The sequence below is a fragment of the Delphinus delphis genome, chromosome 1 (assembly GCF_949987515.2).
Source record: "Delphinus delphis chromosome 1, mDelDel1.2, whole genome shotgun sequence".
Classification (NCBI taxonomy): Eukaryota; Metazoa; Chordata; class Mammalia; order Artiodactyla; family Delphinidae; genus Delphinus; species Delphinus delphis.
In genome coordinates this window covers 161912671-162170531 of record NC_082683.1, presented here as the reverse complement: position 1 = coordinate 162170531, position 257861 = coordinate 161912671, and the positions used below count along the sequence as shown (strand labels likewise).

Genomic DNA, 257861 nt, shown 5'->3' with positions numbered 1-257861 from the left:
CTATTCCCCTGAAACCCTCGGGACTCCTGATGAGCCCATGGAATTGGGGGGAGGGGTTCTCCAGAAATAAAAAGTGGACGATCCCCCTCGGGGAGATACAAGCTTGAGGTGAGATTAATTTAGTTTAGGAAAATGATGTTTGTTGTTTCTTTTACATTCCAGTGTTAAGGTTCAGTCGGGAGTAACAGAGATCCTAACTTTTACCCAAAAAAGGTGATTCACTGGAAAGAGGATGAGAAAGCAGCGGGAACCTAAAGATGGAGGTACAGAACAGTGTCCCGGCACTGGAACGCCAACAAGAATCAGCCATGCCCCTTTGCTGGCCTCTGCTTCTTTTCCCCCAGGGGTGGGGCATACCCAGAGCTGACTCCTGTTGATCGCTTACTATGTGCACTTACAGAATGGAGTACTTTACATGCGTTGTTTAATCCTCATGACAACCCCGTGAGCTAGGTATTAATAATATTACCCCCATTTAGCCAATGTCTGATTGAGGCACAGAGAAGTTGAGTCACTTGCTGAAGGTCACACAGCCAGGACATGGAGGGACATACTCTCCAGAGAAACAAGAGGCATCATGAACTGGATGAGCACCCTAGGTGCGTCTCCTACCCCTGGCTAGCCCCCTCCCAATAACTTGACAAGGCACCAGGTAGGACAGGCAGGAAGAAGGCGGACGGACGGGTTATTGTTATCCACCAGTTTACACGACACTTCACACGTGTTCTCATCTCAGCCTCACCACAACTCCCTGTGGAAAAGGAGACCCAGCAACGAAGTGACGGGCCTGGAGCCACTGCCGCTGCTGAGAGCTGGGCCCCGTCCAGGGTCTTGGGGGTGTTTTTTCCTCACCTCAGCCTTGGCAAGCGCAGGGGGTGCTGCTGGCCCCGTTGGTGCAGCAAGGACAGACCGTGTGCAAGGCTTTCCGACCAAGTGGTGTGTTCAAGCTCTCCAGGTCCTGACGCTACAGGAGAGGAGCGGGGTGGGGCCGCAGTGAGGTCTCCGCGCTTAGGGAACTTGGATCCACCTGCAGCGCCTGCCTGAGGGAGCCGCCCTTTCTGTGGCTAGGGCTTTTGAGCTCATTTCCTGTCTCGGTTCTCTCTTCAGGTTGGGGGGAGGGCGGCGGGGGGGGGGCGGGAACGCGCGTCCTTCCACAGAGGATGGGTGTGGCCAGGACGGGGCGGGGCTGCGGAATAGCGGCTCGCCCCGCCCTCCGGGGGCAGGAGGTGATGGGGGGGCACTGCGGGGGCAGTTCTGAGCCTTTGGGTTCCTTTCGCCGAGGCGGCTCCTGAATGGAGGTGCGGGCAGAGAGGCCCGTGAGGCTCTCAGGGGCCCTGGGGGCTGGAGGGCCAGGCCTCTCGGGAAGGGTCACAGGCCCGCGATTGACAGACATCCCGCTTGGAGAAGAGAAGGATAAGGAGCTTTCTGGTCACCAGGGAGCGTGTGCCCAGGCACGTAAGAACCACGCGCTCCCCTTCAGCCCCGTGGATGAGGTCTTTAGAGACCCCTGGGACCGTTCCTTCGCCAGGAGCCGGCGGGGCTTGCACCATGTGATCCCTGAGGGGGCTTCCCACTTCTGACCCCCAGAGCTTCCGTTGAACCCCCTGGACTGTGTGCAGGAAATGCAAGGAGGGGGAGGGAGGGAGACAGACTCCAGGAAGGCTTGTTTAAAAGGGAGCCCTGGGGGCTTCCCTGGTGGCGCAGTGGTTGAGAGTCTGCCTGCCGATGCAGGGGACACGGGTTCATGCCCCGGTCCGGGAAGATCCCACATGCCGCGGAGCGGCTGGGCCCGTGGGCCACGGCCGCTGAGCCTGCACGTCCGGAGCCTGTGCTCCGCAGCAGGAGAGGCCGCGACGGTGAGAGGCCCGCGCAAAAAAAAAAAAAAAAAAAAAAAGTGAGCCCTGTTCCTGCCTACACCTACTAAATGAGAGGCGGGGCCCAGGATCTGCATTTTCACCATTTCGCACTAAAATCTGAGACATACCACACCGGCCCTTGTGCAGTTCCTCAACCACAGCTTCGCCTGCTCTGCCTCTGCCATTCCCCCAGATCTGCACAGTTCTCCCTCCATGTCATTCAGGTCTCTTCTCGAATGTCCCTCAGAGAGTTCTTTCCTGACCTCCAGTTTGCAATGTTTGGGAAATACTTGTACTAAAAAACTATTTGTTGTGAACCTAAAACTGAAATTGAACTGGGCATCCTGTATTTTTATTTGCTAAATGTGACCATCTTGAGGCAGGAGGACTCTGCACCCGCAACCCCCTGAGAGTAGGGCCGTTTGGTAGTTGAAGTTTCCAGGAGCAGCAAACAGGGCTGCAGCTGCCCTCCCTGCACAGCCCTGCCCTGCAAAGAAGGCAGATCCTCTTCTGGGGCCCTCCTGCATATCTGAAGAGGAGTGTGTAGGAACTTCCAGGCTAGGAGTTAAACCTAAGTGCTTTCTTCTCCCATATTCTCCTCCTTGGCCCTGCTTCCTGCCCCAAATGCTCAGGTGTTCTGCCTCAGTCCCCAGGTGATCACACACTGCAATGGACTCTCTAGACAGGCCTGGGTATACTGTACTCATTTCCCCCCACCCTCCATGGGTTCTTTTGGTTGCTCTAATAATGAAATTGATACAAGACAGATTAACAGGAGGAAAAACAATTTAATTTGTATGCACAGAGGTCTTATAGAAATGGGACTCCCAAAGTGACCAAATCAGGATGTCTATATATCATTTTTAGACAAAGAAATAATTATTTGTGAAGCTTTAACAAAGGGCCCGCAGTGCTTGGGGCTGCAGACTAATGAAGAAGTAACAAAGTTTGTTTATACAGCTTTCTTAGCCTTGAATTCCCTGACTCTGGTGATAAGGATGCTTTCTATCCTTTCCTTATAGGGAGGATACCTTCACATGGGAGATTTATTTACCACTTTCAGGGGGAAAGAGGGGAGTTGGAGTGTTTTTCTATGTCATTTTTTTCCCCACTGGCTGTTTCTCAAATAACTTTAATTCAGATAATCAGTATGCCACTGCGATACATCTTGGGGTGGCCCGCTCTGAGCCCCGAAGGGACAGGGAGCCCCTGCCATAGGAAACAGACGCCACAGGGCAGGCTCAGAAATAGACGATGAGCTCCCTGACCTTCACACCAGTAACCATGACAACTTGTGGTTGGGGTGAGTTAGGAGTTGAATTGTGCCCCACCCCCAGTGGGTATGTTGATGTCCTAACCCCCAATGCCCCAGAATGTGACCTTATTTGGAGATAGGGTCTTTACAGAGGTAATCAAGAGGTAACGAGATTATTATGGTGTCCTTATGAGGTGAAATTTGGACACAGACATGTACGGAAGCAAGACCGTAAGAAGACACAGGGAGAGGACAGCCATGTACAAGTCTAGGAGAGAGACCTGGGACAGATTCTCCCTCCCAGCCCTCAGAAGGAACCCTCCCACCTGCTGACTCCTTGATCTTGGACTCCTAAGCCTCCAGAGCTGTGAAATGATACATTTCAGCTGATTAAGCTCCCCAGTCTGTGGCACTTGGTTACGGCAGCCCTGGCAAACTAATGCAGGGTGCCGGTCTCAGAGTCCGGGGCTGACTCTACCCTCTCTGCCCTGGCACCTCCCATCCCTCTATCCACCCAGGTGGGGGTTTCCACAGGACAAGTTTGTGGTGAAGCCTCAGGTCACCCTGGGCTTCTTGGATCCCTTAACTTTTGTCCGAGCAACAGGCTTGGTTCAGGAAAGCCATTTGGTGTCCCCCAGGTTGGGGTCTCAGCTCTGGTGGCCAACCTCCACGTGGGGAAAATGCCTGCTTGTATAAGAGTTTTGCTGGGGAAACTTGGGCAGTGGCTGCAAACAGTTCACTGCGAGCCAAGGATAAGATTGTCAGGTCTTATAGCCGAAGGAAAGAAATTCAGACCAGCCAGAGTTGGAAACGGCTTTTGGGCACATAAATAAAGCAACATGGAGATCGACTTTCCGGTGTCCAGAGCTGGTCTGTGCTCTCAGGACAAACCTCAATGAGGCAACACACTCACCAGTGGCCAGGACTGTGTTTTATTTCTCTTCGTGTTCCCAGCACCCAGCCCAGCAGCAAGTACACAGTAGGTGCTCAGTAAGTGTCAACACTTCCTAAAATAAAACATAAACATCTTCCTCCAAGCAGTAGAGAAAGGAAATAATTCAGTAAGCTGGGAAGCAGTCCACTTGGTGGTGGGCAATTTGATCTGCTCCCAGTTCTGGAGCAGATACCCAATGCTGGGTAACCTCAGACAATTCTCACCCCCATGCTCTAGGACTCCGTGTCTCTGTAAAACTGGGAGCCTCAGTACCTGACAGGGTAGCCTTCCTGGTTTGGGGCTAGGCGGATGGTGCCTGGTACTAATAAGCCTCACCAGAGCTAATGGTGGGGAGGTGCTGGCATCAGGGAGCTGGCAGGGAGAAGACCAGGCTGTTCTCACCTACCCAGCTGCTCCCCAGGACCTCTCCCATCTCTGCACCTTGCAGCCGGCTGGACACTTTCTAACTGTCTGGGTTGTTCTAAAGTTCTACCTTGAGAGGTCAGAGCTTTCAGAGGCTGGAGTGAAGAATCGGGGAAGACACGCCCACCCCCACCACTAGCAACCCCATCAGGGTTTCAAGGGTGAGGAATCACGTGGAGCTGTTGTGGACTGAATGTGTCCCCTCAAAATCCCTGGGTTGAAATCTAACCCCCAATGTGATGATATGAGGAGGTGGGGCCTTTGGGAGGGGATTAAGTCATGAGGGTGGAGCCCTCATGAATGGGATTAGTGCCCTTATAAAAGAGGCCCCAGAGAGCTCCATCACTCCTTCTGCTGAGTGAGAAGATGGTCATCTATGAACCAGGAAGCAGTCCCTCACCAAACACTGAGTCTGCCAAGCCTTGGTCTTGGACTTCCAGCCTCCAGAACTGTGAAACATAAATTTCTTCTGAGCCCTCCAGGCTGTGGTACTTTGCTACAGCAACCCTTATCGACTAACACAAGAGAATGCTTGGCTTATTTATTGTGTATTAGGGAGATGAATGCCAGTTTTGAGTGACTGTCACCTTGCACCTGCCTGTGGACCCCTGGGCCAGAGGAAAATGGGGGTGAGAGCAAAAGGATGAGAGGGTCTGGAGCTCTGCACCTGGTGGGAGGGGCTGGGCATCCTGGGGAGGTCCCAGGGCCCCAAGGCTGTGACTCACCATCATTGCTGGTATAAAAGGAAAGAGTAGACAGACACCAGTGGGGGCAGAGAGACCATGGAGCCAGCAGGCGACCAGCACACTCGGCCAGGCTGGGGAGAGGACAGGGCTGGAAGTGAGTGGGAAGCTGGGGTCCAACACCGTCGCCCTGAAGAAAGTGGTGGCCTTCCTGTCTGTCCACTTCCACTCCCAACTTTGCCTGAACACACACTGTGCTTAGGCCCCTATTCAAGCCACCTTTGCAGAGGTGAGTTGTGAGGGATGGGACTGCCTTAAGAAGTCAACCCCAGTCTTTATTGGGGGTCCAGGGAGTCCAGAGAGTTGGGGGACCACCCCTCTTCACTGGATAACTGGGAGGGCCATGCAGTGAACCTCCTGTTCTCCGGGTGGGGCTGACCCACGGAGGAGGCTGGGTCAGTAGCGGTGTGGCCCCTAGGGGGAAGTCCTGGGTTATGGGGCGCCAGACCTGGCTTCAGCCCCCCCACCAACCCTCCTCACCCCCTCACTACCCTGCACTACTGGCGGGGGTCAGGCGACTCCCAGATGGGCCTCTCAGAAGGAGCGACAAGGAGGGTGGTGAGCTGATGGCTACCCTGAGGACGGGGCCAGCCTCAGGTTTTGAGTCAAGGTCAAGGTCACCTTCCCCTTGGCCCCTTCAGCCAGTGACTGAGCGAGGTGAGGGCATGTGGGTCTGGCCATTTCCGTCCTCCACTGGCTCCTCTGATGGGCTCCCAGCATCCACTGGGCTGCGGAGACGAGTGTAGCAGATCCGAGTGGCACTTTGCCAGCTCTTCCTACCCATTTTCTCCGCTGGTGCCGCTCCCCTGTAAATCTTTTGAGCCCCTAACTCTGGCTCAGTGCTGGCCTCCTGAAGAACCTCACCCGCGGCACCTCTTCTACACCCTCTGCCTCAGTTTCCACTTCACGGGGCAGTATCTGTGCCTCGGGTTCACCCCTGGCGAGGGGCAGGATGACCCGCCCCCCCGGTCCCCACGCAGCGCCCACGCCCCAGGTGCAGGGAGCTCAGCCTGTCAGAGGCTGGCGAGTAAGACATGTCCTGCGCCCCGACGGAGCCAGGCCCTGCGGTGCGTCCACTCCCGAAGCCCCCGGACCTCGTAAGCCACCCCCTCACCACCACAGAGGAGAGCAGATGGCCTCCAGCCCTCCCCAGCGCTGGCCGGGCCTCCTGCCCTTTTGCTAACGCCCACTGCTCTGCATCCCCCAAGAAGCTGTAAGCGCCCTGACGGGCCCCTCACATCTGTCCACATCCCTCCACCCCGGCCGGCAAGGGTCAGTGAGCGGCCGTGTCCACCTTGCTGGGCAGTTCCTTCCTTTGGAGGCAGCCAGGCTGGCAGAAGGCTCTGGACGGCAGAAATCGGCCTGTCCACGGTCCCCACCGTGGAACCCCAGCGCGCTCCGACCCTCCTCCCCACGCAGCCCTTCGGGTGTGTGGAGTCCCCTCGTGTTCCCCAAGTCCCTTCTCCGGGCTGAAACCCCCCATTCTTTCCATCTTTCCTAACATGACTGGACTTTGAGTCCTCTCACCATTCTGGCCATTCAACCTGGCCGTGTTGCGGTTTGCCGCTGATGGCTTTCCGCAAGTGGGATACCCAGGGCTCAACACAGCCCCCGGGAGTGGTCAGATTCGCTGGGCCCGGGGGAAGGCTCTGTGCACACATTTTTGTGGACATAACTTGAGGTCATATTAGCTATCTTGATCTTAACGCAGATGCTGCATTCAAAATGCCCAGATTCACATCCCTTCTCAGTCAGTCTCACTTTGGATAAATTACTTAATTTCTCTGTTTCTCACTTTTCTTAACTGTAAAATGGGAATAGTAACAGCACTTCCCAATCCCAAGGCAAAATTCGAGGAAAATAAAATAACGGCTGTTGGCCGGAAGGAGGCGCTACACACCCGCTTTGGGCTTGGGGGGGTGTCACTGTCGAACGCGATCGCCAGGGGTCGCCCGAGCGCCGCCACCCAGCTCCACGGGCCAGGAAGACCCCGGCAGGCCTGGCGGCTCCATCCCGGCGCCTCACCTTGCCTTCCTGCAAGACTCTCAGTAGTTCGCTGCAACCCCTCTCACCCGGATGCGGACCCAAACCGCGGATGCTGTGGCCGGTGAGCAGGTGTGAAGGGGAGCGAGGGTGTGATGGGAATCGCGCGGATGGTGTAATGGGGAGTGATGCAAAGCCTTTGAAAGAATGGAAATAACACTCCGCAGAGACGCACGATACCCCACCCCCACCCCCGTGAGCCCCACCACATCCAAGAATATTATAGGGCTGGGTCTAACTCTGCTCTCCAACAGCCTCCTGCCGTCACCTGCCCCTAAGGCCTGCAGTGGCCCCAGGTCGTCACACCCTCCCCCTGACCAACCCCCTTATATCCCTCCACACTGCATGGGGTGCATTCACTGTGTTTAGGTGCTGTCCCCCTTTCACCAATGCCCCCTGTCCCCGCCAGGAGCCTACAGACTCCCAGGACAGGGTCTCCTTGGTGAAGCATCCCCAGGGGTCACCGGGACAGGCTGGCCCAGGTCGGTACATGAGAAGGATCTGGGGAATCACAAATGGAATACAGAAGCAGATCTTTGCATTCAACTTCTTCCCATTGGCAATGAAATGGGGGCAAAACCTCTTTCTGGTCACAGGTGGGAAAGGGCATAAAGTTTCCCTCACTCTTAGCGTAGGAGGAAGCGTTAGGATCTGGCCTAAGTGGAGAAAAGTCCTGTTTCCAGAGTGTCTGCTAGGTCTTTGGCAGCCAAGGGAAGATCAAGAGGACATATCTACGATGGTTGATTTTATATGTTGGAGTTGACTGGGTTATGGGGTGCCCAGACGTGTGGTCAAATGTTATTCTGGGTGTGTCTGTGAGGGTGTTTTTGAATGAGATTAACATTTGAATCAGTAGACTGAGTAAAGCAGATTGCCCTCCCCAGTGTGGGTGGTCCTGACTCAGTTGATGGCCTCAACGGAACAAAAAGGCTGAGGCCTGCAGGGTAAGAGGGAACTCCTGCCTGACTGCTCTCTAGCTGGGACATCAGCTTTTTCCTGTCTTCAGACTTGACCTGAATCATCAGCCCTTCCTGGATCTGGAGCCTGCCTGCCTTCAGGCCAGAACGACAGTATCCTGCCTCATCCACTGGAGATTTGTTCCAAGGTGTCCAGTGGATGCCTGAAACTGCAGGTCATACCAACGAACCGTGTTTATAACTATGTTTGTTTTATTTGTTTTCTAAAATTAATTAATTAATTTATTTTTGGCTGTGTTGGGTCTTCATTTCCGTGCGAGGGCTCTCTCCAGTTGCGGCGAGCGGGGGCCACTCTTCATTGCGGTGCGCGGGCCTCTCACTGCCGTGGCCTCCCCTGTTGCAGAGCACAGGCTCCAGACGCGCAGGCTCAGCAGTTGTGGCTCACCGGCCCAGTTGCTTCGCAGCATGTGGGATCTTCCCGGACCAGGGCTTGAACCCGTGTCCCCTGCATTGGCAGGCAGATTCTCAACCACAGCACCACCAGGGAAGCCCCCTATAACTATGTTTTTTCCTCTACATACATACCTATGATAAAGTTTAGTTTATAAATTAGGCACAGTAAGAGATTAACAGCTATAACTAATAATAAAATAGAAAAATTATAGGGAATTCCCTGACGGTCCAGTGGTTAGGACTCCACACTTTCATTGCTGAGGGCGAAGGTTCAATCCCTGATCGGGGAACTAAGATCCCCGCAAGCCACTCGGCACAGCCAAAAAAAAAAAAAAAAATACAATTATAAAAATACATTGTAATAATAATTAAGTAAATGTGGACTCTCTCTCTCAAAATATCTTATTGTACTGTACTCACCCTTCTTGTGATGGTGTGAGATGATAAAAAGCCTACCTGATGAGAAGGAGTGAGGTGAATGACGTAGGCATTGTGACGTAGCGTTAGGCTACCACTGACCTTCTGATACCATCTGCTTTGGGTGATCTTGGATCATTGAAACATGATGATGTCAAATGGTTGAGTAACAGAGGCAGACGATGTTGACAGTTGGGCCACCCAAGAGGGACAGAGCAGGAGTTCTCGAGATCTCATCACACGACTCAGAGCGGTGCACAACTTATGAATTGTTTATTTCTGGAATTTTCCATTTAATATTTTTGGACCCCACTTGATCATAGGTAACTGAAGTCGTGGAAAGTGAGACCGCGGATAAGGGGGGACTACTGTACGACAGGCATGGGTCTCCAGCCTGCTGAGTGCAGATTTGGAGACTTGGAAGCTTCTGTAATCACATAAGCAGTTCCACATGCATATATAGATACGCTATATGATATTCCTTATGATATATATGTGAATATACACAGATCCTATTGGCGCTATTTCCCTGGAGAGCTCTAACTAATGCAATATCCTAATCAAAAGAGCAACACGATATTCTCTCCTCCCACATTGGCAAAGACGAGTCCTTTGAGCATATGGAGGAATACTGTACATGAGCAGATCTGTTGAGTCAACATTTCCTCTCCGGAGTCTGTCCTCGGGAACCAGCTGCGTGTGGTGAGGGTGTCTCGTGCGCATAAGGAGATTCAGGAGGGCATCTCGGTTTCCCCTGCCCAGCACCCTGCTGGTCCCCGAGTGGCAGGTGTCACTTCCCTACCAGTCACATCCTGCTGCGCGAACCGTGGGACTCCTCGCGCTACTGGGATCACTAACCTCTCCCCCACCCCCGCCGCCCAGCCCCCGCTCCGCTGTTCTCTCTGATCCTGACTGCGACCCCCCGTGCAGCGTGCGTGGTGTGCAGCGTGCGCGGTGTGCAGCGTCCTCCCCTGAGCAGTGAGTACAGGTGACCCATAACTGATGCCAAACTCCTCTGTCCAGGGGCGGGCGTGGTGTGTTCAGCCGTCCCCGCACCCCTGGGTGGGCATCCCTCCCTCACCAACGAAACTCCTGTTATTTGAGCTGCTTTTAAGGTGACTGTTCTGTTACTTATGGCTGGAAGCATCCTGCCAGGTTAGCCCAGGCATCCCGACAACACCCAGTGACCCCTGGCTCGAATGTCTCCCACTAACTCTCTCATAACACAGACCCAGGAAAGCGCTAGGCCAATGGACTTACTCTTTCCTGTATCACAGGTCACTTTCCCCGATGGCCTGGCAGCATATGCGGGAACCCAAGCAACACCCACATCACCACAGCAATACGTCATCCAGGAGATGAGAGGCATTGTGTTTCCTGAAGGGACCAATACTCTTTACTTTTCCTCTGAACACTTAAAACAATTTAGATAGAGGGCGTTTTCGTTTAGTTTAGCTTTTGATATTTTAAAAATTGAAGAATAGGGACTTCCCTGGCGGCGCAGTGGTTAAGAATCCGCCTGCCAGTGCAGGGGACATGGGTTCGAGCCCTGGTCCAGGAAGATCCCACATGCCACGGAGCAACTAAGCCCGTGCGCCACACCTACTGAGCCTGTGTGCCACAGCTACTGAAGCCTGCGCGCCTCGAGCCCCTGCTCTGCAACAAGAGAAGCCACCGCAATGAGAAGCCCACGCGCCGCAACGAAGAGTAGCCCCTGCTCGCCACAACTAGAGAAAGCCTGCACGCAGCAACGAAGACCCAACGCAGCCAAAAATGAAATATAAATAAATTTATAAAAAAGAATTGAAGTATAGTTGATTTACAATGTGTTAATTTCTGCTGTACAGCAAAGTGTTTCAGTTATACATATACATATATATATATATATATATATATATACATCCTTTTTTCATATTCTTTTCCATTATGGCTTATCATAGGGTACTGAATACAGTTCTCTGTGCTATACAGTAGTACCTTGTTTATCCATTTTATATATAAAAGCTTCCATCTGCTAGCCCCAGCCTCCCACTCCATCCCTCCCAAAACCCCTGCCCCTTGGCAACCACCAGTCTGTTCACACAGAAGGCATTTTAAATGGTTATATTTTCCACAGAGGGTCTAAACATGCAGAAGAATGTTAACACAGGTACCACTGTGGGCTCCGCGAACAGGGACTGTGTCACACAGTTTTATATGTTCTGCAAACTTCACACAGTCCTAGAACCTTAAGGCCTTTTTCTTCTTTTTTCAAATCAGAATCAATTTCTCTCTTTCTCTCATGAGGACCTCTGAACCTCTCCAGAAACCACGGAGTCTGGTGTGGCACGTGCTGGGATTTCAAAGGGAAAGCGCCCAATATCTCCAGTTCTTTCCCACCCCTGAGACTCCACCTCCCACCACGCCCATCTCTCACCTCCAATCCCGCCAGTCTGCAGAGCAGGGCTGCACTCACACCCGCAGCTGATCCGCTCTGCTGGAAACCCTTTCCCCACTGTCGCCTGGCAACACTTGCTCCTTGAAGCCCCTCTGGATGTGGGGCGAATGGACTTTCCCATCCACCCCAGGCAGCATGTATTCTCTCTTCATTTGTGTCTGTGTCATTATATACAACTCGTTACCCATGCATTGTGACTTTGGTTTTGTAAACTAACTTCAGCCCGAATAGTTCGCAGATCTCCTCCCCCTACCCCACGCAAGGGTAGAGGCCACTCTTTAGAGGCAAGTAATACACGCTTCTCCCTCTTCCCCACCTTACAGTTCTAGAGAAGAAAGGGTAAAAAGCATCCAGGGTGAGCCACCTCCCGAAATCTGGCCCTGTGACTTACATCATTCCATTCTTATCTGGGTGTCGAGGTTCTTGTGTATTTGCGATGGAGTTTACTGTGAAGAGACAATTTTAAACTGAGCCATCTTGGGAAAAATGATCTTTTCAAGCTTATTCCCGTTATTTACAAACTAATTGTACCTGACTCCTGGCTGAATTCCAATTACATCCCCCCCCCCCCAACCCCTTACAGCTCCCTCTGAGGCCTGAGATGTAGCTTGCTGGAAGGCACTGGCTCCACCAATGACAAGCTGCCTTGTGGAGCCGTCACCGTCTGGCAGGGCTGGTTACCCCCAGTTCTAAACTCTAATAGTTTTATTGGATCTTAAGCCCTGTGGCATACCCCTCTTGGTAATCACGCTTTTTGAGTTTATAGACCCAATCCTATCCCTGCTGTTCAACATCCATTCCTGCTAAATTAATCCACGAGGATTCCAGAAAAAAATGCCCCAAAATCCAGGACATCAACTCTTCTTGGTCTTTTGTTAACTTGGAGGCGTTCTGAATAGTTCCCTGTGTCCTTTGCTCGCATCACCAGGTTGCAAGCAGCATCTGAGATGCTCTGCCATGAAGTGGTTGGTAAAGCAAGGGATCTACAAGGAGAAAAATCCCACTTCTGGGTCCATCTGCCGCCCAAATTGGAACCTTCTGGACGGTGTTGACCAACGCATCTCAATATTAACAAGAGAATCTGATATTTTCTCGGATGATATTAAGGGGGAAAAGTCTTTCCCTTTTTTGAAAATTTAGGAGAGGAAAGGAGTTTGGGATTTTGAATAGCTCCCAGTTAAAAAATAATAATTCACCATACAGGCAAACATTTTTGGAACTTAACACTAGAGATTTGTATCTTAACATCCGCTTCAGGCCCGAAATCTTTGGGTTACCGCACAGTGGGTGGTATTACTTCCTCAAATCAAACAAATTCCCATGCCATAACGAAGCATGTGAACTCCCCCTAGAGGGAGCATTTTTTAGGAAAAAACAAAAAACAAAAACAGAACAAAAGGCAGCTACTGGGCCTCACTTCCTTTGCCCTGAGAGACATTTCTGTAATCTGTAGGTCACAAACAACTGCTCCGTCAGTCTGTGCTTTGTTAGGTGGAAATTAAAAATTTTAAAAACAATTTCATTGAGTACAAACAACTGAACTGGAGGGGGAAAAAAAGAAGCTTATCTTCTGAGCAAATTCCTCACAATATGTGTAGACATGAATTGTGTTCTTGGTGAGTAAGAGGACGAGGAATTTGTGTGAGAAAGTCCTTAATTCCATGTTTCAGGGACACAGGATCAGACTCCACTTAGGGAATCTCACGGAGGCAGGCTTGGTTCTTCCACTTGACCTTCCCTGTGGACGGTGGGCCGTTCACAGAGGGGAGCATGATGGAACGGAGGTGCACTGGCCCTTCCAGTGGACATGCCCGCAAGTGTAACAGTGACTCCGTCACTGTCATGAGTGTCTTGAAAAGTGGATCAGTATCTGCTGAAGTTGGACACAGGCATGGGCTATGACCCAGGTACATGCCCACGAGAAGCATATGCCTATGGTCACCAAAGACAAGTACTGGGATGGACCTTCATGGCACTGCTAGCCCCGGTGGTCCCGAGCTGGGAGCTGTTCTATCACAGTAGGAATGGACAACCAACCACCACACACATTATAAATGAAACTCACGTACAGTATTGAGACACAGAAAACGCACCAGTCCATGGGACTCCCCTGGTGGTGCAGTGGTTAAGAATCCACCTGCCAATGCAGGGAACATGGGTTCAAGCCTTGGTCTGGGAAGATCCCACATGCCGCAGAGCAACTAAGCCCGTGCACCGCAACTACTGAGCCTGCTCTCTAGAACCCGCGAGCCACAACTACTGAAGCCCGCGCGCCTAGAGCCTGTGCTCCACAGCAAGAGAAGCCATCGCAGTGAGAAGCCCATGCACCGCAATGAAGAGTAGCCCCTGCTCGCCGCAACTAGAGAAAGCCCGCGCAGCAATGAAGACCTAATGCAGCCAAAAAAAAAAAAAAAAGAAAAAAAAGAAAAAAGGAAAATAAAAAGGCACCGGTCCTATTTATTAATTTGGTTAGTTGGTTGGTTGTGCTGGATCTTCCTTGTGGCATGCAGCAGCTTTAGTTGTAGCGTGAGAACTCTTAGTTGCAGCATGTGGGATCTAGTTCCCTGACCAGGGATCGAACTGGGGCCCCCTGCATTGGGAGCGCAGAGTCTTAGCCACTGGACCCCTAGGCAAGTCCCACCAGTATATTTAAATAAAGCACAAAAACAGCCAACACTAATCTACGGGGTTAGAAGTCAGGAGGGTGTTTCTCCTGGGTGTGGGCGGAAGGGAACGCGAGAGGGCTCTGGGGTCATGGCAATGTCATTTCCTGATCTGGGTGCTGGTCCAATGGGTGCATTTACCGCGTCAAGGCAGTGAGTTGTACACGTAAGTGCACTTTTTTGTGTTTTACTTCATTTAAGAAAAAGAAAAAGAGGCAAAATATGCCGGGGGGGGGGGGATGCTAGCTGCGAGGACTCCTGACGGTAGCCCTGGTGTGGGCTTGGACGGCTCCTGAGAGGTGGTCTCTGCTCTCACCTCGGGGATCAGTCCCCACTGCAGGGACGGGGGTGCCCTTTCCTGGGCTGACACTACCTGTCTGCAGGGTCCCAGAACTCCACTCAGTCTCAGGAGCAGAGACAGGAAAGGCACAACTCCGTACTATGCATCACATTTCGTCCAGGCTTTCCATACAAATTTTTGTTCTGGGGGTCAGGAGTGATGATATATATAGCCATAATCATCCAAGAATAACAGAAATCACCGTCACATCCCAGGCAACTTTTCTTTTTTTTTTACATCTTTATTGGAGTATAATTGCTTTACAATGGTGTGTTAGTTTCTGCTTTACAACAAAATAAATCAGTTATACATATACATACCCAGGTGACTTTTAAATCAAAGAGTTTTGAAGACTAGAGCTGCAATGTCTCCTCCCCATGGGGTAGCTTTACAAATGTTAATTAACATCAGTTCAGCATTACAATACCTCGCAGCCTTTGCTAGGACAGGCCCTGTGAACAGAGAAATGGCAGGATAGTGGCTCTTTACACCTGGTCCATGGAGGAGCCGTGAACTTGACCTACACGACCTCCACCGGTCTGCCACTGCCGGCAAAATCAGGGGGGCAGTCTCCAGTTCTGTGATGCTGAATGTCTCTGTCAGACTGGCCCATCTGTGGTGGGGACCCTCAGCTGCCTGCAGCCGGGTATAAAACCCACAAAGCTTGAGCTGGAATGATGTCGGAAAACCCAGACACTTAACTTTCCGGCTGAGAGAACAGAAGCACCAAACCCCAATGCTTGGACCACCCTGCCAGGGGCTTCCTTCCCCTCTGCACTTCTTGCTGGCATGTAATTGCTAATGCAGTATCTTAGGATATCACACCTCATGATAATAAGCTCCAAGAGAACATCTTACTTGGATCTGAGGAGCCTGGCAAATCTTTTTATCATCGAGTCTCTTAGAGGATAAACTCTTCGCTATAGATAATGGGATTGAGCCTGCGATGAAAACCATCACAGTCTCCAGAAGCGAGGGAAGCCGGACGTCACAGTGTACCCTCCCCGACTCCTTTCCTGTGAACCTCGGGGGCTTCTCAGATATTTGAAAAGGGGAGGAGAGGAAAAGAAATTCAGCTAGAAATGAGGTTCGTGAAAAAGGAAAGCACTCAAGTTGCTTTAGTTCAGGCTATGAAGAGCCTTCTTTTCGCTTTCCTGACTTCAGAGAATGGGGGGGAAAATGCAGAAGTTGAAGTGAGGCCATTAAATGGTCACACAGTCTACATGAATGTACCAGCAAGCTCCTTACAAACCACAAGCTCGCAGATATTCTTGGCTGAAAGGTAACCGGCCTCTAGGAAATCCAGTGAGAATGGGATGGTCGCAAGACAAGAACGTGCAAGCCTCAGGTGCCCTCCAGTCTCTAGGACTCCAAAGCACTCCCAGCATCCGCATGCAGTGATTTTGTGGTAGCACTATTCCTGGGTTATGGACACAACACAGTTGATACTGAAAAGCACAGGGTATTTGTAGCCCAGAGGCAGCCATTCATTTGTCCATCAGGCTGCTCATTGAGTCTGGGCAGTGGCCTTGGGTAGCTCCAGTGAGGACGGCACTGTTTTCTGTGGACACCATTAGACAGAAGTGAAGAGCTGCGTTCAGGGATGAAGGGAGATTGCTTGACACCCTCCTTAGCGACGGGTTGAAATGCAGGAGGCGGCCCAGAAAAAGCTCTTCAAGTTTTTAGAACTGAGCATATTTTGAGGTCAGAATCACAACCAAGAAAGTGGAACACTCTGTTTCACATCATATATTTTTTGATAAATTAAGAGCACTGGTAAAATAAAAACAAGTCTTCTTTGACTTAAGTATTTCATCTTTTTATTTCAAAACAAGAAAGGATACCAAGAAGCAGAAGAGTGAAACAGTTAAAACCAGCAAAGCTGCAAAGTAGGAAAGAAAGTACAAAGGAAGAAATGGATCCGATTTCAATATGGTTGCTTAATGCAAACACAGGGCTCTGATGCTGCAGACCTAAGAAGTCGCGTTAAGTCCAAGGACTTCAGCAGGCTCGCTGACCCATCAGTGGCAGGGCTACGCCCCTTTTCTGCTGAACTTAACTTTACACGTTCTAGACACGTCATGCACATACAGGTTACACTTTACGGTTACACGAAATTGCATGCAATTCACACAGAGAATCATTTTGAAGGCACTGTTGTGCAGCCGGAGCTGCTACTTTCTGGCAAGTCCTTCCTAAGTTGTCTTGCAAGTGGTCCTCCTTTTTATTTATTCATATTTGAAACTTTGGTGCAAAACCCTGGTGCCGTCTAATTCCACCTACCCTGCCAACCATTTTGGTTTTGTGTCTCACCCTCTCCTCCACTTCTCTTTCTTAAAGGTAGGCTCCAAACTTGGAAGGTAATGTTTCCTGACAATAAGATCCCCCTTTATTTGGATTTACAAATGATTTTTGAGTCAAGCAGCAATTTACAATTTGTTGCTTGAAAACAAGTTGCTACCAGTTTCTTCTATTCCTGAAATTCAGCAAGGCCAGTAACTCAGAAATTCCAAGAGATAAGATACACGAGGTTCTGTATACACATTAAATAATTTCTAATTCCAATTCAAATATGGCCTTGGATATGTTTAAGTCAACCTTAACTTTTAAAGTGTTATTTCAGTCCATACTGCCTTAAGAGGCTCACTCCCAGATTATAAAGCCCTAGGTTCACGGGCTGCATGTACTCACATCCTTAGCAAAGAAAACCGCTCTGCATAATCTTTAAGGACATAAATGCACATTTCTAGTTTTAAAATTTTGTAGCAAAGCAGGATAACATGGAGGACTAACCCATCTGGACCACAAGAAATTCACCTTTAAACTTTACCAACTGGGCTCTGCTACAGGATGCTGTTGTCCTATCAACTAGGTAGGTCTGAAAAGGAGAATGTATTTAACATTCTAAATCTCACAATGGAAACGGTGTATGTTGCTCTCCAACCAGAAAGGTTCATCCCTGACTCCCCCACTTCTCGAAAGTAAGATTAAAAAGCACCAAAAAAGCCTTCCTGTCATTCACTCATATGGTCATCCCAACTCCCCAGACGTCAGCAGAAAGCACAATGGAACTGATTTTCGTTCAGGCCAAGTAAAAGGTTTCGAAAACTCCTCCCACAGGCGAGGCAACAGAAAGCTCTGAACTGGAACTTACCTGGATCGACCTCTGCCTGAAGTCCCACTCCACTCAAGCACAGATGGGACTAGCCCTAACTCACCCACTCTCTCTACCCCAGCTACAGACCAGACTTGCAATGCTGCTATAACTACAGACTGCAGGGATGCTTCCTCATTCAGTCTTATCAAGCAAACCAAAAAAACAATGTCTATGAAAATGTGTAAATACTGTAATTGAGTTTTGAATATTTTGCACCAACTACAGATGTCTCAAGATAGAATCTTCTTTCTAGCTCATTCATTTTTGTTAGAAACACTTCATTTTCCCCCCCAAAAGAAAAAAATACACATTATGAAAAGCGTGTCTTATTGCTAAAAAAAGTGAATTCCAAAACACACACATGCCCACAAAGAACAGAAGTAAAAGAACATCTGCAAAACAGGACTCATCTTTTCTAATCCCAAACCTTCCGATTCAACCTCTGACTTTGTGCCAATTATCTTCTCCTTAAGATCAAGCAAGAACTAAGAACAACATTCACCCAAATGGTGCGGGAGAGTCACCTCGTTGGCTAAGAAACTGCTGTTAGTCTTTTGGATTAACAAGGACCTGGGAAGGAATGACAGCTTGTACACTCGTGTATAAGAAGAAGGGCAGAGAGGGGAGGGCATTATTCCTCCCATGGATGACAGTGATAGAAGGAACCACGGTACAGCGGGCTCAGGGGACATGAGAGCTGCTCAAGTGTATTCCTCCCCAAGAAACAGAGAAGGGCTGCTTCACTCCATCCAGCTCTGCAGAGTGTTTACTTAAAAAAAAGCTACTGGGCCAGAAAAAGAATCAAAAGGGCTTTGTCACTGATCTAATCGTAACCGGAGCACGGTTTCACATCTCACATGATCCCACACGGTATCACTTGGATCTGTGGGAATGGATGGATGCCTGTGCTTCCAGGCTGAGGCCGTGGCCGGGAGAACGCAGACACCTGTAACCCAATCTGTGAAATCTCACGAGTGAGCAGAGGGCCTTGGGGCAGCAGTTAACATAGCACTAACACTGCATGCGGCACGACTGCAAAATCATCACTTCATCAGTTTTCCCTTACTGTTCACACCTAGGATGCATGTTTTCCAGTGAATAGGGTCTAAGATTTTGAAATAATTAAAAGCAGCACTTAGGATCAGAGAGTAAAACTTGGGCCCTTTTCCCCTTCTCTTGGATCAAAAAGGAAGAAATAAAGCAAACCAGTGGCTGCAGAGTACACACTGGATGATGACACACAGAGCTAAGTGTTAAAAGGAGGGGCAACCTCAGAGACACGGCCTGGAGACCACCACATGGACTAGCCCTGCAGCCTGACAGCTGGTCAAGCCGGCTGGAGCCCAGGCCAATGACCGGTCCACTTCCCACACACAAAGGGAGGAGTGAGACGGCAAAGTGGGAGGAACACGAAGTGTCCAGCCTAAGAAAGGGGCAAAGAAGTGGGTTAAAATAAGAATCTTTTAAGATGTTTACTTTCAGAAACAAGGCTATTTTATGTGAGGACCAAATACTACCCCGTAAAATTCAATTTCAGCAACTGAAACCTATAATGATGAGGTGTCTACGTTAAGGAAACCAAATTGTAAACTCCTTGGCTCAGGCCTGAAACTCCCATTCCCCTTGGTAATAAGTAGGTAGAAAAGGAGGCCAGATTTTAATACACCTCTCTTCTGAATATCTAAATCCTCCCAATACTTTTCTCAGGGGGAAATGATTCTCCCTGGACATTTTAGTGTCAAAGTCAGTGCCCACCACCAACCCTTCAAGGCGCAGAACTAACTTAGGTCTACATGTAAGTTCATCACGCCCAGCTTCCACTTGCCCAACCACCACCGCCGGGCAGCCTGGCAGCACCTGAGGTCACACGGGGCCTGGGTGACAGCGCTAAGTTAGTCCACCACCAAGAACGGACAAACCTCAGACTTGAGGATACGAGCATCTAAGGAAACTCCGGAACATTTAAAACACCCAATGCCACGGCAGGCAGAACAAACCGAGTTTACACCTGAGTTCAACATGGTTAATGACAATAAAAATTCCAAATCGGTATCTCTCACCTAAAATTTAAATGAAGCAAATTGAAAAACGTCTCTAAAAATGCCTTTAATCTTTAAAAAAGGGACTCAGACTAAGGTTCCATGGACGTGACTAAGGGCATGAACGAACCATAATCTTGAAAAGCCTTCTGTGGCAATTTCTTCTGTATGATTAAAATAGCTTGTATTTTAAGTGTAAACCAAGAACCTATTTTCTCATTTTCTATAGATTTGAATGGAAACTTTGGGACCTGACAGAGAATTAAATATCCTTCAATGTAAACACCTATCAATATAAATTTCTTCAATGTAAATTTTCTAAATGCCATTTCCTGTGTAATCCAAAGGACCAACTAACTGCATGCTTTTTAATATATTCTAAGTCTTCTTGGAAGAACCACCATTAACCAAAAACCAAATGCACCCATATGACGTTATTCACTGCCTACATTAGCAATTTCTTTTTTATATATTTTAAAAATTGTTATCTATTGCTGAAGAAATCAGTCTTGGAGCCAAAGGGGAAAAAAGTTAAATCAAATTTAAACATGATAAACTATGAGGCTGTGATTTTTATACAGATTTTTACACTTATGGAGTAAATGCAAACTTAGTCCTCTAATGAAACGTATCAGCTTTTCTAGTAAGTTCTGTTAAAATGAAAGCTGTCTTCTCTCAGAACCGTTGAAAAAAGGTCGTATTTGAGTTTTCAGTTAGAATTATATGAAAAAGTGATGTAAAAGAACACTCTTGGGCTTCCCTGGTGGCGCAGTGGTTGAGAGTCCGCCTGCCGATGCAGGGGACGCGGGTTCGTGCCCCGGTCCAGGAAGATCCCACATGCCGCAGAGCAGCTGGGCCCGTGAGCCATGGCCGCTGAGCCTGCTGCTCCGCAACGGGAAGGGCCACAACAGTGAGAGGCCCGCGTACCGCAAAAAAACCAAACAAACACCACAACACTCTTTAGATGATGCATATGTCCTCCCTACCCTCAGCTGCCTCCGAGGCCCTGATTTCTTCCCTCTACCTAGGAATCCCACAGACCTATACCAGAAGCTTCCAGGGGCTCTGCTCTCTGCTCCAAGTATACAACATGCTTCAGAGAAGTGGGGTACATCTCAGTGACGGGGACCTTTTGGCTCAAACACTTAAAACTGAGGATTCAGCTTTATTTATTCTTCATGTTAAATTAATCAGCAAGTATTTGAAGCCAACTACATGCCTTAACTGATACTAACATTTCAGCTTAGAGAGTTTATGTGCAACACATGAATCTATAATAACTGAAAAGTCCTTTTTTTCCTTTCTTGACGTTCAGATATATTGATTTCATCAGACTGAACAAAAATAACCAATAAATGTGGCAGTAATTCTTTCAACATCCTAAGTCATTATGACAATCATTTATTTATCCTCTCACAGGGACAGTTACTTTTTTAAAAAAAAAGCTCTTTAGAAAGAGATATTTACATAGTTCATAACATTAGGAGCTTTCAGTTGTATCTCCTTACTGATTGAATTTGCTTCTCTGTGAATTCACCATTGGTATCAACAAGGGAGATATCCTAGACCTCCATTTAAGTTGATGCTGCATGTCCCTAACCCTCCTAAATTTACTCTAGTAATTCTTTTCTAATCAGTTTTCGACGTTTTGAAAATTTGAAGGTTTCACTTTTAAAGTATTATGAACAGATATAAAAACCTACTGAGCCTCAAAACTTATCTAGAGGCAACATAAAGGAAACAAACATAACCCACAGCCCATTTGGAAGTTTGCAACAGAGAAAATCTGCATTCTAGACCCTCGACAGTCGTTTCTTGAGGGGTTACCAACTTTAGCTTCTTAGGCAAATGTGCTTATTTTGAGAGAAAACTACTCTTAAAAATAAATGTTCTCCACTGTGTCTTTTTGTAGCCAGATACCTGGGACAATTCTATTCACCCAGATTGACAAAGATTCCTTATGCATACTTCAGAAACACCTAAGTCTAAATATAAAATGGCTTTTCAGTGAAAAGTCAGAGGTATTAGCATCACTAATTTCATTATACTCTCGGGATCCCTTTCTCATCCCTTAGAGCTTTGAGGAGATGTACAGATACGAATTCATCTGTTAAAAACAAAAACGGTACTACCAGGAACACGTGTGGAGTTTTAATGTGAATGCTGGAGTAAATGTCTTCAGGAAAGCAGATTATGCAATAGCTTCATAAAGGAATTAAGAGCTCCTAGAGAGTTCTTTCACACAGTATGCTTTATATGATGTCATTCTTACGCTTAATCGATAGAACTGAAAGGGTAATAGGGTTATATATAAAGTTAGGATGGCTACAGAAAGGAATCACAGAGATCCGGTAGCATACCTTTGTAAACTGTGCTTCAAAGGATAACACTACTTAGAACTTAAAGACCAATTCTTCACAAGGGCACTGGAAGTATATACAAATTTAGGAGACAAAGTTGTATCTAGGCAAATTTTAAAGGTTACCACCCATTACTTCATTCATTTTTGAATGGGAAGTGACTCTTAGTTTGTAGACAAACATTCTGATTTATACATGAAGGGAAGCAAGAACCCGAGACAGGACAGAGAGAAAAAAATCAGTTAATATGTTTACACCTGTGGACTGGGTAATGACTGCAAACGTCAGTGAACGGCAGGAACATGGGGTCCATGAGAAGCGGAGAGGATGAGGGAGGGAAAAGTTGGGGTCCGGTAGGAGAAAGAAGACAAAGACTGTTGTATTTCTAATGAAGACATTCAAATTTTAAAGCGAACTCAAAATCAGTACTTCGTAAGAGTCAGATAAAACGTACTGCTGCTTATATGTGGGTTTCAAGAACTACATATAAACAAACACTATATAAACAAACACTACTGTATAAACAAACACTATAGATACAGATTTCACTATATTTAAAACTCAGTACTTGGTAAGGCCCTTACAATATCCTTTACACTGCAAACTATATAAAGGAAAATTTTAACTGCATAAATGAGTTTAACGTATCTACGCTGTAAAACAAAATGGAGTAAACTTAAACATTTATCACTCTCTTGACTGTAAGACACTGTACCAAGCTGGGCCGAGAGAAAATAAGAACACACAGGGAACGCCCAATAGCTATTTCAAGCAAAAAGTAGATAGATACATTACCACATATTCCCTTTGTATACATTACTTAGTATTTATGACTTATGAAATCTTTGTAGTGTTGGTATGTAAACTTTAAGAAGTGAAGTCACGGACTTTAAAGAGTGTTTTCTACATTCAATACAACTTATTTTAGAACCAACAAATTATGTCAGAAGATTATCTAAGTGTCACAAACAAGCAACACGTATATACTGCAATTTTATTTCAATCGCACAAACGAAGTTAGCATGTAGGAAATTTAAATGAAACAGTACGGTAAAAATAGCAGAGAACCAAAAACTCTAATAAGGAAGTACACCTAAAGCATGAGAATTCAACATTCATTAGTGTTTCATCTTCAGTTTTGATTGACACTTGATGCTTGCAAATTTTGAAACGAACTTTGAGATCATGATGACTATTCTGAAGAGATTTCAGCACCAGCACTAAGATTTGTACATTCAGTTGGTTTGCAATTGACTTGTTAGCCATTTACATAGTGTATAGTACAGATTTGTCACAGGTCAGATCACAGTGTTGAAGGAAAGAAGTACCTTCCTGTAATTAGAAAGGATCCCCTAAACTGCACTCAGCTTAAGACATCCAATGTACAAGAGCACGAAAACCATCATAATATTGTGGCTCCAGGGAACATAGTTTTGATAAGGAAAATAACCTAAGCTTCTGTTTCCCATTGTAATTACTGAAATCTCTAACAATGACAAAACTGTCACATAGGACAGCAAATGTATACAGGAATTCAATCAAACGTCTTGGAAAGAACACATTTAGCAATCTGGGATAATGCAGAACGACAGGAAATAAAACGTGATTCAACACTGGTTCTTTTTGTCATTTTACACAGACATCATATTAATATTAGACCAAGGCACAAAACGTTTAGTGCATAAACCAGTTTCTTTTTTAAGATCTAGCATTTTTACCGTAGTCTTTTATCTTACTTTGGACCACTTGTACCCAGTACTCTATCCTACTATAGACTGTTTAACTTAATCAACAAAATCAAAAGTGATTTCTGACCAGATTTATGGGGGACATAAACATGGTATCATCAAAGTGTTTGCATAACCAAAAGTACAATAGTAAAGATGAAAATGCCTCCTATTTCTTTTAGAAAGTAGTACTTCATAAGCTTGCTGCATCTGTAATGTCTTCACTATTGGATGACAATGAAGAGTTGATAGAAAAAAAGAACTGTATACTTGAATTATGATAGCTCATCCATCACAGATCTAAAAATGAAGTTTCTACGGAAACAGGAACTATTTTAACAAGGGAAAAACATTCCCTCATTCAAACCTCTTTGAAGTGGTAATGGCTGCAAACGTGCAGCGCTTACAAGACTATGCTATCAACAAGTTCTGTCTTATGAACTTAGATTAAGAAAATCTAGAAAGCAGACGAAAGTGGATTATTCAAAATTTTAGTAAAACTACTGATAATCAAAGGTTTCAAAGCAAATATGGCACATAATAACTCAAGCATAAATCAAGATGGAGAGCCTGGAGAACTGTGATTTCCTAAAATTTCAAAAAATTCTATCATTGCAACATACAGGATTTCTCCCCTATTGTAATCTTAGAAGTTTCAAAGAAAAGGGAGTGGATAACATACACACACGTGAGTGCCCACACAAACACGCACGCACGCACACACATGGTGGTAAGTAGAGTATCTAGTTCCTTCTTTCCACCACCTAAGTCTCACTTTATTTATTAAAAGAAAATTATGCAGGAACCCCCTTGTTGTTTTCCCTTTATCTAATGATTTCTGTGACCTTAATTTGCTGCCGTCATTGTTACTTTTCTAGTATTTCAACATAACAAGGTTCAAAAGCAGCTTTGTAGTCAGGAATGTGTACCTGAACACCTGTATAACTGCAGGGCGCCTAGGTAATAACAGCCAAATTCAGGGATGGAACTTTTGAGTTCCACACTAAGATGTAATTCATGTGAAGCTCAGAATCATGTTTCAGACCACTGAACTTACTCAAGTGAAAATACAAATAGCTGAAGACATGATGTAAAAGATTAAGTACTTGGTGCTGTTAACATATTTACGAATTAAAGTCACAAAATATTCCTCATAATTATTCATGCAGATAACTGAGAACAAAGATAGTGCAGAAATTAACTTTAAATAAAAAATTATTCCTTCCCTTCCTCCCGCTCCCCTATACTCTACAAAATGTTTTCCCTGGGACTAGGCCTTGAAAAGGCCACTACATATTAGTTTGACATGCATTACTGTCTGCAATTTAAAAAGCTAATTTTGTGGTGGTTGTAATTACATTATAAAAATGTCCACGTGCATAAATCTAAAAAAGGTTGAAAACCTACAGTGAATCTACAATATACTGTTTTACATTTGACCACTGGCTTGTGTTATGTAGGAGTCACAGATTTGGTAAAGCATTGTAACAATTTAGGAAGGCATCTAAATCTTTAAATTCTGGACAAATTTTATGTTTGAATCTACAAAATTGCATGAAGGCTAAACTCGAGAGACTTCCTATCATTCTAAAATTCCTCACTCCGAACAAATCATTTTTAGGACACTTTCTTATAAATATCACCCTTTGAAAGCACATACAATTCCATTTGTTCCACATTTTATGATCTTAACCTACATAGGGCTGAACTCAATTATTCATGGAATATCAAATATGATAGGAAGACAAACCTGAGAGAAACATTTACAATACAATAGCATAACTTGCTAAATTCCTCATCACCATTCTCTGAAAAAAAATTCTCAAGCCTTTCTCCTCTTTATTTTAGCAATGGATTGTGGAAAACGTGCGATTTTTCTCTTGACATGAAAGTATTTCAATGCATGGTGATCTTGCCTGACGGATTCAGTATTTTCTGCATAACTGATACAGGAACTCCTATATGACTCTCCTCCATCCCGTTGTAAAGGTCAGAGAAAAGCAGAAAACCGTGAGGGAAACAGCTTATCGCCAGAGTAGTAATGTCTGAAGGCTTTCAAAGTATGTTGGTTTTTCCCTCCTTCCGACTGTTTGTCTCCATTTTCTTCTTACAGCTCACAAGATGTAAGGGTTTTGTTGTTGTTAACACAGCTGTTCTTTGTAGGTTTTTTTTTCTTTTCCTTTCTCCAGATTAAAGTCCTGTCTCTCCTTAGTTTGATTCTCTAGGCAGTATTTGACTTGCTCAGTTCCTGCCTGATTGCTGGGTAGGAAAAGGAAAAATATTAAAAGTAAATATAATGATAAGGTAAAGTAAATGGGTGATTCATTCTTAAGAAATGTTAACGATTGTATTCAAACTCACAGTAATAAAAAGACATACTGATCTTGCACCTTTCATTGCAGAAATCTTTGTTTTCTTATTTTTACGAAGACCACACTGATTTCCATATATTTATATATTCTCTCCATTTTGTACACAAAACGAAAACACCGATTTTTGGGGCTTAAAACAAGAGGTCAGTGGGGTGGGATGGATGAACGGAAGTAACCTAGAGAAAGACTTCTTCACCTAGTTTTCCATCTAATACTACTCAACACTGGAAACTTAGGAATCTTGCTTACCCCTATTCTTACAAATAATTTCCATTATATGAAGGAGACAGAGCTCCTCCCTGACTCCTAAACCAAGTAAAGGGCAGGATAATATGGAAAAGTAATTGTTTTATGCCCTCAAGCAATAAACTGGGTATTTCTTTATTTGCATTTTCTTTAAAATGGCTATTCTTGAACACTACTCTAAAGGGTAGCAAATTTGTTTAGACACTCACCATCAATGAGCTCTTCTTTTAGCTTAGTTAATTCTTTTCTCATTTCATCTAAAATGTCCTAAAATATTAAGAGAAAAACATCAGAAATACAGAAAAAAAAACTGTTAAAAAGATTCTTGCTCACATAAAATTTTAAGAATGTAGGAAATATTATGTATGTTTCTCGTTTCCAGAGTCACAATTTATGTCGTAGAAGATTAACCTTGGTAAATTTTGTTTTAATGGCCTTTGCTTCCCAATCTTTGCTTATTCTAGCTTAGCAAAATATGAAGCAGAATGTTTTCTAAAACTAAAATAATTACTTGGTCGTCCAGTGAAAGGTATGATTCAGATAATTTCTAGAAAACGTAATGGCTCTGCTTTTAATCTAGTCTTCTGGGAGCTGTCTAAGAGGTAATAATACATAAAGAAGTTTCAAGGAAGAAGACGTGTGAACTGGACAACCAGCGCTTGGCCAATCTGTCACCTGGTCTGAAGTACGGGGACTCCTTACTTCAGGAGTCACCAGAGCTGCCAAACTAAGTTTCAAGGAATCTAGGATTCCCCTGCAGGGCCCTCAGGGGTTGCCCTAATAGGTGGGGAAGGAAGAGGATCGGACCCCGCTGGACATGCACAGTCCAAGAAGCAGGGACCAGCCACACATAGCTACTGAGCACTTGAAACGTGGCTAGTCTGAAGCGAGGTGCATTGTAAATGTAAAACAGACACCAGATTTCAAAGATTTAGTATGAGGCAAGTAATGTACAATAACTCATTAGTAATTTAAAAATACTGATTATATATTGAAAGATTATTTTGGCTATATTAGGTTAAATAAAATATATTAAAGTGAATACCACCTGTTTCTCTGTATGTAATGTGGCTACTACAAATTTAAAGTACTATGTGGCCCGTGTTATGTTCCTAGTTAAGAGTGATGCTCTGGACCCTCCTTCCTATATGAAAACTGATCCATCTTTACATATTTTGCAAAATCAATATTTATAAAGTTCAATTTGAAATAATGGATACCCCCTAGTTAAAAAATGAAGACTGTGTAATATGAAAGCTAAAAGGGCTAATAAGGTGACACAATTTCTTTTTTTGCGGTATGCGGGCCTCTCACTGCTGTGGCCTCTCCTGTTGTGGAGCACAGGCTCCGGACGCGCAGGCTCAGCAGCCATGGCTCACGGGCCCAGCCGCTCTGCGGCATGTGGGATCTTCCCGGACCGGGGCACGAACCCGTGTTCCCTGCATTGGCAGGCGGACTCCCAACCACTGCGCCACCAGGGAAGCCCAAGGTGACAAAATTTAATGGATGAAAAATAGCTATCCTTTGGAAGGATTAATTTCAAGTTATTTGACTTTAATACTGCACACACCTCAGGTAACATTAAATTGCTCTGTGTTTAAGGTTCATTTTTAAAAAAAGCTTTTCACGCTTAAAATAAGGTTGAAAACTATCAATTAGTTTAATTCCTTCATTTTCCAATGAGGAAACCGAGGCACAGAAGTTATTATATGGACTAACAGATAGCCTTTTTCAAATTAACTTATTTAACTTAACTTTAACTGATTTAACTTAAAATCAGTCCTAAAATCAAATCTATCCTCTCTTCTAGTCCCCTACTTCAGATTGCCAAGAACTTACCATATTTTAAATGTGTGCAAGTGCTCCATTTTAAAACGTTTTTCAAGAAAAGAAAGCCATGTTTAACACACAGGAAACAAGGGCTTGATTATCAATGATCACATGCTTTTCAAATTACATAACTCAACTGAACTGTTCAAACAGCTTTGCAGTATAAAAATTAGGTTGATCTGAAATTGTTAGTATTTGTCTCTTTAATTCCTATTTAACTTTGAACTCATTATTGCAACATTATTGGTCTCTTTTTAAGCCCCACTCAAACTTTGTTGGCATTTTAAAAAATGAGTGATAGAATGGGGAAAGCGAACTCCGAATAAAGACTGGGTTCTTTTTTTTTTTTTTTAATAATTTAAGTGTGTTAGTTTCTGCTTTATAACAAAGTGAATCAGTTATACATATACATATGTTCCCATATCTCCTCCCTCCCTCCCACCCTCCCTATTCCACCCCTCTAGGTGGTCACAAACCACCGAGCTGATCTCCCTGTGCTATGCGGCTGCTTCCCACTAGCTATCTACCTGACGTTTGGTAGTGTATATATGTCCATGCCACTCTCTCACTTTGTCCCAGCTTACCCTTCCCCCTGCCCATATCCTCAAGTCCATTTCTCTAGTAGGTCTGAGTCTTTAGACTGGGTTCTGATCCTGACTGTGGGACTGAGTAAATTTAACTTCTCTGAACCTCAGATGTGCACAACTTGAGTACAAACACTGTGTTATCTGACTACTGTGAGAATTAGGGGACAATGTCGTGCGAATAACCTAGCAAATGCGTGGCACTGAAGTCCGCCAGACACTCAATAAAAGCCTGCTGCAGTGATCTGTGCGACCGTTATTTTCAGAGGCTACCCTGAAGTGCAGGGTAAGAAGACAAAAATTAAAATTTTCACTACAGGCACATCTGTACTCAGGTCTGCAAAACTGAGAGTTGTTTTACTAAGATGTCCTGCCTTCCATTTCAAATCTTTTAAACACCACCATGTAAAAAAAAAATTATTTACCTCTTCTAGAAATAAGATAGTTCAAGGTTCCAAAATCACCTATTACTCCTTCCATTTTTTTTTCTGTGTATACAGGTATTAAATATAATGCATATGTATCCAAAATACGAACAATATCTTTTTCCTTTTTATAAAATCGACATAACTGTTCATACTGTTTGGTTACCTGTCTGTTTCACCTAATGTGGGCAAGTGTTCACAATTCATTGTTCAATATTCTCACTTATGGTTCCTTAATAGCTGCAGAGCCCTCCTCCACACTGTATAGTTACGTACTTCTATCCTATTTTCTTAGCATAAATTCTTCAAAGTGAAATTGCCGGGTTCAAAGGTAAATCATTTATTTTTAAGGCTTTTGGTTTGTCTTCCCAAACCGCTTCCTAGAAAGCAGAAGTATGTGAGGTGAGAGTGCCCATTTTCCTCACATTCTTGCCAAAACCAGACTTGGTGGGTCCATTTCGGCTAATGATAAGTGAAAAGTGCAAGCCCATTTTTTATTTAAGCAATTGTACACCATTCACTTACATTTAAAGTTTATAATATAGCATTAAACCATTGCCCCTACCCTCCACCACTGTTGGCACTTTATGCAAACTTATGAACCAAAACATGAGGATTTGAAAAAAATAACATAGTACTAATGCCACTGTTTAACTTGCATAAAAAAATATCTAACTCTACATTCTTTTTTTTTTTTAACTCTACATTCTTTTCAAACACGTTCGCAACCTGTCAAACATATGCACGTGGGATATTTTTTTAAAAAGAACAAGTGCAAATAAGGGGAAGCTGCCACTGGTCGCCCACCTGCTTCAGCCTGTCATAATCCAGTCCCTCCGTCTGGACTCCGTTGGCACTGGGCTGTGACGAGGGTGCAGATTTTGGTCTGTACAGATGAAATTTTCAGGACAGGTAAATAACGCTTAGGATATTTAATGAGTTCATTAGTAATTGCAAACTTACCAACCCAACACCAGATTAAAGTACATTTAAACATGAGTTAAAAAGTTAATTGTTCTAATAGTTGCAGAACTGATAAGAACATATGAAAGTATTTCTCACTTTTCTCAGTATTATCAGTTATTTGTAAAGAAATCAGAAAAAGGTGATAAGATGAGAAGACTTCTCCAGTAGAGGACGACACTCTTTGGGCACGAGGAGGGTGACTGGGTAACATGTGGCATGGTGATCAGGACAGACGGGAGGCCAGCCGCAACGTCCCAGCCCAAGTAAAACAATCATGTTTTCTCCTTTTGAAACTGTACGTTATCTACTAAATATCTGGCAAACCAATGAACAGGAAATTATAAAGACTTGAATATTTCACTCTATATAAATCAATTTACAAGTTCTATGCAGGGGGAAAAAATACTTAATGAGTATGATTTCTTTGTATGTGTTTTATTCCGTTTTAAGCATCAAAACAAATAAGGATATTGGAAAAATGATCATTAAATTAAAAGTATATTCATGTGGCTATTTCCCAATGAAGTTTTTATGAAGACATCATCTGAATTGTCATCTAACTACTTCCATAAACTTATTTTATTTTTTTAAAAGGAAAAGGGAGGGGAATGCCACATAGAAGCAGATGGTCAATTACTATTGCACTTTCAGAAGTTTAGCTTCTGTTAAAAATTTTACATGAAGAAATAAGTCTTAAGTATTAGGTATATTTTTATCAAGTCAGTCAGCCATGGCTCCCTCTCCAGTTCTGGCAATGAGAGAAAATACTAAGTGGAAAATCTAGAATTTTAATTAGATGGTCCTTTATTTTCAGGTTTAGTATATACTAAGTGGCCACTCTTTAAGGGTCACAAATCAATGCAAATGAAAACCATTAGTCAGGTCATATATTTCCAACTTTGCAGAGTACCAATGTTAGAAATTTGCACCAAGATTCAATGGGTATAATAACTTTTTCAAACTTATAATTGTTATAAGGCATATTTATACTTCAAACCCATAGGCACTGTTTGTGAAGATAAAATATTGAGTTAATCTGCTTTAACATCAAACATATGACAACTTAAAAGATTGCTGTAAAGGAAGACAACCAATTTTATTACATATCTGCTGCTATGTTTACATGAACAAGAAAAATAATAACTTTCAGAAAACCTCATTCAAGAGGCACTGAGCTAGGCCCTGGGTTGGATAAGAAGATTTATATGACATACTTCCTTCCCTCTTGAGACAATACACCTTTTTCACTTTGCTGAGACTACTTAATTCTACAGTCAATTAAGACGTATTGAGACCCACAGTGTGCAAGTCACAGTGCTCTGGAGAGCCTGGTCTATACAGTAAATATTCATAAAGGTTGACATACTGTGCATTTCATTTACCCATAGTGTCCATCCTGCTCTCCAGAAGTAAATTATTATTTATTCTGCTTTTCTTTTACATTTCACATTTAACTGGTACAAACTAGCTAACTGTTTTCTCCTAAACTTATACCGGGCTGGCCAAAGAGTTTGTTCGAGTTTTTCCGTCAGGTTTTTTTGTAAGATGTTACAGACTATCCCTGAAATTCATGTGAATAACTACGGTCTGCTACTTAACCAGGCAGTATGTTATGAATATATCCATATTTAATAAACAATGCAAAATTATTGTTATATGACAGAAAACTGTGGAAACATGCAATTTTTAAAAACTTTAACTCATGCTAACATGCAATCCACCTCCACCACCACCACCACCACCACCACCATCACCACCACCACCACCACCACCACCACCACCGTGATAATTTACTAAAGGGGGGAACTTTTCATACTGAAGGAAAGACGTAATCACCACTTCTCAAAAAAGGCTTATCAACATTATCCCAGGGGGCACTACGTATGAAAGCAGCAAGGTAACTGAGAAGATTTACAACAGAAAATCTCATTGTTAAATGCTACTTTTCTATGTGCTAGCAAATTTTCTAAATAAGTCTTCTGCTCAAAACAATTAAACCATCTCAAAAAAAGCAGGAGAAACTGTTTCACTATTGTATTATGAACACTTTATGCAGATTTAACTGGCTGACAAAATGAACTTACCAAATATTTTAATCATCTATGGCATGAAAATAATAGTAGCTAATAACAGTCTGGCCACACAGAGTCTGATTACAGAACTCCTTACTCACTGCCATAGACACCCCCTCCATATACTATTTAATTCATGCTCCCAGTAGACCTGATGTGTATTTTTAAAAATAGATGTATATAATAACATGGGTATGTCTCAGTTATTTCTAACGTAAGGGTTTTTACCATAATTGATAAGAAAAAAGGGGGATTCTCAGAGGTTTTTATTACTTTATAATGAGAGTGTTGCCTCTAGATACCTGCCTATAAAGTAACTGTACTACAACTGTTTAAGTCTCTATTCTGCCAAATTAATTCTAAATATGGCTTAAGCACTTGAGGATTTTAAGTAATTGTCAATTTTTTTAATCAAGAAAGAAATACATGGCTCATATCCTAAGTTTTCTTAATTAAAAAATGGTATAATAAGACTCATCCTAGAAAAGAAATAATCTCAAGGATGTTAGGTTGTTAAAGATACTCAGTATACTGCAAAGTATGTAGGAAATAGAGATTTTCCTCAAATAATAAATTATTACAATTGTGGCTATAGTACTGTCCTGTGTTCCAGTGACAAACAGTACAGGATCTTCTTTTCAAATTTTTAAAGCCTTGTCTTATACTCATAAAGAGAACGGCCTTTAAAATAAAATGCAAAAGCTACAAACACTCTAGGTATATGAGGCCTTAGATTCCCATGCTAGTATTCCTGATATGTTTATCATTTATATTAGTATTTCTGATATGTTTATCATTTATATTTATCATAATCCAAATATAAACTGATGGCGGGGAAATGAATACTATTAATTTTTCTCATTAAAATCGCTCAGAATTTTTTAAAAAAGTGTTCTAAATACAGCTAAATATGAAAGGCTCGATCTGCCTACATCTCTCCCTGTGGTGATGACCAATCCATGTAGAAAAAGCTCAGCCCTATAACATATTATTTCAAAGTCTCAAATCACAAAGTCACATCAGGATGATACCTGTGTAATGAATCATAGGACCTGTTGTCAAAAACAATCTGATTTTTCCTTGAAGAATCCCGTCTATGAAGGGGAAAAACCATTTAAAGGGGTATACAATAGAACTTTAAAAATTAATTCTCATTATGTTACTGTTTTATAGGTTTTCAGTTATAGCAAACAGAAGAAGAACTAAAGGAGTCCATTAACTTTAAAATAATTGTTTTTCCCAATTAAAAAAAAATTATTTGGAGACTGAATCTAGTTATGTGAGGACACTGTTTACTTGACAATTACAGAGAATTTTAAAAAATCATTATGCAATGGCTACTTTTACAGACTGCAGACATAGTAAAATCTACCTATACAAAGATTCAACAAGTATCAGAACACAACCAAAGACATTTCTATTGGAGTGAATACAAATAAAACTACAGGTTCAAATAAAAATCACTATAGTTTGAAGTATACAAAATTAACTCTTCTCAGGAGGCACATAAAGAACTCTTTTTCCATCTTGAATACAAGATCTGTAAGCTCTTAATAGAAACCACAGGAAGAATTCACAAACTTTCCAATGTTATGTTCCAGTCATGATTTAGAGCATTTTTAACGTCAACACTCTTGCTTTTATTCTGTCTGACATCTTCACTTAATAAACATAGCATAATGCAATATCTCACGTATATTATAGGATATTAATCCATCTTATCACTAACATAATTTTGACATGGATGTTCAGAAGAGAAATGGGTACTTTCAGTACTGTGCAAGAATAAAGTGTGCTTAAATAAAAACAAAAAATGGCCAATATACTTGCTTTCAGAAGGAACGGGGTAAATAATTTAGGAAGAAAAGCAATACAGTTATTAGTCTTTTAAACATATTTTAAAAATCTTTTATGGTTTAAAACTGCTTGCAGTGAAATTTTAAGACATACATATCAGTGGTTGGATCAAATCTATCAAAAGGGATATGAGCGCTCAGGAAAGAATCGGAACGTCTATTTTGGGAAGAGAGAGGAAAACTATCTACCAGAGCTAGAACATCATTACAATACACTACTAGATATAAGAACCCATATTTGACAAAATATTTTTTAAATGGTGATGTTTAGAGCACTTACTTAAACTTCCTTTAGAAGTCTGAAAAATCTCTGAAATAAAATTCTTTCCTTCATTAAATGAACCCACCCACATCAAGGAACACATACATTCCACCTGGAGAAGCTTTTCCATGTCCCTTCTAAGATAGGACTTTTGCCATGAATTTAATTTTAGCTTCAGCCAAGCTCACTACAGAATCCCTATCAATGAGGAAGGGATGAAAGTAGTGACAAAGGACAAATGGCACGTCACAGTTCTGTTCTGATATGCACTTGATAAACCAGGCTTCGTAATGTGCTACGGAAGAAAATCTGCAACAACTACTGGAGATGCATTAGAAGGCCACATCAATTAGGTACGCGAGAACATAAATGTGCAATTTTTCTACTCTACTGAAAAAACATGTTCACCAAAAGCAATTCTGCCATTTTCTCCTAAAATCAAATATATTCATCTTTCAGTCACTTAGAAACTGAAAGCTTCTATACATTCAAAAAAGGCCCAGTTTTCTTTGCGGAGCTTAAATAACTATGTCATCACCAAATCTTCCCACCAACAGAAAGAACCACACAAAAAACAAACCCAAACTTAGATTGAAGCTAACACACAACAGACTTGTGACAATATAAGATCTACTCTTGCATTTTTCTTTATTAGGTTTCTATAATTAGACTCAAGTTTGCTTTTTATGAGGCAAAAATAAGACAAATAGCTCAGAAAGAAAAGGCGAAAAAACTTTTTAGTCTCTAGATACATACCTTTCTCTGGAAAAAATATGAGTCCTTTAAACTGTCTCATAAACCAAGAAAAAGTTTCACCTATGTTTAAAGACCTATGATATAAAGTTAGTTATGATAGTAAAGTATGCCTGGCTAAGAAATACTGAGTTTGCTTGACCATGCATACAAAGCCACTTGTAGAAACACGAATTAACCAGTCTTGTTTCTGAGCATTATCTTTTCTAACTCGATTAATAATCAGAAGTTTCAACTGAAAAATAAATCTTTCTACTTTATAAATTCAAAATTTTAGGTTTTATTTTACTCTCTCTTAAACATTGTAGCTTTTTCTCTCCAGCTGCCTTTCAGTTTAAAACATAAGTTTCTTTCAAAAGTTCAATGTTGTTTATTGACAGGGATAATGGTATTGAGGTTATACAGGAGAATGTCCTGTTTCTTAATAAAAATGCTAAAGTATTCAGGCTGAAGCAGCACAGATTTGCAAACTGCCTTCCACCTATTCAGAGAGAAGAAAGTGTGGATGTGTAGATATGAGTTCAAGCCAATGCTGGCAAAATGTTAATAACTGGTAAATCTAAGTGATGGGTACACGGACGTTTGCTATACTATTCTTTCAACTTTTCTGCAGTTTTGAATTTTTTCAAAATAAAATATTGGGAGGAATAAAGCTATCTTAAAATTTCAGACAACCTGGGTGACAATAATAAGCATAGGGTAGAATTTAGACAATTACTAATAAAAATACAGTGGGGCTTAGTGGTCGTCCAACAGCAGGATTATAGATGTTTTATTTGCTCCTTTGTACAATTTCAGATCTACCATTCGAATATTTTTTACAATAAAAATGCAGATTTCTTTTCAGGTACAATTCTAAAATAAAACTTAGGAAAAAAATTGATACCTGGAAATAACAGGTGACTTGCTGCCATTCATTGTACTTGCTCTTTCCCAAGGTTTTCTTGTCGGTTCTTTAAAAATAAAAGAATGTAAGTTATTAAATATCCTGTATGCTCCCAGAGTTAGGATTCTAAGTTGTACCATTTCAGACCCCAAAATGAGAAGAAATTAATAAGCAAGTATGACAAGTTTCCCTAAGAAGAACTTAGATTGTTAAATCTAAAATACAATGATTTTAAACACCAGATGGTAAGAAGTTTCTCTAATAAAGATAGGATAATAAGATTAAGGGTAAGACAATTTTAATTAATTAGAATGGAATTGTGAAAATTATTTTAAATTAATAAGGATAGTTTAAATTTATAAGAATGGGACAGTATTAACTATACTCTTTTAAACTATTTTTAGTGCCAATGGTAAAACTAATAAAAAGAATCTTTAATGTGTTCATGTACTTCAATAGTTAATCTAAATTCAAACAGTCCTCTTGGGAAAAAATTCAAACTCAAAATATATTTCAGAATCATCCGACTGTATTGTACTTCCTTGACTGTCAAACAACCAATCCAATTCTTGGCACTTAGCAGACAACTCCAGTTAAATAAAGTTCCCTCTGAGCTTTTAGTTGATTGTGCTTTGAACTGTTTTTCTAATCTGGGCTGCCTCGCTGATGCCATCACTGGCCTCACTGGATGACTGGGCGAAATCTGGAGTGGAAGCTTATCATGGAAGGATGAATCTGGGCCGCATGAGAATCAAGTCTACATTACAAGTTGCACAGAGTATTAGCTAAAAGAACTGGTCTGAGTTCCAAGGTAGCCCCTCAACTGGCCTATGCACATTCTTACTGAGGTAGCTTGTCCTCTTTTCAAACTGCACATATGCAAAACTAAACTTAAACTCTCAACTCAAACTCTGAAACACTGCTTTTGTTCTGGATTTCTGTTGCATTCAGTCACCTAGGTGTGAAACAAAGTCATCTTTCATCTTGCTTTACTCCCTGTCAATCAATCAATGGTTACTCCTTCATCTGTATTCTAACAGCTAACACACTCTCTCACTGACCACCACAGAGTGAGCCAGGGGACATCAGATAATCAGATGAGGAGGTCCACGACAGACAGAACCAGAAACACATCCAAGAGACATCTGCCAGAGGAGGGGAAAAGAGGGAAATCCTGAAGGACAACTGGACAGGCAGAGAATAGCCATTAGGACACTGTCACTAAAGAAGAGGCAGGCAAAGAGATGAAGAAATAATTCCAACATAAGACGTAGCAATTGCTACCATTTAACAGTTGGCTGACGTCCTTTCTCAATCAGCCAAACCAGAACTATCCTTTCATCTTCAGAGAGTGCATGTGGTTTTGCGGAAGAGCAGTTCAGTTTGGCTCTGCAGATAGTGAGGCCGTGTTCTCTCCGAGGGGGCTCCAGGTTGGTTTCAGGAGGAAGGACAGAGGCTGGGTTGCCTTCATTGGGTCTTTGGAAACACACCAAATCCTTACTGGCACCAGTTTCCCTATCTTGGTCCTCCCTGATTTCTACATCACTCTGCTTACAACTGCAATTTTAATGTTCCCAGAACAGTTTCAGTTGATTGTCAACTCAATTCTTTGCAGGATGAAGTCTAAACTCCTGATCTTCTCATAAAAAGCTTTGAACATTTTACTTCTAACTTGCTTTTCCAAACTTTCTCCCCCAATACGCCTCAAAAAGAACCCTCCATCCTAGTCAGGCAAGTCTACCTGATATTTCCTAGTCTCTTCCAGCTCCAATTCCCATCTTTGCCCATGACGTACCCACTTCCTGAAACAGCACCCCTTCCTCTACTTTCAGCTAAGGTAAATAAATACTCTTTAAGGCAGGGTAAAATGTCATTTTTTTCCCTACAAAGACGACCCAGGTGATTCCAAACTATACAATCTCCTCCCTCTTTGACACATTATTTAATAATTCAACATGTGGTTGCAAAAGATGAACTTTTCACTTGTGTGTATCTCATCATCCCAGCTGAACCATGGATTTCTTGCGCTTAGGGTGACTTTATCTTTCACTTCTTTTTGGTCTGTCAAGTGTCTGACACGTGGCAATTAGGGGGAAAAATTTTTTTTTTGACTGAAACAAGTGAAAAAAAAAGAAGCCTCCAGACCTTCTGAATGAACCTTAATTTTATAAACATGGCACACATATGCAAACATACACACAAAAACACACGCAAAATCCATGCTTCAGTTTTCATATTTTAAATAAGGGGATATATATTAGATAAGGAGTTCTTAACTGGAGTCCATAGATAACTCTCAGGGAATTCACGAATATTTTGCAATGGTGACAAATTTTGTATAAAAATATGATTTTTCCCTCCCTGGGAGAGGGTCCATAGCTCTTTTCAAATTCTAAAAGTTTGTGACCCCAAATTATAGTTGAATTCTAAAACATCTATGGTTTTAATAACAGCATGCATTTTGATTTTGGCTTTGAATTTTTAATGAAGATAACATAAACTGATTTGAGTCCTATTCAGAGGAAAACTTATTCACAGTCACAATATAAATTATAATACAGCAATCAGACCGCTGAAGAGTCACTATTCAATAATGAGAATGAGTGGTTACAGACAATTTCCTATAATGGATTCTTATGGCTCATTCTAAATATTAATTCATCAAACTCATCAAATTTACTTATGTCACTTCATTCCAAATTAGGTAAGGAGATGAATCGACAGTCTAATGCTTAGCCTTTAGTCAAATACGAAGAAATGACATGTACACTGTAACAATCTCATATTCTAAATATGGATATAGTCATCATTAAGTACCTCCAGTGAAATGTATTTTGTTAATATTCTAAGTAATATATTCTATGCCCAAGACTTCTCAATGTCAGAAATTTTACTGAATTCAAGAACATTTCCCAAAAGTTTTACGGAGATTTATTTCTATTATTTTTTTAATTGAAGTATATAGTTGATTTATAATATTGTGTTAGTTTCAGGTGTACAGCAGTGACTCGGCTATATACACACAGATATATTCTTTTCCATTATAGATTATTACAATATAGTTCCCTGTGCTATATAGTAAATCCTTGTTGTTTAAAATTTTTTCAGCCTTACAAATTAGAAGCTTTATTTCCTTGATTATCAATATTATGCAAATGAATGGCTAAAATGACGATTCAATGGGAGAATGTTTTGAGATAGACTTCAATGCTAGCTACATGCTCACATAATCCTTACCTTTAAGAATCAATGACTAAAAATATTTCCCTTTCATATGGATAACATATTTTTCCTTGTTTAAGTGAATAACTTCAAGTCATTAACAATAATATACACAGAATGTGCAAAAATCATGATTTTCAGAGAAAGAGTCATCAGAAAAAACCTTTGGATTTTAATAGATCTCCCAATATCGGAAAGAAATTAACAGCTGCTTCTGGGGTCACAAAAGGTAGAGGAAAAAGTCAGTGCTCTCAAATGTGAACAAAGAACTTGAAAGTTTAGTAACTAAGCAGTCGCTTTACCCAAACATGGGGAAATGGGGAATTTTTAATTGAGGAGTGTTGATACTTACAGAAAGTTCATAAAGATTAAAATATATCTCGAACTTACCAGGTGTACTCGTTGAAGAGGCCTTAGAACTTACAGGCTCTGAATCTTCCTAAATATACAGAAATACATATTAATAATACCACATCTTCTAGAAACCTGTTGTAGACATTTGGTGTTTCATACTTTCTGCCATTTCCCACTTTTCCCTTCATCAATCTTTTCTCCCTTCTACACTAGTTTAGACCTTTTCTTATCCTAGCACCTCCACCCCTGTTCCCACCCCCTGCAGCTCCCCATGGCTCCTTCCCTCACGCATCCTCATTGAGAGCTGTGCTCGCCAGCTCTTAAGCCAGATACGAGAGAGAGATTTGAATGGCATCAAAGAAGGCCAAATGCAGCAGGGAAAACAATTATACTGTTAAACACTAATATATAAAACAAATAAAGCAGAGTCTGCCCTCCTGTACTAGAGAGCAGGGCACAGCTAATAACCACAGGGCTCCTAGGGGAAACATTTGAAAACCGTGATTTAGTCTAATTCCTTCATTTTAAATGCAAGGAAACTGGACGTCCCTGGTGATGTAATGGTTAAGAAACCGCCTGCTAATGCAGGGGACAGAGATTCGAGCCCTGGCTGGGGAAGATCCCACATGCCGCGGAGCAACTAAGCCCGTGTGCCACAACTACTGAGCCTGCGATCTAGAGCCCGCGAGCCGCAACTACTGAAGCCCATGCGCCTACAGCCCGTGCTCCGCAACAAGGGAAGCCACCACAATGAGAAGCCTGCACACCGCAACGAAGAGTAGCCCCCGCTCGCCGCAACTAACTAGAGAAAGCTCACGCGCAGCAACGAAGACCCAACGCAGCCAAAAATAAATAATAAAATAAATAAATAAATTTATAAATGTAAGGAAACTGAGACTTTAAGAGATTTAAAAAACCTAGTAAAAGGTCATTCACTCCTTCAATGGTAGGCTTGGGTACAGAATTAAACTCTAAAGGTGAGAATTTCAGTGCTTTTCCCCCAACTCCACACATTCAACCCATTTTACTAAGTAAGAATGCCATTAAAAATTTATAAATAATACCATTTTTAGTATCTGAAGAGTTAAAAAGAAACAACTGTTAGTTGAAATTAATTAAGTTCAAACTAATCTTTGACACAATTTCCTGAATGAGCTATACTTGAATTTCACATTTCCAGGTGTAGCAGACTATTTTTATTTTTACTTATTTATTTTTTGCCTGCACCACGCAGCATGTGGGATCTTAGTTCCTTAACCAGGGATCGAACCCGTGGCCCTGCAGTAGAAGCGCAAAGTCTTAACCACTAGACCGCCAGAGAAGTCTCCATGTAGTAGGCTATTTTTATTAACTTACATTTTTGTCCTCTTTCTGTTCTGTTTCTATTGTTGATCCCTTTTCAGCAATTCTTCTCCTAGAAAGAAGGTAAATCAATTTTTTAAAAAAAAAAATCAGGTAACTTAGTGTAAAATTATGCCAAAAGGGAAGAACTGCATCTAGTTAAATTATACTTAGAATAAAAGTAACAAAATCCTCTCAATTCTGGACACATCCATATAATTTCTCACTCACCTCCTGGCCAGCAGGGCACTCATTTCTTCCATTAAACCACTGCCCCCTAATGGAAGGGGTCCATTTCCACGACCCGTATCTGTTTTAGATGAGGCCGAATTCACACCAATGTTCCCTCCGCTTGGGAAAGAGGCATCCTCCACCTTAATGAGAATATACATACATAATAAACTCCTATGTGGGACAATCCTACGTTTATTAATATATTACATTCAAAACAGAAGGATGTATCAGCATTCATTTCAATAAAAACACCTAGATATTGTTTTTTAAACTTGAAGGACCAATGGAGTAATTTTATGTATCAGTGAAGTTTTATCAAAGCTAACATCACCAATAATGGGATAAAATGCTATCACATGTCCCCTTGTGTAATACATTGAAAAGGACCTATTACGTTGGTAGTAAAAAATGTAAAACCTGCCCCCCAAAATGCATAACTCGAATCAAATCTTAGGAAAATATCAGATAAACCAAACTGAAGGATGATCTACAAAATAATTATATTGTTGTCCTCAAAATTGTCAATATCATGAAAGAGGAGATTGAGGAAATACTACAGATTAAAAGTAAAGAGACATTACAACAAACTATAACAGGTGATGGAGTAGAAAAAGAAGTGCCATAAAAGACACTATTGGACAACAGATGAAACTTGCATAGATTTGTATCAATTGAATTTCCTGATTTTGATAATCATGCTGTGGTCATGTAGGTGAATATCCTTGTTCTTACAAAATACAGAGGTAAGTATTTAGGGAAATGGGGCAAGGTGTCTCTGATTTATTCTCAATTCAGACAAAAAGAGAGTGTGTGTGTCTGTTTATACAGAAGGAAACATACACAAAGAATAATAAAGCAAATGTGGTAAAATGTTAAGTGGTGAATGTTACAGAAACTGTGATTCTTGCAACTTTAATTAAGTTTAAGTTATTTCACATGTTTTTTAGTCGATGAAGTTAATAACATAGGGTTCATAAAATCAGAATACAATAAATTCGATGTTTTAGATACTGAGACAGAATAAGACATGACGTAAAAAATACAATTAATTAGGAGATGCATTTACCCGTGACACTTTTCGAAGTTTTGCTCCAGCAATTGCAGCTGCAAGTCCAGTTAAAGGGCGATTGTCTTCAGACATGGATCCCGAAAAAAATCCAGATGCAGGGAGGGGAGGAGCAGGAGGAGGGGGGGGAGGAGGGGGTACTTGATTAGGAAGAGGCGGCGGAGGAGGCGGAGGCGGGGGCCCTGAGGACGGAAGTGGAGGGGGTGGAGGGGGTCCTGGGGGAGGAGGAAGTCCGGCTGACGCCTGGGCAGGACCTGGCGGGAGTGGAGGAGGGGGTGGAGGTGCAGGTGGTCCCAAGACAATGCCTGAGAGAAAGAAATGTTAAGACCATCAACAACAGAGCTAAATGACACTATCTTAGGAGGAAAAGCATGTAGAATGACATGCTAAATTAACTTGAACATTTAGTACAAATTAATGTGTTCAATTTATCATAATATTTAAAGTCCAAATCAGTATTAAAAACATACTAACAATTACGGCCAAAGTGTATAACTACTCCCTTTACTGTTAGAGCTTTATTAATAGAACTTTGCAACAGATCATCTAAATTAGTTTTTTTTTTTTTTCTTTGCTCACGGGCATTTGGTAAATAAAATAAATGCTTATAAAATGTGGGACAGAGGCAGCATCCCTAAAAAGACAAATGAATGTATAGGATGGCACAGTTAGTGCTGCTGTTCAAAATAACAGACCAAAATAATCTGGGTAAACCTTAAGAGTTGAGACAATAAATTCTACAACAGTGAAAGCATATAGTTACTTGCTTTCCAAAGTGACTGAATCGAGAACATGAAAGAAGGGTGGGTCCCAGGCTTCAATATCTCAAAAATATTCCACATTTAAAAGCAATGTATAAAGAGAATTGAGAATCGTTGAAGTAAAGGAATCTACTAGAACAAAGTAAAACCTCAAAACAACTATCAGAAATAATGAGGAGACACAGAATTTGAAGTACAGAAGACAGGGGTTAAGAGAGAAATGTCCAGATCTTGTAAAATCACAAAGGAGTGGACAAGAACAGGAACCAGGAGACTGACCCTGTAGGTCCTCCCCCTTCCTTAAGGCTTAAAGGGGTATTTTAGGACAAATAAAATGGTATTTGCAAACTGGGTGGTAAGTTTTTTGAAACTGCTAACTTTGAACAGTTACACAAGCTGGAATCATAAATTGCTGGAAGAATATAGTGATGGGCTGCATGAGGGGTCATCAGAGCTCTGAGGATACAGGAGGTCGGCCTTTGGACGCTGTCAGGCTAACTGTGTCTCTCTTGTTCCAGAATCACTTTCACAATGATACGGAACTGCACCTACTAGAGCTGTGACTCAACCTTTAAGCAAATTCAGTAAGTCAACATGAAAAATATACACACAGCAATAACGAGCCCTTAAGAACTAAGATTTCTTTTTTAAATAAATGTTTCAAATCCAGACTAGAACACCGTTCCTTTGTAAGTACAAATTTGTTGTCATATTCCTTCCTGTAATCCTCCCTAAATCCTATTGTAAAAGGGAGCGGGTTAAGTACCTTCTTACTTACTTATAGAACAAGGTCCTTCTCTGCTTACAAATAATCCATACTTAGATTACATCCCCCCTCCCCTGTCACTGTGACAGCAAAGTTCAGGCGTGGGGAGTGGGGGGATAACTGTAGAGGATGCTATCCTCTCCCAACTATCCCTTCAGCCTGCTACTTCTTGGAATTTTGGACCATGGAACCCTTTGGGGCACATATCAAGCCTGCCATCCTCTCCACCCTTTGTGCAAAGTTGGGCTGCTCCCCAGGGCTTAGGGTGGCACCCATCCATGGAAGTCTGATATGAGAATCCCAATACGTACAGGACAGGCCAAAACGAAATAGGGTCCAAGATCAGAACTGTCCCAGAGGAGACTCCTGGATGACAGATCTAACGACTACAGCTGGGCACTAAATATAATCTCTATGTTTCCCAGAAATTAAAGGAAGACAAGTTTGATTATATCAATATATTTATTGTGTGGATTAATGTATCAAGTAATGTTTTCCTAGTGAAAATGAAAAGAAACATACAGAAGCCCTTAAATACTGAATAACACTCTGACTATGACACTGCAGAAGATATCCAAATCTAGTTCAATATGGAAATCCCTCATACTGATCCTCCAAATGCAATTAATCCAACAGAAAAGAACCCACCTTCGCCTTTTTCAAAAACCATCCTCCCCATTCTTCTAGGCAATTAAAGCTGTGGATGTGTAACATTTCCAAGTGATTAGCTGTTAGTCGCAATAACGGAAGCCTTACCCTGCTGGGCTGGAGTCTCGGCCGGCTGAGAGGCTGCCTGCAAGCCTGGCTCAGAAGCAGAGGAGTCTCCCAGCACAGAGGTTAGAGGAGTCTCCACAGAGGCAGGGGCAGCTGCAGAGGGAGAAGGGAGAACACTAGGCTTGGATGAGGGAGTTGAGGCAACAGGGGTGCTGGGAGGAGGAGAGGCTTGAGATCCACAGTGTGAGAGTGGTGCGAGGGAAGGCGGTGGCAGCGCAGCTGGCCCTGAGGTAGGCGGTGGAGACACTGGACACGTGACAGAGTCGAGCAGCCCGCTGGGGGCCGCTGGTGATGGAGGCCTCTGGGGCACAGGAGAAGAAACACAACCGGGGAGGACAGGCCTTGGACCAGTAGCTCTGCCTGGGGGGCTGCTAATCATTACTGGAGGAGACGGAGGGAGGGGCGAGAAACTGGAAGTAGACCAGGCACAGGGCTTCGTAGCTGGAGGTTGAGGAGAGGGTGTGTTCACAGGAGAAGAAGGTCGAGAGTTTTTGTTCAGAGGACGAGGAGCTGTAGCATAATGGGGAAGAACAGGGTGGAAGGCTGAACCTAGAGATGTTGCAAAACGTGTCGCGGGGTGTCGAAGTGGTGGTGTAGGGGGTGTGGAAGTGGGTGGCAAAGCAGTCACTACAGCGTAATCAGGAGTGGCCTCTGACACTGGAGCTGAGATGACTTTAGCATATGATGGAGGAGGTGCTGAAGGAGGCTGGCAACTGGCATACTCAGGAAGTGGAGCATGATACAGGGAGCTGTCGGAGGATGGAGCTGGACAGAGGTGGAAAGCAGCGGCGAAAGACAGGATAAAAAAGGAGAGAGAAAAAGGGAGCTAGTAAAGCCACAAAACCAGCATTCAGACAAAATGTACAAATGTAGACTACAGTTAGTACCAGAGAATAAGCACATGGGCAAATAACTAATTTCACTCCAAAATGTCTTAACTTATAAATACATTCTAAGATCCAAAAGAGGACAAGTTTTCTTTTACTCTAACAAGTTGACTGACAAATTAAACTGATTAGCTTATTCTTTACAAGAAAAATATCGTAGTCTTAATTTTCATTATTTCGTCCACTAAAAGGACATTAACATTACATGAATAAGACCACAAAGAAGAGTAAGCTTAGTTGTTTTTTTTTTAAATAATAAAGAGAGAAACTAGCAAAAAGTTTATCGTAAAGGGCTAGAAACCCCCAAATCCAATGTTTATTTGTGGAAAAGTTTTGTTTTGTTGGCTATAACTCCAGAAAACAATTAGGCAATCAAAAGCAAATGAATGAACTCGAACAACAAACCCATCAACCAGTATTTAATCGACCCATGTTGAAACTTTAGATATAGGCCATATGGAATAAAATAATAATTCTTAAATCCTATAATAAATGTTAATTTTAATGAATGTCAAAATACCTCAAATTTTCAGTCATATCTTAACCCTTATGTCTTTCAATAAAATTCCATCAGATTTAGTAATTTTTACTAATTTTTCACAATACTTGCATATATTTAAATTACTAGTTAGCTCTAGAGAGGATACTTTTTAACCTACTGTTTTTAATTCCTCCTTCAAAAACTTCAGAATACAATCAAATTTCTGGAATGCTACGGTATTCAAGACAATTTAAGCACTCTCAGAAGGGAAATATATTCCAAATTCATCTAATATAAAAATTTCCCATAAAAACACACTTACACTTTATAGCCAATTTATAGGGAGTTCGAAGAATTAGAATGCCAGAATAAAAATTTCCTGGAGCTTTCTTTAAGTCTCCAAGCAATAAAAGCAATAGAAATAAAAAAAGAAAATGTTAAAGCAGCAATAGCCACGTATTTGTTCTAATTTCAAATCGTATTGCTTAATCCCAAGCACCTCAAATGTGAAATATTCTTTCTAATACACGAATACACAAAATGCCACTGCCATCCAAGCTCAGACATCAGGAACACGGAACAATCGGTCAACTTCTTACCGGCATTTGCCATTCTTCGCTCTCGCTCCCATTCCAGCTGCTCCCTTTCTAGCTGCTCTTGCCGCTCTCGTTCTTGCCTTTCCCGGTCCAGCCTCTCCAGCCTCTCCCGCTCTTGTCTCTCCCGTTCCAGGCGATCCTGACGTTCCCTTTCTTGTCTCTCTCTCTCCAGCTGCTCCTGTTCTAGTCGCTCCCTCTCCAGCCTTTCCCTTTCTAACCTCTCCCGCTCCAATCTCTCCCTTTCCATTCTTTCTCTCTCCAGCCTTTCCCGCTCCAGCTCCTTTTGTCGTTGCTGTTCTTGTAGTTGCCTGAAATTAAGAAATGAAAAATATGCAACTGTGGCTACTCACCATTAAAAACCCACTCTTTTCACAATGAACCTATGAGAACCTTAGTTCTGATTTAAATACAAAGCAGTGTAGACCATGCAATCAACATCTCTCCACGTGAAGAAAGACTACGTTAGATAGAGACGGCTTATGTTTCATACGAATGAAAATAATTTCTATTATTAGGATCATTTTGGGCTGCTTCAGCACATTACACTAATGTCTCATTTTATTCTGTACTTTTCATGAATAAAGTGCTGCAAACAAATGAATAACTGAACATACCACTTTAATGACCAAGACATTATTTCAATCATTTAATGGAAATATCTCTAAATGGTAACTACCTCCCTAAAACATCAAATTTTTACTGTATAAATTATATTTTATCATTTTAGAAAATGCAATGGCTAGTCACAGCACTAGCTCAATAAATGTTTGGTGAATGGAAAAGAAAAACAGACCTAAGAAGAAATAAACTTTAAATCATATTAAGTCTCATATCCAGAGGTCAGTATAATTAACATTTTGGCATTCATACTTCCAGACTTTTCCACATGTAAAAATATGCATATAAACCTTAAAAACAAAATAAATTAGAATATGTCCCTACCACTCTGAAATCTGTTTTCTTCTCTCCCACTTAATATATTATAAAAGGTATTCTAAGGCACTAAGTACAGTTTTGCACCTTTACTTTTCATAACTGAGTAGTATTCCATTGTTTAGGTGTCCATAGTTTAAGCAGTCTCCTATGGTACTACGTAAGTTTGCCTAATACTATTACTGATACTACAATAAACATTTATCTTCATGTATCTTTGAACCGTTTTCTACCTGCTTCTTAAGGATCATCACCGGAGGCACAGATTTGCTAAATGAAAAGATACAAATATCAACATTTCTGACACACGGTTCCAAACTGTCTTCAGGAACAGAAGCCCAACAGTATATGAGAACGCCCACTTTCCTTTCCCCTCACTAATACTGAACACCATCATTGCTTTTAATCTTTGCTAATATGACTGATATCATATAACAATTTTCATTTATTTGATTACTTCTGAGGTTAAGTACTTTGCAATCTGTTTACTGATTTTTGTGTTAGTATTAAGCGCACATGTTCTTTGACCAGTTTTCTCTTGGGATAGTTAATATTCCATATTCATTTGAAAGAGTTCTTTTCTATATTAAAGATAATAACCCTTTGTCACATGTTAGTCATATGCATTAACTTTTCTTACTTTTTTTATGTCTTTGATTTTTAAAGTTTTGTTTTGTAATATGGCTTTTAATTTTACCTAGAAAATCTAGTAATATCATTCCTTTATGTGATCTGCTTTTGATATCCTTCTTAGGCAGTCCTGTCCCACAGCAAGATTATATAATTATCACCACTTTCTTTTCATACTTTTATTTTTTACAATAAAATCCTTAGTTCATATGAAACTCATCTTGGGCTTGACATGTGAAGTAGTGACCTACATCACAGCACCTTTTATCGAATAGTTTATAGACTTAATTTAAGATGCCACCTTTACATGTGTTGACTGTTACTGAAGTTCCAGAATGTTTTGGAGCATAGATCTATTTGTCTGGCGTGGCACCAGTATCTTGATGCTTTGATATCTGATGTATACTTTAATATTTAGTAGGGTGAAGCCATCCTCATTACTCTTCTTTTTGAGTTTTTCTAGGTGATTCTCAGATATTTAACTCTTTCTAGGTAAATTTTAGTATCACTTTGTTAAATTTACCCTTTCTGCCAAGACCTATGCTCTCAATTCTATTAACGTTTCATTAAATTTGAAGATCAGCTAGAAAAACATTCACATCTTTTTATCTTCTTATCTAAGAAAGTATAGAATGTCTCAGTATTTACTCAGATTTAAAGATCTTCTTCAACTCTAGGACTTCAAATGATGACTACAAAAATCTCTTTGCGGTTATATTACAAACCTGCAGAAGCCTCCTGGATGTGGCTCTATAACAGTTTGCTTTTTACCTTTCATATATAACGTCACAGAGCATGAAAATGTCTCCAAGTATCCACCTGGACTTAAACAATTATCTTGCTATAAAAATTAACTTGTCCTGGGGACTTCCCTGGTGGCGCAGTGGTTTAGAATCCACCTGCCAATGCAGGGGACACGGGTTCGAGCCCTGGTCCGGGAAGATCCCACATGCTGCGGAGCAACTAAGCCCGTGTGCCACAACTACTGAGCCTGTACTTTAGAGCCTGCGTGCCACAACTGCTGAGGCGCGCACGCCTAGAGCCTGTGCTCCACCAGAGAAGCCACTGCAATGAGAGGCCAGCACACCGCAAAGAAGAGTAGCCCCCGCTCAATGCAACTAGAGAAAGCCCGTGCACAGCAACGAAGACCCAATGCAGCCAATAAATAAATTAATTAATTAAAAAAAATTAACTCGCCCTAAGATTTAAAAAAAGTTACACTCATCTTACGCATAAAGTATTTCACAGCATTGTGGGGAAGATTAAATGAGATAATACCGCGACAGCTCTTTACTAAGTACCTGAAGCATAGGAACTCAATAAATGTGAGCTATAGTAATATTTATTTGGAGGTTTCAAACTGAGACTTTCCCTGGACTGGCTAATAAACTGGCTGGATTCTGACTGGAGGCTGAGCTTCATGACAGAATGCGCGTGCTGCCCTTTGCTCCTCCCAACACTACCAAAAAGCCAGTAAGACCTTTCCAGAAATCCCTCCCCTTCATGGTTCCTGAACTGACTATAAAACAAAGGAGAAGCCCAATCCCACTCCTGGGACAACAACACAAAGCTTCTCTCTGGTCAGATCATCGTACTTCATCAGTGCAATAGGAAAACAGAAGACACCTATGGTAGTGCTGATTATGGGCTGGCCACAAAGTTCGCTCGGGTTTTTCTGTAAGATGTTACCGAAAAACCCAAATGAACTTTTTGGCCAACCCAACAGTTGCTTAAAATACTGACAACTAAATAATAAAATCTGGTTTTTACGGTACGGTACTGACTTCATTATACCATTTGATAAATTAGGGGTCAAAGTTTCTGAGGGATAACAATATCACTGTAGGGATGAGGGCAAGAAATTAGGTATGTTCAGAAGAATGTTTTTAATAATAAACTAGACAAAGTTATTATTATTGAATAACCTGCATCTAATGAATAAACTCAGCTAGGGCTTATATTACATTTGAAATATACAACATGCATCAAAAAATAAGAGCACGTGAAATGTGATAATACTCTAAGCAATCTCTCGGGTCCAGAAGACAAAAGATATACCCATATTATTCTAATTAGAATATATTTGAAAACAGAAGCTAAGGGAAAGTATTTAACTTTTAATGTAGCTGCACCAAGATCTATGATTAAAAAATCCAATTTATTAGGTCCTGTTACATTCCTGTGCCACCTCTTTCATTTTATTTTATCAAAATAATACAAGCCCACAGTTTTTAAGTTTGTAAGAAAAAATTAGCAGCTCACTGTTCCAACCCTCCCACCCCAGTTTCCAACATATCAGAGATAATTACTATCAATTCTTTTGGCTGTTCCTTTAGATATGTCAATTCTTTTGATTATTTTAACTTTATACATGTCTACTGGCTTTTAAGACATCTCTTGTAACTCCCTCACCACACACAGGCTTTTCCCAATATAGTCATGGGAGAATACTGATTTCTAGTTAAATCAACATTCAGAGTTTACATTATTAATATGATAATGTAAACACTGTTCACAGCTGAACCACACAGTACTCCAAGTTCTTCGTTTTTTTACCCCCAAGTTAATGGCTGCTTCTCTAGACCATATAATGCTTTTAACACAAAAAGTAAGCTTAAAGCACAAGTAGAAGGCCAGGTACGAGTAAAGTGAATCTGAAAGAATTATTAAATAACGGCATTTACAACTAGGGTGTCCTGACTTAAAAGATTGTTCCACACGTCATAATATTCTGGGTTTTCAGTCTATAAATAAAAGAGTATCTACTGATGTAGGGAAAGAGCACAGTGCCAGAGAGATCTCCCAAGTTCACTGATAGATGATTGAAGTAGGCAGTTCATACAGCTGTAGGAGAGTCTGATGACTGTGTATTTTCTTGATTTGAAAGTAAGAAAGATGCAAGAAAGGAAACTGTTCAAAGCCTCTATCTAATTTTTAGCCTGTTTACTAAAAAGCAGCACATCTAAACATATTTCCCAAAGTTGTGTGTCAAACAGAAAATCTCAGGCTTACAAATCTTTAGTGGAATGAATAATTCCACCTAAATTGGATGGTATATATAAATCTTCTGACTTTCATGTTTTGACTTCTAAAGCAAGACATCTGTATATCTTTTTAGGGGGACAGTTTCCAAATGTATAAATTCTGCTTTTCTTAGAACACCACTGCCAACTCACATACTGGAAATGCACATGACTAGAGTTCTGTCTACAAATGACTGTTTTCATCTGAAGATTTTTTCAAAGTACAAGGGCCCTAATTCTGCATTATGGAAAAATTCTGGAAGACTAATTTTTCTTTTAAGTTAGGATATGCATTTTACAATAATTTGAAACTTTCTGAGAAAACATTTTTTTTCAGAAAACAATATAGTGCAAATGACTAATATCATAGCAACCAAGAGCATTTAAAAAATATCAGGAAAAATTCTTCCCACCACCAAAATACCTATTGAATTTCTCACCCAAAAGAGCTATCCCCCAAATGCAAAGAGATGCACGAAGCACCAGCCAACGAGATTAATAGCTTTTTTATATATTTGAACACATATTTAGTTTATCTTAACTCAAAGGCTTACTTTTCTTAAAGCAAGCAAAACCTGTATAACAAAAATTTGAAACACATTTCATTCAGCCTTATGTATAACAAAAAAATAGTGTTAGGTAAATGAAGAGTGATTTACATTTGACATAACGAAGTAGGAGGGCAGATTAGGAAAAATGTTCCGGGCTGATAACATTTAGTAACACTAATGCTACCGACATCTGTCAGAAAATAAAACTGCATAAATAAAATGTGGGCATTTCACTTCTCTATCAGCAAACAAACGAAAAATGGATAAAACTAAACAAGATAATTAAGTTTTAATATTACAAAGCTCCTGAGGCAAGAGACAATACTTACAAGAGAAGGCGGTCAACTCTTGGTCCATCCTGCCTCTGCAGGCTAATCGGAGGGCTGTACATTCTCATTGTTCCAACTCCCTGCTTCTGTGCTGGGGTTATTATTCCCCTTTTATAACTTTCAGGCAATAGTGGTGATTTGCAAACTATTTATAGATAGTAACTACATTAAGTTCCATGTTGAGACTGACACAGGACTGACTCATGTTTCTTAGAATATGTTTTTTCATCACAGTCAGCCAAGGAAGCCAAATTAATATGAGTAAGAACCAAAAACTGATATTAACAAATACTACACAACATATGAATAGAAAACTAAACTACACTATCACTGTATTACTATAGTAAAAGTATTGGACTAATGAGATTTAACATTTAAAGTAAACATTTGTTTTATCAACTCAATTTTATCCTCATTAAAATTTAAACTTGTAAAATACATACACAGTTTAAAAGGTCAAAGAGTGTTACAAAGTTTATAACAAAACACTAATCCTCTTCTCAACCCTTACCACTTCTGATTTCTTTCCCCAGAAGCAACTACTTTCAACACTTTGATACTTATCTCACGTTTCTAACTAAATACATTCATCTGTTTAGAACTAATACTTCTTAGTCTTTCAGATTCAGAAGTTATCTACTGACTTCATACTACACAAATGAGTTAATTCCTATACCCTCTAACACCCTAAAATCTTTCCTTCTTCATTCTCCCAATAAAATCATGACAGTACTTTGGATACATCAGCATCCATCTAACTTACTCACGGCTGACAGTATTTACTTTCCAGAACAATCCCTTTCTTAACCCTGGTGTTACAAATGGCTACCTTTTACATTTGATTCTTTTTCTCTATACCGACCCCTAACTCTCCATCAGAACTGTAAATCCTCTCAATAGGGTCAAGTATATCAGGTGATCTATTTTTTGTTTGCTTATTTTCTTTCCCCCCAGAAAGAAACTTTTGGTCCATCCTGCCTCTGAAGGTTAACTGTAGGGCTATACACTTTCAACGCACCAACTCCCCGCTTCGGTGCTGGGATTATTATTCCCCTTGTATAACTTTCAGACCTGCTGGGTCCCTAGGTTTTGCTTTCGCCTCAGTCAAGCCGGGAATTCCTTTATCTCTTTCCTACACTGGATTCCTTGTTTCCTGGCTCCTCCCATGGTATCATCATTCTTGGTTTACTCTCTCATTTTAATAGAATACATCTTCCAGTAGCTTCCTAGGAAACTGTGCGGAGGAAATTTTAGATTGGAAGTAACTTCTCAGGAATTTGAAGCTCCCCCCACTTTTAAAATCTTCTAATATTCTAAAATCCCAGTGATATGCCTTGGTGGTAGATCTTTTTATGTTTTCCTACTTACTGGGCTGGACACTTGGTGAATCTTTTCAATCTGGACCAGGGGACCTGGCACACTACAGTCCATGGCCCAAATCTGGCCACACCCATCATTTCCGCATTGTCTATGGCAAAGCTACAAAGGAAGAGCTGAACAAATGTCACAGAGACCTCGTGGCCCACAAAGTCTAAGACCTTTACCGTCTGGCCCTTTTCAGAAAAAGTCGGCACCCCTGACCACAATCAAGTCACTGAGTTCCAGGAAATTTTCTTATTTATTTGCAGATCCCGTTTCCTCACATTTTTGTTTTGTTCCCCTAAAATTCCTCATATTTAGATGTTGGACCTCCTAATCTGATCTTCTTTTATTTTTTTTCTCAGGTACTATCTATCTTTTACAGCTATTTTCAGGGCAGTTTCCTCAACCTTATTTCTCAAACCTCCTAGTATTAAAATTAATGCTTTAAAAAAAAATTCTAAGTACATTTTCTTACACTCTGATTCTTTTTAAATAACTACAAACATTTGCTTTATGAATAAAATATATTCTTAGTTCTCTGAAGCTATTGTATCATTTTTTAGGTTTTCTTCTGTTCCCTGTTATTACGTGTTTCCTCCAATTTCAATTTTTTGTTTGTTTTGATCTGTCTTCATGTTATAAAAGTTGTCCTTAAAGGTATGATGATCCTTGGCTGTCCATTCATGTTCATAAGTGGTACTAAAGCTGATCAGAAGCCCTTAAATAAATGAGCTTCAATGGGAGGGACCTTGGGTGTCAATATCTTTGTCTTTTCTCTTGGCCGAGCCAAGTTTCCGGAGGAGGACTCTTCAAGTTCCTTACCTGAGTTCTACAGGTCTGGCTGCCAATGACTGGGAGCTGAGCAAAGGAAAGAGACCAAGTTGGCTGACTTTCACTCATCTCTCTTCAGTATGGCCTCTCACCCACACCTTCACAGCTGTGCCTCCTATACCTCAGGCTTTACCAGGAGCCAGCCAACCTGCTGAAAAGGGCCAGAGAGTATCTCTGTCCATATTCTTTTTTCTTCCTTTTTAAAAAAACAACTCTGCAAAAATGTACAAGCCCTCCTTAGCTCTCAGCTATGCAAAAACAGCCTACAGGGCTGGACTTGGCCAGCGAGCTACAGTTTGCCAACAACTCCTAGCCTACAATGCGATGCTGTCCAAAACGGTAGCTATTAGCTGTATGTTGCAAATTGAGCACTTCAAATGCTCCAAGTTTGAATTGGGATATGCTTTTAATATAAAAACACATACCAGATTTTGGAACACATACCAGATTTTTCATACCTAGTATGAAAAAAAAGAGTGCAAAAACACCTCTAAAATTTTTATCAATTACCTATTGAAATAATATTTTAGATGTATAGGGTTAAATATACTAATAAAATTAATCTCACTGGTTTCTTTAAAACTTTCAAAAATGTGGTCACTAGAAGACTTTAAAATGACATGTAGTTTGCATTACATTTCCACTGAACAGCACTGGTCTAGCGCATCTCTAGAAGATAATAAATCTCTAGTCTCCCGTTTGGGTGTTGTGGGGAAAATCTGGGTAGCTAAACCCTCCTTATAAAGACGTACCTAACCCTCCTACGTGTAGCATGATGAAACGCCTTGCCACTGAGAGGCACCACAGCAACTCAACCCTTCTCTTCTCTGTCCTGGCTTACTTTAGCTTTTGCTGGTCTACTAAGCTAGTTACCACCTGTATTAGTTTTTGTGGTCGCCATAATAAAGAACCATACACTAGGTGGCTTAAAACAACGGAAATTTATTCTCTCAGTATGGGAGGTGACAAATCTGAAGTCAAGGTGTTGGCAGTGCTGGTTCCCTCTAAGTTAGGCTCTAAGGAAGAATCTGTTCCATGCCTTGCTCTTCCTTCGCAGGAAGGCTGGTAATTCTTGGAATTCCTTGGCTTGTAGAAACATCACTATAACCTCTGCCTCCATCTTTACATGGTGTTCTCTCTGTGTCTCTGTGTCTTCACACGGCCATCTTGCTTCGGTAACTTTCTCCTCTTCTTATAAGGACATCAGTCGTGTTGGATAAAGGGGTCCATCTCACTCCAGTATGACCTCATCTTAACTAACAACTCTATTTCCAAAAGGTTACATTTTGAGGTAGTGGAGATTAGAATATATCTTTCTTTTCTTTTTTTTTCCTTTGGCTGTGCCATGCGGCATGCGGGACCTTAGTTCTCCGACAAGGGATCAAACCCATGCCCCCTGCATTGGGAGTGTGGAGTCTTAACCAGTGGACCACCAGGGAAGTCCAAGGACTTCTTCAAGTATCTTTCTTGGGAGACACTATTCAATCCGTAACACCACTCATCAATAAAATTTTAGAAACCAGAAAGGAGACGGCCATTTCTTGTCTTTACATTGTACAACTGATGTCCCTAAAGTGCAACTGCTGTTCCTCAAAGTGCAATGGATGGTCCCAAACAAAACCAGATTCTAAATATATCGTTAAACTTTTCTTTAAGCAATTCATTTCCTTTCTGTAACAGTCAGAAGCCAAGAAAAATAACTTGAAGAATAAGAATTTTTAGCTATTCATTAAAATAATCCATTTATAATTTATGGTTCTGAGCAAAAACCCTATCAAGTTTGTTATGCACACCACACATACACATGCACACATATACCCAAGGAGCACACTACTCACATCATTTTCCTCCTAACCCATCCATTATTATTAGCTCACCAAATACGAATCATTTACCAGTCTTCAAAAATCAATTACTGATACCCACTAACAGCTTACCTAAGAGTAGTAACAGAAATGTAACGTTATTATAATATGAACTTGATACTGAAAATATAACTACTAAAATTGCAGGTGAATGTTATGATGCAAACTAATATTCTCTTCTACTACATTTTCCAGTAACGGCGTATAAAGATCCAGTTAAATAGCCAAAGTAACAGGATAAAGTTACTTTTTTCAACTTATGAAATAAAAGTTGTCCCAAGGGTATTTTATCATGCCTCTGAAAATAAAATCAAGCACAAGAAAATTTATTTTTATGTAAATAACTACCCAAAATAAATTTTGAAAATATAATTTCTGTTGGGAACCAAACGTCTCACTAGAGTGTGCTGTACATCCCTCTGCCACTGTGTTTTTTAATCTACAAAACGAGATCCAGCCATGCACAGCTGCTGGCTGAGATAAAGTGAAGACCAGCACTGTGTATATAAAATTTAGCAGATATTTTTAGGTGTTGTAGTACCTTTTCCCAAGTATCTTTCAACCATAAGCAAAAACAGATTGTTTGGCATGTAGGTCAAAAGAAAATGGCATGTACTTTTCTTATAACTTGAAAATACTGAAGTTTTACAAAGCAAGATGCCTTCTTATTATATGACAAACAGGGAAAGAATATTAAAAAGCAATGTCTTAGCATGGCATAAAGGCCCTTTACGTATTAATTTAATAGCACCATCAGTCCTGGAGCGGAGGAAGAGGGGTAGTACTCACGTCACACAGGTGGTGTGCACTCCCTTGGCTCTTACACATAGACTCTTTCCGCCTAGAATGCTTTTCCATTCTATGATTGGAAACTCCTAGTTCACTTCCCCTTCAAGGCACAGCTCAAAGAGCATCTCCTCAGGAACGGCTCCCACCGTCTCCCAAACAGCACAGACAGAAAAGCCCAGGCAGCATGAAAAGAGTGCGTATTATCTTATTTAATGGTCCCAACAACCTTATGAACTCATACTGTCTGCCTGTTATGCCCCAACACCTACATATAAATGAATTCAGTACCACTGAATTGCTTGGCTTTTTATTCAAAACTTTATTCAGGTCCCTACTCTCAAGTAGTCTACAATGTTCACTGTGGAGACAAGACTCATATGTAAAGCAAACAACAAACAATAAAAAAGCATGTGGTTAAGTTACAGGAGTTCAGAAACGAAAACCATTAATATACCTGGAAAACAGTCTACAGAAAAGGACAAGACAGAAAGGACGAGAAGGGCAGGACAGAGAGGTAAATGCTACAGAGAAGCACAGAGGGAGAACCCGAGTATGGTGTACAGACAGTCTTAAGGGAGGAAAGAGATCGTGGGGTGGGCTCTTAAGTGTCAGACCAAAGAATTAAACTGGATGCGAGGAGAGCTGGCCACCCGTACTACGAGCCGGGAAGTGACATGAGCTCCTGGACTCCTCTTACTCAAGTTGGTACATTTGAGCAGTCAAACTGTCTTCCCCCGCTCCAAGATTCTACTGGAATTCCAGAAAAATAAAAGTGTGTATAAATAAACCCACTACAAAGTAGACAACTGAGCTGAGTGGTCTTTAGTAGACCAAATGTATCATCAAATTTCTGGAAGACAAAAAGGGTTAGGGAGGAGTTACATGTCTAGAATTCTCTCCCAGTTCCTATGTACTAGTACATCCAACTGCCTAGTAGTCAGCATCTCTACTTGAATATGTCCAATGGGCATTTCGGCTTCACATCTTCAAAATTCATCTGACCTCTCCCCACAAAACCTGCCACTCACAGTCGTCTCAGTTAATGGTAATTCCATCCTTCCCACAGCTCCCGTTAAAAACCACAACTCCTCCCCTTCTCTCACACCCCACATACAATCCACCAGGAAATGTAAGGATCTGCCTTCGCACCGCTTCCACTGCCTGGGGAAAGCCATCATTATTTCCTGCCTAGTTTACCACAATAGCCTCTTAACTAGTTTTCTTGCTAGGCTGCTATCACAACCCTGTACCTGCTTTCATTTGTGTTTCTCTATAGCCTGGTCTCAACAAAGCAGGCAAACTAATTCTGTTAAAATGTTAAGCCAGATCGTTCCTATCAAAATCATCCAATGGGCCCTCATTTCTCTCAGAAAAAAGCTAATTTTTTTTTTTTTTTTTTTTTTTTTTTTGCGGTACGCGGGTCTCTCACCGTTGTGGCCTCTCCCGTTGTGGTGCTCCGGACGCGCAGGCTCAGCAGCCATGGCTCACGGGCCCAGCCGCTCTGCGGCATGTGGGATCCTCCCGGACCGGGGCACGAACCCGTGTCCCCTGCATCGGCAGGCGGACTCTCAACCACTGCGCCACCAGGGAAGACCAAAAGCTAAATTCTTTATAATTGCCTGCCATGTCCTGCATGACACGACTCCTCCACTACTCTCCTTTTCTGCTCCTGTTCTCTCTGCTCCAGCCTCCATGCCTCCTCGTTCCTCCCTGTACACGAGCACAATCCTGCCTTAAGGCTCTGCACAGACTGCTCCCCCTGCTGTAATGCACTCACCCAGACATCCACTCGGCTAACTCCTTCCTTTCATTTCCATAAGATCTACTCTGACCAACCTATTTAAAGTTGTAACCATTTCCCCTTGGCCCTCTGCAACATATACTCCCTTCACTTGGCTCTATTTTCCTCCCATAGCACTTACCATCTTCTGCTACACTGGGTCATGTTCACTCTATTCTCTGATTAGGTTGAGGCTTTCTGTCCGCCACCCACCACCCTGATATACTGTAAGCACTCAGAACAAAGCACTAAGCCTCGAACGTAACTGGACTGAAGAGTGGAGGCATCCAGGGTCCCGAACACAGACTCAGAATGGCTGAAGCAGACGCGAGAAGAATCTGGGAAAGACCTAACTTGAGATCAGCAGGTAGAAAGAATGGGAATGGGCAGTACAACCGTAATCAAGCTGATTAATAAACACACACACTGTCTGAAGAAAATGCTCCAGTCATCCCTCTGTTCCCCAACCTCAGCTCAATGGATGGAATGGCATTTATCACAGAAGACTGTCCTCTAAACCAAGTGAAGAAGCTGCCTCAGATGAGCTAGCGTGTCTGGTGGAACTAGAGGTGGCTCAGCTTCGTGGGGCTGAGGCCTGTTGGCTCCCCCCTCTTGTACCCCAAAGGAGAGCCTGTCAGTCTGTCTGCTTGGCCACTTACACAGACCCCCTTGGCAGCCCTCGGTCAGGGAAGAATGCTGTCCATAGACACCCAAACCTCATAATGGAACAGGAAACCCAAGCCAAGTACTGACGTCATTCAGACTGATTCTTTTTTTTAGAAATAAAGAGACCACTAAAGATTACCAGATATTTGGGTAAAACCAATAAGGCAAACAATACTACTCTGTAGGAAGGCGATAATTCAAACAAAGGATGAGAAACAAGAGGGACTTAAGATACAATCATGAATTTAGGACAGGCTGTTTTGAAAAAGGAATAATCGCTCCCCCCGCCTCCGCCCCGCAACAGGCTCTTGGAGAATAAAATTAAATTATAGGAGATCAACTACTGTGCTGTCCAATTAGGTGGTCATGAGCCACATGTGGCTCTCGAGCACTCATACTGTGGGCAGCTTGAACAGAAACGTGCTGTAAGTGTAAGAAACACATACTGAACTTGGAAGACTCAGTACGACAAACAGAATGTAAAATACCTTAATTTCTATACTGATTTCTTTTTGAAATGATAATATTTCCGTTATAATGGGTTAAATATTTTATTTAACAACGTATTTTATGTTATTAAAATTAATTTCACCTGTTTCTTTTTACTTTTGCTAGTATGGCTACTAGAAAAATTTTAATTAATTATGTAGCTTATATTTCTACGAGGTAACGCTGGTCTAGAACGTATGGTTAAAAATATCATCAAGAATACAGAACACAGGCGCAGCGGTTGAGAGTCCGCCTGCCGATGCAGGGGACACGGGTTCGTGCCCCGGTCCGGGAAGATCCCACATGCCGTGGAGCGGCTGGGCCCGTGAGCCATGGCCGCTGAGCCTGCGCGTCCGGAGCCTGTGCCCCGCAATGGGAGAGGCCACAACAGTGAGAGGCCCGTGTACCGCAAAAAAAAAAAAAAAAAAAAAAAAAAGAATACAGAACACAGAAACAGAGGCAGAAAATGAGAAAAGATAAGCATCATAAGGAAATAACCCAGGAGGCCCAGCATTTGATCAGTAGGAGCTCCCCAAAAAGAGAACAAAACAGAGAAGGAAATGGCTAAAGAAATAAAATTTTAAAAAATCTAGGAGTTGTGGGTAAGTCTTCAAGTGGAAACAGTCCATTAAGTACTGAGCTTAATAAATCGGGGAGGGACCCCAAAACCAAAAACAAATCACATCTTTGTGAAAACTCAGACTACCATGGTTAGTAAGGAGGTTTAAAAGGATTCTAGGAAGGGGGAAAAAAATCACCTACTAACATAAAGACAAAGATTTGATGGCAGTATTAGAAAGACTGAAAATGTATAAACCATGGAAATAAAAAAAACAAAAAAATAAAATTAAAAAAATGACGTGTCTATCAAAACTAGGTGGTAGAATGGAAGAAAGGGGATAGAGAGATGCGCAGAACTACTGCATTCCTCTTACAGAGTGAAGAGTTAAGAGATACTAAGGTTAGAAGAACTAAAAAGAATAACTACTCATGACTGGCAGGGGAAGTGAAGAATTCATTTTTTCATAGTGTAGAGTCAATAAGTACCATCTGTAATGTGACTAATCAAGAAACAGAAATATAAACACATTATATATTACTATAGAAGAACTCATCAAAAGTACTAAAAGTAGAAATGGTTAAAAGTGATTAAGTCTCATGATTAATATGAGGGGAGGGCACAAGTGTGCAGCAGATCACCCTCCCCCCCTTTTAGACCCTCCTGCACTGTGCAAAAAAGTTTAAGAAAAAAGAATCTAGCAGTAATAAAGTAGGAATAAGTGAAAGGGATCTAGCTTAAAGACAGAAAAACTAGCAAGTCAGAAAACTATAGCAGTATATAAGCAAATAAATACTGGAGAAAGCTATTAGTAATGAGAATGTCAGGACAGTAAATCCAACAGGCTTTTAGAGAAAGAAATAACAAAATGTACTTGAATAGATATTGTGAATGAAGATAATTATAGACTTTCTAAGCTGAAATTTTGGGAGAAATATTAGAGAGAAGAAGGAATGTACATTAAAAATGAAATCATAAGGGTTTAAACTGAGGCATCAGTAGGATACCCAAATGGATGAGCTCTAAAATAGGAATTCTCATTGAGGATCCACTGTTGGAATTAAGGGGGTCTGTAATCCTCTGGACCATGTAAGGGCACACGTGTGTGCACATGTGCAAAATCACATGCACATATCTGAAGGGTTAGGTTGGGTGGGGTGGGGGGACTGGATGGAAGAGGACAGTAGTTCACTACTTCTACCAAATTCTCAAAAGGACCCATGACACTACTCCATTTATCTGCAAATATGGGTCTGGCTCTCCATTGGATAATCAGGAGCTGTAGATTTTGAAGCCATCAGCACAGAAGTTAAAAGAAAACTATAAGATCCAACCAAATCATCAACTTTTCAAAGGTTATACTGTGTGCAGAAATAAAAAAGAGATAGCTAAGTGTAAAGCCTTATATAAGAAAAGGAAGAGGTACAGAAAAGGAGAAGAGTTAGCAAAAAAGATACTCTAAAGCATCAAAAGGAAGAGAGAGAAGTGGAATGCGTAGACCAAGAGAAGACATTTACACTACAATAAGTCAATGATGGTAGCAGCACATCCAGTAGATTTGTGAACACAAAGCAGATTTCATGAGATTAAAATGGAAATGGGGTGGGACTTCCCTGGTGGCACAGTGGTTAAGATTCCCCCTGCCAATGCAGGGGACAAGGGTTCGAGCCCTGGCCTGGGAAGATCCCACATGCTGTGAAGCAACTAAGCCCGTGTGCCACAACTACTGAGCCTGCGCTCTAGAGACCGCGAGCCACAACTGCTGAGCCTGCATGCCACAACTACTGAAGCCCACGTGCCTAGAGCCCGTGCTCCGCAACAAGAGAAGCCACCACAATGAGAAGCCCGCGCACCGCAAGGAAGAAGAGCCCCCATTCGACACTACTAGAGAAAGCCCGCGCGCAGCAACGAAGACTAAGGCAGCCAAAAAACCCCACAGAACAACAACAAAAAAAGTACATAAAAAAAGGAAATGGGGTGAAAAGTAAAGAAAAGGAATGGAGATGAAATTAATAATGAGAGAGAAGGAAATTGGTTGGTGTCAAGTGGAAGAAGAAAGAAGAGTCTGTGCGTGACTATGGACAGAAAATAATTTAAAATTCATACCAATTTTTCAGAAATTCGGATTCCACTCTTCAAAATGACTGAGTTAAAGTCTTCAACTAAACAAATAAGTAATATAAACACCTTCAATTTTCAAACCCTTAAGTATCTACTTACATACAAAGAGAAAAACCTCAAGTCCAGATGAACGCTTTGAAATGAGAAAGAACGTACATGAGGGCGTTCTCATGACAATTACTAAAAGTTCACTCAATACTCGTTTTCAACTACAACTGCATGCTGCAAGTTCTTGACAACCCTCTGTGAAGCAGATGACCCACCTGTGACCCTTGACGAGGCAGCAGTACCAGCAGAAGACTTCTGTTTGTATTCTGTGCTGCCCTGGACTCCAGCAACTGTGTCTGGGATTACTTGCTTGCCTACTCTGTATTACCAGAGATGATCTATTATGTTCAGGATTTTCTCCTGGTTCTTCCTCGTTTTCTACAAATGTGTTACTCTCAATAAAACTATGATCATTTTTTATGAATTACTTTTCCGTTTGGTGTGTGAGAGACAGCATACAATTTCTAACTCTTGGAATTATTCTAGTATGTTTAAAATTTTCAATATGGAACTGAAATAAATGAATATATTCCTTAAACTTCCCTTATTTCTATAGAAACTTAAATTTATTTATATCTGTTACAGCATCACTCTAAAGAGCAGAAAAAGTTTCACCAAATTTGGAGGCTAGTTCCAGAGTGATCTAACTAAACATATAGACTGTGGCAAAAACGAAATTCACTTTAAGAGATCCTGGAGGGCGCTCCTCAAGAGCTAAGTAGTTACACAGCGAAGCAACAACACAGAACCACAGCAAGAAATTTCTTTGACTGTCTGTCAGGGAAACATGACACATATATTAAGACAACATAAAGAATATGGAGAACATTTCAAATATGAGGCCAAATCAAAAGTGACAAGAAAGATTGCTGGCTTGCCATGGAGCAAATGCCTCTCACCTGGAAAATTCCATCTGTAAGATGGTTATCAATTCCCCAGAACAAAACAGGGGTGCCCTACTAGTAACAAAAAGCAGTATCAACATCTCTAAAAAGTTTCGATTTGTTGAAAATGGGGCACCTGGTTTGACTAGCTCAATTTTAGTTAGTGAATGTGACTGGATTTTACAAAGCTATTTTGTTATAAAGTAGTCTCTAATTTAGAGACTCTGGGTTAATTCAGAAAAAACTACCCCTAAATGAGGCCGTATTATAATTTCAAATGTATTTCTAAACTGCACTGAGATAATGAAGATGTTATTGATTTCATTCAATCACAGTTTAATCATAAACAGAATGATTCTGTATTCCATTACTATTCCTGTTCAATATTCAATGCCTTGTACAAAGAGCCAACACTATTTCAACTTTCCAGTCATGTGACAGGCATAATGATCAGATTAATTTATAACTGCTATAAAAATAAGACTGCTTGAAGTGTAAACACATTTTATATGCTGTTAAGAGTATTTAAAATATTTTAAATTCATGAGTATGATTTTTACCAAAAAAGCATACATGAAATTTTATAACATCTTTTGTCCAGCCTATTAAGAATCTGCTTGATTATTAACAGCGATTCTAAAACTTAATATAACAATAAAAGTTCAGACTTCCAAATGGCTGATGAGACATAATCTACCTTCAATATCAGATGTTCACAGATTGGTCTTCTGTAGTAGAAAGAAAAGGTGCAAATAACTCGTGAATTTACCTTCTTTGAATTTCCAATTCTTCTTGTGACGGGCCATTCTGAACTTGGGCAGGTAGTTGTGAATTTTGTCTAGGCAATGTCGGCCCTAAAAAGGGAGGGAAACATTATAGATGAACATTATCTTTATACTGCACTGGATAGAGGAGATAAAATCATGAGAATAACATAAAACCATAACATATTTACAAATGTATCTTCTTTTTGTTTAGCAAAATAAAATATAAGCTTCATATAACACACAGCAAATGAAAGACTGCAACATAATACTGTCATTATCTCCAGAAGGCTTACTTGAAACAAATGGAAAACATCAACAATAAAAGAAAAATAAACATTTATATATGAAGAGCTTGAGTAAAACAAGTGTTCAATGAGCATCTGAATAGGCACCTAAGCTTGACGCTTCTAAGACAATGAGACATTCTCTTTGGGGTACTTATTCATGAAGTGGAGAGGGAGAACTTAAATGAAAAATCAGAATTCAAAAACTCACCTAAATAGAACACTGGAAATGAAAAACAGGAGAGAGAGAGCATGAGAACCTTTTTACTAGACTGATGTATGCTAATGCATTTATCAAATTTGCCCACTTTAAGTTGCCATTCTTATTTAATGGCCTGGCATTTCCAGCACTGGTGAAAACAAACATTTGCTAAACTTCCATATATAATTAATCTACTTCTCTGAATTTTTGATGTAACACAGGTAATTATAATAACTTTTCATTTGGGGTAAAAACAAAACAAAACAAAAAAAACCTGCGTTCAAAGCAACATGGTTCTGTCATGAGAAACTAATGACCATTCATTCCCACATCATATAAAATGCAGACCCATTTTTAGCATCTCATAAAGAAGGCCACTAAATAATGGGACATTTTAATGTCGCTGGATATAAAAATTATGTGTCATAAAATGAGATAAATAAAATACTAGACCTAATATACAATGCCTATGGTTACAATAGAACAATCTTGAAATCTAATCCAGTAAACAAGAGAATAAAGAAACAGTAGTTATCTTCCACTCTTGGAGAGAAATATATGAGTAATGATATGCTGCACATATTTGTGAATTCTCGTGTGCCAGCAAAGGCCCCTAACAGATAGTTTGAAAGTGTTTTGTAGACCACTAGTATAAAAAACAGTTAATAAATAAATGCTTCTATGTGCTAAAGCAAACTCTTGTAATCTATATGAGTTAAAAGCACAAAGTATCTATTTTATACTAGTGGAGAAGATTTCACAAAGAGAAGGATAAGGTTCACTAGAATATAATACAGTACTTTTATATCCCAAGTGCAGAAAAACAAATAATTTGATCTGAACTTACCTACTAATTTTTCTCCTCATCTCTTTACACGTTTTTACATTAATCATTTAATTTGTCCTCTAAAGACAAATTAGATGACAACTGCAGTGATATTTCATTAGATTTCCTAAAAGAGTCTGCTATTTTAAGAGCCACATAGAGGAAATATAAAAATATATTAATCCCATGTAATCAGTAACAGCAAAAAAATAAAATAAAATAAAGTTTTTAAAATTAAAAATGCACTTAAATGTTTGCATAAATGAAAATATGTAATGTGTCTAGGAGACAGACTGGAATTCTTTCCTTCTTTCGGATATTAACATAATGATATAAAAATAGACTGTCCTATCAAGCCATACCCTAAGGTTTAGTACTTTACTCGTCTCTTCTGGCAGAGGAGGGGGACATACAAGGTGGGAGGGTAAGTGTGAGAAAATAAAAACTATTTGCGGTAGTATTTTCCAAAGTTATATTTATCCAAAAATATTAAATGTGAGCATTCAGCATGGGCAACTCACAAGACCACCATGGTTTAACTAGTTTTAAAAACAATGTTTGTGTATTTAAGTTAAAACTTCATGCTACTCGAATAATTAAGCAGTGAATGTCAGTAGGTAGATTTGTTTGGCATCAGTCTCAAAGAATTCGATCCTGCTAATTCACATCTACATCAAGCACTGTAGCTCAACAATAATATTAATAGATTAAACTCACCAATTAAAATCTCGACGTAAGTTTTAACTCAAATACATAAATTCAAGAGAAAGATGTCAAAATTTCAACTCAATCCTTCTGATTTTATTTAAAGGTTTTTTTTTTAAATTAAACTGTCCAAAGTTTGATACAACTTACAAAAAAATCTGAATGTGAGAAAGGTTTCTTTTAGCAATTTATAAAAACTATTTTGGATTGTTTTTTTAATTTAAAAGTTTACTCAGCAAGCTTGTTTTAAAAGGAGGTTTTAAAAATGTGGGCAATATTTTCTGGCTGATATTATTAATTATAAAAACAGTTTACTACAAGGAAGATCCTTTTAAAATGGGAGGAATCCAAGAACAACTGAACAACTCTTAAAATTCTTTTCTACATGGTTCTTGGTGATAGTGGGTTATCTGTCTCCCCAAACACCTTCGTTATTAACTGGGGGGCAGAAGAGAGGACGCCTTCCCCCTGGCATTTTCTCACATCCATATCTAACCTGGTTATTTCGTTGTTTCTTCTGCATCAATATTGTCAACTAACAATAACAAGCACATTGAAATTCATGTGCATCTAAGAAATAATATAAATATACTGTGAGCATTAAATAAAAGAGTCTTAGGTAAATTATGAACTTCAGGTACTCAATTATATTCTTCATTCTTGTCAAACATTTTACTGGGTTATACAATTGTTAAATTATACCAAAGGCACCACACACAACATGAAGCAGCAATTAAGATTAGGCAAGGCTGTCAGCTGCCACTGTATTTTCTGGAATATAACTATTAGTTACTTCACATAGGTCATACGCCTACATGAGTATTTGTGTTCTCATAGAATGCAAAAAAGGTACTTTCCTAACCAGTGGGTAAGTAACAGTATTTTATGAGCATCACAGGGTGGTTAACGGCTCTTTTGGGGGAAAAAAGGAGAAGTGACAAGTGAACCTGCTTTGTTCCTACTATTGTATCATAAAGAACAGTAGCTACATGAGGCTTAGTTTTCTCTGTTCTATTACCACAGCCAAAGACAATGGTTGGTCTTAATTTGTCCTGGCTAGAATTCATATAGCAAAGTATGTAAATCACATGTTTCTAATAAAGAAAATGTGTCCATGTCACTGATATGGTATCTTATAAATGATGGAAATCAGAATAGAATGTCTCTCTAAACCAGGAATGAATGGCATTTCAGTCTTGACTTCAATACTGAGTTTTGGGTAAAGCATATTTCACTTATTGTCACATTTTAATTTTCACAGACCTAGTTTCACACTTAGCCACAGACTATTTAAAACACAGGACTAAAAGACAAATAGGTGTTATTATACACAATACAATCAAGTTTAAACTTAGCAATGTGGTAATTATATTGTTTGTACACAGTTAAATCAATTAAACATACTACTGGGGGAAACTGCTTTTTAACACATTATTTTACAACTTAAAAAATTCACCTTTATGAAGGCCAAATCAATCTTTTCTCTGCAGTTGGGTAAACTCTATTATTCTGCATGTGAACTACACATATTAAGTAGCGAAGTATAGAACATCAAGTAGGTTTTCAAAAAGAGCTAAAAAGAGTCCTAATAACACAAACACAAACAATCACTCATGGCTAGTTCAAAAGACCGCCTGGAAGAACCCCCAGGAGGAGGCAGAAAAATCAGAACTAAAAGTTACTAATTAATCACTTAATCTGTAATGATTAATTAAGGAACCTGAGAAGGAGTGGAGAGTTTATAAGGAGCCGCACAACAGGCTCACTGCTGTAACTGTCACCTGGAGAGATCGTAAAATAACACCTCAGGTGATTAAGAAATGCATTAGAATTTTCATTTTTGGAAATTTCTAACACATGCTTATTTGCCTAAACCAGCAAGTATATCAATCTTAAAGCAATTCTCTTTATAGGTCAAGAAACAGTATTAGTAATACTGAAGGATCATATCAAAAACTCTGATTCACATGGATAAAGTACATATACACAGCTGAATTGTTTATATGAAATTTTAGTAGTATATATCATTTTATCTCTCATAAAATAATCTGGCCAGCCAAGGTATACAGTAGTCAAAAACGTATATACGAGTTTAAAAAAAAAAAAAAAAAAGGCTCTAAGATTTAAAAGTCACTTTTTGAACTTGGGTTTTCAAATCAGAAAGTTTTAGGATCAAATGAGAATAAAAAGAATTCAGACGTGTGTGTGTGTGTGTCGTGTATATGTGTACATATATAGATACATCCTAGTGTAAGGAGAAGGATATGCATATAATGCATGTACCTGATGAACTGTAATGTGGAATGGTTAAGTGACATAACCGGTTTGTCCATGCAAACAACACATATATGTGCACACGTGTGTATATGAGCGTGAGAGTGAAAGAAAACACTCTGTAAGCCTAAATTCACTCCTAAGCCACAGATATCTAACCTACTGAATAAAGGAGGCTGTCGATCAGAAACCAACCTATTAATAAGAGCTCACATCTGCCTTACAACATGTACACCTGAAAATTAATTCAAGTTAAGCAAAAGCTCCCTTCCAGTAAATCACATTTATATTCCCCAAATCATATTAAGATGAATATAACTTTTCCCCTTAAATTCTAATTTAAAAGACTGCTCTCAAAGAAAATAGTTAAAAACAAAAACGAACAAACAAAAACCCCTCTCATTCGTGTTGGAAGAAGTGAACAAGAAATTAGTTCTGAGATCCTAATTCTAACTAAATCCTTTCTAAGAAGCCAACTCAAAAGCTGACCAAACCACCTACATGAACCACAACAAATATCACAACATAAAACAGTAGCTTGCTGTGTATCCCAAATACCACAAACCAGACCATGGCCTAAGGAAACAAAAGTTATGGAAATGCGCAAGGAGTATGTACCACAGCTTGAAAAAGTAATGTAAACATAATGTTGCTTACCACAGAAAATACATCGCAAATTAGTGCTGTCCTGGGTAGCAGTAACTTTGCTCTGGGCTGCAACAGACACCTTGGTGTTAGAAGCTTCAAAGGACAACGGGGCCATCTGAAGAACTTCACATAAACTAAAAGGTGCTTTGAAAGGTTCAAAAGTATTACACATACGTCCTAGCTAGATCCTCATTCTGGAAACTCTGTAATTTAATAAAAACGTATCTTCTTTATAACATAAACTTGTTAAAATTTTTTATGTGTAATCTTATTTGTGGAAAAAACCCTATAATAAGCCACAGACCAAATGATGCACTTATAGCTTAATTATTTCCTGAGTTATACAATCAGAGAATGCAATCGATTTGCATTTTACAATTATCTTAAAAAGTAAGTGGACCTGAGATACAGGAAGTCAGATCTATGGCCATTAGTTAATTCCATGATAGCTACCCTCTTTTAGTATTGCTCATTTAAAAGAATTTGCAGCTGAAAAAAATTTAAGGGAAATGCTTAAGATTAGCTTAACGTGAGATGAACTCATCTCTACTAGTTGAAGACCAAAGCCATTTTACACAGCCTCCAGCAATTAAAGTGATATATATTCATTGATGTCAAATAAGAATATCTTCATTTTTCATCTTTGAAAAACAGCAAAACTATTCATTGTTTTATCAAGCCACACTTTATTTTCCTTTTTTCTTCAATATGTATATATGCATACGAATTTGACAAAATCTTGTTAAAAAATGCGTGGCCACCTCAAAAAGCCACTTAATATTTAGGTTGCCTATACTAAAATTTACCTTAAGTATTAATGAGGTAAATTCTCTTTAAGTGAAAAAATTCAATGAGAAGGAGATGATAATTTATGAAAAGGGGAAAGGCTTTTACAAAAGCAAGGTGACACTCAAAACTGGGGTGGGAAAAACAAAAATTTCTTTTAGTTTTACATTAGTGACGTTCAAAACTTTACATCAATACTTTTCTATAAATAAAATACTACAGAAATTCTTTTCAGCATAGGAAAGATTTTCTCTTTCCATTAGTATTAATCAAGAAACAATAAACAAGTTAAAAATATATTGACTTAAGAAAGACTACATAAAGGCAAACAAGACAGTAATTTAGATTTCCCTTAAAACTGTATTATTTAAATAATACAATTTATGCTAACTAAAAGTTTGCATAGAATCAAAACCAAACCAATTTATATTTAAAGAATGCACACCTGAAAATGGTAATAAATCTTAAATAAGAGAATTTTTTATTGTTTTTTAGAAATTAGATTTAATATAATCCAATTACGTTTAAGTCTTGTTTTAAAGATATTAAATACAGCAGATATTTTCAAACACAAAATAAGATTGTTGAATGTCACCTTTCCTAAGTACTTCCACCCACTTAATCAATTATTATTAAAGTCACATGCACAATATTTACAGTAATGACATAAAAAAGACCACAGGCATACATATAAAATGTCTACTAGCCTAATCAGATCATGCCAAAGACGATAAACCATTTAGAAGATGTTCAATAATTATATTTTGTTTAAACTTTTTAAAAAATCTGTCTTACCGATGTTTGTAAATGACTACTTCTATAAAGCCCCTATTAAATAAACATGCCTAGTCTTCAGGTTTTACCCTTCAGTTCCTTTTATTCATATTTAAAGGAGGAAAAAAAATAAGGAAAATATTAAAAACTTACAGGAAAAACCTGAGAAATTATCTCATCTCTGACAGCAAAGAAACTGCCACATTCCATTACCGATCACTTTGGTAAAAAGTCATCTGACAATCGTCAGAATTGAGGTAAAACATTACTACCACGTAAGACCCCCAAATCCCCAATTTTGCCAGTTTAAACTATTATGCAACATTCTTGCACTTGGTATCTTTAAACATATTCTTTCTACTGACTTTTACTTCATACCATCCCTAAAATACTTATCTAAATTCTGATAAGGTTGCTCGAGTTCTACTGCAGTTTGCATTTCCCGAAGATACTAAATTATTCATTCCATCATATGCATAAGGCTAACAGCACTTCCTGCTTAATACTGATGCTGTTAACTCTTTCTTCACTCAGTTGAGGGAGGAGGGTGGAATATGGGAAAAGAATGTTCAGTGTACAGATTGAGTAAATTCAGTTAAAAAAAAAAGACACGTCTCTTTAAATCAGTGTATTAAAATAGGCTTACGGCTGACAGAAATAAGGATGCACCCTAAAGGAAAACATGACCTAAAGAGGTTAACTAAAGCAGTTAAGATGCATCAAAAAGCAAAACTTAACATCTATATTAGACTTCTAGAAAAGAAAAAAGACCATCTCTATGAGCTACTCTGACCTTGAAATAGTCTTGTCATGGTTGTTCATTTATTTCTAATATAGTTTGTGAAACAGCTGTCCCTCAGGCTTTTCCCCATCTTTTAACATCCTTTAGCATTAGGTATTTTGTACAAGCAGGGAAATACACAAACCTTGGGTGAGATATTAGCAGGAGAAAATGACAGGCTGTCATTTGATCAGTATTACTGCATTTTATTGCAATATATAATTACTATAGTAGACCCTTAGCATTCACATTTTTAACATTAGAGGTCTCCACGATCAGGAGTTAATCCCAAAGAAATTCGTAACGAGGAAACTACCCAGCTCAGCATTTTTTCTGAGGATTAAAAGAGATAATGTTTGCTTACAGCTGGTTTTAATTTGATTTGTTCTCTCTGGAAAGCTAGTCTGTTGAGTAAGCACAGCATAGCATGCAAATTAGCAGTGATCATACTTCTGACCATCATTAGGGCCCCAGGTATTATCCTCATGATTGCAAAGTTCTACTATAACCATTTTTGAGAGGGCATGAAAGCAAATGTGTTTGTGTTTGTTCTAAGGTATACAGAATAGAATGGAAGAAGACACTGCAGTGGTATGGTTGCCTGTGTTCAAAAATAGGTACCATGGGGTATAAACTGGTACAGCCACTATGGAAAACAGTACAGAGACTCCTCAAAAAATTAAAAAACAGAACTAACATATGATCCATCAATCCCACTTCTGGGTATATACCCAAAGAAATTGACAACAGGATATTGAAGAAATATCTGCATTCCCACGTTCAGTGCAGCATTATTCACAATAGTCAAGATATGAAACAACACACACACACACACACACACACACACACACACACACACACACACACTGCAATCTTATTCAGCCATAGGAAAAAGGAAATACTGTTAGCAGCAATATGGATGGACCTTGAGGGCATTATGCTAAATGAAATAAGCCAGACAGAAAAAACAAAGACTGCACGGAATCACCTGGATGTGGAACCTAAAAAAGCTAAACTCACAGAAAAGTGGTTGCCAGGGGCTGAGGGGTGAGGGAAATAGAGAGAGGCTGGTAAAAGGGTACACATTTTCAGTTACAAAATGAATAAAGACTGAAGATCTAATGTAAAACACGGTTGATAACATAGTTGATAACACTGTACTATATAACTGAAATATGCTAAGAGAATAGAACATAAATGTTCTCACCAAAACAAAACAACCAATCAACCAAACAAAAAAGATAAATATGTGATAGATGTGTTAATTGACCAGATAGAAGAAATCCTGTCACAATTTACATGTGTATCAAATCATCATCGAGTACACTTTAAACATCTTACCATTTTATTTGTCAATTATACCTCAATAAAACTGGGAGGAAAAAGGTACCATATTTGCAGGGCACTGTGCTAAAAGACATGGGAATTACAAATAGTAAATTTTATACAAAGTGAGGATAATTTTAAAGTGGCATTTAAAAACATTTTCAAAAGAATTTCAAATTTTGTTTTAAAATATATGCAGTTTTTAATAAAGGAAAATCGTTACATATCTCAAAAAATGAAGTATCATGCATCTATAGCCACATGTGAAAAAAATACCATCATACAGAACTGCTCTCTTTTTTTTTTCATTACTGAATCTTAAGCAAAACTATTTATATGACTAGGTTTCCCCGCCCCTCTTCATTTCTTTAGTTCTCCCCCAACTTAGGGTCTCAAATGCATTTTATTCCCTTCTAAGCAAGAATGAAAATGGCTGCTAACAGTTGATAAATTGCTGATAATTGATTAGGCTTGACTGGCAATAGCATCAGTCCAACATCTGTTTTGTAAGCCATTTATTTTTAGATGTGGAATGAGTGACTGTCTCCAGCTAGAGAAACTGAAGTTGAGGGGTTTATAATTTACCAATCCTGCCATATCCTAACACTTCTAAAGGTAAGAGTAATCCGTGTCCCACATTCATTTCTCTGCTTCGTCCTCATGGGCATAGATCAAATTCCCTCACCATCCCCACCCCCTTCTATTTCGTTACTAAGGCACTATTAAGTACATATATGCTCAGAGAAAACACCACATTCAGGTAGAATGCACATTAACAAAGATGATTAGCTTATTACTAGAGTATCTGTTAACTCTCTAACCAGCGCTGTTATCTATTCAGTTATGCAAACCAGATATCTAGGGCCCTTCCATTACTACTATTTAACCTACTTCCAAGTCCTGTTAATGCAATCTCCTCATTGTTCTCCAAACTACCTCCACTGTCACTCTTCATGTTCCATGATCTCTTGGTTTTCAAAGTGGGATTCATATATCCCAGAATGCTAAACATACCCTAGGGTAGGTAGGAAAGAACACAGTAGTACTTCCATTTCTGTTAATTTTTTTCTCATCCTTTTTACAGTTCTATTTTTTCATGTTTTACAATGTATGCCATATGTCAACGCCAAACATATACATAAGCTATAAATGCATGTGCATTAGGAGATAAGCTCAAAAATTAAGGGACCACCAGCCTAGACTATTAAATAAACTGTCCATTCTGATGCTGTACCTCTCCCGTTCCCCACAGCAGCCGGTGATACTTTAATAACTAAACCAGATCAAATCATCTCCCTTAGTAAAATCTCTTCAATATCTTCCCACTGATCTTAAGATAAATACCAAACTCCAGTGCTTTCTCCCCATGATGTGGCTGTGGCCTAACTCATCCCATTCATACTTTGTTTCTCTCTACACTCCAGGTACATTGCTCTTCCAAATTTTCAAATGAGCTATATGCTCCTCCCGCTGCAGGACTTTTTTTACACATGCCACATGCCTTCTGCCTGTGATATTCTTTTCTTGGTCACCTAGTATGCTTCCTTTTTGTACTAATTAGAACTTTCTGGCAGTCAACACTCAACTGGAGTTACTATTAGCCCCCAGACAACTAATATAATTATTTCTCCCTCCTTCACTCAGAATTCTTATTTCCTATTTCTAGTTTTTTAATTATATATGTTTTTCCCCAGTTATCCACTTCAAAAAATTTGAAAGGAGATAATAAGTATAAAATTGGGTAATACCAAATTTTCTAAGAAATATGAAGAATCTGTCTAAAGACTTAGGAGAAAAGTTTTCATACATTAAAATTAGGCAAAGTGGTACAAATTTATATTCAGACAAGAAGGAAAGTGGGAGACAGATAAAAGAGATGTGTGACATCCTACAAAATGAAAGTTTGGGGTGGGGGGGATGATAAAGGCACCCAATTCCATGGGCCAGGCTCATTTGGGGGTGGTGGGCAATCCAATGAGATGAGACCACCTCAGATCATTTTTAAGGAAACGCATGCAATTTTGCTTCCTCATCCACATGTAAAGAGCTGAAATTCTTTTAACCAAGAAAAAAGTGTTTTCATTCTAAAAGTATAATACAAAAAATTTCAAAGACCATGTCTGTTCTTTCCTCCTTTTGTAAGAGAAAAAGAATTAAGAGAACCAAAAAAGTACGCAGTTCTAAGGTAATGCTCTTGGATGTGGGAAAAAAGTGAAGGACAATGCTGGGCAAGAAAACTGAGCCTGGGGACCAAGAGAATAAACTTCAGAGATTTCACAAATGGCCAAGCATTCATCTCTATTTACATTCAATTTGGCAAAGAAAACTACTACACAATTCTACTTTCACAATTTACCAAGTCTTTAAATGTTGAGTTTTTTAAACTAAAGAATATGAGGAAGTCTTTCTGCTTTGGTTGTAACCTCCTTATTTAAAAAAAATATTAAGTATTAGTCATTACTTTCACTGTATACCATACTCCTACAACTTTAACACACAAACATCAATTGTGAAAATAAGAAGGTCAATTGTTAAAACTTAGAGAGTATGCCTAGATACGTGAATACATGCTTTCTTCTAATGACTTACTTTTCAAACTGCCATACACGATACCTGCTACAAAATACATGAAGCTCGAAAAAATTACGCTAAGAAGCCAGTCATCAAAGATCACATATTGTATGATTCCATTTATATGAAATGTACAGAACAGGCAAATACATCGACACAGAAAGCAGATTAGTGGCTGCCAGGAGCTGGGAGGTATGAAGGAATGGGAGTGGGGTAAGAGTAGGGGTGGTGATAGTGACTTAGGGGCACAGAGTTTCTTTCCCATGTGATGAAGATGTTCTTAAAACTGATTGTGGGGATAGCTGCCCAATTCTATGAATATACTAAGAACCACTGAATTGTATACTTTAAATGGGTAAACTGTATGGTACAGTAAAGCTATTAAGGAAAAGAAAAAGTGCCATGTCATGCTTGTATTCTTCATCTTGGAATTGTTTATAACATAAAGTTGAAAAATATCCCAGTGCCTATTACTTTTCTATTATGGAAAATATTAAAGGTGATTACTTCTGGATGGTGGGATTTTCTTTAAACATTTTTAAAAACATACATTTATTTATTTATTTATTTATTTATTTATTTTTGGCCATGTTGGGTCTTTGTTGCTGCGCACGGGCTTTCTCTAGTTGTGGCGAGCAGGGACTACCCTTCCTTGTGGTGTGCAGACTTCTCACTGTGGCGGTTTCTCTTGCTGCAGATCATGGGCTCTAGGCATGCGGGCTTCAGTAGTTGTGGCACGCAGACTCAGTAGTTGTGGTGCACAGGCTTAGTCGCTCCACAGCATGTGGGATCTTCCGGGACCAGGGCTTGAACCCATGTCCCCTGCAGCAGGTGGATTCCTAACCATTGCGTGGATGGTGGGACTTTAGATATTTTTACTTTCTTCATTATGATTTTCTGTACTGCTTAAACTTTTATAATAAGCACACAACTTTTTAATCGGAAAAAATTTTTTCGCTAGAAAAACAAAATGCTGTGCTGGAAAACCGAGTTCTACTGCCCAGAGCAGTTCTTGTCGGGTGGAGCTCCAACTGGCTCTAGGTTCTGACGAGAGAACTGGATGTACACAATTGAAGAAGTGACTCAATTAATAGTACCAGCATGCCCCCAAGTGTCTGGAAGGACTGCAGAGCCAGCACCTGGGTGTCCCTTCCAAACACTAGAGCTGGTCTGGGAAGGTTCCTCTGCCATCGTGTTATTTTTCAGGAGGAATCAAAAATCAAAGCCATTTGTTAGGTCATGACTCTGAATACATATCCATTCAGGATGGTTCATTGAAAACCAGGCCTGTCCTAGTTAAACCCGGACAGCTGTCTACTTCTCCCTGGGAACCCTACTGCCCTCGTCCTTCTCATTTTCTCTGGACAATAATTCGTGATACTTCATCGACGAAACCAAGAAGCAACTTCTATCTAAAACAACCCCAGACAACCCTAACACTTAAATGACAAAGATGTCCACATTTACTTTTGGAAACTCAAAAATAAGTAAAATTTTATTAAAAGAATAGTTTTGATGAATATATAATAAATTAGATAAACTGGGTTTGTTTACCTCACATGGGGTTTATGAAATAGAATTAAATGTAAATAAAGTTATTGGTGTGGGCTGTCAACAAGTACATAAAAATAAACTTGTTCTACAAACTAAACATCATTAACTTCAGTCTCTGAAATGTAATTATATCCATAGCAATATGTATCTTTATTTCACTACTCTTTAAAATATATGACTCATACTTAGTAGGTCTAAATTTGATATGACAATTCAAACGTGAGGGTGTGTTATTTAGAGGAAACATCAAATATTCAGACAAAGAAAATGAAAAAAGCCATCAGCTATGTGGTCAAACTTATAACAATCAAGGAAACTTTAAATTAGGAATGCCATATTCCCACTCTTAAGAATCCATGGATGTTACCCGATAAAGAACAACTTCTTCTGGAAAACTGTGCACAAAATACTTATTATCATATTTTAAATGATATTCTTAGTAATATTTTAGTTCAACCTGTATCCTATGTCACTTTACTTTCTTCATTAGACATTTTCCACATTAAATCTTAGTCTTTTACTACTCATTCTCTAAAAATGAACTACAAAAGCAGCAGTGATACACTGTTATTTAAAAACAAAACAGGGGGAGGGGAAAAAGAAAACTTCAATACCAGCTAGAGCTCAGAAGGAAACACACTGTAAAATACCAAAACTGGTCGAGTCTAAGATCCTTCCAATTTATTGTGAGTTACTACTTTATACTGTGTTAGAGTCAGCTGTCTGCCTCACTAGACTTCAAGATACTCAAAGGTACTATCTGTGCTATACTCAGTTTCCCATTACCAGCAACCAGTATGGTACTTGGCACACTGCAGGTGACTGATTATTTAACTAAATAGGAGTTTTACAGAATCAATGTAACTTTTTTTAAAATAAATTTATTTATCTATTTATTTTTATTCTTATTTATTTATTTTTGGCTGTGTTGGGTCTTCATTGCTGTGCGCGGGCTCCCTCTAGTTGCGGCAAGCGGGGGGCCGCTCTTCGCTGCGGCGCGTGGGCTTCTCACCGCAGTGGCCTCTCCTGCTGCAGAGCACGGGCTTCAGCAGGTGTGGCATGAGGTTCTCGGTAGTTGTGGCTCGCGGGCCCCAGAGCACAGGCTCAGCAGTTGCGGCACACGGGCTTAGTTGCTCCACGGCATGCGGCATCCTCCCGGATCAGGGCTCGAACCCGTGTCCCCTGCATTGGCAGGCAGGCTCCCAACCACTGCGCCACCAGGGAAGCCCAAATCAATGTAACTTAATCAGAACTCGCTAAAGGTCTACTATGTGTTATAAGTACCTTTACATATAGCAATCCATCTAAATAACGCCAATAGGAGAGAATAAATATGAGAATGAATGAATCTGTATATAATTTTATAATAAAGAAGCAGGAGATATATACAAGACCAGAAATATTTAAACAAAAGTCAGGGGAAATAAAACCGTCTTCAACTACAAAACCACCTTTATGTGGACGGGTAAGTGGGGGTTCCTATAAAGCCTTGTTCAGCATAATATAAAGAAATCCCAGAACACGCAGGAAATCTATATCTGAAGTTTTTAATGGACTATAAGGTTGGGATCCCACAAGCTTCCAGGAAAAAAAAAAAAATCAACTCTTTAAAAAGCAAAGAAGGGACTTCTCTGGTGGTACAGTTGTTAAGAATCCGCCTGCCAATACAGAGGACACAGGTTTGAGCCCTGGTCCGGGAAGATCCCACATGCCGCGGAGCAACTAAGCCCCTGCGCCACAACTACTGAGCCTGCGAGCCACAACTACTGAGCCCACACGCTGCAACTACTGAAACCCGCGCTCCTAGAGCCCATGCTCCACAACGAAGAGCAGCCCCCCTCGCCACAACTAGAGAAAGATCGCGTGCAGCAACGAAGACCCAACGCAGCCAAAAAACAAATTTAAAAAAAAAGCAAGGAAAAAGCCTGGTCCATAGCCAATTCCCAGTGTGAAGAAATTCAGGTGAAGGTAAGTTATTTCCCCAAGCCTCATGACCAAAAATCATCAGAAGGCAGGGCACAAGAGAACTGTTAAAGGGAGGGGTGACTCTAGGTGTCTTTAGAAAGGCAGTCTGATTGTGTCTCTTCCGGCAACGACCTTATGCTGAATTTGTTTTTAAGCAAGTCAAGACTCCACAGGCCGGCTGCAGGGACCATAGCATCACTATTCACAGGAAGATAAAATGCACAAGAAATACTTATAGGAAGTTTTAAATGACACTTGTTCAAATTCATACTTTAATGAATAAAAGGGTAAATAAATATTTGCAGAGAAATAAATAACTGCTGGACTAATCGACAATGGACTAATCGACAATGTGGAAGTATCAGAGAGTCCTGAAAACCTAGCTCTTATCTGGGTTATGATACTTGAAAATAAAACCGTACTATCCAAACTGAGGCCAAAGTACCTACTGAAGAGGGAAAAGATATAATTCAAGCTGATTTCCCAAAAGAACAGTTATCCCTTTGGAGCAGAAAAACAGTTATAGCTTCCTAAGAACAAAACTCTAGAGACTCAAACATCTATTCATGTAAATAATACTATAAATTACTACTGCTGTATTAACTGTACTTGAGAGCTGTTTATATATCTTAGTCCAGATTAATAAGATTGTAGGGTACATTTTAAAATGTATGTATGCATATATCTTTTGGCCTTTGGCAGAAGGAGACACTGAATAATTTGATCTTTATGTGCAAATAAAATTGCTAGTAAATGTCACTGTATTAGGATTGTCACTAACTTTGGTTCTGCCAAATTTATTTATACAGTCCAGAAATTAACATTTTAAAGTGTTTTTGAAAACAGTAAGTCTCATTGTGGTGAAAGAAGGAACAGAAGGTGCAAGGACCTGAAGCAGGGGAGAGTGCGTTTAGTTAATGCAGAGTCAAGAGGGGCCAGCGCCTGAAGGAACCCAGAGTCCTGTTAAGAAGCCTGTACTCTATTCTAAGAGCTATGGAAAGCCACTGCAAGATGATTTGGTACACACAACAAAGGTATGCAAAAATCCACCCTACCTCCCATGAACATACGGTCATTCTCTAGTATTATCTGCGGAAGACACTAGAGACCTGTTTCCCGGGAATTAACATCACCCATTCAGTCAATATCTTCAAATTGGGGATGTATGATTCTAAGACTTGAAGAAAATGTGAAATCCATGGAGACCAGTGACTTTAAATCTGAATTAAGAAAAAAGTAATGCTTTTAGTATATTGAATAGTATTATCACAGTAAAGATCAGGACAATATTTGCATAGGAAACTCCTCAATAAAAATACATTTCTTCCTACATGAATGGCATTTTCATAGCCAAATATCATGGAAAATTTCCAGAAAACAGCAGTCATTTGTTTCCTCACGTGAATCATCTCAGAAATTGCAAAAGCCTACAGAAATAGCAGGTCTACCTTAAAGGAGTTATTCCTGGTATCTTTACGTGAGTAGCACGCTATGTTTGCCTATACCACTTCCTAATTACCGCTCTGTACCATGCATGGTACTGACACTGCCTTGCAGATATTTCCGACCGTGGTGTATCTTCTCTACACAACCGCTCCTTAAGGTCAGCAATGTCGAATCACTCATTTTTGTTTCCCTAGTATCATGCAACACAGTACCTTTATTAGGAGTACAAGTAATTCAGTTTACTGTGGCTTTTTCTCTTTTAGATGAGATCATCTACCTCTTAGGAATTTTTAATGGGTTAATAAAACAATGTCACAATATTCTTTATATATAAAAAGCTGATGTCAAAATACCACAATTTAATACCATCTTGAAAAGATTAATTAGAATTTTTCTATCTTGCCTAGATCATAAAAACAGGAATGCCCAATGTTAATTCAGAGGCACTGAACCAATGTGCATCTGCTCTCTGCTGAATACAAACATGGACAGCCCAACAGTACACACTATCACTTACAGACTGAGGAAAGCATGTCCAAAATTAGGCTGTGATCCTAAAACTAATATAATATTGTAATATACTATACTTCAATTGGAAAAAAATTAGGCTGTAAAAATTGGGCCACAGATTTGGCCACCACTGTGTGTTGTGATTGGTCTCATGAGAGTAGAAGTGGTTCCTGCAATTCATGTCTTGTCATCAATGGACAAGTCAGATTCTATTCTATCAAAGCTTCTCCCTGCACCCCCGTGTAAAGATGAAAAAGTCCGACAAAAAGGTATCAGAATTTTCGACTGTTTAACAGCCAGCAAATTCTTCTCCAATTTATGGGCAACAAATACGATTAAAATTCAAGAATACAAGTAAAGTAACTGTATACAAATTACTATTCTCACACAGGGAAACACGTAAATAATCACGGATGACATCCTCAGTTCACTGCAGCACCACTAATTAAATTTCAAGCTTACTGTAAAATAAGCCTGAAGAACTGAAGTCACCAGCTAGACCTGTAACAGACAATACATCAATAAGATGCCCAACTACCAGAGAAGCAGAGAAACAAGAATGAGAGACAGAATAGTGTCTGTCTGACAACAAACTTCAGGCTAAAATAACTTTCTATATGATTATGAAATACAGATTTATCAAAAACATCTTGTCTCTTTTAGTTATTTAATCAATCCCACTTTGGAGCAGGACAATATCCTAAGTCACACAACCTAAGTCTAAAGCTGTGCTTATGAAAAATGCAATATCAGACTTGAGTTATGGTCAAGCCAAAGCAGCTTTCCCAAACAGTTAGTGACTAGAAGCTTAAAAGTCATGAAGTAAATACTTTAAAATTCTTTTATTATAAATAAAGTCACATATGAATATATATAGTAATTCATATGTTAGAACAGTCACCCAAATCACTTTGCATCAGCACTTAGCTCTCTTACGTAACGCTGGCTGAGAAAGGCTGGGAGAGAGGTTATAAGATATGATGGGTAGGGCACAGGAACCAGAAGCCTAACTCAGTAGTTCCCAACCTTTTCAACAACTAGAAATCCATTTATTATTTTAACTAATCCCCTTGGACTCCATGTTTAGGGTGAGCTTGTCCAAAGGAACTGTATTTATCATTAATCTTTGTTCTTCCACAAGTAAGCAAAGATACATAAATGGTCGTGTTCAATTCAGGCACTGGGACTACTGCAACTCTTCTTACCAGTATCTTGGCACAATCACAAGCTCTTCAAAGTGTCAACAGTAGTTAATTAGAACTTACTGGTTTTAGATAAATAAGCATCTCCACAGAGCTGGCAAATTTAGTCTCAAACAAAGAAGCTTATATCTGAGTTAGGAGGTACAACCTGTCACTGGAATGTATGATGTACATCGTTTATTTAGCTTTCCAAAACACTGAAAATTATCTCAGAACTCTATCAGTTGTTCTGTAGTAGCTTTGTGGGTAGTAAGTTGAAAATCATTGTTCTAACCCAAACAGAATTATCTCCCAAGGAAAAGGACATTCATATATAACGTGTATGCTAACTCTGTTAATAAATTACTCAACTGTGGGCTTAACATATTTGTTCTCTAAAAGCTATTTACAGACAAAAACTGTGCCCATGTACCATTCTTTCTAAAACCTGGACTCAGGTTCACAGGAAAAATTCAAACTTATGCTGAACTACATTTTCATTTTTCACCTCTTTCTCCCAAACTACTGATTTTCTTCACATAGCAGAAATAATTTTAGGTCCCACATTATCTGCAAACGGATATGATACTCTCTCAGAGATCTCTATTGTTGTCATGTGAAAATGGGCAGCCTGAATTCTTTTTTAAAGAAAAATTTACCTAAGGGGATGAAGCAGTCGTACAATAGTGATCTCCTGTTTAAACGCACCTGCTTCTATCACTGTAATCCCTCTCCTATTTGAATTTTCTTCTCTATTCTTACTATTTCTGCCTCCACTCAGAAACTTAAGGCTTGTCTCACGGCCTCCAGCAGCTCCCTTTTCAAACCACTGCTGGCCTTCTGAAGCACAGCTTTGTTCACGTCATTCCACTTGCTCAAAAACATACACTAAATCTCTATCACCCACAGCTCTCAAAGGACCTTCTTGATCAGACCTACCTTTCTGACTTTAATCCCCACCAGGCCAATCAAACAACTCCTGGTCTACAAACAATCTCATTCTTTCCACTTTTGTACTCATACGCTATTTCCTAGGCTGGATATGCCTTTTCCCCCAACTCATGTCCCTATGCCTACATTTTATCCATCTTTCAAAATCAGCTCAAAAAGCCATCTCATCATTAACACTTTTCCCCAATTGTTCCAGTGAAAAGAATCTCATTCCCCTTCTCATACTCACACAGGATTTTATCTGTACCTCAGATATGACTTCCTCTTTTGGATTATGACTGTGTCTTATCTCCTCTACAAGAGTAGAAGAATCCTTGAGGGCAAGATTTGAGTCTTATTTCCCCTTGCATGTATCCAAGGATGGATAAATTAATTAATTTTCTACAGGGGAGGAGGAACATAACATGATATATCTGTACCAGGCAGTAAAGACAAAGAAGAGGTTGGAGAAAACTTCTAAGTCTCTCTACCACTTTTATTCCTCTAAGTAAATTAATCCACATGGTAGAATTTTCTGTGTATTTTTAAATGTTAGCACTAAAAAATAACATTCTACTGTATAGTTTAAAATACTAATGTCTTTATCTCATTTAATTCCCATGATATCCTAACACAGGTATTCTCATGATCCTTTCATGTAGTATAAGGAAACAGCTTCAGAGAAGGCAATCTGCCACCAGAGGGACAGTCAACACTGGAGTCTTTTACCTCCAATTTTAAGTTCTTTTCCACCAAATCAAAATGAAAGACTACAAAATTTTACTAAAAACCATAAAACAAAAAGTAAATGGAAGTTCTTCTCTTTCCTGTTTTCTCACCTGAAACTGACTTCCCTCAAAAGCCTTTTAAAATATGCTTTGAAGATCTTGAATTGAAAAGCAGAGGAATGCAATAAAAAGAAATCGCCTGGAGGTCGGGAAAACCCAGTCCCAGTTGTGCCTCCCTTTCTAGGTATATGTGACCTCAGGAAAGTTCCACCTCTCCATATCAGTCTTCCTAATTGGAAATTGGGGGTGACAGATTAACCTCACATTATTGTGGAGACTGAATTTATAAATGGGGAAGGGTGTGAAGAGGTAAGTTAGAGAAGGAAGCAGTACGTGGCAGCACCCACAAAAAAACTGTCCCACCCGCCCAACCCCCAAACCTGTTACTCATTTAATCCTGATGAGCAGCTAACGCTTTATCTGTTTCAGTGTTACTTCTCCAATAAGATTATTGATTAAGGAAAGCTAGAAGTGAAAACTATTATCCAAGACCACCTTTAGAATCCATCTTCACCAGCTGCCCAAACTGACACATCTGTTAATTGTCTTAGAACACCATCCTCCCCTCCCTGACCAGTCCGCGTTACATCTCACGGATATAGTAGAAAGAGGCTGAATGCTAAAATTAAATCTGGGTACAAACGCCACTTACGCCACTGTCTAGCTGTGGGCCCTTGGGCCAGGCCAGTGACCTTCTGAAAGCTCCAACATCACCTCTAAAGCAAGGATAATGCCACCAACTTTGCAGTGTTGTTATAAAGTTTATCAGTAATAAACGTGCCCAATTAGGACCTGCCACACAGCTGGTGCCTAATAAACAGATTATTATTCTTGCCTCAGAACTGCTTTAACGACTAAATGAGGACATAAGTAGAAGGCCTAGAACAATGTCTTCACAGGCACGGTAGGCACTGAATAAAGTCTGTCACCTCCTCTTCACTCTGCTCCTTTCCTCTTTATACTGTGTCATTTCAGACCTCATCGTTCTCACTGATATTATCACAGTGGCGTCCGAAACCCATCTCCATGCCTGCAACCACATGCTCACCAATCCATCACTTTTGTCCTGAAGCACAAACCTGATCACATCAAACATTTATTCACCACCCTTCAAAGACCATACGGCAGACGACATCATGAGTTGCACACCCCTCAGCAAGAATACAAGGCCCTTCCCTGTTTCATCTCTTGTGACTTCCCTCCCCCAAAAGAAACTCTCGTGCCCAAGCCACAACATCACCTGCTTGTTTCCCAACTGCTCCAGGCTCTCATGCCTCCAAGCCAATCCAGAACGTTCTTCTATCACCTACTCATTCTTTAAAACATAGCTCAAGCATCACTGTCTCTTCAAAACTTTCCTTTACCCTAGAATTTTCTTCTGCATACTTCACTCACAGCATTTTACAAACCGAATTCTAATTTTGCTGTGAAATCCTGGAAGGCAAGGGATAGACCTTATCATGTTAGCTTTATTCCCAGTGCCTAGCACAGGACCTACGCTCAAAACCTGTTTGATGGTTTCTGTGATATAACCTTAATATTGCTCCCATGATACTGGCACTCTGGAAGAATGAAAAATAACTGTCACTATAAAACACATAAAGTATTTCTAGAAACTTTTTGAGATATTTTAAATCCATTTAATTCCAAAACGTATCTCAAAAAGATTAAAAAATGCTAAGATAAAACTCATACAAATGCACACAGTGAAAGGTTTATCAGACCAAATTAACAGTTAAAAAATGAATGGAATCTCAGTCTTTATAAATATTTAATTACCAAGTCTAAAGAAAATTTCCAACAGGAGGATATCTTGCTTTCAATAGATATAAAACAAAATCCAGCAAAAGCAGTCTTAGTTAATGGTAAAATATTTTAAGGTTTTCCTCTTATAAAGGTATGCTTATAAAGGTATGCTTAATCTTGGTTCAGTAGAACAACAGTAGAATAATCTTACTGAACTCTAATACGATTTTCCTTTTAAAAAAATGGAATTTAAAAATTATTTCCTTTTCAAATGACTTAAATCTTTTTCAAAATGAAATAGATTGTGCAAGTTCACATCCACTAATCATGAAAAGGACTGACTTTACATTTTACATAATCCATAACTATTATCTGCAAAACTGCTATAAATGTACTTAATAATACAGAAATCAAAAATATCAGGTGGGGATAATGCATTTTGAATGTACTTATTTGAGTCCATTTCCATTAGACAAAGGAAACTGATAAACTGCAGCTTTTGGTATAAAAGAAAGCACTAATTCAACTCTTCTTCAAAAATGTTAGAACATGTGACTTGCGTTTTTTAAATTCCAAATATAACTCACTGTATTTAGCACCTCCTGTACCTTCCAGTATATTAGATACTTGCACATCAAGTTAAAAACAAAATAAAGGAAAACATTCCTGCCACCCACCCTTTCCATGAAAGAAATGGAAATATTAAACATGTACACAGAGCACCTTTTAAAGGTCAGTATGACTAGCTACAGAAAAAGCTGTTTTTTGTTAATTTAAAAATTTTGCTTGAGGATTTAGAGACGTGGGGGTCAAGGGAAAGAGGAAGGGAGAATTGTGTGATTTTTGATTTTGGCAGAGAAGATGGGTTAAGTAATTTCCAAATCCTGCTCTAGGGTACATGGGTGCCCCAGTGGTTATGGTCTTCCAACTCCTACATTAATCAGAGAAGCTCTGGAGGTTTGTTTTTGTTTTGTGGGGAGGGGTCTGTATATGAACTGAGCATCTGAAAAAGATTTTGTTTGAACAAGGGTGTCCATAACTTAAAAATGCCTGAACACCACTAAGAAGGACTAACCAATATTCAACGAATAATACATTAACACCTAGTAAACAAAAAAGCCAGAAGCATTCAATATGGAAAACTGGTTTTAAAAAGTGATAAAACACTAAGTAAAAAAGACTAATAGCTGTAGTTACTTTACCTTTATGAATAAGTTTGTTTCTTTCACTTCTGATCAGAGACTTACGGGGTACACTGTTTGCTTAAGGAGGGACATGCAAGAGTTAAGCTTTCCCAACTTGGTTTTGGCAAGAAGAGAATAGACGGTTTTAGCAAGGAATTGGCTATGAACCCAAAGCAAACAGCTGTGGAAGGCGAAAAGATGTTCAAGATGAGAGGTGACATTATTGGGTATGTTTGTTTAGGTGGATAGGAGGGGCCCACTGAATAACTCTGGGGTGGGGTACATACCTATCCTACTTCAGAGATCTACAGAAAAGTTTATATCCTTTCCCGAGGACACTTCTGATTCATATCATCTAAATCCTCCTATGCCTCCACTGCCAAGCCAATCAATGCTATCAAAAATCAGAGACAGTGTTTACCTACAGTCATTTACAAAAACAGTCACTTTCTAAATAAATCAGATTATAAAGAACATCAGCCATTTTATATGCTTTCTTTGTCTTCTCTGATGAAAAAGCTACAGAACCAAAAGTTCCTTTGCCAGTGACTGGGGCCATGATGCAAGGAGATGGCTAGGATGGACCAACTTCTTCCACCATTCTCTCTCTTTCCTCAGCCCATGATAAGTTGAGACTGTGACAGAGAAGAGAATAAAGCTTCAAAATTATCTGAGAAGAATCTATTCAATTTTTCTGCCTTACCAAAATGCTTGTGTAGCTAATGAGATGATGGGCGATCTTTCCATTTACTAAACTTTCTATAATGTGGAAATTTTACAATTGTAATGTAAATTGAGTCTCTCCACGTTAAGACTCATTAATTTCAAAAGATCAAGGTCAGAAGGAAAAAACATTAGTTAGCATTTGCATTTTGAAAACAAATTATATGACTATACACCAATAAAAACAATCTTTTCCAATTGGTTAAAAAAATTTGATGACAAGATGAACAATAATAATTTTAACCACTTTAGATTAGTAACATTTAATTCCCAATATCCATGGATACTCTTTTGAAGGTTCAGAAATAAAAGTAATGTTACATTGTTCCAAACACGGAGAAGCCAAACATTATTGTCATACATATGCTCTTAGATCTAAAGTTTGGTCCTTTAATTATTTATTATGTAGTTGATCTATTTAATTAAGATATTAAGAACCACAATTAGAGTTGCTTCCTTATGGTAAAACTATGGCAACAGAAAAGCAATTCTATACCTACAGGAGAATGTTGATAAAATACTGATGACTGAAAGAAAAGTACAATGACTTAGATGATCTACATACAAGACTGTACATACGAGCAGACTTTTCTATGCTATTTTCTGGACTTACTGACAAACCAAAAGAAGTTCCAGTGATTCATTTTCTCAAAATAGATAAGATATGAGTTATGTACAAATTATTTATAGAGATACTAATTTCCTCAAAAGAAAATCTAATATAAACTACCTATAGGCATAATGTAGTTTTAGCAAGATTCCAAAGGGTCTTCTTACTCTGAAATTCATATGTGAAACAGACTAACACATGGGCTAGATGTTTCAGTCCTTTTTAGAACAGGGCAAGGTATAAAATTTAAAGTATCTATAACAGGTTTTGAAATTCTATACCTTCAACAAAATACCAAATTTTAATATAACTATATAAGTCTTTCCTCTTAAAATATATAAATTTTGTTTATGGCATGCTTATATCAATAAGATTGCTACTAAATACACAAAGACAAGAGTAATCATATGTGTTGTTTTATTATAACCTTAATTTTCTGATTATAAAAATCTCCCCAAAGAGAGAACCACAAATTGGTATATTTTTTCCTATTTTTTTAAGCCAAAATAAAAACAGAGCTCACCTCTGATACATACACAGTTTTAAATCCTGTGTTTTTTTAAATAACGTGAATTATTTCTACACATCTTTCTGACCACGATGCAGTGTCAGAGGACATGCAATTCATGGCTTGTACCACCTGAGGGCACTCCAAAAAATCTTAAAACAACTTTTAGAATTTTATCTACTAGGAAGTAGATAGTCCTACTTGAAGTTCAGTAGTGGCTTAAAAAAGATGTTTGAGATAACATGTGTTTTTTTCATAAAAAATAAGATGATGACAAATATGCATATTCAATCCACTGCATATTCTCTGGGTCTCATGTCCTTGCAATGAAAGTTGAGGTTCTAGATCAGAATAAACAAACTAAATAACTTCAAATGAGAAGGTTAAAACATTACTAACTACTAACAGTCTCATAAGATTATCCTTTTATAGTACACTTTTATCATCAACAACCAAAAGTTCACATTTTTGTAGAAAACAAGAGAAATTCAAGAATCACTTCAAATACATACATGATTTAAAGTTGGTCAGAAAAGATTTGGTTTAATATATACGTGACACTTCAGTTCAAGAAAACAAGTAACCAGAGGACACCCTACCTGTTTCCTGTGAATTCAACACTTCTAAGGCATGCATCATGGCACTTGCGAAGACATTGGCATCTTCTTTGCTGCCAAAGTTAAGACCATACACCTGTCTAGCATCCCGCCATTGGTGGAAGGTCTGTGTAGCTTGATTGTACTTCAACCCTTTAGGAATGGCACAATTTATCACGACCTAAAAGACAGTAATTCTTTTTATAGTCAAGCTAATAATTGGCAAAATCAACAACGTCAACAAAGCCTGATTGGACATATTCATTCAAACCTGCTCCTGACACACCTTGGCAAAAAATGGTTAAAACAATTATCTCGGGTAAAATTAGTCTGCAGAAAAGTAACAGTCTGATGGACGTTAGGCTGGCCTTAAAAGAGTAAATCAGCAAAACAAAAGAAAATCTATATCCCTCATTAAATATATTTGAACATGTTTACTGAGGTATTATAAATTCAGAAAGTGTATAAAACATAAGCATGTATCTCAGTGATTGCTCCCATGTAGACAAAACCCTAAGCAAGAAATAGGACATTAACATCAAAAACCTCCTCCTCAACTCCTCCTGCCTCCCAAAAGGTATTCGTCCTACATCTAACATCAAAGGTCAGTTTTGTAGGTTTGGGGATTTTATATAAATGGACTTACACAATACATATTGTAATTTATCTGCCATCTTTCCCTCAAAATTATTTATGAGAGGTATCTATTTATTGCATGTACTTGTGGTTTATTCTTTTTCATTGCTCTATGGTATCCCACTGTACAAATCATGTTTATTCACCCATTTTCCCATTAATGAACATCTGGATTATTTCCAGCTTGGTGTTACTAAAAATAACAATGTTATAAACATCCTACCAAATGTCCACCAAATGAGCACACATTTCTGTTGGGCACACACCCAGGAGTGGAACTGTTATAAGCCATACATATATGTTCAACTTTAGCAGAAAACTCAAAGTAGCTTTCCAAATCGGTCCTATCAATTTTCACTCCCCCAGCAGTATACAAGAGCTTGCACACCTGCACATACAGTACAACATTGTAACTGGTATAGTCAGTCTTTACTTCAGCAATTCTGCTGGGTATGAATACTACATCGTTGTGGTTCTAGTTAGCATTTCCCTGATTAATATTGAGATTTAGCACCTTTTCATGTTTTAATGGCTATCTAGAGATCTTCTTTTATGAATATCTGCTTCAATTAAATCTTGCCCATTTTCCTACTGAGTTGTCCATCTTTTTCTTTATTGATTTGTAAGAGTCCTTTACATATTCTGGATGATCTCACTGTTGGGATCATCAGTTATGTGTTACAAATACTTCTTCCATTTTGTGACTTGCCTTTTCACTCTCTGAATGGTGTCTTTTGATGAACAGGAGTTCTTAACTTTTATTCAGTCCAAATTCACAATCTTTTTCTTTATAGTTAATGCTTTTTTGTAACCTGTTTAAGAAATGTTTCTCAATCCCAAGTCATGAAAATGTTATCCCCATATTATTTTATAGAAGCTTTATTGTATTAACTTTCATATTTACGTCTCCAATCCAACTGAAATTGATTTATGCCTATGGTATGATATAAGGTTCAAGTTTCCTTTTTGTTTCAATATGGCTGTCCAGTTGATGCAGCACTATCTATTAACTTGCTGCAGGTTTCCCTTTTTCATAAATGAAGTGACTAAGTGGCTCTATTTTGTTCTACTAGCCAATATGCCTATCTTAGAGCCAACATCAGTGCCTTAATTATTGTAGTTTTATAGTAAGTCTTGATAGCCACTAGAGTATGTCCTCCTACTTTGTTGTTCTCCTCAATATTGCTTTGGCTGTTCTCAGTCCTTTGTGTGCAGCTATAATTTTATACTATCAATTTTGTGTTATTTATCCAATCTGCCAGTCTCTGCTTTTAATTGTAGTGTTCAGTCCATTTACATTTAATGTAAATTATATATAAATTTGGGTCTAAATCTATCATACCTTCTTTTAGAGTTGTTTATTATTGTCCCTTCTATTAGCTTGCTAGTTATACATGTTTTCACTGTTGTTTTAGTGGTTGCCCTAGAGATTACAACAGGTACCTTAAACTTATCAAAGACAAATAAAAACTAGTATTTTTATCTTTACCTCAACAATGCAAGGACTTACAATACTTTATCTCCAATAACATTCCCTTTCTTCCAATGCCCATCCTAGGAGTCCTACACTAGTTTTATCAGGTGTTTTAATTCCATTGATATTTTAAACCCCATAAAACACTATTAGTAGTCTTATACAGTTGATGATGATTTAAGATTTACCCAATAGTTACATTTTCTGTTGCTTTTCATTCCTTCTGCCCTCTCCAAGCTTCTGTTCGGACCATTTCTGATCTTGAAGAACACCCTTTAGAATTTCATTCGAAGCAGATTTCCTGGTGATGAATTATCTCCATTTTGGCTTGTAAGAAAATACCTTTGTTTCACCTTTTTTTTTTTTTTTTCCCTCGGTATGCAGGTCTCTCACTGTTGTGGCCTCTCCCGTTGCAGAGCACAGGCTCTGGACGCGCAGGCTCAGCGGCCATGGCTCACGGGCCCAGCCGCTCCGCGGCATGTGGGATCTTCCCGGACCGGGGCACGAACCCATGTCCCCTGCATCGGCAGGCGGACTCTCAACCACTGCACCACCAGGGAAACCCTCACCTTGATTTTTGAAGACTATTTGTATCAGGTTTGGAACTTTAAGTGGCCACGTATTTTCTTTTAGTTCTTTGCAATCTACTGCCTCTTAAGTTTTTGCTGTTTCTACCGAGAAGTCAGCTGACAGTTTATTGTTGCTTCTTTAAAGTTGTCCTTTTTTCACTGACTGCTCTAAAGAGTTTCACCTTGAATTTAGTTTACAGTGATTTTAATATGATGGGTCTATATGTGGTTTTCTTTGTATTTATCCCATTTAAGATTTACAGCATTTCTAAGTTGATGTCCTTTCATCACTTCTGAAAATTCTTGTTCACTATTATGTCTTCAATTACTGCTCCTGCCCCATTCTCTCCTCTCCTCTGGGACTCCAATAACATATGTGTATACCTTATACTTTTTTACTGTATTTCCTATGTCTCTTAAGCTTTTTCGTATGTCCATATTTTTCTCTCTCAGAACATCACAGCTTCGGACTGAATATTTTCTTCTGACTTATATCCAGTTTACTAATTCTTTTTAGTGGGTTCTAATTTGTAGAACCCATCACTGAGTTGTTAATAGCAGTTATTTTATTTTTCAGTTCCAACATATCCATTTGGCTCTTTTTTCAAACAAGCTTCCAGTTCTCTACTGAAATTCTCAATCTTATCTTTTATTTCCTTGAATATATTAAACACAGTTATTTGATTTTATTTTTTTTTTGCGGTACGCGGGCCTCTCACTGTTGTGGCCTCTCCCGTTGCGGAGCACAGGCTCCAGAGGTGCAGGCCCAGCCGCTCTGCGGCATGTGGGATCCTCCCGGACCGGGGCATGAACCCATGTCCCCTGCATCGGCAGGCGGACTCTCAACCACTGCGCCACCAGGGAAGCCTTAAGCACAGTTATTTTAAAGTCAATTTCTGGTAATCCCATTAACTGGATTCCCAGTGGGTCTGTTCTATTACTGTTCCTCTTGTCTCGTCGCATTCTGGTCATTTTGACTGAATGCCAGACATTGTCTATGGACAGCTATATGGAAATTTTGAGGCCTACAATGATGTTCTATTTTTCCAGGGAAGATTTACATTTGTTTCTGACAAGCAGCTAGGGAAACTAACAATCTCAAATTACCTTAATCCAAAAGTGATTAAAATGTCATTAGAGGCTGAGTATCAGTTCCTGTAAATGCCAGTCTACTTATGAGTCAAACTTCTTCCCCAGGGTATGGGGCTTCTGGGTCCCAAATCATGGCCTGAGGGATTACCAAGACAACCCTCCCCTCATTAGCAGGCCCTAACTTATAATTTTTGTTCTACTAGTCCCAGGGATCTTCCGAAAGCTCTGTTCAGCTACTCAGTCCCCTCTTTCAAAACTGATATGTGGTTCCAGGTAAACATACGTCCCAAGTTGGGCTCACTTCTCTGGTTCTTTCTGCTTTTAGGTCATGGACCCATAATTCTTCATTGCCATGTAAGCTCTCCAAATAGACTTTTTTCTTTTAAATATTCTGTCCAACTGTTTTGGTTCACAGAGAGAGGCTCTATCTAAATTACCTCATCCACCAATACCCAAACTTGACAATAATTTTTAAAATATAATCACTTAAAGATGTTATGCTAAGTGAAATAAGCCAGATATAAAAGGTCAAATATTGTATGATTCCAATTATTTGAAATGCCTAGAACAGTAAAATTCATAAAAATAGAATGGAGAATGGAGGTTGCCAGGGGTTATGGGTAGAGGGAAATGGAAAATTATTGTTTAAAGGGTTCAGAGTTTCAGTTTGGGAGGATGAAAAAGTTCTGGAGATGAATAGCAGTGATGGTTGCAGCACAACAATATGAATGTATTTAACGTCACTGAACTATGCATTAAAAATGGTTAAAACAGTAAATTTTGTTATTTTTACTACAATTAAAAAGATATGATCGCCTCTTACCATATGATTTCTATACATATTGGGCTGGGGGGTGGGGAGGTCACAAATCCTTAGCTACCAGAAACCCAAAGCTAGAATTTAACATTACCAGAAAATTATAAACCAAATTTTAAGGCAAATCTATATATATCCCTGCTTGGCAAATAGATTAAAAGGGCAGGCAAAAAAAGATAGTTATGTTCACTTTTTCAACTTGTTCAGTGACGGAATATTAGAAAAAGTTGAGGAAAATATTACTGGAATCAAAAGAGAAATATCTAAATCATTAGTTCACTTTTTCCAATATAGAAATTTTAAAATGTGAACAAATTATTTCACTCGATTCTAACTTTCAAGGATTGACAAAGCTGTATAATCTCGGGGCTTCCCTGGTAGCGTAGTGGTTGAGAGTACGCCTGCCGATGCAGGGGACACGGGTTCGTGCCCCGGTCCGGAAAGATCCCACATGCTGCGGAGCGGCTAGACCCGTGAGCCATGGCCGCTGAGCCTGCGCGTCCGGAGCCTGTGCTCCGCAACAGGAGAGGCCACAACGGTAAGACGCCCGATACTGCAAAAAAAAAAGCTGTATAATCTCAAAAAGCTTTCAGAGTCAAGGGGGATGCATATACCTTCATTTAATAATAACTGTTTATTGGATGTCCACTAAGGATGTTATCAGGTTTGGACTTCTTCATAATCCTAATACTTCAAACCCAATGAGCTTGCATCTAGATTAGTGATTTCCATCCTACGCATACCATCCATTTTTAGCCTGATCATAACAGATTAAACCGTGCATGTAAACATCTATACTTCCTTCTGACGTGGCTCAATAGCTTATCTTGTCTATGAAGTCATCCACAACCCTCTTCCCCATCTTCTCAACAAAGTGATCATTCTTTTATGCCCTCACTGTACAATGATTTGTCATAAATGCAACAACTAACTGTGCTATTTTCCTTATATGCATAATATCCCGTTTCTTTACTTCGTTGTTCTTCAAGGTCAGGAATTATTATCTATATAAAACCTAACTACAATGCCTAGAACATAATAGGCACTCAAGTATTAAGGAGAAAAATGGTAGCTTTTCATATATATGTATATAATTTGTACATACTCAATTTTACAAATAAATGGTGGGTCATTGTTTTTAATGGCTCTTAGTACAGAAAGTTTAGATGTTGTTTAATGAATTATACTAATATGTTTCTACTAAGAACAGACTGATAACCATTAAGAAATGAAAAAAGGTACTCTGGAATGAAAAGAAACCAATTATTTATTAGATTTATTCTTAGGTACTTTATCATTTTTGTTACTTTAAGCAGTATCTGTATAAAATTATATTTTCAATTTGCTTATCGTTAGTTCTAGAAAAATGCTACTGATTTTTTTTTATTATTAACTTATTTATTTTTATTATTTATTTTTGGCTGTGTTGGGTCTTCGTTTCTGTGCGAGGGCTTTCTCTAGTTGCAGCAAGTGGGGGCCACTCTTCATTGCGGTGCGCGGGCCTCTCACTATCGTGGCCTCTCTTGTTGCGGAGCACAGGCTCCAGACGCGCAGGCTCAGTAGTTGTGGCTCACAGGCCCAGTCACTCTGCGGCATGTGGGATCTTCCCATACCAGGGCTCGAACCCGTGTCCCCTGCATTGGCAGGCAGACTCTCAACCACTGTGCCACCAGGGAAGCTCAAATGCTACTGATTTTTATATACTGATGTTATATCCAGCAACCTTGCTGAACAATCTTATTAGTTCTAATATTTTATCTGCAGATACTCTTGGGAATTTTTTATGTAGACAATTATATCATCAGCGAATAAGGTCAGTTCTGTTTCTTCCTTTTCAATCCTTATTGCTTCTATTTCTTCATCTTCATATTACTAGGTTACCTCTTCTGCAATACTAAATGAAGATGATTAAAGCTGAAATCCTCAAACTTATTCCTGAGTTTAATGGAAATCCTTCCAACATTGAACTATCTTGTAAGATGTTTGCTATATGATTATATAATTCATCCTTATCAGCTTAAGAAAACTCATTTTTATGCCAAACATGCTGAGGATTATTATGTATGGATTTTAATTTTATCAATGCTTTTTCTGAGACTCTTGTTTCTTACAGGTTTTCTCCTAGCAAATTAATAGGTTATCTAATGTTAAACTATCCTTACATTACTGAGATAAAGAGATAAATCCTATTTGGTCAAGTTGGTGGTCTTTTTTTTCCCCCATACACATTGTTGCATTTGGTCAGCTAATATCTTATTGAGGACTTTTATATCTGTATCAGTGTTCTTAAGTGAAACATGCTTATACGTTTCCTCTCTCAAATGGCTCTTCTATGTCTCAGATATCAAAATTATACTAGCCTCATAAAACACTTCTTTAGAACCGTTTGCATAAAACAGGTAATAGCTTGAAGGTTTTTAGATTTTGTTTATAAATGCTCTGGATGCCCTCCTTTTTTTCTTAATTTTGGGGGTAGGTTATTAACTACTGATACATTTTATGACTGAGGTCTATTATGTTTCTATACTTTTCTGCCAGGTGTGGTAAATTATATTTTTCTACAAAATGGCCCATTTATTAGTGTAAAGCTGTTCATAATACTATAATTTATTTCCTTACTATAACTATAGTGATATTTCTTTCCAACCCTAATATTGTTTATTTATAATTTAATTTTTTTGTTTGATTCTGTCAATTTATTCAGGGAAGCAGCTTTTGTGTTAATAAGTTCTATTTATTAGTTATTTTTTCTTTTATTTTTAGTATTTCCTTCTGCTTTTTTGGGTTTGCTTATTATATACCATTAAGATTTGTCCATCTACCTAGAGGGTATCATGCTGAAAAAGTCAGACAAAGAAAGACAAATACGCTATGATTTCACTTACATGAGGCATCTAAAAAACAAAACAAACAAACAAACATGACAAAACAGAAACAAGATTCGCAGATATGAGAATAAACGGGGGGACAGGGGGTGGGTGGTCCATCTACGGACAACTTAGACATCCCACAGGTTTCTATAGGTAATATCTTGTCACTCAGATCCAGGTTGGTTTTTCTTAATTTTTAAACATTTTCTAATCTTCATAATGATTTCATCTTAGTGTCACAAATTATTTAGAAGTGTGTTTTTAAATTGCCAGTATTTTAAGAAACACTCCATTTGTCAAAACTGGAAGTCATAGGATAGTTTACTTCTCTTATGAATAAAAATTTCAGTATTTCATATGGAAATTGCCTGACTTACCCAGATTTCTAATTTTTTTTTCAGTTGAGGTATAACTGACATATAACATTATATTCATTTCAAGTTTACAAATAATGATTTGATCCAATTATTTTTAAATATTCATTTTATTTTTTGCCAATATTTAGATACTTTTAGGTTTGTTCATCAGTGTTATCAAATGACCAATTCACTGAATTTACCAAAAATTTATTTTACAGCTACTAGTTTGGAATGTTGTGTTTAAAATGTTCGATAATGTCTACAAAGTTCTAGTCGTCCAGTTTCCAGTTTTTCTCTATAGTAGCATCTTAGGAAGTATTCAATTTGTCTCTGGCCTAACTCACCGCTGCGACACTTTGCTGGAGGAAAGACAAAGGGGAGAGAAAGTACTCAGAACGACCTGGATACCCCCCAGGGAGAGAGGGTTCTTGGTACAGAGACTGGAGACCAGAGAAGGGCTGAGCAACAGGCACAGAGAGCAAAAGGAGGGAGGCTAGGGAGGAGAAAGAACAGGGTAGGGGGCGAGGGCACAGGAAAGAGAAGGGAGCCTGAGAGGACAGAGGGCAGGCTGGGACAGTTAGTACTAATAGTTACACTTGCTAAATTCAGTGACCTGCCTTTCGGCAAACTGATTCAGGTCTTTAGAAGTTCCTCTCCAGGGGAGCAATGCATTTGTTTTTGCCAGGTGCCCTAGGAGTTTCACTGGCCTGCAACCAGTATGGGTTAATATCTTGACTGGAGCTGTGTAAGTGAAGTTGGAGGTTCCCATTTTTCAGAGGAGCTCCTAAACCAGCTCAGACAGAAACAAACTCCTTTGCCTACCTGTGCTGATTCGGAGGATTTTTCTAAGTCCTCTTTTTATGGTGTGCAGCCCCTTGAAGAGGCTCAGCTTTATGCAGAGATACTGGTTTCAAAGCCCAGCCTCTCACAGGCCACAAAATCTAAGTCCCTGGATACTACCAGTTCATAATCTCCATCCCAAAACACAGGGCTGCTGCAGCATCTGGCCACCCCACACTACACCACCCTGTCTCCTAGTGGAAATGCAGGGACCTACCTTGTAAGAACTCAGCTGGAAATGTGTTACACTTTCCCTGCATATGTTTAACATTGGTTGATTTTACCATCTTACCAGAGCCAAAAAAAAGTATTTTGTAAATCTGTTCTTTATAAAAGTCCTCACTGCTATTAGCATGTACTTAATACTAGCAAGACCCTATTTGTATTTTCCTCTATCTACTGCTCCTGATCTGTTAAGGCTCAAGAACTCCGAGTAATCAGATAATCCAGTCACCTTTCTAAGAAATCCAGAGCAGGGAATCAGTAAAAGTTTAGTTGTCATGGCAGACATGAATTACAAAAGCCTAACTATTCCAGCAACCTTAATACCTACAATTTTTCTATTGTATATGAATTTAACAATATTTTATGAAACTATTTACATTTTGAACTCTTTCCTATAATCCCAAACCCCATACCTTTGGTGGGAAATGAATTCCTTAAACACACTCTGTTACTTAAGTGTATTTCACATTTTAGTTTGTCTTAAATTTACTTTGGATTCCAAAACCCAGCTAGTTCGAAGGCCAAAGCATCTAAAGAATATTCATAACTGAAAAACTCAGATTTATATTCTTGAACAATTAGTTCTAAATCCTCATCTAAATTCAGGCTTTATAAAAGGTGGAGAGGGTGGGAAGGCAAACCTATATCCTTTGTCCCATAGAAACTCTTTTTGTCTATAATTTTAAAGTACTGAATGTATCAAGTCCTTGTGTAATACTAGATAACGTTAAGAATTTAACAGACCCTTACCTGATGGTCCTGAATCTTCCTGCCCACCACTCTGAATGTGTTGTTGCCTGTATGATGATATATATGAACTCTGCTGAACCCGGTTGAACCACCAGCTGGCACCCACTTTTTATTGGCATCATCGTAAACCATCACAGCAGCTCTTGCCTGACAGATACTCTGTTCACTGGGGTGGAGGGGGGAAGAAAAGCAAACTTTTAAGAGACTTAAAATATGCTAAGCTTCCCACATAGCCATATAAACCAGAGTTAGCTAACCGAGCAATTGGTCAACAATTAGTGCTTTACTGGGTGCTAGAAACAGAAACAATGAACAAGACAGAGGCTTCCTGCTCTTATGGGTAGAGTCTGATGGGGAAGATAGACCAAAAAATGAACTGTAATGAGGGACCAGAAAGAGATCAGGATCCACAAAGAGCACTTAGATAGAAGAAACATTTTCTTCTAAATCTGAGGATCTAATACACTCATTAAACTGAATATAACTACAAATATAAATTAATCATTATTTAACTGTATACATATGTTTATAATATTGGTGAACTGTTTGTGATTACCTCTCTTTACTGGCAAAATTACTTTTATCATCAGGCTTGCTTCAAGGTCTATATAACAAATTCTGCTAGGCTCTTCTGCCCCTTGAGATATGGAGTGGTCACTAGCAATCAATGGACAGCCCGGTGACTGAGACAGTCAGTCCCTGACTCTCCACTCAGGCAAGATAACATCTTATGTTTCAAATTTCTTCACTTAAAAATGAAGAAGTAAAGTAAGATGATTTCTAAGGATTCTTCTAGATGTTAAATTCTAAGCTTCACAAATAAATATTGAAGAAAAGAAGACCAACTCCATGATAGAATCTTTAAATCTCAGCTTCATCTCAATTATTTGTTACCAAGTGAAACTGAGATACATGAATAAATAAAATGTAGAGATGATCTTAATTCTATATTAAGCAATAGTTTCATCTTTCAAATATATTCCAAAATAATACTGGGCAAAAAAGACTGATTGGAATTTTACTTTATTTTATACCATATGATATTTTTTAAAAATGAAATACCAAAAGTGAACTACAGAACAGGTATATTAACTCCATGCTGACTATTAACCGAATTAAAATGACTCAATCTCCATATAGAAGACTTATCTTGATGCTTGCTTAAGCAGCTGTTAATGGAGATGCTAAGTAGCTCATCCAACCCCATCTTTTAATGAAAGCACTGCTCATTCCACCAATTTTAGCCTTCAAGATTTTAAACAGTAAATCATGTGGGTCCTTCCCCAACATCCTGGGAAACAGTCGCTTTCATGCCCTCCCTGCTTACCCACACTTCTGGCCCATCTCTCAACAGTATATGTCTGTGCTTTACTAGACTTGTTGTGTGACTTGATGACACCTAAAGAGGTCACAGCACCGGGCAATAAAGCCACCCAGAACAGTGGGGTTATAAATGCTTGTAATTTTCCATTAGCTAAATCTTACAAAAACTTGTAACAATACCTGTGCAGCACAAACACTGAAATAAACCCAGTGGTACTGTCTAAATTTTTATGCTGCACCGAATTTTTTTTAGTAAATTAGTTCTGGGAGTAAAAACGAGGCAATGACTAAAGCCTGAATTATTTTTAAAAGCTTGATTAAAGAGCCTTTGTCAGCACAGCAGTTGAAATCTCTTCAACTGCTCACAACAAAAATACTTGTTAAGGGACAAAATTTACATAACCCTATAGAAAGAAACAAGCTAAGGCAAAGTGCCTCTTACAGCATACAATCCAAGAAACAAATTTACTAACTGTAAATAACAACTCAATAAACAAATCTGTAAATTAGTACAGAACAGTATTTTCCAGTTCGAAAATTAATGTTTTTGGACATACACGATGTTTCCCCAAGGTTCAAGAAATAATGTCTCTTCAAGAAGTTCCACTGGGATCATAGAAGTTAAAGCAATAGTTGAACCCCTATTTTGTAAATCAGGTTATTCCAGGCCTCAAAAAAAAAAAAAAAAAAAAAAAGATACACCAGAAATCTAAAGCCAGGAGAGTTAAATAAAATGTCCCAACTTTCTCCTCCACCTTTTTCTTCCTCATTGCTCTACAGTGGGATGCCGGAGACATTCCAAATTACTGAAGCACCGAGTTAACTGAATAGCTCTGACTAATGCTTAATTATTCAAGATATATATAAACCACTTAGTCAGCAAGCAAATGTCTAGTCACTTCAATTTCCCTATAACCACAGAAACAAAGACACCTCTAAATGAACGTATCAAGGTAGCCAAGAAAGGCCAAAAATACAAAAACTGGTTGATTAGTTTTCTAATGAAGATGAAAAGAAATCTTCAAACTGAGATGTTAAGGATACAAATCTAACTCTAAACAAAACCAAGAAGCACCAAGAGAAGTCAAGGTTAAAGGGAAGAAAAACATAAGATGTGGGTAAGAGCTGAAGTGTCACTGGAGGTATAGTCAGAGCCACGCGGGTTATGCAGCAAACTGTGAAGATACAAGCTAAGACCCAAACAACCCTGTAGTTCTACCAGGCATCCGGCCCTCAGAGAAGCCACATCAAGGCCCAGCCAGGAAGGAATGGCGCTGTCCAGTGGGCTCTTAGCGACCAAGCCAAGTCTTTCCATTCCTTTCCACACACCTGAGGACCTCTCCTCAACTAGAGACACACATCCTATGGTATAACAAAATATATCTGGTCTTTGTCAGGTTCCTGGAACAGAGCTCCTAAAACCCTTGGCATCTCCTGAGCAGTAAGAGTGTCTTTGGTATGCTAATGAGATTACTCTAGGCTTCCATACAAAGCCAAGATCAGAGGGTAGAAATGTTCAGTCTCACCCCTTCCCCACCTCTGGGGAGGAGAGAAGGGCCGGAGACTGGTCTCACTCACAATGGCCAATGATTTAATCAATCATTCCTACATGATGAAATCTCCGTAAAAACACCCAATCGAGCTCACATCCAGGTGCTGGTTGGGTGGCATGACTAGACAGGGCCTAGAAGCTCTCTATTCCTTGCCCTATACATCTCTTCCACCTGGCTGTTTCTGAGTTGTATCCTTTATGATAAACCAGTAATGGTAAGTAAAACACCTTCCTGAGTTCTGGGAATCATTTTAACAAATTATTGAGCCTGAAGGGGAGTCTTGGGAACCCCCGAATTTGTAGTCAGCCGGGCCTAAGTGTGGGTAACCTAAGTACCCCACTGGCAGTGCCAACTAAAAACTGTCACTTCCCATCTGGTTCTCACTAAGCCACTGGAGTTGCTGACCTTCAACACCCCCTGAAAGGAGTTCGGGGCGGAGATCAGGAATGAGGTGCTCTGTGCTCTGGGGAAAACTGGCAGAACAGGCCTTCAGACAGTTAGATATTTTCAGAAGACTTTATGAGCCCAATTTCTTGCATCTTCTCACATCTAGAAAAGCACTAAAATCATTAACAGAGACATCTGCTCCTCGTGACTAGCAGCAACCTTCTGCCAAAATGTGTGCTTGATTGATCCTCCTTCGCCAAAATCACATAGATACTGACCTCCCCCTTATCTTTTCGAACAGCTCCCCAGAGCTTTCTGAGAAGCTGTCTCCCAGGCTATAGTTCCCATTTGGCCCCAGATAAAACTTACTCACTACTTAACTCACTACTGTCAGGTTGTACTTTTTTTTTTCAGTTGACAGCAGCCAGGTCTAAGTGGGAGCAGTCTTGTGGGACTGAGCCCTCAACCTATGGCATCTTGTACTAATTCCAGAAAGTCAGTGTTTGAATTCAGTTGAATTGTTGGACACCCAGTTTGTATCAAAAAAATAAGAGAACAGGGCCTCCCTGGTGGCGCAGTGGTTGAGAGTCCGCCTGCCGATGCAGGGGACACGGGTTCGTGCCCCGGTCCGGGAAGATCCCACATGCCGCGGAGCGGCTGGCCCCGTGAGCCATGGCCGCTGAGCCTGCGCATCCGGAGCCTGTGCTCCACAACGGGAGAGGCCACAACAGTGAGAGGCCCACATACAGCAAAAAAATAAAAAAAAGAGAGAACAGACTGTTGATTTGAGAAGAAAACTCCCACTCAATATACCAACTCCAAATTACAGGTATGCACAAAATAAGCTAGTGGTACCCAGTTTTGGATTTCACAAACCCATAAACTTCAAAGACCGACTGGATGAATCAGTACAGAACAGGGTTGACAGTATTTTGGCCTACTTGCCAGGTAGGAGATTTCAGGGTAAGGTAGGGGACCACCATAACTTACTAAAATGAAGATATTTTGGAACTTAAAAACTCAAAATAAATACAATGTAATATACTATAAATATAATAATTAGCTTTCCATACAATTCTCTACATTGCCCACTTTTTTTTTTCTTCCATTTCTCCCTGGCCCAGTGAAATCCTTATAAGCCTGCCTGCTTTATATGTATGACTATATGACTGGCCTGAGTCACAACAGAACTGCCTGTACGTCGGTGTCTATACAAGCACCAGAGCAGTGACAGGTCAGCTAGAGGGTCTTCTGGTAAGAATTTCCAACTTTATCTAGGAGGATTTTTAGATGAGAAAGTCAATGAGAGAATTTCTGAAATGACGAAATTTCAGAAATTCACATATGTGCAGTTTTTCAGGGAAAAGTAACATGGAAGGAAGGCAAGATTTAAGAACCACAGCTATTGAAGAGTCAAAAAGGGGGAAAAATTAAAGAAAATAAAGATCTAAACAAGCACAGCAAAAAAGACAAAAATTTTATAATCTTTATATTATCATTCTACCTGAATTATAACAAGGCTCAAAATGAATACCTAGTAAGCCTTCAACATTCTGAGTCAGTAAAGGAAGTACATAAAAGATTAAATTAGTAAATTACTGAGCTGTACTTTTGTGAAGATCAGGCAGTAAATTAGTTATAAACAAAAATTTCATTTTATGACCAAATGCAAATGGTATATGTAATTGATTATACCTCATTTTCCTGATGTTAATTTTGTTTTTTTAAAAAATGAAATATGGCATTAGAAGGCTAAAGACAGCTGATTTTTAAAAAAAAAATAAAAACCATGACACTACAATCCAATTTTGTGGCTTTGTAAAAATTCATTTCTAAATATAGTCAAATTTCCTGAACATGTATATATGATGGTAGAAAATGCTGGCCCAATTTTATTTTTATAGGTTACCTGTGAATGAAATGGTTCCTGGTATTTAAGCAGAGTAAGGATCCCTTGGCTATTCTTGTCTATGCTGTTTACTGAGATTGCAATAAAGCCAAGTCTTTGAAAATAGCAACTTCCTTTCAAAGTAACCATTACTTGTCAAAGAAAGCATGAATATGCAGTGTCTAGGCACAGAGTAGGCATTGTTTACATTCTCGTTCAGTACATAATTTCATTTAACAAAATCCTACTCAAGAATTGGATCATCAAGATCTGGATCAAATACCATTCCTTCTGTTAAGTCTTTGTGGAGTCCCCAAAGCCAGAATTAATTGCTCCCTCCTCCCATAGCATTCATTAATTTTTCCACCAGGAGGACTCTCTGCGGAGGTAATATCTGAGCCACAGGAAGGAGTTAGGATTTTACTCCAAGTGCATTGGGAAGCCACTAGAGGGCTTTAAGCACCAAAGGCAAGAGAAAAATTATGTCACCCAGCATTTTACTGATACTCCCAAAGTAGTATGCGACATGCTATAAAGGATGTCACTACTGGAAGTCATGGTCCCAATTAATTTATTTTTACATACATATAAAAATGTATTCATCATCTTTGAAAAGGAGAATGTCATTTATCTTCGAATGACAGAGCCTAGTCTGCAGTCAGTTATCAAGGTCTATACAATAACCTCTGCTATACTACCAACAACTTAGAGAGTTTACTCTAAGAAAGAGAATTAGCATCTTGTCTGTTATGATACTGAGTCACTCTGTGAATCAAGATGTCAGTTATTCAGAAGATAAAATATTAAGAAAGAAATTACACAAAGAAGTTGGGAATTTTAGGGCTTCCCTGGTGGCGCAGTGGTTAAGAATCCGCCTGCCAATGCAAGGGGACACGAATTCGAGCCCTGGTCCAGGAAGATCCCACATGCCGCGGAGCAACCAAGCCCGTGCGCCACAACTATTGAGCCTGCGCTCTAGAGTCCGTGAACCACAACTACTGAAGCCTGCGCGCCTAGAGCCCGTGCTCAGCAACAAAAGAAGCCACCACAACAAGAAGCCCGCGCACCGCTACGAAGAGTAGCCTCCGCTGGCCGAAACTAGAGAAAGCCCGCACGCAGCAACGAAGACCCAAGGCAGCCAAAAATAAATAAATAAAATTAATTTTTTAAAAAAAGTTGGTAATTTTAAAGACAGTATTTCCACCTTATTCTCTGATGTCAATTTTTTTTGCTCAAGCTTGTAATTTTATAACATTTCAAGCATTAATGAGGCTTAAACATAATTTGATTTCAATTCAATTCCACAATTATTTTTCACACCTGCATTCCATGGCCTCCTAGAGTTATAAAAGATTATGCACTCAAATAGGGACTAATAAACATGTATTTTCTTCAAATAGGAAAGTAAGCAATAAATAGCATGCCCTGTATTGTGTTAAGCACTAGAGGAGTCACAAATAGAAGGCTTTTTCTCTCAGTTCACCACTCTAGACTCCAGCCATCCTGCAAACCTAGGGGTCACACCAGCATCCTCCCTGCCCTTCACCCTGCCAGGCACTCGGTCACCAAGGCCCGTCAATTCTACTTCCTAAAAACTTCTCAATTCATTAGTTCCCTTTGCTCACAATGCTCAAAAGCTTTAATTTGGGCCGTCCCTGGTTTCTCATCTGGTTTATTTCAAGTCTCCTAACTGGTATCCCTGACTGCAATTTTACTCCTTCTTCCCAGTGCTTCCAGAGGGAAATTTTTCTAAAGCAAATCTCATCACATCACTGTTCTGCTTAAGACACTCTAAAGACTCATTTCAGGATAAACTTTGGCTTCATAGCATGGCACAAGGGGTCTACTGTGATTTGGCCTCTGTCTTTCTCAACGTTCATACTTTCTTTCAAATACTTGTAGCATGAAATGTGTACAAGACACCATTCTACCATCCTGCTGCTGGTGGCACATCCCACCACTGGGGGCACATCAGTATTCACTACAGCAATGACAATTATGCCATATTTGTCCATGTATCTACACCTTTGCACATGCCCTGTACCTAACCTACCTGCACCTCTCCTCCTCGCCTAATACTGACAGTTCTGCAGAATTTAGACACAAGTGTCACATCCTCTTGAAAGCTTTTCCTCTCTCCCTCAATATATAATAGGAACTCACTCTCTGGGTTCTCACAATACACGATGCATATCATGTCTCCAACAACATCATATTAAACCCCTGAAGGGTCGGCATTGTATCTTTTCATCTCTCCTAATTAAGATTTGTTGAAGGACTAACTTGGAAAGTAGTGAGCAATATTAACTGTCAAAAGTAAAAATCCATAAGCTTTGAGTAAGAGCCCCAAAACATGCCAGTGAAAGCTCCCTTTTCTGACTTCCAATGCCCAAATGGACAATCTCAGACCTTCTCCTTTCCATCTATAAAACATACCATTAGCACTCAAAACACTCAGCTCTGAGCTAGTAAACTATTCTAATCACCCCGCACTCTTCTGCTCCCAGTTAGGCTGTATACTTATTAAGAAGTCAGCTGTGTTTGTGACCAAATATATTCAGTCCAAGTGTACTTGTACAGTAATTATGCAATTTAAATATTATATAAAGGGATACAACGTGAATATATAGAAATTCTATGAAAATTAAGTTCCTATCAAGATGAGTCACTAAAAAATTGTAAGATATACATAAAAGACGGGGGAATCACACAAGTCTAGCAGACTGCTATACTGAGAATGCTCTGCATATATCTTAAGTTCTCTCTCCACTTTAAAGAAACCAAAGCTGAAACTCTGAAGGTAAAACATGGGCATGCTTCAGGAAAGAAAAATAATGTAGACTTCTCATCACCAGACTAACACTAAAAGCTTTATCAAAAATAAAAGTCACAGAATGAACATAATATAGACTAAAATGCTCTAAGGTACATGTCATTTTTAAGGATACCAAGCTTGAGATCAATTAACCAACCATCATCACCCGTACAGATCACATTACATACAAAAGCTTCTACTATATGCTACATTTGTGAAATACTAACTAGCTTTTCTCCTTTCATATTCCATCCATAAACCAAAAAACTTGCTAAGAATGGCGGGGGGGGGGGGGGGGGGCGGGGGGCGGGTGCTGCTTGCTAGAACAGCTAGGTGCTGCTGTCCTGGCTCCCTGATTGAAGGATACGGGAAAACTCTGTGAATGCCACTGACAAACAGCAGATACAAATAAGGCAGCAAACAAACTTATTTTCTGCGAGGCAGTAGCTCCAATAACGTAGAAAGGCAAAATTTCCACTAAAGACCACAGAGTTGTATACCATTCATCTCTCTAAGAAATACTAAAAGGTTGGGTTTTTTTTAATAGCTCTTTATTGGAGTATAATTGCTTCACAATACTGTGTTAGTTTCTGTTGTACAACAAAGTGAATCAGCCATATGCATACACATGTCCTCATATCCCCTCCCTCTTGCGTCTCCCTCCCACCCTCCCTATCCCACCCCTCTAGGTCGCCCCAAAGAACGGAGCTGATCTCCCTGTGCTATGCTGCTGCTTCCCACCAGCCAACTATTTTACATTCGGTAGTGTGTGTATGTCGATGCTACTCTCACTTCGCCCCAGCTTCGCCCTCCCACCCCATGTCACCAAGTCCATTCTCTATGTCTACCTCTAAAAGGTTTTTTTAAAAGGTGAAAAGATCAATGTCACTACTTAACTCTTCATCCCATAACATCTATATTCATGTGCAAAGTACAACTGTAATCTAACGTATAACAGATCCACAGTCACCACAGAACATGACCAATATATCTAAAGCAAGATAGCATGTTTTAGAAAACATTTCAGCAAATCTGTTGGGTTATCCCATAGGATGAAAAAGTCTCTTAAAAAAAAGGAGAAGTCATTAGGTAAAATACTATGTAGAAAAAGTACCTGAAAGGAGGCACTTCCTACATGCAGTTACGCATGTTTAGGAATAAGAGTAAGCTTTTAAAAAAATCTTTATGGTACTATTTGACTTTAACTATGAATACCTCTTATTTGAATAAGTATAGAACATGAAAAATCCTATAAATGTGACTTGGCCAACAAAAAGAACCTGCCTCTGCCAACAATATACCTGGAGAGAGAGGAATAATACAGAAAATGAAAATGCGACTATTTTGATATTCTTAGAACCACAAGAGAGAGGAGAAAACGAGGATGGAATTTATAAGGGTTTGTAGAGAGAAAAGAAAATGAAATCATATTGGGCAGGAAGTAAAAAGAGAATTAAGAAACTACTAAGACAGAAAATCTTGGATGGAAACCTGTCTCTGCATGCAACTGGCTGGGCACGTACTGAAGGAAACCTGGCCTGCTGCCGAGAAGAAGCCCAGGTAAATCAAGCCCTCCTGCCTTTCCTGTGATACAGAAGACTAGTTAACAAAAAAAAAAGCAAAACACTATTTTAAAAAAATTAAAACCAACTGTCTCAGGAGACCGTACTCTACAACTATCCATAGATAAATATTTTCAGAGCCTATGTTTCAAAGTATTGCTTAACTGCAAGCACAAAATCATAACAAAATCAATGAGGGAAACTCTATTAATTTTTGACTATCTATAGTATTTAGTATAGACTGACATATCTCCAGTTGCAGTCGTAAAGAAATCTCCTTACATTAATAAAGACCTAAAACCCAGAGACAGTATGTGACATATATAATTAATTACTGAGTCAGGGTTGTGATGATAATAATGATACTAATAATAAAAACAAATACTAATATGAATACTTAAGAAGATACACACACTGTTCTATGTACTTTGCCTTTATTAATTCATTTATTTATTCAACAACTTTATGTGGTAGATACTTGTTAATATTCCCATTCTACAGATAGGAAATTGAGACAGAGAAGTGAATTAATTTGACCAAACAACATACTGTAGGAAGTGACAGAAATGGGATTCAAAGCAGCAGTCTGCTTCAGAGTCTGGACTTTCGATCACTCTACTTGAATAAGAGAGTTAGAGTCTGCCTACCTACCAATTATATTAGTTCAATCAAATTAACTCCTCAGAAGTTTTCTATCATTTCTGCATTATACTTCATGTTATATTTGTTGAAGCTAAAGGAAGGGAATTTGTATATTTGCTGAAATTGATGGTCTTGTAGAAATAAACCAGGATTCTTTTGAAGACTTCACTAGAGAAAATTATACCTTATACTACTACGAAAACATATCTAGACTATCACAGACTTTTTTTAAAGATAGTACAAAACATATGCATAAAATTAATACTTCAGGGGAAGTTTCCTTCCAATTGAACCTCAACATTCTTCAAAGAATTACATGAAGGCAAAATCTGTGGGAAGCCTTTTAGACATCAAACTAGACACACACACACGCATGCACACAAATGAAGAATATATAAATATAACATGATTTTTAAGACAAGTCATATGGTAGAACAGCACCCACCATTCCATTACCTTTAACTACCCTGATTTTGTTACTATACAATGTAACAATTTAGGATTAGAGTACATGAACTCTAAAATACACTAGCTAATATGAGGAATACCACTCTCATTTTTCAAAAAGAATAGGTAAAATGAAATAATACAAGAAACTTTAGTTATTTTCATCCAAGTTAGTATAGTACTGACTAGAAAATTAAGATAAAATTTCAACCTAAAACTACAGAAAAAAGATCCTTTCAGATAAATGAAAACAAAGAAGAGGACTGAATATGAATACAGACTGAACTAGGGGTAACACTATAACCATTTACTAGTGTCTTCCCAACTAGATTGGGAGGGGAGGGACTGTGTTTTACTGATATATTTAACAGTAGCTGGTGTTTAGCCCCTACTCAGGAGCTCACTAAATTTCTGCTGAATCAAAGACGTGGTGCAGGATGAAGTGATAATTAAAAAAAAAAAGAAGTACAGTATAAGAAAGCTCCATTTTATGGCTGAGTTCTAGACGGTTAAAGTTGCCAGAAATCTCACCTTAGGTAAGTGGCTAATTTACTGTCGCTGACTTTCCTAAAATTGGGCACACCTGAATTATAATCTGAATCCAAAATTATTGTAGAAAATGTGAATGGTCAGCAGACCTAGTGACATCTGGTGTGGTAGTTTATTTTCTAAAATACCATAAACATCATCTTAAATTACAGTAAGTGCATAGAGTTAATTATTCTTTAAACCAGTCATTAAAACAAAATGAAACTTTTTCTTTTTTAAAAAAATAAATTTATTTATTTTTGGCTGTGTTGGGTCTTCGTTGCTGCACGCCGGCTTACTCTAGTTGTGGCGAGCGAGGGCTACTCTTCGTTGCAGTGTGCAGCTTCTCATTGTTGTGGCTTCTCTTGCTGCGGAGCACGGGCTCTAGGCACGCGGGCTTCAGTAGTTGTGGCACTCGGGCTCAGCAGTTGTGGCTCGAGGGCTCTAGAGCTCAGGCTCAGTAGTTGTGGTTCACAGGCTTAGTTGCTCCTCGGCATGTGGGATCTTCCCAGACCAGGGCTCGAACCCATGTCCCCTGCATTGGCAGGCAGATTCTTAACCACTGCACCACCAGGGAAGTCCCCAAAATGAAACTTTTATGAAACGGTTTTGTTTTTGGTTTTTTTGGTGAAACTTTTTATGAAAAGCTCAGTCTTTCACAAAAAGACCTGTTAACACCATTTGTAACTTGGTAAAGTTTAATGAAACAACTTACTTAGGTATCTATCACTTGTATTTTTTAACTAGTAGAAACCTCTCTTGTCTGCTATAGATCTCTTTTTCATCAGAATTAAACTTAAAACTAATTCCTTTCCATGCCCACCTGTGCTAAGCAGCTTCTGAGACAGCCCCCAAAGCAGAGACTTGAACAGATATTTGTACACCAATATTCACAGCAGCACTATTCAGCCAAAAGGTAAACACCAATGTCCATCAACAGGTTAAGGGATAAATAAAATGTGGTATATACATACAATAAAATATTATTCAGACTTAGAAAGGAAAAAATCCTGACAAGTGCTATAACACGATGAAGACATAATGCTAAGTTAAAATAAGCCAGACACCAAAGGACAAATACTGTATGATTCCACTTATACAAAGGACATACAGTAGTCAAACTAATAGAGACAGAAGGTAGAATGGTTGTTTTCACGGGCTGTGGGGAGGGAAGGAGGGGGAATGACTATTTAACGGGTACAGTTTCAGTTTGGGAAGATTAAAAAGTTCTAGAGATGGTTGGTGGTGATAGTTACACAACAATGTGAATGTACTTAAGGCCACTGAACTGTGATTACACATGGTGAAAATACATAAACTTTGTATTATATATTTTACCACAATTTAAAAAATATATAATAGCTTTAAATATTAAGAAAACATGAAAATGTAAAAAAGTATTTTTGTCTGTCAAGCAATAAGACTGTATTTATTAATCCCACTTGCATTTGGTTGAAGGTTATGTCTTAATACAAGTCAAAATTTTTATGTTAATAAAGAAAACACAAACAGTAACATTGTCTAGAATTAATCCAACGTGTTACAACGAATATTTAAAGTTTTGTTATGTCTTGTTATTTGAGATGCCTTGCTACTCTTATTTCTTTTTATAAGACAACTCTTTGGGCTGCACTGACAACCATTAGCTTCCTAGTTATAAACTTTGGTTTATAATTTCTCCCTGCTGTTTCTGGCTCCTATTACAAGTATAATTATAAGAAATAATTTGCATCTTCTTCCTTCCTCCCAACCACAACAAAAAAGATGGTTCCCAATGATCTCCACCACCTGGTATTCATGCCGTTGTGTAATCTCTTTCCCCTGTGTGTGGGCTACACCCATCAACTTGCTTCTATTCTATGGCAAAAGTTATGGAATGTCAGTTCCAGGGTTCATTTACAAAAAGACTGTGGCTTCCATCCTGTGGGAAAGGCTGGCGTGACAGGCCAACTGTGGGGAGGAACTGAGGCCCTCGGTCCAACTGCCTGCAACTAAATTCAATCAATAACTATGTAAATGAGCTTAGAAGATCCTCCCTCCACCCCACCCACCCCCGTGATGACCTTGGCCAACATCTTGACAGCAATTGTCGAGAAACCCTGAGCCAAAGGACCCAGTTAAGCTGTACTCAAATTCCTAATCTACAGAAACTGTGTGATAATAAACGTGCGTTGTTTTAAGCCACTAAATATTGCTGTAATTTTATTGTGTTGCCATAAATAACCAATACAGCACCTCCACACATCCTCTTGCCTGTCCCCCAAGATCTTAAATTTCTTTCTTCCCCCAGTATGTTAGTTCCAGGTATACAACATAATGATTTGATATTTGTGTGTGTGTGTGTGTGTATATAGCAAGATGAACACCACAGTAAGTCCATCACCACACACTTACAATTTTTTTCTTGTGATGAGAACTTTTAAGACCTCTCTCAGCAACCCTCAAATATACAATACAGTGCTTTATGTAAACTTAAAAGCCAAGACAATCTCTATTTCACATGCCACATAGCACTTAGCACACAATAAACAGCACACAGTCAACAGGCTCGTATCTTGTATCTACACACTTATCTTTTTTTTAAATTGATCTGAAGTTTTCAAAGATTAACTCCCAGTGCACCAGCAAACCTAAACCCTCATTAACAGCATGATAGCTCACAAAAGTAAGTATATTTAGAAATGGTCAGTGACAGAAGGAAAAATACGGGTAAACACTTCACTTGGCAACATGTACCTTCCCTAACCTAGCAAATCCCCCCATTAACAAGAATTGAAGCAACTGATTAGAGATTTCACCTGTTTCCTGAAGTTTTCTGCCTCACATTATTTTCATCAGGTTGTAAAAACTATAAAAGGTTCGATTCACCAGAAAGATACAATCATAAATATGCAGGTATCTAATTAGTTTCAAAACACATGAAGCAAAAACTGAATTATTATTTTGCAATATATCACTGCATCAAATCAACACCTTACACTTCCACAATCTTTTTTTAAAATTTATTTATTTATTTATTTATTTATTTATTATTTGGGTGGGGGGGCTGTGTTGGGTCTTCGTTGTTGTGCACAGGTTTTCTCTAGTTGCAGTGAGTGGGGGCTACTCTTCGTTGCAGTGCGCGGGCTTCTCACTGTCGCGGCTTTTGTTGTGGAGCATGGGCTCTAGGCGCGCAGGCTTCAGTAGTTGTGGCTCACGGGCTTAGTTGCTCCGCGGCATGTGGGATCTTCCCGGACCAGGGCTCGAACCCGTGTCCCCTGCATCGGCAGGTGGATTCTTAACCACTGTGCCACCAGGGAAGCCCCTTAGACAATCTTATATGTCAAGTTTATCTCAATAAAACTGGGGAAAAAAACTGACAGAATTAAAGAGAGAACAACGCTTCCACAACATTAGTTGCAAATTTTAACACCACCTCTCAGTTAACTGATAAAACTAGACAATAATTTATAAAGTACATTAAAAAATACTGAACACTTGGGCTTCCCTGGTGGCACAGTGGCTAAGAATCCGCCTGCCAATGCAGGGGAAACGGGTTCAAGCCGTGGTCTGGGAAGATCCCACATGCCCCGGAGCAACTAAGCCCGTGCGCCACAACTACTGAGCCTGCACTCTAGAGCCCGCTCGCCACAACTACTGAAGCCCGTGCACCTAGAGCCTGTGCTCCGCAACAAGAGAAGCCACCACAATGAGAAGCCCGTGCACCGCAACGAAGAGTAGCCCCCACTCACTACAACTAGAGAAAGCCCGCGTGCAGCAACAAAGACCCAACGCAGCCAAAAATAAATAAATTTATTTTAAAAATACTGAACACACAGAAAATCTGAAAACTATTAACTACTATGACTTAACTGACATTTAAAAAGCATTACACCCAACAACTGCAGAATATACATTCTTTTCAAGTACACACAGTATGACCACCAACACAGATGATATACTAGACCATCAAAAAATTCTCAATAAATTTAAAATAACTGAAAGCATGCAAAGGATATCCTCTGACCACAATGGAATTAAATTTGAAGTTAACCATACTAGGATACCTAAAAAAAATTTGGGGGGACGGGTGGTGAAACACACTTCTAAGTGATTCATGGGTCAGAGAAGAAAACACAAGAAAATCAGAAAATATTTCATTAAATCATTATGAAAATATGACAAAAATCATGAGATGCAGCTAAAGCAGTGCTTAGTGGTTAATTTAGAGTTGTAAATGCTTATATTAGAAAAGAAAGGTCTAAAACCAAATATCTAAGCTTCCCTCTCTTAAGAAGTTAGAAAAGAACAAAGAAAACCCAAAGGTAATAAAGAAAACAGTGAAACAGAAAGCAGTAAGAAAAATTAAAATTTCTAGCTAAACTGATCAAGAAAAGGAGAGAACACAAATTACCTATTATCAGGAATGAAAGAGGCCTTATCACTACAGATTCTACAAATGTTAAAAATAATACTAAGGGAATCTGATGAACAGCATTATGCCACCACATCTGACAAATTAGACGAAACTGGAAAAATTCCTGAAAAGCAAACTGACATGAGAAAAAATCTAAATTACTTTATCTATTAAAGAAATTATAGAGCTTCCCACAAATAAAACTCCACACACATGGTTGCTCTAGTGAAGTGTATCAAATATCTAAGAAAAACACAGCATCAATTTTACAGACTCTCAGAAAATAGAAATCATTTCCAGTTTGTTTGATGATGTCAGCATGACGCTAATACCAAAACCTGACAGACATTACAAACAAATAAAATGACACTGTCCTTCCATAATACAGATGTGAAAATTAACAAAATATTATCAAATCAAAATTAGCAATATATTTAAAGAATAATTAAATATTGTTTATCCCAGGAATGCAAGGTTGATTTAACATTTGAAAGCCAAAGTAATTCACTACATTAACAGAATAAAGGAGAAAAGCTGTGCATTGCAAAAGATGCAGAAAAAGCACTGGATAAAATGGATTATCCATCATAACAAGAGCTCTCAGCAAACTAGGAACAGAAGGGAATTTCCTTAATGTGATAAAGAGCATCTACAGAAATAGCTATAACTAACATTATACTTAATTGTAAAATACTGAACTCCTTCCCCGAGATCAGGAACAAGGCAAGAATGCCCTTCTCACCATCTCTATTCAACACTATAGTGGCACTCCCAGCCTTTGCACCAAGGCAAATAAATAAATAAAAGATCAGAAAAAGTAATGCCCTCTAATTGCAGATAAAAAATATTTATATAAAAAATCCTAGCAGGCTTCCCTCGTGGCACAGTGGTTAAGAATGCGCCTGCCAATGCAGGAGACATGGGTTCAAGCCCTGCTCAGGGAAGATCCCACATGCCGCGGAGCAACTAAGCCCGCGAGCCACAACTACTGAGCCCGAGTGCCACAACTACTGAAGCCTGCATGCCTAGAGCATGTGCTCCGCAACAAGAGAAGCCACCCAATGAGAAGCCTGCGCACCGCAACAAAGAGTAGCCCCCGCTCGCTGCAACTAGAGAAAAGCCCACGCTCATCAACAAAAACCCAAGGTAGCTAAAAATTAATTAATTAATTAAAAAAGAAAAAAATCCTAGCAAATCCACAAAGCAGCTACTGTAACTAATAAGTGAATTTAGCAAGGTTGCAGGATTCAAGTATTTGACTTAGGAATAAATTTAATATCAGATGTGCAAAATCTCTACACTGAACATTATAAAACATTGATCAGAGAAATTAAAAACAACCTAAATAAAAAGATATACCACGTTCATATATTGGAAGACTCAATATTGTTATGATATAAAGGCTCCCTCAAATTAATCTATGAATTAAATGCAATTCCAATGAAAATCCCAGGAAGCATTTTTGTAGAAATTAACTGAGTCTAAAATTCATATGGAAATGCAAAGAACACAGAATATCCAAAACAACTTTGAAAAAGAAGAATAATGTTAGAAGGCTAACACAATCTGATTTCAAGACACAAAGCTATAGCAAACAAGAGTATGGTATTGGCTTCAAGATAGACAAATATATCAATGAAACAAAATAGAGTCCAGAAATATGGACTGATTTTTTTTTTTTTTTACAAAGATACAAAGGCATATTAGTGGAGAAAAGATAGTCTTTTCAGTAAGTAGTACTGGAACAACTGAATATATACATCTCAACCCAGACCTCACACCATACAAAAAAATTAATTCAAGATTATCACAGACTTAAACATAAAAGCTAGACTCAAAACTTTTAGAAGGATACATAGGAGAATATCTTCATGAGTTGAGGGTAGGCAAAGGTTTCACCAATAATCATAGAAGAAAAAAGTAGGAAGGTTAAAATTTTCTCTCATTAAAAATGACCTTTAAAAAATGCATATGTATGGTATATGAATTATATCTTAATAAAGCTGCTATAGAAAGGAAGGGAAGTAGGGAAGGAGGGAATTAAGGCCGAGAGGGAATTTCCATATAGGCAAGGCACAGATGAGAAAAAAATACTTGCAAAACATAAATCTGAAAGGTATCCAGGATGCATTTTTAAAACTCAACTAAACAATTAAAAGACAACCAATAAAATATTGGGTAAACAATGTGAACAAGTGTCACAAAATGTGATATACAAACGGTCAGTAAATCCATGTAAAAGTGCTAAACATCATTAACCATCAGAGAAGAGTTAGAATGTGGTGCAACTGTAACTCCCATACACTGCTAACGGAAATATAAAATTGTTAAACAACTTTCAAAGATGATTTGGTACTTTTTTCAAATAGAACTTACCCTCTGACCCTTCAACTGCAATGCTAGATATTGCCAAAAACTAGAAACAGCCCAGGTATCCACAAATAGAATGGATAAATTGTATATTTACACAATGGTGTATGACAAAGCAAGAAAAACAAACAACAGATACATGCAATAACACAGATGAATAGCAAAAACATACTGTGAGGGAAACCTTATACAAGAATGTGTATTTTATGATTACTAATAGATGAAGTTCAGGATCAGGAAATACTAATCTACAGTGGAAATAAATCAGAACAGCGGTTGTTTGGGTGGGGGGGGCGGGCAGTGAAAATGAGGATGACATGTGAAGGGGCTTTAGGGAACTCTGCCATCACCTCAGGATGTTCTGTACCTTGAAAAAGATTGGGTTGCACAGGTGCATGCATCTGTCAAAACTCTCCCAACGGTCTGTGCATTTCACTGTATATATTTTACCACAAAAGGAAAAAAGTTGTATTATGGAATTCTAGTTAATGATATACATACTGAAATACTTAGGAAATAGTGCACTGATGACTCTTTTTTGAAATTCATAAAAGTTTTATATATATATATATATATGGCTAGATGGATAAGTGATAAAGTATTGTAAAATGTTAATGGTAGAATCTAGATGGTGGGCATGTAGATTTTCACCGTTTCAATTGTTCTGTGTGTATAAAATTTTTCATAATAAACTATTAGGGGTTGGGGGGTAAATTAACCAAACGTTCATTCCTGTGTAATGCTCTCTGTAAAGGAGCTAATTATGCACAGACTCAATACCTATAATAAAAATTATGATTATGTAATACAGTACATTTTTTATTTTCAGTAATAAAAAGGAAAGACAAAAGACTGGCATGTTTTATTTCTCCATGTTCATTCAAGTAAGAACGCTAAAATTTTTTAATTGAATGGGTTGAAAAACAATGTGTAGATGAAAATAATCAGTTTGGCAAGTAGTCTAGTGACTAATCCCCTCCCCCTCTCACTCAAAATACACACACACAACCACCACACCACCACGGCTTAGGTCAGAGTCCACACCCACAGTTTCAACTAATACCTGTTAAAAAGTGCCAAAAAAGTTATTTCCAGCTGATACTTCTCTTCTAAGCTCTAAACCTATATAGACAACTGCCTAGTATGTATTTCTATCTACATACCACAAAATGCAAGCATACCTCAAAATGCAACCTACTTTCCTCCTTCACCCTATCTGCTCCTACTTCCAATCCCAGGTGAAGGATACCAAAAGCCCTACTGTCTGGCCCCAGCTAGAAACCCAAGTGCCACTCCAGACTGCTCCTCCGCTATCGACCCCACATCAGTCACCAAGCCCTGTCAACTCCACCATCTAAGTCTCTACTAATACCCCCTCCCTCTGTCCCACTGTCACTGCTTTAATGCATTATTTCCCGAATTACTACAGGGCCCTCCAAAATAGCATTCCTACCTACACCCTTTCCGCGTAGAAGCCGGATAATCAGCACTTTCTGAACAGAGATAAGCATCTTAATAGTACCTAGAAAATATGATGTCCTACTATCTCTGCATAAGAGACTCCAGTTAAGAATATTTTAATTAGGACCTTTTACAAAATAGACTTACATTTCTGATGGCTCCACTAATCTCCTTTTCAGCGTAAACTGATAAAGACAGTTTATTCACATTACCACATCACTTTTATAGTTAAGACCAGGTGACAGTGATGATCTTCGATTTCACCACAGAACTGTTGCTAAGCATATACAAATTATCAAAATCATTGATACGTGGACTATACTTCCCTCCCTCCCCCCAAAACAGCCTGTACTTCAACAAGGTTTCAAATTTCTTTCTGAGAGCTATGTCATCACTACTAGATTCTACAGGGCACAGAGTGGGTATCTTTAAAAGTGCTGGAGCATGGGAGTTAAGAGCGGAGTTGAACCTGAATCAATTTCAATTTCAGCTCTGACATTTCCGGGCACACATATACGTGACCTTAAACAAGTTGCTATTTAGCCTAAGCCTCCTGATTTCTAAAGTGGAATGTAAGAGTTCCTATATCACAGAACTGCCGTGAGAATAAAACCATGTACATAAAGCACCTCCAGTATCTGGCACGTGACGGGCACGCAATAACGTCAGCCATTATTTGTATCAGCAGCAACAGCACTTCGGCAAATGAGGACAGCAAATAAATGGGATTCCAGGATCACAAGTGATGGCAACACTACCAAAGAACTACAGTGCACCCTTAACATTTGATGTGCTGACAAACAAACCTAAAGATCCGTGGCGTGCATGGAGTCATCCTTCAAGCAATACAAGAATCGGAACTTCCCACTCTGCCAGTCTGGCGCACGGACAGTGAGTTTGATGCACTTTCTATCACCTGCATGCCAATGAGGCTTTCTTCATTTCTACTCATCCCTGGGTACCTATTGAATTTGGTGGCTCTTACAGGCTACAGTGGTTATTTATGGATCTGGGAGTTCCTAATAGCCTTGAAATGTCACAAGCGTACTGCCGCAAATGGCTGCTGCTTAGCACATCTCTATGGGACTGCAATACAATTCTAGCTTCATGTTTCAAGTTAACTGCTACCGCATGTGACTTGATAAGGATTATGGACTCTTCAAGTCGTAAGAAGTTGCTTTTTGTTAATTTTTAATATTGATTTACAAGTCAACTTAAAATAAGACAAATATGAATATGATATTCAGGTACATAGGATACTTAGTCACACTAGGTCAATTATAAACAATGCTTCTCAGGCTTAAAAATAACCGCCTAAGGAGCGCACCTGGTTTTCCTATTACCCTAAGGAAACCCTTAATTTCCCAAGAGTATTGCTTGGACATTCATGGTTCCAGACCAGATATTTATATAATTTGGCAAACACATTCAACACTCACCAGCTGCCAAATGTTGCTCAAAACTACTTTTTATAAGCGGTGAAATTCTGCCCTGAAAAACACTCTGTCCACTACAGCTGGGAAAGCATACTTCTCTCCTCTTTCTCCATATATAGTTCTTCCACACAGACAAGGAATTCAGCCCTTAAATGACATATCACCCTTGGCACATATTAGCTAAATCAAACAAGGTCAGCATACTTTAGTTCTGAGGACTAGACTATGATGACTATCATAAAACAAATATTCCAGAAAAAGTATCTGAAGATTACAGGAGATGGCACACAGTAGGCTTTCAACAAACATACCCTAAAGAAGTCTAGGAGCCCTGCAGAGCCTACAGCAAACAAATTTCTTGGAAGTTTCAAACTAAAATATAGTGAATATTTTGCAAGTCACTCTACTACAGAGCCTATTTCAATAGGATGTTCTCCACAGAAATCTTTCAGCAAAATTGACGCTCCAGGTGGAGAGGCCATGTTTGTCTTATGGTCTGCTCCATACACGAGCACACTGCAGCATGCCCTGGGGAGGGAGACAAGTAACCCAGCAGTGCGAGAAGATGGAAGTACCAAAGAGTGCTGCCAGCGCTACAAGAGGAAGCCTGAACTGCAAGATGAATACCAAAACTTCATGCAGGCGCTGGGAAGTGGAGGAAAATACATAGATGGAAAGTCAGGAGTCACGAGATTGACACTGACAACAGAATAAACATGATAAACGCTAACAGGGATTTAGGAATCACTAGCATATGATGTTTTGTCACACACTCTGTCAGTGTGTTCTGAAAGTAATTATAGCACAGCGTGATCAAAGAGAATGACTGGCCGTAATCTGAAAACCAGCAGCCCCACTTTTATCACTGGTCTTCAGCCAAACACAAACTGCATGACATTTAAGAAATTTTGAATTTCTTGTTCTGCACTTCTACAAAATGTTCAAACAAGGTGTAATGGTAACTGCTACATTTTATTTTTAAGTTGCCTGACGAGAAGGCCTTAGTGCTGTGCTTTTCTAATAATACCAACAAAGTAGAGTTAATAATCAATAGCTGCTTGCAGTGAAGACTGTCCGCTGGAACCTGCTGAAGAAGTAGCCAAACTAATGTGCCTTGAGAATATACCTGCTATTCTTACATAGTATCAGCTGTAAAATTCTCTTTTTAGTCTACCATAAGAAGCAGCTGAAATGAATGTGCATGCAATGATAAATGTTGAGGTGAGGCTAGAAATGCAGAGATTATTTTATCTTGGGAACCAACTACAGGGCTTCACTGGAACATCGCTAGATTCAGAGTTCAAGGGCATCTGTTCTTAAATGGTTGTGCAAAGTCATAAGCACATGCAATATTCTTTATTTTTTCCAATTTGAGTGAGGACATCTTCAAGCAGCGCAAAGTCTGTTTCTGGGGTTGCTTCAGTGAAACGACATCATTACAATCTCCTAGATCTTGCTGTTCCACTGGGGCATGGTCTCTCTTCTCTCCATTCCTTTAATCAGGCTTTTCCTGAATGTTCAAAAGCCTTCTTTGCCCTCACCATCTTGTTAATTAATTGTTACTGCTCAATCCATACCTTACAGGTCACATCAAAGTATTCTTCTTGGACCGGCCCCTTTCCACACCACCCCTCAAGTAAGTCTGCAAGCACCACAGAACTCCAGGAGTCCTCCTATTACAGCATGATTCTTACTGTATTATAACAATTCATTAGGCAGTGCACATCCTGGTATAGAGAACAGCATCACCTCTATCTACAGTGTTAATACCTGAAGTATATTCAAGTATTTGCTGAATGTCAAGTGAGCAAACGGATTACATTGCCCAGCATGAAACACGGACAACCACGATTTTAAACTTTTTTTTATTAGCGATCATCTCCCAAAGAAATAATATGCAATTTTGTATTTGAAGTAAATGGTAAACTTCTCTTACTTTATAGACACCTTTGCTAAAGCATAGTCAGTGAAGGTTAGAACCTAACCTTCTAAATTCTGTATACGTATTTATTTAGGCACTAAATAAACATACGGAATTGATACAGTTGAGGGAAAATGGGCATCTAGAAAACAACATACAGTGTCAGATCTATTTAATTGAACCTTGGGAGCAACTCAATCTTAAAACCACCAAATTAATCATGGCAAAAGATTCAAACTAAATATTTCTCCTAATCAATTAATTTTAATCAGATGAAGTCCAAAACTGAAGTTGACTTAATGAAATATATCTTGACATGAGCAGTTAGCTGGTCACACTTAACTCTAATTCTTAACAAAATGAGGGGGAAATACTCCCAGCTTTTGAATAGAAAACCTAAAGCCAGTGTTCCAATCACGAAATGCATGACTTTGTCATGACTACTAGGTACCTAAAACAAGGTAGGCATATTCAGAACATTCTAAAGCATGACTTTATACCCATATTCTCATGTGTTAGCTTAATCTTTGAATTTTGTGGCAGCTGACTATCAGCTGGCATAGGACCTAAATCATGATCCTATTTCTCACAGTAATTCACATACATCTCTCCAAGGAACAGCTGTGTAATTCTTAGAGTACATCTAAAAATATAAAGTTCAAAACATTAAAGGAATTTCATCTAACATTTAGGAATGACTGAACAAAATAGTCAAACTCAATTCATGTTAAAGGAGTAATTTAGCAGAAGGCAACATTCAAAACGATGAGTAATTCAATTCACAAAAATTAAAAATGTTTATGGGCTACATTTTAATTTTAGAAGTGTCCTCTTTTTTCCTCAAGATATGTAATGCCTGCAACTAAACTTCAAGTATTCTTTTTATTATTATTTCCCTACTACTAAAGAGGATATTCTATTTGGCTAAAAATTTAGAAAACTATAGTTTTCTCAGTATCTTGACACAGTCCTTATTCCCTCCCACAACTTTAATTGAAAAAGACTTTTTGGAAGCTGGCTTATTTTGCCTTTCCTTGACTGACCTCATAAGCCACTTAGCTGCAAAAGGCTCATGCTATCTTTTAATACGCTTTTCCAGAAGTCTCACTGCTAGTGAGACAGAACAGCTATGTCTAGCACAAAGTACTCCTCACTGGAAAACCCAATTTTCAGATACTTTTCTTTCCTTAGCAACAATCACAATAGGGACTTAACTTATGCTAAGCATGCCAGGGAAACCCACCTAACTGATCCCTCTGCCAATCAGACCTGGCACCTGGTCAGCAGAGTCTGGAGGACTCAAGCTGAGTTCAGCCCTCCTGGATCTTCAATTTCCTGATCTCTAAAGTAAAATGGTCCCTGAAATTACCCAAAAGCCATATTACCAAACTAGGAAGACCACATATAGCCTTGGTGAAGCTTGGGTTGGGGTGCAGGGGAGGGCTGGTTTCAGAAAGTACTTTTCAAAAAGTTTAACTATTCATCAAATAACACTTAAAATATACAATAACAAAAAATAACAAAAAAAAAAGACCACAATTATTCTCTAATTATTAAGCCTAAAAGGAGAGATTTAGCTTATGTATGTTGCTCTGAATCAGTTTTAACAGTTTCTAGGAAATTTGACTTATTTGGTCTAGGAAAACAGTTGAAAACTTGATCATACAGATAAACATTTCATTTCAAAAGTTAAAGAATAAAATGAGGTGATAAAAATCACAGGTGATAAAATGAGGTGATAAAAATCACATCATAATCAGGTGATACAGATGTAAATTGGGAAGCAAAGGGTTAAAAATTACTGTTTATCTTGCAGTTCCATAGGCTATTCCTCACACACAGCTGCCACCTTAAGACTTCAGTTCTTCTCTAGATATTTAAATGAAAATTAAAATAAAACATTTGACCAGTGACATAAATATGGTACATAAGTTGAACAAGTGGCCACAGCTGCTAGCTGCACTGTTTCTCTCATTCTGATGAGACGTCTAGGTCAGGAGACTTAATTAAATCCCCCTCTCATCTCTCCCCTCCTTTCTGAGACTCTCTTGAAAAACATAATAAAAGCTCTCCAGTCAAGTAGTGGACACCATTCCTATATGCGGGACATATACCCAAAGTAACCCATTATTTATGTTTCTGTTCTGCCAAGAAATGAATATTCTACCAGTGGTGAAGTATAACAATTTAAACATTAAAACCATTTTAAATCATTACCCATAGGGACTCCAGGTTTTGTAATGGTAGTGCTTTGGAACAACGTAGATACTGAAACAAAAAATACCTGAAATTAGAGGACATTTTGGAGGACATTATACAAATAACCTTTACTCATCAAAAAGGTCAAGCTTAAGAAAGACTGAAGAATATTCCATATTAAAAGAGACATGACAACAAAACCCAACATGCCATCTGAACTGAATCCTGAACCAGAAAAAAAATACACTTCTTTGTTTTCTTTTGCTATACTAAAACTGAACAAAATATGAAAAAATAATGCATGAGGCCTACTAGGTATATTCTAATATCACATTCTAATGAGATCCAAATCTGAAATCAACCTGTTTAACGTTTTAATTTAAATGTTTGCTTCTTAATCAGTGGTATTAAGAGTTTACCTCTGCTTACTGTTTTTTTTAAAATTATTAATATTATTATTTAGTTATATGCTTCTATATGACCTCAATCTTCACAAAACCTCTGCAAGGTCAGTATTCTTAATTCCTTTTTAAAGATAAGGTAACAGGGCTTCCCTGGTGGCACAGTGGTTGAGAGTCCGCCTGCCAATGCAGGGGGACACGGGTGTGTGCACCGGTCCGCGAAGATCCCACATGCCGTGGAGCGGCTGGGCCCGTAAGCCATGGCCGCTGAGCCTGCGCATCCGGAGCCTGTGCTCCGCAACGGGAGAGGCCACAACAGTGAGAGGCCTGCGTACAGCAAAAAAATAAAATAAAATAAAAATAAAGATAAGGTAACAGCTGCAAAGAACTGAAGGAACCTCCCTCAGAGCACCCAGTAGGACCAAAAGCCCCTTTACAAAGATGTTTATTTAACACAGTAACGTCTCATGTGGTAAAGTTAAAAGAAAATGAAGTTGTTCCATGTACAAGAGTTATTCATATACTTTTACATATGAGTTTCAAAACTTGAACGAGCAAGAGAGAAGAAAGAAATGAAGGAAGAAAAGGAGGGAGAAAGAAAGAAAAAGGAAAAAAAGAAAAAGAAAGGGAAAGACAAAGTATATTCATAATTATAAGAACTAAAAATCCTAAATAATATCCACTTAATTGGGTGAGGGTAAACCTCACCCAAGAACATGAAAGTATATTAAAATACTTGTCTTATTGGAGAAGGTACAGATGTTGGTAATTTTTAAGAAACCAACAGAAGTAAATAAACAGGGACTTCCCTGGTAGCGCGCAGTGGTTAACAATCCACCGGCCAATGAAGCGGACACAGGTTCAATCCCTGGTCCGGGAATATCCCACCTGCCGCAGAGCAACTAAGCCAGTGCGCCACAACTACTGAGCCTGCACTCTAGAGCCCACGAGCCACAACTACTGAGCACGTGTGCCACAGCTACGGAAGCCCATGTGCCCTAGAGCCTGCGCACCGCAACTACTGAAGCCCTTATGCTCTAGGGCCCACGTGCCACAATTACTGAGGCTGCAGGCTGCAACTACTGAAGCCAAAACGCCTAGAGCCCGTGCTCTGCAACGAGAAGCCACCGCAATGAGAAGCCTGTGCATCGCAACAAGGAGTAGCCCCTGCCTGCCGCAACTAGAGAAAGCCCGCAAACAGCAATGAAGACCCAATGCAGCCAAAAAAAAAAAAAAAAAGTATATAAACAGAACTATGTTTTAAGTTAAGAGCAAATGGTTAAGACACACACACAAAATGAAAATATACCTTTTAAACCAACAGAAGAAAATTCCAGGGCTTCCCTGGTGGCGCAGTGGTTGAGAATCCGCCTGCCAATGCAGGGGACACAGGTTCGATCCCTGGTCCAGGAAGATCCCACATGCCGCGGAGCAACTAAGCCCGTGTGCCACAACTACTGAGCCTGCGCTCTAGAGTCCATGAGCCACAACTACTGAGCCCACATGCTGCAACTACTGAAGCCCACGTGCCTAGAGCCCATGCTCCACAACGAGAGAAGCCACCACAGTGAGAAGCCCGCTCACTGCAACGAAGAGTAGCCCCCGCTCGCTGCAACTAGAGAAAGCCTGCATGCAGCAACGAAGACCCAACGCAGCCAAAAATAAATAAATAAAATAAAAAAAGAAAAGAAAATTCCATCTATCCAGTGGAAAGCAGGAAGAGGTAAGGAAGAATAAAAGGATGGTAAAAGATATAAAGACATAAGAAAGCTGGAAGAACAATCTTTTTTGCTTTTTTGTTGTTTGTTTTGTTTTTAAATTTTTATTGGAGTATAGTTGCTTTACAATGGAAGAGCAATATTAATACCCAATAAAAAGGCAAAATTATAGAGGAATGGCAGTTAACAGAATAAGAGAAACAGGAAAATCACCATTTTAAACTACTATAATAATATTTGATTCAAGCAAAAATCAGTATTACGGATGCTAAACACTGGAGCAGAAGTTGTTGGATATTCACTCAAAGTATCTATCATCCTGCAGATCATTTAATAATTATAAAGAGACAAGGATGCCTTTAAAATGGAGAGATCTGGTGGACACCATCTTAACAAAGCAATCAAACTTAACATCCCAGTATCCAGGAAAAATGCCATCATGGGCCTCCAGCTGACGGACTGAAAAGAATACAACCTCACTATGTAATATAATACTCCTGTACCAAAATGTTTAGCCTGAATATACTCACGAAGAAACAAACATAATCAAAATAATGGATATCTTACAAAGCAACTGACTTGGCCTCCTCAAAATGGCAGTATCAAGAAATAAAAAGGCTGAAGAAATGTTCTAGAATCTAGATCAAAGGAGACTAAAGAGACAGTTTTATTAAATGTAACTGATAAATGGAGAGAAGGGGAGAAGAGCAATAAAGAACATTACTGGGGAATTTAAGAAAACCTGAGGGTAGACAGTGTATCAGATAATACTACTATCCATGCTAAACACCTAGAACAAGTAACTGTATTGTGATTTCATAGGAGAGCGCCCATGCTTATATGCAGGGGTAAAGTGTTGTGTGAGACTCTCATACAGTGCGCCAAATACATGAATATACAAAGAAAAATTAGTAAGAAAGTATGAAAAAATATTAACTGGTGAATCTACATGAAAAATACATTAATTTTCTTTGTAATATTCTTGTAACTTTCCTAAAGGTATGAAATTTTTTTCCCCAAAAATTAAATTGAAAGGAATTTTAAAATATAGAAAGAAGTTATACAGTAAGAAAACAAGAGAATAAAATCTATCCACCATAAGGAAACTCACTCATATATATGCCTCAAAATATACCTAACAACTAACAGAACTGTAGGAGAAAAATCAATTATTCTTTAAGCTACTCTGTTCAGAACTGATAGATCAAGCAGACAAAATATAAGCAAAAATATTGAAGTCCTAAACAATCTAATTAGAAGGCTCAAATCAGAAATACACAGAACTCTGCCCCAATCTAAGAGAAAGCATGTATTTTTTCTAGCATATCTAAAACATTTATATAAATAACCATGTATTGGGAGTAAACGAAGCCTCATTAAATTCCAAAGAATCTATCTTATGGTTATGTTCTGATAATAATTGCAATAAAATGAGAAAGCAGAAAGTAGAAAATAACTATAAGAAACTCCTAAAGTATAATTAAATACTTTATGTTAAAAAGGAAATCAATAAAAATTAAGTAACATTTAGAAAACATGTTTTTCTATATACAGAAAAGGCAAAGGCAGAACTTAATAGAAAAATACATAGCTTTAAACACATTTATCAGGAAATAGAAAAGGTTACAAATTTTAAAACCAACAGAGAAAAAAAGCCAAAAGAATAAAAAGGAAGGAACTATCAAAGACAAGGGCAAAAATCAATGAAAATCTAGACTAAAAGAACAACTGAGAAGATTAACAAAACCAAAAGCTGTTTTGGTAAATATTAATAACCCAGATAAAAACTCTAGTAAAACTGACCAAAAAAAAGAAAAAGAAGACCTAAGAGAAGAGAAATAACTAGACAGACTTTTTCTAACAAGGGTAACTAAACCCTGATGAATGTGTAATCTAAATGAAATGCCAAAATTATCACAGGAAAATACAGAGAATCTGAATAGACTGGAAGAAAAACTGATTGAAAAACAGATCAAAAGATTAAGGAGGGCTTCCCTGGTGGCGCAGTGGTTAAGAATCTGCCTGCCAACGCGGGGCACATGGGTTCAGGTTCGAGCCCTGTTCAGGGAAGATCTCACATGCCTCGGAGCAACTAAGTCCGTGCGCTACAACTACTGAGCCTGCGCTGTAAAGCCCCCGAGCCACAACTACTGAAGCCCGCGCGCCTAGAGCCTGTGCTCCACAGCAAGAGAAGCCACCGCAGTGAGAAACCCGCGCACCACAGCGAAAAGTAGCCCCTGCTCGCCACAACTGCAGAAAGCCTGCGCACAACAATGAAGGCCCAACGCAGCCAAAAGTAAAAATTAATTAATGAATTAAAAGAAAAAGACTAAGGAAAAATTAAGTGGTTAAGACCCCAGGCTCCCAATGCAGGGGGCATGGGTTCGAACCCCTGGTCAGGGAACTAGATCTGGCATGCCACAACTAAAAGATACCGCAAGCAGCAACGAGGATCTGGCACAGCCAAATAAACTTAAAAAATAAAATAAATAAATATATATTTTTAAAAGATTATGGTAATTAAAATGGCAATGCTCCTCTCCAAAAAAATTTCTGGTTGAGATTGTTTTATTAGGTAAATTTTAAGAAACAGTTTATCCTCATCTAAAGTAAGTTTTTTCAGAAAGTAAAAAGAGCAAAAGCTGCCTCACTCATTTTATCAGGCTGGTAATCTTGATTCTAAAACCAGATAACACTCTAAAGTTACAGGCCAATTCACTTACAAAAGTAGGTGTAAAAAAATCCTAAATAAAATATTGACTAACCAAATCCAATAGTGTACTTAAAAAAAACAAGATTCTCCATATTAAAAGTTGAAAGAAAAAATATATGATTATCTCAACAGAAGCAGAAAAACTTCAAGAAATCAGCATCTGTTTAATAATTTTTATCTTAGCAAACCAGGTATAGAAGAAAGTTTCCTTAACTGGTAAAGGTTATATATACACCAAATACTAAAACAAATATAAAACAGACAAACTTCATATGCATTTTCCTTAAGTCAAAAGATAACTACCATGCTGACTTGCAGAGTGCTGAAGGCCCTGACCAACACTGAGAGAAAGGAAAAAGAAAAGGAAACTTTTAGAAGGGAAGAGAGAAAACTGGCACTGTTGCCAGTGACATCAGCTATCTAAAAGAACCAATACAATCCACAAATATCAGAACATCATTTCTCTACAAAATTAATCTATAAATTTAATGCAATCTCAAATTCTAGTTGGATTCCTTAAGGAACTGAAAACTTAACCTAAAAGGTCTATACAAAAATAAAAGGTTAACCAACAACTAAATCAACTTTTAAAAAAATAAGCTTGCAGGATCAGACATTAAGACATACTGTTTAAGTTATAGCCACAATATTAAGAACATTAAGGTATGAGCACAAGAATAAATGGCCAAACAGAACTGAATAAGAACTTACTCCATGACACCAAAAATTAAATGACAATTTAATAAAGGGTAAAAGTGCACCACAAATCAATGGCCCAAAAAATGGATTGTTTAATCAACGGCTCTTGACCATCCAAAATGAGGACTCTACCTTAAGAGTCATTTTCTCGAAGTAAAAATAAATTAAAAATTTGACAAAACAAACATTTAAAATTAGATATGAAACTCCTTAAAACTTCTAAAGGATTTTTTAAACTACATATACACTTCTTTATTAGAGTTCAAAGTACATGTTTAAGAGCTAGTGAAGAATAACCCCTGAAATGAGTTATTTAAGAGATGGCAATCTTCAGCTCTTACAAAATTATTTTTAATTATACATGAATATTCTATATTAAATTAGAGAATATTGAAAAAAGTATGTCTTCCAATAGAAACCTTTGCTTTTCTCTTTCTCCAAAACTGAAATTCTGTTCACCTTTAAATTTAACACTACTATCAAGTTCATTTTCAAAAAGAAAAGGGATGGCTTGCTATGTTTATTCTACCTCAGCCTCAGAATGTACAGAGGCATTCATTATAGGCATGCCTGGCTACTTAAGTGCTATGAGTCATGTTTATTTTTCAAAGATAACACTCAGGGAATGTCAATCAGAAGGACTGTGAAAAAGTACATTAAGAAAAACATTAGTATTTTCCAAACATAAAGTTTTAAAACTCAGAGCATTAGCCAATATACAAAATGGTAAAAACAAATCACTTAACATAAAATTTCACAAATTTAAGTAGCATATAGCTATGGGTTTAAACAGTCAAAATTTAAAATGCGATCACTTAGGATTGTAAAGAAAAAGACTGTAAAAATCAGAAATTTATTATGTAAAACATGAAAGTACTACCCAATAGCCTTTAAAAGATCAGGTTTTAAGGGGTCAACCTTATTCTAAATCTTATTTATTCAACTACATACAATGTAAAACATTTTGTGGGTACTGTTAGTGTCTGTTAGAAACTTCTAATAAGCAAAAACTTGCATGTATGTCAAAAAATCTTAAGTAACAGTACACAGTATGAGTAAGAAAAATAACACTATCATTACACTACATAAACAGAAACATAAGCTATTTTTAGTGGTAGACATGAAAACCAGAATTCCTTGTCTCTTCCATTTTGAAAACAGCCAACTCTTAGGGGGCAATCCAGGCCTAATTAAAGTCCACACTCTTTCACCATTTTTGGCCAGTGAAGTTACTACTGTTACTTTTTCTTCGGATAATGTCAATAACTTGTGAGAGAATGGGCAAATAAGAGAACTGGGAAATAAGGCTTAATACAAGGGAGGGCGGGTGCACTGGATGGCTATTAAACAAAGGAAGGCTGCTTACCAAGTGACTTCTCCACAAGCAATAAATACCAATGTTTAAAAATTATATGTGTTAGAAAACAAACTTATGGTTACCAAAGGGGAGAAGAGGGGGGGATAAATTAGAGGAGTTTGGGATTAACAGATACACACTACTACATATAAAACAGATAAGCAACAAGATGTACTGTATAGCACAGGGAACTATATTCAATATCTTGTATAACTTATAATGGAAAAGAATCTGAAAAAGAATAGATATGTATAACTAAATCACTTTGCTGTACACTTGAAACTATCACAACCTTGTAAATCAACTACATTTCAATAAAAAAGAAAAACAACAACCAAAATAAATTATATGTGTTAACATAGAACACTGGAATATAGTAATAACAGAATATAATAGACCAAACAGTATAAATCCTCCTTTTTTAAAATTCAGCTAATTAGCTCAAAAAAGCAACAAATACTTGGAAATGGAGAAAAACCAAGATCTGAAAATAAGCATAATTTGCATTATTTAGATAAGCCCTAAGAGAAAAGATTACAAAATGGCTGCATGCATATACTTTAATCAACATTAACTAGACATCACAGTAGGGACTGTGAAGGGTTAAACAGTTTATACACAATAGGGATGATGTCAGTATATAGTGTCGATTGCTCACAGGGCTAATGAAAGAAAATCTGAACAACAGAAAAACAATTCCAAAAACATGAACCTGGAGCAGTCAAACTGCTTGTTAATCTCTGAAATGCAAATAGGAAATACTAAATTAAAAATCTAACACACACACAACTTGTTAACAGCGTAACTTATTACTTTGAAAAGACAACAAGAACATTACAAAATAAAGCTTGAAATGTAAAACAAAGTGTTACATCTGCCCTTCAAACAGTCCTGCTATACCACAAAAAGTACTACTAATGATGGCTAAACAGTGAATAAATGATAATCTAATTTTAAAACAGACTGGATACAAAGATCTAACTTTTAAATTTTACTGGGGAAAAAAAGAAAAGTCACCAGTTTTTCTTAGTATTTAACCAAGCAAGATCTACCACCCTTCCGTCACAGTTCCTGTAATGTGCAAGCCTTAACTTTCCCAACAATCAAGATACATCCTGGGTATGCCTACTGTGCCTGTGAGTCGGTGTTGTAACAAAACCAGGTCCAAAGCAAAACCATCATAAACATGGGTCAGTTACTGACTGCTACTAAAAACCACTGGTGAGTTACAACAGGAATCCCTCTTAAATATGGTGCATTTTGTTTTTATTTTTATTAAAGTATTGTTGAGTTACAATGCCGTGTTAGTTTTATTCTGTTTTTAAACTATGATCACAAAATTAGAAAAAGCAAAAGCAACTAAATAGATGTATTCAAGAAACTGTTTTAAGACTAATTACAATTAGCTGGTAACAAATACTCTGTCTTGAAATGAAAAATGATAAATACTATTTAAAATAAATACTACTCTGTATTAAACGCTGAGGGGGTTTCTAGTGAAAAGGTTAGGAATGCCAATAAACAAAGGGCACTGGAATCAAGGATTCTAGTTCCACAACCATTAACTAATCTTATCGCTCACAGCTAACACTCCACAGGGTACTTACTTACTATGTGACCTGCACTGGATAGGAGCTTTGCAACCACTGTCTCATTTAATTCTCACAATAATCATGAAATATATACTATCTGTTGTTATTCCCATTTTGCAGGTGAAGAAGTTGAGGCTTAGAAGTTAAAGAGCTTGCCTAAGATTATAAAGGTACTAAACCATAAAATCAGGGTTCAAACTTGAGCAATCTGAACAGAGAATCCTTCCCTTAACTACCAAGTGTGTATGGATGTGGTCTTTTAGGTTTTAGCTTCTTCATCCAGGAAATAAAAGGTTCTATTCTCTTTAGTTTAATCAACAAATGGGAAAACAATAACAGAATTTTCAACTTTTACACAAGACAAGTCTAGAAGCAATGGAAAAGATATCTTTAAAAAATTAAGAACCCAAATACCCCAATATAAAAATGGACAATTCACAAAACATTTAGAGAAGCCTGATAAAGATACGGAAAATACTGAGGCTCACTAGACAAAGAAACCCAAGTTAAAACAAGATATCCTTTCAAACTTCGATAATGTCAGAATGGGAAAAGGGCACAATCATATCTTGTTGATAAAGGTGAAATAAGCATTTTGAAAAGCTGTTTGTCCTTAAACATCAAAAGTCTTTGAAATGTAGATATGCACTAATCAAGCAGATTACATTTCCGTAGGTTTCACTTAAGTAAGTGTATTACGTATGTATAAGAATGCTAAACCAACAATTTGTGATGATGGGAAATTTCACCAAGGGACAGACTGTGTAAATACATTTTTAGGTTGAAACTTATGAAACTGCCAGTATTGAAAATCACTTGTGAATAGAAAAGCATATGGTAATTTTAAAAATAATATATGTCTATATTTGAAATTGACATTTCTTGATATTAAATAAGGAAAAAAAAGGATACACAAAACACAGTATTTTAGGAGAGAAGAAAGACCAATAGCGAATATTTGAGAGGCAACTACATGTCCAGGCACTTTAACAAACACAGTCTTTAATTTCACACAATCACCCTGTGATATACTGTCATTCTCAGTTCACCGATTTGGGAGCAAGTCTTACAGAGGTTAAGTAATTTAAGGAACTACTAAGAGGCAAGGCTAAGATTCGAACCAGGCCTATATATCTGACTACAAAGCCCATACTATTTCCACTGGGCTACACAAATACACTCCTTTCTCAAGTGTATTTGAAACAATACTGCTTTCAAAGCATAAGAGACAATAAAAATATTTTTTAATGGCTGAATTTTATTAATCTCCCCACACCCCCAGCCCAAATTCATATGTTGAAGTCCTAATGGCTAGTACTTCAGAATGTAACTGTACGCAGAGTTAGGATCTTTAAAGAGACAATTAAGGTAAAATGAGGTCATATACGTGGGCCCTGATCCAATATGACTGGTATCCGTACACGAGGGGAGCGGGACACAGACTAAGGGAAGACCATGTGAGGACACAGCAAGGTGCCACCTACAAGCTAAGGAGAGAGGCCCTCAGAAGAAACCAAACCTGCCAACACCTCAATCTTAGATCTAGCCTCCAGAACTGTGAGAAAATGCATTTCTGTTGTTTAAGCCACCCAGTCAGTGGTATTTTGTTATGGCAGCTCTAGCAAACTAATTAATACTCTTACCCTGAAAGTACTGAACATCTTAAAAACCTAAACCTCATATCCCCCTTGTATTAAAGAATACGCTCCTTTTAGATTATCCATAAAGTACCAAAAGAGAATGTTTTATAAATCCTTCTAATACAATATTAGATCATTTTAAAAAATACATTATATCTAAGTTTACCCTACTAGAATTACCATATTTTAATAAATTAGTTGAAAAGCCTTCACAGTCCATTCAAAAGTAAACTTTAATAACTTAACCAATCACAAAACTAGCCCAACGTTTATCCAATAAAATAAGCACACATGAAGGTCCTGAGTAACGCAGTGGACAGCCCCGACACAAAGACCAGAGAACGCCTCACCCAAACACCTCATCCTCTCCTTGGCAGAATGGAACAGTGGCATTTCTTTCAAGTCCAACACTAAATAATAAATAATTTTTTTCAAGGCAGAGACCACACACAAACAAAAGAAGAAAGAGAACTATAGTAAACTATATATACACACATACATACTACTAATTGTAACAAACTACAATTTTGGAAGCTGGAAAGTAAATGGATGAAGAAAACGGAAATTGTCTAGTGAAGTTGTTGAGGGTAAGTGCCCAGAAAAAAAGCCTAGAAAAGTTCAGGAATCAGGAGTGGTGTAGGCTGAAAAGAACTGGTCAACACATTACACAAGGAGCAACTCCCAGACCCCATAACCCAAGAATCCCAATCACACACTCAGTCCTTCACTCTGGAAAGTTTACACTAGGGAGACTACAAACAAAGGCCATTTCTGAAGGAGGGTATAATGGGAATGAAGTGCAAGTCTAAATACTGAATGGTAACTACCAACCACCTACTACCCTCCTCTTCCCCAATGCAGCCACAGAATCTTGGCAGTCAAGTTTATTCTCTTAGGCAGGAAAATCTGTGGAAAACAAATGCCTAAAAGAAAAAAGACCTACCAACACTGGCAAATGAAGATCTCACAAAGAAAACCAGATCCACTAGTTTACCCTTCAAAGAGGAACATTATCCTATTAGCTGTGCCCATGAAAATACACCTTCCCTTTTTCTTTTTCTTTTTTTTATTACTTCTTCATAGGTCCCTGGACCCTTTATACTCTTCACCTCTGCTGTACATTTTAGACCTATGTCTTTCCCTTCTTTCTACCCAACACAATCCCATTCATCTTTTTTTACTTTTTTAATAACCTTGACAAAAACTTTTTTTTTTTTTTAAATTTTTGGCTGTGTTGGGTCTTGGCTGCTGCACATGGGCTTTCTCTAGTTGCAGTGAGCAGGGGCTACTCTTCGTTGTGGTGTACCGGCTTCTCACTAGAAGAGCACGGGCTCTAGGCACGTGGGCTTCAGTAGTTGTGGCATGAGGGCTCAGTAGTTGTAGCTCACGGGCTCTAGAACGCAGGCTCAGTAGCTGTGGCGCACAGGCTTAGTTGCTCCATGGCACGTGGGATCTTCCAAGACCAGGGCTCGAACCTGTGTCCCCTGAATTGGCAGGTGGACTCTTAACCACTGCGCCACCAGGGAAATCCCTTTCACTTTAAAAGTAAAAAAAAAAAAAAAAAAAAAAAAAAAAAAAAAAAAGTCTCACATATAAATCTGAAGAGACAGCCAATGACCATCAAACATTTAAGAAAGCCTTTAACTTGAAAAGTAAGAAGCAAAACAGAAGGAGAGGAAAAGAAATTTTAATACAAAAACAAATACATTAAAGCAGGGAACAGGAAAAATTTCAAACTATGTGAGATTAATATCCTCAGATGGAGAAAAACATATTCATTGGTGAAATGAGAATGTATATTGGGACTTCCCTGGTGGCACAGTGGTTAAGAATCCTCCTGCCAATGCAGGGGACTCAGGTTTGAGCCCTGGTCCAGGAAAATCCCACATACTGTGGAAGAACTAAGCCCAAGCGTCACAGCTACTGAGCCTGTGCTCTAGAGCCCGCGAGCCACAACTACTGAGGCCTCGTGCCACAATTTCTGAAGCCCACGCACCTAGAGCCCATGCTCCACAACAGGAGCCACCGCAGTGAGAAGCCCATGCACTGCAACGAAGAGTAGCCCCCGCTCGCTGCAACTAGAGAAAGCCTGCATGCAGCAACAAAGACCCAACGCAGCAATAAATAAATAAATATTTTTAAAAGAATGTTGTTAAAAGGAACATTCATAAAACAAAACAAAAAAACTTTTGAAATTAAAAAAGGACCCTAAAAATTTTAAATTCAATAAGAGTTGGAATATAAAGAAAAGAACAGCAACAACAAAGACAGTAAACGGAAAAAAAAAAAGAGAAGTTAAAAAAAAATAAATTAAAAAAAATAATTGGTTCAGAAGGCCCAAAAACCCCATAACAGGAGTTCTTCCTTTTCAGAGCCCATTACCAAAGAAATAATAAATTTCTTAGCATTGAAGCAAATATGTTTCTAGATTAAAAAGGTCTAGCACAGGGCTCCCCTGGTGGCGCAGTGGTTGAGAGTCCGCCTGCTGATGCAGGGGACACGAGTTCGTGCCCCGGTCCGGGAAGATCCCACATGCCGCGGAGCGGCTGGGCCCATGAGCCATGGCCGCTGAGCCTGCGCGTCCGGAGCCTGTGCTCCACAACGGGAGAAGCCACAAGAGTGAGAGGCCTGCGTACCGCAAAAAAAAAAAAAAAAAAAAAAAAAAGTCTAGCACAATGAGTTGGGGTTTTTTTGTTTGTTTGTTTTTTTACAGAATCACACTAAGACTCATCACTAAAAAGTTTCAGAGCATCAGGAATAAAGAGAAGATACTAAAGGCTCCCAGAAAGAAAAAGGAGGTTTCTTACAAAGGACTGGGAATCAGAATGACATCAGATTTTTCACAGGAACACTGGAAACTAGAAGACACTTCGAGCAATGCCTTCAAAATTCTGAGGAAAAATAATTTCCAACTCTGACTTCTAACTACAGCCAAATTATTGGTCAGAAGAGGCTCCAAAAAACATATTCTTAAATAGTCCAGGTCTCAAAGAATTTGCTTCCCATGCTTCAGTAATAAGGGAGCTACTAGTAGTAATAAGCACACAGAAAAAAGGCAAAGAGAATTCCCATGATGATGGTGAAGAAAAGTTCCACTACAAGAAGCCAGCCAAGGAAGCGGCCAGTCCAAACTGGAACAGAAGGTTAAAGGTATCCAAGAAAAAAACTAAAAAACAATGAAAGATTACCTGATGTGTTTGATTATACTGAAAGGAGAGTTAAACATCAGAAGGAGAGTTTGGAGCTGAATAAGTGATGAATGCATGTAAAACTAAGTAAATGAACACAAAGATTCATTAAATCTGGATAAAACAAAACGTTGCTTCAAAAGAAAATGTAACCAGAGCATACACAACATGGCGCAGATGTAAATATTATGTAATCATAATAAAGCAAACTTAGTTAACCAAAATTTGTCATATAACCGTATCTAGAATAAGGGAAGTACACATCGTGGGGAGGGAGGCAATGTTTAAAAACTAAACTCCTATCTTCCACAGTGGGAAGACAAGAAATAAATTCTAAAACTGGAGCAAGTTAAGAAATGTTGGTTTAAGCATGTTACCTGGAAATACCAAAAAACTGTAGAGGAAACAAGTAAAAGACAGCAGTCATTCCTCTGGAGAGCTGGATTCTAGAGGGGAAAAAAAAAAGCTAGGGACTACTCCCCCCCTACCAAGTCTAAGCCTTGTAGAACTATTTGACCGTATGTACTACTTTGATAAAAACTAAACTTTATATCATGCTTTTATTTTTAAAAATCATCATTTAGAATAATATTTAAGCAAAGAGATAAACCCATGCACCTATGGTCAACTAATTTATGACAAAGGAGACAAGGATATACAATGGAGAAAAGACAGCCTCTTCAATAAGTGGTGCTGGGAAAACTGGACAGCTACATGTAAAAGAATGAAATTAGAACACTCCCTAACACCATACACAAAAATAAACTCAAAATGGATTAAAGACCTAAATGTAAGACCTGACACTATAAAACTCTTAGAGGAAAACATAGGAAGAACATTCTTTGACATAAATCACAGCAAGATCTTTTTTGACCCACCTTCTAGAGTGATGGAAATAAAAACAAAAATAAACAAATGGGACCTAATGAAACTTAAAAGCTTTTGCAAAGCAAAGCAAACTTGTAAACAAGACAAAAAGACAACCCTCAGAATGGGAGAAAATATTTGCAAATGAATCAACAGACAAAGGATTAATCTCCAAAATATATAAACAGCTCATGCAGCGCAATATTAAAAAAACAAACCCAATCCAAAACTGAGAAGATCTAAATAGACGTTTCTCCAAAGAAGACATACAGATGGCCAAGAAGCACATGAAAAGCTGCTCAACATCACTAATTATTAGAGAAATGCAAATCAAAACTACAATGAGGTATCACCTCACACCAGTTAGAATGGGCATCATCAGAAAATCTACAAACAACAAATGCTGGAGAGGGTGTGGAGAAAAGGGAACCCTCCTGCATTGTTGGTGGGAATGTAAATTGATACAGCCACTACGGAGAACAGCATGGTGGTTCCTTAAAAAACTAAAAATAGAATTACCATATGACCCAGCAATTCCACTCCTGGGCATATACCCAGAGAAAACCATCATTCAAAAAGACACATGCATCCCAATGTTTATTGCAGCACTATTTACAATAGCCAGGTCATGGAAGCAACCCAAATGCCCATTGACAGATGAATGGTTAAAGAAGATGTGGTACATATATACAATGGAGTATTACTCAGCCATAAAAAGGAACAAAACTGGGTCATTTGTAGAGACGTGGATGGATCTAGAAACTTTCATACAGAGTGAAGTAAGTCAGAAAGAGAAAAACAAATATCGTATATTAATGCATATATGCGGAACGTAGAAAAATGGTACAGATGAACTGGTTTGCAGGCAGAAATTGAGACACAGATGTAGAGAACAAACGTATGGACACCAAGGGGGGAAAGTGGTCCAGGGGCGGGGGGGATGAATTGGGAGATTGGGATTGACATATATACACTGATATGTATAAAATGGATAACTAATAAGAACCTGATGTATAAAAAAATAATATAAAATTCAAAAAAAATAAAGATACTCATGACCAAAATGTTAAAAAAAGAATAATATTTAATTACAGAGCAACGTATTCACAGTACATTATTAACGGGGAAATCATTATAGAACATTATGTTCAACAGAAAACTAACATTGCATTAAAATAATAGGAAGTATACACACCAAAAGTGGTTTTTTTCTAGAGGAGCAGTATTACTTTCCTTTTATGAAAGCTTTTCTGCATTTTTCAAGTTTTCTATATCACATATGCATTATTTTCTCATTTTAAAATAAAATACTTTTAAGGAGTAGAAGGTTAATAGAGCTCAAAGAACAAAGAATTACAGTAATATTTATTCCTGCCTCAGTAAGTCACTTAGATCCCACTGTGGGGTTAAAAATAAATGTGTTTTTTATAATTACTGTAAAAAATACTGGAGGACACTCAAAATCTAATCAGAAAACAAAACAATGCCAGGTCCCCAGGTCAGAAAATATTCATTTTTTTTTCAAGTATGCTTACATCTGATCCGTCTTCAACTTCATACCAAGATTATCTGACTCAGAGCTGACTCTCCATATCAAAACTCTAGATGGAGTGGTCACTTTCTAAATTTAACATTAACCAAAGAAATGAAAAAAGGAAACCACTAAAAACTTCCCTATGTCCAAAAAAGAACTAAAATTAGACAAACAAAAAAAAAAGCCAACCAACAAAGTAGAGGAAATACTTATACCAATGGCAACACTGCAAAAATAATACTAAACCTGAAGCTAGTGCAACCACTATAGAAGCCAAATATAGTCGGCACACACAGCCTCAAGAAAAATAACAAACACCAGAATGCTCAGAACATCACAATATCACAAAACTAGAAACTACAAATGCAAATGTTCATCAACAGTAGAATGGATAAACAAACTAGTATTTCACACAATGGAATAAAATGAACAATATGAATGAATGGGTCAAACAAAGTTGAGCCAAAGAAGACAGACACAGAATACATACTGTATGATTCCATTTATGGAAGTACAAAAACAGGCAAAACTAATCTATGTTGTTACAAGTCAGAGTGGTTACCCTTTGGGAAGACATTTAACTGTAAGAGGGCATGAGGGGAGCTGTTTCTTGATCTGGGTGTTGGTTACATGGACAACACTAATGACAGGTATACTTCTGTATGTGTTACACATGTTATACCATCAATAAAAATTTTCAGTTGAAAAATTTCAATGGCCAACAAGCACATGAAAAGATAGTCAACATCATTAGTCATTAGGGAAACACAAATCAAAAATCACAGCAAGATACCACTTCATTCACACTCACTAGGACGGCCATAATAAAAAGCAAAAATATCAAGTGTTGGCAGAGGATGTGGAGAAAGTGGAACCTTCATACACTGCTGCTGGGAATGTAAAATGGTACAGCTGTGGAAACCAGTTTGGCTGATGCTCATTAGAGTAAAAGTGGAATTACCATTTGACCCAGCAATTCCACTCCTAGGTATATGCCCAAAGAAACTGAAAATGGATACTCAAACAAATACTTGTACATGAATGTTCATAGCAACTCTACCTAGCTATAAGGTAGAAATAACCCAATTGTCTATTTACAGATGAATGGAGAATCAAAATGCAGTATATCCAAACACATACCCAAACACATACCAAACAAGGGAATAAAAAGGAATAAAGCACTAACACTTGCTATGGCATAATAAACCTTGAAACCTCAGCTAAATAAAAGAAGCCAGACACAAAAGGCCACATATTCTATGACTTCATTTATATGAAATGCCCAGAATAAGCAAATCCATAGAGACAGAAAGCATATTAGGGGCTTCCCTGGTGGCACAGTGGTTAAGAATCTGCCTGCCGGGCTTCCCTGGTGGCGCAGTGGTTGAGAGTCCACCTGCCGATGCAGGGGACGCAGGTTCATGCCCCGGTCCGGGAGGATCCCGCGTGCCGCGGAGCGGCTGGGCCCATGAGCCACGGACGCTGAGCCTGAGCGTCCGGAGCCTGTGCTCCGCAACGGGAGAGGCCACAACAGTGAGAGGCCCGCGTACCGCAAAAAAAAAAAAAAAAAGAATCTGCCTGCCAATGCAGGGGACACAGGTTCAACCCTGGTCCGGGAAGACGCCACATGCCACGGAGCAACTAAGCCCATGTGCCACAACTACAGAGCCCGAGTGCCACAACTACTGACCTGAGCTCTAGAGCTCGCGTGTCACAACTACTGAGCCCGTGTGCCACAACTACTGAAGCCCGTGCACCTAGAGCCTGTGCTCTGCAACAAGAGAAGCCACCGCAATGAGAAGCCTGCGCAAGACCCAACGCAACCAAAAAATAAACATAAATAAATAAATAATAATAATAAAAAAGAAAGCATATTAGTGGTTGTCAGGGACTGGGGAGGTGGTGTTGCAAAGTGACTGCTCAATCTCAGTGGGTACAGGGCTTCCATTTGGGGTGATGAAAAACTTCTGAAACTAAATAGTAGTAATTGTTGCACAACATGGTGAATGTACTCAATGCCAATGAACTGTAACTTTAAAATGGTTACTGTGGTAAATTTTATGCTATAAATACGTAATCACAATTTAAAAAATTTTTTTTAAAAAGATAATAATGCAAGCCAGGATATAGTTAAGAACTCTCATACAATAGTAACCGCAAAGTATTTTGGCAATAAGTAATTCATATCTTTGCCCCAGTTCATATTTCTCCTGAGAACCAATCCTAAGAAACAAAAAAGCTTTCAATCCAAAAGCACTCATGTAACATTTATAATAGTGACAGACAGAAAGAAAGAAAGAAAAAAGGGAGGGAAGGAAGGGAGGAAGGGAGGAAGGGAGGAAGGGAGGGAGGGAGGGAGGGAAGAAAGCTAAATGTCCAATTATCAGGGAATAGGTAAGAAAATCACGATGCATTTACAAAATTAATCATGCCAAAACTAAAAATGTTTACTAAAAGCATTCATTGTGAAATGGGGGAATGTTATATTATGAAGCAAATGTGATAAAAGCAGAATACAAATTCTATAAATACAAGCCAAACTATACATCAAAAAAGACTCAAAGGATGTTTACTATGGGTTTGCTACGGACACTATTTTCTTTCTGCTTTCTGCCCCTGGGAACAAAGCAAACTTATTCTCATCTCAAGGCCTTTGGACCTACTATATCTTCCTCCTGATCTCTGCATGACTGTCTCCCTCATCTTTCAAGTCAACTCAAACTTCACCCCCTAAGAAACGCCTTCCCTAATCACTCCAATCAAGTCAAGCCTTGGTGCAGCCTCTTCCCCCCACCTTTTCCCACCACATTTTATCTTCCTCTTTGCACTTATTACGACATGAGAATAACTGGATTACTGATTTATTGGTATATTCATCTTTCTCCTCCATCCCCTACTAGAATGTAGGCCCCCTGAGTACAGGGACTCTTACCTTATTATTTTAAATGTATCATGCCACGCCCTTCTGGTCTGCAGAGTTTCTGCTGAAAAATCAGCTGATAGCCTTATGAGAGTTCCCTTGAATGTTATTTGTTGCTTTTCTCTTGCTGCTTTTAATATTTTCTCTTTACCTTTAATTTTTGTCATTTTGATTACAATGTGTCGTGTATATTCCTCTGTGGGTTTAACCTGTATGGAACTCTCCATGTTTCCTGGACTTGGATGATTGTTTCCTTTCCCAGGTTAGGGAAGTTTTCAGCTATTATCTCTTCAAATATGTTCTCAGGCCCTTTCTCTCTCTCTTCTTCTGGGACCCCTATACTGTGAATGTTAGTGCGCTTAATGTTCTTCCAGAGGTCTCTTGCACTGTCCTCATTTCTTTTCATTCTTTTCTCTTTGTTCTGCTCCACAGTAGTGATTTCCCCTACTCTGTCTTCCAGCTCACTGATCCATTCTGCTTCATTTACTCTACTATTGATTCCTTCCAGTCTGTTTTTCACTTCAGTTCTTATATTGTTCAACTGTGGTTGTTCTTTATATTTTCTCTGTTTAAAAATCCTTCTAACTTATCCATTTTTCTCCCGAGTTCTCGGATCACCCTTACAATCGTTACTCTGAACTCTTTCTCGGGTAGATTGCCTATCTCCACATCACTTAGCTCTTCTGGAGTTCTACCTTGTTCCTTCATCTGAAACACATTCCTCTGCCACCTCATTTGGGGTTAATTGCGTTTCTCAACTTTGGAGAAGTAGCCTTCTGTAGGAGACGTCCTATGGGTCCCAGCAGTGCACTCACCCAAGGGCCAGGGACCAGCGGTCCCAGGGTAGTGTCTGGCCTGCGTTTGCAGACTACAGGCTACTGGATCAGTTTTCTTCCTTCTGATTTCTGGCCCCCTGGTGGGTGAGGCTGGTCTGGAAGCTTGTGTAGGCTTCCTGGCAGGAAGGGCTGATACCTGCCCACTGGTGGGTGGAGCTGGGTCCTGGCCCACTGGTGGGCAGGGCTGTGTGATCAGGAAGTCTTTAGGCAACCTGTCTGCTAATGCATGGGGCTGTGGGGCTGTAATCCCACCCGGTTAGGTGTCTGGCCTGAGGCATCCGGCACTGAAGCCTACAGGCTGTTGGGTGGGGCCCAATGGGTCTTGGTGCTAATGACCCAAGCAAGATGTCTGCCTCAAGGAGAGTTCATGCAGATGAGTAATCCCCAGTATATCTGCCACCAGCTTTTATGGCCCCAGCAGGAGCCACAGCCACCCCCCCCACACCCCGCCTCCCCAGGAGACCATCCAAGACCAGCAAGTGGGTCTGGCCCAGGCTCCTGTGAGGTTACTGCTTTTGCCCTTGGTCCCGGTGCACGTGAGACTTTGTGCAATCCCTTTACGAGTTAAGCCTCTGTTTCCCCGAGTCCTGTGCAGCTCCTGCAATTAAGCCCCACTGGCCTTCAAATCCAAATGCTCTGGGGGGGCACCTCTTCCCGATGCCAGACCCCCGGGCTGGGAAGCCTGATGTGAGCCTCAGAACTCTCACTCCTGTGGCACAGCCTCTGCAAGGTCACCCAAGGCAGGGGGTGGGAGTGGAGGGTTAGAGGATAAGGATTTGATTATATTTCGAGTGCACCCCTCCTACCGTCTCGCTGTGCTTTCTTCCTTATGCCTTTAGATGTAGAAGATCTTCTTCTGTAGGTCCCAGTCTTTTTTATCGATGGTTGTTCAGACGTTAGTTGTGATTTTGGTGTGTTCATGAGAGGAGGTAAACTCAAGGTCCTTCCACTCCGCCATCCTGAGAGACTCCTTGGGACTCTTATCTTATTTATCTGTGTATATCCAGGCCAGAGAACTGAACCTGACAGTAATAATGAATATTTGTGAAGCTAATCAATAATACTAGTTGACTGATTAACCTGCTCTTTTCCATACTTTGTTGATTTTCTATAATAGCACATACTGTTCTTATATTTTTAATCTTTTGTTTTGTTTCGCTGGTGGTTTTTGGCCAGGTGGCACGGCTTGTGGGATTTTATCTCCCCAACCAGGGATAGAACCTGGGCCCTCCGCAGTGAAAGCGCGGAGGCCTAACCACTGGACCGCCAGGGAATTCCCTTTAATCTTATTTTTAAATATAAAATACTTCAGTGGGCAAGTAACACTTACCAAGCCAAAGAAAACATAACTTTGTGGATATTCCCTAAGGACAAGGCAAGGGTCTAGTTTTCAGTCATAACAACAAAATCACTAATTACATATTCTTCCTAATAAAGGATAATGCTGTAGTACACTTCATAGCATATCTGACCAATTTTCAGAAATTTAGAGACCTACGTCAAATCTCTGATTCCATAAGGTACTTATAATAACCTTTCCCCCAACACCAATCTTATGCCCACCATCCCAATGCCCGCCCCCACCCCCGTACCCACACCCACACCCACACCCACACACACACACACACACACAAACCCTCTAATATTTTAATAGAGTCACATCTGAGGCATGAGAATTATTTCAGAACTCACTGGAGCCAATATGCCAATATTAAATAATGTTGAGAAAAAAATTAAATAAATTTAATTTTACTCATATAAGTGAATTTCAAATTAAAATATACTAGAAAAACAGCCTAACTACATTTATTCTTCTGTAGTAATGATCTGTAGTTGAAATGCAGTTTCACAAGAACCTAACTATATGTAGTATTTGCAACTATATTTATATTGTATCCATATATAAAAATTGAAGAGAAAAATATCCTTTTCTGAAGAGAAGAGCTAGTTGAGATGTTCAAGAATCAAAGTGAAACCACCCTTTAGAGGGAGTAATTCCAGACTCCAATAAAATACAAGCATTCAAAATTTACTGTCACTGAGTTTCTACTAGTGATTAGAAAACTGAGTCCACCCACTAAATCAAGGTGTGAGGACACCAGGCTTAAGTCCTGAAAATCCACTGAGCTCAGGCCAACAAATGCAACCTTGGACATCAGAATGAAAAGGACACTTCCACCTCTCATTCTGAAGTTAGATAAAATCTACCTGCCCACTGACAACTGTACCATCAATTCTAAAAAAGTGAATTAAGTTCTACTCACAAAGATACAACCGAACTAAATATGCAAATATACCTCCAAATCCTTGTATCTTACCTTTCCAGGCTCAGAGATACCACAAAAGACTTTCCAGCTTACTGACTGACAACTTGTAGGCCAGGCCTAAACAGAGACCGGGGTTATTAAGACACTGGCTCAGGATATTCAGACACATTGTTTGATATACAGAAGTCAGCATACACCCCAATTAATGCACCTACAGCAGATTCTTATCTCTACGGTATTAAAAAAGCATTTACTCAGATAATCAAAAGGATCTTAACAGAACGGTGCTAAATGAGCAATGGGCAACAGGCTGGCAATTAATTTAGCCTCTTTTGTAAACTCTTGACATAATTAGTACCATGAGAACTGGTCAGAAATATGCCCCATGTATGCAACCCCAACTTACTAGCAAGCTTCAGCTTCAACCACCTAAGCAAATTCTATTACCAACGCTTCTAAAGGTTATTAGAATTTAAATTCCAACACAAAATATGGGTAAATCTTGTTTGATACTGACATCGACAGGATCAAAAGGCATCTTAAGTCTCTACCATTACCAAAATGGTCAAGTAATATACAGCTAATTTTTTTAATTCAAACGTTCTGCTACCGCCAACTTGTGATTAAATTCTGAGTAAAAACTAAGGGAAGACAGAAGCAACATTTTTAATTCCTTCATAGTAAGTAGCTGTCAAATACTCCATCAAGGAAGCTCCCTTAAAGAGAAAGGTTATCAGTTAGAAACATTACCAGCCAGAACTAAATGAATCTAACTGGAGTAAGGAGAAAAACATTTATCCTTGAGGCAAAGGAACATAATTTCAGGAACCAGGAGGCAGAACTTGCACCTAATCCCCAAACAGACTCCATTCTCATTCAAACGTTCCCCTGGAGGAAAATGGCAACTCCCTGAAAGCAATCGGCCTTCCTAACAATCAACTTTTCCAATAACTGGGGAGAAAAGAAAAAGTGAACTGTGGGCCAATAGCCCTCAAAACTAAAACCACCAGCAGCTCTGTGTATGAATGGTTTATTGTATGAATGGTTTATCCATCTCTCTTAAAAAAAGAATGGCCATCCAGATACAAAACTGGCCACAGGGACCGCTTTTAACCAACCAGTTGCCCATCTGGGATTTCTTTCTCCTTATCTCTCTCCTTCAGAGTACAGCATAAAAATAAGGGAAAGATAATCGCCTCTGTTCACTTGTGCTTCATCATTCACTAATAAGTAGTTCAATGATGCCAGACAAGTGCTCAGACTCTCTCCAATCACTCAACCAGTCTACAAATATTTTTTGAGTGCCTACTAAATGTCCTATTCTATCTTGTTTTCCTCTGAATCACAGATGAATCCCTAGTGATGTCTGTATAGAACTCAACTAGGAAGGTTTTTTGTTTTGGGCCACACCACATGGTCCCCCCGACCAGGGATCTAACCCATGCCCCCTGCAGTGGAAGCACAGGGTCTTAACCACTGGACCACCAGCGAAGTCCCTCAACTAGGAAGTTTTACATTCTACTTACAACACTGAAATGAAAAAGGAGAAAGGCACCTCTGTGCCTTAGGCTTTCTGCTTTTAACTACCTTTATGCCAGCAACTACTAGGAAGCCCCTTAAAAAAAGACTCCCAAAGGATTCCACCCTGTATAAGACTATATTTCATTACGTAGCAGGTAAAGAAAAGGACATAAGCCGGAGTTTAGAGCAGCTTGGTGGTACCCAGTGAAAGGAAAGAAGGCCTAACATTTAAGCCCACAGAAGAAAGGAAGTTAAGGAAGTCCCAGGACCCTACAATGGCATACCTGAAACCCCGAGATGCCCAACCCATAGCGATTCATCTCCCAAAACAGCATCAAATTTTTGAAGCCGGTGATAAATACACAGTACATACTACGACCTAGTACATACATACAAAGAGAACTGAAACATTTTCATGGAATAATATTTGCCATTACCGTATGCAATGTATTCTGACATGTTCTAGTCTTTCAATTTTGATAAATACCATTAAAACACCCAGTTTGAAGATCAGCATCCTAAAACACTCCCCTCTTACCCCTCCTCCCTTCCCACTCCCTCATCTTATTTTAGGGACAGAGAAAGAAAAGATGACTACTAGAGAGAAGACCCATGAGAACCTCAAGACCAAGGAGAATCCCTGCTCCCAGACCGAGAGGGAGCAACATCAAGGGGAGTGGGGAACCTTCGATCTTGGGCATCTCAATCTGAAACTCTGAATGGACGGTCCCAGAGAGATGTTTTAAGACATGTCTGTCAGGTCAATTTTGTAGTCCCAGGGTTTGACAAATAAATAAATTATAGACATCAAAAATGTCTGGTGATAATGAAATGTACTGGGTTGAACCATATTCAATTGCCAATATCTGACACTTTTTGACCTAATAGTGTAATACATCAAAGACATGATGAATTAAACGGCCTGAGGATTAAGGACCTAATCACCCCTCATTACAACATAGTTTCCACAGAAAGACATGTGCTAAATTCCTACCAAACAATTGATTTCAAAAGCTGAGACTATCTGAAATTAAGCTGTGGTGTGATTTAATAGCTCTGAATGCTTTTTTTTAAGTTTTTATATATATATATATTTTAATATTTATCTATTTATTATTTGGCTGCATCGGGTCTTAGTTGAGGCACCCAGGATCTTTTACTGCAGCAAGCGGTCTCTAGAGCATGCAGGCTTAGTTGCCCCGTGGCACGTGGGATCTTAGTTCCCCAACCAGGGATCGAACCTGCATCCCCTACATTGGAAGGCAGATTCTTAACCACTGGATCACCAGGGAAGTCCTGCTGAATGCTTCTGCAATATGACCATTACTGGCTTCTCCTCTATTAAAAGCTTAGTACTTTCCCATGGTTCATTCTTGTTTTCACACAATTACCAAATCTGGAGCCTCAACCTCTGCCCGCCACTTCTATCAGCCCTATCTGATTTTCTGAAAGTATGTTCAGTTCAAACCAATAGATCATAATAAGCTCCTTAATGGTAGAGACAATCCTTTTTAATCTTTAAAAATCCACTTCTTTGGGCTTCCCTGGTGGCGCAGTGGTTGAGAGTCCGCCTGCCAATGCAGGGGACACAGGTTCGTGCCCCGGTCTGGGAGGATCCCACATGCCGCGGAGCGGCTGGGCCCGTGGGCCATGGCCGCTGAGCCTGCGCATCCGGAGCCTGTGCTCCGCAGCGGGAGAGGCCACAACAGTGAAAGGCCCACGTACCGCAAAGAAAAAAAAAAAAAAAATCCACTTCTTTGCAGAGTCTTGTACTATTCAAAACAATGTCCTGAATTACAACAAATCTTCTCCAGAAAATCCTTGCCTGCTTTCAACTTGCCTAAAATCTTTTGAGGAGTGACAATGCTATCATCCTACCTATTACCGAATTCCAGAGCACTGGCTATCCTTTCACACCTCACGATCTTTATCTCACTGGAGTCATTGGTATATCAATGCTATTTTATCCACAAAAAAAATCTTCCCAAACATTCCTTCATATTCCTACCAATAATCTAAAGTTGTCCCAGCAACCATTCTCATCATATTGATACTTACTGTAACTGAGCAGGACCCCATGGGACCTTCAGGGGACAGACCCCTCCCCCATATCCTCTGCTTTAGCTCCTTTCTGAAGTACCTAGATAACAGTATGTACTCACCATTAACAAATCAGAGAACTGCACCTGAGCTGACACATACCCTTTGAACCCCTCCTCCCTCACCTGGTCCTTTTTTTTTTTTTTGACCGTACCTCGTGGCTTTGTGGCTTAGTTCCTGACCAGGGATAGAACCCAGGCCTACAGCAGTGAAAGCACAGAGTTGTAACCACTGAACTGCCAGGGAATTCTCCACCTGGCCTTTAAAAATGCTTTCCTGAAACCCATCGGGGAGGAGCGGGGGGAACCCATCGGGGAGCTTGGGCTTTCTGAGTGCTAGCTATCCCGGACTACTTGTATGACACCTTACAGTAAACGCTGCACGTTTCTTCACCACAATCCGGTGTCAGCAGATTGCCTTTACGGAGCGGGGAACAGACTCAAGTTTGGTTTGGTAACATTATCACCCTCCTGACCCACTCAGTAGGGCTGTGAGAATTACCTCTTTAAACCTACCTCTTGGCATTGCGCTAAACGAGTAAGCCAGAGAAAGACAAATACTGTATATTCTTGCTTATATGAGGAATCTAAAAAAAGCCGAACTCACAAAACAAAGAACAGATTGATGGGTGCCAAGGGCTGGGGGTGGGGGAAATGGGGAGATATCGGTCAAAAGGCACAAACCTCCAGTTATAAAATGAATAAATTCTGGGGATCTAATGTACAGCAGAGTGACTATATTAACAGTACTGTACATATACAGTTGACCCTTGAACAACGCGGCGGTTAATCCGAGTATAATCTAGAGGTGCCCCTTTGTATCCAAGGTTCCTCCGCATCCAGATTCAACCAGCCAGGGACCATGTGGTACCGTAGTATTTACTACTGGAAAGTATCTGTACATAAGTGGACCCTCAAAGTTCAAACCCACATTGTTCAATGGTCAACTGTACTTGACAGTTGTTAAGAGAATAGATCTTATTCTCACCATACACAAAAAAATTAATTATGTGAGGGGATGGAGGTGTTAGCTAACCTTATTGGTATTCATTTCATAACATGTATCACCTTAAATTTACATATGCTATATGTCAACAATGTTACATGTCATCTCAACATAGCTGGGGAAAAAAGGAAATGAACGTGTGTAAATAAAGAAACAAACCTACCTCTTAATCAACCATTAATATTATTTTACATTCACACCATGAGGATCCTGTCATTCCACCTACCAAATTCTTCGCGGGTTTTCCCTAAATTAAATATTTCAAATTCGAACTCTTGCCATGTGCTTCATGGGCCTTTAACAACTGAATACATCCCAACTAGGCACTCTCATTTACCACCCGCCTCAGCCCACAGCTTCAGTTTCGTTTAGTTAAAACATACAAGCTCTCTGTAGCATACCTGTACCTCTCACAGCCCTTGGAGACAAGAGTACTCACTTTGGAAGGAAGAGAGGGGACCATCAGATCTGCTTTTGCTCTTTTACTCTCTCTTTGCCTCCTTCTTCTTATCTCTTCCTCCAAAAGCAGCTGAAAATCTGTCTCTACCCCCAACATGAAACATTCTGTGTACTATCGTGTCAGATGTGTAAAAAGGGTGTTTTAACATGTCACTGGCCAACTCTTTAAAGTCTTGCCACTATTAAGACCAGGTAACGAAGGGGAAAAGTGTTATCGATACTGTGGTAAATGAAAAAAGACACCAAAGGTCATGCAAATTAAGTGTTAGGGTTTATGAGTGACTTCGCTTTTTTTCCCCTTTTCTCCAAATTTTTGTTGACATGCTTACATTACCTTTTAAACTGGGGGTGATGGACAGGTTCACCAAGTTGACTGTGGTGATGGTTTCATGGGTACAGACATATGAAAACTTACCCAGGTGTACCTTTTAAATGTGACATTTAGTTTATGTCAATTGTACCTCAACAAAGCTGTTAAAATGTCTAAGTTGTATTAAACATTTATGAAACTATGGCAGAATGACAGAACTGCAAGCCTTATACACGTAAAGATAGCTTATAGGAAAAGGCTGAAGGGTGGAGGACCCTACATGCTTCATATAAAGTCACTCAAAGGGTGAATTGCAAAAGGAAGAAACTACAAACGGGGGGCGGGGTGGGGGAGAGATACGCTTCTAAATAGAAACCCCACACACGTGGCCGGCCGGTTTACAGAAGACTTCTCAACTTGAAGCAAAAAACTTTCAAGTTAAAGTTCCAGAAGTAGAAAAACTTTTGTATTGCAGAAAAGATTCTGGATTACACTAAGATCCCAAAGAAAGGCAGCCAGGAACTTTCAAGACACTAGACTTCTTACCATGGACTCAAGATATCTCTGAAAAAAACAGGCTTAGAGAAAGAAAGGAACAAGATGAAACAAAGAGGGTTTTTTTTTTTACTATTTGTTTTTAAGGATACATGCTTCTTGCGCTTAGCTTTTATATTCTGTTGTTCTGTTCTTTGCATTATATCTATTAATTAGCAAATTAGTCCCTTTGATTTGTTTTCTAAACTATTTTCCCCCAATTCTTCTGTTTTGCTTAATATTAGTAAAATAATTCCCCAAGGGCTCTGAGATTAGAGGTTAGTAACTCTTTTGTGTTGGTGCTTTTCTTAAAAAACACCTGGTGACTGAGAAAAAAAGAAAGGAAATAACTAGCAAGTCTTTTTATCTGCAGGAAAAACCCATAATGTCACTTATAAATCCAAAGTACCATGATACTTCCATTAACAAATCTCTTGGAAAACAGACAAGCTTTAAATGTTAAAAGCTTCATGATTTAGTGGAGGTTAGACAATCTGTTCTAGACAATGAAAGGATGATCTGTTTTCCTCAACATCTGGACTCTAGCTACAGGGGAAGAAGAAGCCAAGATGAAGATCCCCTGGAGGGGAAATACCCCAGGATGCTGATCCTTATACCTGTCACAGGGTGAGTTCTTTCTGGGCCACAATCTTACATGGTGGATACAAATAAATGGGAAAACTAAGGAGTAAGGACCCCCCTGCCCTGCTGGGATGTGCAGTGCCTCCTCCCTGGGTCTGCTTTCTTATGGTGGAGTACCAGGGTCAACAAAGTGGACATGGAATTCCAGTATCCCTACTCTCTCAGACATCACCCATTCCTGAAAGCAGGATGTCTAAGAGCTAAGCAATAGTTTTAATTTTAAAATGAGTTTTCATTCCAAGAGTCGAAAGATAGGAAATCCCTAGTTAGCAGATGGATGTTTAGTTTTAAAAACTAAGGTACAAGCAATCACTTAAATGAATAAAAAAATAGATAAAATTAATTGTCTAAATAATTCTCACCTCAAATTTCTGGTTTCTTGGCTTACCTAAAGCACTATTTAGTAGACAGAAGTGATTTTTTTTTTTTCAGTTGCTCAGGGACTTTAAAAGAAATGAGATGTTGAGACTTCCCTGGTGGTCCCATGGTTAAGAATCCGCCTTCCAATGCAGGTGACGTGGGTTCCATGCCTGGTCATGGAACTAAGATCCCACATGCTGAGGAGCATCTAAGCCCGCATGCTGCAACTACAGAGCCCACGTGCCACAACTACAGAGACCGCACGCCGCAACTACTGAGCCCGCACACTCTAGAGCCCGCACTACAACTAGAGAGAAGCCCGCACACCACAGCGAAAGATCCCTCGTGCCACAACTAAGACCCAACACAGTCAAAACAAATAAAATAAATGAGTAAATATTTTTTAAAAAAAGAAATGAAATGTTATCTAACCAATTTTCTTTAAACTTTGTCTTAGGAAACCCTTCCTTTTTTCTTTTTCTTTTTTTTTTTTTTTGGTAGAATCTTAGTTTCCCAACCAGGGATCAAACCTGTGTCCCCTGCATTGGAAGTGTGGAGTCTTAACCACTGGACCGGCAGGGAAGTCCCCCCCAACTTTCTTTTATTATAAAGGAAAAGGAGTGTTGCAAGCTACATTCTTCAAAAAGCTCTATAACGCTGTATATCTAACAGATCACTAACATTAATCTCCAATTTCTTCCATCATCTAAGGCTTCACCTTTGAGACATGTTTCCGTTGTTTTTTTATATATAACTGACTTTTGCCATTGTCTTTTTCTTAGTTGAATATCATAATGGATTATCTGTTGCCAGGATTCCTTCTCTCACTTTAGAAAAGCTCATTCCCCACTACCACTGGTGCTCATCACAGCATCCTAACCCCTACTAGAGAAGACGAGACAGTGACCTAGACAGGGCTTGTCACCTGTCTTCATCCAGGATTTTTCTACCTAAAGATTACAAGAAACATTCTTCGACTCAACTTACAAAAGCTGGATGGAATATGGGAATCTGGAGAAACCATGTGAAGAAAGACTACAGGGGCAAAGAATAAAGCCTAGCAAAGAGAGCGAGTAACTGCTAGTCAACCAAAATTGCTAGCTCTGTTCTCATCCCTGAGGTCTGAGAGCGGCCCTGGCTCCAGCCGCTCTCACTTTGATGCTGTAAACTATACTAGGGTCCTTCTTCAGCTAACTTGAGTTTCCATCAGTGTCAAAATTACCATATACGATATACAGACGCAGACAACCAGCTTAAGTACAAAGAGGGACCAGTCCCACTGAGGCTGAAGAATTACCACTTTCGGAATACCTAGTGACTTCCATATTTATCTCAGTGGTGTTACTAACATTTTGTTTTTTACTACTTCCCCCCTCATTTTTTTTTAAATGAATTTACTTATTTTATTTATTTTTGGCTGTGTTGGGTCTTTGTGGCCGCGTGTGGTCTTTCTCTAGTTGCGGTGTGCAGGCTTCTCATTGCGGTGGCTTCTCTTGTTGTGGAGCATGGGCTCTAGGAATGAGGGCTTCAGTAGCTGTGGCACGCAGGCTCAGTAGTTGTGGCTCGCGGGCTCTAGAGCGCAGGCTCAGTAGTTGTGGCACACGGGCTTAGTTGCTCCATGGCATGTGGGATCTTCCCAGACCAGGGCTTGAACCCATGTCCCCTACATTGGCAGGCGGATTCTCAACCACTGCACCACCAGGGAAGCCCCACCCCTCATTTTTATGAGGGCAAAAAATAATAGTACAATAAATAAATGCATAACAATAATCTACAAAGGCACTGATACCGACAAAATTGAACTGTAGAGTAAGCAAGCTGTACCACCATACAACAGTTCAAATTATTGTTGTCAGCTTGACATATGAAATACTAAACTGAGAAAAAGGAATGGTGTTTAATGGTACAGGTACATAGCATATGAAAGCTCACGTAAGAAAAATCCTTTAATAAATACCTTTCTTAGTTCACACATTCAGAAGAAAATAGGTAAACTTTCTTCTGGCTTACCAGAAAAAAAATCATGGGATCTAAAGCTTACAAAATCAGTGTGGAAGGCATTCATTTCAATATTACAAGTCTTATGTTGATGTTATTTATAATTTAGCCCCTCATGTTATTGTTATGGTTGAAAGTCTGAGGAAAAACTGTCACTGAAATACCTATTTATCAGTAAGTGAAAATTTGTATGTACCACACACTCTGATTTGGACACATGATGTTTAAGGTGCCTATTAGTTATACAAAATGAACTATTTGTGAGCTTCTTATCTGGAACTCACAAGAGAGAGCCAGCCAGAAACCTGAATCTGGGAATCGGCAAACACGGGGTAAAGTCCAGGGGCTGAATAAGACTGCGGAGGAATGGAAGTCCAGGGTGAGAAGAGAAAGGGAGAAGAGGACCAAGAGATGCAGCCAATGAGATAAGGAGAGAACCAAGAGAACTTAAAGTCACCTGAGTCAAAGTGGTTCAAGGCTAGGAGGGTCAACTGTGCTGAATGCTGTTACGAGGCCAGAGGCGGCTTCCACATTATCAACTTTCAGGAATGCTTTTCCCTCGACCTTTCTTCTACTCAGGGAAAACATTCTAACAGTACTTAATTTTTCTGAATTCTATAACAAATTTTTAGGGAAAAGCCACTTTAACTCCAGAGTTGTTAATTATTTTCTGGCTAAACAAGTAACAGTAACTCAGGCTATATCCAAGAAGCACCCCCTGGACAAGGTGGCCACTGAACCTGATCTCAGATGCTTCTGCTGCCACCAGAGCCCCCTGAGGGGCGAAGGAGAGAGCCAAACCTATTCCTGCCCTGGCTCCCAAAGGAAATGTCATCTGAAACACACACCACTTTGTCCCATACCATCCAACATATCAAAATAATTAAGGGATTAAAGAGTAGAAAAAAATTAGTCACTTCACACATCCAAAAGCATACAGCGTTAAATGAAACCTTATCTGGGCAGTGACTGCATCAAAACAGAACTTAAAAAGCAGTCTAAGGAGCAGAAACTGGTAGCCAGGCCTTAATTCTCTCAAATCCAATCCCACCACAATTATAATTCTAGGTGTAATTTAGGATAAAGGCCCAGCTGAGCTGTTAAGTCAATTCTTCTTAGATTTAAAGGTCAGCATGAAAACATTCTCTGCTGCTGCTGGTTGTGCTGAAATGGACACTCCATATATTTGCAGGCTGGCATGAAAACTGGCACAACACTTTTGGAAAGCATTTGGCAATATGATTCAAGAGCTTTTAAAACTGTTTCTATTTATTCAGAGATCTAATACTATTTCTGGAAATCTATCTTAAGGAATTAGTCTGTAATTAGGAGGGAAAAAACCCTCTGGGTTCATGAAAGCATTATTCATTATACAAAATCACTTTAAACCATACAAACAGCCATTTAAAAGGAAACAGGTAGGGCTTCCCTGGTGGCGCAGTGGTTAAGAATCTGCCAGCCAACGCAGGGGACACGGGTTCCAGCCCTGGTCCAAGAAGATCCCACATGCCGCCGAGCAACTAAGCCCGTGCGCCACAACTACTGAGCCCACCTGCCACTGAAGCCTGCACGCCTAGAGCTTGTGCTCCGCAACGAGAAGCCACTGCGATGAGAAGCCCTTGCACCGCAACAAAGAGCAGCCCCTGCTCGCCACAACTAGAGAAAGCCTGCGTGCAGCCAAAAATAAATAAAATAAATTAATTAAAAACAAAAAAGGAAATAGGTAAATTACAGTGAAATATGCAACTAATAAAATTCTGAGTTTTTAAAAAGCATAGAGAATGCAAAACATATCAAGTGAACAAATTAAAAAATGCATAATCAAACATATATAGAAATGCACAAAAAAAAAAGGAGGAAAAATTTTTTTTAAGATGGTGCAACTGTGAAGAGAAATGAAAAGAAAACTGATTATAGAGTAAATCTGTTAGAGCAGGATGAGACCATATAAATCAGGGAAGATCAAGGTCAAGGGTTCTCAAGGCAGAAGATCTACTGGAACGGGGGAGGGGGGTAGTGCGGGGTCAGAGGGGAAAGGTTCAGTTCTTCAGTTAAAGAATGAAAAGAGACATAGAGCACCAAGCAGAAAGCAGCGGAGTTCAAACAATTCCATCCCTTTGCATCAACCAGAAGTTCAAATGACACCTTGCACTGCTTTTCTCCCTTTTCACTCTTGCCCATTGCTCTTTACTCTGCCAATACATAATTAACTCCAGATTATCCATGAAAAAAAAACAGCATGAATTTAGAAAATACTAAGAAGTAGATGATCCAACACCAACTGGCTTTAGGTTTTAAATGGCATCACATTAGAATTTTTTAATAACAATGTACCTTCCTTTATGTTGGTATTAAACTATCAGAAAATAATCTGCATACTCCATACACTCTACTGGAAGGAACAGCATGGCAAGTGGTCCAGAAACAAGCTGAAAAAGGGAATTAAATCTTTTCTCTATGATTAACCAAAACATACATAATTTTATATGCAATTAACCATAATACAATACAAACTACATCCTTTTTAAATATTTAGGAAAAAAGCCTAAAATATGGCCAAACTAAATTCATTAATAGTCCGTAACGCTGTTAAAGTATGTTAACTTTACTTGAATAAACTACAAAAAGTAATTTTTAAAAAAAAATCATTGCTCCTACCACTAAACAGAAATGAAAATAATTCCAAAAGAGGACAACACAGCATGGTGGCTGAGAGCACAGAAGAGCTAGACTGCTGGGATCTGAATTCCAGCTCCACTCATGACTAGTGTGTGCTCTTCTCTGTGCCTCAGTCTTCTCATCTGGAACACAAAAAAAAATACTTACTTTATAGGGTTGTTATAAAGATTAACTGAGTTAATTTATCTAAAGCATTTAGAAGAGGGCCTGGATTAAGTTACTAAACGGATGCAAAAGGCTATTATTCAGTTCCAGAGATGGAGACATGATGGTTTGTACAACTATGTGAACGTACCTAATGCCATGAAACTGCACACTTAAAAGTGATTAATATAGTGAATTTTATGTTTTGTATACTTTACCCCCTTTTTTAGGAAAAGGCTATAATCAATTACCCATTTGCTATTAAAACATTTTAATTTCCCCTGGAAGAAAATAAACTATCAGATTCTACAGGAGATGCTATACAAGTTTAGGATTCCTATAAAAATACTTTATCAATTAAGGGATGCTGATACCAACTTCTGGGTCCATACTTTTCAAAAATAAATTATAAAATAATATGTTGTGCTATGGTAAAGTTCTGATGTTCAAATTATTTAACTTGAATTTTCAAGCAAAAATTTACTCATTGGAAGTAGCAGTATCATCCCTCTTACAGTACCAGAACAAAAATACTGCTCTAACCTGAAACTACTCGGAAACAGATCTATAAAACCCTTTCTTTGAACACAAGCATTTTAGTGTATCTACTACACAAGAACAGAAAGACTTCACAGACCTTAAACGTACCCAATTACAAAAAGCAACAAAAATCTTTAAATGCCTGTTTTAAAATAAAACCTTGCAAAATAGCCCGAAACCAGTTCTCAGATTACAAAATGAGCATGTGGTGAAAAGGGACAGAGAATACCAATTTACTATACCTTATGCTGACTGACAACGTTTGTTGCATAGCAACAGGATTCTGCAGTCTGAAAACAGCACAGAACTCCTTTTCTTGGCTTGCCAAGCCACAGTTAACCCCATAGAGGCTGAGAAAACATGCAAAAACAAATTTGCAGAGACTACTACCAACATCAGAAGTCTAATGATATAAATTCTAAAACTACAGAATCAAATTCCAGCCTATTTACAACTTGAATGTATTGGTATGCCCTCACTCTCAATGTTTCTCTATGTGCTAGAATAAAACTGCTACTTAAATTTGGACTTCTCCTTTAAAACCATCATCTGTAAGAGTTGTTTTTTTAAAATCCTATGTAATAGCATACTACATACCTTTTGTTTCATAATTTAAAAGAAGTAATTGGATCCTTTCAGTTTATTTTCAAAAAATCCTAATTTATAAGAGCAAGGGCTATAATTTCGTAACAATTTAAATTTTCTCCTACTTAAAATTTATTTGAACTATTTTTATGGATTTGCCTATATAGGTAACTAGTAACTTTTTTTTTTTTTTTTTTTTAACAGAAGTCTTCATCTAAAGAACAAAAATTTAAACTTTGCAGTTATCCTTGCCGTATCTTTTTTTTTTTTTTTGCGGTACACGGGCCTCTCAGTGTTGTGGCCTCTCCTGTTGCGGAGCACAGGCTCCGGACGCGCAGGCTCAGCGGCCATGGCTCACGGGCCCAGCCGCTCCGCGGCATGTGGGATCTTCCCGGATCGGGGCACGAACCCGTGTCCCCTGCATCGGCAGGCGGACTCTCAACCACTGCGCCACCAGGGAAGCCCCTTGCCGTATCTTTAATACTTGCATTGTTTTGGGATATCCCCTTCTTTTGAGAAAGTTAAATGGCTGCCAAGCCCCACCTAAGAAACAGATCAAATACAGATAAAATCAATTTACAACAGTGGTTCTCAGCCTTTTTGAAGACAGGAAGGCCCTTTAAATTCATAAATTCTACTTTTAATACTGGTTGACTGAGAAAATGTGATTTAAAAGTACTTAGAATTTACTATCTTTTAAATAAATCTGTATCTTATTATAAAAGCGCCTACATACTTGAAATATAACATGTATGAAGGCAGGCATCTTTGGGTTACAAAGCTTGGTGCACACAGGGGTTCAAGTTATCTCCCTAAAATAATCCCACAGCTGCCCCCAGAGCCCACAAATTAGAAGTCATTAATCCACCAGAGAAGTTCAAACCATTTTGAAGACATGGGGTAAAATACATTCAGGTTTGGAAGTGAGACAAAGCTGGGTTCACGGACAGGTTCCACCACTTATTAGCCACGTACTCTCAGCCAAGGGCATTAGTGAGGGTGATACCTACCCTAGGGAGTAGCTGTAAGGACTAGAAGAAGTGGTGTATAGAAATACGAGGCATATTAGTTTCATTCCTTTCCTGTTGTTCAAAGCCTTACTGGATTTTATAATCCAGTCCAATCTGCTACATTTCCCATCACTTCCTTCCTATACAAACTCCAAGATGCAAGTTGAGACACTATTGGATGTGATCTTAAGGACGGAAAGTGAAATTTGAGAAGCAGCACTGAAAGGTAGAACAGTTAGAGGCCAAAGTATTAACAGCAAGGTCTTTGGATTTATGCAGGACTTTGATTTGAATCTCAGGTGTCATTTAGACCATGTGACTTTAGCCAAGTCACTTAAGCATTGGTTTCCTCTAATGTAAAACTGCAATGCTGACACAAATCTCATTTATCCTCTCCATTAAATGAAATGATTCACATGAAGCATTTAGCAAGTTGCCTGGCTTGTCTTTAAACGCACAAATAATAGCTAACACTTATCAAATATCTACTTATTTTGCATAAGTAGAGGATATTAAAAGTTGTCATATGTAATTGGCTAGCCCACGCAGTTTGTACACAGTGTGAGCAAAGGTTACCCGAAGGTTATCCTCAGAGATACTACAATCTACAGCAAGGGACTCGTGCTCTGTGCCAGGCACATGATGTGTCTTCAGGTATTGGCAAGCCTATTGGCAAGTGAGGAAAATTTATCAGGTCTTTGAGACACAAAAGTTAATAATGAAAATATCTTTAAAAACAATGAGTTAAGTTTATTTTAAACACTTGTATTGAACTAACAATGAGGTATAACAATTTCTTTGAAAGTATTCCTTTTTTCCCATTTCACCTATGTTAAAATTCAAAGGCTGATTTTTTTCATCTTCAGGTAGTTTCTAACTTACAAATGTACTTATATCAACTGATTTTCAGAACATATTTTCTTTTTTGAAACACCATAATTCGTGGTTAACAGACTAAAGTCTAGGTAGCCAAATAGATACAAATCTTCTGTAATAATAAATGTAAGAAACAGCGTAAGTCACCTTTTTTCATTTAAATATAAAACAGGGACTTCCCTGGTGGCGCAGCAGTTAAGAATCCATCTGCCAATGCAGGGGACAGGGACACGGGTTCCATCCCTGGTCCAGGAAGGTCCCACATGCCGCGGAGCAACCAAGCCTGTGCGCCACAACTACTGAGCCTGCGCTCTAGAGCCCACAAGCCACAACTACTGAAGGCCATGCAACTAGAGCCCATGCCCCACAACAAGAGAAGCCACCACAATGAGAAGCCCACACACTGCAACAAAGAGTAGCCCCCGCTCGCCGCAACTAGAGAAAGCCTGCGTGCAGCAACAAAGACCCAACGCAGCCAAAAATAAATAAATAAATAAATAAATTTTAAAAATAAACATAAAACATTCAAGGGAATTCCCTGGTGGTCCAGTGGTTAGGACTCCACACTTTCACTGCTCAGGGCGTGGGTTCAATCCCCGGTCGGGGAACTAAGATCTCACAAGCTGCACGGCACAGCCAATAAATAAATAAATAAACTGAACATATTTTTTAAACGTTTAAAAGTTATACAATAATTCCTGACATTTTAGAATTTAGAGTAGTAATTCTCAACTGGGGTGATTTCTCCCCCATGCAAAATTTCACTAGGAAGAGAAGTTAGCGGTGAGCGACAGGCATCTGGTGGGTAGAGGCAGGGATACTACTAAACATCCTACAATGCACAAGATGGCGCCCACAACACAGAATTATCTGGCCTCAAATACCAATAATGCCAAGGTTGAGAAACCCTGATTTAGATGTAGGCATTCATATTATAGGAAAAAATACGAAACTCTTTCAAGAGAACTACGAATATCCAGATTTCTCAGCATCATTTGTTGAAAAGGTTATCCTTTCCCCATTGAATGGTCTTTGTAACCCTGTCAAAAAATCAACTGAACATAAATGTGAGTTCACCTCTGGGCTCTCTATTCTGTTCCATCCGTCTACAGGGCTAATTTATGCCAGTACCACACTGTTTTGATTACTACAGCTTTGTAATAAGTTTTGAAATCACGAAATATGAGTCCTCCAACTCTGTTCTTTTTCAAGACTGTTTTGGCTATCCAGTTCCCTTGAAATTCCATATGAACTTTAGGATGGGTTTTTCTATTTCTACAAAAATACGCCATTGGGATTTTGACAGAGATTGTACAGAATCTGTAGATCACTTTGGGTACTACTATCACCTTAACAATATTAAGTCTTTCAATCCATGAACACAGAAGGTCTTTTCATTTACTGAGGTCTTCATTAATTTCTTTCAGCAATATTTTGTAATTTTCAGTATACAAGTCTTTCACCGCATTGGTTAAATTTACTCCTAGGTATTTTATTCTTTTCGATACTACAGTAAATGAAATTGCTTTCTTAATTTCCTTTTCAGATTGCTCATTGCTGGTGTATAGAAACAACTGATTTTTGCACGTTGATCTTGTACCCTGCAATTTTACGGAATACATTCATTAGTTCTAGTAGCTTTACTGTGGATATTTTGCATGTACTTATATTTAATGTATGCATGTCTCCCTCTGTATCTGTCATCTGGGGCAGTTAGCTCAACTGATTAAAGTGAGAGGTGAATGAGACCAAAGTCATGGTCCATACCCAAATGGGAAACTCAGGCTAGAGTTGATGTGCTGAAGTACTAACCCCCAGTACCTCAGAATGTGATCTTACTTAGAAACAGGATCATGGCAGATGTAATTAGTTACGATGCGATCACACTGGAGTAGGCTGGGCCCTTAATCCAGTATGACTAGTCTCCTTAAGAGAGGAAAAATGTCATGTGAAGACAGAGACACACAAGGAAAAGACAGACCTATGACCACGGAAGCAGAGATGAGAGTGCATCTGTAAGTCAAGAAATGCCGAGGATTGCCAGCACACACCAGAAGCTAGAAGAGGCAAGGAAGGAATTCTGCCTCAAGACTGTAACATAAAAATTCTGAGTTTCCAGCCTACTGGCCTGCCCTACAAATTTCAGATTCAAGGTACAACATCAACTCCTGTCTGAGTTTCCAGTGTGCCAGCCTGAGTAACAAATTTCAGATTAATCAGCCCCCACAATCATGTAAGTCAGTTTCTTTAAATGAATGAATGAATGAATAAATATTGGTTCTTTTCTCTAGAGAATCTTGATTGATATAGAAATTATGGGAACATTTAGGAAAATGGGGGAAGGGAAAGAGTAGATCTGGAGGTCACAAAAAATAAACTGCCTAGTTCATCACTGTATCCATGATCTGTATAAAAACCTTACTGAATTAATTTCTAATTTTAGTACTTTTTACATACTCAGAAAGAACTACAACAGTTAATCTTTTGAAGGGAAACAGGCTTGCTGACTGGATGACAGAATTCTTATTTGTATAAGATTTCCAGGTAGGAAAATATATATATATATATATATACACATATATATACATACACACACATATTTGATGTGTTGGTCCTTATGCTTTCAAGTAAATATTAAATTTTTTAATCCAAATATCATTACCACCACTTATCCATACCTTTACATAGCTTTATTAAAGGAGTATAAAAACATACTGTTTAATATTAAGTTGTGCGAACTACTACCTAATACCTTTGAAAATCAGATGATTTATCTAGAAAATTAAAATAAGAAGGCCTAAAATACTCAATAATCATGAGTTTAGTTTTTATATTTCTTTTTTAGAAGTTACTGGAAGTCCCTGATTGTACCCAGCATGCTACAAAGTGCTTAGGGAAATGTGCCATGAGTAAAGGGAGCTCACGCTTGATTTTTTGAGGGAAAATTTTAGGTCTGAAGTACCAAATGAGCTGAACAGTCAACAGATGATCTGAGTTCAATAAGAGAGACTTAGCCTGGAGTAATCACTAAAGACATAAACTAGCAGAGGAAACTGAAGCAAGAGTGAGTCTGAGTGGGCACAGAGAAGGCAGCTTTCCAGAAGACAGAACAGAAGCAATGAGACCAAAATTCCACCAGAACCTTTGGGGAACAAGCAGCAGACCACTGTGAAATGAATTCATGTGGGGTATATGGACAGGCATTCCTGGAATGTTTTGCAGAGGACCCTGAATGCCAGGTTGAGACATCTGTATGCTACAGAGTGCAGGTGAAGGTTTTTTAGGAGGAAGTCTGGGAAGGATAGCTGACAAAGTAGGAACCAAGCATATGAAAGGAAGGTAGTGAGAGACTTGAGGTGGCCACTGCAGGAGAAAGGGGGCTGGTTCCTAGTGATACAAATAATGGTTCCACAGTTCAGGGGGTCTGCTTTTTTTTTTTTTTTTTTTTTGCTGTATGCGGGCCTCTCGCTGTTGTGGCCTCTCCCGTTGCGGAGCACAGGCTCTGGACGCGCAGGCTCAGCGGCCATGGCTCACAGGCTTAGCCGCTCCGGGGCATGTGGGATCTTCCTGGACCGGGGCACGAACCCGTGTCCCCTGCATCAGCAGGCGGACTCTCAACCACTGCACCACCAGGGAAGCCCGGGGGTCTGCTTTTTAAAGATTCATTTTAACAAAGTTTAAAACATTTTAAAATATAGGTTCTTTAAGAATTTAACTAGCTCCTTGCTTTTAGAGTGCCTAAAATAAGAAGTCTTTCACATTAAAAGTTAAAGAAAAAGACAAAAGAACATTCAGGAGCTTGAACTTCATTTTTTAAAAAAAGTTATGGTGCAACACAAAGAAAACAATAGCTAGAATACACTAAATCCTCTAAATACATTATGGCAAACCACAAAACAAGGCAATGGATTATTAATTCCGTTTGGCAGAAACAGAAATTGAGATTGGGCACAGCCAAGGTCTCACAGTCAGTAAAGAGCAGAAAAGCTTTGAAGCCAATGACGATTCTATTAGACCTATCTCCTCCCAAAATGAAACCACCTTGAAAAACTTCCATATCCAGAGGAATAGAAAAAGATGATGGAGGAATTTCCCTTAAAGTAGATGCTTTGAAAAATGAATAAATGGGTATAACAAAATACTAAATATAAAATAACACTGGCAACCTGCTGTAATTAAAAGGCATACATACTAGACAAAATTTTAAAATATTATTTGCACATGACATTATTTAAAAAGGAATCAAACAAAAATATATGAAAGTCTCTACCCTCACAATACCATGTACCAAACTGATTAATGCCTCCTCCCTCACTAAACTGTAAGCATAAGGGAATGGGTATGTCCATGCACATCTTGACTTTTTTATAACTGGGTTTTTTAACTCTTTTCCTTTTTTTTTTTTTGGCCGCACTGTGCTGCCTGCTGGATCCTAGTTTCCCGACCAGGGATCAAACCCAGGCCCACAGCAGTGAAAGTGCAGAGTCCCAACCACTGGACTGCCAGGGAATTCCCTGTAACTGGTTTTTGAGGATTCATCTTACTGGGCCATTTTACTAACTTTGGAATCACAGAGCAAGAGGAACCATGTGGGACGTAGGCCATGATAATGAAGAGTTTGGTATTAATTCTAAGACCAATGGGAAGCCACTGAAGTGTTTGAGAGATAAGACTGAGCTGATAAAATCTGAATTTCAGAAAGACCTGACTGCTGCATAGATCACAGACTGGATGGGGTAATACACCAATGCAATAAATTAGAAAATCCAGCAACACATATGTAAAAATGTAACATAGGCCAGAACAGGTTCAGGGGTCTTAATATGATTCATTGCCAGACTCCCACAGCTTGCCAGGTCGCCCAGGGAAGCAAAGTCATCCTAACACACACACACCAGAAAAACTAATGAACTAACAACTTATAAAATTCATCCCTGTCAAACATCCCTCCTATGGTAACAGGAGCCTCTGTCAGTCCACGTCACCTTTGCCCTGTCAGTCTCTCAAAGATGGCAGGTATTTCAATGACAAAGCAACACAATGAGTATCATGTACAAAGCAGAAGTGCAAGCCTTCCAAAAAGATGCAGGGCTTTACAAAGTCACTAAAAATGATGAGAACTGTTTCCAACTACTGGCAAAGCCACTGGCAGAAATGAAAATTGGAGAGGGACACTGACTGGGAAGGAACGTAAGGGCACTTAATGGGATGAAAAGTACTCAATATGTTCTGTATCCTGACCCGGTTGGTAGCTACACAGATGTGTATATGTAGTAAATATCCATCAACCTATAGATATACTTACGATTAATACATTTAGGTGTATGTAAATTATACCTTAAGAGGGGAAAAAAGCAACAAAAGAAGAGATGGTCCTCCTTCCTGTAAGAATTGCTAGTTCTGAATGTGAAGCCTAGAAATCCCATGGCCTGCTTGCTACCTGTGTGAAGATGAAATGGATACTCAAGATGGCAAAATGTACCTGGATTCTCAGAGACATCCATGAGCCACTGAGTGTAGTGGGCCTGGAGCCCACTCTTTCTCGGGACTTCCAATTATATGAGACAGTAAATGTTCTTAACGTTTAAGTACTTTAAGTCTGCTACTTGCCCCGGAAAGCATTTGAACAGATACCATGAGCAGATAATTGGAGAAAGCTAATGAAGATGAGATAATAGGAGGGCAAAAGAAAATAATATGAAAATATAAGTGGGCTTTGATAATGAAGGCTTTGAATATTTTGGCAAAAATGGATTTCTTTAGGATCATACTAGAAAAGTCCATCATTACATGAAGTATATAGTTTCATGCGATCTCGCAATTTTTAAAGAAAAATTATGCGAAACAAGCAACCAACACTTGATTCATTCTTCTTCCATTTTAAGAATTTAACACATCGTAGCAACTATAACATGAATGTTTCCATAATTTTGTTTCATTTTTCAAGATTAAGCCCAAGTAAAGTCTTTTCTCCCCACCCCTGCTATCTCTGAAATGTTACTCCTATTCTAGGTCAATTCATTCTACATGGCCTTGTTCTTGTACCAATTATTTTCAGAAAATAAAGAACCCTTATATGATGAAATCACAAAGAAAAAGTAAATTATTCACTCACACATCAACACTTAGAAAATTCAAACACAGACTTCAGTTCATGTTTGAATGAGAGACCCGAGCATACTGGTTAAAAGCATGGGCTCTGGAATCAGACTGCCTGGGATGGAATCCCAGTTTGCTGTTTACCAGTGAGTGACCCTGGGCAAGTTACTTAACCCTCTGCGACTCAGTTTTCTCATCTATAAAAGGGGAATAACAACTGTTCCTACCTTATAAATTATAAGAGGAATATTAAATGGTTAATATGGGAAGTATTGATATTTCAGGCAGTAAGTACTCAGTAACCATTAGCTATTACATTTCAAAATCTAAGAAAACTGAGGAATATAAATGCCAACATTGGAATTGAGTTACTGGAGAACGAAAAACTTTCTTTAAATCACAGGCTTTATGTTTAAATACAAGTATACATTTTAAATAAAATTAAGACAAAAATGAGAACGGATATACTTAGAGTAAAAATAAGCTGTAAGTTTAATTTCTAAATATGTAAGAACTTTTTAAAGGTACCATATCAAACCTACTAAACCAGAAACTAAAGTGTTGATGCACTTTACTAAAGATGAAATAAAAAATCTGAATATATGGAGGAGAAAAAAGAATGAAAAACTCAGTATTATAAAGGGGTCAATTCTCTCCCCTACCCCTATTAATCCATTAATTTTACACAATTCTAATCAAAACTCCAACAGGTTTCGGGGTGCAATTTTTCTTTTTTATTTCATTTTCGTTGTAATTGATGACATGATTCCAAAACTAATCTAAAAGAATGTATTAAGTAGAATAGCAAATAAAGTTTTGAAAAACAAGAAAATGAACAGTAACTTTCCTTCCTAGAAATTAAAATATACTACAGACTCAAAGTAATTAAGACAGTGAGGTAGTAACACAGAATTAGACAAATAACTAATGAGTCCAAAAACAGAACCAAGTATTTATGGGAATTCAGTATACAATGAGTGTGGCATTTCAAATCAATGGGGAAAGACAGATTATTCAACAAATCATGCTGACAAAGGACTAAATATTTGATATTTTGTCAAATACTAACCTCCCATCTTACACCAAAACAAATTTCAGATGGCTTAAATTTAAACATAAATGAAACCATAAACCAAAAAGTAATAGAAAAAAATGTAGGTAAATACTAATATAATTTTAAGTCGGGAAAGGCATGACACCAAAGGCAGAAACTATAAAGGTAAAACTAACAGATCTGACCTGAAATTTTAATGCTTCTTTACCAAAACAAAATTAAAAGACAAGTGATAAATTTCTTTATAAGATACATCTGGTTGATTTTACATCACAGCATCTTACAGTCACACCTCTTGATTCACCCTTGTGTCGTCTCCTCCCACCCTGACTTTGAGCTTGTCCATGTAACTGGCTTTGGCCAAGAAGACTAAGGGAACAGGATGCAGGCAGAAGTTTGATAAAAGCTTGCACACTGGGGCATGATCTAATGGAAGGCTGCTATTACTAAGTGAGAGACAAACAGACACACCACATGAACCCAGTCAGGGAATGAAAAGATGAGTGAATCCAGGTGAGACCAGCAGAACTGCCCAGCCAACTCACACACGTTTTACTAGGTTTTGAGGCGGTTTGTAATACCACATTAGATAACTGGTATAATATCAATATATCTACACCATAAAGGGTTACTTATTAAAGATGGTATAAATCATTACAGGAACTAAACATCCCATTGGGAAAACAGGCAAAGGATAGAGACAATTCACACAAAAACAGAGATGTCCAGTAAACACATGAAGAAATGTCCAACTCTAGTATCAAAGAAACACAAATTAAAACAATGAGATAACACCTTTTGCCTATCAGATTGGCAAAGATTAAAAAGGCTGATAATGGCTTGAGTTGGTCACAATGTGGTGAAACTGGCACTCTCATCCATGTTGTTAATTTGGTAATGTGTGTCAAAAACTGATAAAATTCCCTCTGGTCTGGTAATTTCATTTATTATTCACTCAAATACTTATTGCATACTCAGAGGCCTATGCTGGGAACTAGAATATAGTCAGATCAGACAGGACCTACTAATAATTTTGCTTTTATTATTAATTTGGGTTTTATCCTAAGAGCACTAAGATGGCATTGAAGGCTTTAGCAAGCAAAGAACAATATCGCATTTCCACTTTAAGATCATTTTAACTGATGTGTAGAGAATGGGGGACAAGAACTTAAGTGAGGAGACACTAATTGTTCCAGTGAGCGTTAACAGTGGCCTGGACTTGAGCAGTGTCAGTGAGATGGAGAGAAGCAAAGGGAGGGCGACGTGATGGGACCTGCTGACAGAAAAAAGTAAAAGAAAGGGGAAAAATAAATACTACTCCTCAATTTTAATTCCAGGAATGTATGCTAAAATATAAGTATCCGTGCAGATATAAAATATGATACACAGTGTACAAAGATATATACCCAAAGATGTTCATGGCAGTGTTTTTTATAATAACAAAGATAACGAAAAAAAATCTATGTCTATCCTTAAGAGATTAAGGTCACTCCAAGCATAGTGAGAACACTGTGCACTTAAAATTATTTAGATTTCTATTTAGTGACAAGATGTGGAAAGGGGCCAGTTACAAAATACATAACATAATTTCACTTCTAAATAGTATGATCTCACTTTTATTTAAAACATACTCATACACACAAGCACATTTATGGCTGCCTATGTGCATTACAGAAAGTCTAGGAAGCTATACATCAAAATATCAAAATTCTAGATGCTTTGGACTTAAGTTATTAAAATCTTTATACTTTCCATACCTTCTAAAATCTATGCAAAACCTGTACTGCTTTATAGTGAAAGAAAAAAAATAATTTTATAAAAAAAAAAAACAACACTGACCAGACATTTATTTGGATAATAGTAAATTGGTTCATTTTCTTAAAATACTGCAAATAAAAGATTAAAGAGACTAAAAAGAGATCAAAATAACTGAAATGAAAACTTAATGATTCGTAAATCTTAAATTGTTAAAAAATGAACAATTTGCTTGCGATACTAGTCGAATGTGAGATGAGAATTTGGGAGAGGAGAGGAAGGGACATCTCAGAGCAAAGCAGACACTCAAATATAACCAATTTTATCATTACAAAACCTGCACGGAAAGATCCCTTCACTGTACTGTTAGACAAGCAATTTGGACTCCCTTGAGATTTGACCTAAAGAGCTATTCATTTTATTGCACTTTATGTTCTGAGGTTCTTTATGAATCTTCTTCCCTACCAAGTTGACACATACAGTAACAGATACCGAAAAGGATAGGAGATTGAGGACCTCTGAAGCACAGCTAGTCATTTTGACTTCATTATCATCAGATGTACTGGTTGCCAAAACCAGATGTTCTAGAAGGGCAAAAAAATGTCATCAAGGTTGCTTCATTTCCCAAAGACAAAAACTTTCTCTGGTATTTGAGATTATTGTAAACAGACCCCCCCCCCAAAAAAAAAACACTAACTGGTTTGAACAGTTTTCTGAAGATTCTGATGGATTTGCTTCACTGATATAATCAGTGACCTTAGTCATCCTTGCTTATTACAGGGCTACCAGAGAATGGCTGCTACCTGAGCACAAAGATACGACTCCAAAATTTGTTCAGGCCTCTCAAAGGCACCACTAATTAATGTTTCCACTTCAGCACTCCTACCTGCCCGGTTCCCTAAAGAGAAAAGCCCAATGGTTCTATCTTCAATATCTCTTCTTTAGAAAACATGAAGATGTCAATTTAAAATATTAGTCCAAAGTAACAAAAATGTCAGAAACAATGTAAAGCAAACAAGACCATCTTCTGGTATTATTTACTCTAGTGCATAAGTGAAAATAATAATCCAAGGATGGGGAGTGGAGGTTGAGACATAATTCACATACCATAAAATTCACCATTTTAAAGTATAAAATTCAGTGATTTTTAATATATTTACAAGGTTGTGCAACTATCATCATTGTTTAATTCTAGAACATTTCCCAACAGCCCAGAAAGAAACCCCATACACACTGTGATTTGTAAGATATATGTTTGGTTATTCATATATATATATATTTGGTCTTCCTCCACAGTTCCAGGTTCACAGCTCCCAAAACCCTTGGAATTTCCTACATGTAGAGAATGATAAAGGTGTCTTTTGGTTATGTGAATGAGGTAACTTTCAGAAGCACCTAAGGATGGGAACTAGTGCCAGGAGAACCAACCCAGTGATTAGAGAGTTGGAACTTTCAGTCCCAGCCCCTACCCCACCCCGTCCCCAGGAATGAGGAGAGGGGCTGGAAGTTGAATCAATCACCACTGGCCAATGATTCAGTCAATCACGACCATGTAAAGAAGCCTCCACAAAAAACAAAAGAACAGCCTTTTAGGCTCTCTTTTTTGAAAACTTCCACACTGGGGAACCAGAACATTTCCACGTGCCACTGTGCCGGCCCCAAGCTCCACGAGGACAGAAGCTCCCTGTTCAGGAACTCACCCTGTGTAGCAGCTCTTCATCTGGCTCCTACTCTTTAATATAATCTTTTCAGAATAAATCAGTAATCTAGTGAGTAAACAAGTTTTCCTGAGTTCTGTGAGCCGTTCTAGCCAATTAACCACACCTGAGGAGGGAGCTGTGGGGACCCTCTGATTCACAGCCAGTCCGTCAGAAGTACAGGTGACAACCTGTACTTGCAACTCACCTCTGAAGTGGAGGGTGGGTCTTGTGGGACTGAGCCCTTTACCCCTGGAATCTCACTCTATCTCCAGGCAGACAGTGTCAGAGCTGAGATGAATTCTCAGACACCCTGATGGCATCTGGGAATTGCCTGTTGGTTTCGGGAAGCCCCCAACCTCCCCCCGCCCCTGACACTCACACACACAGAGTAGAATGGGGTCAGGGAACCCTTTTGCACACACTCACTTCCCACTCCTCCTTCACTATCCCAAGACCGTAGCAACTATTAATCTACTTCCTGTCTCTATAGATATGCCCATTATGGACATATCGTATCAATGGAATCATAAACTAAGTGGCTTTTTATGTCTGACTTCGTTTACTTAGCACGTTTCCATCCATGTTCCTTTTGACTTAATTATGAGTAATGCTGCCATGAACATTTGTGTACAGTTTGCACGAATATATGTTTTTATTTCTCTTGGATGTATACCAACGAGTGGAATTGCTGGGTCATCTAGTAACTCTGTTTAGCATTTTGAGGAACTACCACACTGATTCTAAAGCAGCTGCACCGTTTAACATCGTTTTTCACATTCTTAACATAAACTTAAGAGATGTCAGACTTTCATAGAAGTAGGGGATTTACTCTTCTCAAGCCCATTTTACATGCCAAATGCTATGCCAGGGTTTTATATAATTTCTGACTTAATTTTCCTAACAACTCTGTAATGCAAAAAGCATCTCCATTTTACAGAAGGAATTCATATCTCAAAAACTGTTTGTAACCTACTCAAAAATCACTTAGTTCATAAACGTCAAAATAGAATTTGAACTCAGGTTGACTTCAAAGCCTGTCCTCTTTACCCTCTTCCATGCAACCTCTGCACTGAAATATATGCACACTGACTGCTTTACACCAAAAGGATTCTTTGTAAAAGTACATGTTAACTAAGTTTATTAGAATCATTATAAAACAGAAGCTTCCAGCGTACAGAAGTTTCTAGAAAATATAAGAGGTCTCTTGTGTGAATCATTCCCTGTTAGTAAATGATTTCTTCATGTAGAGTTACTTAATAAAATCAATCTATAAATCATCTAAGCATTATACAGATTAGTTTCTTCCATCAAAGTTATATCCACTGACAAAAAAAATCTGGGTATCTGCTACTGTGGGCTGAATTATTTCCCCCCCAAAAAATCCATATTTTGAAGCCCTAATCCCCAGTGTGACAATATTCGGAGACAGGGCTTTTAGAAGGTAATTAAGGTTAAATGAGTTCGTCAGGGTGGGGCCCAAATCCAATAGGATCATCTCTCTCTCTGTCTCTCTCTCTCTGTCTCTCTGACTCTCTCTCTCTCTCTCTCTCTCTCTCTCTCTCTCTCTCTCTCTCTCTCGAGAGAGAGAGAGAGAGAGAGAGAGAGAGAGAGAGAGAGAGAGAGAGAGAGAGAGAGTCAGAGAGACAGAGAGGGGGGGGAGCGCCTTACCAGAACCTGGTCATAATGGCACCCTGATCTCAAGATTTCCAGCCTCCAGAACTTTGAGAAAATACATTTCTGTGGGATTTTGTTACGGCACCCTAAGCTAATACATCTTCCTTCATAAATATCACAAACTATCCAATTATTGGTATTTTAAGCGCTAGGAAGAATCAAAACAAAGCAGTCATTAAGTAGAGTAGAAATAAGCTAAACCAATAGACATGCATAAGCTTGCTGCTCAAACATATCTGCAAGTCCCATGATCAAAGAGACTAAAAAACAGAATGATGGCCATTCTGTTAATGGAGAATTTAATGAGAAAGTCAAGGAAAGCCGGTATCTTCCAAAAGGCTTTGGAGTTAAGACAAACCTGAATTTGACTCTTTTTGGCTACTTCTGAGCTTTTTGTTCGAGTGAGAAACATACTCTATTTGTTTCTGAACACTATTACTGTGGTCAGGATGCTTGTTTTTGTTTGTTTGTTTCAATTAAATAACTTTATTAACATTTACTATATGCCAAATACTATTTTACATCCTATAATACCCAGTACACCTTCTAGAACACTACAGGTGCTCCAAAAATGGTGGTGGTTATTGTTAGTACATAGATTCTGGAAAAGGACACCCCAAAGTTAAGCATTTACATGAGCACCCACTATTTGCCTAATATTTGGCTGGTACCGTGAATATAAAAACGCTGTCCTACCCTCAAGGAGCTTACAGTGAAGAGGGACAGATAGATCCAGATCATTATAAAACAATGTAATAAATGCAATGGCCAAAAAACATGCAAAGTACATAGTAACACAAAGGGAGAGCTGGGAGGTAAATAAATTAAGGACTACTTCCCAGAAGGTCTGACAAGGAATCCCCTGTCAGAGGAATCCCTTGTCAAGGAATCCCTTCCTGATTTCTATTCCAGAAAACTTCATAAGCCCTTACTAGGGGAATCATTCACTGAGGTACAGCCTCAGCTCAGATTCTCCCTTTTAACTTTTACTTCCACTCAGTTCCATCTGTCAGTTTCAAAGAAGGGGGAGAGGGGCACAGGAAGAGTTTAAGTATCCTTTTCCTCCCCAACAACTGCATAAAAATTGAAATCACATTTTTCCAAATCTTTCTTATGCTTATGATAAAGACTGGGTGTTTTACAAGTTATACAGTCACCCCAGATTTAAGCTGTGTGTAGGATAAGTAACCAAAACTGTCAGTCCAGTATGTAATTTCTTCTATACCAGCCAAATGGGCCTGCCAGTTATTTTGCTTATTCCAACTGGGCTAAAAAGGTATCCAAAACCTTGACTACTGTAAAAACCGGTAAATTTTCTTCATTAATCCACATTCTTATTCAAGATGTGTTCACGTAATACCTACAAGTCAAAACAATGCCTAAATACAATGCACTAACATTCCAAAAAATGCAAATTTGGCTCCTGCCCCTAAAATTAACGTCTGTGAGAAAGTCACACATCCAAAAGCTACAAGCATAAAGGAAGATGTGGGCATAGAGACTACTATTTGTATCCTTTCATGGGTATCTCACTTGACATCTGACACAGCAATCCCTGAAATAGAATTATCTCCATTTTTATCTGTTTTCTCCATTAACAAGTCAGCATATAAACCCTGGATCTTCTGAGCTCTGACTGTGCCACACTCTAAAATGTATATTACATTTAAATGAAGGTAACAAAATCACAATAACTACTTCAAAGACTAAATATACACACAGGAAGGAAACTTAAAGATCGGTTTCCTCACCTATAAAATAAGAAGGGTGGATTAGATCACAGATGGTTAAGTAATGAGCATTCCAGGAAACACTCTATTGCCACTCTCTGGGACCCTCATCCCAATTAAACATTACTAATCATGGCACTTTCTCACCAAACCCAGAAATGCAGCTATGTCCTTATCAACATGGCAGCCACTACCAACTGGGAGTAGATAAGCAAAACACAACCTGCTTGTGGGACTTCCTTGGTGGCGCAGTGGTTAAGAATCCGCCTGCCAACGCAGGGGACACAGGTTCAAGCCCTGGTCCGGGAAGATCCCACATACCGCGAAGCAACTAAGCCCGTGCACCTCGACTACTGAGCCTGCATTCTAGAGCCGGCGGGCCCCAACTACTGAGCTTGCGCGCCTAGAGCCCATGCTCCACAGCAAGAGAAGCCACTGCAATGAGAAGCACACGCACCGCAGCGCAGCTAGAGAAAGCCCGCGTGGTAACAGACCCAACGCAGCCAAAAATAAATAAATAAATAAAATTTTTTAAAAAAAACAAAAAACCCTTCTTGCCACACTTGGACTGGATGAGGTGAAGCTAAATACCCAAAAGATTTATGTAACTAGTCTAAAACAGAACTAAGCCCTAAAACAAAAGAAGTAATATAATTGTATAATGCTTACAAGTACACAATACACACTTTTCCATTATCATTTGATCCTTAATACCCAGTAAAGAATTATCCCTATTTTTACATATTTTAAAATACAGATCAGTGAAATAATGTGATCAGCTCAAGGTCAGCCAGCTAATAAGTGGCTTGGATGAATCCTCACAACTCCACAACACCTTTTTCCATGAGAAAGTCACAGAACAGTGAGTGGAAGCCTGGACTATTTAATATGGACCTAAGAATGTCAATCCAAAATCTTCTGAGCTCTTCTTAGCCACTAGGCTACATGCAACTATTTTAGATCAGACAAGCTCCTCTTTCTATCAAAATAAGATCTTGAGTAACTAACCAACTAAGTAAAAATGTAATCATTTAAAAGGCATACACTATATTAATATTACATATATACACCTACCTCAATCATAAATCTTATACTTTTGAAACATTACATAAATGAACAATAGGAACAGAACCCAACAGTTGGATGTTACACTAACAAAAGTACCAGTTTTTTGGGTCTCAACCCTTTCACTGTCTTATGTAAGAAATACACTTTCTCATTTCTTAAATTCTTATCTGTAAGCAAAACATTAACAAGTAATTCTATATACAGCTTTTTACAAGTACAGAATGCCGTTAAGATTGTTTCACGAACGTAAAGTATTATTCTGTTTCCTTCTGTATAGGAATTATTACATTATACCACAATGAGCGTGCTATTCCTGAAATTACAGTCATTTGAAAGATCTTATCACAAATGCCTAAACCGCCAACATATTTAGCATATCCTCTCTTCAGAATCCTGACCAACTTAAATGGAAATTCCTACTCATGCACTCCTATTTCCGGATGGCCTTTAAAACATCAGAACTACTCCTTAATATAAATAAGAGAGACTCGACTTAATAGCATAACATTTATGTCCTACCATACTTGAAAGCATCATTTGGACTAAGTCAAATATGAATATAACCTGAAGAGCCGTTTCTTAAGCACCAAAATATCCCAGAGCTTTTTGCAGCCAGCACAAGAACCTTTTACTTTCATACCACACCATCCTGCTTTTACAGGTATCTAAGGAAATGTGTATATATGAGTTGTACAAACCACCTACCAAATAATCCAATGCCTTCCAAAGTGAAAAGCTGATCCTCTTTTCTGCTCTTAAATTATTCACAATTAGTCTACAAAGAATTACTGTAGACTACCTGAACAAACTTTTCTGACCTGTGTACCATGTTCTATATTTATGCTACTGGAAAGAATCAGTGTGATTCATCCCTCTCTACATTTAATAAGGAATAGAGCAGGAAAACAGCTTAAAAATTACAAGTTACTTTTTATAAGAAAAGGAACTTTTAAGTGAAGACAATTTACTGTTGACAGACTCTCAACTATACATGATAGTGATCAAACTTCACTGAATACTTTTAACTTTTTTTTTTTTTTGGTTCACAACCTCTGAGTATGACAACTTTACGATCATTTTATTTTAAAATATCCCACTTTCATTGTTTTACATTTCTCAATGTTGAGAAAATTTTACCCAAAGTTTGGAAAAATTTGATAAATTCTTGTCTGCAAGACTCCTATAAGCATTAAATCTTTAAAGCAGAGATCAACAATATGTTGTATTACAAGATGTTAACATTACAGATGTTTTATTATAGTTCCTGAGTCTTCAAGGACATCAGTAACTTGATTAAAAAAAAACACGCTCAAATGCATGACTCGCATTTTTCAAGCCACATTTTATGAAGATTATGTTTTTTGGTTTGTATGCCATAATTACATTTTGAACTGATCCATTATATCTGAAAATAACTTGCATGTGAAATCACTAAGGAAAAGGGTCGCTTAGAAACACAGCATTAAAAACAAATTTTAAAGCCTTCAAATAAAGGTCTGTAAGTTGGAATTCAAGAAAAACATAATTCAAATTCACAGTAAGCTGAAGTGAAAACACAGCTTATACCACAAAAAATATATATATATAAACAATGTGGTAGTGTTCAACCTTGACAGAAAAAAAAAAGTTTAAAATGAAAACTACTTAAATTGAGAAAGAATTCCAATGACATGACATTTTCTTGCCAAAACGCAGGAATGTGTAGATTATATCATTCAAATCTCATTGTATTACATTATAAAGGTCTTGGCAACGGTTAGCCATTAATCTTTTAACACAAAGGAGATTCAAATCCAAATGAACTGTAAGACTATCTCTTCCAGAAGACAGAAATGGAGTAATTTACTTTATCCACAACTGTTTAACCTAAAAGGAAGGCCGAAAGGATGATAACGCAGAATGGATCAGCCTTCAGTCTACCAAGTCCCATTTCTCACGAAGTCTTGCACCAATCCGAAAAGAGAAGGTTAGGGACACAAAACAAGCTTAGGAAAGACTGAAAAAAATCTCCAATGAATGACACACCACATCACGGTTTATTCTCTTACACAATTGGAGAAACAAAAACGAAAAATATCACACCATATGTTTCATCGTATCAATTAAAAAAATATTTTACGGCCGTACCTTCAATTCTTTGGGGCTGAAAAAATAATTTAGCTTCTGTTTTATTGATTACAGAGGAAAAGGAAAAAGCAGCTGCTGCAATGCAACACAGGCTGCTACAGAGGAAGGAGAGAAAACGGTTTTCCAAACAAATCCCTCTCCCGCCCCCGTTTACACACCCCAAACAACTTACTTATCCCAGTCTTTCACTGTGTCCCCCCAAATATAAACCTAATAAATTCTTTCCCTTCCCCCACCATCGTGAAATTTCACCTTTCAGAGCTTTCACCTATCGCTACCAGAGCACTTTATTCCCCACAGAAATTTCACATCTTTCAAACTTTTCTCCCTTTTTTAATTAAACACGAGAGTTTTGTTATAAAAGTGCACGAAATTTTTACATACAGACGGAAAAATACCTGTTTCCCAGCAACATGCACGCTTCGATTCTCGAACCCCTCCCCATCTCCCAGGTTTGGCTTGCAAGGCTGGTGGGGGGAGGGAGCCAGGAGCAAATTAAATTTAGGAAGGGAAATCCTGGGCGAAAGAGGAGCATTTGAGGAAAAACGGGACAACGTCGAAAAGAGGACCCCCCCCCCCATAAGAGGGTTGGGGAGGATTACAAGAAAGAAAGAGAAATGAGAAAGGACAAAGGGGGAGGGGGGAGAAAGAGACCAGAGACCAGGGAGACGCGCCGGGCCGGGAGAGGGAAGGCGGGGTCCGGGGAGAGCGGGGTCGCGGCTCCCGTGGCACAATGGCCCGCCGGCCCCCGCCCCGCGCGCCCCTCACCTCATGGTGTCTGCCGCGCTGAGGCTTCCCCAGCAGCCGGGAGACGCGGGAGGCGCCGAGCCGAGGGGGGTCTCTCCTCCAGGGGCGGGAACGCAGCTCGGCGCCGGGAGACAAGTGTCCAGCTTCTCCTTCGGGCGGCCGCGGGGCTACACCATCTCCTCGCACAAAGCCGAGGCGCCGGCCCGGAGTGGGAGAGAAGAGGGCGAAAGAAAAGCTGGGGAGGGGGCGGAGAGGCCGAGGCGCCGAGCGGGTCCCGCGGCCGCCACAGCCCCCCACCTCCTCCTCCTCCTCCTCCTCCTCCTCCCCCGGGAGCTTCCTCGGCCGCCTTCGGAGGGGTGCCCGCCGGGGCCGCGCGCCCGGCTGCAGCTCCACAGGCCCGCGCTCTCCGCGCCCGCCGCCGAGGCCGTGTGCAACCGGCAGCTGCGGCAGCCGCGGGAGGAAAGTCGGGATCGCCTCGAGAAGCCCGGGAGGAGGCGGGGCGCGCGGCGGAGGAACACGCAGGCGCCGCCCTCCTCCTCCCCTTCCCCCGGGGGCGAGGGGGCGGTGAGGGGGGGAGGGGAGGCGGGGGGCCGGGCGTTCCCCAGCCGCCGGCCGGACCCCCCGCGGGACTGCGGAGAGCGGGGAGGGGCGGGAGCGGGCTCGGCGACTACGGGTTAGCAAAGGCTCTTTGTTGCTTTCCCACCCCGCCTCCCCAGCACCCTGGGATCGGGGCTGCTCACCCCCCGTCCGCAGCCGGCTAGGGTTCCTCCCCCGGGGTTGTCCTTGGCCGTCGTCCCCCCCCCCCGGTCGCCTACCGCTCCCCTGAGACTGGGGGAGCTCCCGGGCCTCCCCCGCGCCGGAGTGTGGAGACTGGGGCGCCGGGACCTCCCGGCGCGGGACCTGCGGCCACCGGCTTGCGAAGCCAGGGGGCGGCAACCGGGATGCGTGACTGGGCGCCGGGCCGGGGGACTCCGGATCTGCCCGTCCGGGTGCCCTCGTGCGGGGCTTGTCTTCAGCACGTCCTGTTGCTATCTCAGGAACGGGACCTGCCAGTCGATTGGCAACCCGGCCAGACCCACGGCCCGCCCCAGCCGCGCGCCGCTCCCCGCGATTCCTCTGGGGTGGGGGGAGGGAGTGGTGTATAAATGTAAAATATGGTCATCATTGTTCGCTTCGCTCCTTTTCTTCCCGAGGAATCCCAGTGTGCTGTACCGATTTAACGAGCTGATATGCACACACCAAGTATAGGGATGACTTCATCCCCGAAAGAACGCAGCCAACTCGCGGGGAAACGCAGTCGCCGGGAGACGCGCGCTGCATCGTGTGCAACAGCGGGAATGGAAGAGAAACGCAGCCCGTGAAACCGCTTTCTATCGTCATTAGCAAAAAGGGAATTCCGGCCGCGGGAGGGGAAGAGAGAGGGGCGGGGGGCCGGGGAGTGATGTCAAATAATGATAGTTTAAAATTTTTCGTCATTCGTTTGGTCTTGAAATCACCTTGAAAAGGTAAACGTAAAATGCTGGCGAAGAAAACATTTAAAGTCAATGGCATGGGGGGCGGAGTCCATCCAAGAAGCCAGGATTTATAGTTGTGGGAGTTTTTAGGTATCGAAAAGCAAATCCAAAAATCAAATGAAAACTTAAACTGGACAAATTACAGGCCTCTTGTAGTCCCGACGAAGAGTGTGTATTTTTTAAGATGACTAGGATGGATCTAATCCAAAATGGAAGACCTGCCATGACTCCAGGAATCTATTCAAAAGTTTTGGTGTTTTATTTTAAGATGGCGGCACAATTCAAATTATAGTTTTGATAGTTGAGATCATTTACACTTCCAAAAGAAAAGTGAACAAGTTATAGTCATACTTGGTGAATGTCTGACTTGTCTATAATAGAACTGTGTGGCCCAGTTTTAACTATAAAAAGCTTCCCCATTTCAGACTCAATACCAAGTTATTTTCTTTTCGGAACCTGCAGCCTCAAACCAACAGCCTTATATACTCAATGACCTGGACCTATGGCACAGGACCAGAGTGGCCTCAAGTAGTCAAAAGGTACAGTGCCTCTGCTTGAACATGGTGTACTTGAACACTAATTTCCACCCACATGCCTAATTACAGCTTACCATCACAGAAGAGCATTTTATTCAAGGATCTCCAAGCACTGGAGAGAAAACAGCCTTGCCAGTCCAATGTCCTTGTTGCCATATTACAAGTAGAGACAGGGAAATAGAGAACACAAGAACTGGATGAGTTTGTGCAATAGGCACAATTAAAAACCATAGCTACTAACTATGAGGTTCATTGCCTTATCATAAATACTCACTGTCATTTATGTAATTAAAACGCGTGCACCTCAAATATTCTCCAAATTAGCCAAAGAACATTTGCTGTGGAGTCTTTTTTCTTGGAAAAGTTATAATAAGACTTATCGAACCATCTTGGAAAAGTATTAAGACATATTTGACCACAAAGAATTCACACCAATTTGCCTTAGTTCATTCATAGCAATACAGTAAATCCAGCAGAGCTTATGTTTCAGGGAAAACTCTTACAAAGGGCCAAAAGGGGTGGAGATGTTGCTGTAGTGACTCAAACTATCTCCTCTTGCCAGAGACAAGAGGCAAGGATAAAAATGCTTTACAGATGACTCCATAACATAGTTCTCATTTGTGAAAGTTAATTCATATATCACATCATCTTTATCCTTACAGCAAATGTTCTGATGGTCTGGGCACCAAATTAAGCAATCCAAGTGGAAAATGCTGTTCTTATTGTCTATGTTTATTAAAAATGTACCAGCCAAGAATTTTGGCCGCCTACAACCATTTCCATCCTTTTGGATGGCAGCCCGCCAGCTCACAAGTTGGTCATACCATTGCCTTTGGATTTAGATATTGCAATGGGTGGCCTGACCTCCAAAGGTCATTCAGTGGAAGGGCAATTTGTTGGCTGTGACAAAATGTTATTGCTTCTTGTTCATATTTGGTTTAACAATAAAAGAGGGCAAAGGGAAACTTGAGCTAAGAAATCACCAACTAATTCTGGTCACAAAGGAAACTTTGTGGAATGTGTTACCATATAGAATAAAAGAATTTTAGAGATGGAAGGAATCTTAAGTCCAACCCACTCATTTTTCAAAAAAGGAAAGTGAGGCCCAGAGAGGTTAAGTAAATTGCCCACAGTCACACAGTCTCTTTTTGGTGGAACTGGAACTTAAACCCAGGATTTATAATTATGGGTCCATTGCTCCTTCCAGCACACCATACTGCCTGCCTATGGCATAAGTAAGTGGGTTAGACAGTAAGAATTAAAGCGGATTCTCTTCTCATAAACCCTGCTCTAAAATTAGCCGAGTTTGTGCTGGCTTGGCTGAATGGTGAAAATCACTTGAATTTTTCTCTCACAAGGGCTACCCAGCCTGAAGCCCAATACCAGCCCCTCAGGTAGGCACCCGGATGTTTGGAGTAAATGAATGGATAAATGAATGAATGAATGAATGAATGAATGAATGCTCTAATCGAAGAGGAAACTCTTCATCAAAAGAAATACAGTCTAGGGACTTCCCTGGTGGCACAGTGATTAAGAATCCACCTGCCAATTCAGGGGACACGGGTTCAAGCCCTGGTCCAGGAAGATCCCACATGCCACAGAGCAACTAAGCCCGTGCGCCACAACTACTGAGCCTGTGATCTAGAGCCTGCGAGCCACAACTACTGAAGCCCGCACGCCCTAGAGCCAGTGCTCTGCAACAGGAGAAGCCAATGCGCTGAGAAGCCCGCACACCGCAACCAAGAGTGGGCCCCCGCTCGCCACAACTAGAGAAAGCCCACGTGCAGCAACGAAGACCCAACACAGCCAAAAATTAATTAACTAATTAACTAAAAAAAGAAAATAGTCACCTCTTAACACTGAGTATGTGGACCTCAACTTTGGCTCACAGAGCAACACCCCAGCTTAACACCACAATGGGAGGCCTGCTCCAAGCCCTAGGTGTGCACAGCGATCCCAAGTCGTTCTACGCCTCTATTAGCAGTGTGCGTACGATGAAACAAAACATGCTTCTGTTGAAGATGGGTTTGCTGCAGGAGTGTTGTCAGTCTGGCTCTGAGGGTTCTCTCAGAACAGGCCTTGTTGAAATTCATCTGAGAGCATCAGTGTAGGCTTGTCCTCCATTTATGGGCATGAGGAGGATGCATGACTAATGCTGCTCAGCAGTGAGGAAATCATTGCTAAGGATTGTAGGCACAGTCTCCTCCATCACCCAAAAAAGGGTTCTACCCTGAAAATTCAGGAGTTACTTAGGGATGGGTGAGGACAAGAAGATAGTTTGGAGTGGATGTGATTGTATACTTTCTACTTATATGTAACAGTATTGAGTTTTCTTTTGTGGCAATTAGTGTAATTTTTGTTCGTTTTCCCAAGAATGGGAAAAAATAATGTAGAACATGATATTCCAGTAGAATTCAAGATATTTTTATTACTCATCTTTCAGCTTTAGTTGTCCATATATAATCTCGGTTCTAAAATATTATCAGGAGACAGACATTAGAGGAAACTATTTGCCTCTCTGCCATTTGCATTTTTCTTCTATTTGTCATTTTTCTCCCTTCCAAATTAGGATTTATTAAGCTAATTTCATTTCCTCTTCCCCAGAGTCTCTTTCTTTTCTTAGTGCCCCAGTGTTTAAACTTGGCAGGAGCTTCCTAAAGCCTGAACAGTATTGGAATAACAATTGGTAGAGGCCATATTCTATAAAATGCAAGGCATTATTTCCACAAAGTTCAGCTATGGTTGCCATTTAATGAATATGGCAGGTGGGCTCCATTTCTAGATAACAATCAAATCATGGTGCTTTAAGAACCGGATTGAAAAGAAGCATCACCATAACCCAATTCTGAACTCTTATCTCTTATTTTATAAAATCTAGCTGATAGCTTGGCAAGAAAAAAATGAGTGGTTGCCCTGTTTCTTGCATTGAATTGATTTACTTGTCCCATTGACTTAATCAAATTTGAGAATATCAGTCAGTATCCTAGGGACATTATGATTGGGTGACAACTGACCTTGGAGTATTTCCTCAAAGGAGATGAGGAGAAAAGCTAATAAAGAAAAGATTATTTTCTGGCTAATCACAGTAGAGAAGAAAGATCTTACCACTAGGATGTTTCCCGTAAGAGCTGTCTAAAGTCACACTGCCTAATACCACATCTTTTATAGCTCTTATCCCACCTAAGTTTCAAAGCTCATTAAAAATCCCAATTATCTTTCTCTTTGAAACTGTTGCTCAGCATGGTAACATGGCCAAATTCTAGTTTGAGAAATTATCTTCAAAACTTAATTTTCTTGGGCTTAATGTCAAAATTCAATCTCTAGTCAAGTTTTCCTGAAGTCAAAAGAAAAGCAGCAATTATTAGAAAAATAATTTATGTCCCTAATCGTTAATACTCTCATTTGACCTAACATTCTAATGCTCTTAACTCATTTCTCATTGCTACCAACTTATGGTGAAATAAAATGGTGATATTGTACTCATTTTGTGTATTAAGAAGTCGAGTCCTTTGACCAAAGTAGCCAGTGGCTAAATATTCTAGTGGTAAATGAATCGAATTGCAAATCAACAATGAAGGCACTTAATGGCCAAATTTACTCTCATTCCCCTCTTCTATCTGTATTAATGCCTGCTATAGATGGAAACCAACAGAGATAGGCTTTACGTTTGAAGGAACAAGTGTTCTTTGAGTCACAGGAATGTAAGAGATGAACATAGATAAGTGACTGGCTAGCCAATAATGATGTTTGCTAACCTGCTAGGCACTTACATACATTAATTCAGTCAATCCTCACAACATTCCTAGAAACTGGCTACCATTACAGTCATCCTTGCCATACATGTAGCTCATGAATGCCAGGTACAGAAATGTTCAGAGAATAACCCAAATCATACAGCTAGGAAAGGGAAAGCCAGAAAGTCCTGTTCCACAAGCCACACTCAAGCTCTGCACCAGGTGGCTTCTATTTCACTTTACTTCTCTGATTAAAAAAAAGAAGACAACAACTCAGGTTCTACTTAGGAAATAGAACTAGCATAGTTAAAAACAAAGCAAAACACAAGTCACTTAATTCCTGATTCTGCTATAGCAATAGCCCATCTAGTAAATCATGACATTTGGGTTACCCAAACTATAAATAAACCTCTCCCTTAGGCAGGGATTTGTATCCCAAGTGCCTAGGCTTGTACCTCGTGCAATGCAGGGGCTCAATAAATGAGTTAAATGAGTCTCCAAATTAGGGAACTCCAATTAATATTTCTTTCCAGAATGATAATGCTACTGAGAAGCGACCAGTGGTAATTCACTCATTCACCGCTCCTTCCCTTAGATATTCCAGCCATACAACTACCAGAGGTTAATAGAGCTTACAAAGGTCAAGTTTCCTTAAATCAATTTGGTGAACCAGAAACTCATATAGAAATGCTTAGAGTATATTCGCTAACATTTTTTTGTTGAATACAGGGCAATAAACGAAATGAAGCCAAGCCTAAGTGTTTTTAAAGGTGTTTAGAGAAGTGTCTACATACTCTTTATTAATATTCTAACTAATATCAGATAGCCTAGATAGGGAATACCATACCCCCTATGTGACCCTGTGCTATCTTTAGCTATGGTTGTTTGCAAAGCAATTGGCTGTAAAAGTCTTAGTCTAGGATGAGACTTAATAAAGTCTTTGAAAAGGAATCATCTATTTTTTCATTTATCTTCTTGTGAAAGACCTCTTTAGGACTTAAGTACTCATTGAAAATTTATCACCAATACCTATTGGCTACAATATTTTAGGGAAAGGCCTTGAATAGAACCCTGCTATCTTAGCTTCCTGTTCAGGCTTTCTTATCTAACTTAGGTGGCATTTTATATCTGTCAAGCATCTCATAATTAATTTTTCTTTAAATAGCTCCTGTTTTATGTGGGTTTTTTGTAATGTTGCCTTCACTGAGCATCTCATTGCTTTTCATTTTATTCAGTGTCTCTCGCTTGCAAATATTTCCCTTCAGAAGTTCACAGTCTGGTCTTTTCCTTCCTATTTTTCACTTTATTTTTCTGTCCTATTACTAATGAGACAGTGATTTTGATTTGCTATTTGAGTTATTTATATCTTCAGGCTTCTGTTTAATATCAGGTCTGGTTTGGCATTCCTTTCCTACTGAATGATGCCCAAATTAAGTTAAGAAACAATTCCTAAGAAAGCTGGCCTGGGATTCTTCATGTTCTTCTGGTATCCCAAGCACTGGACAGTCTGTTTGATTTTGAAAGTTGATGTAACTAGCTAAGTTCATAGTTTATATCAGGTTTGACTCAGTGAGTCCTTTCCAGAAAAACTCTGTTCTAAAACTGGTTGCGGTGATACAAGTAGGGAAGGAAGAATTAAAGCAGTCTAGGTGGTGAGCAAAAGTGCATAAAAGTTATTGACATGCAGCAATTTGCTGTCTTGGTTAACTCCTACTCATTTGACATCAATCCATAGACTATAAGGCATTTAATCCTCTCCTAATGATGGGGTTTCTAGTAAGAGGACACTAAGTGGAGTACAGTAACAAGAGGCCCTGATGCTGCATCTACCATATGTAACTACTCCCACCATTACCATCAACCTATCAAAGAACTATATTTAAAATAGATAATCAACAAGGACTTACTGTATAGCACATGGAACTCCGCTCAGTACTCTGTAATAACCTAAATGGGAAAAGAATTTGAAAAAGAGTAGATGCATGTATATGTGAAACTGAATCACTTTGCTGTACACCTGAAACTAATACAACATTGTTAATCAACTATACTCCAATATAAAATAAAAAAATATGTTTTTATTCTATCAAATAAAAGGAACTTTCCCCCTTTGACCTTCTATTCAGGTCTTTTTGTTAGGTTTCTGATGGCAGCTGACAGAAATCCAATTCAAAGTAGCTTAAGAAAAAAAAAAGAAAAAGAAAAAGTATCTGTATATTTCAAGTATGATCTTCAGGCTAGCTAGATTCAGGGGTTCCAACAATGTCACCATCTTCATCTCATAGTTCTGCTTATCTTTGCCTTTTTGTTCTGACTATTGTGTTTTGACCTATTCTCTCCTACTGTGCTACCTACAATTTCACATCCTATCAGCACTGTGATCCTAAAGCTGGACAGTCCGTCCAACCAGCAGGGACTCTGATTGTCCAGCTTGAGCCACAGCACCGTCCTGAGCCACTATGGGCAGGGTGAAGAGGTTCTTTAATTAGCCAGGACCAACTTGTGGGCCCTGTGGTCAGATTTTTTGCAAAATGGCCATTATAAATATTCTCTCAGTATCCATGCCTTTGGGTTGGACTCTCCCATACCTACTCTGAGCTTGGTCATGTGGCTTGTTTTGGCCGGGGAGACAATAGCAAATGTGACGCAAGCAGAGACTTGTAAAGGCTGCCTGCCCTTGCTGGCTGCTCTTTGGAAACCAAAAATGAGATGGCCATATGAAGAAGCCTGGGCTGGTTTATCCACATGGATGAAAGGGAGTTGTCCAAGTTGAGGTCTTAGATCAACAGCCTGTCAACCTGCAGATTGTGAATGAAAGTTCCAGGGACTTCCCTGGGGGTCCAGTGGTAAGACTGTGCGCTCCCAATGCAGGGGGCCCAGGTTCGATCCCTGGTAGGGGAACTAGATCCCACATGCATGCCACAGCTAACAGTTTGCATGCTGCAACTAAGAAATTCACATGCTGCAGCTTAAAAAAAAAAAAAAAGATCCCACATGCTGCAATGAAGATCCCACAAGCCGCAACTAAGACCTGGTGCAGCCTAAATAAATAAAAATATTAAAAGAAAAAAAAAAAGAGAGAAAGTTCCAGACCATCCAACCCCAGCTGAGCGCATCCAGACCAAAATAACTGCCCAGTCAACCCACAAAATCATGAGAAATAATGGTTATTGTTTTAAGGCCGCTAAAGTTATGGGATAGTTTGTTACACAGCAAAATTAACTGATACAACCTTTTCTTCTTCAAGAAGTTCCCACATTCTTTGAGCAGAGCAATGTCTGCTGCACTGAGAGGGAAATGTGTGACTAAAGTTCTTGCTCTAGTTGAAGGGTGTTCACTTGTGCCCAGGTTCTCTTATCAAGGGATGTTCTGAAGACTTCTCAGAGTCTATGTGCCTTTAGACACCAAAACTCTTCATTGGTTGGGTGGTTATTATACTCTGAAGTTCTTCCTCCAGAAGAAGGCAGAACCTGCAAGATGGGGAAGAATGCACAGAATGATAAAAAGGCAGGACCTCTTAGGACACCAAATTACAAGCAGATAAGACAGGAGCTCTTGAGGTCATGAGCAAGAACTGTAATTTATATACCAGGCAATCTAGATTCTTGTTTCCCTCTCTGCTTATTTTCCTTTTGTTATCACAAATCTTTAGCGAAAATCTTGTTTGAATGCTCCAAACTGCTCTCAGTTGGTCCACAAGTTATTAAAAGTTTTTGTTCATGTTCAAGTTCCTATGGGGGAGAGCACCCCTCTCAGCCATCAGTTTGGTGGAAGAGGTAAATATGAGGAAGAAACTCCCCCCTAATCCACCAAACTCTTAGGAATCAGCTCCTACTCAGTTCTTGGCAAAGTTCCCAGTGAGGGACCATTGTCTATATATCATGGCTAAGGAGCCAGGCATGAATTGGGATGAAACCCATGTTTCTCTCCAACTTGATAAAGACATTGAGGTCATTCTTCAGAAGAGTTCAAGAAGGCGGTTTCTCTCAATGGAGGGAAGAAGGGATGAAGCAGATATTCCTGGAGGTCTCAGAGCAATATTTTAGATCCTGGCCTCCAGGCTTATAGGCAGCAGTCCAGTGAAATGACTGCAGTGAAGCAAGAGTATCTGATAGATCCAAGAAGGCTCTAAGAAGGGAAATTAGAGCTCAGGACACTTAGGTCTGAATGGAAATGGTAATCTCGGTCAGGAAGGGGGAGGAATGGATGGGAGTGGGAGGGGAGGCCCTTTAGAAATATCTGGGGTGCAGTGATCTGGAAGGGGTCCTGGAAACCAACAAGTTGCATATCAGTATACATATGCCCTTGTTGGAGGACCCCTGAATTTTTTTTCATTAGAGCCCCCAACCACTCTCTGCTGCCCTGGAAAGGTTGATTGCATTGTAGTCCATTGCCAGAGGACAAGAGACCTATGTTAATCACTCCTTTTAAAGGTTGTAATAGACAGAAAACCAGCTTGAACTGAGGGAATTATTTCTCATGTAATAAAATCTCAGGAAAGGCAGGGATGACCAGTGTGCCGAATGGTCAAGACTCTTTCTCTGTCTTGTTTCTACTTCTCTCTGAATATTAGCTTCTTTCTCTCAGATTGGCTTATTCACAAAGCTATAACACAGCTGCCAGAGCTCTTGGCTCACCTCTTACTTGGCTATCAGGGAGGGACATGCTCTGTCCCAATAAATTGTACGTGGGGGAAATGGAGATAGATTGTGATTGACTTGCTTGGGTCCTGTGCGCATACCTGACCCTAACACTGGCCAGGGGATGAGTACTTTGGTCCAGCTTGGGTCCTTGCCTGGCTTGAGGGCCCTCCTAGAACCACACCTCTGGAGGGAGGAAGAGAGGTTCCTGAAAAGAAGGTAGGGAATTTCCCCTGAAGACAGAGATAAAGCAGTTCTCAATTCTTCTGGCTTCCTGACCAAGTTCTGCTCCTTCCCAGGGGATCACTCCTTTAAAGAGTAACATGGAAAACAATAGAGTCTAAATGATGGCAGAGTGGCTATAGAATGAGTTCTGGGCAATGTCTCCCTCCTTCACTTTATCCTCCATCATATTTTACTTTTCCACATTTCTTTTCCTCTGGATGTACACTAAAAATGTGAAAATAAGATACAAATGAAAATACAAAGGAACAAAGAAATGTCTAAGACCAGCATTATTAAAGATAACTGTTTTATGAAACTTAACTACATAGAGCAGAGACACATTTAAAATATAGAAAAATATAAAAATAACTTTTCCAATGGGTGAAAGGTGATGCATGTATCCTTAACATAAATTATTTCCAATTTAGTGGAGTTTATTAGTACCCCACTAACATCTACTTGAGTTGCTTTTTGCTAATGTGTGGAACTGGGGCTCTGTATTATACTGGCTACTGAATTTTACTGTATAAGTCTCTCCCTTTGCTTGGCTGAATGGAATGGAATGGGAGATCCTTTCTATATTTGTTTCTGTTTCTTTTTTTATTATTTTAAGACATCAATTCATAATTAAATAGAACCAATGGAAAAACCTGCAAACCAGATCGACTGCCATGTTTTTAGTTTATTTTTTTAGTTTATTTTAACATCTAAGTTCAATTTATTATTTTAAATGAAATGTATTGTAGTATAATTTATATGTAATAAAATGCATGTGCATTTTATTGAGTTTTGCCAAATTTATATGCCCTTGCGACCGCCATCACAATCGAGGTATAGAACAACTCCATCACTCCAAAAACTTCCCTTGTGATTCTTCCTAGTCAATCCTTCCCTCACCCTCTGCCCCAGGCAACCACTGGTCTGCTTTGTGTCATTATAGATTAGATTTTTCTCTTCCAGAGTCTCACATAAGTGTAATCATGCAGTATGTACTCTTGTGTTGACTTCTTTTACTCAACAGAACGCATTTGTGATTCCTCCATGTTGTTATGTGTATCAATAGATCATTCCTTTTTATTGCTGAGTATCCATTTTAATGCCATTTATCCATTGATATACATTAGGGTTGTTTCCAGTATTTAGGCTATGATGCATACAACTGATATGGACATTCATGGACAAGTCTCTGTATGGACTTTGTGGACTTTAAATACTGAAATGACGATGTTTTTATTTTTCTTTGGTAAATGGATTTGGAAGGGCTGGATCATATGGTTAGTGTATATTTAACTTTACAGAAATCTGCCAAGCTGTTTTCCAAAATTGTACCATTTTACATTCCTTCTAGCAGTATATGAGCATTCCAGTTGCTCCACATCCTTGTCAACACTTAGTATGGTCAGCCTTTGTAAGTTAAACCATTCTAGTGGATATGTAGTGTTATCTCATTGTGATTTTAATTTGTATTTCCCTGATGACTAATAAGCTGAGTATCTTTTCATTTGCTTATTCGTCATTCATATATCTTCTTTGTTCCTCATTGCCACTCTTCCACATTCAGGTTCTCATCATCTCCTGTTTAGAATGTAAATTTCTAACTCATCTCCAGTGCAAACCGAGGTCTGATCATATCCCAGCCCTATTTATAAGCCTTCCACAGACCCATATTTTCTTGGAATAAAATTCACACTTAGCATGACATTCAAAGTTTTTACCAATTTAGCCACACGAGACTCTTTAAGACCAATTTCCTGCTATTCTTCTCCCCTATCTTTTCTCCCTGCACACTTGCACCTTACACTGTTGCCCATTCCCTAATCCTGCCATAGATGCTCATGAGTTTGTAGCTTTGCTCATGTTGTATATTCTACTTGGGTTGCCTTTTGCTCTTCTCTACATGAATACAAGAAATGCTCATTCCTCAAGGCCCAGCTCAAAAGTATCTTCTTCTGGGAAGACTTCCTGACCTCCTCAGGTGGAATTAACAATTACCTTTGTGCTTTGGTAGCACTTAGCCCATGCTGCCATCAAGGTCCTCACCACAGTCTGCTGTAGTGACTAGCTGTGGGGCTGCCAACCTCTCCTCGCTGGAGTTTAATTCCTTAAGGACAGTGTTGGTGTCTTATACTCTTTTTTGCATTCGGAGGGCCTCACATTAACTCCTGCTTGCTAACCATGGTTGCTTGAATATGTGGATAAATGACTGGGTGAATAAATGAAAAAAAAATCTGCCTTTAGGCAAGTTTTTTACCCTCTCTGTTTACCTCTCCATTTCCTTATCTGTAAATTGCGAAAGTAAGAATAACTGATTTATAATATCTTTCCAGTTCTAATGTTTCTAAAATTCTATATTTATTATTTGAGATCCAGCAAAACAGTATATTTCAACGTATTCCGAACTGGATGATGGATGAAGTGGTGCTAATTAGATAATGATGGATTGTCACTGACTCTGATGCTTAAGGAGCCGCATCTTATTCACTATGAAGTGACAGGAGGAAAATAGTGGGATTCTTCACAATTAAGTTTGCTAGCAGATGTGATCACGAAAAATCGCACAGTTTTAGTCTAAATCTACAATGCAGCAGCAACAGTACACTCTCACATTTTCTTATAAATTTGTGCCTTGATGTTTCTGTATATTGTGTTTCTCTTCTTCTTTTACAGTTTGAGGGAAGGCAGAAGGAAGAAGAAGGATAATACTTAGGAAGATATAGTCTACTATGTAGCTGTATAGTGACAATTAAAACAATCTAGTAATTATTACTTAAATTGTAACTTGCAGTATTTATAATCTTTAAAAAAATGTTGTTTACTGAAGTATATCATGTTAAAAATACATGATGAAGAAATTTTTTCCATATGGAATATGACAATTATTGTTTCAAATAATACAAATTATCTACCTTTTTTTAAAAGTGTACATACTGCTTTTTAAAATTATTTATTTTATTTATTTATTTGGCTGCGTTGGGTCTTTGTTGCAGTGCATGAACTTTCTCCAGTTGTGGCGAGTGGGGGCTACTCTTTGTAGTGCGCGGGCTTCTCATTGCAGTGGCCTCTCTTGTTGCAGAGCACGGGCTCCAGGCGCGTGGGCTTCAGTAGTTGTGGCTCGTGGGCGCTAGAGCTCAGGCTCAATAGTTGTGGCGCACGGGCTTAGTTGCTCCGCGGCATGTGGGATCTTCCCAGAGCAGGGCTCAAACCTGCTAAGAGAAGTTTCTCTTCCACATGATTACCCTGAAGCAGTCTATGATAGCTTCTTTTTTTTTTTTTTTTTTTTTTTGGTACGTGGGCCTCTCACTGTTGTGGCCTCTACCGTTGTGGAGAACAGGCTCCGGACGCGCAGGCTCAGTGGCCATGGCTCACGGTCCCAGCCGCTCCGCGGCATGTGAGATCTTCCCGGACTGGGGCACGAACCCGTGTCCCCTGTATCGGCAGGAGGACTCTCAACCACCGCGCCACCAGGGAAGCCCCTGTGATAGCTTCTTAACTTCTTCCCAGTATTATAGCATTTGTTAGCTGGCAACAGTGAGAGCCAAATCCACAATTTGGATTTTGAATTTAGTAAGTGGTAAATCATTTGTAAGACCCAAAATACTCAAATCTACAGCAGCAACAATATACTTCCCAAGCATTTCAGAAGGATCACAAGCACACTGCCAACACTTATTAATTGTTCTATAAAAAGGCACACATGAAGGCATGAGCCCCAAAGGTCTGATGATGCCAAAGCATCATTACGATTATTAACTGTCAATTAACTCTGAAGCAAAAGCTGCTCATGGAATTACATAATAATCTTCCAGGGCATCTTCATATTTTTTAAGAGTCTTTGTCAAAATTAGGGATTTTCTTCCTCCCCTGACAGTTTGAATGCCACATTGAATTGGCCCATTCTGCATGTCTCTTTCCCATATGTAACAGATCAATATTCCTGCCATTTAGAAAAAAATACCAGACCAGAAATAACTCTCTGCGTGTCTGTCTTTCACCATCTATAAAATGGGAGTAACAGTCTTAGGAAAGAGTCTACCCAGTGGGGCGCCTGTAAAAACAGGTTTAATTATTTTCTTAAAACTCTACAGTATCCCTGAGAAAGTCCAGAACATGAATACTTCCCCAAAAGATAATAAGAAGTGATTATCTTTTAAGGATTCTTACTGTACAGCTATTAAAAAGTATGTATCTGAAGATTATTTAAAAATATGACATGGGAAAATGCTCTTAACATATTTTTTTAATAAATTTATTTTTTAAATTAATTTTTATTTTTGGCTGCGTTGGGTCTTTGTTGCTGTGCGTGGGCTTTCTCTGGTTGTGGCGTGCGGGGGCTACTCTTCATTGCAGTGCACGGGCTTCTCATTGCGGTGGCTTCTCTTACTATGGAGCACGGGCTCTAGGTGCGTGGGCTTCAGTAGTTGTAGCATGTGGGCTCAGTAGTTGTGGCACGTGGGCTCTAGAGCACAGGCTCAGTAGTTGTGGCTCATGGGCTTAGTTGCTGTGTGGCATGTGAGATCTTCCTGGACCAGGGCTCAAACCCGTGTCCCCTGCATTGGCAAGCAGATTCTTAACCACTGTGCCACCAGGGAAGCCGTCTTAACATATTATGAAGTGAGAAAACCAGGCTACCAAACTGTAAGAATGGAATAAGGCCAATTTTTAAAAATAAGAGTGGATAAGCCACAAATCCATGAGTATGTAAGACAGGATAAGAGAGTGGTCAACAGTCTAAAGTGTAAGTGTATGAGGGGTTTGGGGGTCAGGGGAGAAATGATAGGGAAGAAAAATGACAGGAAATATATATATTATATATTTATATATACAATATACATAATGTATACATATATAAATATATATTTGTGGTGGGTGAGTGTATAGAATGGGGGGATATGAACACAAATGTTAAGTTATCTCTAGACAGTGGCATTATTTTCTTTTATTCACTTTTCTATAATTTCTAAATTTTCTACAGTGAATATATTATTTTATAATAAAAAGTTAATTTTGAAAAGATCTTTTAGGACTTCCCTGGTGGTGCAGTGGATAAGAATCAGCCTGCCAATGCAGGGGACACAGGTTCGATCCCTGGTTCGGGAAGATCCCACATTCTGCTATTTAAAAGAAGCCTATAATCAGGACTTCCCTGGTGGTCCAGTGATTAAGAATCCATCTTGCAAAGCAAGGGATGCCCATTCGATCCCTGGTCAGGGAACTAAGATCCCACATGCAGTGGGGCAACTAAGCCCGTGAGCCACAACTACTGAGCCCGCGCTCTAGAGCCCATGAGCCACAACTATTGAAGCCCACGTGACTAGAGCCATTGCTCCGCAACAAGAGAAGCCACCGCAATGAGAAGTCCATGGACCGCAACAAAGAGTAGCCCCCACTCGCTGCAACTAGAGAAAATCCCGGGCACAGCAATGAAGACCCAAAGCAGCAAAAAAACAAACAACAACAACAAAAAAACTTAAAGTAACTGATTATAGCGTTCTTTTTTTTTTTTTTTTTTTTTTGCGGTACACGGGCTTCTCACTGTTGCGGCCTCTCCCATTGCGGAGCACAGGCTCTGGATGCGCAGGCTCAGCGGCCATGGTGCACTGGCCCAGCCGCTCCGCGGCATGTGGGATCTTCCCGGACCGGGGCACAAACCCGCGTCCCCTGCATCGGCAGGCGGACTCTCAACCACAGCGCCACCAGGGAAGCCCTAGGCTTCTTTTTAAAAAATATTTATTTATTTATTGGCTGTGTCGGGTCTTAGGTGCGGTACACGGGATCTTTTGTTGCGGCATGCAGGCTCTTCGTTGCAGTGCGTGGGCTTCTCTTTAGTTGCGGCACGAGGGCTTAGTTGCCTCACGGCATGTGGGATCTTAGTTCCCTGACCAGGGATCGAACTGGCATCCCTTGCATTGCAAGATGGATTCTTAACCACTGGACCACCAGGGAAGTCCCGATTATAGGCTTCTTTTAAATAGCTAGCTCCTCTATACTACATTTATAATATGATTTTTATTATCACAACTGCTATGCAAAGTAAGACACACCTGCTTAACTTGTTATTGCTTCATATAGGAAACACCCCACTGATCCAGAGGTCTGAAAGCTGGTAGTTTTCACTATATAAAGACAACTAAGAACCAATAAGTAAGCAAAAAAGGCATTTGACAAAAAATAACAAGTGTTGGCGAGGATGTGAAGAAGTTGGAACTTTTGTGCATTGTTGGTGGGAATATAAAATGGTGCAGCTGCTAAGGAAAACAGTATGGCAGTTCCTCCAAAAATTAAGAATAGAATTCCTACATGACCCAGCAATTCCACTTCTGGTTATATACCCGAAAGAATTGAAAGCAAGGAGTCAAAGAGATATTCGTACGCCCATGTTCATAGCAGCATTATTCACAATAGCCGAAAGGTGGAAGCACCCCAAGTGTCTATCAACAGATGAGTGGATGAACAAAATGTGGTATATGCATACAATGGAACATTATTCAGCCTTAAAAAGGAAGGAAATTCTGACATATGTTTCAATACACATGAACCTTGAGGATATTATGGTAGGTGAAATAAACCAGTCACAAATGTCAAATATTTTATGATTCCACTTATGTGAGCTACCTAGAGTAGTCAAAATTCGGAGAGACAGAAAATAGAACAGTGGTTGCCAGGGGCTGGGGAGGAGGGGGAGTAAGGGAGTTATTATTTAATGGGCACAGAGTTTCAGTTTTGCAAGATGAAAGAGTTCTGGAGATGGGTGGTGGTGATAATTGCACAACAATGTGAATGTACTTAACACCACTAAACTGTATACGTAAAAATGATTAAGATGGTAGATTTCATGTTATATGTATTTTACCGCAATTACAAAGAATAACAACAACAACAAAAAAGCTTATGTTGTTTTAAAAATCAATGTACAAAAGCTCAGGCACTTAAGTGAGGATTCAGGCTAACATTGAAACTGTTTTCAGTCTTATTTATTAAGCAGTTCTGAGAAGTTGGACCTTCTGGCTCCTTGGCCCTATGCAAATAAAGTTAGCAAAAAAGAAAGGGGCCTCAAGAGGCAGCTCTGGATGTCACAGCATGGCAAGCCAGCACCTGTACACGGGGACAGGAGAGGAGCCCCACAAACCTTACAGGTCCTAAACATGGAATATTAAGGGAGTCTCAGGAAAGAGGACCCAGAGCCATATCCAGTTAAATTAAAGGGAATGCATCTAGAATATTTCAAAAACAACAACAAATATTTAAAATTTGCAGTTTGGGTTCTTAAAAGAATAAGTTTCAGTTACCTGGAATAAGTTCCAGTTATAAGTTCACCAATAATCGAGAAGTTCATTGGCCTCCCCAGCGCTAGACAAAGGAGGTGTTACTTGTCCATTTGTTTGCAGTCCTTTCAGTAACACCACAGCCAGGCCAGCCTCACGATCGCCTAGGTTACAGTCTCTCCGGCAAAGCTTCATCCATTACCGCTCGCTCTCGGTGCTTCCTCTCCAGGCACGTGCCTCTGCGCCCCGGATCTCGGCATCGGACCTGTTACACGCCGGACTCCGCCTGCGGCATCCAGCCCTCTCCGGAGGCCCTCACGGGGCAGCTGCAGGTGCGGGACGCGGCTTCTCTCCAGCATCGTGGGTCAGGCATTAGGAGGGAGTTCACGGACACGTTGAGATCTCAGACTGCACACGCTACTATCACTCAGTCCTTTCTTTTTTTTAATGTATTTATTTGTTTATTTATTTTTGCTGCATTGGGTCTTCATTGCTGCACACGGGCTTTCTCTAGTTAAGGTGAGCGGGGTCTACTCTTCATTGCTGTGCACGGGCTTCTCATTGCGGTTGGTTCTCTTGTTGCGGAACATGGGCTCTAGGGCACGCGGGCTTCAGTAGTTGTGGCACTCAGGCTCAGTAGTTGTGGCTCGCAGGCTCTAGAGCGCAGGCTCAGTAGTTGTGGCACACGGGCTTCGTTGCTCTGCGGCATGTGGGATCTTCCTGGACCAGGGCTCGAACCCATGCCCCCTGCATCGGGAGGCGGATTCTTAACCACTGCGCCACCAGGGAAGTCCCAACTCAGGCCTTTCAATGAAAGGGAATCCTGCCCTTTTTTCTTTCTTTCCATTTGGGCCCAGGATCAGTAACCATGTTTAGTGCATAGTATTTTAAAAAGTGCCCAAAGATCACTTTTGGCTGGTCACAGCAATTGGTCACCAGAAGCAGAGAGCTAGAACCCCATTTAGGGTTGGGTGACTTTGTTAGAGAAATCAGTTTGGAAGTATTGGAGAAATGACCAGCTTTACCCCCCAAAAAGTAAATGCTACAGTTTTGGCACAGAGAGAGAGACAGAGAGAGAGAGAGAATGTCCAGGTGTGCTTCAGTAAGACGTGTAAAGACTTAGAAAGTTCTGGTCAAACCAATGGGCAGTTTCAGGATTCCTCAGGCCATCTTATGGACAGCACCCTCCTGGGGGACCTTCTGGGTCCCTCACCCCCTTCAGTGAGAACAGATTTGCCTTCGTTACTTCTAAATTCTGAGTACACTTTTATTTAGAAATCCATAAACAAAAATAAAAACATGTTTCTGCTTCTAGAATGGAGGTGAAGGTTGAGGACTCTTCAAACGAGATAGTTTGGATCAAATCTTACACTTGCCAGTCCCTGGGCAAGCCAACGACTTGAGTCCTAATTTCTTAGGAGAAGTTGTGATAATGTTATTTACCTCACATGAGATAGCTTGTTAGTAGCAAAGCCAGAACTGACAGGTTGTAAGTTACTAAAATTTTATCCAGTCCATAGTGCATCAGTCTACCTCTGTTTAATCCCGGGATTAAACACTTCTGACTTAAAGAAAGAGCTTAAAATTTAAATTCAGAAAACCTGGTTTCTAGTTCCTATGCTGCCCCTTCTCAGGTAGGTAACCTTAGATATGCCACATAGCTTTTCTGAAATTTCTTTCCTCACATGCAAAATTATTTGTTAATACAGGCCTTTACCTCCCTGATTATTGTGAAAAATCAAATGATCACCCAGTTTTTGTGTTTAAATTGACTTTTAAATATCAATGTTGAATGTGTCGAAGTACTGAAATTATCAATATTTTTACTTACAGAATGTCTTATAGCCTAATTTGCCCAAGACCAGATACCTCCTTTTTTTTTTTTTTTTGTAAATTCAGAAAGAGCTTGTAACACGATCCCATTTCAGTCAAATTGAAAACCTGGGTTTAAAAGAGTGGTGTTTAGAGTTAATAGGGGGTTTGGAGCTCACTCTTCCTAACTACTCATCTGGACTAGTTCGAAATGCTCTCACTGGCTTGCTTAGTTCTGGTAAAAGTCTTTCTGATGGGCTTCAGGGAATGTTGATTTAGAAATGTGAGTGTCATTCTAGAGTCACCTACCAGAGGCTGTACCTGACCAGGGGTTCTAAACACAGGGGTCAAAGGACACCTGAAACTAAGAAGAACCACTGCTGGTACAGCTTTTCAGGCAGATGGTGCTGCTGTCTGACTGGCCTCTGGGGAAGCCGGCCTGGCCCTCTGCCTCCCTCTGCATAGGCCCTTTGGCTGTTCACCCTGCCTCATCTTTCCCCCTCACCTGCCTCACTTTCAACCCATCACCTGCCCCCTCCCCAGCTGTGTCTGACTTTCTTTAGTGATCCAAGGACGGGAGATGTCAGAAAATGACAAGGTATGAAAAGTAACAACTCAGGCGGAAACAACCCAAGTGTCCATTGACAGGTGAATGGATAAGCAAAATATGATATCTAGATGTGGTGAAATATTACTCAGCCTTCAAAAGGAAGGGAATTCTGACACATCTAGCATGAGTGAAACTTGAAAGCATTATGCTAAGTGAAATAAAAGGACAAATATTGTATGATTCCACTTATGAGGTACCTGGAGTCATCAAATTCACAGACATAGAACGTAGAATAGAGGTTACTGGGGCTGGGGAAGGAGGGAATGAGGAGTTACTGTTAATGGGTAGGGAGTTTCAGTTTCGCAAGATGAAAAAGTTCTGTAGATGGCTGGTGGTGATAGTTGCATAGCAATGTGAATGAATGTATTTAATGCTCCTGAACTGTCACTTAAAAATGGTTGAGATGGTAAATTTTATGTATATTTCGCCACAATAAGACAAAAAAACTAACATCTCCCAGCAGAAAGTTTAGGAAACCCTAGCAACACTTTTTTTTTTTTTCTTTTCCAAAAGATCTAAATCACGAGCAGTTCAGATTTCCTGACCAGAGTGTTGGAAATCAAAGACAAGTGCTTATTACTTCTCAAGCATATCCTGTTTTGTTCCACTCATTATAGGACTGGCTTAGCCAGTAAATTATATCTTTATTTCTCACTCACAAGTCAACAGAAATTATAAGCGGATAAGTAGGATTTGGGCATCTAGTGAAAGTATAATTGTACTGGTAACTTAACTCTAGAAGATGCTCTCAGCAATTCAGGAAATTGCTAGCTGCTTTTCCTACCCTCTGTAAAATGTCGAAGTTTTCAAACATCTCGGATGTCTTTGAACCCTTTTAAAAAGTAAGATAGTATCATTGTACTTTACTACATACTCATCTATAAATTCATTTGTATTAATAAGTAAATAACATTGATGGAACCCCAAAATTCAGTTATTTGAAACGCCTATATACATTGAGCTGCATAACAAGAAATGTAGACAAATACTTGACTTAATTATAACGTTTGGTCCAACACCCCTAACTTTGTTTGAAGGAGAGATTGCCTTATTCAGCTGAATGACTTCTTTAACAATGAACCATTCATTCGCTTGTGATTGTACCAGGAGAGAATTACCAGTTCTTCCAAGAAGCTTTTGAAAGCAAGACACTAGCCTTTTGCGGGTAAGGAAGGCTGGGAACAGGTAGGGGGTATGAAAGTGGATCTAGATTAATTCAACGTGGACCACCCAGGACCAGGAAGCCAGTTCCAAATTGAGGTCTTTGGGGACTTCCCTGGTGGTCCAGTGGTTAAGACTCCACGCTTCCAACACAAGGGACACAGGTTTGATCCCTGGTCAGGGAACTAAGATCCCACATGCGGTGCGGCCAAAAAAACAAAACACAAAAAACTGAGGTCTTTTATCTGAGTTCTAAACTGGTGGCCCTATGCCTATTTTTAATGCAAAGAAATCTTCATCACACTGAAGCAGCTGATACTGATTGGTTAAACAACCAACTCAAAGTAGAATCTTTATTCCAGGTCTCCTGATTTCAAATGTTGACTATAAACCTACAGAGTTGTAATTATAATATTTAGTATTTAAATAGGAGATAAAGCATTTGCCTAAATCTTAATGATCCGAAGTATTAGTTTGCTATGACTACTGTAACAAAGTACTGCAAATTGGGTGGTTTAGAGTAAAAGAAATCAGTGTCTTATAGTTCTGGAGACTAGAAATCCAAAACTGAGATCTCAGTAGCATTGATTTCTTCTGAGGGCTGTTAGGGAGAATCTATTCCATGCCTCTTGCTTAGCTTCTGGTGGTTTTCTGGCAGCTGTATCACTCCGATCTCTGCCTTTATGTTCACATGGCATTCTCCCTGTGTGCATGTCTGTGTCCAAATTTCCCCTTTATAGAAGGACACCAGTCATATGGGATTAAGGGCCCACCGACTCCAGTATGACTTTGTCTTAACAAATTACATCTACAGTGACTCTATTTCCAAATAAGGTCATATTCTGAGGTAGTAGGGGTTAGCTCATACATTTTGAGGGGAAACAATTCAACCCATAACACAAAGATATGAAAGTTTCTTCCACCTTTGCAAGCCGAATAGTTCACAATTGATGCTTTTATTCCAGTAAGTCCTTGGGACTAGGAATGGTTTTTAAGACAGTAAAGTTTGCTGTACTGTAGAGACACTTACTACTTTATGGCAGATACATTTCCTGGGCTTCTATGTGGCTAATTGTACTTTATTCTCAGTAATAAGTAATCATGAGTACTTCATGAATTATTGAGTCAAACGCATCCCTGGAAGCCATTGCTTGTATTCAGTTTAAAGGATGCATCCATTTCAATTGCGTTTTGAGAGTGAGGGCAGCTAATGAACTGTGTCCGCAGAAGAGCCTGGTCCAGGTGGCACATGCTGTACTCCCACTGGTAAAAATGGGTTTGTGCAAAAATACAGTTTGAAGAAAATATTTTAGTCAAGAAATGTAGACAGGGAACATGGCCTGTTACTAACTTGGGTGAATTTATTGTGGAAACCTTTTCTGCTTTAACATTCAAAGGCTGATCCCAGGAGAAAACTTTCTGCTCCTCAACAGGTGTCTTGCCTCGTTCATTTATCAACCATGAAAATCACATCGCAACTCACACACACATGGGTGCACACACATATGTGAAACAATTTACGAAACAAAACTTACCCTTACTGCAGACAATGTCCTCTAAGTTTTTCTACTCTATTGTATTCTATTTTGTTTGTTAAAACTGTTTGTTGTGTACCACTCAATTAGGTTCATGACCTGCAAACGGGAGCCTGTTTGGAAAAAAACCCTGATGTAGGATATATACCCAGGGCGAAACTGCTGAGTGCTAGTTATATGCATGTTGAACTTTACAACAAAATGCCAAATGGGTTTCCAAAGTCATTATACCAATTTACATTCCCACTAGGAATGTGAAAGAATTCCTGTAGCTTTACCTCCTCGCCCACACCTGGTGTTGTCAGCGTTCTTAATTCTTGCTAACCTGGTAGGTGTAGGTGTCTCACTGAGGTCTGCATTTGCAGTTCTCTGAGGAATAATTAGCTTGGACTTCTTTTTTTTTTTTTTTTTTTTGCGGTACGCGGGCCTCTCACTGTTGTGGCCTCTCCCGTTGAGGATCACGGGCTCTGGATGCTCAGGCCCAGAGGCCATGGCTCACGGGCCCAGCCGCTCCGCGGCATGTGGGATCTTCCCGGACCGGGGCACGAACCCGTGTTCCCTGCATTGGCAGGCGGACTCCCAACCACTGTGCCTCCAGGGAAGCCCGGACTTCTTTTTGATTGTATATTCACAGTCTCAATGAATTGCCTGTTCACGTCTTTTGCCCATCTTTCTATTGGGTTTTTTACAAGGTGTCGTTAAACACGTTGCAACACTCTATGATGTTTTGCTCATTTAACACAGGGCTTAAGTGGGAAGATTATTCCTTTGGGGATGGATTGGGAGTCAAGGAACTTGATCTGGTGTGAAGGAGGTGTAAGAGGAAAACTGGGACCTCATTTCTGGTTTACTACCGAACCCTTCTATTTACTCTTGTCAGGAATACTCTGCTCTCTTAGCTAGGTTCAGGCCCTTCTTCCCCCCCTTTCTTAACAAATAATAGCTGTTGGAGACAGTTGCAGTGGGAGGTGTCATTCCTCACTGACACCGCTTGAGGAAGCCAGCCTACCTCCCCCTTCCCTACTACGTTTGTCTTCCACCCCAACTGAACATCTTGTGCCTCTGCTGACCGGGCACTGGGATTATGGGCTCCTGTACATTCTCGAGGCTTCTTTTGATGTCATCCATAATTTAGTTCTAAGTCAAACTTCCGGATCTTCTCTTTCACACACCCCTCTCTTCCTTGATATTTCACCATAAGAGGTGAGAGAATCGCCGGGCACTGAGTGCTGGTAATAACGGTGCTCCGACCAGCGAGCTCGTGCCCTTTGCCCAGATCTGCGCCTGCCTCTGGGTCAGGGTGGACCTTGTCCCACAGGGGCTTTTGTCGCAGTGCAGTCCATGGAACCACTTCATAAAGTGGATGACATTTTCCCATGGTAACCATGTTATAGTTGGGGGGTTGCATTGTTAACTAAATCAATCATAAATATAGACACCCCAATATCAGAAAAACAACCCCCCCCAAATATACAAGCCACTGTAATAATAAATGAATTGAGTCACTGCTACCACAGAATCGGGTTTACAGAAGACCTTACTCAGAAAATGAGGGAAGCTCAGATTCGCCACTTCTAGCATCTGGAGCGTGACCTCATGGTTACAAGGTTCAGAGTGGTCCTAGTTTGGCTTTGATGAAATTATCCTTGCTAGTAGCTTTGGGCCCTGCTTCCCACAGCTCAGGGGTCCTCACACTGGGTTTCTTGGAGCCTCACTGTTCTGGGGGAAAACCTTCAAGTGGACATCATACCCCTTGGGTACGGCCTCTAATGTGCCCTGACAACCGGAGCAGGTAGCTGGAGCTCTGGGCCCTCTCCTCTGTTTCAGCCAGAGCAGCCCTTTTGTTTTCTTATTCATAACTAGAATCCCATGTAAGAATGGGAATGCATTTATAAATGAATGCATTTATAAATGCAGCTGCTTTTTTAAAAGTTTGGAAATCACTGCGGTTCATCTGGAGGCAAAGGTCCTTAGAATAGTGGGCTGTATCCAAAGAAGAAGGGCAGGCTGGTATTTGCTGATGGTGTCTTTTCCTTCAAATGGACATGCAGTTCCTAAGGAATCTTTTTGCTTTCCCCTTCCCATGATATTTCTAATGGCTGGTCAAGGGTCTATAATTTCCCCTGTCCCGGCGGATATGGCCTTCTGGTTCCTTATTGTAGCAGACTGCCCTTGTCTTCCCAGATCTGTGTGCCCCCTTCTCCCCTGGTAATGGAATTGCAACCCACACATCCCCACCCAGCCAGGGTCTTCATTTCCCAGCACCCCCCCCCACCACGGTTCAATGTGGCTCCGTGGCCACGTTCTCGACTGTGAGTACCAGTGATGTGTGTAATTCCCACATCACTTGCTTAAAAAGAAACTGCTTATGCAGGGCTTTTCTTTCACTCTTCCCCTCTCCCACAAGCTGAGGGCAAATATGATGGCAACCCTGCACCCCATGTGCAGACAAGGACAACTCCGGGGGGAGATAGAACAGCAGATAGAAAGGATCCGGATAGAAGGGATCAAAATGTTTGATCACATTTTACAGCAGAAATGAAGAGTGATGGAGACCGCCCTGGCAGTCCAGAGGTTAAGACGCCGTGCTTCCACTGCATTATGTCTCTTGATCTTGGCTTCTTGTCCTTGTGCCACTGTTCAGATTCCTGCTTTCCTTCCCGAGTCTCTTCGCTTGAGCCCTGCCCTTATGTGAGAGTCCGTTTTCTTCGTCTTTCAGCATCGCCACAATTTCCCTCTCTTTACTGAGCAGACCCAGCTTTCTGTCTGATCTTACTCCTTGGCTTCCTTTCCTTCTTTGCCCCGTGTCAGCAGAACATGGAAACAGAAAATGGGCGGGAACACTTTGGGTGACAGCCCATAAGATGCCAAGACAAACAGGACAGATTGCTTGGAAGTACAATCGTATATCATCCAGGGATAAATGAGTGACGAGCTCAAGGTTGGATTTCTAAAAAAGACCACCACCTCTGCTGTAGATACTTGGAACCAGGGTCTCAAAATGAATGACTGCAGGGAAGGCAACAAATTCTCCTAAGAGGGCACACCCTCCACTGTTCATCCATTTTTCTTGTCACCACCTTTCTGGTTGAAAAGAAATAGAAAGGGGCTTCCCTGGTGGCGCAGTGGTTAAGAATCTGCCTGCCTGGGCTTCCCTGGTGGCGCAGTGGTTGAGAGTCCGCCTGCCGATGCGGGGGACACGGGTTCGCGCCCCGGTCTGGGAAGGTCCCACATGCCGCGGAGCGGCTGGGCCCGTGAGCCATGGCCGCTGAGCCTGAGCGTCCGGAGCCTGTGCTCCGCAACGGGAGAGGCCACAGCAGTGAGAGGCCCGCGTACTAAAAAATAAAAAATAAAAAGAATCTGCCTGCCAATGCAGGGGACACGGGTTCGTGCCCTGGTCCAGGAAGATCCCACATGCCACGGAGCAACTAGGCCCGTGCGCCACAGCTACTGAGTCTGTGCTTTAGAGCCCGTGCGCCACAACTACTGAAGCCCGTGAGCCACAACTCTTGAGCCCACGAGCCACAACTACTGAAGCCCGCGTGCCTAGAGCCCGTGCTCCGCAACAGAGGAGCCACCGCAATGAGAAGCCCGCACACTGCAACAAAGAGTAGCCCTCGCTCACCTCGACTAGAGAAAGCCCGTGCGCAGCAACGAAGACCCAACGCAGCCAAAAATAAATAAATAAATATTTTAAACAAAGAAAAGAAATAGGAAAGCTGTACTGGAGTTTCACCCTGGTGCTTTTTGTCTTTTTGCGGTACGCGGGCCTCTCACTGCTGTGGCCTCTCCCGTTGCAGAGCACAGGCTCCGGACGCGCAGGCTCAGCGGCCATGGCTCACGGGCCCAGCCGCTCTGCGGCATGTGGGATCCTCCCGGACCGGGGCACAAACCCGCGTTCCCCGCATCAGCAGGCGAACTCTCAACCACTGCGCCACCAGGGAAGCCCCTCACGCTGGTGCTTTTTAAGATCCAGCAGGAGTTCCACATTCTTTCATTGCCTCCTAGATTTCATTCTCTTCGCCCCTTTTCCTCCTTTTTTAAAAAAAATTGATGAATTAATTTATTTAATTTTGGTTGCATTGGGTCTTCGTTGCTGTGCGCGGGCTTTCTCTAGTTGCCGCGAGCGGGGGCTACTCTTCATTGCGGTGCGTGGGCTTCTCACTGCGGTGGCTTCTCTTGTTGAGGAGCACGGGCTCTAGGTGCGCGGGCTTCAGTAGTTGTGGCTCGCGGGCTCTAGAGCGCAGGCTCAGTAGTTGTGGCGCACGGGCTTAGTTGCTCCACGGCATGTGGGATCTTCCGGACCAGGGCTCAAACCCGTGTCTCCTGCACTGGCCAGCGGATTCTTAAGCACTGCGCCTCCAGGGAAGCCCCTCCTTCTTTTTAAATCAAATCATTTAACAGACAAGGGGCAGAGCTAAAAATAAATGCTCAGTTGTCAGAGCTACCTATGATGACATTTACTGTATTCTTAGGTCTTTGGAGTCAACACTCCAGACACACAGGCATGTAGATACACATTTGCAAAATAAAACCTCAGCTCACAAGCAGCTTCCGGAAGCTTGTGGTATTGCTTTGAGCTGAGGACTGGACTCTTCCAGGGGCTATTCATCCAGATTGCTGCTGTGCTTCCCTATCACCTTTCACCCAGGGGTCTTACCTGGATCTGTAGCCCAGCACTGGTGCTCATACCTCCCCAAGGAGGTATTAGTAACTGCTTTTAACCGAAGGAAACTGAGGTCCAGCGAAAAGAGACAACAGACCGAGTTGAGTGGGGAAGTTTCCGGACAAGTTAGAAATAAAATTTATTTTGTGTAAAAACCAGGAACGCATGCTTTGATCTGTTTTCCTTTTGGCTGATACCAAAAGGTGGTCAACATACAGGGGGTTAAACATGTAGGGGAAGTAAATTCAGTGGTGTCGGCTCAGGACAGAACATATTGGGAATGAATAAGAGAAAAACAGTACTCTCGCTAAGTTTCATAACTCCAGCAAATTTGTGGATACGGGTTAACCGAGGCTGGAATTCCAGAACTCAAGTTACCCAAGTGTGGCAAGCCAGGGGAATTTCTGTTGGTTGGATGGGAAATCTTCAGTATCAGCATTCGTGTTCAACTGTACTCAACATTTTCACCTAGTATGTAAGTAACTTTCTTTCCATTTTTATGTTGATAAGGAGCCTACAGTCTGGATGGAACAGAGGAGAAGGTCTGTATCCACTCAGACTAAATGTGGCCACCGGCCATGAAGAATGCTGACTGTGTCCATTCCCAATCTGCTCCTCACGCCTGGCACTAAAAGACACTGGACACCTCAGGCTGCAAGGACTTCAAGGCAATGACCACATCATGCATTTGTCACTCGATCTGTGAGCTGCCACGAGTCCCCAGCTGCTGTGTTAAAGTGTTCCACCTCCCCCTTGAGCTGCAAGTCCCTCGAGGGCCGGGACTCCCTCATATTCCTCTGCAGCTCCCGTGGTGCACCATGTTGATTTTCCATCAGTCAGATTTCAGTGGGGAAAGCAGAACCACTGGTGAGTATCACAGGATGTATCGGGCAATTATGGGAGAAGCTGGGGAAGTAGGGATACCTAATGGGGAGCTGGAGGACTGGTGCCTAACCAGCTCTCCTGAAGCACTGGTGTGAATGGACCAGTCAAAGTTTGCCAGGAATAGGGGCAGCCAGGTACATGCAGCTGCTGGAGTAGAACTGTGAAAGCAGAGTTGGTAGAGAAGTCCATGGAGAATTATTGCCTTTGCATCTGGTGGTTGGGCCTGGGGCTACTGGACCAACCGTCAGAAAGAATTGCTGGAGAGAGTCTAATGGTGGTTGCCAGGGGCCGGGGGCAGTCATTAGTCAAAAGGTACAAAGTTTCGTTATACAAGATGAGTAAGTCCTAGAGGTCTCCTGTACAGCAAAGTGCCTACTATTACCAATACTGTATTGTATGCTTAGAAACTGGCTAAGAAGGTAGATCTTAGTTTAATGTTTTAATAACACCAAATATCACACAAAACAAGAACAGTAATGTCAATAATAATAAAATAAAGAGGGTATGAAGAAACTTTGGAGGTAACAGACATGTTTATGACATAGATTATGGTGATGGTTTCATGGGTATATACTTATCTCTACACTCATCAAGTAGTACACATTAAATATGTAAAGATCTTTGTATGTCAATCACACCTCAATAAAGTGGTGGAAAAAAGAAGGAAAGAAAGGAAGACAGAAAGAGAGAGTTGCTGGGCATGGAATGGGAAAGAGCAAGGACACACTGGGACCCACCAGCCCTTTTCCATCTGTCTGTCACCACATGAAACCACAGTGACCTTCACAAAGCAGTGGCTGTTGCTTTACTTCCACCTTCCAAATCTCGCCCCCATTTCTGTTTGGGCCAACTCTAACCCAGAACCATACAGAGAAGGGGATTCTGGGAAACGATTCCAGATAAACCAAGTAGACACAATACAGTACAGAATCATCACAGATATGCAATAGTCTCTCTGAACTCATCTGGTCAGTTTCTAGCATCGTTGGGAAAGTTCTTATCTAGAGTCAGGAGATGAGTCTGGTCAGGGTTCTACCTCTAAAATTGTGTCCTTAGCTAAGTTGCTTAACCCCTCTACCTGGCAGGTCCTCAGAGGGGGAAAGGAAAAAGGATTCATCACCTCCTAGGAGGTCCATGCAGAGGTGAGGGAGTTAGAATGTTAGCAGTGAGCTTTGATAACTTCCATCCAAAGGTCCTGAAGGATACTAGATTCTGCAACATTGTTTCTCACAGATTTCGCTAGTGTGCATTTAAAACATGTCTATTTACAGCTGAATCTCCTGGCTAAAGTATGGGTTTGACAGTCAGAAATTCCAGCTAGTTTTTCTCTAACTATAATCTTGGTGTGCTATAAAATTTGGAGCAAGTCATTAAACCACTTGCTGTCAACATTTACTTATGCACAGAATGGGGATAATAACATTCCAAGAACAGCAGTTGCCCACTAACTCGGTCCCTTAAAGAAATGAAGCCCCAGCAGAGCGACTGTAAGCTTTACCAGAGCAGTGTTCTACAAAATGTCCAGGGCTTGCTCTGTTATCTCCTTCTTGGGGCAGTAAATAAGATTGTTCCAGAGTTTATGAAGCCAGCAAACCTACCCCATTTCACCTCGAGCCGAAGCTACAGCTGAAACTTCCTTTAATGATGTAATATCAAACTCAGAAAAACTGGTTCCAGTCTGATCATCTGCAAAGCAATAAAGAGTGTCCTTCCTTGCTCGGTCCACAGGATGTGGTGACAGGGAGCCGAAGAAAGGGGAGGAGATGGATTCAGGCCACGGTGGAGGAAGCAGGCTCTAACCTGAGCTGATTACCCTCTCCCGAGACCAACTAGCTTCTACAGAGGAGCAGGGAGCCCTGCCAGAGACCTCCCTCCAGAGACCACAGCTCTGAAGAACATAGAACACAAACTGCACCCCTTGCATGTGGAGGGTTAGCTTCACGGCAAACAGAGGGTTAGGAAAAGAATGCACAATATTTCCCCTCCCATTTTTCATGGGCGACATGTCCCGTCCTAGGTCTGAGTACTTTAGTGCCTACCCTTAATAATCACTATCTGGGGCATTAAACGTCTCAGCTCTTTCTACCTGGCATCCATAAGTGTCAACCAGAACCCACTAACAGGGCTTCCCTGGTGGCGCAGTGGTTAAGAATCCGCCTGCCAGTGCAGGGGACATGGGTTCGAGCCCTGGTCCGGGAAGATCCCACATGCCGCGGAGCAACAAAGCCCGTGTGCTACAACTACTGAGGCTGCGCTCTAGAGCCCACGAGCCACAACTACTGAGCCCACATGCCTAGAGCCCGAGCTCTGCCACAAGAGAAGCCACCGCAGTGAGAAGCCCGTGCACCACAATGAAGAGCAGCCCCCGCTCGCAACCAAAGAAAGCCCACGTGCAGCAACGAAGACCCAATGCAGCCAAAAAAATAAATACATACATACATTAAAAAAAAAAAGAACCCACTAACAAATGTAAACATATGACATTTGAACACAAAGTCATATCTCTTGCCCTCACAGGTGACAAAGCTCAGAGTAGCATTTTTCGCCCTCAGCTTCCCACCGTTAGCCAGTTCATTTATAAAGGTGAAGCCTTGGGAATTCCTTGGCAGTCCAGTGGTTAGGACTCTTCGCTTTCACTGTTGAGGGTGTGGGTTCAATCCCTGGTCTGGGAACTAACATCCCGCAAGCCGCACAGCCCCCCAAAATAAATAAGTAATAAAATAAGGGTGAAGCCTTGTACTGCACCATGCACGTTCTCCCCCAGGTCTCTGTGATCCAGGGGCACGTTTCAGCAAGTTGGCTGATGGACAGTGAGTGAGGTCTGAATATTTATGTAGCGTCAAGGATGAACACATTTTGGTACGTTAAAAGCCCAGCATAAAAATAGCAGTAAGAATATTTCGTGATAAAACTAATCAATTCCAAAGTCCTTTATTAGTATCCCCCTTTCTTGATGGGAAGACTTTCATGTGACTTACAGCGTTTGGATCCAGTGTCATGTCTGTTAAGTTTATATAGTAACCAAAACGCCGGATAAATATTTATGTAGTTACAAAACTTTTAACAGGCCCCAAACTTGGAATCATCCAAAAGAGAGCAAAATGCTCCATTTGGGGCAGTGGTAAATCCCCTGTTGTCAACGTGACTTGGACATCGGAAGGAAAGGAGTAAGCCCGAATGGCTCCCATATGTTTTGCCAAGAACAGCCTTTGAGGGGTGGGGGCAGAAGGGAGAACAGAGGAAGGGCTGCAGTGGACGGTCTGCATTGTGTCCCAACAGTCTGGTAACGGGCAGAGCATCATTTTGCACTTGTCAGCTGTTGCCCGGTGGACGCCTGAGTGATAAATGAATAATGGGAGCCACGGGGCTCTTCTTACACTAAAAAATTCATTGCATATGGTTCTGGCCAGTTCTCTATCCCACACTATCTTTTGGTCATTATGGAAGTACATTTGTTCCCCGGGCCATAAAAAAGAGTATGACAGCTTTTAGAAGAGAATTGAGGCCAACAACTTAGAGATTCACTCTTCAGGGACATGATAGAAAGGACTCATATCGGAACTCGGGATGCAGGGTCATCGAGAAGAGTACTCAGGCTCACTGGGGCAGGGTCGTAGAGAAAAAAAAGAATCTAACGAGGATTGTTCCTTTGAATCCATAAAGACCCAAACGTGCACATTTTAAACTGGTAATCATTTGAGAAATTTTATAAGACAGAGAAAGTAAGTCAAGGATGCTCCCAGGCATGTATGCCTTACAAAGCAGCTGCGGGCTGACATAAATTTGGGGCCAGTGATCTAAAAAATAGTAACAGTAACTGTACTGACCTCACAAGTTTGTTGTGATAAATAAAGGCAGCAATATAGAAGCTGCTTAGCACAACACAGCCACAAAGTAAGGGGTAATCCATGTGCACTCTTAGTATTATTATTACTTAGCTTTGGAGACACTGCCTCACTACCTGCACATCAAGGAGAGAGTTCATACTAGATATATTTAGCTGAAACAACTGGAAAATTTAAGCAGAAAATCTTCGCAAAGGGCTCGGACTTGGAGGAAGCATGTGTAAGGTTCTGTTCCCCGAAAGCTCTGGCCTAGGGGCATAGACAGTCTCTCCCCACCCAGGAGAGAAACCCTACCCTCACTGTGGCTAAGTTAGCAGAATGCTGGCCTCCTAGGAATGGAGGCCATAAGGGCCTTTTCGTCCTTGAATAGTTCAAAGCATTTCTGGAAGCTTTGCTTAGTGGGGCAAGGAACACTTGGAGAAACCTGAAATAGCCCTGGCAGGGCTGACGGCCAACAGCTGCGGCCATGGCAGTTGCTATGTCCCACGTCACTGCACCTGACCCCAGGCACGGGGATCCCTGACAAATGTTTATGAGAGCCTCACAATTTTTATCTGTCTGGAAGCCAGTGGGAGGTGAAAGGGAGCCTGATTCTGGTCCCCAACACTGGCACCCTGTCAACACTGTCACATCCCCCTCCTATTACCTCTCTCCTTGCCATGGAATCCCAGGCTTTGGAGCTATACGAGGAATATTAATTTATTCTGTTTTCAGGACAGTTTTCTTTCACCTCGAAATTCAGGTAAATTTCCCATCAAAATAGAATTTTATACCTGGTGCTATCTGAATATGGTTTTGAACACTGAATATGATCTGAGCAAGAATAATGATGTAAACTGTCAGTTATTAAGCATCTGCTATATGCCTCTGAGCATTGTGGGTGCTTTATATATACCACTTCACTTAAGCTTGTAAGTGTTACCTCTAGTACCAAGGTTACACAGCTAATGAGTGGCAAAAGTAGAATCAACTCATCTTTCTCCTCCGTAGAAGGTTACCTGCTTTTTCAGAAGTCTTTTCCTTCTTAAAAATGGTTTATAAACTTTTCTGGTTATAAAAATAATGTATGTTCATATTACAAAATTCAGGAAATATTAGATGCCTAACAAAGAGTAATTCTGCTACCCCGTGTAACTGCTGTTAACTTAAAAATTTTTTTCTAGTGTATTTTTCTGTACATGTATTTATAGTATTTCCCCTTTTCCAAAATTGGGATCATGGAACTTTTTAGACTTTCCAAAGATTTTTAAATTTCCTTGAAATACCAGGAAGGCTGTTTTACCCAGGGAAACAACTGTGGACTTCTGGAGTTCAAATATAGTTCAGAAAACTGACCACACAGTTTCCAAGAGGTGACTAAATTTGGCAAAATGCCTTTTTCCACCCTGATAGAGGCTTTAAGTGCCTGGTCATTTGTTTTTCTGGCAGCAGGACCACTCTTCAGTGTAACCAATGGCTATTAATGTCATTAGAAGTTCTTCAACCTTTTTAGGCATTAATCATGCTCCAGATGTTACAAACATTTAGTGACTGAAAATGAACATACATTAAAGTCTTCAGCTGCTGCCTCAAGGTCATAGGGATTTCAGCTTGTCTCTTAATTTGGAGTTTCAGCGAGACCCCATCAGGGGGATTCTACCCTCATTATAAGCCAAGGAGATTTCATTACACACATATTTTAGTATTTTATATTTTCAGTTGGCCATCCCAGTGGTGTATGTATGCCTTTGAAACATCTCTCCTTTGATAGATAGCCCTTCATGGGGTCCTTTTGTGGGCATGACAGATTATACTGTTTTGAGTCTATCTTTGCCCCTGAGATAGCAACCAGTAGCATTCTTCCTACTTTGATCAAATAGAATTATTTTTAGTAGAGGCTGTTTTGCTTGAAAGACAGCTTTTAATCTTAAAAAGCCCTTTACATTGTAGACATATGGGTTGCTTGACAGTGTGTGGCTAGAATTGCAATGTCTTCTCTGCCCAGAAGGCTACCTTTGAATGCACCCTTTCTGCTCCTGTATGTCTGTAAAGATAAATGAATCCCTTTGGTGCCGAATATAGTAACTGTAGCATCCATCATTTGTGACAACCACTTCCTGAACTTCATCCCTGAATGTTGTATAAACCATTCTTATTGGTCCTCACCAGAGCTCAATGGTGCCAAAGGAAGTGATCAGCACGCAGCAGTAGCAGGCCGGAGGCTGTGCCTTCCCATGACTTTTACACGCTGCTTTACACAACTCCGTCCCATAATTTTACATGTTCACTTAACAAATGGAATGCACGATCTATTTCACTGGAGCCCTGTTGGATAAATATGGAAAAAACGTGGGAGTTATGTCATGAACCACAATGGGTCTGCGTTCTGTGAAATTTGAAGACAAGATTCCTTTGCTGTGTGTCACTTACCTCCTGTATTACCACCGTCGCCCAATATTTCATAACCATCGATTCTTTGCCAGTGCCCACATGCAAAGATGGGTTTGTATTAAAAAATAAATGAGAACAGCACATTCTGATGTGGTGTAGTATATCAACATTTTCCACCCGAAGCCTCGCTGCCTGCCCTTCCCCTTTTAGGAAACAAAGGATACAAGGTAGAGCTACTTATCCAGTTACAGCTCCCGGTGAGAAGGGTGACCGGATGTCAGAAAGAAAAGAAAAGCCTTTTTCCTTTGAAATATCTAAATGTCCAAAGATGGAAACAGTCACGGGGGGAGAATACTGTGCTATGCAGTTTGATCTGATTCTGTGGACCATCCATTTCCAGTTGGAAAGCTCAATTACTTTCAACTGCCAGAAGCAAAAAACCAGACTTACAGCGGCTTCAACACAGAGAGCTTTATTTCTCTCACAGAACGAGGAGACCGGAAGTGGGCGGTCCAGGCCGAGTCATCCAAGACTTAGGTTTTCCTTTCTGCTCCACCAACATTACCATGTTGGAGTTCTTCCTCGTGCTTCTTGTCTCATGGTGGCAAGGTAGCTGCAGTACCTCTGGGACTCATTTTTAAGGTAGGAAGAAGGGGACAGGGCCATACTAGCCAGACAGTGGTCTCCTCTCACCCGGGAAGCAAAAGGTTTCCCTGAACGCTAAGCAGATCTCTGCTGTCTTCTCATTGGCCAGAACAGGGTCACGTGGTCACCCTCAACAGGCTTAAAAAGTGAGTTTTAGCTGGCGCACGGCGAACTTGAACTACAGTGTGGTTGTGCTAGTGCAGAAGAGCGAGGAATGAATGGGTGCAGTTTAGTCACATACCTCCCACAGCTGCTCTCCTTAAGATGCTACTGAGAGGATGGCGCGGCTGAGGGAAGGGCGCGGCTGAGGGAAGGGCGCGGAGGTAGAACGTACTGACCTCTTCGGAGATGTGACTCGTCCCCGTGATGTGTTCTTCCAGGCACAGGAATCGCAGTAACCCTTGCTATATGAGAACAGTCCCAAACTTTTTGTTCATATGTGAAAATTTCTAGAACAGATTGTTAATTCCCCATTGCAATTGTTATGAAAACGCAATGTGTTTAAATTAATGGGAAAGTGAGTGTTCTTTTTAAAAGGTTAATCTGACCATTTTACCCCCCTGTTTAAAAGTCTTCCAGAGCTTTCCATAGCTCCTAAGATAAACGTAAAAGGCTTGGCATGACCTTTAGAGACCTGCAGGACTTTATTTCGGCAGCCTCCCATCTGTCTCTCTGCCTCAGGGCCCTTGCATAGGCCCTTTCTTCTGCCCAGAAGCCTTTCTCCCCACTATGAGCTTAGCACCCCTGCTTATCTTTCTGCTCTAAGATTGAAGATTCCCTAGAGAAACATTCCTTAACCTGTCAGGCTAGCTTGGGGCACCCTAATATGAACTCCGAGTACTCTAATCTTCCTGTTAGCATTTATCTAAAAAAAAATAATTAATTTGCAGCGAGTTTTTCCAAGTCTGCTTCCCCTGCTAGAATGTTAGCTTTGAGAAGGCCCTAATGTTCTTGTTTATTGCACCTGGTTTATTGCCTGCTGTGTAGTAAGCACTTAACAAATATCACTGAATGAAAGAAATGAAATTCTAAAAGCATGAAACTGATTTTGGTGATGATATGCACTTGTGCTACTCAAAATATAGTCCTTGAACTGGTGCTAATCTGCAAATTGCTCCTTGTTAATCTACCACAAATATAGAAATTGAAAGTGTTTAGAAACTTCTATAGCCATTTAAAAAGTGTTGTCACTCAATGGTTGGGAAATTTTAAAAAATAAAATAAAGCTAGTCCTTCAACACAGATGGTTTGAGAAGCTCTGTTATAGGTTACATACTACAAACTGTCATTACACCAGTGAAAGGCAAGCATTTCTAAAGCTTCTGTCACACTAGTATATACAAATAGATAACCAACAAGGACCTACTGTATAACACAGAGAACTATACTCGATATTTTAAAATTATAACACAGAGAACTATACTCGATATTTTAAAATGATAAGGGAAAAGAATCTGAAGAAAAAAGATACGTATGTATGTATAACTGAATCGCTTTGCCGTACACCTGAAACGAACGCATTGTAAATCAACTATACTTCACTTTTTAAAATTAAAAAATAAAATAAAGCTGCAGGAGCTCCACAGCCACTGCCAGCAGCCATCAGAAGCTGGCAGAGCAGCATGAATTGTCAGCAAGAGGAAGCCATACAGCCCCACCTCCACCTCCTGAGTGGAACCCTGTCTCCCTAACATCACAGCAAGTTATTTAACTTGGACACGTTCTTTCGTCCTTTGTGCCTTAGTTTCCTCGTGTGTCAATGGGGATAACAACAGAACCTACTTCACAGGGTTGTTGTGAACGATTAAGCAGAGCAACTGTAGGCCAAGCGTTTGGAGACACATGAGGATCTGATATTATTATTACTTGCAATGCATGAGAAAGCCACTTGGCCAAAATAAGAGAGGATTTTAAAACCTGGTTTGGATTAAAATAACACTTGGGGTATAAAAGCACACTGAACAGAGATTGACATCAGACACTGAGAACAGCCCGCTTGGGAGGCTGGGAGGCTGTGTATGCTGGGGCAGGCTGAGACCGGGTTCTGACCTCAGATCAAGGAAAATATCTGCACAACAGAGCTGGCATATTCGTGCATAGTTCCTATATAGGAAAACTGGCAAACCGAACAGTCGGAGAGCGAGGGATGAGTATGTGTTTTTTCACTCTAATATTCTGTTCCAACTCAGGGTAGATGAATTCTATCTATCACAAGGGCTGCATCCTCTTAGTTGAAGGCTTTAGTGTAAAATGCAAGCACAACTTATATTTACATTTTAAGCTCTTGTCAGTCATTTACACTTTAGCGTGAAGAAAAAAAGCTGAGCGGAGCTCAGATGGGAGCCCTTGGCTCATGTCTTACCCTAACTAGGCCCTTGCTCCCTAACCCTACTCCCACCCCCGCAAATCCTGCCCATTATATACAGGGTAGCCTTGCTCACAGTTTAAACTTGAATAGCATTTCCTTTTTATTTCTTTGTCTTAGAACAAAGTCATTTATGAGATTTTTTTTTATTGGAGTATAATTGCTTTACAATGTTGTGTTAGTTTCTGCTGTACAACAAAGTGAATCAGCTCTATGTATACATATAGCCCCTCCCTTTTGGACCTCCCTCCCATTCCACGCCCCCCCATCCCACCCATCTAGGTCATCACAGAGCACTGAGCTGAGCTCCCCGTGCTATAAGGCAGGTTCCCACTAGCTAGCTATTTTACACATGGTAGTGTATTTATGTCAAGCCTAATCTTCCAGTTCATCCCATCCCCCCCTTCCCCCGCTGTGTCCACAATGTCCATTCTCTGTATCTCTAGAGATCTCTAGAGATTCTCTGCGTCTCTATTCCTGACCTGGAAATAGGTTCATCTGTACTATTTTTCTGGATTCCACATATATGCGTTAATATGCGATATTTGTTTTTCTCTTTCTGACTTACTTCACTCTGTGTGACAGACTCTAGGTCTACTTCCTTGGCTGTCGAGCCTCACTGTTCTCCTACGTCCCTGATAGGAAGTATAGGCTGTGCCACAAAATTTAGCACTTATTTATTTATATCCTGCCATCCACTGTTCCACGCTGTTTTGGGGTATTTATCTTAATTCCATCTGCAGGTTCGAGGACCCCATCTTACACTTTGGGTCACCCCTCATCCCTAGGCACAAGGCTGCATACAGAATAGTCCTCAATAAACTCTTGTTGGATCACAAGGAAGGTGACGCAGAAAACCTGGGACGTCTGTGTCAGTAGAGTGTAGGGGTAAGCCTGGATTTGGGGCTGGAGAAGGTCATTGTGACGTTAAAGAGAACATTTTCGGTGGGGAACTGAAGTGTGGGGCAAGGAGGAAGGAGCAAGAGGGTGGTGAAAACAACGGAGGCAAGAAGTGTAATAGAAAGTCTTTTCTTTTTCTATGTCTTTTTTTTTTTTTTTTTTGCGGTACGCGGGCCTCTCACTGTTGTGGCCTCTCCCGTTGCGGAGCACAGGCTCCGGACGCGCAGGCTCAGCGGCCACGGCTCATGGGCCCAGCCGCTCCGCGGCATGTGGGATCTTCCCGGACCGGGGCACGAACCCGTGTCCCCTGCATCGGCAGGCGGACTCTCAACCACGGCACCACCAGGGAAGCCCCCCTATGTCTTTTTTGCTGCCTCCTTCCTCTTTATTTTTTTTCTTTCACTATTATTAAGATATAATTGACATATAGCACTGTACAAGTTCAAGTTGTTCAGCATAACTTGACTTAATATATTATGAAATGATTGCACAATAAGTTTAGTTATCCATTATCTCATATGGACACAAAAAAGGTTTGTTTTTTTCCTAGTGATGAGAACTTTTAGGATCTACTCTCTTAGCAACTGTCAAATATACCATACAGCAGTGTTAACTAAAATCATCATGTTGTACGTTACATAGTACTTATTTATCTTATAACTGGAAGTTTCCTTTTGACCACTTTCCTCCAATTCCCCCTGCCTCTGGTAACCACAATGTGTTCTCTTTTTATATGAGGTTTTTTTTTTTAATTCCATATGTAAGAGAGAGCATACATTATGTGTCCTTCTCTAACTCGTTTCACCTAACATAATGCCCTCAAGGTCCATTCATGTTGTCCCTAATGTCAAGTTTTCATTCATTCTGTTTTACGGCTGAACAATATTTCATTGTATATATACAGCACAGCTTCTTTATCCATTCATCCATGGATGGACACTTCAATTATTTCCATATTTTGGCTATTGTAAATAATGCTGCAGTGAACATGGGGGTGCAAATATCTTTTCAAATTAGTGTTTTCATTTTCTTCAGATAAATGCTCAGAAGTGGGATTGCTGGATCACATGATCAATTAAAATCAAAAATTTTAATTTTTTGAGGCACTTCCATACTCTTTTACATGGTGGCTACACCAATTTACATTCCCACCAACAGTGCACAAGGGTTCCAATTTTTCCACATCCTCGCCAACACTTGCTATTTCCTTTTGATGACAGAAAGTCCCTTTTAAAAAGAGTTCATCAGCAAAGGCTATTGGAGGAGGCCATAAGGAGGGAGGTTTTCAAGAGAAAAAGACCTGAGCTTGTTTGTATGCTGGAAGGAATGAAACCACAGACAGGAAGCATTTGTAGGTGAAGAGAAAAGGGAGAATTGGTGAATTACCATCCCCGAAAGGCATGAGATTAAGGGTCTCAATAGAGGGGTTAATCTTGGTTATAAGGAAGGACCCCTGCTCTTCTGAGACAGAAGGGAAGGAAAAGTGGGTGAGGACACAGAAACACTGAGAGGTGGAAAAGTAAGTGGATGAGGGAAGGAACTGGCAGACTTGAGCTTCTTAAAAAATTGAGAATCTAGGTTCCCTCCAAGGGAGGGCATCCCACCTCTTCTCACCTGTATCCCAGAGTTTGAGGCTTGATAATAGTGGAAAGAATGTTCACAGCAGGTGCTGAGATATCAGCAAAGAGGTGCTTAAAAAGGGTACTCAGCAACTCTGAGGACCCTGCTTTAACAGGCTGCCACAGTTGTACATCAGACCCAAGCGGGTCTCTAATCCATCCGGCAAGTCTGTCTGGCACCTATCTTCTGCTGGTCTTACTTAGAGCCTTAGAGATTCAGCTGTGAGCTAGGAGATTCCGTGCTCTTCTCAAGGAGTTTGTACACTGGAGGGGAGACAGACAGGCAAATAGGTAGTTCGTGGACACAGTGCAGCGAGTATTACAATAGGGGTAGATATGGGAGCTGGGCAGAGATGACTCCAATCTTGAGAGAACTAAAGGCTGCGAAGATTATTGCAGCCATGGTGAGTGGCAGGATCAGAGGCCCAAAGGCAAGAAAGGGCCCTGCATTTTTGGAAACTGCAAGTGGAGCAGTGTGCCTGGAGGGAGGAGAAGGTGACCAGTCCGGGAGGTGGGAGGGGCCAGATCGCGGAGGAGCCCAACCTGTCCCTCCAGGGCCCACCCAACATGCTCCAGGGTTTTGTTCTGCAGGGAGGGAGGGAGTTTGGAAACAAACAGGCCTGTTAAGAGAGTAGTGACCTTGGAAATGAACAGAAGTGAATAGATCTGAGGGGTTTATAGGAGGAATAATTGACAAGGCTTGTTAGTTGATTGGATAAGGGAGAAGTGAAGGAAGATTCTCAAGTTTCTAGCTTGGGCAACTGGATAGAGAGTGGTGCCACTCACTGAAAGAGAGAAACAGGAAGAAAAGCTAGTTTATGGGGAAATATGATAAGCTTATTTTTGAACATATGGTCTTTGAGAGGCCTATGGGAAATGTAAGTGGAGAAGGCAATGTATAGTGTATGCATCTGGAGCCCAGATGAGAGGTCTGGGCTGGAGGCACTAAATTATTGGTCTTCAGCATGAGATGATAAAGGAGGCCACAGAGTCACTGGGCTGAACCAAGGGACAGGGGAGAGTAAGAAGAGAAGCAGACTGAGGCTAGAGTAAGAGAGATCATAACCACTTAGGGACAGGCAGAGGCTGAAGAGCCCACAGAGGAAGAGGAACTCACACAGGAGACTGACGACGGAAAATAGTAGGAGGAAAAGTAGGAGGCAAAGATGAAAGAGTGTGATGTTATGGAAGTCAAGGGAAGAAAAGGCATTTCAAGGAAGGGACAATTAACAATGTCAGAAGCTGAGGAGAAGCCAAGGAAGAAAAGACTGAAGGTTGTCTGTGGGGTCTCAAAGCCACAGGAAGATTTTAGTGAACTTGGTAAGACTGGCTTGGGAGAGTGGTAGGTGAATTCAGAAAAAAAGGGAGGACGGAAAGACAGTGAGAGGGGACCACTGTTTAAAGAAGGTTAGGGACTTCCCTAGAGGTCCAGTGGTTAAGACTTTGCCTTCCAATGCGGGGGGTGCAGGTTTGATCCCTGGTTGGGGAGCTAAGATCCCACATGCCTCGTGGCCAAAAAAACCAAACATAAAACTCAGTATTGTAACAAATTCAATGAAGACTTTAAAAATGGTCCACATCAAAAAAAAAAAAAAAATCTAAAAAAAAAAAATTAAAGAAGGTTAAGTAGAGGAGAAAATAGAATGACAGATGGAGGGGGCTGTGGGGTCAAGGAACGTTTTTAATTTCATTGTCATTTTTAAAAATCGGAGTAAATTGAATTTTAAAAAATGCTGATGGGTAAAAACCTGTACAAGAAACGTTGAAGAAATAGGGAGAGTGAATTAACTGATAGAAATGGAGTTCCTGGGGAGGCAAAATAGGATAGAACTCAGAACACCGAGGAAGGCCTTGGGCTAATGCTCACAATTACGGGAAGTTTCTTGTGTGAGGCCTTCTGCTGAGCCTTTTATGTCCATTATCTCATTTAATGACCACAACAATCCAATAAAATAGGTACTATTATTATCCTGATTTTTAAGTGGGGACCAGTTTTTGACTGAGGCCCACACAATTGCCCCAATTAGTGTCACAGAGCTCGTAAGTGGTGGAGCTGGGACTTTAATCTCATCAGGAGTGGAAGAGGAGAAGATGGACTCAGATGCAGGCAGGTTTGCTGACAGGAAACTGTGGGCATTGTCTTCTCTCTCTGTGAATTAGGAGGTGGGGGGAAGGGCAGTGGAAGGGCCAGAGGGGAGGGAGAGGTTGCCTGCAGTTGTGAGAGATAAGCAGCTGACAGGGCCACATCTCTAGCAGCTCCTGGCAGCCAGGGAGCAGAAGCAGAGGCGATGGCCACACAGGACTGGGGATTGATTCTCACTTGTCCTTCCCTGTTTTTACCTGTCAGACCTGAGGGAGGACCTACCTTGGAGGTGTACTAGCTGGAATGCCAATGTAGAAAGAAAGGGGCAGGAAACTCTGGTTACCTGCCAATGCTAGTTCGTGTCAGAACAATAGTACTGCCGGGTCCTGGAAAATTATGGTGCAACGCCCATGTCATTACCATCCCTATAATTTTTCACTGGCTTTTGGAGCAACTTTGTACTTTGTCTTGAATTTCATTTTTGAGTTACCAAATCTCAGTAGCATAACAGTTTTTAGTTCTCAAATGTTTCATTCATTTCATCATTCATTTATTCATTCCATGAATATTGATTGGGAGGCAGTGGTGGCCAACACATCCATTTTCCCTGTCCTCCAAAGCCAGGGAAACAGATCTATTTTAACTAGAGTGTAAGTGCCACAGGTCAGAGACTTGGATTATTTTGTTCATTGCTGTATTCCTAGTGCCAACAACAGTACCTGGTATGTGATAGATTCTCAATAAACAGGTGTTGTATGCAGAAGCGCCTTGAACTGTGAAGCCAAAGGAGTTTAAACTTAAGCCCCTCACTTGCACTGGCCCCTTCCAAGGCTCTGGGAGAGGCCCTACTATGTGCTTTCACGGTTATATGTTTTTATTAAAATTTCAAAAGTAAGATACTTTAAAATTTCAAAAGTAAGATATTTAATAGATAAGACCTCTGTCTCTACTCCAGCTTTCCCTCCACCACCTTCCCCTCCTGTCAAGGGATATTGGAGTGGCCATGGGCATTTAGGGATCCAGATAAGGGGCAGTTGCATTGGGAATACATTTAGTATGGGATGTGGGGGACACAGTTATATGGTACGCTGTTATTTAAGTGTAGAGTTATTGCTAGCTGTCCCAGTGTAGGAACAGCTTCCAGGAATACTCCCACCACCCACTTTGAAGACTCACGTGGCATGTCACAAAGGAGCAGGGTCAGATGTGGTGTCACAAAAATGAGCATGTCCTAGGCTCCTGGCACTAGAAGTTCGTGGGTGGTAGAGAAAGAAGATCTTCCTTAAAGAGGGCCTCCAAAATTGTTTCAGGCCCCTCAAAACATGCATCTACCCTTGGCTAGATAAATGGGTGAATCTAAATCCTCTCGGGATGAGAAATAATCAGCTGCTACTTTACTTTTCTCTAGTACTTACAGACAGTAGAGTGTAGTTCAATGCTTATTTTTGGTCCTAGGGAATACATCACACCCTTCTAGTAAATGGTTCGTCTTCCTAAATGATGCTCTTGTGAGACTTCTCTCCAAAGGGCAGCTAGCTTGCAGTCACATCTTCAGAGCTGAGGTAGCCATTAAATTCTAATTCCTTATATATAATTGCCAAGTAAATATTGGCACTGTCAAGTTCTTTGTACCAATTGCTTTAGCTAATGGTTATCTTGGTAGATTTCTGGTGGTGTTCATTCATTCATTCATTCAATAAATGTATTGAGTCTTTACTATGAGTCAGGCATTGGGGGTAAAACATTAAACAAGACACAGTCTCCTTCTTCAAAGAGCTTTTAGTCAAGTGGGGGAGTGAGACATTTAAACAGGCAATGACAATTCATCATTTGCACTAAGACGGGGCAGTGATGAGCACAGCATTTTCCAAGCACTTGGGTGGAGTGCACCTGGCTCCAGAGGCGAGTCAGGGAAAACTCCTTGGAAAAGCTGAGTCAACCACTTGGCAGGGATGTGGAAACACTGGGTGGGAGGGTGAACTGGATCAAAGGTTCCCAAGTCAGGCTGATCAGCACAATCACCTGGGACAGCTTCACGACTTCCAGGCCCACCCCCGACCTACTGACTCAGAATTTCATCCGGGTGAACCTCAGGAATCTGTCCTTTAAAAAAAAAAATCATCATGGTGGTGGGTTTTTTTGTTTTTTTTTTGCGATACGTGGGCCTCTCACTGTTGTGGCCTCTCCCGTTGCGGAGCACAGGCTCTGGACGCGCAGGCTCAGCGGCCATGGCTCACGGGCCTAGCCGCTCCACGGCATGTGGGATCTTCCCAGACCGGGGCACGAACCTGTGTCCCCTGCATCGGCAGGCTGACTCTCAACCACTGCGCCACCAGGGAAGCCCCCTGGTGGTGTTTTTGATCAACCAGATCTGGTGAAGTAGATGACCTTTGGGATTGTGGAGGAGATAAAGAGGCCTGCAGGAACCCGGAAGGTCCTATGGTGGAGGCGGCGTGAGAAGGAGGGGCTGAGGATGGAGGCAGGTGGAAGGGATGTTCCGGGCAAGCAAACAAAAGCCTCCTAGATGGGCTGTTTGAACGGATCTCAGGCCTTTTTAGAAGAGTCACTCAGCGTGGCTGGCAGTTTGCACGGCTGCCAGCTAACTCAGGCTCTGAAAGCCGTTTAACAACCTGATAGAGGGCACAGAGCCAGGTGTGTCCTGCAGGGAACAGGTATGTGAGTACCTGTGCTGTGAGCGAGAAGAAGGCTCAGGCTGCCCTGTGACTCTACAGGGACTTCCCATCCCCTGAAGGTTGGCCCTAGTCCAGCCTCCAATTCTCTAGTTCAAGGGATAGCTCCTTGTGTCATTTACCTTTAAAAAAAAAAAGAACTTAGATGTAATTCATATACCATAAAATTCACCCTTTTAACGTACCATTGAGTGGTTTTTAGTATATTCACAGAATTGTGCAACTATCACCACTACTTACTTTTTTTTTTTTTTGCGGTACGCGGGGCTCTCACTGTTGTGGCCTGTCTCGTTGCGGAGCACAGGCTCTGGACGCACAGGCTCAGCGGCCATGGCTCACGGGCCCAGCCGCTCCGCGGCATGTGGGATCTTCCCGGACCGGGGCACGAACCCGTGTCCCCCGCATCGGCAGGCGGACTCTAAACCACTGCGCCACCAGGAAAGCCCCACTACCTACTTTTTGAACATTTTCATCGCCGCTGAAAGAAACTTGAACCTATTAGGAGTCCCTTCTCATCCCCGCTTCCCCTACCCTTATTCTTCTCCCCATCCCCTAGCCACCACCACTCGGCTTTCTCTCTATGAATGTGACTCTACTGTATATTTCATATAAATGGAGTCATACCATATGTGGCCTTTTCATAGCATGTTTTTAAGGCTCATCCATGTGTTAGTATGTATTCGTTTAATATGTACTTCATTCCTTTTGATGGCTCGAGAATATTCCATTGTATGGATTTTGTTTATCCATTCTTCCGTTGACAGTCATTTGGGTTGTTTCTACCTTTTGAATATTAGGAATAATGCTGCTATGAACATTTGTGCATCAGTTCTTGTGTAAACATAGGTTTTCAATTATCTTGGGTATATATGTAGGAGTAGAATTTATGGGTCATGTGGTAACTCTATGTTTAACTTTCTGAGGAACTGCCACATTGTTTTCCAAAGCAATTGCCCCATTTTACATTCCCGCCAGCAGTGTAGCAGGGTTCTGATTTTGCCACATCCTCCCCAACACTTGGTTTTATTCTTTGGTTTGTTTTTTTTTTTTTGCGGCACGCGGGCTTCTCACTGCTGTGGCCTCTCCCGTTGCGGAGCACAGGCTCCGGACGCGCAGGCTCAGTGGCCATGGCTCACGGACCCAGCCGCTCCACGGCATGTGGGATCCTCCCGGACCGGAACACGAACCCGCGTCCCCTGCATCGGCAGACGGACTCCCAACCACTGCGCCACCAGGGAAGCCCCTGTTCCTTGTTTTTATTAGAGCTTCATCCAGTGATGAAGCGATACCTCTCTGTGGTTTCGATTTGCATCTCCATTATGACTAATGACGTTGAGCATCTTTTCATGTGCTTATCAGCCATATATATTTTTTCTTTGGAGAAATGTCTATTCAAATCCTATGCCCATTTTTTTTGAATTAATTAATTTTTTAATTTTTGGCTGCATTGGGTCTTCATTGCTGTGTGCGGGCTTTCTCTAGTTGCGGCGAGCGGGTGCTACTCTTCGTTGCGGTGCGCAGGCTTCTCAGTGCGGTGACTTCTCTTGTTGTGGAGCACGGGCTCTAGGCGCGTGGGCTTCAGTAATTGTGGCACGCGGGCTCAGTAGTTGTGGCTCGCGGGCTCTAGAGCAAAGACTTGATAGTTGTGGCGCAGGGGTTTAGTTGCTCCCTGGCATGTGGGATCTTCCTGGGCCAGGGCTCGAACCCGTGTCCCCTGCACTGGCAGGTGGATTCTTAATCACTGCACCACCAGGGAAGTCCTCTATGCCCATTTTTAAATTGAGTTGTCTTTATGTCAAGTTGTATGTGTTCCTTATATATTCCAGATATAAGTCCCTTATCAGTTATATAACTTGTTAATATTTTTGCCCATCCTGTGGTCTGTCTTTTCCCTTTCTTGATGGCATCCTTTGAAACACAACAGGTTTTACTTTTGATGAGGTCCAATTTATTTTTAACTATTTTTTCCTTTGTCACTTGTGCTTGTATCACCATATTTAAGAAACCATTGCCTAATCCAAGGTCATGAAGATTTATTTCTTTGTTTTCTTCAAAGAGTTTTATAATTTAGCTCTTACACTTAGATGTATGATTCACTTTGAATTAATTTTTATATGGTGTGATATAGGAGGTCAACTTCACTTTTTTGCATGAGGAGATCCAGTTGTCCCTATGCCATTTGTTGGAAATACTATTTTTTTCCCTCTTGAATTCTTGGCACCCTTCTTAAAAATCAATTAACCGGGTTTCCCTGGTGGCACAGTGGTTGACAGTCTGCCTGCCGATGCAGGGGACACGGGTTCGTGCCCCGTTCTGGGAGGATCCCATATGCCGCGGAGCGGCTGGGCCCGTGAGCCATGGCCGCTGAGCCTGCGCGTCCGGAGCCTGTGCTCCGCAGCAGGAGGGGCCACACCAGTGAGAGGCCCGTGTACCGCAAAAAAAAAAAAAAAAAAAAAAAAAAAAAAAAATCAATTAACCATATGTGAGGGTGTATTTCTGGACTCTCGATTCTATTCCATTGGTCTATGTCTCTATCCTTATGCCAGTACCACACCTGTCTTGACCTTTGTAGAAAAGTTTGGAAATCAGGAAGTAGGAGTCCTCCAACTTTGTTCTTTTTCAAGATTGTTTTGCCTATTCTGGGCCCCTTGGATTTCCATATGAATTTTAGGATTAGTTTGTTAATTTCTGCAAAAGAGGCAGCTGGGATTTTGATAGGGATAGCATTGAAGTCATTTATTCTTGAAGCAGTTTCATGAGGTCACTAAAAGGTCAGAGAGGGACACAGGTATTTATTAACACATTGACATATAGGAAAACTGAGACCAGAACAATGCATTTTATAAAGCTCTCAGTCTGACAATGCTTCCTTCAACAGTAGGACGGATACCTCCTAACCCCCATGATGCCAATCTCCTTCTCTGTTCTTCTCCATTAATTTTCAAACAAATATTTACTGAGTGCTTGTTCTGTGCCAGGCACAGTTCTAGGTACTCAGAAACTTAGAGGTCAACCTTAAGAAAGGACCATTTGAAATTTGCTGTCAAACCAGTTGTTCTTTTTGATACAGAGAGATGATGTCCATTAAAAATTTTCATGCTCTTTACAGAAATTCCCAACTAAATTTTCTTTTAATTTAATAATTTACCATTTTTTCCTGATTGCAAAATTAAATGTGCTTATCATAGAAAGTTTGGGAAATACAAAAATTCCAAAGAACAAAATAAAAATTACCCATAATCCCACTAGTCAGAGACAATCACTATTACCATGTTGGTCTAAGTCTCTAAACTCTGTAATAATAATAGGTAACATGGTGGTTACTGTGTGTCTGGCCTGTTTAATTACTTCATATTCGTCAACTCAATTCAATCCTCACAATAACCCAACAAGTTAGGTATTTATTTTCTTGTTCATTTGTTCAATAAATATTTTTTCAGCCCCTATCATATGATCATTTGGTCCTAATCTATGTGCTCAGGATGCAGGGATAGACTATGAAGAAGTGGCATGGGTTGTCTCACTAAGTAAATAGGATAGTTAGGTCTATTTATCTATTTATTAGGATTATAGAAGAAGTTCTGATGCTGTCCAAGTACCGCTTCAGGACTGAAGACTTTTCCCCCAGCTGCTGGGAGTGTTGACAGACTTCAGCTTTTTTGGAAATTGCCTTTGATAAAGAAAGTCACCTTACCCAAGATCACACTGGCTTCAGGGGCAGCCCACACCCAATGACTGGTTAATGTGAGGATTCAAAGACCTGCTCCCTTGCCCCAGCTTGACACTACTCCAAAGGGTCAGTCCAGCTTTAGACCTTCACATGGGCCTGGCTACAGCCTCACTGAGGCTGCACTGTGGTCCAACCAACTTCTCCCTGTATACAATCCTGCCCCCTTCACTTCCCATCCAGAGGTGTTGATATCAAGAGCGCTTCCTAACATAACTTCTTCTGTGTTGATACCTGCCTTGGGATCTGCTTCCCTGGGAATTCAGCCTATGGCTATTGGTATCAGCAGTGGTTGAAGAAAGAAGGTGCTGAGATAGGATTTTGGAATTAGATGACCCATCATCCAGCTGACAGTAAGGACCCTGCCTTACCTAGTAAGGTAGCAGTGAACTTGTTAAACCTTTCACTGATGGTAAACTGGGATAGTATTCTGGTGGAAGGGAATGGCACTAGTGGGTGTGATATATCAGGCATTTGAGAAATATGGGGGAAATAGTAACTACTGGGACAGTGGAATTAGAATAATTAACACTTTGCAATATTGAGAAGGATTAATCAGCAATTAAAAACCTGGTGTAGGGGCTTCCCTGGTGGCGCAGTGGTTGAGAGTCCGCCTGCCGATGCAGGGGACGCGGGTTCGTGCCCCGTTCCGGGAGGATCCCATATGCCGCGGAGCGGCTGGGACCATGAGCCATGGCCGCTGAGCCTGCACGTCCAGAGCCTGTGCTCCGTCATGGGAGAGGCCACAACAGTGAGAGGCCTGCATACCGCAAAAAAAAAAAAAAAAAAAAACCTGGTGTGAAAACCAGAGGACCTCCTTTGGAACATATAAGGAGATGCTCACCTGTGCCTGGAGGAGAGGGAAAGCAGAAGAGCAGGTCCAAGACTTAATCACAAGAGTAGCGAGCACCAAAGATGGTCAAACTCCCAACGTAGACAGGACAGAGCCCTTATTGGGAAAGAATGGAACCTCGACACATGGAATGTGAATATCTGAGTTGATGTACCCCCAAACCTTGAATTTCCAGGTTACCTGAACCCTCTGAGCCTGCAGAAGTGGCCCATCTCTCCCTAAGAAGGGCTGGCGCTGCCCCCTTGCTTAGAGAGGTTGCAGGAGACTCTCCCTGGCAGGACACACACCTCCTATAGAATCTGCCGCCATCTGCCCTCCTGACCACTAGGCTAATACCTAAGGTAAAGCCACAGCATAACGTGGACAGAGACAAGCTAGGCCTGATAAGGTAGGATAGGGCTCCTACTCCAGAGGAGCTGCTAAACCTACCCACATACACCAGGAGCTGCTGTGAGAGTACGCAGGCGACTGCATTCTGAAGGTGCGGGATTAACAGGGGCAACGTATAAAGCCGGAAAAGAGATTTTCAATTTGGAAGCCGTCTTTCAGGACATAGGATTTAATGCCCTGGCAAGATTCCAGGGTGAGAGTGTGAACATGCTGCTAGGATGGTTCTCAGAAGCATGGAAAACTGATGGCCTGCACTAAGTGAGGTAGAAATGCTAGAATAGCCGTGGCAGACGATGGAAGATGGGAATAAAAGGCTCAGAGGAGTGGGCACGTTAGAACTGATATACTATGTGCAACAGAAAAGCCTGCCAGGTGGCTGTGTCCCGTAGGAAGGCCTGGAGGATACCTCAAAGCGTAAGAGGTATCCTGGTGAGTGTGAGAGGGGCACCAGTGTCACTAAGAGTCTATAGGCCAGGGCTAACGGTAGGAGCTGCCGTTACAGAACCCAGCTCACTAATGATAATGGGGATGGTAGGACCGTGAAACAACAGGGACCAGATGTGGTAGCTCACCCTCAGTAGCCAGGTGGATGCAATTATCCTAATGAGTAGCAAGGCTGGAGTGGCAGCCAGGGGACTCTGGCCCCCAGAGAATTGTGGAGATGGTTAATAGAACATAACAAAAGTAATTGGGCAAAAGTGTTCTGCTCAGTCTGGTGATCACTAATCCAAGGATGGCAGCCCCAATAAAAAGCCACGATCCCTTGCTCAGTTTCCAGAAAGGAACTAGTTTTCAGACCTAGAACTCATGCATTGATAGAAAGGTCAGGTCCCCAGTAGGAAGTACCCTGTAACACCACGATGATGTACATGGAGGCATTTCCCAAACCTTTCCCGAAAGGGAACTGTGGCTACTTGTTTGGGTAGTCAGATACTGAGAATAGGGAATACTCTTTCAAGGACTGTTGGGCATGGGGTCTGGGTTGAGACCCTGATACCCGAAGTGTCATCATGAGAACCCTGTTAGCATGGGTGCATATGGGGGCCAGTTAGTAAGTGGAGGCTGGCCCAGGTCTGGCCCCCAGTGTGCCCACTGGGTCCATGGGCCTACCAGGTGGTTACTTCCCTAGTCTCTGAATGGACATATCTTGGTTCATTGGCCTGTGGAATAAAAGCTATTTAGCGGAAAGGCCTTAGAAACTCCCTTTCTTGCACCACTCCTGCCCCCATGAGCCAAGATAGTAAATAAAAAACAATAGTGCATCCCAGGGAGGAAGATAGCAATTCATACAAAGTAATTACACAAGCAATTCAGAGTCCTAAGGGTTATAGGGCTGGTGGTCCCCAGCATGTCTCCATTTAATCATTAGTCTGCACCCTGCAAAATTCAGACAGATCCTGGAGGATGACAAAAGATTACTGTAGTCCACCAAGCCGTAGACCTATCTGCAGCTGCTGTGCCAGATGTTATGTCTTTGCTAGAGCAAATTATCATATCTTCAGGTACATAATATGTGGCCAGTGAACCAATGAGTGCATTTATTTCTATCCCTACCAGAAAGAGGATCAGAACAGTTGATTCACTTGGAACAGACAACACATACATTTACAGTATTTTTTTAAAATATTTATTTATTTGGTTGCATCAGGTCTTAGTTGCAGCAGGTGAGCTCCTTAGTTGCACCTCTCTGGCTCTTTAGTTGTGGCATGCTAACTCTTGGTTGCAGCATGCATGTGAGACCTAGTTCCCTAACCAGGGATCGAACCCGGTCCCCCTGCATTGGGAGCGCAGAGTCTTAACCACTAGCCACCAGGGAAGTCCCTCCATTTACAGTCTTGTCTCAGGGCTATGTTAATGCTCCCACTCTTGGCATTATGTAGTCCCAAGAGACCTGGACTGGTTGGATATTGATGACATCATGCTGATTGGACCAGATGAGCAAGAAGTGACTAGCTCGTTATAGACCTTTGTAACACATGCATTCCAGAGAGTGGGAGAAAAACCTTATGAAGATTCAGAGGTCTCACATGTCAGTGATGTTTTTAGGGGTCTAGCGGTCTGGGGCATGCTGAGACATCCCCCCTCCAAAGTAAAGGATATATTAGTGGCTCTTGCATTTCCCACCACAAAGAAGGAAATCCAACACCTGTTAAGCCTCTTCGAGTTTCACAGGCAGCATATTCTAAACCTGGGAATATCACTTCAACCCATATACCAGGTGACATGAAAGCCTGTCAGCTTTAAGTGGGGCTTAGAGCAGGAAAGGGCTCTGCAGAGGATGTCCAGGCTGCAGTGCAAGCAGTCCTGCTACTTGGGCCATATGATCTGGCAGACCCTATGTTCCTAGAGGTATCAGTGGTAGAAAAAGACGTCATGTGGAATTGACGACAAGTCCCGATGGGAGAATCACAATGCAGATCCCCAGGGTTCTGGAGCAAGGCCATGCCATCTGCCGTAGGAGCTTTCTAGAAAGCTCCTGGCATGCTATTAGGCCCTAATAGAGAGAGACATATGACCGTGGGACAACAAGTGTCCAGGAAGCCAGAACTGCTCAGCATGAGCTGAGTTCTGTCAGAGCCATTGAATCATAAGGTCAGGCAGTCCCAGAAGTAGTTCATTGTAAGATGGAAATGCTGCATCCAGGGTCAACCATGAGCAGGACTGATGGGTATAAGTGATCTACACAAGTTGGTGACCCAGACACACAGGCCACCCATCACTGCTGCACCAGCTCCTCTCCCTCAGCTCACTCCCACAGTTCCATGTGGATCCCTGGCTACCAGGTAATGACCAGCTAGCGGAGGAGGGAAAGTCCTTAGTGAGGTTCATGGATGAGTTGTCTTGATATGTGGGTACGAGCTGAAAATGCATGGGTAGCTGCACTACACTATCATTCTGGGGGGATCCAAAAGACAATGGAAAGAGAAATCCTCTCAATGGCAAGACCTTCAGGCACTGAATCTGTCATCCAATTTGTGTGAAAGAAAGAAGTGGCTTGGGTTTTGGAATAAATAAAAACTCATGGGCAGTGGTGAATGGCTTGGTCAGTGACCTTGAAAGAGAAAGAGTTGAAGGTCAGTATAAGGAAATCTGTGGTGGAGACACTTGGATGGACATGTGGGAGCCGGCATGCAGTGTAGAGGTCGTTGGCTAGCATGCCTATGAGACAGTACTTACCAAAGAAGAAGAATTAAACAACGAGGTAGGCAAAACTGACTCAGCCCGTTAAAGTCAACCCACCTCTGTCATATCTGCTGGCACACTGGGTGCATGAGTAGAGTAGCCATATTGTGAGGGACAGAGGCTATGCATGAGCCCAACAGCATGGGCTCCCCCTCACCAAGGCTGATCTAGCTACTCTGCTATATGTCCAACCTACCAGCAACAGAGGCCAACTCTGAGTCTTTTCTTTGCTATCATCCCTGAGGAAACCAACCAGCTACCTTGCAAGGAGTAGCAATTAAATTTTTAAAATAGGAAAACTAGCAGAAAATATAACATTTATTAGGTCTGTGCAGGAATGACAATTTTCATGGCTTTAAAGCAAGAGAAGCTATCAGTGAGGAAAAGATGAACAGATTTGAATACTTTAAAATGTAAAACTTCTGTGCAAATGAAGAGATAAAAGATGGAGAACATTTGCATTAAATTATGACACATAAATGATTAATGTGTTATGACTTTAATTTATAGCCTACTCGATGTATAAGAAAAGTGCTGGGACCCTAATAGATGAATGTAGAATATAAAACTACCATTTATTGAATATTTTTCTATGCTCACATAGATTTACAAAATCAAATTGTACTGATTGTTTTGTGTATAAAATGTTTTATGAACAGCTTTTCTCACATAACAGCACAGACTGTGTTACTAACTAGTCTTCTAGAGCATAGTTTTCAGTAGTTACAAAGTATAATATTTCATTGATGAGGAAGTACAGCTCTATTTTAAAGTTTTCTTCCTTCCTTCCTTCCTTCCTTTCTTTTTTTTTTTTTTGCAATTAATGTTGCAAGACTTAGATATTCCATTGATGACTTTGCCTTTTCTCCATGCAGGGCCTCAACCAGTACCGCTATCCAAGTGCTTCTACAGTGTTCCAATCTGCCAGCATCAGATCCCACATAACATTGTATTAAACCAACGGACTCCCTTTGCAGCAAAAGAGGTACGAATGTAGGCCCATGACCACAGGCATACGTCATACTATCTAGTCAGAGAGAATGAAGGAATAGGCTGTCGAAGCATCAACTTGAAGGCATTGCTAAGATGGCAACATCCTTTTTCAATCTGGGAACCAAGAGGCAGAAGCAAGAATGACTCCCCTTACCATCACTCTCAGTGATCCACTCAGGGAATTTGCGCTTCCTGTGTCTGCAGCTCTGGGCTCTGCAGGGTTCGAGATTCTGGTTATAAAAGAAGGAATGCTTCCACTAGGGGACACAGAAAAATTCTCACTGAATTATAAGCTATGGCTGCCCCTTGGGAACTTCAGGCCCTTTGTGCCAAATGACAAGTAGTCAAGAGGAGGAGTCCCCATCTTGGCAGGAGTGACAGACCCTGACCAGTAGAGAAGGCAGGATGGCTATTCCACACTTGGGGCGAGAACAATGTGGCATTCAGGGGATCCATTTGGGTGACTCCTGATACTTCCTCACCCAATTTTGACAGCTGATGGACAAGTCTAGAAGCTATGGCTGAGAAGGGCATGGTGACAGGGAACAGAACCATCAGAGACGAGGGTCTGGGTCACCCACCGGGTAAGCCACCTAGATCAGCAAAGGTGCTATTTGCAGGTGACGGGAATCTAGAATGGATAATACGGGGAAGGAGAGAAAGTAAATTTCAGCTGTTGCCCCAAGACAATCTGCCATGCCGGGGGCTGTGGTTCATCCCCTTAACCTCTCTCCTGTTAAGTTTCCCCTCAGAAAGAAGCCACCTGGAATTCTGGAGGAGGTGCTCCCCAAACTTCTATCAAGTAGTAGATCTAAGCACAGAAGGGGTGGATTATAATGGATGCTGTAATGCACTGCCTATGATCCGCATCAGGGCTGATGACCTTATTCACCCAATTTGTTGGGAGCGCAGCCAGCAGACATCCCTCGGCTGTCAGCCTTCCTCTGGAACTGCCTCTGCTGAAGACAGTCCCCTGATCCCTTCCCTACAGCTGCCTTCCAATGGTCAATTCAATCCAATGTCTGGTTGAATCAGGTAGAGAGTGTCTTAGCCCCTCACTCTAACTCTGCCAGCTTCAGAGCTCCGTGTGGGGTTGGCTTACAGCTTTGTTGAGACAGACCAACCCCGCTTCTTCCTCTCCCTCATGTGGGAGTTGACCCCAAGAGCACTCCTAAATAAAATTCCTGCATGCCAATCTCCAGCTCTGAGGCTGCCCTCTGGGGAACCCATCATGTGACAGTGCTATCTGAGCAGACTTGAAAGGAATAAGAAGGAAGATCATTCCAGGCAAAAGGGTGGCTATTCCAAAAGCCCTAGAGGCAGGAATGTCTGTGTGGTTAAGAAACAGCAAAAGAGGGCTTCCCTGGTGGCGCAGTGGTTGAGAGTCCGCCTGCCGATGCAGGGGACATGGGTTCGTGCCCCGGTCTGGGAAGATCCCACATGCCACGGAGCGGCTGGGCCCGTGAGCCATGGCCGCTGAGCCTGCGTGTCTGGAGCCTGTGCTCTGCAACGGGAGAGGCTACAACAGTGAGAGGCCCCAAACCGCAAAAAAAAAAAAAAAAAAGTAAAAGGATCATTCAGGCTGCTGTCTTGAGAAAAGAGTGGTGGAGGGCAAGGATGGTCACAGGGACACTAATTAGGAGTCCATTTCAGTAACCCAGGTGAGAGGGGATAGTGGCTCAGATCAGGCTAGTAGTGGTGAAGGTGATAAGAGCTGATCTGATTCCAGATATATTCTGCAGGTAGAGTCAACAGATTTTCTGAGAGATTGGATGTAGGGTATGACAGGGAAAAAAACAAAAAGAATTAGGGATGACTCTAAGCTTTTTGTTCTGAACAACCTGACGCACGAACGGAATTGAGGTAGGAATGCCATGGGTGGAGCAAATTGGGGAGTGAAAATAAGGATGTTAATTTTGTTTTGTATATTAATTTTGAGATGCCTATTAGACATCTAAATAAAGCTGTTGTGTAGTCAGTTGGAAAAACCAGCGTGTATTTCAGGGAGAGGTTTGGAATGGAGATATACATTAGAATCATCTGCATACAGATATTATTCAAAATCTTGAAACTGGATGAGACCATCAAGAGAGGGTGAGGGGTGTAGATGGAGAAGACCAAGGACTGAGTCCCAGGTGCTCTGTCCTTAAGAGGGCAGGGAAAAGGGAAGATACAGCAAAGGAGATGGAGAAGTGACCAATGTGAGGTAGGAAGAAAATCTAGAGTGTACAGGGTCCTGGAAGCCAAGAGAAAAAAGTATGTCACAGAAGGAGGGGCCAACCGTGCTGAATTATGCCCAATTATGATGATAGCCAAGGATTGTTCATTGAATTTAGTCAATGTTGGTGACCTGGATAACGTCAGTTTCACTGGAGTGGCGAGGGCAAGAAACTGGTGGGAGCCGATTTCAAAGAGTGTGCAGATAGCCTACTCTTTTGAGGAGTTTTTTTGCCAAGAGAAGTAGGGAAATGATCAATCAAGGCTGGGAAAATGGTTAGGAGAAGGTACTATTATTGTGCCCATTGTACAGATGAGGAAACTGAGGCTTAAAAAAAGTTGAGGAATTTGCCCAGGTTCATTCAACTAGTAAGTTGTGATTTGAGCACAGATCTGTGTGATAGAAACTTACTCTTTCTTAAAATTTTCTGTTATAAAACTGATGAATATTCTTATAGATAAGCATATAATTACATCTCTGATTATTTCCTTAAAATGAATTTCTAGAGGTAGAAATTCTGGGTCAAAAGGTATACACCTGTGGATAGCTTTGAATCCACATTGCCAAAGCCCTGCAGAAAATCTTGTAGCCAGTTACACTTCCATCAGCAGCCTATGAAGTCTGTTTCCCTGCATTATTGCCAACACTGGATCCTATCTTTCTTCCCCCGTCAGTTGCAACGGTGAGAATAATATCTTATTTTACATACGTATGATTACCAGTTACAGCTGACCATGTTATACAAGCCTGTTTCCCAGCATCCCTTTGGCTTCTGCTGACGTTTATCACGCTCAGGCCTGATCACCCTCACCTGACCACTCTCTTCACGCATACTCATCCCCTGCAGCAACATGTCCAGTTTAGAAGGTAAACTACACAGAGCAAAATAGAATTAAAAAGTAACAATAGCTTTAAGGTAAGAAATTAGATCTTGAGTGGTTTTTTTTTTTTTTTTTTTTGCGGTACGCGGGCCTCTCACTGTTGTGGCCTCTCCCGTTGCGGAGCAACAGGCTCCGGACGCGCAGGCTCAGCGGCCATGGCTCACGGGCCCAGCCGCTCCGCGGCATGTGGGATCTTCCCGGACCGGGGCACGAACCCGTGTCCCCTGCATCGGCAGGCGGACTCTCAACCACTGCGCCACCAGGGAAGCCCTTGAGTGGTTTTTATATCTGAGAGACTGTGGAAGAGCTAAACTATTAGGAAAAGTTGGGGGGCAAAGTGGAACTGTGTCTAAAAGGACCCTGTATATGATCTTCTATGTGACTATGACCTGAGAGTATCCAGTTCCAAAGAATCCCCCAGGGGGTGAATGGGAGGGGAAAGGGAGATCCCTTTGTAAAATATACTTTGTAGCCCATAATTTCCAATTTAGTCATTTTTTTTTCTTTTAATAGATTTTTTTTTTCCAACAGCGTTTCTGTTCTTCATTTGCTCTTCAGCCTGGGAAGACAGCTGGTAAACTGGCCCTTGCACATTTGAAAGAAATAAAGATATTTATTTATGCCACCAATACTAGTTGTAGAAAGATTAGGAAATAAAGAGAAGCAGGAAGAAAAATAATTAAACCAACAGAAATTCCTCCCACTGTGCTCTAAATAATTATTATTTATATTTTGCTGATTTGGGTTTCCAGATATTTTTATTAAAAATTTTACATAATACATTTATATAATCTATTATTTTCAGTGAATAAATCTTGAACATCTTTCTGGCTTTCTAGTTGTCAGCAAATATTGATCTATATTGTCGTTTTTAATGAGTTAATTTTTTTTTAATAAGTTTATTTATTTATTTTTGGCTGCATTGGGTCTTTGTTGCTGCGCGCAGGCTTTCTCTAGTTGCCTTGAGTGGGGGCTGCTCTTCGTTGAGGTGCACAGGCTTCTCACTGCGATGGCCTCTCCCGTTGTGGAGCCCAGGCTCTCGGTGTGTGGGCTTCAGTAGTTGCAGCACGCAGGCTCAGTAGTTGTGGCGCATGTGCTCAGTTGCTCCACGGCATGCGGGATCCTCCCGGACCAGGTCTCGAATCCATGTCCCCTGCACTGGCAGGTGGATTCTTAACCACTGCGCCACCAGGGAAGCCTGGTGAGTTAAATTTTATAAAATTCCATTATATAGATAATTGTGATCAATTTACTTAATCTCTTATTTTTGGAATTTTAGGTTATATCTTAGTTTTTTTTACTATAATAAGCATGATAAACAATCTTATACAAACATACTTGTGCACTCATCCACTATTACTCTAGTATAAATTCAAAGTGGGTTTACCAAGTCAAAGAGCATGCACATTTTTAGGGTTTTTTTTTTTTTTTTTTTTTTTTTGCGGTACGCGGGCCTCTCACTGTTGTGGCCTCTCCCGTTGCGGAGCAACAGGCTCCGGACGCGCAGGCTCAGTGGCCATGGCTCACGGGCCCAGCCGCTCCGCGGCATGTGGGATCTTCCCGGACCAGGGCACGAACCCGTGTCCCCTGCCTCGGCCGGCGGACTCTCAACCGCTGCGCCACCAGGGAAGCCCTGTTTTGTTTTTTATTTTTGGCTGTGTTGGGTCTTCGTTGCTGCACGCGGGCTTTTCTCTGGTTGTGGCGAGGGAGGGCTACTCTTCGTTGCCATGCACAGGCTTCTCATTGTGGTGGCTTCTCTTGCTGTGGAGCATGGGCTCTAGGCACATGGGCTTCAGTAGTTGTGGCACGTGGGCTCAGTAGTTGTGGCTCGCGGACTCTAGAGCACAGGCTCAGTAGTTGTGGCGCACGGTCTTAGTTGCTCCACGGCATGTGGGATCTTCCCGGATCAGGGCTCGAACTCGTGTCCCCTGCATTAGCAGGGAGATTCTTAACCTCTGCGCCACCAGCGAAGCCCTTTTTAGGGGTTTTGAGATGTGTTTCTAATTGCCCAAACGCTTCCCAAACCACTTTATCTCCACAACAGAGTTCTAGCTCATAAACGAACATTGGTTTTCACTAAGCAGTGTTCATGCTGAAATAAACAGAAGGAAGTCACAAGTTTTCTTTGGAAAGATAGTTCCCTAGGCAAGGACATTACTTAAGAAAGACAAAGTGAAAACAAGAGATAAGTGGAGGGAGGGTAGATTAGCGTCTAGAAAGTGAAGAAGCAGATCTGTACTCAAGGAGGACCTGAGCTTCCAGAAGCTTCATTTGGCCTGGACTCTGGTTAATGACAGCGGCAGTGCCAGGGCTCTTGTTTGTACCTGTCTACTTTTGCACCTGTCTCCTTCCAACACTCCTATTGACACTTATCCAATGCCAACTCCTTGTGCAGGTGGCTCCTGTAGGCTCCTTGTCGCTTTGGAAAGGACCTAATACCTTCCAACTTCCCTTCCAGCACACAAAATTCCTGCTGGCTGACGGAAGACATGATGGCATCAGAAGAAGAGCCAGGTCAGAGGTGAGCGTGTGTGGACACGTAGGTGGCACAGACACCAGGAGAATGTGGTGTCCTCTTAGAAGACCCACATCACAAGCAACAGAAGAATCCCCTGCAGGAACCCCGACAGCCACCTTCACTCCACACCCTGGTCTCTTAACCCAGCAGGCCCCAAGGCAAGCTCATTCTTATCTCCTGTGGGCTCCTACTCCTGTCTTCACCTACTGGCTTCCCCACCTCTTAGGAGCCTGTGTGGGAGGCCTCATCTGTCACTTGTGACTGCTCCCTCTCCTTGACCTCCAACATCTAAGCTGCCAATCATATGCAGCCATTCTATCGTCAGAGCATCTCTTTCCCTCCTCTCCATCCTCACAGCCTTGGGTGAAACCGCCATACCTCTTGCCTATGAGAAGGTAGCAGTGTCCTGAATGTGTCTTTCCATGAAAGCTCAAAATTCTCATGGCTCAACACAGTCTGCAGGGTACTGTTTCCATTCCTGGGTAAGGCACTGACAGCCCTTCCAAACTCTGGCCCCATCCCCGCTTTTCAGCATCACGCCTGCCCCTTCACTTCTTGTGTCCCACCCCTACCAGCAACCACCTCCTTGTGCTTTCGTTCCAGTGTTTTTCCCCCACTGTTCTCACTGGTGCTCAGTCTGCTGAAGTCCTTCACATCCTCAAAGGCCCGACGCAAACATTAATTCTCCGTGGCTTTCTCCAGGCAGGATTAATTATCCTCTTTTCTGTGTTCCCACAGCGTTTTGTCTATACTGCTGCGGGAACATTCATCATGGTAATAGCTGCCTCCTAACAGACTGGGAGTTCACTAAGGACACGGACTCTGTCTCATTCATCTTTGGATTCCTAGAGCCTAGCCCAATGCCAGGCCGATAGTAGGTGCTTAGTAAATATTGGTTGAATAGGGTTGAGTCAGAAATAGACTCAGGTCACTTGACTCTTATTCAGTGGCTTTTATACTATCCCAAAGCAAAGGCTTGCATGGCTAGGATGGGCATTACCGCAAAGCAGGATGGGCTAATCTCTCAACTCTCCACTGGCCATGTCTGTTACCTGTTGAAATTCCACTGGAAATTAATTCTTTGGGGTATGATATTATCTCTAGTTAAATTACAAATATCTCCAGGAGGGATTCATTTTCAACACAATTAACCCTGCAAAAATTTTCATGCTGGAAGGGAACTTAGCAGCTATTAGCTTTTTTTCCCCCAACAACTGACCTACAAGAGCCACCTGCAGGAGTTGGCGTTGGATAAGTGTTGATAGAAAGAGTAGAAGACAGGTCCAGGGAAGGGCCAGTCCTGCATGAAGTACCATGAAGGGAGGTACAGGGCAGCAAGAGGGCATGGATTCCAGGGCAGGGGGTGTTCACTGGGGAGCAGAGTCGTGTGGTGGGAGGAGAGAGGCAGCAGAGAAAAATTCCTCCAACGTCTCAATTTGGTCACATGTCTTCCTCGCGTACAGTACTGATCCTTAGTTCTGATTTCTAAACACCTCTGGTAAATCTTTTCTGCTAGAGTGCCAGAAAATTCTCAGGTAATTTTCCAATTTTAATTCACCTGAATCTTAAAAATAAATACATGCCTCATGGCATTTTTAAGAGGGGTGGGTGTTTGATGAGATGAAATGAGTGACAATAGGGTGTCACAACTCCAGAAAGGTTTCATATCGCAGCTTTAGAGTTTGCCAGTGAGTAGGAGTTTGATGAAGTGAAAAAATGAAATGGCTTCCAAATCACTCTGCCCTACTATGCTGATTTGCAAACACATAACCTTCCTACACTGCTGAAAAGATCCAGCCCTGGGGTGAATGAACCCTGCGCTTGGCACTCACCCAGCAGTTTGAAAAAGGCAGTGAAAGGAAACGTTACCAGTCAACTGATAGCAGCAGGACCGTGAGGGAAGGAGGGCCCAGCCAAGGCAATTTGGACGGGCATCCAGGTCACAGCACAAAGCCTTCCTGGGAATTCTTAGGACAGCAGCAGGTTGGAGCCCTGGCCTCACATTTCACTCTAAAGGAGGCCACCACCGAAATGGGTTGAGATGCTCCTTTCTGGTTTTCTGTATTCAGAGGTTCACACGCCCAGGAGAAGAGAGAAAAGGACAAATCAGCCTTATTAGCATCTGTCTACTCTTGGGCTTGACTCTGAAGCAGCATTGGGTGGTGTCTTTCAGGACTAGAAGAGTCTAGAAGCTGCCAGGCATTCATGACTTAATTTCACATTTTTTAAAGCTCTGGATTATGTAGGACTCTTCTAGATGTGATTGTCACCTCGGATTGACACTTCAAACTGTGATCTTCCGATTTCCCAAAGAAGAGAGTTTGGGGAGTCCGTTAGGCTAGAATCTGCCTCTTTTAGAACCAGCAGGTGGTGTGGTGACCCCTCCACATGTGCCCTGCCGAGGCCCAGATGACATTTTTTTTTCTTTTTTTTTTTTTCAGATGACATTTTTAGCCTTACCTCTCACCCAGGGAGTGACTACCTCTCCCTCTCTAGTTTTTCCTTTTTCAAAACTCTTCATAGCTACCAACAGACAGGGCTCTGTCAACATTTAAAAACATTTTTTTAGGCTGCACCATATGGGATCTTAGTTCCCCAATCAGGGATCGAACCCGGGCCCCCTGCGTTGGGAGCACAGAGTCTTAACCACTGGCCAGGGAAGTCCCTCCATCAGCATTTTTAAAGAAAAGGAACTCTTTCAGATCAAATCTGTGCCCAACCTCAGTCTATAAAACAGAAGAGATGGGGTCCTCTGGTTGACCTGGGATGGGGGCCTGGTGTCTTCACCTTGCCCTCTCCTCCCCTGGGAAGCAAATCTGTCACAAGTTCAAGAATTCTGCCATCATCCAAATTACAATTTCTCAATCTCCAGGGGAAATTTTGTCATCTGGCATTTCCATGGCTGTTTAAAAATGTTACAGAAGATTTGGCGTGTCCCACTGGGAGGGGCGGGCACCTGTGTCTGGACTTGTAAGCCAGCGGGTGTGACAGGAGAAAGGGACCACTGCTCGCTCGGCTCAGCGGCTCCTGTCCCCCTGTCCTGCTCGCCGTCTACACCACACAAGGCATCTGGATGGGGAAACGGCTTAGGAAGAAGCAGAGGATGACAGAGAACAGAAAGAGTATGACACACGCTTGAGTTAGGTCAGAGGGCCCGGCAGCTCTCCTTTCCCAGCTGACTCAGGACGCCTCCCAACAAGCTGCTTACTTGCCGAGGCCTGTCTTGACAACTGGCATTAGACGGTTGTGACTCGTCAGTTCTTACCCCAGGGGTTAATGAACACGCAGCAGAGGCAGACCTGCCACCCCTCAGAATCCTCCCGAAGGCCCCGGATGAGGTGTTCTCCTTGTCTGAAACCCCTAGAGACTGGGGCCACACGAGCAGCTTCCATGCAGGGTCAACTCAAGAATCCAAGGCAGCTGTTGCTAGGGATTTTTCTAGAAAAGAGAGAGGAAAGGGCTCTGCCTCCATGAGCAGAGGGGGCTGCTTTGGTATTGGAATCAAAATTAAATGAAATGCATTCTTTGGAATCCTTGAGCTCTGTTCCCGGGACCCAGAAGGCATGGGGGTCAGGCCTGAGCTTTGGGACTGATTTCAGGCGCCCCCAGGCTTTGGCAACGTAGGAGAAGCCCTTGGCCCCGTCGTGCTCCAGATCCCCTTGCCGATCAGGCCCAGTGGGCTCTCCGTGCTCTCCGCACAGCTCAAGACAAGTGCACTCGGTATCCTGTCCCCCGAAGACTGACCCGACCGACCCAGGGCGTGCGTGCCAAGGTGTCTCTGCTTGTGATGGCAGGGACGGATCGTAACGCTGCCTTGATCAAAGGCATGAGTCCCCCCGAGTGAGGGGGGCAGGCCAGGCCTCCTCCCTGAGGGGCGCACGTCCCCAGAGCCTGAGCCCAACACTCAGCTCTGCAGACTCACACTCAGTGCTGTCCTGAGAGGCAGCTTAAGTGACAACTGTGGAGATTCCAGAATCAGGAGCTAGGTTATCTGAGCTCAAGGCCCAGCCTCTGTGAAAAGGAGATAACGATCATACCTGCTTCCTAGAGTCAGAGCCAAGAATGAGCTAATATGGGTAATGAGACAGGGCCCAGCACACAGTAGGTGCGCCGTTAGCGCGACACGCGGATTTGCCTCAACCTCCCCCTCAGCCCCACTGGGGCCACACTCCAGCCGTGATTTCTCCCACGTGCTGAAAACAGGGGCTGCCTCTGGCTCTCTTACCCCTCCTCTGCCCCCATCGCATCTCCAGAGCTCTATAGTGTGACGTCTGTCCTGGAAGAGTTCCAACCTCCCCGCTCCACGACTTGCTGGCAGTCAGATCCACTGGTGATTTGGTTGGAAGGGTTGCTTTTCACCTCTTGTCCTAAGCCGTGTACCCTAGAATTCCGTCTCTGCCTTTCTCCCGTGATTATGAGCGCCCGATGTGAGCGGTGAGTACACCGACTGCGGAGGCCCTGCTAGGCACTCACCGAGTGGATGGATGGGGCTTGCTGAGTTAAGTAAGCAATGTGCTAGAAATCTGGGGGTCATGAACTCTTAACTTTTGCTACTTGGCCTCATGCTGTTCAGCCAGTTACCTCTACCTTCTGCCCTTCCTAAATGGGAATAAGCTATCTCTGAGATAGTTTTAAGAGACACTAATGACAATGATTACCAAGTGCGTCTCTAAGTGGAAAGCACAGTGGACCTATGCGCATTATGTAATGGCATTCAGTCTTTCTTCCTCTCTTTGCAACCTGAACCACAGAATCAATAATGTTTTTCCAAGTGCAGTGTCCCCAGAACAAGATGTGAATCCATTCCCTGAGCCCTGCCCTTGGCTGGGGAGTGGCCCCTGCCCTTTGGAGCCTGGTGTCTGGGGCTGAAGCTGGCTTGCCGTGGTTAAGTGCCCATCCCTTCCTGGGATTCCAGCCAAGATACCAGGGTTGCACATTTCTCTAATTTCAGAGGAAGCTTTGTTCGGGGGTTGAGTCTCCACAATGGCTTTGGCCATCTATCTCCATTCTGGATTCTCAGATGTAAATTTAACTATCTTTTATTGGGCACCTTTTGTACTCCAGGCACCGCGCTAAATGCATTCACCAGCATTATCTTGTTTAATCCTCTGAGCAGCACCACGAGGTAGATGTGTTGCCACTCCTATTTCACCTGAGGAAATGGACTTGTGGTGGGGAGTTAAACAAGTCAGCAAAGCAACACAGAAAACAAGGGGCGGGGCCAGGATTCTACCCCAGAGCTCGTTATTACTTCCCATGTTTCCTTTATCATAGTTGTCCTGCATACAGATGGCTCCAATTTAAGAGAAAATTAAGCTGTAGTCTGAGAAAGTGCTAATTAGAGAGCCCAAGGTAGTGGGGGCTTCTGCCCGTGTCCTGGGGAGGATGCTCTAACTGTGGCTACTGGGGACCATCTGCCTTGAAGGGTGAAGGTGGAAGGAAAATTTCCCTCCTCCTTCTTGTCCTGGAGCCCAGTGCACAGGCCCGCATGCTGTCAGAGCACTTCCTGCAAGCTGCGGATCTGAAACACGGAGCATCCCTGCTGTCAACCCCACAGCAGGGCCCCCAGTGTGCTGTGTTTCATTCCGCATTGTCGGCAATCCCCATTTCGGCTGAGTCATCCAGGCCTGTGAGAATTGCCCACTTGCTACAGAGCTTTGCTGCAGCTTGTGTGTGGTGAACCCTTCATAGGGTCCCATCCGTGGCAAGTGCAAGCGATGGGTGCAGACTAGAACCGGAGCACAGGAGATGACCCTTTCCATGCTTCTCTTAGTTCTCTATGCAGAGACAAAAGTATTGATGACTAGCCCATCTATCAAAGGGAACAGAGATACAGAGCAAAGTGGAGCTCCCTATAGAGCTACCGATATTTTAACTTATCTTAAAAGGGGGCTGGGGGCTTTCTGTCAGTTTTGTTTGGGGACTGGGGCAGAGACTTCAGGTTCCTACATACTATCGGTTCTCCTCTTCCCCGTGAGTTATAAAACTCCAAGTTTATTTGGGACAGCAATGTGCCCAGTTAATTGTCCACATTTCTAAGCTTTCCTGACCAATTAGATATAAGAGGATGTTATATGTGCAACTTTCAAGAAGTCTGCTGAGATTCAGATGGGCAAGATGCCCTTTTGTTGCCCATTTACCCTTCTCCCTCTGTCCTGTCGCCTGGAATGCAGATGTGATGGCTGACATGCGGCAGTCCTCTTGGACCTTGGGGAAGCAAGTGCTAAGGATGGTGCTAGAGAAAGCCAGAGCAGCTTGGGGTTCCTGATAACTTCTGGAGCCACCATTCCTGCCCAGGACTGAGTTCCTCTGGACTTCTTTCACATGAGAAAATGAACACTTGCTTTGATGACCACAGAGTGGTTTTCTGTAGATGTTTAGATATGGAGACTTTTGAGGTAGCTCTAAATTAATGCCTGAATTCAGTCCTTTGTTGAATAAATTTATATTAAATATCTACCACCTGCCAGGTATTGAGCTAAAATACATGGTCTCTACTCTCAGGGATTTAAACAGGCAATTTAAACAGAGTATACTTTAAGGAAGTACTATAACAGAGAGGAGGTCCCTAACCTAACCTTGGGGAAGGCTTCCCAGAGAAAACTGGGGCTTGTAGGGCAAGTGGAAACCAGTCAGGAGTAGAGTAAAGGTAGTCAAATAAGGAGCTTTCTGTAGCTGATATGCAGTCCTTTTTTTCTTTATTTTTTTGCGGTATGCGGGCCTCTCACTGTTGTGGCCTCCCCCGTTGCGGAGCACAGGCTCCGGACGCGCAGACTCAGCGGCCATGGCTCACGGGCCCAGACGCCCCGCGGCATGTGGGATCTTCCCGGACCAGGGCACGAATCCGTGTCCCCTGCATCGGCAGGAGGACTCTCAACCACTGCGCCAACAGGGAAGCCCTATGCAGTCCTTTTTAATGGACTACATTTGTCTTTCCAAACAGGCTATGACCCAGTAGCTGATTCTTGCTAAGCTTGCAATGATCTTGCAAAGATCAATACTGACAGCCACTCCATTACTGGACTCACAGTTTAGAAGGTAGTTTATCTTTTTCCTTTTTTTTTTTTAAAAAATATTTATTTATTTACGTATTTTAGCTGCACTGAGGATCTTCGTTGCGGCACGCAGGATCTTTTAGTTGCGGCATGCATGCGGGATCTAGTTCCTCGACCAGTGATCGAACCTGGGCCCCCTGCATTGGGAGAGTGGAGTCTGACTCACTGGACCACGAGGGAAGTCCCTCCTTCTCTTTCTTTTACCACAATCTTTTCTCCCTTCTAGGGCCTAGAGCAAAGGAAAAAATGCACGTGGATCAAAAATCTGCTCCTTTACTGAGAGTCGATTTGGGTGAAGGTCAGCCTCTGGTTGTATCCGGACCAACTTGCATGTTCCCCGTGTGCTCTTAGCCCTGGGCCTTGGAGGAGAGGTGGTGCCGGGCGGGAGAGTGTCCTTAGTGATCCATGGTCTCTAGGGACCAGTTTGATTGTCACTCCCAGTACTGAGCTTATCAGGCCAATTCTAAATCTGCTGCTTCTGCCCTGAACAGAAGTTCAAAGTTTTTGTTTACATTGAAGATGAGACTGAATTGGTCTTGAGTAGCAGAAACAACTTAAGCCAGCTTAAGCACAGAAGAATAAGTCATTGAATGGGCAAGGTTTCTTCTTAGGCCCGCAGCCGGAGAGCAGCTGGGCCTCAGGAAAATACCAACATCGAGGCCTAGAGGGTATCAGGGTGTCTGTCCATGCTGCATCTCTATGTCTGAGTCCATTTCTGTCCTCTTACTCTGTAATGGACTTTTTATGCTCTCCAGTCCATATGGTAAAAAAATAAAATAAAATAAATATTGTTAATAAAAAATACCCAAAGGCCATGCCTTAGCTCCTGGTGTCTTACATGTTCAAGAGATCAGCCCAGATTGAATCTTTTAGTCTGAATTCCAGATCCTGTGGCAATGACACTAATTAGGTCAGCGTGGCTTAGAAGCCCATCCTGGGATGAGAACCAGGGAAGGGGTCCACAGACAGAGCTGCAAAGCCCATGCCTGGACCACAGCAATGGGAGCGGGCACAGTTGGTGAGGTAGGTCAGCAGACAACCCAGCAGGGCTCCGCTCCAGTCTCTGCACGGCAGCCTAGGAGTCCCAGAACTTACATTTCTCCCCCAGATCCTGCCTGATCCACGCAAGGACCTGATCCATGCAGTTAGAACCTGATCTCTCAGAGAAATGTCTGTACCCTGGCTAGAAGATGAGCTCCGTAAGGGCAGAGGTTTTCATCTGTCCTGTTCACTTGCTTAACCCCAGAAACGAGAATACTGCTTGGCACCACGGGGGGCACTCAAATACTTGGGACGTCAAATCATGAAATTCAACTTCTGCATTCTATGCCTTCCTGGAAGGGGAAGGGGGACAGGATGGCAGCCGGGGAGTAAAGCGCACAGGAGAGAGGATCGGAACAGAATCTCCAAAAGCAGCCCTGAGGCATGTTTGTAGGCATTGGTCTACCCAGTTTCTGGGCCCTGGACGTGGTCATGGAGCAGCGTACAAGCCCTGATCTTAGAGCCTGGTAGACACCGTTCACTAGATGCAAAGCCTGTCTACTCAGCATTGACAGGCCTAGGTTTACTATCTCTTTGGTCCTGTGATTCCTGGCTACCTTGTAGCCTCTCTGAGTCTTCATTTGTTTATTAGTAAATAGATCACAAGGTTATTGAGAAGATCAAATGATATAACATATTAAATACTTCCTTGTATGTACTATGTACAAGCTGTTCTATAAATATTTATTGACTCTTGCAAAACATGGGGTCGGATTTTGTGTTGTTTTCTGGTGGGTAAATTGGGAATAGGGTAGAATTGTAACTATGTAATTTACTACGGGTCTTGGGTTCTTAGAGGAGATGGAATTGACTGGTATAATTACCATTTCTCACACAAGAATAGTCCTGCCTTCACCTAGTTCCTTTTTTAAAAAAATTAATTAATTTATTTATTTTTGGCTGCGTTGGGTCTTCCTTGCTGTGCGCGGGCTTTCTCTAGTTGCCGCGAGCCGGGGGTTACTCTTCATTGTGGTGCGCGGGCTTCTCACTGCGGTGGCTTCTTTTGTTGCGGAGCATGGACTCTAGATGCACGGGCTCAATAGTTGTGGCTCGTGGGCTCTAGAGCGGAGGCTCAGTAGTTGTGGCGCACAAGCTTAGTTGCTCTGCGGCATGTGGGATCTTCCCGGACCAAGGTTAGAACACGTGTCCCCTGCATTGGCAGGCAGATTCTTAACCACTGCGCCACCAGGGAAGTCCCTCACCTGGTTCCTTTTGTGGAAGTGCTGTTCTTTCTGTATGAAGGCAAAGCTTTGGCCCATCAGTAGGAGCCCTAAATACAGTACGGGTCAGTTGGGGAGATGACTGCAGTTGTGTTGCCCCGTGGATATCTTCCTACACACATCGCGGGCAGAGGGCAGGTCAAAGCTAAGGGCTCCCATGGAGTGAGTCCTTGGCCTCATTCGCTCTGTCTCCTCCCCACCTCAAGTGCAGTTCAACCTCTTTGAATCTCCCTTCTGTTACCTGTGCTCCAGCCACCCCCATCCCTCAGATTCTTTTTTTTTAAAATAAATTTTTGTTTATTTATTTATTTATTTTTGGCTACCTTGGGTCTTCATTGCTGTGCGTGGGTTTTCTCTAGCTGTGGCGAGCGGGGGCTACTCTTCATTGCGGTGCGCGGGCTTCTCATCACAGTGGCTTCTGTTGTTGTGGAGCATGGGCTCTAGGCACATGGGCTTCAGTAGTTGTGGCGTGTGGGCTCAGTAGTTGTGGCTCGAGGGCTCTAGAGTGCAGGCTCAGTAGTTGTGGTGCACGGGCTTAGTTGCTCCGCAGCATGTGGGATCTTCCTGGACCAGGGCTTGAACCCGTGTTCCCTGCATTGGCAGGCGGATTCTTAACTACTCTGCCACCAGGGAAGCCCCCTTCAGATTCTTTTCAGACCTGCATTCCCAGCTCTCCTGCTTCCACAGCCTCGCCACCTCTTCTGCTCTGGTTTTGATGCCCTGCCCCCAACTCTCCCAGGACTTCCCCCCCTCACCCCGCCCCCTCATCCTACCCTGACCTGAGAAAGAATGGCTGCCAGGCCCTCTTCCCCCAGAGACCCTCCCTCCCTCCTTCCCACCCTCCCCCAGTTTGGCCTCATAGGGCAGACAGTTTGTGTTTGAGAATCAACCCTCTCCTCCGGATGTCCCATTATCCACCTTCAGCCGTCAGGGACACAGTGACAATCTGAACTGAATGGAGGATGCAAGAGAAATTTTTAAAAGAGAAAAAAAGAAGAGATAATTTCAAAAGGACATTAAGCTCCACTCAGGGACACAATCTCCAATTAACAAAATGAAAGGCAAGCGGTAGCCCCACAGGGACCGGCTGAAAGGCAGCTGGTGGTAAGAATGCTTCTCACACAGGCCTCCCTCACTCGCCCAGCGTCAGCTCCCTTCCCAGCAACCAGCCCCACCCTTGGGGATTAGGTGTGGACTCCACCCCAAGGACAGGGCCTGGGGCCTCCCTGCCAGTGGGGCTTCCTCCCTGACGGGACTCACAAAGGCTCCCTCACCAGGGGTAACTGCAGGACCGTGCTTGGCTGACAGAATCTTTTGGCAGAAAAATGCCGTCTGAGTCAGCCCTCAGAAATAATTAACCCTCAGGATGTTTCCTGGAGCACTGAAGTGGGTTGAAGGCCGAAGATGCGGGGAGTGATGAAGCATTTGTCTTCTGAAGGTGAGGGAGGGAATACTTGGGCACTCAGGGGCCCTTCCAGCTCTCTGGGCCTCGAGATTGTTCTCAGAGGCCGGCACAAGGCCCTTATTTCCTTAGAGACTCTTCCTAGAGGCCTGTTTTCGTTTAGGGGCTTTTCAGCACGTGAGTCAGGCAGTAAACAAAGAAGAAGAGTCCCTGTTTGCTGCTAAGTGTGGTACCAAGTGCTCAGAGGAGCTACAGGTGAAATCTGAGACCCAGACCGGGTCTCGGGGAATTCACCACCTGGGTAGAGAAGTGAGACAGGAAAAGACATTAAATTAGATAGTCTGTTGGTCATACATTCATACATCCAGTGGGAAAAGAGAAAAGGCATTTTCTTGAGCCTAAGCAGATTATTTTGCACGTTTAGGCCAGGAGCACAAAGACTTGCTAGGATAATAACGCTGCCCGTGATTTACATTGGTTCTTCCTTCTAAGAAGCCTTCAGAGCTCCCTGCCAATGTTTCAGTGAGACTTGGTCAGATTCGCCTCTTTCATTTCCCTCCTTTCCAAGGCCAAAATTTCTCATCCTCGTTTCACAACCAGGAAGGTTAAGAAACAGGCCACTGGCCGGCCTGCCAGGCAACTGGGCCCACATCTACACAGACTCAAAGGCACAGCCACTGGCACCTCCATCGTCATGCACACAATGAATCCATTGAGTTTTTAATTGTTAAGTGCACTCTTAGAAGAGGCATATTCCAAAGAGAATCGGAGAATTAGAGAATGACAGACATCACACTGGGGCTTACTGTCAACACATGTGACACTGGTGTACTGTATTAGGATGCTGTAGGTGCTAGCTCTAGGGTCAACAAACTTTTTTATAAAGAGCCAAATAATAAATAGGAAATATTTTAGCCTTTGTGGGCCAAATATTATCTCTGCTGCATATTCTTCTTTTCTTAACACAAAAAATTGTGTTAAAATGCACATAACATAAAATTCACCAACTTCTCAAGGGGGAAAGACACTCTCTTCAAAAAATGATGTTGGGGGCTTCCCTGGTGGCACAGTGGTTGAGAGTCCGCCTGCCGTTGCAGGGGACACGGGCTCGTGCCCCGGCCCGGGAAGATCCCACATGCCGCAGAGCGGTTGGGCCCGTGAGCCATGGCCACTGAGCCTGCGCATCCGGAGCCTGTGCTCCGCAACGGGAGAGGCCACAACAGTGAGAGGCCTGCATGCCACAAGTTTAAAATAGATCCAGAAATCTCATTTTTGGATATATATCCAAAAAAAATTGAAGCAAGATCTCAAAGAGATATTTGCACACCCATGTTGATAGCAGCACTACTCACAATAGCCAAGAGATGGAAGCTTAAAATGGTTAAGACAGTAATTGTATGTTATGTCTTTTTACCACAGTTTAAAAAAATAATAATTTAAAGGCCCAGCCAGAAAAAAATATTTTACCATCTTAACCATCTTAAGTGTACAATTTAGCGTGCATGTGCACCCATGCATGTGTGTGTTTAACAACCTTTAAAAATGTAAAAAGCGGGCTTCCTTGGTGGCGCAGTGGTTAAGAATCCGCCTGCCAATGCAGGGGACACGGGTTCGAGCCCTGGTCCGGGAAGATCCCACATGCCGCGGAGCAACTAAGTCCATGCACCACAACTACTGAGCCTGCGCTCTACAGCCCGCGAGCCACAACTACTGAGCCCACGTGCCACAACTACTGAAGCCCGCGTGCCCAGAGCCCGTGCTCCGTAACAAGAGAAGCCACTGCGATGAGAAGCCCGTGCACCGCAACAGAGAGTAGCCCCCACTTGCCGCAACTAGAGAAAGCCCGCGCCCAGCAACGAAGACCCAACACAGCCAAAAAAAAAAAAAAAAAGTAAAAAGCCATTCCCAGTGTGCAGGCCTTACAAAAACAGGCTATGACTAGATTTGACCCATAGGGCATAGTTTGCTGACCCCCATGCTAGATCAATATACACAAGACCTAGATTTGGTAAAATGTAAAGGCTTTAATCCAGGACAAAGGAAAATCGTCGTATACATGAGACAGTAGTATGGTTGTTAAGACTGGTGCCTCAGTCAGACTTTTAGCTCTGCCACATACTGGGAATATAATCTTGGACAAGTTACTTACCCTCCCTATGCTCAGTTAGTTCATCAGTAAATTGGGGTGATAACTGAACTTTCCTTGTAGAATTGTTGTGAGGATTAAATGAGATAATACATTGTAAGCACTTAGCATAGTGCTGGGCACATAGGAAGATCACAGTAAACTTTGGCCTCTGTACACGTGATGAATAGGAATTGTGAGAAAGACATCCAGTTAACTGCACTATCAAGGTTGAAACCATTGGAATTCCAAGATGCAGCAGTGGTCCAATATTTTTGCTCAGCCTGGAAAGTCTCTGGATGCATGTGGGCTACAAGAACTGACTGCAAGTTGTATTGTTACAGACCAGGGTTCTTGGCCTTCCTTAATCAATAGAAATTGATAAGAGGCCAGACAAGAAATTCAGGCAAGGCTTTATTGGGACTCCTGCTGCAGCAGGAGGGAGTGAAAACAAGTAACAGTTTTCCTTGCTCGGTCCCCGCGTCGGGGGCCGAGCTAGTTCCTTACATGGGGTGAGGGTAGGGGCGTGTCCAGGGGTCAGGCTGGAGGCGTGGCTCGGGTGGTTTGTCCACCTCTCTGGTGGTGTTGAGTGCAGGGGGGTGGACTGAGCAGTACCTGCTTTTTCTCCCTACACCCTGTTTTCACTCACGGTTCTTCAGAAGTGGCAGTTGGGGTTTTGGTCTTTTTGCATCTTAACAGTAAACTTGAGGGGACTTCCCTGGTAGCGCAGTGGTTAAGAATCCGCCTGCCGATGCAGGGGACACGGGTTCGAGCCCTGTTCCGGGAAGATTCCACATGCCGCGGAGCAACTAACCCCGTGCGCCACAACTACTGAAGCCCGCGTGCCTACAGCCCGTGCTCCACAACAAGAGAAGCCACTGCAATGAGAAGCCTGCCCACCACAACGAAAAGCAGCCCCCGCTCGCTGCAACTAGAGAAAGCCCGTGCTCAGCAGCAAAGACCCACCACAGCCAAAAATAAATAAATTTCTAAAAAAAAAAAACCAATAAACTTTATTTTTTGAAAGTACTTTTGTTAAATTAATTTATTTTTGGCTGTGTTGAGTCTTCATTGCTGCGTGGGGACTATCTCTAGTTGCAGCGAGCGGGGGCTGCCCTTCGTTGCGGTGCATGGGCTTCTTGCATCTTGTTGGCCATAATTTGCCCAACTTTGCATGCACGCAGTTATTTTTAGTCCCTCATAGTTTCTTTGTAGTTCGTTGCTTGAGGAGACATTTGTCCAGGTGCAGGCACTGCAGCAAAGGGCCCCAGGTCCCAGCCTGTCTTAGTATGGTCCCATCACCCTGGGGCTCCTGGGTGGGGAAGCCAGGCCCCCTTGAGTTCACTGATGGTGCTGTTTGAACCCTGCCAATTCGGCCCCCTGCTTCCCCTGCCCTTTGGCCTCAAGCTTTAATGCAGATGACGGGCTGCCCACCCACCTCCACCACAGCGTTTCCCATCCAGGCAGGAGAAGTGGAGGCAACCGGTTGGTCAGGAGGGACAGGTGATGAAGGGCGTCACAAGATAGAGAACCTGTGGCTCAATGGGTGGAGGCAAAGCCTCAGAGGCCAAGCCAACCACACACAACGCGCTGAGGGCAGCTCTTTTTTGCTCCAACGCATGTGACGGTTGGCCAGGGGGCCAGGAACAGAGACTGATCGGTGCACACCCTGGCTCCTTAGAAGGCATCAGAGAAATTAAGGACAGGGATGAGGATTCTGACACACCCCTCAAAACAGCCTCCTAACCCCCAACTCTTCCGCCACGCTGTCAGCAGCCTCCCCTGGAGGCCCTCTGTGTACACAGCCCCATGGGAACCAGTGGGCAGTTAAATGGGAAACTAAGACAGGGCTCGGCCCTGCCCATAGAGGGCTCACATTGATCCACATAACACAAGCTAGCACGGGAGGACAGTGCTGGCTCCAGACTGGTACATGAGTGCTTCCAAAGCAAAGAGGAGGAGAGGTGGGGATGTGCTCACCCCGCCTCACCTCCAGCAGCTGCTCCTCAGGGGTCACTGTGGCCCTGCCTTAAAGGGCACCAACAGGCCAGGAGCCCGGTGGGCATCCTTTGTTTTTAGCAGAAAAACAACCACAATCAGATTTCAAGGCTTTGAGTCTCCACCCTCTCCTTCCAGTCTTTTCCAAATAGCTGCATGAACAGCGGAGGTGGCCTCAGGCCCCCAGCACGTAGGGCAGGAACCTCTCCGAGCTCCCACCCAGCTCCTGCTGCCCAGGCCTGGCAGCAGCCCTGGCTAGGAATCTGTAGGAGCCAGTGAGGACCAGGCCTGGGTGGTTCTGACACCAAGATCCACACCAGGAACTCAACCAAGGACAAAAAGAGCAAACAAGATCAATTTCCTCCCACAGGAGACAGAATCTTCATACCAGTGTTCAGAGACACCTCTATCCTGTGCTGGGACTCCACCCTCTTCAGGAGCCCTCTCCTTTCCCCTTCCTCCTGAAAAAAAGGAGAAGCCCCTGCCCATTTGCACTGAAACCCCTCTAGGTGTCAGCAACAAATGTTTTATGAATTACTTCTCCCAGGGTGAGCTAGTTTCAAAACTCAAGTTAGGATAACAACAAGGGCCTACGGTATAGCACAGGGAACTATATTCAATACCTTGTAACAACCTATAATGGAAAAGAATCTGAAAAAGAATATATATATGTCTATGTATAACTGAATCACTTTCTGTACACCTGAAACTAACACACCATTGTTAATCAACTATGCTTCAATAAAAAATAAAGTAAAATAAATGGAATGTCATTCAGCAATAAAAAGAAAAACTGGAGTTAGGGTGGGAGGAAACTTTAAGACTAATGAGTGATGTATATTAATAACATTGTAATAACTAGGCTTATCTTGGTGATCATTTCATAATGTATCAAATCACTATGTTATATACCTGAAACATGTTATATACAGGTGTTATATAACAGGTATATGTTATAAACATATACCTGTTATACATGTTATAAACATATACCTGTTATACATGTTATAAACAGGTATATGTTATATACCTGAAACAAAATATTGCATGTCAATTATAATTCAATAATAAAAACAATTTTAATTAAAAAATAAAGACATGGGCCTTTAGAGCCTAAAAGTCACACACCTCAGGAATGGTGCCCCCTTTAACCCTAGGCACTGGGGGCAGGGGTGTGGGCAGTAAGGTGTGTTCAGACAGGGACCACGCCTAAGATCAAAGTGTCACTTGCACTTTTAACTGCAGCCTCCCCCCCTTGGGTTAGTTGTTCCACAAGCAGTGGCATCACCAGCAGCCCTTCAGTTGGCATCTGCAGTCATGCTGAGTACCCCGGGGGGTACTCAGGCTTTATGAGGTTCTAGGACCAGGCATCAAACCTCCAAGGGCTGGAGCCACGCAGGCACACCCAGTTCAGCAGAAAGCAGTCAAAGCTAATAAAGGAAGATATATTTCAGAAGTCATGTCCCAGATTTGGCTCCCTCCAATTGCAGATCCAGCTCTGACCAAGACCAAGATAAAAATTTGCATTATTTTGCATTTTAAACAATCTACTAGTCTTTCAAAGAGTGCTGATTGATGAGTGGCAATTAACTCAAGTAATCAGTTGTAAATTGCCAATAATTGCTATCATTTCAAGTACGGGTTTTTTTCCTTCTTCATTTTCTCCTCTCTGCTCTCTGTCTCTGTTTTTAAACCAACATATGTTTATTGACCTTCTTTAGACAAGGTGGGCTAGGAGCCACAGGGCATAAAAAGACACACCAGCCAAATGTTTGCATTTGGGAGATTCCTAGTCTGGCTTAGGGTAGCAACAAGGTACACACAGGGAAAAAAACCAAATGTCCAGAGTGCTGTGTGATGAATGCTAGCCCTGAAAAGGGCAGCGTTACACTGGATGTTCAGGGAGTTTGATTTTCAGTTGTTGGGGGTTGTCAACGACTTTTGTTTCCAAGGAGGGGCTTTCCTGTACATCAGTGGTTCCCAAACTTGAAAGTCTATGAGTTAGTGACAAAAATTCTATGAAAAAGGTGTTCTATTGGCCAAAAACATTTGGAAGACATGCAGGTTTCTTTTTACGTAATTGAGATGCAAGTGACATATAATGTTGTGTAAGTTTCCGTTACTGCTGAGCATCACAGAGGCTTCAAGAGCCAGAGTGCATTACGAATCAGTTCAACGCGGTGTAGGCAGCAGGTCCCAGATTTGACTTTGAAATAGTCCCTCCTCCCTGCCCCTTTGCCCACAACCAGTACATGTTAGCATCTTTCTAGACATTATGATTCCAGAGAGGCTAAATGTTCTAACTCTGTTTGGAAAGCCAAAAAAAAAGGTTTAAGCCTCATTCTCTCTATGAACTTTCCCCTCAAAGTTCAGCGCATACTGATCCCTCTTTCCCCAGATCTCCAAAAGCACTTCAGTGTCACCAATTTAGCACCCAACCTTCATGTGTTTCCTGCCTGTTTATACAGTTCCATACCACATACCATCCAACTCGCACAGAATATATAGCAAATGCTCACTAATGAGGAATTACCTGGTAATTAAATACACTTCGACATCATGGATAAAAGCAGACCCTGGGGCTTCCCTGGTGGCGCAGTGGTTGAGAGTCCGCCTGCCGATGCAGGGGACATGGGTTCGTGCCCCGGTCCGGGAAGATCCCACATGCTGCGGAGTGGCTGGGCCCGTGAGCCATGGCCGCTGAGCCTGCGCGCCCGGAGCCTGTGCTCAGCAACGGAAGAGGCCCCAACAGTGAGAGGCCCGCGTACCGAAAAAAAAAAAGCAGACCCTGGACTCAGGAGGCCAGAGTTCAGATACTGGTTCTGGCTTATTGACTGTGTGACCTTGGGAAAGTTACTTAACCTCTCTGGACTTTTTTTTGGTACATCATGAGGTTGCTGTGAGCATTAAACTAAAGTGCCCAGCACACAGCCAACATTTAATCAATGTTAGCTATTTTTGTTACTAGTCCTAAATGTGTTGTGCCCTTGGTCACCAAGAGAAGGAGAGAGCCTGGCCAGTGCATGGAGGGCTAGATTTCAAGGGCAGCCCATAACGCTGGCCCCAAACACAGCGATATTGTTTGTTCATCTCTTCCAAGATCTTGAAGCATTTTAAAATCTCAACTTATTACTTTTCACAAGAGTTCCTTGACATAAGTTGGAATCCAATATAATCGCCCTACGGAGGGGTTAATGACCTGCTCAAGGTTACTTGCCAGGGTCAACCACAGGCTAGAAATAGAAATTGGCTCCGCGATCACCTCTTTGTCTCACCAGCTTCCTCCCATTGTGGTTTTGGCAAAGATAAAATACGCAGGAGTGATGTAGCAACTGGAGTGAAGGTCAAAGAAGAGCATCTGTGTTTAGCGCAGCCTTGATGATGCTTTTGTTCCCTCGTCCTCCCACAAGCAGGCTGATATACCCAGCAGCCTCCTGTCCCTCTCGAAGCACTCAAAATAGTATTCCCTGACCTCCATTCACCAGGACATGCCAGTGAGAGGGAGCGAGGGTGCGCTGGAAATGCCACGTGGAAGGGCTGCCATGCAGAAAGAGGCTCCCTGACCTCAGACCTTTTTGCATCAACACACCCTTCTCATCACCTTGGCTGCCTCCCACCAACACTGCAGTCACACTGGCTCCTTGGAAGGAACCCACACTTCCCTTGCTGCTGCCATAAGCAAGAAAAATTCTCTGCAGCCCATCCCCTGCCCGAGCATCCTGGGACCAAGCTGGCAACAGCCCTACTTACGACTGCAAAAGCACTTTGGTTCAGCAAAAAGCAAAACAGAAAACTCAGAAAACCATATAACAAAGTCACTGAGAAAACTCTTCCTGGATGTTTGTGTTAACGTGTGTGTGTGTGTGTGTGTGTGTGTGTGTGTGTGTGTGTGGTGCATGTGTTGTCAAACCCCTCTCTGCCCACCCTCTCTGGATACTCACAGCTCCTTGTTTTTACGATTCCAACAGTTAATAATTTATGGAGTACCATACTGCATTCAGAGTCTCCATGACCACCTAGAATTGTTACCACCCCAGGGAGTTTACTGCCTAAGTCGATGGGACAGAATGGGCAAGTAAGTCACAGGTGACCAGTAAGGGAGAGGTGACCTAAGTTGGGGCTCCTGGCTTCACCGAGGGTTGGGAGAAGTAGTATGAGGGGGTGACAGAGGACAATGGAAGAGTCTGGTCTGCCTAACTTACCAGCGGTAGTGATACGAAAGCAGGTGGGAGGGACGCCAGGAAAGTAGAAAAGTATAAACAATGAATCCCTGATCAAGCTGTCAGGCAACCTCTGTTGTCACAAAACATGCCTGGAGTGGCTTCCTGAGAACCCAAACATGGGCTCTTGGAGAGCAGGATGGATAAACAGGTCAGAGTGCAGTCTAGCCTGAGACCGAGGCCATGGGCACTGCGGGTTCTATTCTTGATCGCCCGCTTATTATCTGCGGCCCCAGATACTACCTGGGGACCGATCAGCCGCTTCCTTCCTAGAAACCTTTTGTTCAGGAATTTTGCTTGCAGGGCTTTATGTCTGCTCTTTATTGCTCGTTACACAGAGAATTTCAAGGTATATCTTCTTCTGGGTCTCTGCCCTCTAACAGCTTACAAAATAAGGCAGAGTAGATAAGACATGTACACTATGCTGCTTTTGTGGGGGAGTGAACGGGAATGCTGCTCTGGAGCCATTTTTGCAAAAGTATGCACCCTTAGAACCGTGTTCCAAAGTCTCTTTTTAACACTGATAGTTAATATTCATATCAAATAGTAAAAGCTGTTTGCATTTAGAGACATTTTAAATACCTTCCCATATACCTTATTTCACCTAATTATAGGTACCATCAATAGAAGATGCACTTTTATTTTTGTATACCAGCAAGAAAGAAAAAAATAAACTTCTATTGACTGAAAAATGCACCTTGATTTCAGAGATATTAACATGTGAAAAAATGTGCATCTTAGAATTGATGCAATAGTAGGCTTAAAGGAATCTCATTTTCATCAGCTTCTTGCCATATGTCAGAGAAAAGCACCTTACCTTCTCTGCAAATCCTATGTGACGCCAGCCTGCTTTACAGTTAATATCACCGAAGAAAATCTAAGAGGAAG

General features: G+C 41.0%; 2 protein-coding genes across 13 annotated transcripts; one reads left to right on the top strand and one right to left on the bottom strand.

Annotated features, from left to right (window-relative positions):
• Window positions 1-20983: 20983 nt before the first annotated feature.
• On the bottom strand, window positions 20984-178706 carry ENAH (ENAH actin regulator). 12 transcript variants are annotated; one of them, XM_059997586.1, is made up of 16 exons: window positions 178074-178200; window positions 98676-98841; window positions 89047-89224; window positions 69074-69130; window positions 64128-64212; window positions 46502-46806; window positions 44517-45299; window positions 42234-42538; window positions 41165-41307; window positions 40949-41006; window positions 39629-39677; window positions 36017-36083; window positions 33291-33353; window positions 30029-30107; window positions 26592-26649; window positions 20985-26023 (listed from the first exon to the last, which is right to left on the bottom strand). In XM_059997586.1, the coding sequence occupies exons 1-16, from the start codon at window positions 178076-178078 to the stop codon at window positions 25986-25988; spliced, it is 2439 nt and encodes an 812-aa protein (XP_059853569.1). In that variant the 5' UTR covers window positions 178079-178200; the 3' UTR covers window positions 20985-25985. The 12 variants fall into 12 exon arrangements, with proteins under 12 accessions (XP_059853605.1, XP_059853569.1, XP_059853588.1 ...); XM_059997628.1 differs by having other exon boundaries at window positions 20989-26023; window positions 44517-44627; XM_059997605.1 differs by lacking the exon at window positions 33291-33353.
• On the top strand, window positions 178077-179445 carry LOC138413892 (uncharacterized). Its single transcript, XM_069540092.1, has 2 exons — window positions 178077-178725; window positions 179246-179445. Exons 1-2 carry the CDS (start codon window positions 178077-178079, stop codon window positions 179278-179280), a joined length of 684 nt encoding a protein of 227 aa, XP_069396193.1. The 3' UTR covers window positions 179281-179445.
• Window positions 179446-257861: the final 78416 nt, after the last annotated feature.

Excerpts from the sequence above, each read along its gene's own strand:
- LOC138413892 (XM_069540092.1), top strand. The coding sequence starts at position 178,077 with ATGGTGTCTGCCGCGCTGAGGCTTCCCCAGCAGCCGGGAGACGCGGGA. Across the intron at positions 178,726-179,245 it reads AGCGGGCTCGGCGACTACGG|GAATCCCAGTGTGCTGTACC; the intron begins GTTAGCAAAGGC and ends TTTCTTCCCGAG.
- ENAH (XM_059997586.1), bottom strand. Across the intron at positions 39,678-40,948 it reads AACAGAAAGAGGACAAAAAT|GAAGATTCAGAGCCTGTAAG; the intron begins GTAAGTTAATAA and ends CTGTATATTTAG. Across the intron at positions 36,084-39,628 it reads CTCTTCAACGAGTACACCTG|AACCGACAAGAAAACCTTGG; the intron begins GTAAGTTCGAGA and ends TTATTTTTAAAG.